This window comes from Capricornis sumatraensis, chromosome 15, assembly GCF_032405125.1.
Source record: "Capricornis sumatraensis isolate serow.1 chromosome 15, serow.2, whole genome shotgun sequence".
NCBI classification, from domain to species: Eukaryota; Metazoa; Chordata; class Mammalia; order Artiodactyla; family Bovidae; genus Capricornis; species Capricornis sumatraensis.
Genome location: NC_091083.1, coordinates 69812146 through 70054534, shown reverse-complemented (window position 1 = coordinate 70054534; position 242389 = coordinate 69812146). Strand labels below are relative to the sequence as shown.

The following is a 242389-nucleotide window of genomic DNA, read 5'->3' as shown; positions in this document are numbered from 1 at the left end:
ACCAACACAACACTGTAAAGCAATTATCCTCCAATTAAAAAGAAATAAATTTTCAGAAAGAATCAGCCACCATTGCCACCTTGTATAGATGGGGAAGCTGAGACCCAGAGAGGGGTGAAGACAAGCCTAAGGCCTCACACGGAGGAAGCGGCAGAGCCAGACCAAGGACTCAGGGCACCAGGCTCCAACCAGGGCCTTTCCTCCCCGTGTTGTGAGGGGAAGAACCTCTGCAACCAGGCAGCTCCTCCAGAGGCGTTCCCCTCTGGGGGTTCCCAAAGAGGGCGCCTCTCTGAGGTCCGGAGAACCTTCCGCTTAGGCCTTGGCCCTCTGATTTGAACCCAAACCTGTAAACTGTGCTCTACCAAGGCCAGTAGAACTCACACTAGATGCGTATCTGTGTTGTCCCAGCAAGGAGCCTGATGATAATCCCCATCAAAGGCAATTAATTGCATCAGAAAGACGGGGTTCCTAGGGCCCTTCACCCTGTGAACCGGGTGCTTATTAAACACGACAGGACAGCAGGGTCTCTGCCAATTTTGAGACTCTGCTTGTGGGAGTGTTTTAAAAATCCTGAAATGACTTCAATGGTGTGGTTAATGCCAGTCTAAATACACCGTGGCTGTGAGTAATTAGCTAGACCAATGCTGTCCAGTAGAAATCAAATACGAGCTGCATATGAAATTCCAATCTGGGGGGACTCCCTTGGTGGTCTCGTGGCTAAGACTCCGCACTTTCAGTGCTGAGAACTCAGGTTCAATCCCTTGTTGGGGAGCTAAGATCCCACAAGCTTCATGGTGTGGCAAAAAAATAAAATAAAAATAGCGGGTAAAGAACCTGTCTGCAAAGCAAGAGACACAGTAGACACAGGTTCGATCCTTGGGTTGGGAAGATCCCCTGGAGAAGGAAATGGCAATCCACTCCAGTATCCTTGCCTGGGAAATCCCATGGACAGAGGAGCCTGGCGGGCTACAGTCCAGTGAGTTGAAAAGAGTGGAACACGACTGAGCACACACATATATACATGCGTGTGTGTGTGCCTGCATGCTCAGTCATGTCTGACTCTTTGCAACCCCATGGACTCTAGCCTGCCAGACTCCTCTGTCCGTGAAATTTTCCCGGCAGGCATAGTAGAACGGGTTGCCATTTCCTACTCCAAGGGATCTTCCCGACCCAGGGATCAAACCTGTGTCTCCTGCCCTGGCAGGCAGATTCTTCACCACTGCATCACCTGGGAAGCCACATACATGACAATAAATAAATAAATAAAAACTTTTAGTAGCCACAATACAGAAAAGTAAAAAGAAACACCGCTCAGCGGTAAGGAATCCACCTGCAGTGCAGGAGACTCGCAAGAAATGTGGGTTCAGTCCCTGGGTGGGGACGATCCCTTGGAGAAGGAAATGGCAACCCACTCTAGTATTCTTGCCTGGGAAAGCCCATGGACAGAGGAGCCTGGTGGCTGCAGTCCATGGTGTTGCAAAGAGTAGGACACGATTGAGCAACTAAACAACAAAAAGAAACAGGTGAAATTAATAAGATATTTCATGTCATACCCAAGTATTATTTCAATGGCAATCAGTATAAAACCTTATTCATGAGCTGCTTTACATTCCCCTGCGCGTAAGCCGTTAGGATCTGGTGCGTCTCTCGCACTGATGGCACGCATCTGTTTGGACTGTTCCCATTTCTAGTTTTCAGCAGCCACTTGTAGTTCTAGACTCCCCTAGCAGACAACAGAGAGCTAGACCCCTCCAAGGGGAGGCCTAGGACTTGCATCTCCACAGATCCCACCCAGGGGAAGGGAGCGGGCCCCTACTGAGCACCCAGGCCCCGGGATCGATGTCACTAACCACCCCCGACATATCTGGAAAGTAGGTGGTGTTCACCCTATCTTACGACTGGGACAACTGAGGCTCAGAGAGGCGAAAGGACTGGGCTGAAGTCACACAGTGGCTGGGACCAAGGTCCACTACCCCAGGCTTCTGCTGAGGCTCAGCGAGGTGGCCTCACACGAGCCCCGAGCCCTCAGGAGTTATCTCCCTCTCGTCTCCCCTCTGGGTCACAGTGTCTTTAAGGTTTCTGGCTGCCGGGCAAAGGGAGCCTGTGGAAGGGGTTTGCCCAGCCTCGTCCTGAGCTCTGGACAGATGCAAGAGCTGGGCCTCCCCTTAGAGTGGTCCAGTTCTCCGTCGTCCTCTAGGGGAGTCTAGAACTGCATGTGGCGAAGGAGATCAGCCCTGGGATTTCTTTGGAAGGAATGATGCTAAAGCTGAAGCTCCAGTACTCTGGCCACCTCATGAGAAGAGTTGACTCATTGGAAAAGACTCTGATGCTGGGAGGGATTGGGGGCAGGGGGAGAAGGGGACGACAGAGGATGAGATGGCTGGATGGCATCATGGACTCGATGGACGTGAGTCCGAGTGAACTCCGGGACATGGTGATGGACAGGGAGGCCTGGCGTGCTGCGATTCATGGGGTCGCAAAGAGTTGGACACGACTGAGCGACTGAACTGAGCTGAACTGCACACCAGAAACAGGGACAGTCCAAATAGACGTGTGCCATCAGCGCCAGAGTGGCAGCAACAGAAGAGCCCTTATCACAATTTTAATTAAGCAGTTAGTTGTGCCATGAGCTGCCTAGGGTCTGTCTCCCCTCCTAGACTGTGTGCTCTTATAAGGCAAAACAATGCCAATCTGATTTTCCACTCTATCCTCAAGACCAAACAGAGCCTGCCCCAGCCAACAGCACCTGTGGGTCTGGGTTCGCTTCTTCTAGAACTTCCTCCATCCCAAGGAGCCTGATAGCTCCAGGGGAGGCCCCTTCCATCTCTGACAGGCGCAATTTGATTGAAAAGGCAGCCCCATTGCCTGGACTCGAGCTCCTACTTGCCCATTTACTTACATGTAGTTTGGAACAAGTCACTTAAGCCTGCTAACTCCCAATTTCCTCAACTCTAAAATGGGAATAAAAGAGCCCATCTCGGGACTTTCCTGATGGCCCAGTGGTTAAGAGTCCTCCTGCCATACAGAAGACACAGGTTCAATCCTTGGTCTGGGAACTAAGGTTTCACATGCTACAGGGCAACTAAGGCCCTGTGCCACAACTACTGAGCCCACGAGCTGCAACTCCTGAAGCCCTCACACCTACAGCCCATGCCCTGCAATGACAGAGGCCACTGCAACTAGAGAGTAGCCCTTGCTTGCCACATTTAGAGAAAGCTGGCACATAGCAAGGAAGCCTCAGCACGGCCAAAAAATAAATAAATAAGTGAACAAATAAAATATTGGGGAAAAAAGAGAGTGGCCCATTAGAAAAAGAAAAAAAAGCCCATCTCCTGGGGTTGTTTTAGGACCAGAGGGAAGGACACCTGGGGAGCCCTTTGTTCTCTGCTGTATCACCGATGACTTTATTGATACCCGCGGGGCTTCAGTGGACCCTCTGGGGCAGAGAAGGGGACTCTGTGCCTCTCGGATATTTGAAGACAGGGACCAGGCCCCCATGTTCTCTTGTTTGTGCCCCCAGGTGTCCCCAGCATCCTCCACCGCCTGAATGCCTTTGTTTGCTTTCTTTCCTTCCAAGTATGTCTGGCGTGCCTGTATTGGAGCGAGTCCCAAGGGGTCCCAAGGCCGGGGCCATGCTGGTGACTCTTCACAGCGCTCATCTCCTCACTCAGGCCGAGACCAGGCTGCTCACTACACCTCACAGGACACATCAAGACCTGGGCTGGTCACACATCACCTCTCTGCCCGTATTCTCCCTGTCATTCCCTTCCCTCCCCGGCTCTAGCCACACTGATCTCTTCGCTGCTCCTCAAACATTCCAGGAACACTCCTGCCTCAGGGTCTTTGCCTTTGATGTTTGTGACCCCCCCCCCCCCAGAACACAGTTATTTCAGACCTTCCAGTCTCTGATAAAATGTCTCCCCAACCATTTAATATAAATGGTTATTTCAGCCCTCACCCCTCTGAAGCCCCTGACTTTCTGTCTTTCTGAATGGTGACCATTATCTGTCACATTACATGTCTATTTCTTGACTCTTTGCTGCCCTCACTACAGTGAAAACCCCGTGAGAACAAGGGCAGTGGATGTCTTGCTCTCCAGCCTGGGTCCTGGTGCAGAGTGGGTGCTTAAGAACAAATTACTGAGTGAACACACAAATGTGCTTTTTGAAACTTGTTCGTGCTGGTTTCCCCCACGGACTGGGATGTTCCTGAGGGAGGGGCCAAGCTGCTTTTGCTCATGACTTTGCTCCTGCAGGGCCAAGCACACAGTGGGCCCTCAGCCGCTACTGGCTGAATGGACATGGACACACCACACCCCGGGAAGGGGTATAACCTCTGTGCTATCGTGACCGGCAGCTGTCGTTTGCCGAGGGTCTAGAAGGTGTCAGTTCATATGTCAAGTGCTTACCTGTCTTTCCATCAAATCCTCCTAATGCTGAAAGATAGATATTTCATACCCATTTTGCAAATGAGGAAACTCAAGGCTTGAGAGGTGCTCTAGGTTTTCTAGCTGACAAGTGTGGATCTGGGATCCCGCTCGGCTCTTCCTGATCTCCAAATAGGAAATAACACTCGCTGCACAGGTCCTGATGGGCATGGACCAGGTCACTCTCTTCCTCGCAGTCACAGAGACCCTGGGAGGTTCTACCACGGACATCTCTGCTTTTATTATTTATTTATTTTTGGTTGTGCTAGGTCTTCGTTGCTGCTCGGGCTTTTCTCTGGTTGCAGCAAGCGGGGTCCACTCTCACGGCGGTCCACGGGCTTCTCATTGCAGTGGCTTCTCTTGTTGCGGAGGACGGGCGCGAGCCAGCTTCAGTAGCTGCAGCACAGCACTTGGGCTCAGTAGTTGCGACACACTGGCTTAGGCGCTCTGCGGCCTGTGCAGTCTTCCTGGACCAAGAATCAAACCTGTGTCCCTTGCACTGGCAGGCGGATTTTTATCCACAGGACCACCAGGAAGTCCTGACATCCCTGCTTAAAGATGAGCAGCCTGAGACTTGGCCATTCCTGCTGATCTTGGGGTTGGGTCCCCTCCATCAGGGGGACCTGGGAGTCGGGCGCACCCAGTCCTAGCCAGGCCCTCTTCCCCTGCATTCTAAGTCACCCCTGGCAGCCATCCTCCTCTCTGCGCCACAGTCCTTCCCATCTTGAGAGCAGGAGGGTATAATTTGATCTTCACTACAGAGCCCTTCCAGATCAACACTCTGGAAGGAAATGAGGACTTGTGACTTGACCAAAGCATACATTTCCAACTTAGATTACTTTAGATACCTGGGCTGTTGTTCTCCACACTGAAGGAAATGTCCTTTAAAGCCAGAACTCTGGTGTTGAACCAAAGGAGTGGCATTCTAATGGTGAAATTTCAGGCAAGGATGGAGGTAGGGACAAGTCTTGGCAAACTTGACCCAGGCTCCTGGGGCTGGAACGGGGCAGAGGGGCTTCCTCAGGGGGCCCTGCCGAAGTGGAAGCCTCACCAGGCATCCCGGGTCTCTCATATCAATGATCTATTGGGAGAACCCGGTGGAGGTGCCAGGTAATTCTATTTAAACGGCTGCAACCGGCTCCAGGGTTTCACGGCACTCGCCAAGGCCTGTAAATCATGCCACAGCAGCTCAGGGAGGGGATAAATTCCCTTCTAATTCAGGAATATCTTTAGCTGTGATCTTGAAGGCAGCGTAGCATCTGGGGGAGGGGGTGCTTTCAGCGCCTGGTAGACAGTGGCTCAGGCTTAGGCAAGGTGGCAGCGAGGCCCGACTTCCCCCGTGGCTGCTCTGGTTTGGTGGACGTTCTCCAGGTGGGCTCAGCTCAGGTGTGGAGAAGCTGAGAGGTGAAGGAAGCTGACGGTCAGGCCTCAAGGCCCTCAGGAGGCTTCCAGCTCCACTGACACCAGAGGTCAGTGAACCAGGCCACGTGGCTGCTGGTAGGGCTGTGAGGAGGGCACAGCCTGGAACGAGGAAGGGGCTGGGCTGCCCTGGTCTGTCCAGCCCTGGTCTTCCCCAGCTCTGCCCTGACTCTTATTCGCCTTTAAAGAGGGACACTAACTCACTGACAGGGAAGAGAGTGTCAAGAGGCAGGCCTGCAGACCACACGCTTCCTTCTGGGTGAGTTCACCAGCCTCTGGGGGACACAAGTCTGGCTCTGTCAGCGCTGACCCAAGCATTTCCCTGCCTACAGCCCATCTCCTCTTGAATGGCTCCCAAGCGCAGCACGTCCCACCTTCACCAGAATTCCTATCTTCCCCTCAAGTCTGGCCCTCCTCTAAACTTCCTGTCTCAGGAGCAGTCCCCAGCCATCCCTCTATCCTGCCTCTGAGATGGGATCGCTCTCCCCCGGGAGATGGGATCCATCCTAGCCCTCCCAGATGGGATCCATCCCCCCAGAGATGGGATCCTTCTCCCCAAGATGGGGAGAATCCTTAGAGGCGGAATCCTTCCCTGAGCCCTGCACCCCGAGTAAACATCTTCTGAACCCCTTCCTCTACTTAAACCTCTAAATCCTTCCCATGCTTAGAATAAAACCCAAACAGCTTTCTTCTGTGACATCACCACCCGTGGGCTCCCCCTCACTCTCCCTCCTAGCCACTTGGCCTGCTGGAGGTTTCTCCCTCCTACCACACTTCCCTCTGCCAGGAACACTTCCACACCTCTCCCAGAGTCTGGCATTAGTGCTACTTCCTGGAGGGGTCCATGGTCCCTCTTGAGGCCTCTCCTTAGCCCCTCACCCCTCTCCTTTGCAGCCCCGCCACCCCAAACTGGGCTTGAGCACCCAAGGGTGTGGTCTGATTCTCCTCACTCATATTCTCTGAGCCTAGCACTTGGTGAATCTCCTTGGCCGAATAAGTTAGGGAGATAACAGATACATAAATGAAGAGCTGACTCTTTAGCTTGGGGAGCCAAAGATGTGGCCAAAGATGAGGCAGGGGGGCCTGATCGCTGTAGGGGAGCCTGGGCCTTGCACTGGCCCCAGCTCACTGTGTCTCTGCGGTATTGGTCTCTCTCTGTGCCTCAGTTTCCCCAGAAGAATGAGGGAGTTGGGTGAGGTGACCTCTAAGGTTCCTCCTCACCCTGAGTTTGCGGAAGGGGTCTGTGTTCTGGAATACAGAAGGAAGTGGACAAGTGACCAAGCCAGGGCCTAGAGGTGGGGCTGGAGGGAGTCAGGTCAGGTCCACTTAAGGACAAATGTTCCCACAGTCAGAGCTGTCCTGCTGCCAGATGGATGGCCTCAGGAAGAAGTGAGCTCACCATTGCTGGAGGTGTGTAAGCATGGGGTGCTATGGGGAAGACCCCCCATACTGCCTGGGCGGCTGGACACATGACCAGGGGCGCAGCCTGGAACTGGGAGAGACGCAGAGTCTAGAGGTCAGTCTCAGCTCCATTCTTATTAGCTGTGTGACCTTGGGCGAGTTGGTTAGGTCTCTGAATCTCCCAGAGCACTTAATCTAGAAATAGATATAGCCTTGACCTTGCACGGTTTTGAGACGCTACATAGAGCCTGGAGCTGTGTAAGTGTTTGGTAAGCATCAGCATCTTCTCCGGCCCAGCCCGCACATTGAGGATTTAACTTCTGGCTGAACACAGGACAAGCTAGCTGTTTCTTCCTGAGTCCAGCAAGGCCTAGATCCCACTTCCAGAGTCTCATGGAGTGTTCACTTGGGCCCTCATGCCGGGGGGCCTTGGCCTTGACCCTGGAGCCTAGGAGAAAGACAGCTTAGACTGGGCCCCTCACCACCCTGGGTGCCCCCTCCAGATTCACTGGCCAGTGGGTTTTTCCCTCTCCCCCCCTCCTCTGTCCCCTCCCTGCAAGAAGCCCCATCCTTTCCACGCCTCCCAATCACGGCAAACTGCCTCATCAATCATGTTCTCTCTAATTAACTTCTAATTTACCTCTTTAGTCAAATCTATTTACAATCAGAGACAAGAAAACACGCAGCAGCTCAAGGTGCGGACATGGGACCAGCTCTGGGGACTATGGAGGATCCATCAGCCCTAGACCAGGATGAAAGCCCAGTGAGGGCTGAGGGCTCTGAGGGGCAGGGGTGGGGGTACCACTCGGGCCAGTGTCCGGCCCGCAACAGTCTGGCATCCAGCCCCTGGCATCACCTTGCATCTCCCAGAGGCCTTTCCTGCTGGGTGCCCCCAGCCGCAAATCACCAGCCGCCCCTGCCCTCCTCACTCTTGCGTGTCCCTCTCTGGTTTCTCTGCCTCACTGGATGGGAGCTCCCCACGGACAGGCATCCGGCCGCTCACTGACTGCGTGGCCTCAGAAAACTCCTGGACAACTCTGAGCTTCTGTCTCCAGGTTTGCACAGTGAGGGGCAAAATCACATTGCCCACCTTGCCGGCGACAGCCCGCCCAGCTGTGCCTGGACCCTGAGCCCATGGTGATGGACCACAGACCTTGTTTGCTTGGTTTTTGTTTCTGTATTTTGGATGTTTTAAATTTTTAAAATTTTGAACAAATCTCCAACTTCCAGAAAGTGAAAGAGTCACTCAGTTGTGTCCAACTCTTTGCAACCCCGTGGATTGTAGCCCACCATGGCTCGTCTGTCCATGGGATTTCCCAGGCAAGAACACTGGAATGAGTTGCTATTTCCTTCTCCAGGGGACCTTCCCCACCCATGGGTCAAACCCCGGTCTCCTTCCTGCACTGGGCAGATTCTTTACCGTCGGAACCACCAGAGAAGCCCGTAGAGAAAAGTTGCGGGCGTGGTTTGTGATATGCCGTTACCTCCAAATTTCAGTGTGTTTTCCAAAGACATATTCTTACATAACCACAGTATAACTGGAGGAATTGAGAGATTGGTATGGAAATATCACTGTTGTCTAAGCTCAGCCAGGGCCTGAATTTTAAGCCCACTGTGTCACTCACTGGCTGTGTGACTCTGGCCAAGTCACAGGGCCCCTCTGAGGCCCCTTTCTGCATCTGTAAGGGGGTGGTCATGGTAACAATCTCATCTCTATCTTGCAGGGCTGCTGCAGGTGTGAACTCAACGAGCCGCTGGGTGATGGGTAGAAAATAGCATGGTAGAGGGGGTGGGGGTACTGCCCCATCTCCATGCTCCAGGCAGAAAGGAAAGCTAAGGGGGACCAGTAACTTGCTGCAGGTCACAAAGCATGAAAACTGAGGTCACAGCCCTGGAAGATCCTGGCCTGGAAGAATCAGAACCCTGGGATGGAGGACCCGAGACTCAGAAAGCCCAGCAACTTAGGCTCTACAATGAGGTGGAAGATGGTGCATTCCCTGATGGTCCAGTGGTTAGGGGGCTTCCCAGGTGGTGATGGTGGTAAAGAATTCCCCTGCCAGTGCAGGAGACGCAGGTTTGATCCCTGGATCGGAAAGATCCCCTGGAGTAGGAAATGGCAACCCACTCCAGTATTCTTGCCTGCAAAATTCCATGGACAGAGGAACCTGGTGGGCTACAGTCCATGGGGTCGCAGAGTCAGACACAAATGAGCAGCTGAGAGCGCCAGTGGTTAGGATTCAGTGCTATCACTGCCTGGGCTTGCATCCAATCTCTGGTTAGGGCACTAAGATGCCGCAAGCTGAGCAGCCTGGCCAAAAATAAATAATCAAAGGTGGAAAGTGGAGAGCGGAGGGGCAGGTGAGGGGTAATGATTATTAATGGTGCACCAATAATACTAACAATAACCGATGAGCAAGTCACCTTGGAGAGGCCTCTCCTGGGGCCTGCGGGAGATGGGGGTGGAGGGAAGCTGCCCCAACACCGGGGGCACCAGGCTGGTTCATGGGACTCTCGGAGGGGCCTGTGAGCCATATTGGGGGGGACACCTACTTGGCCCTGGCTCCCGGCCTGTTTGCTCACAGAAGACCCCCTCCTCCTTATTCACGTGTACATCCACCCACTGGCTCATTCTGTTCACGCTCCATGTTCCCTCTGCCTGGAACATTCTTCCAGCTCCACCCTTGGCTGCCCCTGCCCACCTCTCAGGTCTCGGCTGGAGAATCACCTCCTTGGAGGGGCCCTCCAGAACCATCTTGTTTCCAGTAGAATTCCCTCCCCCCACCAACACACTGTCTAATTTGCTCTCATTCCCCGATGTGGGGAATGCAGAAATGGAATCAGACTGGGGTTCCGCCCTCACCTGCTCATAACATGCCCAATGTGTATTTGGGCAGCAAAGCCCAGCCTCCTGCACCTAACACTACTGATGGGGACAAAATCTCCTGGAATACTCTCCTGGGGGGTTAGTCAAAGGACGAGCAGTGCTCAATCCTATCCAGGACGGAGCTTTGGGGCCAGGCGAGTGTGGGGTCCAGCCCAAGCTCTGCCCCAATGACCCCAACCGGGGACCTGAAATGACACTTTTCCATGGGGCTCTGAAGGAGGCTCAGAGAGGGGGCAATGCTCCAGCCTGGTGTGCACAGGCTCCAGTTTGCCTCTTTGTAGGGGTGGTGGTGTATGAACCCCAGCTGGGGAGCCCCTTCCTTTGGAGCAGGGATCTTATTCAAGGACTGGGAGAGGCCTGGGGTCTGGAGACCTCAGGGGGATGGGGCAACGGGGAGGCGGCCCTGCTGTCTCCCTGCTCTGCTCACATCTCTATTTTCCTGCCCGAGTTCCTCATTTCAGCCTGTGTAATTAGGTGTCCAGGGGTGTCTCCGACTCTGTTTCGATAGAATTTGCCTTGTTTAATCGGTAACAGGATGGCTGCCTCTGACAGCTGTTTTTCCCAGAAAAAAAAAAAAAAAAAAAGGCTATCTGGGAAGAGGTGAGTCAGGAAGCAGCGGAAATCGGGCTTCTTGGCTTAAATTCACCTTCGTCACAGACTTGCGGGCGACCCCAGTGCCTGTCCCTTCTCCTCCCTGGGCCTCAGTTTGCCCGCCTGCAAAACGAGGGGAGTCAGACACTGTGACCCCCCTCAGCTGGGACCCTGAGACATGGGGGCTGGAGGTGGAGCCATAGTGGGGCGGCGGGGGTGGAGGGGCTGCCGAGCTCACATCACTCGCGGGGAAGCCAGAAAAGAGACACTTAAATCCAAGGTGGCGTTTTTATCTCTGTGTTCTTAATTGTAATTGCCATTTAATTAGATTAATGATAATTAATAACACGAATAATGTACTGTCCTTTGTCTGGGACAATGACAATGCCAATCTACCGTCCTGAAGCAGAGCTGGACTGCACTGAGCCCTCCCCTCTCCTCTCCCTGCCGTCTCCCGGACCCCTGCTCCCAACTCTGTCTCCCTTTTCACATGTGCTTGGCACACTGGCTTGTGACCACCTCTGGGCACGTTGTTCTCCTCATTATGACTGTGAAGTGCTCCAGGGGTCTCGGGACTGGTCTAGGCATTCCAAGCCCTCCCTCCACCCTGCAGAACATGGAGGGACCCATCCAGAGAGGGGACTGACACCTGCTGGATGGAAGGAAGGGTAAGTGAGGGGTTGGGTGGATGGATGGGTGGAGATGGATAAATGCATTAATGGATGGCTGTAGCCTCCAGCCAGGGAGGTGATGGAGCTACCCGACCCCCCAGGGGACCCACCTCTGCTCTCAACTCCCCTTCTCTCTGACCAAGCCCAGCCCTCTCTCACTCCATCACACCTTTCAGATTTGTCTCCTCTTCTTCATCCCCAAGGTCACCACCCCTGCCTGAAGCCACCAGCACACTGGCCTAGACAACAGTACCAGCAGGTCCCCTGCCCTTGCAGTCTCCTGACTTAGCCCTTTTCCACCCATTGTGCCCCAAACCAGAAAGTCTTTCGGACTCATGGACGTATATGACCTGCCTGTCTCTGGCTGAGAACCCCTCCACAGCCCCTCTTGGACTTCCAAAACGAGTACAAGTGCTTGGCCTTGGCACTGGAGCATTCCTTTTTTTTTTTTTTTTAAGTATTTATTTATTCATCAGACTGCACTGGGTCTTAGTGGCGGTATGTGGGGTCTTCGATCCTCGTTGCCATGTTGGATCTAGTTCCCTGACCGGTGGGCCAAAGGACAGGAGGGGGCCCTGGGCTGGGCACCGCAGAGCAGAAATGGGTGAAATGCAGCCTCCGCCCTCAAGCAGCTCACAGGGCATGTGGGGAGATGGGCGCTCGAGGGAGGTTCCCTGGGGGAAGGCAGAGAGGGGGTAGAAGGGAACGGGGAGGGGGCCCTCAGGGGTGAGGGCAGAGTGTGTGGTTCTCAGTCCCACTGCTTACCAGGCTCTGGCTGATGGGGGTTGTGTCTGCCTCTGTCTCTCCCATGAGGCCAGGAGCCCCTGAAGGCAAGACTTGTATTCTTGCTTCCAGAGAGGGAGCTAGTCTGGAGGCTCCGCATGGGTTTGGGGACGTGGAAAGCGGGACAGGTCATAGAGAAGGAAGGCCGTGGACAGGGGCTTGGGGTGGGCGAGCATCAGTGCGGGCTGCAGGTAGTGGCTGGCTGCTGTTTGTTCCCCCTTGGTCCCTAGAGGATCTTAGCTGAAGGCTTCCCTGGTGGTCCAGTGTTCAAGAGTCCACCTTGCAATGCAGGGGACACGGGTTTGATCCCTGGCCTGGGAAGATCCCTCATGCCTCGGAGCAGTTAATCCTGTGCACCGCAACTACTCAAGCCTGTGTGCATTAGGGTCCTTGCTCCATGAGAGAAGCCACCACAACGCAAAGCCCCGACTCACCGCAACTAGAGAAAGCCCACATGCACCAACAAACCAGCACAGCCAAAAACAACTAACTAAATAAAATTACTAAAAAAACATAAAGAATCTTGCCTTGGATGTTTGATGCCCTCATGGGTCTGCGCCTTCATTCTGGAAGGTAGAAGTAAAGATGACTCAGCTGCCAGTCCAGTGGGGAAGGTGAGCAAGAATGCCCCATTAGATACAGATACAGGGAAGAATGATACGACCACTGACCAGCGCGTTACAGCTCTTCCTGTGTATCAGTTTGTTGCTGGTCTAGACAGTGAGTTGCATTGTATAGCACGATCATTTTACAAGGGGGGCAACTGAGGCTCTGGCAGGTGAAGTGACCCATCCAGGGTCACAAAGCTGGGGAGAAGCAGGGCTAGATTTGAATTCAGTTAGCCTGTCTCTGCTAAATAGCTAAGCGATACAGTAGGGATTAACCGGGCTTCCCTGGTGGGTCAGTGGTTAAGAATCTGCCTGCCAATGCAAGAGATGCAGGTTCGATCCCTGGGTGGGGAAGATCCCCTGGAGAAGGGAATGGCTACCCACTCCGGTATTCTTGCCTGGATAATCCCATGGACAGAGAAAGCTGGTGGGCTACAGTCCATAGGGTCACAAGAGTCGGACATGACTTAGCAACTGAATAGCAAAAGCCTGTCTCTAGCATCCTTGCCCAGTGTGGGCCCATGGGGCCAGCCTGGTGAAATTAGTTTGTACTTCTTTACATTTACCCCAATTATAGAGAGACTTTTGCTTGCAGCTGCTAAAAACAAGAACCTGTTCTCAGGCCTTGCTCCCAAGGGGGCCAGAGTAAGGTGGGGGTCAGGGGAGAGAAGACAGCCAGCCCAGGTCATGTCCTACCATGGCTACTTAATGAGCTTAATTGATAACCAGGGGCCCAGGCAGGCTGCCAGCTGGGTCTGTGCATTTGGCCAGGCTTCCTGGCCGTACACCCCACTCTAGTATTCTTGCCTGGAAAATCTCATGGACAGAGGAGTCTGGTGGGCTGCAGTCCATGGGGTGGCTGAGAGTTGGGCACGACTGAGCGACTTCACTTTCATTTTTATGCATTGGAGAAGGAAATGGTAACCCACTCCAGTGTTCTTGCCTGGAGAATCCCAGGGATGGGAGAGCCTGGTGGGCTGCCGTCTATGGGGTTGCACAGAGTCGCACACAACTGAAGTGACTTAGCAGCCTGGCCTTACACCCACTGGCAGGGGGCCAAGGGAGGGGGGCTGAGGAGCTCCAGTTGTGTGAGCGCTGGCAGCCAAGGCCAGCATCAGTGACCTTGGGCAAATTCCTTGAGCTCTCTGAACTTCCTTTCCTTATTTGTAAGATGGAGGTGAGCGTGGCCCCTTGGAAGATGCTACAGGGATGCAGCAAGTTGCGGCATCCCAGGTTTACCGCTTTTGAATAAAGCAGAAAAAGCTTGCAATGGAGACTGGAGACCTGGACTCTCCTCTGACTGTCACTAACTGAGGGGGTGAACCAGATCCTAGCTCTCTCTGGCCTCAGCGTTTTCATCTGCAAAATGGTACAATCTATTTCTCATGGATGTGGGGAGGATTCCAGGAGTCAGGCATGTACTCAGTTCCATCATGCTGACACCAGGGTAGTTTTGGAGGGCTGGGCCTGCAGATCCCGTTAGATCCTAGGACATTCACCTACTTTCTGGGGGCCTCTGTTTTCTCATTTGAGAAACATCTGACCCCAAAGTCTGCTCTCCCCCAGCTCCGTTGTTCCAGGAGTTCAGCAGTGGATTTTTTGTTTGTTTAATATTTATTTATTTGACTGTACCAAGTCTTCCTAAGGGGCTCACTGGTAAAGAATTCACCTGCAATGTAGAGGACTCAGGTTGGGAAGATCCCCTGGAGAAGGAAATGGCAACCCACTCCAGTATTCTTGCCTGGAGAATCCCGTGGACAGAGGAGTCTTGCAGGCCATAGTCCATAGGAGTCGCAAAAGAGTCGGACACGACTTAGTGACTAAACAGCAGCAACAACAACAACCAGGTCTTGGTTGCAGGATGTGGGATGTGGTTCCCTGACCAGGGATGGAACCCAGGCCCCCTGCATTGGGAGGGCAGAGTCTTAGCTGCTGGACCACCAGGGAAGACCCAGCAATGTTGGTTACTGCTTCCTCTGAAACCCATCTCGTCTGCATTAAATGTGGATAGCGTAAAATCCTAGTGTCCAGGGGTGAGGGCTTAAAGGTGGTGGGGGGGGGGGCAGGAATTTTGTGCCCATTTCCCAGGTAAGGAGAGTGAGGCCCCTGGATTTTAATGGCAGGTCACATGTCCCTGCCCACTGCTGTCTCGGGCCTGTTCAAGTCATGGGGCTGGGTGGGGAAGCACCAGACTCTCCTGGACCCCAGGAAGGCCTGAGGAGGAGGACCTGGGTCTGGACTCTCCAGGGAGTGGGGCTGTGTCTGCTTGGAATGGAGGCAGGGCCTGGGGGTTGGGGGAGCAGATTTATTGCAGCCATCCCTCTCCCCCTGCAGCGCCTGCTTCTAATGAAATTTTATGGCAGGTGGAAATGATACGACTCCGTCAGCCCTAAAAGCATTTCTATTTATTCATTAAAGATATTTATATACTGAGCAGCTCTCGGCCAGCCCCACCTGACTCCTGCTGGGCCGGTGAACTTGCTCCCAGTCCTCAGTGCTGGGGGAAGGCTCCACCGGGTGGGGCCCCTCCCTGCAGAGTGACCAGCTGGCTCTGCCTCGGCCACACCCTTAGCCCTTGTCTCTAACCTGCTCCCTCCTCTTGGTCCAAGGCACCAGAATCTCCTCTTCTTGGATCTTCTGCCTCCACGCTGGGCTCCACAGTGTGTCCTCCATCAAACCTTCAAAGGGATCTTTTTGAAACCAGATCACGTCGCTTGCAAGCTCAAAACCCCTCCGTGGCCCTCCAAGAGCACCTGCCCCCTCTCTGGCCTTTTCCCCCACCAGCCTCTGCCTTACACACGGTCCACTGCGACTTCTTTTGGTTGTTTTCTGAAGCATGATGGTGTTCTCTCTCTGCCACAGGACCTTTGCACCGACACTTTTGCTTAGACCCTCTTCCCTCAGCTCTTGGACTGCCCCACTCCTTGGCATCATTCAGAGCTCAGCTCAAAGGCACCTCATCAAAGAGAACTTCCCAGGACACCCGTCCTCAGGATTGCCTGTTATCCAGTCTCCATCACTTTGCACCGAGTTTGCCCCTTGATAATGCTCGGTAATCACTCTGTGTCTTTGTTTACTGTTTATTGTCTGTCCCACGAGGATGTGAGCTCCTGATGGGCAGGGACAATGTCTGTTTTGTTTCCAGCTATGGTGATTGTCCAGTAAGTGATGGGGGAGATGGGTGGTGGTAGCTGATGAACACCTGGGTACCGTGAGCTGGTCACAGATGTGGACTTCCCCAGGCTGGCACCTCAGTCCCCAGATGAAGGAGAGCCAAGATCCCGAGAGGGAGAGACGTTCTCAGGTCTCATGGAGGCTATGGTGGGGGGTCCCGGTCCCTGTTCCGTGTCTTCTGGGTGTTTCCTGGATGGGCAGGATTCCTGAGGCCCCTGGAGCTGGCGCCTGGCTGGTCAGAACCTTCCTCAGCTGTGACCAGACCATGGCACTGGCTTCTGTGGACCCAACTCTGGTGGCTTTTCCCCAGCTGCTCCCTAGGGCTTCAAGAGCAAAGCCTCTTCCCAGGGGCTGCGGGCCTCCCACAGCCTTCCCGCTGCCCTAGGGGTGGTGGCCTCTTACCTGGGTCCTGGGTGCTTTCTGGATGACCTTGTGAGGTCAGATCTTGCTTGAGGGGTCAGAATGGAGGCTTCATCCCCACCCAGAGGAATCTGCTTCCCCATCACTCAGGAACTGTGGAGACTTGAACTGGAACAAGCTGTGACTCTGGACAAACGTGACCCCTGATCTCCCAGGAAGTCACCCTGCACACGGTTCTGTCAGGTTCTGCCACAGAGAGGAGCTCATTCACCCCCCCGGGGCAGCCAACGAGGTAACCATGGAACCCCTACGTCCCCAAGGGCCCCACACCATGCAGTTCCCTTGGCTCCGAGTGATGCCCTGCCTCCCAGGCTTTGAGACTCACGGCCCTCCTAGGCTCCCGTGAAAGTCACTCAAGACACAGGACCATTTGTCCTGCCAGGTTTGGGGGCCCACCTCTGCTGAAGCCCATCACTGCTCTCTTGTGACACACTGGCCACCATGGGGTGCTCAAACTGCCTTTCAATCTGGAGTGCATGGTCCCAGAGCCCAGCATGGGGCCTGGCACAGAGCAGGTGCTCAGCAGACATCTCCCAGGAGATGACTGGAAGGAGGCAACGTGGGATGAGGAGTGCGGAGCGGGGAGGTGCTGGGTGAGGGGTGGGAGCTGGTGGGCGGGCAGAGGCGGAGATGGTGGGGAAGGAGGGCTAGGAGCCTCACCCAAGGGTGCCTGAAGGTGGCTCCTCCTCCCTGCTGTGGTGGGAAAGCCTAACCTTCCAGAAGTTTCCCTCTTTCTGGGAAGGGCAGACAGGGAGCCTGGCCCCAGGGGCCCCCAGGCAGGTGAGTGTTGCAGCCATCGCTCAGACGGCATGTGAGAGACACAGGTAGAGAACAGGGGCCCTGCAGGGCTTCTGAGGGCTTCAGTCATGGGGCTGTTTCTCTGGCGTTTCTGCTTCCAGTGGTGCGATAAGGCGGGGCCCCATCTCTGCCATGAACAGTGTGGCTCTGGGGTTGATGAGTGTAGGCTTTGGAACCACTTTGCTTATGTTCCCCTCCCAGCTCTGTCTCTTTGTAAGCCACTGATCCTCTCAATCTGCTTTCCACATCCGTGAAATGGGTTGATGATCAAAAGTACCTACACCGCAGGAATGATGGTTCCACACGCTCATCTGAGCAAAGCACTTAGCTCATACATAGCAAGGGCTCCATGAGCACAGCTCACATGGCACTCAATACATCCATCCTTGTGAAACACTGAATGACTTCACTCATAAGAGAAATGCAAATTAAGACAACAAACTCTGTTCCCTGTTCAGACAGGCAGAGATGAAAACGACGAACAGGGGCACAGAGACGGCGGGGTTGGGGGTTGGGGTGGCCCTCACGTACACCACTGATGGAAGGAGGGCAACGTGACAATCTCTATCACAGTGAAAAACGCACATCCTCTCTGACTTGGCAATTCTGCTTGGGAATTTAAACTCACACATGTGTGAAATGATCTATACAAGGATGTTCACTGCAGCATTGTCATAGCCAAAGACCGAAGACAACCTAAATGTCCATTAACAGGATTAACTAAATTATCGTACAGCTCTGCCATGGAGCTCGGCTATTAAAGGAGTGAGTGGGGGGTGGGTGGGGTACTCTGTGCATCGGGTGAATGTAGAGCGAAAAGCGAGGCGCAGAAGAGAGAACAGGAGATGCCACCCTTTGTGTGAGCTATATTTTAAATCACTTGCAAACACCTAAGACCGCCTCTGAAGGGCTACTCCAGCTCATTAGCGCTGGCTGCTTGTGGGGAGAGGCTGGGGTGGCCCAGAGACGCAGCTGGTAGGGAGATTTATGTTCTGAGTCCCCTTCTGTACCTTCTCAAGTTTATGCCAAGGGCGTGTGTTAGCTAATCAAGGGAAAGGTGACTGGAGGAGAGCTTGCCATTTTCCTGGCACAGATAACGAAGGCCCACCGCTGCGATACCAACCACTTTCCATGTGTACCAGGGAGCAGGACAGATTGAAAAATGTGGCTCCGCTTTTACCTCTACTGTGGAGTAAGAAAATCTAATCAAGAAGTTTTTGCCTTCAGGAAAGCGAGTCTCGTTTCCCTGTTGACACTAAATCGACGCTCTCGGTAATGGCAGGAGATGCCACCTGGGCACTGGTGCTGCTGTGGGGGTGACTGAAGGATGCCTGCCAGCCTCCCTGACAATGCCTTTCCCCCAGATAAAGAAGGAATGCAGACTGCATGCAAATCTCTCTAAATTAGACACAGCCCGCCTTGCCGCCGCTGAATTCAGGCAGACCACCATAAACAGAGCAGCAAGCTGCAAAGGACAAGGAAAATAAAATCTTCATTCCTTTCATGAAGAAATTCTGGCTAACGGTGAATAAAGAAAGTGAAAAAAAAAAGTGTTAGTCACATTGTCGTGTCCAACTCTTTGCGATCCCATGGACTGTAGCCCACCAGGCTCCTCTGTCCGTGGGATTCTCCAAGCAAGAACACTGGAGTGGTTTGCTATTTCCTACTCCAGGGGATCTTCCCCACCCAGGCAAGGATCAAACCCGGGTCTCATGCTTTGTAGGCAGATTCTTTACCATCTGAGTCACTATTTTATTGCCAAGTTTAGATGGGAAAAGGAATACTGCCCACTAGGGTACAATGTCCTGCACGCAGCTATGAACACAAGATGGACATGAAGGGGTTGTTTGAAGGGGGAGCTTGGGAAGCCCAAGACTGGTGGAAACAAGAATCAAGTTCAGAACCACAGGGCAAATGGGGCCTTATTTGAGCCCAAGAAGTCCTCCTGGAGGGGCGAGGCTGCTCAGTGAGGCAGAGTCTCAGCCGTGAGCAGGCTCAAGAGGTAGAACCAGGCCCCAGGAGCCTATGGGTGAATAAAATCAGTAATGAGGGGCTCTCCCTTTCTCCTAAGTCTTAGCCTCGAGTGCCAGGTTGTTAAAAATAGCAGAGTTTAGAGGTTTCTCCTCATCCCGTCTCCTTGTTCCCCCAGCTTCTAGAACTGAACACTCTTCCTGATCTTAAGGGATGATAAACCACATTTCCCCTACCCTCCCCCCACAAAACTGCTGGAGAAGGGGACATCTTCCTCATTTGAAAGTGAAGGTGTGGGTTCAAACTTGATTTTCTTACATGGACTTGTTGGACAAACGAAATCCCAGGAGGCGGTCCAACATAGGAAGCAGGAGGACTGTAGTGGAGGGAATGAGTGCCTGGAGCTCTACCCATCTTCTCTTCTTCTTTTAAAATATTTATTCGGCTGCACTGGGTGGGGCTTGTTTCTGGCATGTGAGATCTTCAATCTTTGTGGTGGCATGCATGATCTTTTAGTTACAGCATGCAGGATCTAGTTGCCTGACCAGGGATCGAACCCGGGCCCCCGGCATTAGCAGCGTGGAGTCTTAGCCACTGGACCACCAGGGAAGTCCCCACCTTCTCTTCTACGTTGGTTTCTGATGCACTTGTAGCAAGCCTGTGGCTCAGGGTAGAAGCCAGCAGAAAGCGGCTAGACAGAACCTCTCTGGAAGGATAATCAGGTGACCCCGGCTGCGTCCAGGGATAGGGAGGATGCCTGCGGCAGGGGGCGGGATGGGACGGGAGACTCCACCGCGAACTCCTTGTTAAAATCTGAACTTCTGGATACGAATTTGCTTGTGCTTGTGCATGCTCAGCTGTCTGACTCTTTGTGACCCCACAGACAGAGGAGCCTGTCTGTGAGCCAAGGGGTTTTTCAAGCAAGAATGCTGGGAGTGGGTTGCCATTTCCTCCTCTAGGGGATCTTCGCAACCCAGGGATCGAACCCGCATCTCCTGTGTCTCCTACATTGCAGGTGTATCCTATGGCAGGTGAGCCATTGGGAAGTGCCTTGTACAAGCATTACCTGGGTAAAAAGAAAATTTAAAAAGAAAAGCCAAAGGACTAATGATATAAACGAAAACCTTTGTTCAAAAAGTTTAAGATTCTGAACTTATTTACGAAACAGAAACAGACTCACAGATATAGAGAACAGACTTGTGATTGCCGAGGGGGAGGCGGGGGAGGGAAGGATAGGTTGGGAGCCGAGAATCAGCAGATGCAAACTATTCCATAAAGGCTGGATAAACAACAAGGTCTGACAGTATAGTACAGGGAACTACGTTCAATATTCTGTAATAGACCATAATGGAGGGACTTCCCCGGGGTCCAGTGGTTAAGACCTCCCCTTCCAATGCAGTGAGTGTGGGTTCAGTTCCTGGTTGGGGAGCTAAGATTCCCCAGGCCTTTCAGCCAAAAAACCAAAACACAGAACAAAAGCAATATTGTTACAAATTCAATAAAGACTTTAAAAACAGTCCAATCAAAAAAGGAGAAAAGAATATGAAAAAGAATACACACACACACACACCACCCCCTGGTGGCTCGGATGGTAAAGAACCTGCCTGCAGTGTAGGAGACCTGGGTTTGATCCTTGGGTTGGGAAGATCCCCTGGAGAAGGGAATGGCAATCCACTCCGGTATTCTTGCCTGGAGAATCCCATGGACGGAGGAGCCTGGCGGGCTACAGTCCACGGGATCACAAAGAGTAAGACACGACTGAGCGTCTAACCCTTTCACTTGTATAACTGAATCACTTTGCTGTACATCAGAAACTAACATAACATTGTAAACTTATTTCAGTAAAAATCAATTGTAAAAAGTGTAATATTCCACAGGTTACATTCTGTGTGAATACATTAAATCCCTTGGACATTAGACCTGATTGAAGGGGACTGCTTCAGTCAGTGACCTGTGACGGTCTCTTGATGGAGGCTTCTGCGGGGAGAGCAGAGCCTGGGCTGCGGAGTTGGACAGACTTCGCTTTGAATGTGGGCTCTGTGTGTACTAGCCCCAGGGCCTCGCACAAGTTATTTACCCTCTGGGACCTCAGTCTCGGCTTCAGTAAACCGGGAATAATGGCTCCGCCAGCAGTGCTGCTGCACAGGTTAGAAAGCATGGATGTAGAGGGCATGTCAGCTCTGGCCAGACGGCAGCGGCCACCAGGAGCCCCGTCCCTGGGGCCTCACTGAGCAGCCAGAGCAGCTCTGGCTGAATGGTGGCCACGGGCACTGCGCGGGGCGGGCGGCGTCCCTTGCAGTCTACCAGCTGACACTGGGCTAACACTTCATTCTAGGTCGGCTGTCCTACTCCTCATAGTGAGGACTCTATGCTCTGGGACAGACTGAGACCATGCTAAAGGGCTGCTGACTCCATAAAGGAGGAGACCAACCTTCTCATAGTCTCTGGGAAAGGGGTGAGACTGCAGTTCTGAAGCCACAGACGTGGGAGGGAAGGACAAAAGAAATCCCCACGTGGGGATTATTATCCCCACTTCGCAGATGAAGGAAGTGAGATTCAAGAGGGTAAAGTTATTTATCCAGACAGTCCCAGCTGGTGAACGATGAAACTGGGCTCTACAGCAGTGGCTCTCGGAACCACCTGGGGGCTTAGAACAGCGCCAGCCCCTGGGCCAAACCAGATTCCGACTTCGTCCTTCTGGGATGGGGCCAACGTGGATACGCACTTCTAGGTCCCCTCTCCAACCAGAGCAACTCTGATGTGTGGCTGAGTTCAGACCAATGCTCTTAGGACAGCACACTTGGTGGCCAGCCTTGCATTGCCAGGAAGCCCTTCCACGTGAGCCATGTGCCCCCTGTTACAGGCTCAGCCCCAGAGAGATCCCCAGACCATGCCTTCACCTTCCCAGCTGCAGACGGGCAGCCTCCCTGCGACCCCCAGGGCAGCAGAGTGGCCACCTCATCACTGATCTGCTCTCAGAGCCTCTGGTTTCTCACTGGAAGGGTGAGGCCCACCACCAAGCTTCCTTGGACGCATCCTGCGAGTGCTGCGGGGAGAGGGGTCGGCTAAAGGTCAGACGGTACAAAGAACACCAGCCCGGGGATACCAAAACTAGCTTTAATTTGTCCAAAAGTCACATCAAACTCCACAAAGAGTTTCCGGGGGAGCCCCAGGGAGGCCCCGCTGCTGAGCCAGCCTAGAAGTTCTCCACCAAGGCCAGGATGCGCTTCTGTTCGCTCTCCCGGAACTCCGGGCTCCGGCCATCCCCGATGTTCTCTGCGTACTCTGGGGAGACAAAAGCAGGGTCACGGGGAGTCTGGGGAGTGGGGGCCATCATGGCTGGGTCACGTCGCACCTCTCTCTGAACCCTGGCGCCTGGGGGTGTGTGCCTCCAGGGGCACCCCCCTCCCCCCACCCCGCCCCGCGGTGGCTGTACCTGCCTCCCCGCCTCAAACTCCTTGGGTCCTGCCCTCGAGGTCCATGGTGGACCAACTCCCCGGCCCCTGCTTGCGTTCTTCTGCTGGCTGAGCCTTCCTCAACTTAACACACACAGTGCCTGCTACTACGGGCAGGCACTGCCCCAGAGCTGGTGGTTCTCAGAGTATGACCCAAACCACCACCAGCAACATCATGTAGGAACTTGTTAGAAATGCAGATATTGAGAGTTCCCCAGTGGTCCAGTGGTGAGGACTCGGCACTTTCACTGCTGAAGCAGGTGTGCAGGGAAGTATCTGGGAGCGAGTGGCAGGGGGCAAGCAGAGCTGGGGCTTGAGCGGGGAGCAGACCTAGTCTCGCTGAGAGGGGAGCAGGAGGGGCAGGCGGGCCCCCGTCAGCACTTCCCCGGAGATGAGAAGTTACGAGAGAGCTGTAAGCAGAGGAATGACACGATCTGTCTGTTCACCGGTGCTCACTCCAGCTGCTGCAAGGAAGATACTGTGAAGGGGCCAAGGGCAGAAAGAAGGAGATGTGATGTGATGGTGGTCTGGCCCAGGGTCATGGTAGAGGAGAGACGTCTTCAGATTTTAGATGTATCCTGATGGTGGCTCCAGCAGGATGGGGTGGGAGAGGAAGAGACGTGGATACTAAAGTCACCAAGAAATACGACAGGAGAGGTGGGGATGGTGGAGAGGGTGACAGTGAGCTCGAACTCCTCCAGGGGATGAGGGGAACAGGTGTCCACACCACAAGGACAGGGGCTGGGGTACAGTCCACTGCCGCTGAGATTCAAACCAATGGGTGTTTTCTGGGAAAAAGGGAGAGGAATGGTCTAGAGGTGCCCAGGAGGAGCGTGGAAGACCCCTTCCCCATCTTCACTGGCAGACGGCCTGTGAGAGAAAGCAGGTACCACTTGAGTGGGCCCATCCCAGGGAGACACAGCTTCAGTCAGAGCAGGAAGATACAGAAGTAACGTCTAGAGAGAATGGGAATGCAGGACACGATGCTGATGACAGGGCATCATCAGGGCTGTAAGGTGGGTAAACGTATCCAGTTTGCCTGTTACCCCAGCACAACACGTAACACTCCACCACTTTATTCTTGAGAGTGTCCTGGCCCCCAAGATATGTGGGCAGCTGGTTTTAGGGGGTGGGAGGGGGTGGGATGTGGCACAGACATGATGTGCAGAGCTCCAGGACGAGAGGGCAGGGCTGGGTGGTGAGTGGTGCCCCGGGCTTCCTGGGGTGACTCCCATGAGCAGGGGCACAGAGCCCGGTGGACGGCGGTCCTGCTCCTCCGAGCGCTGACCGTGCCCTGCCCCTGCCCTCGGGAGATGCTGTGACATCCTGCTTGAATCCTGACCCTGACTCACAGTCCCAGGGGGCCCTGCATGTCTCCCCTCTGAAAATGCATGTAAAGAGCTTAGTGATAACAGATGTTCCAGAAACACCGGCTCCCTCCTCCAGCCTGCTTTGCTTGGGCCAGCAACGTCTTTCACTGCAATCCCACACAAGTCCTCCTCGGGCCTCTGCCTCCGTCGCAGGCCTGACTTCTGGGTGGTCCTCTACTTGTTCCTCTCTCCATCCAGACTGGCAGCTTCATGAAGGCAGCGGCTTTTGCCTCGTTTTCAGCTAAATTACCAGCAGAGCCAGGCTGACAGCCAACTCCTGGCTGTTTTGTGAATAAACTCCCAGAGCAGTGAATCAGGATGAGTACCTGCGTGTCTGCCCCCAGCCCCCTGCCTGGGGTGGCCAGAGATGGAACAATAGGAAACTCTCCCACAAGAGGCATCTGCATAATAAAACATCTGCAGATCCAAATCAGACAAAGACCTGGGGAGAGGAGGAAAGCCTGCAAACCTCCCCCAACGCGCTGGGGCAATCCTCTTGCTCCTGCCACTTCTGCACGTCTCCATCCTCTTTATGACTTTGGACATATGCTGGAAGAGGCGATATGGGATTCAGACATGTGCCAGCTGTGTGTCTCCCCCCAACCCCCGGCAAGAAATCATCCTCTCCTGTGAGGCCCATCCATTACCTCCGACAGCAAATGGCTGTGATCCCTTCCATGAAGGCTCTGTAAAGGGAGGGCTGGGGTGATGGGAGAACAGGAAGTGGGTGGTGGGAGAAGGCTCTGGGCTGGTATGTAAGTGGTATCTTTTTTACTCACATGTGAATGATCTAGTCGCTGCCCCAGGAGAGAGAGAAATGACCATTATAGCATTTAATACCCTCAGAGGCCTGGCCTGAAAGCAAGAATCTTAATGGACTGAACTAACACTTTGTTCTCCTAATGGATTCTCAGACCCAGGAGAGAAGGAAGTGAGACACAGTCTGATCCTTTGGGGCAATGCTTTTCCAAGAAAAGCCAGCTTCCCTGGAGGGACCTTACTGCTTCCCAGGGATGCGCAGAGTAGAGCACCATGTCTGCATCAGTCCCCTTGCTGAATCGCTGCTACCAAGGCCGTTAAAACAATGCCTGCTACCACGGTACACAGAGCACCCAACGGACAAGTCTCCTTGGATGTGCCACATGCGGAGAAGGAGGAAACAGTCAGATTACCTGCTCTCTGGAAACGGGCTGTGAAGGAAGGGAGTAAAATGAGGAAGAGGGGCTGTCCTGCGCAGAGTGGAATGGGACCTCACACATGGGAACACTGTGATATGCCAGGCATTTATATGTGTTGTCTCACTGAATCTTTGCAGCAATCCTACAAGGCAAAGAGCACCTTCTCTGTTTACAGATGGGGAAACTGAGTTTTATTAGAAGATCCCATGGACGGGGGGGGGCCTGGTAGGCTGCAGTCCATGGGGTCGCTGGGAGTCGGGCATGGCTGAGTGACTTCACTTTCACTTTTTACTTTCATGCATTGGAGAAGGAAATGGCAGCCCACTCCAGTGTTCTTGCCTGGAGAATCCCAGGGATGGGGGAGCCTGGTGGGCTGCCATCTATGGGTCCCACAGAGTCGGACATGACTGAAGTGACTTAGCAGCAGCAGCATCAGAGAGCTGAAGCAACCTGCCCAGGTGCAGCACGGCAGAGGGGCTGAGATTCCAACCAAGAACATGTGCGAGAAGTGAAGAGGGCACCTCCAAAGCCACTGGGGGGCGGGGGAGCTGGTCCTGGCATCCTTTTCTCTAGGCAGTACCCTACCCCACCTGTTCCCCATCCTTTGCAGAAAAAGTCTCCAAGGCAGTCCAGCTCTGGCAGGGCATCTGGTGTCAATATCCTCATAACAGGTAAGGCTCTGGAGGGGATGTCCCGGGGTCAAGGGGCCTCAGAAATCAGAACAGACGTGGAGTGCTGGCTGGGGCCACGCTCCCTCGTGCCTGGTCACCAAACGTCAGGGCTGGCGGGGCTCTCAGAAATGTACGGCAACCCGGAGAGACAGGTGAGTGGCCAGGGGCCCACAGCGAGCTGGCCCCAGGAGCAGACCTGACAAGCCCTGGGTGCTCTCCCACTGGCCCTGGCAGCTGGTACCAGCTGTGCACCTCACGTCTCGCCCTCCACCCCTGACCCCAAGTCGATGTTTGTTTCCAGAGTGGAATCCTATTTGGAGCAAACCGTGGTCGTGCCGGCCACCTCCAGTTATTATAGCTGCTGCAGCAGTTTATAAATATTGAACAGATCCCTCCCGGAGGTCTTGGGAAAGAGTTCTCTTTGCTGTGTGTGTGTAAGAAAGGGAGAGAACGGAGGGGAAAAAAGAGATGCTAGATGAACGGAAAACTTCGGGGTGGGGAAAAGGGAGGGGGAGAGAGTGAGTCGGTCTGGAGAGTGAGAAAGATGGGGCAGATACGTCCACTCCCTTCTCTCCTTCCCCAGCATTTTCAAATGCTCTTATAATAAAGGCTTTGATCGAGCTCAGAAACAGGCAGCAGCGTTGAACGCATAAATATTAAAGCAAACTTTAGACAGCAGGTTTACTATTCAGACATGGAATCCGAGCTGTTCTGTTTATGTTAAGAGGGAGAGGGAGGCGCACCCCAACTGGAAGATGGGGAAGAACTGCTGTCCAGGACACAGACTGGGGCCGGCGCTCACAAGCCGGGTGCAGATCCCTGGACCTTTAGCCTTGAATGCTCAGCTCTGAAAAAGTGCAGGAGGAAGGGTGAGTGGGGAGAAGAGGAACGTCAGCATTTTTACACTGAAAATCCTTGAAGACATAGAAATAATAACAAAATAGAAACTAGGAGAGTAAGACCCTTGAGGTCTAACAGAGATTCCTCAGTGAAAAGGATGGATGTGGAAGGACTAACGCGACTTCTCTGGAGGAGAATGTTGTGCTGGGGCTGGAAGTGGGGGTGTAAGTTTCACCAGGGACATCATGACAGTGAAACTCACTTAAGGAGAAACAGAAGGAAGCTTATTCTTTGCTTACGATGCTAACAGGGTCATATCCCCACGGACTGTTCTCCCACAGACATTTCAGCTGTCTGGAAAAGCACCACCACCCCACCCGCCCCACCAGGCCTTGAAGAGTGAGGTCTGGGTTGGGCTTTCCTGACTGCCTCTGAGTCCAGGCTGTTGCCAGCACTGGTGAAAGGATGAGGCCAGGGAAGGGAAGGAAGGAATCTGCATTTACTGAGCAAGTATTCTGTCCCAGGTCCCCAGCTGCATCTCTATCTCAGCCATCCTTGGGGGCAATCTTCACTTTCGGTTTGGTTTTTACAGAGAAGGAAACCCAGGCTCACACATGTTATCTACTAACTTACCGCAAGTTACAGAGAGCCAGAATCCTGCTGGACTGTGCATCTCAGTTCTACCTCTTCCCACGTAAGCTGGGACTCAAGTCACACCGGTAAAGGTAGCTAATGGCATCAGGCACTTATCATGTGCCAACATGGAAGCCCTTTACTGCAGAACCTCATCTAATTCTCACAGCAAACTTTGGAGGCAGGTTATCCATCTCCATCTTATAAATGCAGGAACTGCTTAGGGGCAGGGCACATGGCTGCCCGAGGTTAAAGAGGCCCCTCTTCAGGATCCTTTCCCGCCTCCCTAAATCCTAGAGGCTCCAGCAGCCAAGGCCTGGTGGAAGTCACACACACACGAACATGTCATCAAAGAGAAATCCCAGCAGCTTCTGTAGCTTGCAAATCACAGAGGCCAAGCTCAGGTTACCAAGCACTCCAAATCAATATGGGAACACATGTTTAGGAGCTTCTGAGAGAGGACTTCAAGCCATAAGGAACACAAGCAAATCAAAGGGCCAGGAGCCAATCTCTGCAAGCGTTCTGAAGTCTTTGGCTCAGTCTTTTCGCCACCACTGAGAATTTTTTGAGTCAGTAATCCTCTAAGCTTTCCTCTGCCAAACAGCCTACCACCACATGGTCTTAACTTTCACCAGTCACTGGAGGCTTCCACGGTAAGCCCTGGCACAAGTATTTATACTGAGAAGTATTTCCAGGTCCTACTCCACATCCAACGAGGGGGCCACTCAATGTACCCCTGCGTCTACCTATGGAGGTGTCACGTTTCCAGAAGCCATGTTCTTATTTAGTCATCAGCTTCATGGGGACAGAGCGTGCAAGGGTGGCTGTCAGAGGCTAGGGGAGGGGGGAATGGGGAGTGAAGGGTTTAATGGGTACAGCCTTTCAATTCTGCTGAAATGAAAGTAAGTTCTGTGGACAGGTGATGGTGATGGCTGCGATGCTTAAGATGGTAACCCTTGTGCATGTTTTACCACAATTAAAAAACAAAACCAAGCACTTCTTCTTGCAGCCTCTCCGGGTCTTCAGGCTCTCTCTCCATCTCCAGCAGCATTAACTGTGCTTTCTTGATTCCCACTCCATCTCTTAGCACTGACTTCAGTCTGCTTTGCGTAGCGGTTATTTATTCCTCATGCGATGGGGCTGAATCCCCCTGGGGACAGGGTCTCCTCGGTGTGTCTAGGGAGCCCACTGAGTGCCCTGTGATGCCGCTGGGTGCTCTGAAAAGATTGCCGCCCTGAATTTTCTTTCTTGAAATGCTTGAGGAGTGTATCAGCCAACTGGCCCAGTTAGAGCTTTCCTTTCCGCCAGATGGAAAGACCGACTGAGTCTGGATCCAGTTTTCCTGCATTAAGAGCGACTTGGGTAACGTCGCTTAACCTCCGCAGGTCCTGGCTTCCTTGTGGGCACAATGGAGAGTGTAATCCTGCTTTTAGGGCTCTTGTAAGAACAGGAGAACATACATTAAAAGCCTGGCACAGAGGATGTGCTTGGGAGTGACCACTCTACCTACTGTGACCCTGATTTCAGGAACAACACAAAGAAGCCTGAAGTGCATCCCCAGTAAGCATTAGCCGAGCCCCTTCTTTGTGGCATGCGTGGCCTGGGCACCAGAAGATAAAAGGCAGGACGACTGTCACTGCCCGTGTGGAGCACATGGTCCTTCTCTAGTACGGAGACCACTGCCCCCCAGGTGGGTGCCACAGGCCTCGGGCCAGAGCGGCTACCCGTTCAGGGAAGGCAGGACTTCAGGAGCACTGAGTACGCAGCCTGCAGAACGAGGGACTTTAACGAGCCATCAATTATTTCTAGCTCTCTTGGCACCTCCAGCACAAAAGGAGGGAGGGAAACTGTGAGAAAGGGGACAGAAATAAAATGGGAAGAGTCCCCTGCTGGGCCTGCCTCATCAGCGTTTTCCTGAGACCCCAAGGGATCCATCAGCTGTCATCCTGCCAGCAAAGCTTGGGAAATATGTAGGCCATAAAATCAAAGAAAAAAGCTTGCATCTAATTAGTATGATTAAAAAAAAAAAAAAGGGGGAAGCAACCCAAACTGAAAAACAAAATTAAAATCAAAGAGGACAGACTGATGAGCTGGTTTTCTTTATGAGGCTTTGTTTTTTCGTGCATTTTGATGGAATGAAGGCTGGGGGAAGGAGTGAAGGCTTTTAAGGGGTGGGCCTAAAGCAGAAGCCCAGCCGTCGCCCCCTACCTAGTCCCGTAGTAGGCTTACCCCTTTTCAACCTCAGCACTGTCTGGAGGGTGCTTGTTGGACCGCATTCATGGGCTGAGGAAAGGTGGACCGTGGTACAGCTCTGCCAGCCAACAACGCAGACAGATGGAACCTGGGGCCAGTGTGAGCCCTTTATTGTAACCTTAGCCTTCCATCTGGAGAGAACGCTTTTGTTTGTTTGTTTTTTGTGGTCAGCATCCTGTGAGGGCATCTTTGACCTGGGCAGTGGCATCTGATTCCTTGGCTTTAAATATCACCTCCCTCATAAAGACTTCCAGTTGTCCAAATTAGCACCTCTCCTGCCTGAATGAGACTGTCTGCTCTCCGCTGGCCAACAAAGGGGTGCAGGCACTGCCTGTCCCCCAAAGCTCACTGTGTACCCAACAGAACTCGAGAGTCTTGTCCAGAAGAACTCCCAACCCCACCTGATGCTCCAGCCTCCCGCATCCCTGCGAGGCCTCCCCTGACGGGGGAGACTCCGTATGAAGGCCACTGACATCCTGTTCCGCCTCAGGCCTCTGTTCCCACTGCCTGGGATGTGCTTCCGCCCCGACACCCTTCCCAGCCCTGAGAGCATCCTCTCTCTCTTCCCTGGGATTCCTGGGTGTGGCCTGCGCCTCCATTACTGCCTCCTTATCACTCCTTTAACACTCTGTTCACAACTTCAGTGCAGCACTTATCACATTATAATTAGTTTCGAGTCTCTCTCCCCCTAGACCATGAACCCTTAGGACAGGGATCTTGCTGATTCTTCCCTGTCTCTCTAGTCCTGGATACAGAGCCTGGCACCCAGCAACTCTGGCTGAGTAGATGTTGAAGCATGTATTTTGTTTGGCTCAGTGGTAAAGAATCTGCCTACCAAACAGGAGACGTGGGTTTGATCCCTGGGTTGGGAAGACCCCCTAGAGAAGGCAATGGCAACCCACTCCAGCATTCTTGCCCGGATAATCTCATGGACAGAGGAGCCTGGCGGGCTATGGTTCATGGAGTTGCAGAGAGTCAGACAGGACTTAGCGACTAAACCATGTCTCCTCAAAAGACTAAAAACTCTATGAGAGCAGGAGCTGTGTGACACCTCAGTAGTACAGTATCAGCACTGTGCTGAGCCCTGAGAAGTCTCAGTAAATATCTGCCAATTTAAACTCACACAAGGGTAGGGTTTCATTCAACAACATTTAAAAATATTCCCTGGGTGTCCACTATGTGCCTGGCATTGCTCTGGGTGCTGAGGAGACATGGGGATCAAGCCAACGGCCCTGCATCACGGAGCTTACATTTTAATGCGTGAGACACACAGAAGAAGTAAACAGAGACATAAATAAAAATAATTACAGACTGTGATAAGGGCCAGGACAGAAATAAACAGGGTGCTAGGATGGGAAATAACAGATGGAGAGAAGTGGATTGCTTCAGGATGGAGGCTGGAGGCAGGAATGGCAGATTTACTGAGGGACTGGCTGTGAAGGGGGCTGGAGAGAGAGCTGAAGGGCCGGACCTGGGTCTGGAAGGAGGGACCTGAGAGCCTGGACAGTGAGGGAAGGAAAGAGACTGGGGAGAGGAACAAGAGTTGTGGGAATGAATGCAGCATCTGTGCAGGCTGTTCACCTGCTCACCTGGCCAGACAATCGACAAATGTGTACTCAGCACCCAGTAGGCGCCCAGCACTTTAACAGGCACTCGGGGAATAAATCGGGCTCTGAGGGGCACTGAGGCTGGCTTGCAACAACTGAAAATCCTGAATAATCTCAGGTACACATGTTAGGATGTCAGGAAGAAAAGCATCCCCCTGCTAGGTGTTAAAAACTCTCTTCCTTTCTCAGATCACTGTTTCGATCATGGGGATGGAGGTGCAGGGAGAAGCTTAAATGCAAGACAGCGGAGCTGAGAGTCACAAAAAGTTCTTACTGAATGTGTGGGCATTGAAAATGAAGGTCCTTTAGAGGCTGGGCTTGCACATCGCCACAGCTGCACCTGAGGGAGGAGATGGCGTGACGCCTGAAGCAGTAACTCATGCGCCTGTGACACTGAGGGGGAGATGCCACTACGGGAGATGCTAGGTGAGGCTCATGAACGGTCCCCCCTTTCCTTTTCCTCGGGGGGAAGACAATAAATTCCAGTACCTCATAGGTTCCATCTGCAAAATGGGCACAAGATTTACCATCCCCACTCGCCAGGGAAGGCAGTGATGATCATGTGGCTTCCAGTCCTAGGTTTTCACCCACACAGTTCCTTTGGTTTGGAATGTCTAAGACCCAGCTCAATGTTCCTACTCCCACACAGCTTCCCATGGGATATTAGCCGTGCCTCACTTGTAACACTGCTGACGATAGTTATCATCACATTTCATAATACTCACAATAGCATTTACCAAGCAAATAGCAAGTACTCAGCTAGCATCTACCAAGAACTTATGAACTGGAGATACTTTCCATATATCATCTCATTTAATCCTTTTACCTATTCTAGGAGGTCTCTGAGCAATTGGATATCTTGCCTGAGGCAGCACCGCAAACAGAAGGAACAGGATTCACTTCCAGGAGCCAGATCCCAGAACCCAGGGCTCTTAACGTCTCACTCTATTATATATATCATTTATCTCCACATTTCATCCCCCACCTGAAATGGGAGTTATAAGCCACTTACCCGCACACCCTTCAAGTAAATCTAGCCTAATTCCTCGGCTAAGAAGTGGGCAGAATGAGGGTCAGAGAGGGACACGATGTGCCTGCGGTACCGTCCACCATGACTCTGAACTCTGATGTTATCAGCAAAGTCCAGCGTGGGCTCCTGCTGCCGTGTGTGCTGGTCTGTGCTAAGTGGTCCGAGGGTGGGCACTGCATCACAAAGCTGACCGAGAGCGTGCTCACCGACCGGAGGTCTCCTGGGAGCCGCTCCAGTTGAGTCAAGTCCAGCCGAAAAGGGACCCGCTGGGGAAGGTGAAGGAAATTCACCCGCGCATTTCCTGTGTGCTGGCCACTAGGCTGGATGCTGTCATGTAGCATCCCATGAACTTTTCCAAATTTCTTCTAGATCTTGCTCACACGGCTGGGGGAAGGCAGAGCTAGCACTGGAAAGCAGGCGTGCTTTTTCTCTTATACTATCCTGCCTCAAACTCACTTCATTCTGCCTTAACTCCAGGTAGTTCTGATTAGTTTCTTTGTTTTTTTTTCCCTAAGAAAGCAATTTCCTTTCACTACATGCAGCTTGGACCTGGATTTTTGTGTGTGTGTGTGTGTGTGTGTTTAAATTTCCAATCCCTACTGCTTCTTGTTTGTGTTTTTAAAATTCTGGAAGTGGAGAATCAGAGGCAGAGATTAACTAGGTTAGTCTTTGGTATTCTGACAGGATGATCTGGACACAGACCGAACTGGACAACACACTTAAGCCTGCAGTGCAGAGAATGCTACGCACCAAATTCCAGGCATACAGACAGAGATGGAAAGAAAGCAACATCTAATTAATTCCCTGGAGCCCCAGACACAAGCAACATCCAACTCACCCTTGATGATGTGCCTGACGATTTTGATGGAGCTTCCACGCATATTCAGGATCTGGTGAACCCTCTGGCGAATCTAATAAGGAAAAGAAAGAGTGGACAGAGAAAGAAAGAGCATCATTTGTCCTGGTAGACATCAGAATACATCACACTGGAAGTATTCACTTCACCCCCATCCCTGAGAAAGAGGGCCCACATAGAGCGAAGGAATTCAAGGAGTGTGTGATCCACTTCCTTTGAGAGACTCTCCCCTAAGCCGGTGGCAGGCAAGGAGGCAGGGATGGATGGGCCCACCCAGGGCAGCCCCTCCTACCTGGGGCACGTTGGCATTGCAGATCTCTGCCATGATGTAGCAGATGTGCTGGAGGACAAACAGCCCGGCGTCCAAGCGCCGGAGGTAGAACTCATCCTCGATGTCATTGTCGATGATCTCCCCACGCCGGACCATGTCCTAGAAAGGAATGAACATTGGGGAACAAAAGTCAGACGGTGAGTGGAGGAGGAAAGAATAGGCTTCTAGTCCTCTCACGATTCACAAGAGAATAGTAACGACAACTACAACAACGAAAGAAAACCACTCTGCCTTCATCTGCCTCCTGCTTGACTCATTATTCTAAAGTATCTTATGTTCTCATTGTTACCGGACTAGAGGCTCACAGAGTCAAGACTAAAGTCCATTATTTTCTCTATACAAAGACTCAAGGCCAAAATGATCACATCCACACATTCAACCTGAAAAAATAAGCTGATGGGGACATAAATCTATTTATCTACTTCTACTCATTCTTTACTCTGGTTCCCGCCTCCATCAGTAACCTCTCTACAAGATATACTTAACTCTCTTTTTCTTCCAAATTAAATTAACCTAGGGAGGAGAGGTCCTCTTTCTCTACAATTCTGATTTGGTGCCCTCCTGATGGTGCAGGTACCCATTCTACGTGTCCCTTCTGGCTTATATTTTGTTAGATACAAAACGCCAACCTTTCCGTTTCATTCCACGAGTTCAATACTTCCTCAAGGTCAAAGAGCTAATCTCTTTCCTCTTTAGGGAGTCTCTTTCCTAAAGTTTTGTAACCCCAGACCTATCAGACTTGCTCTCCCCATATATGTTCCTGTATAGCGGATTCTTTAAAAAACAAACCTAGCTTTATCCAGATACAATTGAAGTACCATAGTATTCAACCATTTAAAGTAACAGTTTTGTGTGTAGTCAGAGTTATGCAACCACCATCACAGTCATTGCAGCATATTTTCATTCCACTCCACCCCAAAGCCCCTCATTCAGAGGATTATCACCACCTCTGCCAAGACAGCTCTTCTTCCCATATCAGGGCCTTTACTGCCTTGCTTCCTAAGAGTTCTGGGATATCTCTCATGCCAACACTATAAAGCAACCTCTCCTACAGAGCCTTCCTTGATCATTTAAGGATAACAAAACTCCTTTCCAAAATTCCTGACAGTACCCTTGCAGGCCACTCCACGGCATGCCGTCTTCTGGCCCATCATATGCACATGGATTTCAGTTACTATCAGCTCTCTGTTTCTATAACTCCCTCTATCTCATGAGGGTGGGCTGTGAGCTCTGCGAAAGTGGGGACTGAATTCTGTCTTTACATCCCCGGCTCAGTAAACATCCACGCGGTGAATGAGAGGAAAGAGACATGACTGCTTCAGGCTGTCAGAGTCGGAACTGGGTGAAAGACTCGTTCTGCACGACTAGCAGATTGGTCTGAGAAGACAGGCGCTTGAATACATGCTTCTGATGACAACAACCCATTTCTTAATTCTGTCAGTGGTTTTACGGCCATGGTTCCCTCTGACAATTCAGGCACCTGTCACTGATGGAAGCCCTAGGGACCCTGCTTTCCACGCTCCCAAACTCGAAGGACTTCCCACCGTGGTCATCAATCCCCACCAGCATCCTTCAGAGACTATTTAGACGCAGATAACGCACTTCTTTATTTGCCCACGGGGCCTGCCTGTAGCTCCTTTCCATCTTGTTCCTAAAGGCCTCTGTCTGTGAGGCAAAAGAAGGCTCTACCAGGCCTGGCGCTGCCTGGTAAAGCACCGCCACTAATTCAGAGCTTTGTGTAGTAGCAAATTCCTTGGTAATCTGGTGAGAGTGTTAATGGTCACGAGGTAGTCAACACAGCACCGGACTGATGTCCAAGGAGTTTAAAAATAGAAGGGCCTCTTTAGCTTCTCATTTGTTCATAATCATAACTTCCTGCTTCAGAACTCCTAAGTGTTCAACAGCTGGGGGCACAGGAAGGAAAATTACTCTTTGACTTCTACTCATGCAAAAAGCATTTGCAGCTAATACTTCACATTTCTATAATGTGGTGGAGTTTAAAGTGTTATTATATATATGGCCCTTATTACCAAATTTAAAGTGAGCAGGGAAGGGATATTAATCCCATTGTACAAATTAGAATCCAAGGCACACAGAGGTTAAGTAAGTTGTTCATAATTACATAATTACCAGTTACTCGAATATGGACTCCCCAGGGATAGGAATCCTGTCTGATTCATCTCTGAGGCGGAAATGAATAACGTGAAGCAGAGTGCTCAGATCCGGACCCTGCTTAACTGCCCTGTGGCCAGAACACCGTTCCAAGCACTGAGTTAAGGCAGAAAAGGAGCAAGAATGAAGCTAAGGGGATGTGCTGGTCTTAGTCACCAAGGAGCTGCCGGTCTGACTGGGAAGATCACAGCAACACAGAAAATGATCAAAAAGTAAAGGGATACAGTGTGCCCACAAGTTTAAAGTAATTACAGGTGGTGGGTGCTAATCAGGTTATAAGACACTGGGAAGAAGCGACTTTTGGATAAGGCTTCAAGGCTTCTGATCGGCAGACGCAGTAGGACGAATGACTTAAGGATGAAGGCAGGGACTCCCCTGGTGGTCCAGTGGCTACGACTCTGTGCTCCCAAGACAGGGGGCTCAGATTTGATGCCTTGTCAGGGAACCAGAAGATCCCACACATGGCAACTAAGAATTTGCATGTCGCAACTAAAGATGCCATGTGCTGCAACTAAGATCGAAGATTCTGCGTGCTGCAACTAAGACCCGGTGCAGCCAGAGAAATAAATATTAAACAAAAAATAAACTGAAGGCATTTCTGTGGCCTGAAGCCTTACACAAAATGCATTATGCTCTTCATACCTTCTGCTCGTTGGCCTGCCCCCACCACCCGCAACACACACAGCATAAACAGGCCTGCCCTCCCTTTTCTGGCCCCCTCACGTTTGCTTGTAATGTTGGTACTCTCCCCATACCCCAATCTCTATCATAATATATTTAAAGTCTAAAATGCGATATTCCTTATAAAATTTTTCCTGAGATATTTAAAAATTTGTACCCTACAAAGCACCTTGCATATTACTCTCTGCAAAGCGGACTCCTGAAAAGCATTTGTGAATCTGTCCACCAGAGAAGTGAGACAGGATGAGCTGCAGACTATGCTGTGCAGGAAAGTGAATGAGGATGTGTGAACACCTGTCTGATGGACATGGCAGTTTCAAGTGTTGAGAGGTAGGCAAAGTGTACAGCTCGTAGGTTACACAGTGTCAGCCTATATGAGAAGCAGATCAGATGGAGAAGAGAAGAGGGGTGGAGAGGGGAGAGAAGAGAGACCAATCCCTCAGTGCAAATCTGGGAACCGGGGGAGAAACATATTCATTCATCCACTAGTAAAGAACACTAGCTCAGTGTTCCTGAACACTAACTATGAACCAGCTATTATATGATGTGCTGGGAGCAGCAAAGATAAATAAGACAGTCTACAGAATCAAGGAGATTAAAGTCAATGAGGTTAACAGGTATGAACAAACTTCTTTTTTAAATGTAGTAATGGCCAGTATGAAGGACCTTGCAAATTGTACTGAATGCCAGAAGGAGAGGCTACGTTTGTTCTGTTTGGGTTATCAGGAGAGTTCCAGGAAAATAACATTTGAGCTGGATTCTGAAGAAGCATGACAAGCTGGAAAGCACATTGTAAGCAGAGGGAATAACAACAGCATGGGTCAGCTTGGCGAGGGTGGAGAACAACAGTGGGATACCACTGTCACTAACAGGAAGAAGGGAGTGTTTCTTTGCTTCTTAGATCCTAGCTTCCGGCACATCATAGTTTTTGACTGATTACTAAATACCAGGCATTGCGTGAGGCAGTCTGAATAGTAACCGTTGCCACCACCATCTACTCGCCTTGCGGGAGCAGCTTGTGTTTGCTGAGGGCTTAGCATAGTGTCAAGTGCTTTACCTACACTGACTCCATTACCTCCCACAAATACTGTGAATGAGACGGTTAGATAGCATCACTAACTCAATGGACATGACTCTGAGCAAACTGGGAGACAGAGGAGCCTGGCATGCTGCAGTCCATCAGAACGCAAAGAGTCAAAAACGACTTAGTGGCTGAACAACGACAACACTAGGGATCATCGCCCCCATTTCCAATGAGGAAACTGACTCAGGCTGAACAACCTCCCTAAGGTTAGTGGGAAGCAGGATGGGGGACTCAAATCCAAGTCTGTGCTCTCTCTTCATGCTACCATGTCTGCGGAGGCATGACAGATTTTAGAGCTGTTTGGAGAACAAAGGAAGATACTAAATTAGAGTGGTAGAATGGCTTAAGAACAGAGCTTAGCAAAATTAAGTTTCTCCAATTACGTCAGAAGTGCCCCTGGTAGTTTTTCCTTTTTCACACTCTTCCCCACAATCTGATCCTCTTTTAACCAGACATACTGTACCTTCCAGTTTCTCCAAATGTTGTCATGGGGAAAGGATGGACCCAAGAGAGCACTGCCAAACCCTATTTTTTCCTCCTTCCCCAGAACTTCAAGACTTCGACATTCTACTTTTAGACACGAGGCTGCATGATTTGAAAGTGAAATTTTCGAATGCAGATCTGAGACAGGATTGCAGTTCATCTCCAGGAGAGGCATCACCATAACTGCACTGAACATACACAAAGATGAAACAGAGATTGGCTTCGAAGATGGGAGTTTCTGCCCTGACAGTTTTAGAAGCATCAGAGAAACCAGCACGGAGAGAAGGGGCTGCTGTCAGCACAGCACCTAATCTAGCCCGTTACGACTCTGTGGCTGGCATGGAATATTTACTGCTGAGTGAATTCAGGAAAGGAGAGCACAAGTGTGTACTCCATGTTCAAAGGGAAATTTTAAAAAAGCAAGGTGATTATGTATTATTCTGATGGAAAATAAGGAAGTTTGGGTAACAGTTGTTTAAGGCACATTTTCTTAAGTTCTGGTCTTTTTAAAAAGAAGCAGGATGGTACGTCACCTTTATTATCCATGCCTGTCTTACTATGTGTGAACAGAGCCAACTTTTTATAAATGGATTAATGAATTTCTGGCTCCTTTTCTTGGTTTCTAAGATACTAGATAACAACTTGATCTTGTGATAAGAACCTGATACAGTTCTTTGGATTTCTGAGTGTGAGGAAAAAGAGCTACACATCTGAAAGAACTAAGCAAATGGGATCAGATCTCAACTCAAACTTATTAGGGTCCATAGGCAAGTCATTTAAATATTTTTGGCCGTGGCTTCTTTGCTTGGAAACTAGAAGCCTGAACTGGATCTGGGAAGGGAAATAGGGTTCCTGAGCACTAACTCTAATCCACTAGAATGGCTACAGAGAACCATATTGGCAAAGCATTATGAAGCCAAGTTGCAGCTTAGTTGGGGAAGCACACTGAAACCTATTAGCACTGTAAATACCAGTCTCAGGTTGGGGAGTGTACAGGGCTGACTTTTATCTTCCCTGATTTGATCTTCTTGAAGGTGCCTTTTAGCTTTGATAACCTGTGGCAAATCTAGGACTGAAGCACCTTAACAGCCAGAAGCAGTGGGTTTTTACCCACATATGGGTAAATTGATAGACTGGAGCTGTTGACAGACAGTGCTCCGAGACAGTCAGAAGAGCCACTGGGAGACATGCCTCCAGTAGTCGTCACCTCAACAGCAAGTGGTGAGCACTGACAATTAGCTCATCCTGTCATCAATAAAGTAACTTCCCTGTAAGAAAGAGACAACTCTTGGATTTGCTGGTACATTAGAGGGGCTATTTTAAAACAATATGAATGTGTAAACTGAATGCTCTTAAAATGGGAACATGATTGATAGAGATTAAAGAGAAATTCCCCCAAACCAGTAGCCTCCTTAAATATGGTACAGATATTATACTTTACAAAATTTCCCAGTGAAAATCTATATACACATTGAACTGTATTTGAAATAAGGCATGAGAGTTAAGATTTAAAGGATGTCCCACAAGCTAATGCATTCAACTCTCAAGTTTGAGAAGAGGGGAGGTGACCGTCTTCTCTGTGAAGCAATGACAACTCAACATCCATGTATGGCATTTTTTTACTTTTCAGAGCAGAGGACCTGCATTAACCTCACTTGCTGTATATGCCCGGTGTTGTGTGTGCACAGGAAATACCATTTTCAGATTTCACAGATGGAAAAACTGAGATAGACATCAAATGACTGTCGCTGAGTTTTGCTTAGAGACTTTAGTGGGATATGATTTCCTAGTCTAAGACCTTTTCCTGTTAGTCCTTTCACTCTGACAAAGGATGGGCGAGGGACTCCTCTGGTGGTCCAGTGGTGAAGAATCCATCTTGCAATGCAGGGGACATGAATTCAATCCCCGGTCAGGGAACTAAGATCCCACATGCTACGGAGGAACTAAGCCTGCGTCACAGCTAGAGAGTCTGTACACCACAGCGAAAGATTCTGAATGATGCAACAAAGATCCCACATACTGCAACTAAGACCTGACACAAACAAATAAATAAATAAGGGGGGAGGGAAGGATGGGTGGGAAAAATGGAATGATAACAGCAAAATTTCCTGGGTCCTCACTGTGTATCAGGCACTGTGCTAAGCACATTCATGAATTTCTCACTATTCCTTAAACCCCAAGAGGTAACAAGAATCATAACTAATTCCACTTTCAAATAAACTGAGGTTTAAAGAGAGGAGAATTCTCCAAAGGTCGCAAAGCTCAGAGCTGAGTAAGTGTCGGAGACAGGATAAAAACCCACATGAGTCTGGCTCCAAGCCTGTGATCACTTCCCTAGTTCAAAATGTCTTTGTTTTATAGACCTTTTCCATATTAGCCTATGAGCAAATAGATGGGGTTTTTCTTCATGCTGTATCTGGGAACCACTGTAATTGACCAGCATTAAATGTAAGATCATCTAGCTCCTTTGCCTTTTTCTTATAAATTGAAGAAACTTATATTTAAAAAAAAAATGAAAAAACGAGGAGGGATCTCTAGCTAGACTAGCAAACTCCACGTGTAAATCAGGAGAGTTAAAAAAACAAAAAAAGATAATCTGAAAGGTTTTACTTTGTTCATTTCATAAGAGAGGGCTAGAATAAAAACTTAGATGGTAATTCAGTGAATAGCGCATTAAGTAGAACAGACTGCAATTCAGGGCAGCATAAGCATCTTTGGGGGCTGCTAAAATAAGCAGATTCATCTCCAAAGACACACACAAGGAGGTGGTGCGTGTAGCATCAAGGTGCCGTTGCTGCAGGGCTGTGTGTGCGCTCCCCCTCCCCCAGTCACATCCTCACTTTAAATGTTAATCTGTCTTCAGAGTGCTACCAGATCACTACCTTGCCAGGTGCCTCTATCTCTCTCCGCAGGCAAGTCGCAAGCCTCCAAATGAGCGTGTGGATGCCACTTCTAATCTGCCCCTGACAGGCGGCCAGCTGCCCCTCGCTGATGGAAGGAGACAGTCATAAAAGAAGCTGCTATGAAGCCAATAGGAATCCCTCTTTCCTTAATAAGTGGGGACATGGCTCAGAACCCCAGCGGGGGTCACTGCTGCTGTGTAGTCATGGGCAGGAACTGCCCCACCACTGAGAAAAGGCCAATTTCCCTTTTTCTTCCAGAGTAAAGGGAGAGACAGGCAAGTGGAGAAGGAGGAGACACAAACAGCAGCCAAACAAAATCTTCTTCCAAGAGCTTCTGAAACAGGGTAGACTGTGAGAGAGGAGACGAGGGCCTGCAAGTCATTTTCAGCAGGGGAAACAGGCTGGAGAATTAGTGAAAGGGATCTTTTTCTTTTTTTCTGGGAATTTACAGCTAACTGATAGCAGCTCTGATAAGAACCCAAGGGTATCAGGCCAGAGTTTGCAAAGAGAAGAGAGACTATGCGTTAGGCCAGCCTTAAACACATGAGCACGTGCCACTCTGATAAAGCCACCATGAAAAGTAAAACACACACATATACACACCAGGTAAGGCATTTCCCAAAAGAATGTAATCTGTGTGGGGCAGAGCTGGGATTTAAACCTGGGCTATACGATGCCAGGGTTCATGTTCCTTCTATGGTAGGTAGCATGACGCCTCCATCACAGGTGGCGTCACATCAACCATCTAAATGTACCAAAAACAAGCAAGCAGACTGCTAGACTACTCACTCACTGGATTGTGACAACATATAAGACAGCCTTGTGGCTCCCTGGTAAAAAACCTGCCTGCCAAAGCCGGAGATGAAAGAGGTGCAGGTTTGATTCCTGGGTTGGGAAGATCCCCTGGAATAGGAAGTGGCAACCTGCTGCAGTATTCTTGCCTGGAAAATCCCATGGACAGAGGAGCCTGGTGGGCTACAGTCCATGTGGTTGCAAAGAGCTGGACACAACTGAGCACACACACACTCTCCCAAGCCAGCCTCAAGAAAACCAGGGCTTCTGTGAAGTGCTGTGGGAGAGACTGTGAGCCCACTGAGAGAGGACAGAGAGGATGAGAAAAGCAAAATCGAGTGCTCAGGGCCAGAGACTTTCCTGGCGGTCCTGTGGGTAAGACTTCACTTTCCAATGCAGGGGGTACGGGTTCGATCCCTGGTCAGGGAGCTAGGATCCCACAGGCCTCGTGGCCAAAAAAACCAACACATAAAACAGAAACAGTACTGTAACAAATTCAATAAAGACTTTAAAAATGGTCCACATTAAAAAAAAAAATCTTTCAAAGAATGCTCAAGGCCTTACTGCAAGGGAAGAGGCAGAGGAGTTGGGCCAGGACCCAAGTCCCCCAACTAGAAAGGATGATTGTGATTGGGAAGGGGGCAAGCAGGGAGGGAGGAGAGAGCGGGGAGTGGGCATTTGGCTAAATCTGCCTCTAGGAAAGACAGAAGCAGGAGGGAGGGGAAAGCACTACTCCATCCCTTCCCCCACCAGCTCTGGCTTCTACTGCTGTAAGCTGTGGCCTGCCAAATCCATAGACTGAGAATTTTGGGAACCACTGTTCAAGGAACAGCTGAGAGGAGCTCTCAGCAGGATTCCCTTTTTTTTCTGGCCTGCCCGGAAGCTTCCAGCACAGTTAGCAGAAGACCTGACTGCAGTCTCACTTCCCTGTCTACACGGCTTGGTAGGTGTGCTTTATGATCCTGGACCCCACGCATCTGCTCCTCCGCTTTACCTCCTTGGTACAAATCTATAAATGAGTGTCAAACGCTAAGGAAATCGTCAAAGTCGGTCTTGGCCATCAAGTCCTGTGGATACTGTTTCATTACAAGAAGTCCGTCTTTCTCTTTCCAGGATAAAGCCTGGGATGATTTAACTGTGGCAAAATTAGCATGCAATTTGTAAGTCATTACGGTGCAAAGTATGTGGTGAGAAGGCTTTATTGAATAAACCTGCTGAGAATAATTTCCCCAGGAACTAAAAAAAGGAAAACCTCTCTCCAAGGCTCTTTCCTTCCTCTTTTAAAATCCCTGCCAGTACCTAAATAATTATCTCTTATTTTTGACATGCAGAAGCCTGGCATCCCTATACATTGAACCAGCAGAAGCCAGACGATACCCACAGGAAGTCAGGACATCTGCCTAACAACAGGGACCTTGGTATTTTCTGGGCTTCTTGTTGCTTAGGGAGTCAGGTGAAATCTGCTGAGACAAGCACCCTGGGTATTTACAGACCACAGAGAACTGCTGCTCACTCCAAGAGTCTCAAGAATTACATGCCCTTTAAAAGTCCAGGTCAAATCTTGTTAACCAGGAAGCCCCAGGGTATGTTTAGATACTTTGTGGCCCTGGAGTCTCACGGACACTGAATATAACATGAGAAAGCAGTGGACAACTGCCCAACACGTGGAAGTCTTTGCTAGTTAACAGACTCTTGCAGTAACGCGACTGGAACCGAGTCTGTATACAATACAATTATCAGTCTGTCCTGCAGACGCTTCTAAATAAGAAGTTTTTAATACAGCTACAGATCTGCCACAGAATGTACACAGTTGTAGAAAATATTTTTTTGATGATGGGGCTATTCAGAGAAAATACAAATTAGGGTTAACAATGAGAGTTTAGGTATAATGTAGGAAACTCTGGACTCTCTATCTTTCCTGACACCCACAGACAAATATTAATTTTAACTCGTGAGTAGCTGTCTTTCATTCATTGCATGTTAGTCACTAAGTAGGCCCTGGGAACATGATGAACAAGAGGGATGAGAGTCGCATAGAGAGAGAGTCAACAAATGTATGAAGTCAGCACAGGTCCGGGAGAAGCACTGGCAGTTGGGGGGGCGCTGCTTCACACGTGGCAGGGGGGTCACTCTGAGGGGCTGACATTTAGGCCTGCAGACCATGAGACATGGTCTCATGAAGACATGTCTCGTGACATGAAGACCATGACATGTAGGCCATGAGACCTGAAGGTGGAAGGAGGCACCAGCTCGAGAAGAGGCAGGACAGAGGGAAAAGCAAAGACTAGGAGAGAGGAGGCTAAGGCACAGCAGCAGGAGAGAAAGGAGGAGAAGTGGGGGGTGGGGGGTGGGTCTGAGATCCCACAAAACCACGCAGCACAAGGGAAGGAAGAAAACACGTGTATGCGGAGGGCTGGTGGTAGAAACAGTCCTCACAGAGAAAAAAGGAAAGGTTCTCCCGCAGCTCTCCGTGCCAGGACCCGTGAAAGCAGCTTTCGCCTGTGTGATATCTATGTCACCGAATTCTGAAATGTGTAATTCCTCACACTCCCACAGGTTGAGATGTGCACCTCAAAAAACAGAGCACCAGAAAGGAAGAAAAGAAAGCTGGAGAAATGAGGCTGTGTGTCTGCAGTCGGAGAACCCGAAGCAGCCTGGCTCTAAAGTCCATGCTCCCCCATCTCACCTTCTGTCCCTGGAATGTAACTTAACAGTTGCCCCCAAACTTAACTTGGCCTCCCACGGCTGCTGCTTTGCTCCTGTTCCTGGAAATGCCCTGTACGTCCCCTTTTGAGGTGCAGCTCGGCTTCTGCCTCATCCGCAGAACTGTTTGGGGTGACTCGAGGTGCAGATGGCTGCCCCTGCGCCCTGGATTCGTCTAGCCCTCAGCAGCAGTAGCGGTGCTCCCTGGCCCCTTCTCTCGACACCTGAACCTGTGCTCACCCCAAGCTGGTGTCAAGCTTGGAGCGCCTGCACAGAGCAGGTGCCTGAGAAACACGTGCCACATGATGGGACTCTTTTCTGTGAATCTTGGTCAACTGTAGACCCGTGGACGTCTGCATGGTGCCCATGGCAGTCTGAAGTCTGCAGGGACAGCGGTGGCTCCGAGACACTCATACTGTCAATACCTGATCCCCCTTCTCTTGGTCAATTTATTTAAGGTGTTTTTGTTGCAGGCCTGGCACAATATATGAGATATTTATTTCTTACAGATCTGATAGTCAACATTATCAAGAAAAACAAGGATTCAATTCGGGTCAACAAATATTTGCTGAATTCCCAGTAGGTGTGGAACATTCAAGTTTAAAGGGAGGAGGCTGGAGTGAGGCAACAAACACGAGAAGACTACATGAAGGAGAGACAGGACAGAGGTTGTTCGTTCCAAGTCCCTTTATACCTGGGAGGCAGCTTCATCTGGCAGGGTGCGCTGCTCACAAACGCCCCCCTCACCCCCAGCCTGCCCCGACTCTCTGAGCAACACCAAGGCTGCTGAGCACTGACAGCCTTGGAATGTTTGCCAGGGCCCAGCTGAACGGCCTTGGCATCAAGGAGACAGATGTTTGTCAGGGAATGGCAGGGCCCCACACCTGTGGCACACAGAAGCACTGGGAATGCTGGGGAGAATGGCTGCAGCCATTACTCTCCATCAGTGCTAATCAATTTCATACCCTCTTCAATGCTGATAATAGATAATCTTGTGGGAAGCAGGCCAAGTTTCCTAACAGCTCCATGCAAGCTGCTCCCTGATGCCCAACAGCTTACTCTGGTCTCTCTCAGAAAACAAAACAATACCCCTTCGAAAAAAAGCAAAAACAACAACAAGCAAAAACCAAAGCCTATTCCAGCTGAGCCTCAGACAAAGCACCTGACGGTGCCAATGCTCTGGTCTGCTAGGACAGCTCCTTCTGGGTTATTTGGGAAGGAGGATGCTCTTAGGAACAGGGCGGCCTGGCTTACTTAACACTTACACAGGAATTTCAAAGGAAGCTAGGAAAATCTAGTAACAGCAGCAGGTAAGTACTGAGCAAGGTACTGACATGCTTTATGCTTGGTCTTCACGATAGCACTGAAAGGGAGGTGTTAGGTCCATTTTACAGATGAGAACATCAAAGCTCAGAGCGGGGACTTCCCTATAAGTCCAGTGGTTAAGAAGCTGCCTGGCAACATAGGGGACATGTGTTTGAACCCTGGTTTGGGAAGATCACACATGCCTGGAGCAACTAAGCCTCTTGAGCCCTAGCTCCGCAACAAGAGAAGCCACTGCGATGAGAAGCCCTCGCACTGCAACTGAGAACCCCAGCTCACTACAACTAGCCTGTGTGCAGCCAAAAAAAAGAAAAAAGAAAAGGTTGGAGGAGGTCAACTCATTTGTCCAAGGTCTAGGAAGCAGCAGAGCTCAAGTTCAAATCCAGGCTTATCTGGCTCCCTACGCCTCACGCTTACCTTTCCACTAGACTGCCGCCCTTCTATACAGAAGACAGCAGCTAATCAACCTCTTACTGTGCTTTTCATTTACTCCATTTTCAAAAAATGGCAGAGTTACCGAAGTATGTTCACCTGAACCTGAGGGAAAACACTAAGTGGGAGAGGACTTGAGAGACCCCTTTGCTGAAGAACCCGGGCTACATGAGGCGTGGTGACAAGACGAGGCAAGGGGTGAATTTGAGGTAGATGCCTGCACTCAAATCCTAGTCCTCGGACTCCCAGGTGTCCCTGCTACCAGCCCTGAAAATCTCCTTCAGCAGACAACTTGGGGGACGCCATAAGAGCTGGAGTTCTAGTTGTCCTGGGGCTGTCTCCCTACAAAAGTCTAGGGAAAGTTCAATCTGTTTCTAATTACCGTTCAGTCCAAGAAAAAGAATACATTACCCTGGCATTTTAACAATCACTAAGTATCGACCATGTACATGCTGCTGTAAAGGGAAGAAAAGATGGAAGAGGAAAGTTTAAGCAAAGAATAAAACAGAGAGGCTGATGCGTGTGGAATGAAAGGACTGTGTGTAGAATATGCTGGTATCTGAAGTCCAGCCTCAGAATTTAGAGTCTCTGCCACTTGTCTTGTAGTAGTCTCATCATATAAAAGAAGACAGTTCCAGCCAATCAATCTAACCAATCAACAAACATCTGAGGACTCACCAGGTTTAGAGAGCACAAGGAAACCACAAGAAGGATACACACGGTTACTGTCTCCTGCTATTTATAAATGAAGGTATATTTTGTGAAAGGGAATGGGTAGCTGAGAAGCACACAGACAACAAGGTCACTGTCTTCCCCAAGCTCTAGTCTCTCACCCTGGCCTGAGGCACAGCTTGAGGGAAGATGCTTGCGCAATTCCCAATGCACACAGCTCTGCCTCACGGCTGGCTTGCCCCAGCAACACAGAAGGCGGGGCTGCAGAGGCGCGCGCTCCCACCAGTGAGGCTCCAAAGCCTCAAGTGTGTCTTTAAGGCAAGAAGAGTGAAAAAAGAGAGTGATACAGCAAATCAAGATCACAAAGAAAACGACTCTGAAAAAAGCAAGAAAAGGATCGTTTTGTAACCTGACCGAAAACTGAGGAATGTCTTTAGGGAAGAGAATACAAATCGGACATTAACCCACAGATGTGGAAACCTGTCCTGATTAAAGAGACAGACGAGAAAGCTGCCGAGGCCAGAGGTGGCTGAGGGCAAAACAGAAGGAGGTGAAAACACAGGCGGCAGGGTAACACCCGTGCTAAGTCCGACCCCGCAGGAAAGACAGCTAGCAGGTTTCACCTCTCCCAGCAACCATCGTGTCAGATGGTGCGGCTCAGCCACCGTGACCCGGTGTGCGGGCCAGGCCGCGGAGCTCTGGGCTCCCTTCTCTAGGTCTCCAGGTTCCATCTGCAAATGCAGGAACTGGATTCAGTGACCTCCCAGCTTCCTTCCAGTGCCTCCCTATGGCTACTGAAGCCAGCAAGTGTGTGTGCCAAGACACAATCTGCCAGGGTGGTACCAAGTCGCAGCACTGTGCCTTGGTCAGGTTTTCAAGGAGGTGCTCTTGTCAGGGGTACCTGTGCCACCACCCAGACTCCCAGGTCAGCCCTGGCTCGACCGTACACATCCGCCCTCATTAGGGACTTCAATCCTGTTAGAAGAGCAGTTACAACTGCTGGCAGACCGTCCCCTGCTCAGCATGACATGCTAACTGGCCCATGAGGGCAGATGGCATCTTTGTCCTGGCCTGTCCAGTGGGGAGATACGGGGTGCACAGGGACCCAAATGGAATGCAAGTCAAGAAGAGCTGGCAAGAGACAGGCAGGGATACATACATGCTTTTCCCCTTCAATCTTCTTGTCGGCCACCTGCACTGCATCCAGATACTTAAAATGCAGTTCCATCAGCCTGTCAACCTGAAAGAGAGGTGTTTCACAGGCGTGAGTGAGAAGGGAAGAGAATACCTGGGCAACAGAATAGCGGAGCTCCTATTCATCTCACTGTGGCTCCACACAAAGGGAGAGCCCCTCTACCACTTCTCACTCTGGATCTGAGCTTTGCCTTGGAATGGATCAGGAATGGATCAAACAGCTGGGGCAGAACAAAGCAAACGCTTAGCATGGATACTGAACACAGGTCCATTCCTGAAGCCCTCCTTGGACTCCCCTGAATTCAAGCTGTTAAAAACAAATAAATCAATAAAAATTCAAGTCCCTTCTTGCAAAGAAGAGGAGCTTGAAGTTACATACTTGATATTCACTCAGAACTTTACTGAAACTTCTTTTTTTCAAACTGAAACCTTTCATGTTTGGATTCTGCCCCAGAGCTAATCTTTTTTTAAAAAGGTCTGAGTAAAATCTCTTTAGTTGCTTTTGAGTGAGAACAGAGTGCAAGAAAAACTCCTTCAGCAACTTTAAAAAAGCCCTGACTTTTGCTTAGCAGTAACCTAAAAACCAGTTTCAAACTTCACAAAAGTCGCTTCAAATATGGCCCAAGGAACATTCAGTAGGTTTGAAAAAGTTTCTGGTTTTTTTTTCCCCCTTAGACTTCCAAGAGATTGAAGGAACACTGTGAAGCCAGCCTAGACTTCTGACCTCTTTTTACTGGGTTGACACCACCACGGCTATTGGTAACCCTGGAATTTACCCAGTGTGTGTTGTGTGTGTGTGTATGTGTGTGTATTTATGTGTCCATGTGCATGCGTGAGGACTCCGTCACAGCTGTGTCCAACTCTTTGTGACCCCATAGACTGTAGTCCACCAGGCTCCTCTGTTCATGGGATTCTCCTGGCAAAAATACTGGAGTGGGTTGCCATTTTCTCCTCCAAGGGATCTTCCTGCCCAGGGACTGAAACAGCATCTCTTGTGTCTCCTGTATTGGCAGGTGGATTCTTTTATCACTGAGCCACCTGGGAAGCCTGTTTACCCATGGGCAGGTATTAATAATAGATGCTGCTTCAACATGGCATCAGACAGGAAGACTGTGCCCACACCTTCCTGGTTAACAAGGAAGACCCTGAAATCTTTACAGGTTTCAGTTTACAAAGTATTCTCATATCCACTATTTCCTTAAACATTAGAAAAACCTGATAAGGTAGGCAGGGAAGCTAGAGAGCAATCCTAATTTTAAAGATGAGGAAACTAACACATAGACATTAGATGATGTCACCAGGGTGACATGACTGCTAAGATGTTCTCTGTCCTAACCTGATGGCCTTTTTCTTTTTTTCCAGACAACAGTTGCATTTATTTCTATTACTTACAAGGGAGCAAATGGTTTCACTGCATGTTAAGAATTTTTAAAGCACTGACTTCATCTTTTCCTCCTCGTCTTAATGATCCATAATGGTACATTAGTACATACAGAAATGGTTTCAAAATATTTGGGTTTGGGGAAATTGCATTTGGAAATGAGAGGCAGGACAACCAGAAAACCCTCTGAGACCCAGAGCAATGGGGCCCAGATGCTGGAAAGGACATTTTTGGGCAGGATCACTCTACCCAGCGCTCCTCAGATCGCACTGGGGAGATAGCCCTTTTCTCCCCTTGGGTCCTGGCCCCATCTTACAGTCCACCAAGCGCCTACCTTCTCACTGTCATTTTCAGTGAATTTATTCAGAAGCCGGGTCCGCTGCTGCCCTCTCAGGTTCCGCAGGAGGGAAGCGAGGATCGAACAGACATGCTCTGGGTTGGGAAGGAGAAGAGAGAACATGCTGTGATCAGAGCAGTAATTATTACCTCTCTTCAAGCCTGATCTGGTTCTATTGAAGGAGGAATAAGTAGGCCTTTCCTGACTGCTGCTATTGATTAATAAGACAAGAACCTAAACTGTGTCAATGGAAAACTAAACTGATTTTCACAGACAGCAAAAGAAATATATTCAAAGGGGATTACATCCCCAAGGACAACTTGAGCAACTGAATCAAAACTAAGTTGGAATTTCTGTTCTGCCTGGAATTAATTGAGTTCTATTGTTCACAACAGACCTCAAACTAATCTCCCCATTTACAGAAATAACCCGTGAACAGTGTATGAAACTAACCATGAGGGGAGCACGTGATGAACAAATAATACACGTTCCATCATACTCTCAAATCATCTTAAAACTTTCCCAAGCAAATATCCCAGAATTAAATCAGAAATATGATGGGGTTCCAGAGCTATCACTTACATTCTGGTGCAGCTATAATCCTTACCTGTTTAAAGACAGCTGGATAGTAAGTACTTCAAAACGATAACTGTGTTTTTTTTCAGTTCACATAACCTATGGGCTTCTATTATGAGATACTATTATTCTAGCCAGGGCAGAAGAGGGTAATTGAAGGGTATATTATAGACTTTAGCTGTTAAGAGGTTCTTTTCTTTAAAAAGAATTTTTAAAAATCAAGAATAATGACCTTGAAAAGGAGAGGCAGAAAAATGTTTATTTTGAAATAAAATGCCCACAGTGTGGGCAACAAACATTCTGTTTTGAAAACCGAGTGAAGAACACCTTCATATGCCAAATTTACCGTGGGTTCTCAAAAAGTCATCTGATTATTAAAGTCACAAGGAAGAATTCTTATGGTAGCACAGATACAATTTTGTATTTGTTTTTTTCCTCACTTATATCAGAAGCATTCCTCAATGCTTCCTTTCCCCAATCTCCTAATGCGAGAGTCACTCACCTTCTTCTAGCTGCATTCACCTCCCTGGGGATCTCATCTAGTCCCACAGCTTTAAAGACTAGCTGCATGCGTGTGTGCCCAGTTGTGTCTGACTTTTTGTGACCCCAGGAACTGATCCCAGGCTCCTCTGTCCATGGGATTTTCCTAGGCAATAATACTGGAGTGGGTTGCCACTTCCTACTCCAGGGGATCTTCCTGACTCAGGGATCGAACCCACCTCTCTTGTGTCTCTTGCATTGGCAGGCAGATTCTTTACCACTGGGCCACTTACTGTGCTGACTGCTCCCAAACTCTACAGGTCAGTTCTGTTTTCTGAACACAGGTTTATGCATTCATCCGTCTACCTGCTCTCTCCACATGGTTGTCTAACAGGTCCTTTGAACTGAACACGTCCAAAAACAAGCTCCAGACCCTTCTCCTTAGACCTGTGCCCACAGTCTTATCCACTGAGTTAACGGCAACCATGCTTTCCAGTTTCTTAAGTCAAACACAGCGGCGATACCCTTGATTCTCCCCTTTCTCACACATCCCACAGAAACCTTGTCAGCTGTACCTTCAAATTACATCCAGAATTCCATCCCTTCTTACTGCTGCCCCCCCACGCCCTTCATAACTCTGGCGCACAGTATTGGGAATACTAACAGCCTGCTTGTGGGACTCTGCACCCACCCCTTCGCCATGATCTCCATAGAGCAGTCAGTTAAAGCCTAAGTCACACCCTATCATTGCTCCGTGTAAAACCCTCTACTGAGCCCCAACTCACTCAGACTAAATGCTGCTTTCTACTGCCAGACACGCTCCTGTCCTGGGGCCTCCGTGCTTACTGTTCTCCCTGCCTGAGCTACTCCTCACCAGGATATCTGCGTGGCTCAGTCCTCAGACCCAGTCCTACTCAGCTGTCCTCTTCTCAATGAGGCTTTTCTTTGGCTGCCCTATTTAAAAACGAAAAGCCCCAGTGCTGCCTATTTCCAAGTCTTACCAGCTTTATTCTTCCCTTGAGCATGCATGCTGTGGAACTTACTTATTTGTTTTGTTTACTGCTGCCCTTCAATTAGAAATAAGCCCCTTGAAGGAAGGGATTTTAGTCTGCTTTGTTCACTGATATATTCCTGGCCTCACAACAATGCCTGGCACATAGTAGGTGCTTCAGAAATTCTTGCTGAATGTATGGGAAGAAAGGAGGTTTTCAGTGCAAGTTTTTGGTGGTAGTGGTGGGAGGTGGGGAGAACCAGACAAACAAACCACTCTTGAATTCTTGGTATTTTTCAAATGCCTTTGTATAGCTTTCACCTTTTGTACACAGTGCCTATCCCAAGTTCAGAGTAAGAGCACCCCTGCATTGGTAATACACTCATCAGTTACAAAATGGTTCTTAAAGATATTTTGCATTTGGGAATGAGTGGATGACTTTTTTTCCTAGGGAGGCATGAGTTTGAATAAATGATCTCTAATCAGTAGATTCACTTTTTTAAGGGTAAAGTTTTTCATAAAATACGCTGGAGAGAGAGAGGTATTAAACAGCTTCTCAAGGTGACTCCAGGGTCACCCCAATATCTTTCTGCTAACTTTTGTTGTGAAGCTGGGATTGAGGTGTTTTAATCTCCATCCTGAACACAAAGGAAGAGGAAGGGAACAGGAGTGGGGAGAGATGAGAAAAAACATCCTGAACCTAAGGTAAGGACAGTGAACCAAGACGGCTCAGCTCAGGGCGACAAAGCAGAACAAGAAACGACGTCTTTGGAGGCTCATGGCAGGCAAAAAAAAAAAAAACCACACAAACAACTTCTGTGTATATCAAGGGGAAAAGATTACAGGAAGGAAGACGAGGGGATATAATCAGTTCTGTAACCTTGGGCCAAACAACCGGATGTGGCTCTGATCTCTTCAGCTGGTGAACAGATGTGGGACAGGTCATAATAAAAGCAGTGAATTTTAACAAGCTTAGTTCTGAAACTTTGAAATTACTCAGCATGACAACTGTTAACAACCTCCATGTTTGTGTGTATATATGTGTGTATGACAATCTGACAACCACAGAGGAAGGAAAAAAAAGATCAGCCCGGAGATCTCACAGATTATCTGGGCCAAATCTTTCATTGTACTGATAGAAAAATCGAGGTCCAGAGAGAAGTGACTTGTCCACACAGCTAACTGGTGAAAAGAGGCAGAACTCAAACTTCAGATGACTCACTCAGTTATTCACTGACCACTGATCTCTGTGCTTGACAAGCACTTGGTGATCAGAGCTTCCAAACACAGTATCCCTAACCTTAAGGAGGTGCTCATTTCATGGGGAAAACAACAGAACTGCAGTGCAGTGTGCCAAGTTTCATCGCTGAGGTCGGCAGAGGGATGGGAGGTGCACAGACGAAGCACAGCGGACCTAGAGGGATTCCCACTGGAGGCAAGGAACAACTGAAAATCATAAAAGCAAACCAAACAAACAGGTCACGGCTGACAACTAGGTAGAGGAGAGAGAGCAGTCCAGGAAGAGGGCACCACATATGCAAAGGCCAGTGTGGATGGAGTGTCACATGCACGCGAGGGAGGCGACGCCAGTCAGGTGGGGAAGAGTCTGGAGAGAGAAGTCACAAAAATCCACAAGTGAATTTTAAGCTGGAGACAGACAATACTAGATAAGAATTTAGCCCAATCCTTGGCTGCTAGATTCCTTTCAGAGATCAAGATCAGGAAAATATTTCTCTTTCCTGATCAATTTTTTGTTTACCTGAGTTCCTGCTTTGCTTTGGCTACCAGGAAGCTCAAAGATGAGTCTATTTTCAACCACAGGAATCAATTTTTAAAAACTGCTTTACTATTGATCTCTTCTGTCCTCCACCAATGAATTTTTAAAATCAGTGATGGATGCATCATTAATGGTTATATAGTTATGGTTAAAAACCAAACTATACAAAAAGGTATAAATGTCCTTAACAATTATTCACTGAGCATGTACCAATACATTTCCACACACCCACTCCTCTCACTACCCTGCTCATCTCTTCCAAACGACAAAAAACTACTAAGTATCTTGTGTATATTTACAGGGGAGGGGAAAAAAATGTATCTACACACACACACACACACACACACACACACACACACAGGTTTTCTATATCTTTCCATATCAACACATTTTTTATTTTAAATGATTATGCAGAATTTCGCCTAACTTATTTATCATAATTTAACTAGTATGTCCCCAAAGGTGGTTATTTTACATGGTTTCCAGTTTTGGGTTGTTTTGTTTTTGCTGTTAGAAATAATGCCACAGTGAAAATCCATGAACACACATTGTGGCACTTATACCTTTATTTCTGGCGTGGATACACTTTTGCACGCACCCGTGTCCTTGCCTGGAGAATCCCAGGGACGGGGGAGCCTGGTGGGCTGCCGTCTATGGGGTCACACAGAGTTGGACACGACTGAAGTGACTTAGCAGCAGCAGCAGCGCTGGAAGTGGGTGAGTCAAAAGCTCTTGACATACATAATGTTGAAAAACTAAAAGAAAGCACAGATGGACTGACCTAGGGCCCATGCTATTACAGCAGGAAGAGACATCACTTCTACAGGCACAGGGTTGCGGTGGGGGGGTGTGTGGAGCAAGGGGATACTGAAGACAGAAACACACTGGTCTGTTTTTACTGTATATATTGTTTCCTAGAAGCTGGAGATAACTTGGTCTACAAAATATTTCAAAAAGAAGCCCAAACTATTACCAGGCCAATTCAACTGAGGTATATAGATTTGCCTATGGGAAATAAAGGACAGAGAAACCCAGAAAAAAAATTTTTTTTGGAAAGACACTGACAAATGGTCTTCCAAGAAGGCTGTATCAATTGACTTTCACTCTCAGTGTGTGTACGTATGCATTCTATACATATAAAAAGTTTTGATGATTATCTTTATTGTGTGGGAAGCATGCAACTTAGTAGGAAAAGCTTACATTTTGGAGTCAGACAACATGGTTTAAATCGAAGCTCCCACCACTTGCTCAAGAACGTGACCTTAAGTAAGTTAATTAACCAGTATGTGCATGTAGCTATGTGCTGTGTAACATGAACATACACATATATCACATATACACATTGAGAGTGGAAGCATATTGTAAAAGAGTATCCGTTTTCTCATATCCTCACTCAGGTTGGATATTATCCAACTTAGAAATTATGACAACCTGGTAGGTGAAAAATGGAATCTTCTTTGGATTAGCACGTTTTTGTTTTTGTTATGAATATGGTCGAACTCCTTTGCTGATGTTTACTGACCACTTGTACTGCTCTGTGTGTGAAGTGCTTGGCCTTACATCCTTTGCCAATTTTGATTTCTATGAGCTCTTTATGAATTAAGAATATTACCCTTTTGTCTTTTATACTGCAAATATTTCCCCCAGTTTGACATCTGTCTTGACAAATTCTTACTCGAAGCCAAGATTTAGCATCGCCACAGTGTTTTGCTGTAAATTGCTTCAAAATCCTATCTGAAAGCAAAAGTAAGCAGGGTACAATAATAACTGTCACCAGTTGACTGTGTATCTATAACAGCAGGATTGAGTCTGCATACAATATTTTCAATGAATCTTCACTAGTAAGCTATGAGAAAGGTACTACTCCTTTTTCTGTATTATAATGCAGAATCCAAGTGTCAGTGTGGTTAATCAACTTACTTAAGGTCATGTCCTTCAGAGAGTGGTGGGAGCTGAGATTTGAGCTCATGTTGTCTGACTCCAAAACGTAAACTTTTCCTAACAGGTTACATGCTTCCCACATGTAAAAGGTAATCCAAAGCTTTTAATAAGAGATCAGAAACTAAACTGTGCAAAGCCCAAAAATGTGCTTCATGAGGGGCTCACTGAGTCCAAAAGATAGGCACTGTGCAAATGTGGATGAAGGAAAAACTCAGCAGTTCCAATGAGAGGAAAATGAAGTGAAAGGCCATCTGCAGGTAAGACATGACTAACAACCCCTTTTTTCTCTTTTACTGAATCACTCTTTCCAGAACTAATTTCTAGTAGAGTCCAAATAAAGAATGGAGCAGTTCTACAAAATACTGAACTTCTCAATAATTCCCTTGTTTCACCTTCCTGATTAAGATGGATGAGGAACTGTAAGAAAATGTTCCTCTTTTTGGCTGGGCCTAGCAGCCTGCAGGATCTTCGTTCTCTGACCAGGGATCAAACTCGGGGCCCTGTTAGCGGAATCCTAAGTTCCAAAGAATAGCAAGGAGAGATAAGAAAGCCTTCCTTAGCGATCAATGTAAAGAAATAGAGGAAAACAATAGAATGGGAAAGACTAGAGATCTCTTCAACAAAATTAGAGATACCAAGGGAACATTTCACGCAAAGATGGGCTTGATAAAGGACAGAAATGGTATGGACCTAACAGAAGCAGAAGATATTAAGAAGAGGTGGCAAGAATACACAGAAGACTACAAAAAAAATCTTCACAACCCAGATAATCACAATGGTGTGATCACTCACCTAGAGCCAGAAATCCTGGAATGTGAAGTCAAGTGGGCCTTAGGAAGCATCACTATGAACTAAGCTAGTGGAGGTGATGGAATTCCAGTTGAGCTATTTCAAATCCTAAAAGATGATGCTGTGAAAGTGCTGCACTCAATATGCCAGCAAATTTGGAAAACTCAGCAGTGGCCACAGGACTGGAAAAGGTCAGTTTTCATTCCAATTCCAAAGAAAGGCAATGCCAAAGAATGTTCAAATTACTGCACAACTGCACTCATCTCACACACTAGCAAAATAACGCTCAAAATTTTCCAAGCTAGGCTTCAACAGTACCGTGAACCGTAAACTTCCAAATGTTCAAGCTGCTTTAGAAAAGGCAGAGGAATCAGAGATCAAATTGCCAACATCTGCTGGATCATCAAAAAAGCAAGAGAGTTCCAGAAAAACATCTATTTCTGCTTTATTGACTATGCCAAAGCCTTTGACTCTGTGGATCACAACAAACTGTGGAAAATTCTGAAAGAGATGGGGATACCAGACAACCTGACCTGCCTCTTGAGAAACCTGTATGCAGGTCAGGAAGCAACAGTTAGAACTGGACATGGAACAATAGACTGGTTCCAAATAGGAAAAGGAGTTCGTCAAGGCTGTATATTGTCACCCTATTTATTTGACGTATATGCAGAGTACAACATGAGAAATGCTGGGCTGGAGAAAGCACAAGCTGGAATCAAGATTGCTGGAAGAAATATCAATAACCTCAGATATGCAGATGACACCACCCTTAAGGCAGAAAGTGAAGAGGAACTAAAGAGCCTCTTGATGAAAGTGAAAGAGGAGAGTGAAAAAGTTGGCTTAAAGCTCAACTAACATCATGGCATCCAGTCCCATCACTTCATGGGAAATAGATTGGGGAAACAGTGGAAACAGTGGCAGACTTTATTTTGGGGGGCTCCAAAATCACTGCAGATGGTGACTGCAGCCAGGAAATTAAAAGACTCTTACTCCTTGGAAGGGGAGTTATGACCAACCTAGACAGCACAGTAAAGAGCAGAGACATTACTTTGCCAACAAAGGTCTGTCTAGTCAAGGCTATGGTTTTTCCAGTGGTCATGTTGGATGTGAGAGTTGGACTATAAGGAAAGCTGAGCACCAAAGAATTGATGCTTTTGAACTGTGGTGTTTGAGAAGACTTTTGAGAGTCCCTTGAACTACAAGGAGATCCAACCAGTCCATCCTAAAGGAGATTAGTCCTGAGTGTTCACTGGAAGGACTGATGTTGAAGCTGAAACTCCAATACTTTGGCCACCTGATGTAAAGAACTGACTCACTGGAAAAGACCCTGATGCTGGGAAAGATTGAAGGAGCAAGGAGAAGGGAACAACAGAGGATGAGATGGTTGGATGCCATCACTGACTCAGTGGACGTGAATTTGGGGAGACTCTGGGAGCTGGTGATGGACAGAGAGGCCTGGCATGCTGCAGCCCATGGGGTTGCAAAAAGTCGGACATGACTGAGCGACTGAACTGAACTGAACTGAACTGAACCACCGGATGGTCAAGGAATTCCCAAGAGAATGTTCTTTGTATGTCTCAACAAGATGAGGTATGGAGTGCTGGTGGCACAGAGAAAGTATCAGGAGCTATAATTTTCACAAAAGAAAATGTAATAAACAAGAAGGATCATTTTTCCTGGAACTAGATAATATTAACATGCATTTCCATAACTCATCACAGCCTGGAGCAGGAGATACCTTGACCAATTGCAGTGGTGCTCTAAGAACAAATGATATATACCTGTTTGCCTGGGATTTTTAAGTAAAGGACAGGCTGCCTATTTCAGGAGACCTGAATCTGTCTATGTTCTTTCCGTCTCTCTCTTTCTCTGAGTGTTGTGGCTGGCTGTAGGTCACTGGTGCCTGCCAGATAGGAAAATACTTCATCTACCCCAAGTTTTGTGCCTGTACGTGAGCACAAACACACACACATGGTTTCATTAGCCACTAATAAATGTAGCTTCCCTAGGAACAGATTTCAGCCCAAGGTGGTGTCAATTTTTCATGGACCAAGGAGATGGGGAGAGCTGCTGGCACAGAAAGCAGAGGAGATAACAGGTTTATCTGCTGGCCAACACTGCTCAGCTGCTCTGTCATTTCGACAGGATAAAATGGAGCTGAAGGATGGCTATGGAGCTGTCAACACAGTCAGGGTAGAGGTGGTGGCTCCCACTGCAGAGAACAATCTCTGCGGCAGGGCCCAGGAAGAAAAGAGCATATGCTTTAGAAGGGTGGCTCTGGCCCATTCTTCCCCCAGCTCAACTCTTCAGGGTCTCTCAAGAGTGATTACCAATGAGTTAGATGCCCCCCAGGTATATTAAAAAAAAAAGTCGCTCAGTTGTGTCCGACTGTTTGCGACCCTATGGACTGCCAGGCTCCTCTGTCCATGGAATTCTCCAGGTAAGAATACTGGAGTGGGTTGTCATTCCCTTCTCCAGGGGACCTTCCTGACCCAGGGATTGCACCCAGGTCTCTTGCATAGCAGGCGGATTCTTCAGATGAGTCACCAGGGAAGCTCTGGTGCATATGCAAGGCTAAAAGTTTGATTCTCTAGGGTCAGTAAGGATTCTGTCATTTTCAGAGCTGAAAGGAGAATCAGAAATCTTCAGTTCAACTCCTCTCCTGAGTATAGAAACAATAGACCTGATAAAGGATGTGATTTGCTTCTGGTCAAAAGTCACTTTCCAGGCCAGTGGAATCTACATCTGCAATTTGTGGCACCCCTCCCACCCCCACCACATTTTTTTCTTCTTAAAATCATGATAAACACCTTTGAGAATCTGATGAACCCTGATGTATGCTATTGTCTCTCTCACACACACACGTCAGAGTGTTCTCATCTCTTAGGGATGACTCTTTGGGTTAAGAACCCAGATAAGAAGTCTTTCCAGAATGGTACAACCAGACTGTGGCCATCACTCTAACCAGCCTCTTACATGCAGTGTGTGCCAATTTTGTAGAGAGTAAGATGGAACTGCATTTCCCATCCTTATTCTTAAAGAAGAATGGTCCAGATCCCAATAGGCTAACATCAACTCTGTGAGGAGTTCTCTCAGCCACCCAGGCCTGTAAACAAGTTGGTCTATCTAGCTCCTGCTGAGAAAAATAGGAACTTGAATCACTTGACTTTCTCAGCTGGTAGGGCTATTTTCTACAACTCAAGATTTGTTCTAACCCTAAAATGGAACAAGGCCAACTTCATTCAGACTCTTTAATCCCACAATAAATTAAAATAAAGAGCTTTATGTGTGGTTGCCTTTATAGGAGCCAAATAATACAAGATTCTGGGAGACCTGTGGGCAGCCCTGAGGTGGGCAGTGGCTATTTACCAGTAGGCTGAAGGACACGGCACATCTAAGCAGAGATGGTCCTTTCTTTTAATAAAACTAAACATACTTTGCCATGGTAATCATTTGCCTTTTGATCTTGCTGCAAGAGCTGAAAACACAACACATGATCTGCAGAGGAAATGAAAAAGATGTTCTCCTTTATGAGTTTCATAATCACAGACAACTAATCGCAGGGCACAAAGTAGGACATACACCAGCCATTCCTTTACTCAAACTTCTGAGTGCCCACTATGTGCCCGGCAATGTACTGCAGAGATGGGCCTGCAGAGATGAAGGAGGATGCTCCCCTCTAGAGAAGCTATTCTGCAGCGTCTTATGAGCAAGGCTGGGTGTATTACACGGCAAGGAAACGTCTGTGAGCTCACAGCTCCAAGTGTTTAGTGGTTAAGTTGTAGACCGAAGCTAGGATTTTGGGTTCTAGGAGCACATTTAATTCCTGAAGCACAGATCTGGATCACATTCTCGAATCCTGGGACACATGGACTACTATTTACATTAACGAGTCTCCCAAGGTGAGGACTGGGGTGGGAATGGAAAACAGGGAAGAAGGTGACAAGGTGAAGAGTAACAATCTCCAAAGGTGACTTCCTCCTCTTTCCATGACTCTGGATTTCGCAGGGGTCCCACTTGCATCTCTGTTGGCGTTTTGGTCCCATGAGGCAGGGGGAAGATCATATTCACCAGAAAGGAATAGGATGCACTAACCAGCTGAGCTGGGCCACACGATAGTCTCTGGCATAGGAATGGACACTAATTCATTTATTCGTAAGATAGACTCCTACAACGTACAAGATACAGAGTTTGGGGACCGAGACAAGCAGACAAGAATTCTGCCCTCTAGGTGACTCAGGTATATTATGTCTAAAATTACTTGATAGAAAGTGACAGTGAAGGGGAAAGGGGCAGAAACTACTAGTGAGGCAAATACTCTTCCAGCGAGGATACCTGGGGCAACTGGTAGGCAAGATGGCACTTGGGCTGAGCCTTGAAGAAGAGAAGCAGGCAAGAGAAGAGCAATGGGAACAATGGTATTCCAAGCAGATGGACAAGCATGACGCAAAGGCATGAAGCTGGAGTGCACAGGGTACAGGCCAAGAACTGGGAAGAGATCAGTGTGGTGGGAGGGAAGGGGGATAAAAGGTAATTAATGTGGCAGCCTGGGTGGGAGGGGGGTTGGGGAGAGGATGGATACATGTATACGTTTCGCTGAGTCCCTTTGCTGCTCACCTGAAACTCTCACGACATTGTTAATCGGCTCTACACCAATAAAAAAATTAAAAGTTGAAAAACAGAAAAGAGGTAATTAGGTTGGCAAGGTCAGGGAAGGGTGCAGATCAAGGATAAGCAGACATACTGGACTATGGAAAGTGGCCTCTAACCAATATTCTGATGGCCTGGCATTTAAATGTTGGCCCAGCATGGCTCATGGGGGAATAAATTCAGGGCTGGGCTGCCTACCCAGCTTCAGAGCCTACATCTCCTTCCAGCAGCCCAAATGGTTAAGAATGATATGGGTCAGCCAGAGTTCTATTCTTAGCATGGAAATGGTCCCTGGACTTCAACCATCAGGCCCATGTCAAGGCAAGATTCTGCAGGGCCAGTTTAAAATTCCAGGCCATGCTGCAGAGCTGCCTTTGTTTCCATGGAACATTTGAGGCCATTAGCTCTTTTGTTTTAAGGAAATCACACAGAAGTGGTCTTCCCTCATTTCCAGAATTAAAACCATCTCTCTTTTATTGCTGAACCTTGCTGCCCACCTCCCCTCTGAGCTCCCCCAGATGGAGAGACATCCTGCTTTCTGGTAAGACTCTAGATGCAAACAGGATGTTTAAAATACCCTAATTAGATCGATCTTGATTTCAGTAGGGGTGTGCTGGAATACAGATTAATCTGTTCCATGCCTGGCACTGGCAGCTGAAGTAGCAGGAGACCCTGTCAAATTAAGCCATAACATCACACTCCTCTGTCTCTGTTATTGTTTTTTTCCCTTTTTACGTTTCGTCATAATGGACATCTGCCTAGCAGGGGGTGTGGTAACCCTAGAAGAGTCACGCGTGTGTGCTCAGCCACTCCAGTTGAATATTGATGCAAGTCAAATCGAACACTTTTCTCAAGACAGATGGATCTGTGTTAGCATTTATGTATAGTCCCTTTTAACACATACACAAAATACATACATTCCTATTCTTCACAAACATTTGCTGAATCCTGGCAGGCACTGGGCTAGAGACTGAGGACTTAAACAGGCAACATTTACTGTAAACCTGCTATGTGCCTATGTGTGCTCTGCATGTATTACTTTATTTAATTCTCACAACAATCCTTTTGAAACATGTTTATTATTCTCCCCATTCTACAGATATGAAACTAGAGACTCAGGGAAAAAAAAAAATTGTCTCCTAGAGTTTCTCAGCTATTAATAACTAGGAAGTGACTTCATTAGTTCCACTATAATACAACTTGATTATTTTCCTCGAGTTAAAAAAAAAACCCAGTAAGAATATTAAAAAAGCATTCAGCTTTCTTAGCACTACCAATAAAATCATGAGATAGTTTCATTTGATAAAGTTTTCAAAATAGCTGACGCCTGGAAGGCTGTGGGGAGGGGAGACCCCTGCACTGCTGGTCCATGAATACTGTGGACGCAGTACTGAAACCACTCTTGCTGCGTGCATCTCCCCAACAGATGGTGCGCTCCTCCAGGGCAGGGACCACATCTTATTCACTGCCACACCTGCAGTGTCTAGCCTCGTGCCAGGCATTCAACTAATACTGCATTTGACATCCTAACTAAACAGCACGGTAACAGTTAGCTATCAGAGATATATCTGTTTAAAAAAGAAATAATAATTGACTCCCTGACAGGGTCTGGATGAGTCAAGCTTTGAAGGATGAGAAGGAATTTATCAGAGAGACAAAGGCGGGAATGGCATTCCAGACAAGAGATTTAAAGGCATGGAGATAGAAATGAACATGACACAGGATAGGCTGCAGGGGGTGGGCAAGGAAATGGCAGGTGAGCGAAGAGAGGTGAGCAAGACCCTCGCAGACTCAACTAGAGGCTGGACTTTATCCTGCAGGACCTACAGAACTGACAGAAAACAGGCAGCATGACCAGATTTCTGTCCCAGAAAGATCATCCTGGAAGATGTGTAGGAATGTACACTGGAGGAGAAGCAGGATCAGATCCAGATTATCACAGAAACATATGTAATAAACACAACAAATTGCATTTGGGTATATCTAACAGGTAATTCTCCCTAAGCAAAACCTGAAATAGCTAATGATCTTTCAGAAAGAAGCCCAATTTCCCTGCCCCCTTTCTGGGGTAAGAAAGGAGGTACAACATAAAGAGCACCAGAGTAAAGAGATATAGGTTTCCAGTCCATACTCAGAGGAAAACCTGTGTGCCTCTAACGAGGCCTCTTCTCCACCTATTCTCTGGGCCTCAATCTCCGTGACTGTAAAACGGAAGAAGTAGCTCGGAAGACATACAAGACATTCTCCCTCAACTCAATGACAAGATTCCAGTTATCAATAAACCCATGAACAATTACCAAATGAGCCAGCAATTCCACTCCTCAGTATCTACTCAAGAGAATGAAAACATACGACTAGAAAAAGACTCGCACAAGAATGTCCATAGCAGCTCTACTCATAATCGCCTCAGTCTTGAAAGTTTGCCAACAGGAAGAATGGAAAAAGACATCCACACGAGGGACTACTACAACAGGGGCAGCTCTCAAACAGTGTGCTGAGGGAAAGCTTTGCCCTGAAGAGAACACATTGCCTGAGGCCATGGATACGAGGTTCCAGATGAGCTTACTTGCTGGTGAAAAGCTCAGAACAAGATACCTTCATGAAGCAGGGAAGGGATCTGACTGGAAAAGGGCATGAGGGAACTTTCTGGTGTGGTGGTAAAGTCCTGTACCTTGACAAGAGTATAAGGAAGGAAGGAAGAGTCAGTCGCTCAGTGGTGTCCGACCCTTTGCGACTCCATGCACTATAGGCCGCCAGGCTCCTCTGTCTGTGGGATTTCCCAGGCAAGAATACTGGAGTGGGTTGCTATTTCCTTCTCGAGGGGAACTTCCCGACCCAGGGATTGAACCTGGGTCTCCCGCATCACAGGCAGGTCAGCAGGGAAGCCCTGACAGAGTATGCATTTGCTCAAATCCATCAAACGCTGCATTCAAGATTGAGGCGTTTCACTCTGTGCAATTTTATTAAAAAGCAAAATGCCTGAACTCTAGGTTACTGATACTCATACTGAAGAGCTAAGCATGAACTGTACTGATGTCTGCAATTTACTTCATGCATCAAAAAGTCAAATGGATGGATGAGAGAGAGAGATGGACAGACACACGACAAAGTGAATACAATGGAATGTAAACTGCAATCTAGGCGGTGGGGACATGAGCATTTGCTGTACAGTTCTTTCAACTTTTCTGTATACTTGAAAATTTTCTTTAGGAAATGTTGGGAAAAAGGAGGCAAGAAAAAAAAAGAGAGATGTGAACTTGGAATATATTATAAATGATGAGATCCCTAAAGGCCATTTTTCCAAAAAGTGGCCTTTTAATATGTCTGTTGTTTGCGATTTTGAACGCATTTTCCATTGACACAGGCCCACTGAAACCCATTTAACCTGAAATATGGCCAAAATTAATTCAGTATTCTCATTTTCCAGTTGCAGTGAGAATCTACAAAGTGTCTAAGCATCTACTGAGTGCAAAGCAATATGATAGGTGTTGCTTTTTAAAAATTTACTTCCACTTTCCCATGGGATTTCTTTCCTGTCTTTCAGGGTTCCAGTAGCACTATAAATTTAAGACAGTGTTTAGGTGCTAGCTTAACTAATTTACAGACTTGCATCTGTGGGAAAATGGGCCTTACAGCAAGAGTGGGATATATGTATGCCCAAGAAATGCTTCTTTCTACTATACATTCTCACTACATATTCTCCAAGGACTCAGAGTGGGGGGAAAAAAAACCCTCAAGGATGTGGCATCTAATACTCCCACTCAGGGCTTAAGCTGAAAGCATGAAGCTCCCAAAGTCTGAGGTTCATCTATCAGGGAAGGTCCATATCTCAGATGAGCTGAAGGCGAGGGCCATGAAGCTCCAAGTGCCTGCCACGTGTAAGCCACTGTCTCCTGTGGAAATGACTAGGTCTGTCGTTTTCTATGGCTCCTATGGGTGCTCTGTCAGTGACCACCCCATCACCCCAGCAGCGGCAGTGTGGCCTGAGGAAGGCAGCTGGTTCTGGGGAGCACCATGAAGGATGAACTGGGCACCGGTGGCCTCAGACCTTTGAGGCGGCCTGGACAAGCTCTGCCCAAGACAGATGCTCTGTGTACCAAGCGGCAGCATCCTGACTGGTTGAGATTGCCAGTTGCCTACCTGATTTCTCCTCTTATTTCGTACTGATAGAACCTGTAGTTATTTGGTAATATGCCCAGCTTAAAGAAACAAACCACCTCTTCCCTTATAGCTAGGTAAGACTGTGTGACTAACATTGGGTTAAGACTTAAGGTGAACTAGTACTTGGGACTTCCAGGAGGGGGCATGTCCCCTTCTGCCTGTTCCCTCCTCTTTTTGCTCTCCTGCGGTTTGGAATACATAGTAACCAGAACTCTAGGAACCATCTGAGACCAGGAGGCAATCTTGGAAACAGAAGCCAGGCATTTTATAAAAAAAGGAGTTTGGGGCGACATGAACAAGCAAACAAGCCTGGCCCTGTGCTAAGGGAATAGAAAGACAGAAGGCAGCTGGGCTCCGGACAGCACTGTGAGGGTCCAGCCCAGTACTGCTGACCTCTGGGCTGACTTTATGTGAGAGAAATAAAGCCCCGCGTGTTCTGCAACTGCAGTTCCTAACTGATATACCAGCTCTTTCCCAGGAAGCCCAGAGAGAGACTGCATTCTGGATTCACCCCGAGAAAGCTGAGTGGACAGTCTCACTCATTTTTGGAACCAGCCATACAAGCCAGTGGGGAAAGTCCTAGAACAAGGAGTAACTGCTGGTAAAAAGGTACATTTCCTTCTTTTCACTTCACTGTCTTGAAGAACCTCCTTAAGACACTTTCCGATTACGTTCTGAAGAACCTGGCTGGCAGGACTGATACAACTTACAGAATTTTTTTTTTAATATATTAAAAAAATTAACCCTCATCCATATAATGGCAGAAATAAATGCCTGGAGTTTCAGCACCTCTGTTTTCTCTGCATTCCCCGCAATGCTCACAGAAGCAGCACTCACACCTGGCGGTGTTCTGAAGAACTGGAATGAGATGGCTCAGATGCGTGGTTTCTGACTCACAAACCTGAGTCCTTTGCTGATCCCGCTTGATGAAGCCATCTGAACCTCAGGGGTGGCTGGTTAGTTTCCTTTCCTTTAGCACATCACTTAGAAGTATTTCGTCTAAATTAAACAGACTCTCTGGCCAAGAAGCTCTTCCAGGGCTAAAAGGGTAAATTATAGAGTTTACCACTTCTCTTCCCACCTACGCCCTACCAAAAAAAAAACCTTTAGATTCAAAAATGAGACAATCTCTGTGATTATTTGTGCTGTGACTTTTTTAAGAGTCCTTTTCAATGCTCAGCATACTGTATTCTCAGATAAGCCTAGAAGGTCAGGCGAGCCCAGCAGAACCCTGTCACAGCATGGACACAAGAGGGTGAGCACAAGTGCCAGAATTCTCCCCCACTCTCCCCTTCCTTCATCAGTGGTTTCTTCCCTATCCCAGTCCCCCGCTTTCCAAGTATCAACCTGCCCTGGCGCAAGAGAGCTGATCATCACAGCCCCAAAGCATGGGAGGTGTTTTCACACTCCTCTCAGAACCATCCCTGGATGCCTGCTTTAGATCAGAAATTCAGTTTAGAAGAAAAAAAAAAGAAAAGACCTGTTTTCAGGGCCTTCAGGGAATGATCTAAACCTACGTCTGTACCACTTTCATCTTATTCACTAGTCCTGCCTTTGCACTCTTCAAACAGCCACCGGCTCCTCCTCCCATTCTTTCCACATTTTAGCAGCAGAGTCCTCCTTTAAGCTGCTGCAGCCTCACCAACTGTTGGGCTCCACACACTCTACCTTCAGACTCCAGGGCTTCAGCAGATTGCCACAGAAACCAGAAAAAACCTGCTCACAGACCCAAGGTGGCCTTATGTTCATTTTCTTGAAGTCTGACTTCTTAACCCTTCTTCCATCAGCCAGTAATACAGCAGTGCAAGTACAGAAGGAATTTCAGAGCTGCACTCACACAGCTCTTACATTTCCAGTGTGAGACTAACGAACTGAACCATCCTGCAATCTTGCACAGACCAAAAACCACTGGGAAAACACGCAGTCATCTCTGCGAAAATGCTTCAGAACCATATTCTAACAGGTACTGGACTCAAAATCGGGAGGTGATAAAGGAACCTGACTAATCCTAAAAAACAGTGCCATTTGTGAAGACTGATTCCATGTTGTTTTACTAATAAGATATAATCAACAATTGGCAGATATATGCAGTACTTTGCCATCATCGTTTTCTCAAAAGTTAATTTTTCCAGATAGTCAGTGCAACCATTTTGGTGGTGGTGGATTAGTTGCTAAGTGGTGTCCGACTCATGAGACCCCATGGACTGTAGCCCGCCAGGCTTCTCTGTCCATGGGATTCTTCAGGCAAGAATACTGGAATGGCTTGCCATTGTTGGACAAGTAAAGAACTAAGGGCCTGAAAGAGTCACGTCCCAAAGAACGAAGGGCCTGAGAGATTTACGTCCCTTTCCTAATGGATCATTTTTATTCTGGCCATGCGGTTTGTAGGTTCTCAGGTCCCCAGCCAGGAACTGAGCCTGGGCCACCGCTGTGAAAGCCTGGAGCCCTAGCCACTACGGCACCAGGGAACTCCCCAGTGGGTCTTTCTTACAAGGAAAAAACACATTTATTAGCGTCACATGCCCCATTGCCGCACTAGGTGCTTTGCATACTCTTTCTCACTTCATGTTCATAACCACACTTGGAATGAATTTTACATTCTCATTTTACAGATTAGAAAAAAAAAAAAAAAAAGGCCCAGAGAGGTTATATGTCCTATTCAAGTTCTTAGAGACAGTAAGAGCCAGAGGCTGATCAGACCAGTTTTTTTCCCACTACTCCTAATCTGCCTTTTTAGTGGTGAACTGAATTTCTTAGCACCCAAATTTCTGAGGTACTTCTTAGCAAACTGAGTTGTGAGAAATAAGCAGGGAGCCCATTTTGAACAAAGCTACTAACTGAATGCCAGTGTCCCTTTGCTTTATACAAAGCAGAAGGCTTCTGGGGAAAAAAACCAAACTGATTTCAAAGTAATTTCTGTGAAGCAAATCCTACTTGTTTACCATTACAGAACCCAAGATGCATTCCTGAGGAAAGAATCCCCTGGGCTGCTTCGTCATAAATATTTGGTAAAGGGGAACGATGGGCGCCTTGGCAGATGCTGGGCACGGCTGCAGATTAGCAGCGGCGTGTCCTTGCCAGATCTCCTGGCAGCCCGGCTCTGCGCCCCTCCTGCTCAGTGAGAGGCCCCCACCAGGACCACAGGGAGTCTTCCTGAGCTTGGGGAGCCTCTGACCTCACTCTGGTGGCTTCTAGAAACTGTGTGTAAGAGAGTAGGACACACGCTGGCGTGGGGATTGGAAAACAGCTTTTCTTCTCCAGCTTGGCATGAAGAAGCACTGTAATACTCAGAAAGGCATGCTTCCTTTCTGGGACTCAGTTTCCCAACTGCCCACTGAATAGTCCTCTGAGCTCTCGACATCTCTAAAATGCTTCCCTCTTTGTCGGTGGTTCTCCACAGAGGGGTGGAGTGGGAGGAAGAGACTATTGTCCGAGGTATTTTGCAGGTTTTCTGTGGGTGTTCCCCCTGAAAGTAGAAATGGCAACCCATTTCAGTATTCTTGCCCGGAAAATCCCAAGGACAGAGGAGCCTGCTGGGCTATAGTTCATGGGGTCGCAATGAGTCGGAAAAAACTGAGAGACTAAATAACAACGAAAACTGGGGCGGAGGGAAGGTCCTACTGGCATCTAATGGGAAGAAGCCAAGGATGCTGCTGAACAACGTACAGTGCCAGAAGGACACCTCCCCTCCACCCCTGGGCAAGAGTTCTCTGGTCCAAAGTGGTTAAGAGTGCCAAGGTTGAAAAACCTTGATATTAGCTACTTCTGCCTTCTAATGGTTATGAGGCTGAACTACCAACAAACATATATATATTCTAGCTTGAAAAATGCCTAAATCCAAGGCTCTCATTCATATAAATTATCAATTGTGTAAAATAAAAATTCCATATCTCAGGTAAAATTACATGATATCTAGGGTTGCCTTAAAATATTTCAGGGAAAAAAAAAAAGGGACCTGCTCCCTCCCCCACACCTGCCAACACACACACAAAGCATAAAACATGGTCCTTGACCTGGCAGAGCTCACAGCTGAGTGGAAACCAGCCAGCCAACAACCTCCACACACAAGGGATGCTATTTGGGAGCGTAAGAAAGAAGTGAAAAGTGAAGCGAAAGTGAAAGTCGCTCAGTCGTGTCCGACTCTTTATGGCCCCTTGGACTATACAGTCCATGGAATTCTCCAGCCCAGAATACTGGAGTGGGTAGCCGTTCCCTTCTCCAGAGGATCTTCCCAATCCAGGGATCAAACCAAGGTCTCCAGCACTGCAGGCAGATTCTTTACTGTCTGAGCCACCAGAGAAGCCTGAAGAAGCATGAGAAAGGGACCACTCTAAAAACAGAAGTGGAAAAGCCAGGAAGGGATTCAAGAAGGAATCAAGATGGGCGGAAAGTCCAGAGAAAAACTAGTCAGTCTCACAGAGACGGGAGTAAAGAAGTGTCTCAGTCAAGGAAAGCAAGAGGTGTCAATACACATGCATGCCAAGTTGCTTCAGTCGTGTCCAACTCTCTATAGACTGCAGCCTGCCAGCCTCCTCTGTCCATGGGATTCTCCGGGCAAGAATACTGGAGTGGGTTGCCATACCCTCCTCTAGGGGATCTTCCTGATCCAGGGTTCAAACCCATGTCTCCTATGTCTCCTGCGCTGGCAGGCAGGTTCTTTACCACTAGTGCCACCTGGGACACAGAGGCAGGTAATTTCAAGAGGGGGACAGCAAGAGAAGGCCAAACGGCCAGGTCTTCCATATCATACTAAGGAGTCTAGATGCCTCCCTTGACCTGTATTAAGAAGCTCTTAAAAGACTTAGCAGCAGTACATGATCATATTTTAAAGGAACTTGAGGCAGTTTATCTGTGTGTTTCAAGACTCAGGAAGAAAAGGGACTGGAGAGAGGCGAGAATTCCAGTAGTGAGTCAGGGAAGAAAAATGGGGCAACCATCTGAGAAAGGAACTAAAAGGAATGAGGGTTAGTAGGGATGATAGGAATGACAAAAAGATTAAATTCAACAGATAATTTATCATTATAACTGATGTCATCGAAAGAACTCCAAAGTAGAGATCAGAGAAGTTTGCCTATGAAGACCAAAATTGGGATTATCAGAGAAGAATGTACAAAAGGACTTAAAAAAAAAAATCAAATGAATTTAGCAGATTTACAGATGATGGCCAAGGAAGAGGCTGAAGCTTCTTCCATTCTCAGATTTTGAAGATTTTAGGCATGTACAGTAGATACGATACTGTAGCTGGGAGTGTCTGCTGGGCTGGTGTAGGAGAAGGCCGCCCTGGTCCAGCTGTCTAGGTCACCCCTACTGGTCGTGACAAATACAGTCAGCAGTCTGGCTCAGTAAGCTTAGTCTCTAATCACACTATAATTCCTGCCTTTTCCAGAGTTCCATCAAACTCTTGGTTGCCATTCTATATGCCGTTCTCTCTGGCTAAGAGTTCTTTTGTTCATTTTGGACATTCCTACTCACTTCAATCTTTCTAGTCCCCACAAGGAAGATTTCCAAGTGGACTGGAAGTCTGTCTCTTCCTTCAATGCCTCCATCTGCAACCTGTACCCACCTCCTTTATAACCTTCACAGTATTATACTGTAATCATTATATGCACGTTGCCTGGAAGGTGAGCTGCCACCAGGGCACATGTGTTCCCAGGGTCTAACATCCTGTCTGGTACTATCAGGTATTCAACAAATAATGGCTACAGAAATGTAGAGCGAATGAACTCATGGAAGGGGTCAGTGGAGGATTCCTTTGGGCCACCTTACAAAGGTTTTCATAGAATTCCTAAGTGACTCCTAGCTCTGGGCAAACACCTCAAGATGACCTCCTAAGTCACCAAGCTATATTCATATGTGATTAAGCTCATTTTAAAGCTTAATCCTGAGCTTATTACTTGTGACATGTCTTCTGTAGCCTGGAACTTTTGACAGAGATAAGACAGGCTGGGAATACATGTTTCCAGAAGTACATCTTAAACAAAGGCCACGTTGGAAGGAAAAGGCAAGAGGGCTAACATTTGTTAAGCACCTACTATAAGCCACTGTGAGTCCAAGAGGCAGATAACTTAGAGACCTCCCTGGGCAGGACGTCTTTCTCATGTCGCCATTGCTCTAGTGTTTTGGAGTGTGTCTCGTGTTTCTGCTGTGTGGTTTTGTTGTGAAGCAAGCCTGCTTGATTTTGTGGTTAAGCAAACCTGCTTTCTTGAGTGATCATTACAGGGGTCTTCCATACTTCCTTCTCTACTTACAATCCCCTAGTGTGATTAACTAATCAATCACCTACTATGTCCCTTTACTCTGTCCCTATCGTTGTTACAGGGCTTCCCTGTGACTCAGATGGTAAAGAATCCTCCTGCAATGTTGGAGACCTGTGTTTGATCCCTGGGTTGGGAAAATCCCCTGGAGAAGGGAAAGGCTACCCACTCCAGTATTCTGGCCTGGAGAATTAAATGGACTGTATAGTCAATGGGGTTGCAAAGAGTCGGACACGACTGAGTGACTTTCACTTTCACTTTTGGAACTGTGAGAGAATACATTTCTGATATTAGGGTTTCCCTGGTGGCTCAGATGGTAGAGTCTGCCTGCAATGTGGGAGACACAGGGTTGATCCCTGGAGAAGGAAGACCCCCTGGAGAAGGAAATGGCAACCCACTCTAGTGGTCTTGCCTGGAAAATCCCTTTGGAGGAGCCTGGCAGGCTACAGTCCAAGGGTCACAAAGAGTCTGACATGACTGAGTGACATCACTTTTCACTTTCATCAGTGTTATAGACCCCTGCTCCTCAAAGTGGGGTCAGAGGACCACCAGCAGCAGCACCACCACCTGGGAGCTGGTTATAAATACCCAATGTCAGGCCTCACCCACACCTACTGAAGCAGACTGTGTTTTTAAAAGATCCCCAGGTAATCTGTCTGCAATATAAACACTGAGAAGCACTGTTGTAGATGCAGTATATCTGGGATCAGTGAAGTTAATTAATGTGCCTAAGGTTACTGTGATATTGTGATTTATAATAAGAATTATTATATTTGGTCTTTGTCCCAGTTTCTGGCAAAGAACTCCTAAAACCCTTGGAATTTCCTAAGTGATGAAAGTCATAATGGTGTCTCTTTTTATGTTAATGTTATGTTGCTAAGAGAACCAACCAAGATATTAGAGCGATTAGAGGGTTTCAACTTTCAGTCCCAACACCAGACCTGGGAGGGGAGAGGGGCTATAGATTTAGTCAATCACAAACAACCAATGATTTAATCAAGCACACTTTGGTAATAATGGCTCCATAAAACCCCAAAGGACGGGTTTTGGAAAGCTTTCCAAGTGCCGAGAGAGTGGCGTGCCTGGGGAGGGCATGGAAGCTATGTGCCCTTTCCCCACATTTTTCCTTTACATCTTGTGTTTGGCTGTTCCTGAGTTACATCTTTCTGTAATATACCAATGTGCGTGTGTGCTAAGTCACCTCAGTCATGTCTGACGCTGTGGACCCTATGGACTGTAGCCTGCCAGGCCCCTCTGTCCATGGGATTCTCCTAAGAAAACTGGAGTGGGTTGCCATGCCCTCCTCTAGGGGATCTTCCTGACCTAGGGATCAGACCTGCATGGCAGACAGGTTCTTTACCACTAGTACCACCTAGGAAGCCCAATATACAGGTAAGTAAAATGTTTCACTGAGTTCTGTGAGCTGCTCTAGCAAATTACTTGAACCCAAGGAATAGGTCTTGGAAACTTCTGATTTATAACCAAGTGGTCAGAAGTACAGGTAACAACCTGGAGTGAATTCTAAGACAGGCTTCTGGTGTTCCAGAACTCCTTGTTGGTATGAGGACACCACTCCCACCTCTGCCCTGGAAACTGAGCCTCAAAGCACCTAGTTTAGTCACACAACTGGTATAAGCTGAGATTTGAACACATGCCCGCATGTTCTATAAACTTTCCCCCATACACTGCTATTAAGATCTATGCCAAGCTTACGACTTAGAAAAACACGTCTAACTTACTAGAAATATACATAGAAAAAACCTTAGTATAACAAGATTCATCGTTTCAAAAATTTAGGTTGACATTATAAAAAATTTTCACATCCCACATTACAGAAATGCTCCCCCTCCTGCCACTCACCTCCTACTTAATACAAAAAAACTTAGTAATAGAGCTTTTCTGCCTTGCCCTGACATGCCAATATTATAAATTTTCCTATTTATTTCTAGAAATAACTAAAGGTTGCTTTGATGATTAAAAGTTATTTAACTCTGGCTTTCAGATGTCTCCTTGAGAGACTTAAAGCACAGGATCACAAACATGGGCTTTGGGTTCTAGCAGCTGCTGCTGCTGCTAAGTCACTTCAGTCATGTCCAACTCTGCGCGACCCCATAGACAGCAGCCCACCAGGCTCCCCCGTCCCTGGGATTCTCCAGGCAAGAACACTGGCGTGGGGTGCCATTTCCTTGTCCAGTGCATGAAAGTGAAAAGTGAAAAGTGAAAGTGAAGTCGCTCAGTCGTGTCCGACTCCTAGCGACCCCATGGACCGCAGCCTACCAGGCTCCTCCGTCCATGGGATTTTCCAGGCAAGAGTACTGCAGTGGGTTGCCGTTGCCTTCTCCGCAGACATTCGTTTAAACTGCATGATTTGAGAAAGTACTTTACTTCTTGGGGGCTGTTTCCTCAGCAGTAAACCAGGCTAATGATACGCCACACGGAGCTGATGGCAGGGATAATGACATCATGGATAAACTGGAACACAGCAAACACTTAATAAATGTAAGGCACCATGGCAGCCATCATTGTCCATGGTAACCTCAGACTGGCTGGTACATCATCAGGAGAATCAGCCTGCTAACGAGGCAAGCAAACATTGTTATTCCACAAGTTTGCCAGCCAGCAGGCATGCTTAACAGAGACATGATTTATTAGCAATCAATACATTTAAGAAAGTTGTAGGCATATTTTTAGTGATTATCAAAATGATACGCTTAATTTATTTTATGGTAACCCTGCAGCAAATATGGAATAAATTAACCATCATTTTCTTTCTACTTTGGAGCCAGAGACAAGGGAGAAAAATGTTACAAGGGGGAAAAAAATGTAAGGGATGTAGAAGAGACAAGGGAGAAACACTGACTGTAATATAGACCACTACCAAGACCATACTGTACCGGGGCAAAACCTTACAGTATACAAAGCACTTCCCCACGCCTTATCTTATCCAGTTCTCACACACTGTGAAATAGTATAATCTCCCTCTTTAAAGGTGGGGACACTGAGGTTCAGAGAGCAAATGACTTGCCAAAGTCACAGAACTGTGGTACAAACACAAATCCAGACTTTGTGAACCCAGCCCAGGGCTCCTTTGTAATAGGCTACGCAAACAGAGGTGCTTAGCCTCAGAAAATTACCCCATGACGGTTCACTGCAAGGTTGTCCAACCCCAACCCCAGGCTGACCTCCCCAGCTCAACACAGAGATCCTTTAATAAACCCGCATCTTAAAGAGAAAAGATCTGCTTCTCTTTAACCTGATACCTGAGAATAATTTGTGTTTGGAGATCCTTTGTTTGGCTACCAGAAAAGAATATTCAACATCTTTTCAACCTCCTTCTTATGCTAATTACAGTTCATCAGCATCTGGACACCCACAAGCAAAAGCAATCTGACTATAAAAGCAAGCCAAAGACATTTTCTTACCATAAAGAAAACAAACAAGTAAGGCTGCAACATGATTAAATACACAGAGCCATTTCCCCAGCAACCTGCAAGCTGCTGTGTATAAAAATCACATCCAATATCACAAGAACCCAGGAAGGTGGACACGAGCAAGCATTTCACACGTGTATTCTTTATGAGCAGTGAAATGTATACGGGTCTATTTTCAGTTTATCTCCTTCTACACTATATCCGCTGTTAGATGCCAACATGTATAACACCTTAAAATACTCACACATTTAAAAAAACATTTGAAAGGCATCTTCACTTCTCTTAGAACCAAGTGAACGGAGATGCATTAGCCTTCAGTCTGCACCTCCTTTCCTTGCTGTACTGAAGTCCCAGCACATTCACCACCTGGAAGAGACAGCCTCGCCATCCAAGCCCAGCTTACTCTTTCCAAAATGTGATCACCTCTACAGCCTAATCATTTCACCTGAAATCCATCCTGCCTTCTAAACATATACAGTCCAGTTTCCTAACTGTATTAAAGACTCACCCCTGTCAAGTATGCCCAAGACACACTGAGTAAAAACAGGTTACAAAATAGCATATATAGCATGCCTCCAATTATACAAAATTATATTCACATATATTTGAGCCCCATCCCTAAAGCAGATGTTTGAATGGAGAGTGTCCATGATATGTCTAGTGATTAACTCTGGGTGGTGAGATTGGGAGTAGATTTTTACTTTCCCTCCTTTCTTTTCCACAATGCTTGACTTTTCTACACTAGGTTAATTATTCATACTTAGAAAAAGTAATAAAGATATATCTAACAAGCCTTCCCCTAAGATCCACCATGTCAAGAATCTTCTCTTGGCCCAGAGAAGAAAGTCAAAGGTCTGCTCACCAAGGCTTATGCTCTGAGCATTTTAGCCAGTGAGTCTCAGCACTAACTGAACAACAGGCTCTGGAGCTTCTAAAAATTACAGAGGTTTGGAGTTTTGATCCTTAGAATTCCTGGGGGTGGGGCCCAGGCATGTGTATTCTGTTAAAGCTCTTCAAGCCTTACTCACCATCGGTGAGGGGTGAAAACTACAGATTCACGTCTCTTTCTCCAGGGAGGCAACAGAGGGAGAGAACAAGCCAGAGTGCTGAGTGAAGGGTTCAAGGGCAGACAACGGCAAACGAAGCAGACTGCAATGTGTAGGAACAGAAACTGAAGGCTGAAGCAGTGCTGAGCTTCAGGCCTGAGAGGCCCGAAGAGAAGAGACTATCAGGGGACAGATGCCCCCGAAAACTGGAAGCCGAGCAGACGTGAACAAAGTGTGACAGGGTGAAATGTCTGGAATTGAGAGAGTTTATGCGGGACTACTGATGACTGAAAAGAAATCAAACAGGCAAAGATACCACACAGCAGTTTAAATCAGGCCCACTAAATACTGGGCAAGTTCTGATTTATGATTAAAAGAAGAATTAGAAGAGCACTGCATAGGATTCAATTTTCAGAAACCATGGGAAAAGCTTAGCTTAAAATCCTAGTAAGGCCATGTACTAGCTATGTCTTTGGAAAATGACAACTTATTTATGCCTCAGTGTTCTCACTTGTAAAATATAGGTAGTAATATATGGCTCACAGGGCTCTTGTGAGGATTAGGTGAAATGATATAATGAATTGTTTTTACCCGATAGGCTTCTGCCTATCAGAGTACTCAACAAAAAAAGCCCCCAAATAGTAACATTAAGAAGCATATCATGGTAAAGATGCGAAGAGCCGACTCACTGGAAGAGATCCTGACACTGGGAAAGACTGAAGGCAAAAGAAGAGGGCAGCAGAGGATGAGATGGTTAGATAGCTTCACCGTTCAATGGACATGTTGTTGTTCAGTCACTCAGTCGTGTCTGATGTTTTGTGATCCCATGGACTGCAGCACTCCAGGCTTCCTTGTCCTTCACTACGTCCCGGAGTTTGCCCAAACTCATGTTCATGGAGTCAGTGATGCCACCCAGCCATCTCATCCTCTGTTGCCCGCTTCTCCTCCTACCCTCAATCTTTCTCAGCATCAGGGTCTTTCCCAGTGAGTCAGCTCTTTGCATTAGGTGGCCAAAGTATTGGAACTTTAACTTCAGCATCAGTCCTTCCACTGAATATTCAGGGTTGATTTCCTTTAGGATTGACTGATTTGATCTCCTTGCTGTCCAAGGGACTCTCAAGAGTCTTCTCCAGCACCACAGCTCGAAAGCATCAATTCTTTGTTGCTCAGCCTTCTTTATGGTCCAAATCTCAAATCTGTACATGACTGCTGGAAAAATTATAGCTATGACTATATAGACCTTTGGTGGCAAAGTGATGTCTCTGCTTTTTAATACGCTATCTAGGTTTGTCATATCTTTTCTTCCAATGGATATGAATTTGAGCAATCTCCGGGAGAAAGTGGAGGACAGAGCAGACTGGTGTGCCACAGTCCATGGGGTTGCAGACAGTCATACACGACTTAGCAACTGAACAACAACACAGAAAAGATTAAGTGTTGAATTTTAATAAACCAGGTTATTATAAGCCAGGTTTAACAAACCACTTAATTACTGTCTAGCTCCTAAGATATTCCTCATTTTGGCACCACCCAACACTAAAGAAATAACCTATAAAGGTTTGGCTATTTCTTGACTGCTGTTTCCACAGTCCTGGTATTGGTTTTACTTCTATAAAGGAGATATGCTGCATACTAAACTATTTCTATAAAATTTAAACAAGATAATAAATGAAAACTAACAGAGTCATATTGACAAAATAATAAATGTGCCAGTGGAAAATTCTATATCCAAAATAAGAATTCAGCTAATGCTGCCACTGAAGAACTAAGTTTCTCCCTGGCAAAATGAAAACGCAGAAGAAAAACAGTGATAAATGTTTCTCCTTCATTCTTTCCACCCAGGCCCTCAATATCAAAATTGAGTTTATGCTAAATTAGCTGAAATAGTCAAAATAATTAAAATTAGTACTATACCTATGACATATAAAAATTTGGAGGAGGCTTTTTTTTAATCATAATATAAGAACAGCAATAACTATCAACATTAATGAATGCTTACCATGTGCCAAGTACTATCTTAAGCACTGCACATGTATTAACTCAGTCAGTCCTCACAACAGCTCTGCAGAGTCCTCCAAGGTCTGGCTTCTGCTTAACTAGTCTAATCTTCTGCTCCATGCTCTTCTTACCAAGGGCTGGTGCCAGACTGGTCTCAGAGGGTACTCGTGGCAAGCTTAACAAAGTACAGATCCACCAATATAATGCAGACTGGTAGAATCAGAAACTCTGAAACATGTCCCAGATGGTTACATTTTAAACAAGTTTCCATATGATTCTGAGAGGCAGTGAGGTTAAAGGCTCACTATAGCCTGTACCTCCCATCTTTTATTTTATACATGGTGCTTTTTTTTTTTTTTCATTTAACATTCCTTCACCTGGCTAATGGACTTCCCTGGTGGCTCAGATGGTAAAGTGCCTGTCCACAATGAGGGAGACCCGGGTTCGATCCCTGGGTCAGGAAGATCCCCTGGAGAAGGAAATGGCAATCCACTCCAGTACTATTGCCTGGAAAATCCCATGGACAGAGGAGCCTGGTAGGCTACAGTCCATGGGGTCACAAAGAGTCGGAAACGACTGAGCGACTTCACTTCACCTGGCTAACTCAGATCTAAGGTTTGGCTCAAGAGCCACACTGCTAAGGTGGAGCTGTTTCTAACCTCCATCTGTTCTTCCACCACCTAGGAGCCCCTGATCTGTGCTCTCTTCTATCATTTTCCCTTGTACTATAAACACAGGTTTCCATGTCTCCCTAACTGGACTGTGAGCTTATTCACCGTCCATCTACAGCACCAAGCCTGGCACAAAGAAGAGCTAGTGGTTTGTTTGATAAAAGAATGAATGAAGCCTCACTCATCTACCGTTAGGGCTCTTATCCACAGAGCATCAGATGGAAATAGAAAGGTCTGGTACTTCATTCAAGATGTGATGAATTTTGACAGGACCAGCACACCCAGGATTATACCTAAGGGTCCTGACTGGCAGGCCATCACGATAAACTGGCTGTCTCATCTCTTGGTAGCTCTTGTTATAACCCAGCCTCCCCACATATGGAGTCCTGGTCCACAACTGGGCTTCAAGCCCACAAAAGTCAAGGAGACTTCACGCGACATGTAAATGTAAATGTGAAATCAGAGAGGTAAGGATGACTATTTTTGAAAGGAAGTGGAGACACAGTAACTATTTGAACGTTTGGCAAATGTCTACTTGCTAGAGACTATATAGGATGCTCATGATCATTATTCTTCCCACAACAGTTTGAGGGAGGTTTTTATCTGGCTTGTTGACTGAAGAGGAATGGAAGGTCTAGAAAGAATAACTTCCCTAAAGCTACCAGCTAGCTTGGGGGCAGAGCTGGGACTTGAAGCCAGGTTGTCTCACAAAGACAATCCTCCTTTTCCCTACGCTCTGTTGCCTCTGGGTACCAACCAGAAGACCACTGGAGCCATTGGTGTTAGAAGAAGCTTTAGAAGCGGACTAGGCTAAAATTCTGCTTTGCCACTCGCTTGTTGAAAGGTAATTGGTAATTAACAAACTCTCTGAGACTCATCTATAAAAAGATGATAGAAATGCCTAATTCATAAAGTATATACACCTATAACACCCTTGGTATATCAGTACAGGGGCTTCCTAGCTGGCTCAGAGGTAAAGAATCCACCCGCCAATGCAGGAGACCTGGGTTCAATCCCTGGGTCGGGAAGATCAGATGGCCAATAAAATGAGAGCTGGCCATGACCTTCTTCCCACAAAAGGGAAGGAGCAGTTTCCAGGATGCTAAATATATACTGCTTTACTGTCTTCCTCAGTGGCAAGCTACTGCGCTGTGCTCTACTTGAGAAAGGCCGGTGGGTTGTTAGTCCTTCATATGACTGGAACCAGTTAGCAAACCAGCTGTGCAACACTCAGAATCATTCCCTGAAGCCTGATGAGGAAGCCTTAAGAGGAAACCCTTAAGTCCAAACACATTGCTTATTTCAGCATCCTTATGTTTTGTCATCTGAGGTCAGCAATGAGACAAGTAGCTGGAGGGAGAGAAAAGAAATGGATCCAGGAACTATTCAGTTAGAAGGTTTTCGGATGGCAACAAAAAGCAGCAGCCAGACATTTCCATCCTTGTTTAACATAAAAGTGCCTGTTAGTAGATGGCTTACTGGTACTCTTAAAATTAAATACCATTTACTCTTCACTTGCTCATTGTTCTGATCACTATAATCAACTCTGGGATTTTCAAGCTTGAGGAACACAGAAAAAAGTATGTGTGGGGGGATCTTTGAATTCTCTGTTTACATGATATGAAGCAGTGGGGGTTTGGGGCTCCCCAGTCATACCCTCTGTGGGGGAGGTCTTGTCTCATCAAGACTGGGATGTTTCCATCTACTCCTTAAATGGCAGACTCAGGGGGGAAAGGATTTCATCTGGAGGGTACTTTTAATTAAAACTACCAAGAGAGGGAGTTCTCTGTTGGTCCAGTGGCTAAGACTCCAAGCTCCCAATGCAGAAGGCCTGGGTTTGATCCCTGGTCAGGGAACTAGATCTCACATGCCGCAACTAAAGATGTCGTGTGCCGCAATTAAGACCTGGCGGAGTCAAAATAAACAAAGCAAAAAAAAAAAAAAAAAACTACCAACAGTGTAGAAAGAAGAGGAACACAAATAGGAATCCTACCCGCATCCCAGCCACTAGTACTAGTGAAGCAGGCACAGTATTAAGCTGTTGATCAGTATTATTTCATTTAATCCTCGCATAGCAACCTTATAAAAAGATAGATTTCAGTATTATCCCAACTTTACAGTTGAGGAAATATAGGCTCAGGGAGGTCAAGGAACATTCCCAAAGTCATAAAGCTAGTAAAATGACAGGACCAAGACACCAATCCAAGTCTTGTTGTGTACATGTGGGGAATATTAAGAATTAAGCATGGTGTGTGGATTTCTGCCTTGGGTGTGGAGTAGGTTGCCATGGGTAGAAGTGGTGCCATTTACCAGTATAGGAAGAGCAGAAGAGACTTGGAAGGAATGAGAAGGGTTTTGAATGAGCTGACTTTGAGTACCTGGGGCAGCTGTCTTCTGGTTAACTAGCTGTGTTGATTACAGCCTGGGAAAGAGACAAGGCTGAAGACTTGGAAATCAGTGGCAAACAGAGATTAAAGCTGCAGGTAGTAGATGAGATCAAGGAGAGTGTGAGGAACTAAAAAAAAAAGAAAAAGAATTGGACAACACTGCCAATCCATGTGAAAATGAATGCTTGAGGGACAGGCTGAAGCAAAGGATCTGGAGATGGAACCCTGGGAAACCCTATTATCTGGTCACATAATAGGGCTGTTAAATTTTGGACATAGTATGAGGCCCTATAAAATTAAAAGTCGGCCCTAAACAATGCCATGTCATTACCACAGCCCACCATGGACACGATACAATTTTTTTTTGCCTGTGTTGGCTAAACTCCCTTCTTCTCTGACTGCAGGAAAGCTTTTGCTATTTCCCTCTTCTAACCCTGGTAGGTGGTGGGAGCTCTGGTCTGCAGGTCCTCACTGTCAGGAGCCTGTAAGTACCAGGCAACTGCATACCTCCTATCACTTACAATTCTCTGCAGATGACAGAAAAGTATTCTTTAAAGCAGTGACCTGTTCTCAACTGCTGTCATTGTGGATGAGCTAAAATGTGCACATATGCCTACCATGCACACTGCACACCTACACACTGCTTGGTAGCTCACCCGCTTAAAGCCTCTAATAGCCTCCAGGGGAACCATGTTAAAACAGCGCAATTAACTAGAACTGCTATAAACTCAATAACTCACCTACCTAATGAAGCAATACATGGAAAATTGGACCTATTTTAATAAGAATTTTTAAAAGAGACAAGAAGTAAAGGTCAAATGCCATTTCTGGATCCCAGCTCTGTTCTTCTTCTCTCCTATTCTGAAGCAGTTAATTCCAAGGAGACAATACATACTGTGCTATTCTCTATAAAACCAAGGCGGCAGCCAATCATGCGATTGTACCCAAGGGCAAATTTTTTCTTCCCAACCCATCCCCCAAGCTAAGTGCCTCCCCTGATCTATTTCAGAAGGTTTTATTATGTGAACCTGAATGTATTTCAATTACAATAATTCTTTTCCCTCTTCATCCCAACTCACAAAAGAAGAACTACATTCCCAGCAATTCTAGGTTATACAGGTGGTGTCTGCTTCTTCCCTTCTCTCTCTAGAGTCAGCTTAATCTAGAGACTGTCCTCTCTCAAGCCCTTCTGTTGGCTTGGGGAACATAAAACATGGTTGTTTTTATGCCAGTCCTCTATTTAGCATATCAGGACTCCTGACAGTCCCATCAAGAATGAGTCTGCCTATTCTCCAGAAGCTATCACATGGCAATTAGACTGCAGGCCAATAAAACCCACACTCTCCCAACCTGGGGTGTGGGCAAGTCTCTGCCTGGCTTCCCAGTGACCTCCTAGAAGAATGAGTACGTGTGACTAAGGCCTGGTTGGGCAGAACTGGAGACAGATTTAGTGGAGATCTTATACTTCCTGAAGTGCCTACCGTATTCTAGAGTCTACGCTAAGCTTGTATTTGTTACTTCACCTGACCCTCACAACCACCCTCGGTGGTAGACCTAGCATTTTACATAAGGGGCAAGAATTCACTGGAAAAGACCCTGATGCTGGGAAAGACTGAAGGCAAAAGGAGAAGAGGGCAGCAGAGGATGAGATGATTAGATAGCATCACTGACTCAGTGGACTTGAATTTGAGCAAACTCAGGGAAGTAGTGAAGGACAGGGAAACCTGGAGTGCTGCAGTCCATAGGGCTGCAAAGAGTCAAACATGACTTAACAACAAGGCTCAGAGAGTTTAAAAATTAACCCCGTGGATAAACAGTGGATCCTTCTGTACCACACCAGGCTATATTGCTATCATATGAGTTTGGGAAAGTTTCGAGAAGTGACAGGAGCTGAGACTGGACCAGGATGAACTTAATCTTGAATTTGACAAGAAAGGGAAGCTTACAGGGCAGCCATTCAGAGGTTCTGGACAGGCAAGCTAACTCCCAGCCCACAGTGCTTTATTAGGAGTTGCTAGATTTCCAAAAGGAGTTTGTCATAGGGTGGCCTCGCCTCTAAGGAAGTTCTATCCATGACAGGGCTCTGAAAGGCACAGCTCTAAAGGAGAGGAGAGCAGTTCTGCCATAATTTCTAAGCACATACTGCTGCTCCTGCTGCTAAGCTGCTTCAGTCGTGTACGACTCTCTGCGACCCCATAGACGGCAGCCCACCAGGCTCCTCTGTCCCTGGGATTCTCCAGGCAAGAATACTGGAGTGGGCTGCCATTTCCTTCTCCAATGCATGAAGGTGAAAAGTGAAAGTGAAGTCACTCAGTCGTGTCTGACTCTTTGCGACCCCATGGACTGTAGCCCATCAGGCTCCTCCATCCGTGGGATTTTCCAGGCAAGAGTACTGGAGTGGGTTGCCATTTCCTTCTCCATCTAAGCACATGAGACAAAGAAAAACTTAAGGCTAGGAGCCCTCTTGGTTTTGCTTCCAAACAAGCTGGAAGAAAAACCACTCGCCCCAGGGGCATGATCAACAACCATCAACTGTACTGACTCAACCTTGCAAGGTTCTGGAGAGCCCTAAATCCCTGTTTGTCTTTAATGAGCAGTCTTTTAGGGACGCAATTATCCACTCACGCAGTCCAGGAACATACACTGTGCATCTACCACATGTCAAGCACAGGGCTAGGCCCTGGGATCCAGAGTTGACAACGTTATTAGTTCCACAGTCTTCAGGGCTATGAAGTCAAAGTCCAGGGTCCAAGAGTTCACTTCAGAAGAGGTTCTATTCTAGCCCTGGGGCTCATGTTATGTTTCCCTGAGCAAGTGACATTAAAACTGAGGACTTGAAGGATGATAGAAAGGCAGTCAGGTGCACAGGTCAGAGAAAATTGTTAAGATGGAGGTAAGAGCATGGTTGAAACCTGGGGCTGGATATGTTCGCAAACACTCCTGATGCTGGAGGCTGCTGTGCTCCAGCTTACCACACACACCTGGTCCACTTGCTTCAGAAGACTGAGCATGTGCAGAGTGACCCAGAAGACAGGACAAAGAAATCTTGCACAAGGCGCCCGTGCTTCGCCCTGCCTGCATTCGCACCCTACTGCTCACAGCCAGGAGCAGAGGCAGCTAGGCGGGGTGGGAGAAGGGCCGGGGCTGTATTTCCTCCTCGGGGTTCACTGATCTTTGGGTGCCGGTGTATTCAGGATGCAGAGCTCATCCTCCCCAGCCCATTATAGTCCAAACATGCCTTCCAGGAGCTGTCTTCCCAAGCCATTGCCCTCACTAATACAATGTTATCAAATTCCTAATACGGGTACTCTAAAGCAAATGTACTGTTACCAGCACGCCACCGGGCACATTTTTCAGAAGGAAAACAGCTGCTTACTGAATCTGTCACTTGTCTTCTCAGAGACCTTACGGTACCGATATCAGAGCTTTTATTCACTACTCTAGTTTCCGCATCTAACAGAGCAGGAAGGAAAATGCAGTCCAGAGAAGTTAAGTAGTGTCTAAAGTCACACAGCTACTTAGCTGTAGAACCACAGCTTGGTTTCTTCCTCAGTTGATCTCCTCATCTAAAGAACAAGGATAGTACCATCTATTTCATGGGTTGTGAGGTCCAAATGGGGCTTTCCAGGTGCAACTAGTGGTGAAGAACCCACCTGCCAATGCAGGAGATGTAACAGACATGGGTTTGATCACTGGGTCGGGAAGATTCCCTGGAGGAGGGGATGACAACTCACTCCAGCATTTCTTGCCTGGAGAATCCCATGGACAGAGAAGCCTGCTAGGCTATAGTCCGTAGGGTCACAAAGAGCCAGACACTAATGAGGTGACTGAGCACACACTCGTAAGGCCCAAATAAGGTAGCACATAATGCAGCTGTGCTAGGAATGTGGCAGGATTTCAATGAATGGCGACAGTCTCCTAAATTTTATCTCCAAGATCTTCAAGACCATTCATTCTCTCTCCCATGCATAAATTTCCATTGAGGAAAGAAAAAAGACCAGCAATGGGGTTAACATGTTCACAGCTGGGGTTTCAACAGCTGGGGTTTCAGTCAGTACCTGGTTTGAGGTGACCTGAACTTTCTATGTGTTATTAGACCTCCAGTCCAGAGTTCTTCCCTGCCAGACTTTTTGCTATGTCTGGAGAGGGGATTCCATCAGAGAAGGTATCCCTGGTGGTAACCACTGAAGACATGCCACACCACCTTCCTTTTAGCCATTTCAAGTTGGTAGAGACTAAGTCAAGTCAAGATGAAAAAAGACTTTTATCTAGGAGGATAAGGAATAAAAAAGATTCTGCAGATATCTATCCTGTTCTACTAATCACTGATAAAAAAAAAAAATCAAATCATGGGACAGATGTTAACTTCTGATAAGACGACCAAATCAGCCAGTCAGCCAGCCCAGGTCCTCCTCTTTTACACACACCACCACCTCAGCCCCCCTGTAGCCCTTTCTCCATACTTTAAAATAACCACCCAACCATGTAAATTCCCTCTGCAAGTGTTTGTTAGCCTCCAGCAGAACCGTCAATGCTCATAAATCCGGGGCCTTCCAGATTGCACTGCCGTCATTTACTGGGAGGGGGAAGCAGCAGGCCACTAGACTAGAGCAGGGCGGGACTGGTCTAGCAGCAACCACTCAGCTTACAGCACCGCGATTCATGGCATTTTGCTGGGAGTGCGCACCACCAGGGAGCAGAAACATAAAAAGGGGCACCCGGGCTGTAAATAGTTTATTTCGGCAATTCCTGATGTTGGCTGAATCATACTTTAATACAGAAGTACACGAAAGTGCTACTCCGGAGGTGACATGTGCTGCTACCCCATTACTCTTTTCAAAAGGGTCCTCCATCAGAGAGACACCTCGCTACAAATTACCGTGAAGAAAACAAAACCTTCACACACAGGCTTATTAACAGGCCAGCAGGGAATGGAACCACCAGAAGCAGTGTGGCAAAGGCCATCCGTGACCAGGGGTCACCGGGTTGCTTTTCCATGCACAGAAAATAAGCAGATAAAAAAGAAAAAGGTAGCACACTTCCACCTAAGAGTCGACTCCTCAGCTGCACAGCACTTTGCAAAGCAGCTCTCATCTCCCTCATTTCTCCTAACACCTTTCAATGAGGCTGACTTCTCCAGCGAACCCTACCTTCATGCTCCTTCTCAGTGGTTCCCACTTTCTTGATCTTCCTAGGAGACTTCATAAAAAGGGGAAAGATGGTCCGTAAGCCGAGAATGTCAACAAACTTGTGGCAGTTGTCTGTGCCCTCGGGTCCAATCATGGCATGGTCCAGCACTTTCAGGGCACTGCTCCTGGAGATCTTCTTTTCTCTGGGAACAAAAGAGGTTTTACATAAGGCATTTCATGAGCATGGTCTGGTCTTAAAAAAAAAAAAAAAAGTATATTTACTGCAAAATTCATTACAATGGAAAAAAGAAAAATAAAAGCAAAAATAATTTAAAGGTCCACCAGTCAAAACATTATTACATTATAGTATATCTACATGGAATATTACATACTTATTAACAATCAGGAGAGTAGGTGTTAGAATGAACAAGTTCTTATGATCATAATGGTAAGCATGAAAAATAATATTCAAAATTCCATATGAAGCATTACCTCATGTAAAAATATGTAAAAAATATGCATTAGAAGACACTGGAAAGAAACAGATCAAAATACTAACAGGTTATTTCAAGGTGTGGATTATGGATCAGCTATTCTTCCTTTTTCTTTCTCTTTAACAGCTTTATCAAGATATAGTTGACACACCATACAATTCACCCATTTAAAATGTATAATTCAATGGATCCTAGAATATTCAGAAATATGCCACCATCACCTTAGGCAATTATAGAACAGTGTCATCATTGCCAAATTCAACGTCATGAAGATTTAAACCTATGTTTTCTTCTAAGAGTGTACTACTTTTAGTTCTTACATTTAGATCTTTATTTTTGAATTAATCTGTGTATGTGGTATTAGTTAAGGATCCAACTGCATCGATTTGCATGTGGGTTTCCAACTGTGACATCTGAACTGAGTCTGAAGTATGATCATCTGCCAGGCAGAGAAGAGAAAGCCATGATATTGGCGGCGGTAAGCAGGATACGCAAAGGTACAGAAGGTCTGTAAGAGCGTGTCACTTGGAGGGACTGGAAGTAGCTCTGAATGATGGGGGGGTGCGGGGGCAGGGGTGGGTGGGTGAGACGATTGAGGCGAAGTGGGCAGGAGCAGGTCACGACAGGCCCTGGCTGTGCTGCCCAAGGAACCTGGGCTCCATGCCACTGACGCTGAGGAAGTCACGAAATGTTTAAGAAAAGGAGGGCACTACATAAATAGATTTTTGAAAGCTTAATCTGGCAGTAGTGTGATGAAGGGCCTGGAGGGACAGAGCTTGCGGGTCAGGAGGCACCTTTAAGAGAATATGACAAGAGAGCAAGTGAAAACAACAGAGCTCTGATTATGGCAGGGTAGCAAAAAGGCATATTTGTGAGACATGAAATCTTAAATATCAGGAGGAGGGTAAATACATTTCTAAACTCAGCAGGGAGGGGTTTTTCTGCATCAAAATGAAATTCTGAAAGGAAACTAGACAAATAATATATTTGTTTTCACTACAGCTGGACTTCAGCATCCCACTCTACAAACTTAAATTTACAAAGGTTATGACTAGGGCATGTAACCACGTGAGGAGAAATTAGGAAACTGAAATACAATATCTTTACTGTTTAGCCACTCAGAAAAAGTCCTCTTGAAATGAATGACCATCATGTAACAGGACACCTTCCAGTTACCATTTCGCATACATTCAGGCCATTTCACATTTAACAGAAACGCTAAAGGTAAAGGATGCTGGTTTAGCCAAGTCTCTCTCTCTTTTTTCCCTGCCTAAGCAAATTCAACAAACAAAAGATTTTAAAAGTAAAACCCCTTTCCAGGTAGGCAGTGTAAGACGCCTTTAAAGGGGGCAGTAATTGCATATTGATCACCATTTAGGCAAGCTGCATGGAGGTGAACTTTGGAATATTCATTGGGCTCAAGTTCAGGCTTTTAGCAATCAATAGCTGTTTGGCCTGACTTTCTTGGGTTGGCTTTATTTGAAATATTTATTCTACTTGAGGACAAGCAGTTTATCTTAGTCTTGGCTGGGTTCATCAGGTTGTCCATCATGCCAGGACCAATGTGGATGCTGGCCGCTATAAAATGGGTGCTGGTGGGAAAGGACTGAGTCCTCTACTCTTCTACCAAGGTGAACCTTCTGAGGAGGCAGAAAGGGGAGGAGAGGGAAGCTTCCACTGTTGCTTTAATCTACTTCGCTTCATTAGACAGAAACACTTTCGTAATAAACATGCATTCTGAGCATGTTCGTTCTTTCATCAAATACTTATGAAGCACCTAACAAGTGCCAGATATTAAGCTGAGATGTGAAGACAGGCACAGCTCATGCTTCTGAGGAGCGTGGTTCACAGGGGGAGACAGATGTGCAGACCATGGTATACTGAGAAGAAGAGCCATGTACTACAGTGGAGGTGTATACAGGGGAGAATATGAATGCAGGGAGGAGGGCTGACTATGAGTCAGGGAGGCCTCACAAAGGGGATGATGCCTGAACCAAGGTGCACTGGATGACTTTCTCAGATCGGCAAAAAAGATAAGGGTATTTCAAGCAGAAGGAAACAACAGCATATGACAAGGCATGAGTAAGCGTGTTACATTCAGGGAAGTGGTGCATGGTCCTGTGAGAACATTAAGAGCCAGAGGGGCAGCAGGAAAAAAATGAAGCCAGTTGATTCTGTGTATTAGAAAGATCATACTTGCTACAGTGGGTTGGACTGTATCAAGGGAGGGGAAGAGGAAGAAGTAGAAGAGAGAGCGGAAATACATGGAAGGCAGAGACACTGGTAAAAAACGCGAAGTAACAAGAGACTATGGGTGAAAAGAGGTGAGTTCAGATTGATCCTGGGTGCTGGTGAGACACCAGCTTAGACTTACTGGTCTGCAGTCCAGGAATGAGATTAAAAATAGAAGGAAACGGACTTCCCTTGGTGGTACAGTGGATGACAGACCGCCTGCCAATGCACGGGACACGGGTTCGATCCCTGGTCTGGGAGGATTCCACACGCTGCAGAGCAACTGGGCCCATGCGCCACAACCACTGAGCCCTGCAAGCTGCAACTGCTGAAGCCAGAGCCCCTAGAGCCTGTGCTTCACAAGAGAAGCCACCACAGTGAAAAGCCTGTGCACCACAACCAGAGAGCAGTCCTGGCTCTCGGCAACTAGAGAAAGCCCATGTGCAGCAATGAAGACCAAGTGCAACCAAACACAAATTAATAAATAAATAAAATTATTTTTTTTTAATGGAGGGAAACGTCTGTGCTCAGTCACTTCCAACTTTTTGTGATCCCATGTGTAAGAATGATTAAACCTATGGCTAGTAATTGAATCAATGATGTGAAGATTACCCTAAAAGGGTGAACAAAATATGCAGAAAAGAGGGATTAAACCCTGGAGGAAACTTATTCAAAAGACAAGTAAAAGAATTAAAGTCCACTCCCTTCTCAACCAGAAGACTGTGAGGAATCAAGAAAAAGAGTGATAGGCAGTGACAGTCTTCTTTAAAAGACACTGTGAAGCATAAACTTATTTCTGCAAAAAAACTTGGATAATGCCATATGAGATCATTTTTGTTTGCTTTAAAATGTACATGATTAAGTTCATTTCCCTTTAGCACCCCAAATATATCACTTTCCAGGATCCAAGATTCCTATGAATTAGATATAAGATCAACATGACTTAAGTTCATAGGTGCTCTCAAAGTTCAGTGCCAAAGAACACAAGTGCTATGGCAGATGCTAAGAGATATTCCACCTCTAAAATAGAATAGTGGCAGTCTTCTATATTGCTAGATTCATTTTTTTTTCCATTTCTATTCCCATTCATTTTTTATAAAATACTAGTACCAACCATTTCTTGACGGCCTGTGCCAGAAAATGAAACAAATATGTAGAAAACAAAGGTAAGATTTTTGTTTCTAGCACTATAGTAGACATAAAAAACATAGTAAAAATCAAAAACAGAAAGAAAGACATGTGGGAGACTTCTCTGGCAGTCCAGAGATTAAGACTCCACGGTTCCCCTGCACAGCAATGAAGACCCAGCACAGCCCAAAATAAACAAATAAAATCACACACACACACACACACACACACACACACATAAAGATTCTACCCTTCCAACACAAGGGATGAGGGTTTGATCCTTGCTCAGGGAACTAAGATCCACCCCCATGCTAAGAGGTATGGCCAAAAGAAAAAAAAAAGGAAGGAAATTCCCAAATATTTTAAAACTAAATAATACACTTCTAAATATATCATGGGTCAAAGATGAAATCAAAAGAGAATTTAGAAGGTGTTTTGAACTGAAAATACAACATATTAAAATGTGTGTAACATGGTTTAAAGCAGCAATTAGAGGGAAATTTATACCATTAAATATATATTAGAAAATTCAAGAAAGATGTCAGGTCAGCGATCTCAAATTCCCTTCTTGAGGAATCAGAAAAATAGCATATTAAACCCCAAGCAATCAGAAGAAAAGCAATAATGAAGATCAGAGTAGAAATCACTGAAACAGAAAACAAACAAAAAACCAGTAGAAATCAATGAAAACAAAAACTGATTCTTTGAAAAGATGACACAAATGACTAACATTAGAAATAGCAGAAGGCATATATCCCTGCAGATTATATAGGAGTTAAAAGGATAATAAGGGGATATTCAAGAACAACTTTATGCAAAAAAATTCTACCACTTGGATAAAATGAATTCCCGAAAAGACACAAACTACCCAAGTTTACTCAAAGAGAAAAAAGGAAAAAGAAAAAAGATCACTGGAACAAGTGAAAAAATTTTATTTATCAAAATTTAAAACTTCTCTGGGAATTCCCTGGCAGTCCAGTGGTTAGGACTTGGGGATTTCACTGTGGTGGCCTGGATTCAATTCCTGGTTGGGGAACTAAAATCCTGTAAGATGCGTGGTGCAGCGACTGCCACCCCCTTAATCCCCAATAAAAACTTTTCAAAAGACTATGTTATGAAAATGAAAAGGTAAGCTATGGACTGGAAGAAAATATCTGTAAAACATATATCTGACAAGAGTGTATCTATGACACAGAAAGAAATGTTAATAATGAGACAACCACTCTTACCCCTGCTCAAAATGGGCAAAAGATCTGACCATACACTACCAAAGAAGGTATGTAGATGGCAAATAAGCACATGAAAAGACACTCAATATCATTAGCCATGAGGGAAATTCAAATTAAAACCACAAGACACCTATATACACCCACTAGAATGACTAAAATACAAAACACTATGCATACCTATCATATGATCCAGATGTGATAGGATCAACTATCATACTGATCCTAGATAGGATTCAACTCATAGATATCTATCCAAAAGAGATGAAAAATATTGTTCACCCAAAGATTTCATACATGAATATTAACAGTAGCTTTGTTCTTAAAAGCAAAAAACTGAAAATCTAAATGTCCATCAACAAATGAATAAACAAACTGATGTATTCTTAAATGGAATACTATCCAGCAAAGAAAAAGGGACAAACAATTGTTACACGTGGCAGAATCTCAAAATAATTACAGTGAGTAAAACTGAAAGAAAAAAAAGAAACTCAAGAGTAAAAAAAAAACTGATGGTTCCTAAAACGGACGTATGAAGGAATATACCCTTCTCTTTCCTTTTTTTTCCTTTTGGCCTATACAGTTAATAATCAGCATGGGTTCACTGTATTTCTGCTATACAACCCCAAGCTGCAATTGTACACATCCCTTGGGATCACGGTGGTCTCAACTGGAACAGGGTTTTACAACAGAAGTAATAAGCTTCATGTCAACGTTTTCAAGGAAACTGTCAATGTAATTCTTCTGTCTCCCACTGGCTTTGTTTTTTCTCAGAGAACACTGAACCATCTGATAAAAGGACATACTGTTAAAAGTGCTCTGTGGAGGCAAGAAGCAAATGCTTCGGAGCACAGTCTGTAATTAAACCCGGTACATTGAAATCTTAAATCTGCAAAAACATCTTACCAAAGATAGACTTCTGTAACCAAGCACAAAGAAATGGCAAACCAGTCTCTATCCAGGGGCAATGAGGCCGTCTTTACGGCTCCACCCTCATTTTCTGCTAAATTCTAAGATGGCCATGGCCCCATAGGTATAATTTAGTCTTATTTCTGTGAATTGGGCCCTATAAATCTCATCACTTTGTAAAACTGCAAGATAAACTGTAATTCTCCCAAATTTTATTTTTCTCTCAACTATTCCTGACTACCAAAATGCCACTTGGTTCATGTTCATATCTTAACTCTCTGGCTGCCAGCCAAGGATCATCCAAATATCCTCTTTGTACCCTAATTCTTCCCAGGTGGCTCAGATATAAAGAATCTGCCTGCCAATGCAGGAGATGAGAGTTTGATCCCAGGCTCAGGAAGCTCCCCTGGAAAAGGGAAATGGCAACCCACTCTAGTATTCTTCCCTGGAAAATCTCATGGTCAGAAGAGCCTGGTGGGGTACAGTCCAGGGCGTCACAGAAGAGTCAGAAACGACTTAGTGACTAGACAACAACAACAACCCTAACTCTTGACTACCAAGCCAAAATAATGAGGGCAAGATACCTGAAATGCAGGGCCTCTGGTTTTCTCTTCCTTTCAGGAGAAGAGTTCTCCACCGCCCAAGAGGCTCTGTGGGTCCCACCCATACCTCATATTTTCTCTTTCCTTATCAAAAAACAACGACCAAAAATGAGAAATCCCTTTTTTTTTTTTTTTTGAGTTCTTATACTCTAGGATGGCTACCTGCTGTTTCTTTCACAGCATGAGTTCCATTTTAAAATATCACCTCAGCAATCTTTTTTCTCCCTTTTCAAAATGTCTTCATCTATTCTTTGGCAGAGAGAGAAAAAAAAAAAACAAAAAAAATAGCCTTTTTTCCCTTATTGATTCTGTCAAGCACTGTGAAATCCAGACACTCTTAACACAGGAATGAAAAAAAGTCACCTGACAACTAAACTAACACTGGGAGGGAAGGGGAAAGAAGAGGCGAAAGGCCTGTGAGGTAAGGGCTGAGAGGTCCCAGACCTCCAAACGGTGCTCAGGAGCAAAAGCTGAAACTCAGCTACAAATCAACATGAAGGGCTTCTGTGAACCTTGAGTAGAAAGGTTATAAGAAATAAATACCTAAACCCTAACCCTAAAATATCTAGGAGGAGGATGGAAGAAGAGAGTTGAGAGGGTCAAGTGTTTCAAGGGGGGATCAACTCAAGTGTAGACACTTGCATTGGCTTTGCTCTGAAGCCCAGCATGGGCACAAGCCAAACAGGGCAGTGAGCCCAGGACTACAGCTGATGCCTGGCTTTCCTGGAGTCTTGAAGATCAGGTTCACCACCACCCTATTTTATATTCCTCGCACACTAAAAAATTTCACATGGGCAAACAGGACTAAATATCTCTTGACGGGAGGTTACATTCTCAGCTACATGGCTTTTAATAAATCATTCCTCATTCTTCGGGCCTATCTGCAGGATCTGCCAGCAATTCTATGACCCAATGATTCTAAAAAGTAAAAATATTTCTCAAGACTTTCCTTATTCATTTAGAAAATATTTACTGAGTGCCTAATATGTATTATTGCTAGATTCTGGGGATACAGAGAGGAAAACCTGGTTCCTGCTCTCAAGAGTCTTATAGTACAGCCAGGGACAAAGAGATGCTTGCCACACAGGATGGTAAGTGTTCCCACAGGGGTAAGCAAGGGGTGCCTGAACCTAATCTCTAAAATCAACAGGGGGTGTGTGGGTGTAAGGACAGGGCAAGGGGAAGTGATATAGGGATGGAGGCTTCTTAAAAGAACTTTAGCCTAAGTATCAAGGGTGAGGAACCCAGAGAAAATAAAGAAATGTGTTAAGGAATCTAAAATAGTTTGGTTTAGAAAACAGAAAGGACATGTGTGGGAAAAGGAGAATGAGCGGAGATGGCCACAGGAGAATTAGGCAGAGGACAGATCCTGAAGGGACTTGGTACCACTTCAAATGTTCATAAACAAACAAATCAAGATTCATTTTTCAAAAAGTAAATTACATTAACAGAAAAGAAATGGAATAAATTGCTTAACTTCCACTGAAGGAAAATGAAAGAACTAAAAGGCAAAACAAAATAAAATCTTCAAGAAAACCATCAGAACAAAATAAAGAGAAGCAAAGGGCCAAACACAACAGTCATTGTAATAGAAACAAGCACATTAAATTCATCTGCTTAAAAACAAACTCTCACATCGGACTAAAAATTAAAAAAAAAAGCATGCTCTTAATAGGAGTCACATATAATATAAAATGACATAAAAAGTTAAAATAAAACCATAGGAAGGGATACGATAGATAAATACAAAATAATAAAAGAATTCAAAACCAATTCATTACATGCAATAAAAAGGACTATTTAACACTAACAAAGATATACAATTCAAAATTAAAATGAAAGAATTAGCATTTACTTGCTGAATAAACAAGGTAGAATATAACGAGCAAAAGAGTCAAGAATAAAAGAAAAAAAAAGCCAGTTTTATTAAGATACCAATATTACTCTCAAAGTTTGACAGATTAGTTTTTTAAAAAATGGATATGGAAGAGTTAAAATATATTTCAAATATTGATTTAGGAGTTATGTACAGGACATACTCTAGGAACACAAACTCTAAGTGTCCATGGAATACACACAAAAACTAGCCATCTACAGGCCACAAATAAAGTCTCAAATTAGAAAAGCAGATACTATTCAGCCTATATTTTCTATTAAGGTAATAAGAAAATAAGACTTAACCACTTGAAACTGTGTGATGAAGCTAAGCCATTTTAAGAGGAAAATTTTAACCTTAAAGTTTGTTTGTTGGTTGTTGTTGTTTTCCCCTTTGTCTGTGCCACAAGGCTTGTGGGATCTTAATTCCCTGATCAGGGACTGAACCCATGCCCTTGGCAGTGAGAACACAGAGTCCTAACCACTGGACTGCCAGGGAATCCTGAATGTTTTTATTTTCAAATAAGAGGATTATTTTTAAAAGCATTAACCATTCAACTCAGGTATTTAGAAAAGGGCAACACAATAAATGGAAAGAAAGAAGAAAAAAGGAATTAAAGACATAAACAAATTTGTGAGAAGGCAAAAAGTATACAAATAAACAAAATGCCAAACCAAAAGCAAAGACAATCTCAATCACTTTTAACACAGTTGACTGAGTAAGAAAGCAGGGAAATGTAAGTAGATAACATTAAGCGTTATAAAGAAGACATAATGAGCAGAAAGTGAAAAAGATGAAATGGAAGATACAGAACAGAATTACACAAATACGCGGACAACTTATATCAATAAACTTGGAAGTCTATGAAATTGAAAATTTCTAGGAAAATACAAAATATCAAGTTGTCTTTAAAAATCAGAACACTGATGAAGGAATCAAAGACCTAAATAAATGGAGAAATACACCATGTTCATGGATTGGGAGTCTCGCTGTTGCAAAGATGTGCATCCTCCCCAAAAGGATCTACAGAATCATCAGAATGCCAGTCAGAACCCCAGCAGTTTTTCTAGAAATTTATATACAAAGAAACTATAGAACTAGAATAGTTAAAAGTCTTTAAAAAGACACTAAGTAAGACAATTACATCACATAATTTCAAGACTCAACGGTACAGTCAGAACAGGGTTGTGTTGCCAAAAAGACAGACACATAGATCAATGAAGAAGAACAGAAAGCACAAAAAATAGACCCACACATGTGAGATAATTAATTTCTGACAAAAGTGTAAAGGCAATTAACTGGAAAGTGCACAATGTTTGCAATAAATGGTGCCAGAATTGGATATATGGGTTCGGGTGGACTCCGGGAGTTGGTGATGGACAGGGAGGCCTGGCGTGCTGCGGTTCATGGGGTTGCAAAGAGTCCAACACAACTGAGCGACTGAACTGAAGTGATGCAAAAATAATAAATAAAACCAAGAACCTCAATTCATACCTAACACCAATATGAAAATTAATTTAAAATCGATCACAGATCTATAAATGTAAACCATAAAACTGAAAATTCTAAAAAAAAGATGAAAGAAACACTTTGAGACCCTGGTTAGGGAAACATAGTTTATATGACATACCAAAAGTACAATTAAAATATATATATATATTTTTTTTAAATTAGACTTTATCAGTAAAACTTTTGCTCTTTAAAAGACACTGCTAAAAAATGAAAAGGCAAGCCACAGACTAGGAAAAAAATATTTCCAAAACATGGCTCTGACAAAAACTTCTTTCCAGAATAATGAACACTTAAAACTCAGTAACACAACCCAAATAAAATTTAGACAGTAAGTCTGAACAAAGGGTTGACTAAACAAAAGATGTGAGAACCATCAACCTGAAAAGATGTTTAACGACCTTGTGCGTGCCTATGGGCTAAATTGCTGCAGTTGTGTCCGACTCTTTGCGACCCCATGGACTGTAGCTCACCAGGCTCCTCTGTCCATGGGATTCTCCAGGCAAGAATACTGGAGTGGGTTGCCATTTCCTCCATCAGGGAATCTCCCCAATCCATGTTCCAACCCAAGGGTCCAGGGACTGAACCCATGTCTCTTGGGTCTTCTGCGTTGGAAGGTGGATTCTTTACCACTAGCACCACCTGGGAAGCCCTTAACAACCTTAGTCATCAGTTATATGCAAATTAAAGCCACTATACACACTCATTCAAATGGTTAAAACTAAAATCTGACTACACTAAGAATTAGGGAAGATAGAAAACTGGAATTCTCATGCCTTGCTGGTAAGAATATAAAATGATACGATCATTTTGGAAACAGCTTGGTAGTTTCTAATAGTAAATTTCATTTACTATATGACTTAGTCATTGGTGGCTCAGAGAGTAAAGAAACTGTGCAATGCAGGAGACCTGGGTTTGATTCTTGGGTTGGGAAGATCCCCTGGAGTAGGAAATGGCAACCTATTCCAGTATTCTTGACTGGAGAATTCCATGGACAGAGAAGCCTGGCAGGCTACAGTCCGTGGGATCACAAAGAGTCAGACACAACTGAGCGACTAACACTTTCACTTTCATATGACATAGTCACTCATTTCCCAGGTATTTTACCCAAGAGAAATGAAAATATATATTTATCTTAAGACTTTTAAGCAGCTTTATACAGGATAGCAAAACAACAGAAAAAAACAAATGTCTATGAACAAATGAATAAATAAACATATGCTACATCAAGTGGGCCTTAGGAAGCATCACTAAGAAAAAAGCTAGTGGAGGTGATGGAATTCCAGTGGAGCTGTTTCAAATCCTGGAAGATGATGCCGTGAAAGTGCTGCATTCAATATGCCAGTAAATTTGGAAAACTCAGTAGTGGCTACAGGACTGGAAAAGGTCAGTTTTCATTCCAACCCCAAAGAAAGGCAATGCCAAAGAATGCTCAAACTACCGCACAATTGCACTCATCTCACATGCTAGTAAGGCAATGCTCAAAATTCTCCAAGTCAGGCTTCAGCAATACGTGAATCATGAACTTCCAGATGTTCAAACTGGGTTTAGAAAAGGCAGAGGAACCAGAGATCAAATTGCCAACATCCGCTGGATCACTGAATAAGGAAGAGAGTTCCAGAAAAATATCTACTTCTCCTTTATTGACTATGCCAAAGCCTTTGACTGTGTGGATCACAACAAACTGGAAAATTCTGAAAGAGATGGGAATACCAGACCACCTGACCTGCCTCTTCAGAAACTTATATGCAGGTCAGGAGGCAACAGTTAGAACTGGACATGGAACAACAGACTGGTTCCAAACAGGAAAAGGAATACATCAAGGTTGTATATTATCACCCTGCTTATTTAACTTATATGCAGAGTACATCATGAGAAATGCTGGGCTGGAGGAAGCACAAGCTGGAATCAAGATTGCTGGGAGAAATATCAATAACCTCAGATATGCAGATGACACCACCCTTATGGCAGAAAGTGAAGAGGAAAAAGCCTCTTGATGAAAGTGAAAGAGGAGAGTGAAAAAGTTGGCTTAGAGCTCAACATTCAGAAAACTAAGATCATGGCATCCAGTCCCATCACTTCATGGCAAATAGATGGGGAAACAGTGGAAACAGTGAGAGACTTTATTTTTCTGGGCTCCAAAATTACTGCAGATGGTGACTACAGCCATGAAATTAAAAGACACTTACTCCCGGGAAGGAAAATTATGACCAACCTAGACAGCATATTAAAAAGCAGAGACATTACTTTGTCAACAAAGGTCTGTCTAGTCAAGGCTATGGTTTTTCCTGTGGTCATGTATGGATGTGAGAGTTGGACTATAAAGAAAACTGAGGGCTGAAGAATTGATGCTTTTGAACTATGGTGTTGGAGAAGACTCTTGAGAGTCCCTTGGACTGCAAAGAGATCCAACCAGTCCATCCGAAAGGAGATCAGTCCTGGGTATTCATTGGTAGGACTGATTTTGACACTGAAACTCCAATAGTTTGACCAGCTAATGTGAAGAGCAGACTCATCTGAAAAGACATTGATGCTGGGAAAGACTGAGGGCAGGAGAAGGAGAAAGGGACGACAGAAAATGAGATGGTTGGATGGCATCACTGACTCAATGGACATGGGTTTGGATGGACTCCGGAAGTTGGTGATGGACAGGGCTGGCGTGCTGCGGTTCATGGGGTTGCAAAGAGTCAGACATAACTGAGCGACTGAACTGAACTGAACTAAGCATAAAAAAGAAACACACTACTGATACATGCAAAGTAAATGAACCTCAAAAACAACCTATTGAGTTAAATAAGCCAAACAAAACACACACTGTATGATTCTATTTATATGAAATTCTAGAAAGACAATCGTTGACTGGGGCCAAAGCTGGATTGATGGGAATTGACTGTAAAAGGGATCAAGTAAATTTCAGAGGGTGATAAAAATGATCTATACATGCAGTATCTAATATGGTAGCCACTAGCCACATACAGCCATGGAGTATTTGAAATGCAGCTAAATTTCAGATTTAAGTAGAGGAAACTTAAAATTTAAGTTTAAAAATTGATACTTGATTCAGTTATTGGGAAATATTTAAGTATGTTTGGAATAAGTGTATTTAAATTTGGGAATCTACTTTTTCAACTGTAAATTGTATGAAATCTAAATAAAAACCAAGTACTTTAATGAAAACCTAGCATTGAATTCAGATGTAAATGTAAAATGCACACTGGATTTTAAAGAGTTACTACAAAAAATGAATGTAAAATAGATTCATAATTTTTTTATTGATAAATAATATTGGTTACTTTTCCCCTTTGGTAACCATATGCTCATTTTCTATGTCTGTGAGTCTATTTCTATGTTGTAAATAAGTTCATTTGTATCATTTTTTTAAGATTCTACACATAAGTGACTTAATGTATTTGTCTTTCTTTGACTGACTTCACTTAGAATGGTAATCTCTAGGTTCAGCCATGTTGCTGAAGATGACAATATTTTATTCTCTTTTATGAGAGAGAATATGGCTTTCAATATTTTTATGGCTGAGTAATACTCCATTGTATGTATATATAACCACATCTTCTTTACCCATTCATCTGTTGATGGACACAAGTGGCTTCCATGTCTTGGTTTAAGTAATGTGGCTCAGAAACACTGTGCTGCGTGTATCTTTTCAGATTACAGTTTTCGTCTTTTCCAGATATATGCCCAAAAGTGGGATTGCTGGATCGTATGGTAACTCTATGTTTAGTTTTTTAAGCAACCTCTCTCTTGTTGGGCCTGCGCCAATTTATATTCCCACTAGCTTCCCACTGTGCTTCCCAGGGGGCATTAGTGATAAAGAACCTGACTGCCAGTGCAGGAGACATAAGAGATGCGGTTTTGATCCCTGTGTCAGGAAGATCCCCTGGAGGAGGAAATGGCAACCCACTGCAGTACTCTTACCTGAAGAGTCCCACGGACAGAGGAGGCTGGCAGGCTGTGGCTCACAGGGTCACAGAGAGCTGGACACGACGGAAGCGACTGAGCACACACATACTAGCACGGTAGGAGGGTTCCCTTTCTCCACACTTCTCAGCATTTATTACTTGTAGACTCTTGGACAATGGCCATTCTGACTGGTGTGAGGTGATACCTCACTTCAGTTTTGACTTTCATTTCTACAATGATTAGTAATGTTGCAGATTTTTTCATGCACCTGTTGACTATCTTGGTTATCTGTACCATATGTCTTCTTTGGAAAAGTGCCTATATAGGTCTTCTGCCCAGTTTCTGACTGGGTTGTTTTTGTTTTTTTTTAACATTGAGCAGTAAGAGCTGTATATTTTGGAAGTTAAGCCCTTGTCTGCCGCATCATTTGCAAATACTTTCTCCCATTCTGGAGGCTGTCCCTTCGTTTTATTTCCTTTGCTGTGCAAAAGCTCCTTTGGTTGATTAGGTCCCATTTGTTTATTTCTGCTTTTGTTTCTTTTGCACTGGGAGACTGACCTAAGCAAACACTGCTATGATTTATGTCACAATGCTTTGCCTGTATTCTCTCCTAGGAGTTTCATGGTGTCATGTCTTTATCAAAGTCTTTAAGCCATGCTGAGTTTATTTTTGTGTATGGTGTGAGGACAGGAGAAGATTTTCTGAGCCTAATTTCTTGCATCCCCTCCTATCTAGGAAAGCAATAAAATCATTAATGGAGACAGCTGCTCCTCGTGATTAGCAGCAACACTCTGCCAAAATGGTACACGTATCTCCCTTCACCAAAATTACATATAAACTGACTTCCCCACTTCCTCTTCAGAGCAGTTCTCAGAGCTATCTGAGAGGCTATCTCCCAGGCTACAGTCCTCATTTTGCCCCAAATAAAACTTAACTCACAGCTCTCATGTTGTGCGTGTTCTTCCATCGACAGTATCTTATATCTTCCTTGTGGTGAAAATAAAGGTATACACATTTGTCAAAATCAAAACTATATACTTAAAATGAGTGTCTGATTATATATTATTTATGCCTTGATAAAGGTGATAAAAGTATTAAAACTGAATCATATATATGTATGTGTGATAATGTGTATACATAAATGTATAAATGACTATCTTGTTGGTGATTGTTCCTTATCAATAATCAGAAACATAAAAAAACTCATAGGCTGTGGACATGCAAAATTCACTGTTACTCTTAACAGTCAATACATTAAATTATATTAGAGTTATTTAATGTCGGCCTCCATCACGACCTATTGAGTATCTTGAAGGCAAGAATCCTGTCTTGTTCATGTCTGTGATAAGCCTAGCACTGAACACACTAAGTGAACATAGCACTTTATCAATGTTTTAATAACTGCAGAGCTGTTCCAGACAACTTATAGAGTCTAATTCCCACAAAATCCCTGGAAATTTGGAAATGGAAATCCCTCCCATTTTTCAGATGAAAAAAGGGAGAATCAGAGGGTAGAAAGGTTGGAATAACTCACCAAACATCCAGAACTAGTCACTGAAAGAGCTGTGTTCCAAATCCACATCTCCCTTAACTCTAAACCCCATTCTTTAACACTGCACCATATTGCTACCTCTCCAGGTGGGCATTTCATTAACTGTTTGATGAATGCTTGAATTCAAATAAAAATCAGTATTTAGGGGCAATGGAACCAGAGGAATTTTCCTGAACGTCTAGTGTTATAGCTGCATAGTTTTTAAATGGGTTCCCTTGAGACAGAGAGCAACTTGGCAGCTCTTGCTAGAAGATCAGGAAGGATGGATCTACTAGGGAGAAACAACTCCCTCCCAATTAAACTTCTCATTTGGGAGTCTGAAGGAAAAAAATCACACAGAACAAAGAGCATGGGAAAGAAAAAAAAAGAAACGCTGAATCTGCTGATATAGCTAATTAATGTAAAAGAATTAATATAATAATAACTTCAGCATTCAAAAATGAAAAGTTAGGAGATCCTAGAAAGGTGCTATTTCTACATCTTTTAGAGTTCCTTTTTAAATTAGGCTCCTAGAACCTCAGCATTTCTGCTTGAATAATCCATACTTCTGGTTATTTATTCAGCTCCCCACTGCTGCACATTTCCAAGCCATATGCTACAGGAATACATCACCTCATATTTGCACTCAAACATCCAAAGACATTGGTGGTTCAGACCTTTAAGAAGCTTAGAAGAAAGTCCCTATAGAATATAGTTTTAAGGTTAAAAGGCCCAGGAAGCCAAATGCATCTTCTTTATATGTTATGTGCTTGAGAGAAGGTGGGTCATTTCAACAAAAGGACAGGCAATTAGAAGGGTAAAGGAGATAAACAAACAGAAGACTCAAGAGAGTAAAGCCAGCAAAAATCAGTTGAACACTAAAGGCCTCTGAATAACTACAATGCCCTTCTCTGTACTTTAAAATAAATTTTTAAAAATAATTCCACCAAGGAAGATTTTTCAATCAATCCAAGGCCTGGTACACACTGGACAAACCAAGAGGTCTACTGTGCCCCTGGGCCTACACAAGCCTTTAAAAAGAAGATGTTTTTGAAACACATACCCTGATGATCTTAAGTACAAAAATAGCTTTAAGCACAAAAATTTGTAGAATCTGTCACTGGAGAATTTTTTATAACAACAAAACATTGGAAATGACTACAATATCCATATCAAAGAAGGACCAAGTAAGTTATATTCCCTTAGAGTCACCATTATTCAATTATTGAAAACTGTCATGAAGATTATGTCACAACATGGGAAACAGCATGTTAAGTTAAAAAAATAAAACAGTACAGAAAATTACAAGTGTGGTAGGCCTAAAAAGCTGTTAAAAATGTACAATTTCTGTACAAGCCAAGCACTTCACACATTACCTTATCAGTGCTTTAACAGTTTTGTATGTCTATATTCTAAGTTATATTTTATAGATATGTATCAAATTTATTAAAAATTTTTTTCACTGAAATTTTCAATCTATCCAGATATGTTTCAAAACAGCAGACTTGGACTCAGTTTCATAAAGAATCCCAAAATGCTCAGTCCTCCAACCAATCAAACATGCTCTTATATCTCTCAGTTTAAAAAACTGACCATTGTCAACTAAACACCCCACTCTGGTTACCCCTTCACCCTATATCTCTAATCCACTTCCAAGCCAGATTTCTCAAGAGTTATTAGTTACAAGCTATCTCCCATTTACTTCCAGATTATGTGAATTACACTAATATGAAACCTACTTTAAGTATTTTAAGAAGTGAATGCACAAATAAGATATGACAGTGAAGTGAAAGTGACAGTCACTCAGTCATGTCCGACTCTTTGCAACCCCATGGACTGGAGCCTGCTAGGCTCCTCTTCCATGGAATTCTCCAGGCAAGAATATTGGAGTGGGTTGCCATTCCCTTCTCCAGGGGATCTTACTGACCCAGGGATCAAACCAAGGTCTCTCGCACTGCAGGCATATTGTTTACTGTTTGAGCTTTAAATTAGACCTAGATATACAAGGAAGGAATTATGAAGAAAAGTTCTAGAATAGTCTTGCACATTTTCGTATCTCCTATGCTAGCCACATGGCAAGGTACAACTCATTACTGAAAATAATATATAATGAAAAGTATGTATAAATGAAAAATAGAATTACATTCTGCTGTCAATAGTAAAGTATGTTAGTCACTCAGTCATGTCTGACTCTGCTATCCCATGGACTGTAGCCTGCCAGGCTCCTTTGTCCATGAAATTCCCCAGGCAAGAATACTGGAGTGGGTTGTCATCTCCTTCTCCAGGGGATCTTCCTGACCCAGGGATCGAACCTGGTCCTCCTGCATTGTGGGCAGATTCTTTACCATCTGAGCCACCAGATTTTTGTCAATAGTAAAAATATGGACAAACATATGGCACAGATAGGTCTACATAAGATAAAAAGAAAGTTGGGCTAAGTTTAGAAATTAACATAGGACATGTTTAGAAATTAATGACTAGATTTTCCCAAACCAACACACTCTGAGAAGGAATGACAACAACAAAATTTCCCTTCAATGGAGTGTTCCTATTACCAAATGACATAATAGGGTACAAATAGACCAAAATATACTCCGTATTCATCCAAACTAACTTCAGAAAAGACCATACACTCACCTGAAGACTACTGTTTTATATATCTAGGAAACTCAATGGAATAAAAGACCACAGCTAGCTACATGTTCTTGAATCCAGGCTAGCAGTGAGGAGTTGGACAAAAAGAGATGGACAGCTAGGACATGACTGGAGATGAGAAGCATACCTTAGCATGAGATTCATCAGCTGAAGACCCTCGCCTTTCAGGAAGCGCTCACGATTAGAACTCAGCATCAGGCAGGAACAGAGGGAATCAAACAGATTTTCCATCATCTCCTGCTCCTCAGCCGTGCTAGGATTGTGTCTTTTAAACACCTGTCAAGCAAAAATATCAGAAGGCACAGAATCATAAGAGAAGGTCTTTTCATCAACCAGCATGCAACAATTTCCGAAGCCTGTCTACTCCAATAACCCTACAACGGAAGAAGCAGAGCCCTATCAAACAAAATTCTCATCTGTTTCCATTGGAGAGAAACTGGGCTTTCTGATTCACAGGTATTAAATAAATGGCTATCATGCAAAAACAAAAAACAAACCAAAAAACCCCACAACAACAGTAACAACAGAAAACCACTCAACTGACCATTAGGTTCAGGAGTGATTCATAGTTCCAAGGAGGCAGATTTAACAAAAGCCAACAAAACCTTTTTATTATGAAACATATTCACTGACAGAAAACTCTATAAAGGACATATACAGCTAAATGAGTAAGGTGAACACCCCTGAAACCATCACCCAGATCGAGAAACAACTTTACCAGGTACCCCCGCCCCAAAGCTCTCCACTTGGCCCACCCGACCACAACACGTTTCTTCCCCTTCTAAAACAAACCACAGTTCTGAAGGGCAAATCCTGGCCCAAAATAAGGAACAGTTTCCTAACCACCAGGGCTAATGAACTGCCTTATAGACCATTTGTGGCTCATAAGTCGTGGGAATGGCTTCAAGCAGTTTTTATCTTTGCCAGAAATACATGGCATGTTAAGAGGAAAAGCTCTTAACAGTGTATGCATACCCATACAGTCTACTACAAAATGATCAATCTTATAGGAACAGGACTAAGCACTTTCCCAGAACTGGGAAGAGATTCACATTTCAAAGCTCTATTTTTTGGGGTGAAGGCCAATCCACTCAGGCTGCTGGCACCAGGATGGAAGCTGTATGCAAACTGACATCTCAGACACTCCCAACACTCTACAGATTTTATCCAAATGATCTATTTTCAGTCTTGGTTTTGGAATAGCACAGATGAGACTGGTTAGGAAAAAAAAATCTTAACAGTATTTTCAGAATGCCAGCAGAACATTTCGACGGGATTTACATTTCTTACGCTGAGCAAATGGCAATTTCTAATTTCTTTTTCCAGCCTCCAGTGCCACATCCTCCCCCTATCCTCCTCTCTGACCTCTATCCTGTTGCACTGGAACTTGTACACGTGAAGCTTAGCTGGATCCTAAACGAACAGACTCTTAATTTAGTGGTAAACTGACAGCAAAGAAAGTGAATAATCTTGAGAGTGGGTCAACTGAAAATAATGTGGCATTCTTGGCTCAAAAATATATACTTAAGGGGAGCACACGTCTTTGGGACTGACAAACGTCAGAAGACTGAGGAAGTCCATACCAGATACATGGTGCTATCTGGTCATAAAGAGCAAATGAACTAAGAAAGGAGGCAAACCATGTGCCTCCAGTGTGACCTGAAGCCTGCCAGCACACCCCATATGGCTTGCATCACATGGCTGATTCCTTCCCAGTCTCCAGCTCCACCTCCCATTTAAAGATACAAGCCATGTATCTTCATGGCAGACAGGAAGCGTAAGAATTACTCACGGATAACTGCTGAAGAAGCACATCGATTCCATCCAGCTCCCCAAGCAATTCCCTGTTTTCTAAAAGGGGGAAAAAATAGAAGAAGAAAAAAAAAAATGAAGCTAACTGTCAGATTTTACAGCCGTCTAACACTGATACATCAGCAAACAAAATCAATACAGCTTGACAGAGTACAAAAGCTGCACAGAGAGCGAGAGGGAGAGCAAGGGGATGCCAAAGGCAAGAGAGCTTGCTGTCATGATCTGAAACAAGCCTGGCTCCTATCCTAACAGAATGTCAATACCGAGAGGGAGCCTCACCATCGTTGTCCTGGAGCAATATGGCCAGCACTTCACTACAATACAGTTTGTTGGCATCGAAAGGCATCTTTGCCTGTGGGAAAACAGGAGAAAGGAGAAATATGTTAAGGGCCCTTGTTTCTTTCCCCAACAATTTTTTCCACAAGTATTAGGATCTGAGTTGGAGAGATGGAGAAGTGAGAACAGGAAAAGGTAGGTTATGGGTAAAAAAAGTCTGTCTCTGCTCTCAAAAGACCAGACTCAAGTACAACGGAGTAAAACCATAAACAGCATTATGTACACAGCGGTCCTCACACTTCTAACGCCCAGATACAAATGTTACCTCCTCTGTGAAGCTGTTCCAGATTTCCCATTGTGAGTCTAGGGACTATGGTCGAGCACATAATATGTACTCAAATGCAAAGTAGATGAATGAAAGTTTTTAAGACTAAAATCTATCATGAAGCTTCAGTCATGAGTGACGGTCATAAAATTAGGCTGTAAATTAGCCTATGGACAGATGATCAGAGAAGCTGAAAAGAAAGCCAGTTCTTATTTAGATTAGCTGAATGTCTTTGTAACAAAGTAGTTCCTTTTTGGATTTTTAATTTTTTTTAATGCTTAAAATTTAATTTGAAATCATAAACCTATCTGCTTGTGGGCCATAATCTGCCTACTATTTAAAAAGGAAACCACATTAAATATGCAGAAATGTGTGAATATTTTAACACCCAAATTCCTACCCACAATTCTTTCCCTGCTGCATGCTCTGCTACTTGGAGTCACAGAGGGGACACACGCACTGCAGAGCCCATCTTTCACGGTCACCCACATCGTCGCTCCTGCAGCGAGCCTCGAGCGCCTCACCATTAACGACACCCCGTGGATAAAGGGACACAGAGAGGAGCGTGAGCCTCATCGATGTGTTTTTATTTACTGGACCCTCGATCCTCAAAATGCAGGCACAATAACAGCTGTTAATCAGCAGCAACCCTGCTACCTATCCAGGTTTTTGAACTGAGAAATAATTACTGTACCTGAAAAGGACAGGGGAGGTGTTTATCTTAAAGCTAATACCGCCATCCCCTTAGCACCATTCACAGTTCTGTTTGGACATTGATTTTGGACTTAAGAAGGAAGACTGGCCCCTAATGAAGCAATACCCAGCATCTTTTCAGTTCTCTCTGCACGTCTTCCTCATCAAGCCTAAGTGCACCCTACAGGGCTTCAGGAGGCTGACTAGGTATGACCCATCTCAGGTTAAAAGATCTGTAAATACAAGGTCTTACGTGTGCTGACTGCAAGGTATGCTCCCTGGGCAAGCTTAAGGTCTTGTTTCAGGAAATTCAGTACAACAGCCAGTGTTTAAATGCAAACTGTAGTATTTTCCACTTTAAGAAAACAGTTTTATACAAATCAAAACACAAAAGTGAAAAGCTAAGCGGTATCTCTATCAGAATGAAGAATCTGCTAATAAAATCACTCAAATTATTTAAGTTATGAATACTGCTAGTTTGCAGACAAAAGTCTGTCGAGTCAAAGCTATGGTTTTTCCAGCAGTCACGTATGGATGTGAGAGATGGACAATAAAGAAAGCTGAGCACGGAAGAATTGATGCTTTTGAACTGTGGTGGTGGAGAAGACTCTTGAGAGTCCCTTGGACTGCAAGGAGATCCAACCAGTCAATCCTCAAGGAAATCAGTCCTGAATATTCAGTGAAATGACTGAGGCTGAAGCTGAAGTTCCAGTACTCTGGCCACCTGATGCAAAGAACTGACTCATTGGAAAAGACCCTGATGCTGGGAAAGATTGAAGGCAGAAGGAAAAGGGGATGACAGAGGATGAGATGGTTGGATGGCATCACTGACTCAACGGACACGAGTTTGAGCAAGCTCTGGGAGTTCACGGTGGACAGGGAAGCCTGGTGCACTGAAGTCCATGGGTTTACAATGAATCAGACATGACTGAGCAATGGATTTATATATTTACTGCTAGTTGAAATGATTTAAGCCATACCAACTTATATGCAGCTTTTAAAGGGTCAAGGTTCTTGGTTCAAACAGGATACACTCAACTGAAAGAAGCCAAAAGATATCAGGCCCCTGGAGCAATAGCCTTTCTGTGGTTCCAATGACTCTTGACTTTTACTTGATTGTATAAAATTCTGTCTCCAAGGTTGGGGGGAAGGTTTCCCTCTTTTCCCAACAAGTTATTTATTAGACACTTGCTAAATGTAAGACAAAAAATTAAACATGACAGCAAACAGGTGAATTTGCATGAACCTGATCCAATACATCATTTAAAAGATTACACTGAATTAAAATTAATTTTATCAAGTAATACATGTATATTAAAAAAAAAAAGGACATAAATCTAGGATCAGACACACCTAGATTTCACTCATAAGCATGCACTATGTATGTAACCCAAAGTCTGCAGTTCCCAAACCATGCATCATGGGACACCATATTGAATCCACAGGGGATTCCAAGGATTCACAGTATTTCCACGAAAAGCACAGTGACATCTGACATCTGTGGAATAGTGAATGCATTAACCATTAGCTCCAGGTACTGTTTTCTTTTGATGACATCCTTTCTTTCACAGGCTGGCTTTGGGTGGTTACTATGATAAAAGAGCTGTGTGAAAATCAACGTTGAGAAGAAACAAAGATGGTGGTGTTCGATCTGATTCCAAGGTTTTAGAAGTCATGCAGTACTCAAAATGAACACACATCTATCGGTAAGTAGCTGTGGTATTTAAGAATGAAATAAAAAATATATTTTAATCCAAGCATCTAATCTACCTACCTTAAATGGGACTATTAGGTCCTTTTTGGTATAGGACCTTATAAAAAAATTACTGAGATATTGATGGCACCATAAATTAAGAATGGTCATCTATGACTGAAGTAATATTCCTGGTCTCAAGTTTCTTTATCTGTAAAATGGAGATAATAAAATAACATCTTCTCTGGAGGGTTACTATTAGAATTAAATAATATGGAAGTTGCTGTTGTTTAGTCACTAAGTTGTGTCTGACTCTTTTGCAGCCCCATCGATTATAGCCTGCCAGGCTCCTCTGTCCATGGGATTTCCCAGGCAAGAATACTAGAGTGGGTTGCCATTTCCTAATCCAGGGAGTCTTCCCAACCCAGGGATTGAATGCAGGTCTCCTGCATTGGCAGGCAGATTCTTTATCACTGAGCCAACAGGGAAGCCCAATATGGAAGTACCTAACACAATATGGAGGTATTAATAACCTCAGATATGCAGATGACACCACCGTTATGGCAAGAAGTCAAGCACTAAGGAGCCTCTTGATGAAATTGAAAGAGGAAAGTGAAAAGTTAGCTTAAAACTCAACATTCAGAAAACTAAGATCATAGCATCTGGTCCCATCACTTCATGGCAAATAGATGGGGAAACAGTGGAAACTGTGAGAGACTTTATTTTTCTGGGCTCCAAAATCACTGCAGATGGTGACTGCAGCCAGGAAATTAAAAGACACTTACTCCTGGGAAGGAAAGTTATGACCAACCTAGACAGCATATTAAAAAGCAGAGACACTACTTTGTCAACAAAGGTCTGTCTAGTCAAGGCTATGGTTTTTCCAGTAGTCATGTATGGATATGAAAGTTGGACTATAAAGAAAGCTGAGCACCAAAGAATTGATGCTTTTGAACTGTCGTGTTGGAGAAGACTCTTCATCGGAAGGACTGATGCTGAAGCTGAAACTCCAATACTTTGGCCACCTGATGCAAAGAACTGACTTATTGGAAAAGACCTTGATGCTGGGAAAGACTGAACGTGGGAGGAGAAGGGGACGACAGAGGATGAGATGGTTGGATGGCATCACCGAATCAATGGACATGAGTCGGAGTAAACTCCAGGAGTTGGTCATGGACAGGAAGGCCTGGTGTGCTGCAGTCCATGGGGTTCCAAAGAGTTGGACATGACTGAGAGACTGAACTGAACTGAACACATAGTAGGTGCTACACATTTTTCAGATGACCGGGATCAGAAATATCCAGGTTAGAATCTAAGTTCTACACATTAGTTCCTAGCCATGTGATCTTGGCAAAATTACTCTGCCTCTCTAACCTGCCTGATATCTCCTACGCTGAGTGAAACCGTGGGCTTTATGGGAAAAAAGGAGACTAATCTTTCATGTTTAGCCAAAGACAAAAGTCAACAAGGAAGTTTTATTTCTGTTTAAATCTCACTCAGCGATGACAGTCTCCAAGCCTGCAAAATACCAAACTGCCAAATTACAAGGACATTTAGTCAAAATCTGGAGGAGGGAGAATTCATTTACCAGGTATCTTCTCTTGGATTTTGCAAAGTTACCCAATGGGAGCTGGAGCTTCTGGGGCTCTCCTCCATCCAGGAGCCTGGTGATTCTAAATCTTTCAGCTGTCAGAGTAATTACAGAGTCGAGCATAGGTTTGTACTCGGCACACGCCAGCCCTGAATAAAATTAAACTTCACCTTTTGGGGAGCTGCTGCTTTTTTGGAAAGTACAAGACAATTATGCTACCACCTGCAGCCAAAAGCTGCAAATTATTTCTGCAGCTCACCTCTGGTACCTGGGGCAGGTTCAGACATGGCTCCAGCCCTGTACAATCATCAAAGCAATCTGTGACCTACAAAAATCCCAACTCCTGGTCATAAGAGGCCAAGGACTTAGCATCAACCAGTTGTACATATAGTATACTGCAGCCAATTCTCAACTCATGAGCTCAATGCTGAATATTGCAACTGTTTTTGAAGCAATGATTTCATTGGGAAACAAAAAGGAACCTTAATTTTGTTTCTTTAAAAAAGAAAAAAGTGGTATTATTTGGTATTATTTTCCATAGTACACAATATCCTACTAAGTTTGTATTCCCCATTAAAAACTGAACTAGGGTGCAGGTCTCTCACACTACAGTTATCTGCTTACTTGTTAAACCTTTTAATGCAATCCTATGAAATGGGTTTTATCCTCATTAGCAGCACAAATTAGTAAGGTTCCATTTAGCCAACGAAAAAAATCCATACTCTTGCCTGGAAAATCCCATGGATGGAGGAGTCTGGTAGGCTGCAGTCCGTGGGGTCGCCAAGAGTCAGACACGACTGAGTGACTTCACGTTCACTTTTCACTTTCATGCACTGGATAAGGAAATGGCAACCCACTTCGGTGTTCTTGCCTGGAGAATCCCAGGGACAGGGGAGCCTGGTGGGCTGCTGTCTATGGGGTCACACAGAGTCGGACACAACTGAAGTGACTTAGCAGCAACAGCAGCAGCATCTCTATACACTGCTGGCTAGGCTACTAGTACCAAAAGGAGTCTCACTAATGTGCCATTCACTTAGGGGTTGCTCAAGGACTACTGAATAAACAATGGGATGATCAGTTAGGTAGCAAGGTTTCATAAAGCAATGTAAACTAAAAGGGGTTCTCAGACTTCAGCACGCATCAGAGTCTCCTGGAGGGCTTGTTAAAACACAGATTGCTGGCTCCACTCCAAGCTGGGCAGATTTAGTGAGTCTGGGGTGGGTTCAAGAATGTACACTTCCAACAAGCAGCCAAGTGATTTTGACGCTCCTCATTGGGAATCACACCCAGAGAACAACGGGGAAGAGATGCACATATGATGGAGTCCTACTCCTTGCTGTTAAGGAGTTTAAGGGTATTTGGAGAAAAACCAGGAGCACACATAATAATATGAAAGTCTCCCAGGTGATGAAGTAAAGATACTCCATGAGGGTATGTTTCATACAGCTATAGGTGTATGTTAGAACCCAGATCTGCTAACTCCCAGAAGAGAACCAACAAGAAAAAAAAAAAAAAGGATTGATACTCAGAAAAGAAAGAGGGCAGTATGGGCAAAGTAGTGCTATGCAAAGAGTACATGAAGAAAGTCTGGAAGCTTAGGTTTTAATTCTAGTTCTATCTCTAACTAGCTACATGAATTTGGGCAATCTTAATTGCCTTAATCTCTATAGGTTTTGATTTTTAATTTTTTATAGAACTTACAAGATTCCTTCCAGTTCAAAAAATGGTGGTGGCAATATGGAAGAGTAGGGGTTTACGTTGGTTTAAGAAGGTTATGTACAATTTAGAAATACATAAGGCAGTAGTCATTCCTGGTGGAGGGAGGAACGGGAACAAAGACACAGAGGTCAACAATGTTGACCTTTGCAAAGGAGGCAGGTAAAGAGAGGCATGTCTGAAAACTAAAAGGCCAATGTTTCAAAACAGAGAAATGGAAGGGTCAGATCGGGCCAGGTTAAGGGGCCTTAAAAAGTAGGCAGAGATGGTGGGATCTGATGCAGAGGGCATTAGTATCACTGTAGGAAGGTTCTAGAACAGGGAACGGTATAATGAAAATGAAGTTTTAAATTGGTCTTGGAGTATACTGAACAAAAACAGGTAACAAAAATGCTCACATTTCTAGAGACCAGTGGATCTTATAATTCACTGTACATTTATAACCACACGTGGAACGTGTCTAAAATACACTGAAGACACAGAGACTAAGAAATACACAGAGACTAACAAAGTACGTCTGGGAATTTGTATTTTTTAAAGTTCTTCTTGTGAAAGTAAGGATCTGGGTCCATCATTCAATCTGATTCACCAAGATGATTATGATGATGAAGACTACAGTAAGCACTTGTCCAGATTATGAGAAGTAAGAGCAAGGCATTGCTTTTAAAGACATGCCTTCTTGCTGGGCTCACCCTGAAACAGAACTTTCATTAATGTTCTGGTCAGCACAGAATTTTCTAAGAATTTTCGCTTACTAGTAAAATAACCAAATAGCATTTTAATGGTTAGATACCCCCAAATTTTGAAAAACTGTTTTAGAGATAACAACATAGCTATTTGTGCCCCGAGGATCGTATAAACACTACGCCTGAAAGGCAAGAGTCAAAAGCTTGCAAGACGGCCAAATGGGCCTCTTTATTACTCTTGTAAGAGTAATGGAATCCAACCAAACACCCAAAGGTCTCAATTTCCCCTCCTGTTACCAACTCATAAAAAGACTGTCAAGTTTCAACAACTTTCAAAAGGCAGAAGAGGCCGGATATTCTAATTTAACAAAGATCCCTGATTCAGTACCAAGCCTCAAGCAACTGGGAAAAATTGGTCCTGACCTCACAAAGACAAAAATTATTGGATTATTTTGTATAAAGTTGCGGCCCCAACCTGTGGCCATCCCATTAAGACTCAGGTCCCTGCCATCTAGCCCATCACCTTAACTCTATGTTTTACTTTCCTCTCCCCTACTTCTCACCCCCAAAATGTCTCACGGCTTGGGAGAATAAAGTTTTGTTGAATATCGAGGAACGAAGAAACTGAGGGGGATGCAAGTGTAATTACATGGGGAAACCAAAGGACATAGATTCATGAGAGGAGGTCAAAAGGAAGCTGCAAACATGACAATGAGTGAATTAACCAGACTTGACTCCTTCCTGAAAGGAAAGGTGAGGGTGTGTGTGTGTGGGTACACAGGTGCAGCCTACTGAACTACGTACTAAGCTTATACTTATACCAGCAAGCGTGCCCCTACCCACTGATGAGAACATACAGGCTAGCTGAATGTCCTCAAGTCATGTTATGTAAGTCTATGTTACAGATTTAATGGCAACAAAGGGTTAAATAAGAAGGATTTGGGAAGACCTAAATTGTCAGAAAGAGAGGGAACCATGTGGACATATGATATCTTAAGCAGAATCTTCCTCCTCACCCCTGCCAAGACAGTGGTGGTGGTGGTTGGGGGGTGTGGAGAAATTGGACCTGATGCACCTCAGACTTTCTGCATCTCTATGACCTTCTGGAGCTCAGCAAGGCCAGGACTACCTAAAGAATCATTCCAGCCACAAACAAGTACCTCTTTCTCACTGAAAAGCTGGGAATCCTTGCTTGCCCAGAATATTTCAGTACTACAGTATTACGTAGTTCCAAACCTCCTTCCATCACGTCTTTGGTTAACACTATCCTGAGGGAAGCCCTTACCCCTCCCTTTCCTCATTCACTCTATGGTACAGCCACTAAATGGTCAAAAGATGGTCAAAGGACCATGCTAACAAGGAAAGCGAATGAAAGGTCCAACAGATGAACAGATCAATGAATGAGCCAACAGAAATATGAACAAAGGACATCAATAGGAAGCTAAAAGAGATGAATACAACTGGCTAATAAACAGGTGAAAGCCAATACTTGTCCTTGATTTGAAAATTCCAAATTAAAATAAAATGCCAGGTTTCACTTATCAAATTAACAAAATTTTAAGTTTGACAATGCCCAATATTGCTAGGGGAAATAGACATCTCAACTCAGTGGAGCAACTGATAGAGGACAATTCTGCAAAATTTACCAAAAATGTTAATGTGCATACCTTTTAATGTGACAATTCTATTTCTAGAAATTTATCCTACAGATAAACAGACACAAGTGTGCAAAAAAAAAAAAAGTGTGTGTACATGGGGATACTCACTATTATGCTGTTTTAACAGCAAAAAAAACTGTTATGAACAGGGGATGGTTACATTAATTTGGCACAACCATAAAATGGAATACTAGGCAGCCACTAGTTCAGTGAAAAAAATCAACTTGCAAAAGAAAATAATGTATAATTCTATTTGTGAAACACATAAACACACACATACACTCCTATTTACACAGACAATTTCTGGAAGGATAGATAAAATATTGTTAACAGTGGCTGTCTCTGAGAAGTGGAACTAGAAGGAATCAGCAGAGGGGAACTTCTATTTGCAGTATAAACCTTCTGTACTATGTGAATTTGTGTTGACAATATGTTTGTATTATTTTGGGGGCTATTAAAGGCTATCTTTAAAACAAATGGAAGAAGAGAAGCAAAGAAAGAGGCAACACCTGCCAAAAGATTCCCAAACGAGATCACACAGCACAGGAATAACAACCTGTGCCAATGACCCAGCATGAGCCACGAACACAGCAAAGATTTACCTTCAGCCTCTTCAACAGCCACTGCAGAAGACCCTGCTGGGCGGCCTCTGTGCACATCTCCGGCCGGAACTCGGCCATGTTTTCCACAATAGCTGCAAAGAGACAGACACCAATCATTTGGGAGGGCAACTTTGTTTCCATCTGCAGCCTGCTCCCCACGCTTAACGTTATATTCCTCTCCCCGCTTGCCTATATTCCTCCCAGCCAGATGCTGTGTTGTCATTCTTAGATTAACTAGGGACATGCTATGTTTTTTTTTCCCCCTTCAAGTTATATTACAAGTAAAAATCATAACTGAACCTGTCAGAATTCACTAAAGGAATAGTGAAAGGTTTTCTGCTGTGTAGAACACTACAGCAGAATCCACAAAGTGTGAGTACCTGCCTCAGAAGGCCCTCTTGCTGTCACAGTACTACAGTCCCCGAGACCTGTGACGGAAGAGACAGGGGGCTAGGCAGAAGCCTTATAGGGAAAAATCAGTGGATGAATTCAGAGCCTCTTCCTCTCCTGATTCACCCACTTTCAGATCTCTTTCTTCAGATACTACAAGGGAAGCAAGCATGATCTTCTTAGTTGAACAAAACAAGGTGCTAGACAGGAAAGGCCATGCTGGCAGAGGTAACTGTCAGGTACTCAGCAGCAAATATAATCGGTCCTGCTACCTCCTACAACAAGCACATTGCTGTTTAATAGAAAAATTTAAAATAAGGAGGCCAAAAAAAAAAAGTGTATGATTATGAGACTAAAAAAAAGGCCGTTAAAAAAAAACAAAAAAATTACAGACTTCCCTGGTGGTCCAGTGGTTAGGAGTTGACCTTCTAATGCAGGGGATGCAGGTTCAATCCTTGGCTGGGGAACTAAGACCTCCACACACCACAGGACAACTAAGCCTGCTTGCTGCAACTAGAGAGCCCATGCACTGTAACTAGAGTCTATGCTGCAGCTAGGGAAGCACCTCTGCACTGTCAAGAAGAGCCCACATGCCACTGCAAGACCTAGCACAGCCAAAAACAAATGCAAACTATACAAACCAAACCCTCATTCTAATACATTCAGTGCTTTCCTTTCCTTCAGGCCCCTGCTGGTCCCCATGCCAGGATATGTTACTACCAGAGAGCAGATGGAGCTCTGAGCTCTCTAAGCACAATGCCCAGAGTCTTTAGGAGAAAGAGCTGAAGGAAGCAGTACACCTCTTTCCTCCTCACTCTTCAGCCCATGTCGGCCTCGCCAATGGCTACTTAAAGGATGTCCAGGCAGCCCCCCGGGGAGTAGACACGAAGCTGGGAGAGCAGAGTAGCAACGAGACTGCTGGGAGATGGAGGTCATTTGAATACCTTAGACTCCTTTCGACGTTTTCTAAGAAATTCGCTCACTCTTTTTAATCTCCAATGCCTTTATCTTATTCTGCTTATGCTTTAGGTGGCTTTCTATTGAACACTAGAATAAAATCCAAACATCTTGCCAAGGTTTAGAAGGTCTCTCATAGTCTGGACGAGCCTACTCCTCTGGTCCCATCTCCTACCATCTTTACCTCTCGCTGCCACAGCACATCTCTAGTCTTTCCCCAAAGGCCTTACCCATTCCTGACTTGACAAAGGATACTGCCCTGCTTGAGGGTCTGGCTCACATTTCTCCATCAAAATGCACCTCTCTTCATATTCAGCCTCAATCGGCTACCTGCTCCTACCCAGCCATTTGGAGACCCTTCCTCTTGCCTGGAAAATCCCATGGACGGAGGAGCCTGGTAGGCTGCAGTCCATGGGGTCGCTAAGAGTCGGACACGACTGAGCGACTTCACTTTCACTTTTCACTTTCATGCACTGGAGAAGGCAGTGGCAACCCACTCCAGTGTTCTTGCCTGGAGAATCCCAGGGATGGCGGAGCCTGGTGGGCTGCCATCTATGGGGTCGCACAGAGTCGGACACGACTGAAGCAACTTAGCAGCAGCAGCAGCAGCCTCTTCTCTTCTGTAGGGCTCCCCACTGACTCCTATTATACTCCTATTACAATACCCTGTATTACCTCTCCTTTCTGTTCAAGATTTTTTTCCCATCAGCCTGATTCTTAAGAGGAACTGTGCCCAATTCATCTTTAATGTGCCCAGTGGCCTAGAACAGTGCCTGACGAACATCAGATGCTTAGTAGGGAAGAGAGGGATGAATCTCCTGAGCTGCTGGTAAGGGACCAAGTTGAAACTATACAGGTCTTCACAGATTGACAGGCTGGTGCTTTTCCCATTACATCAGGCTCTTTTTATAAACAGTCCATTAAGACTTCTGATAAGCCTTCTATTCAGCGAAATTCAGCATCAGGCTAACAGATGGCAATGCCAAATTCTGGCTCTAGACTACAACCAACCCCCAGATCACAGACTGTTGTGTTCTCTCTTCTCTGACTCCCTAGGTGCTATATCTTCCTCCCTCTTTATGATAATTTCCCAGTAGAGAGTATAAAACTACAACAGAAATATGTGGTAGACACAAAGGAGCTGGGAGAAAATCTAACCTCATCAAAATTTCTACTTCTGCTGGGCCTTGTTCATTTCTTAAGCTCTGCTTACAGATATGTCACCTTTGGTTTTATAAGACAGCAAATGGTGATAAACAGCACTACCCCAGACTATAATTTTAAACAGACTATTGGTTAATCAACTTTGCAGAGGAAAAGACTGGGGAGACTTGAAGAGGGGGAGGGGAAATATTGCAGAAGAATCTACTTATATGAACATATGATAAAGGGACAGCCAAGTTAACAGCAATATTGCAACTCACAGTTTACACGGCAAAGTACACATAAGAAGGGAAGGAAATATTAACTCTTTTTCAAATAAAATGTCCTATAAAGGCACAGGTGTACCTTGGAGATATTGTGGGTTTGGTTCCAGATCATTGCAATAAAGTGAATATCACAATAAAGTGAGAATCACATGAATTTTTTGGTTTCCAAGTACATATTAAAGTTATACTTACACTATACTGTAATCTACTAAGTGTACAATAGCATTATGTCTAAAAAACAATGTGCATACCTTAATTTTAAAAATATCGTATTAGTAAATAATGCTATCTATCATCTGACAGTGCAGGGTTGCCACAAATTTTCAATTTGTAAAAATGTAACATCTGCAAAATACAATAAAGCACACACACACAAAATGAGGTACGCCCACTATACACAGTGGTTCAAAAGTTTATAGTTCCACTGAAGAGAAATGGGAAGAAAAACCAATAGAAGGGGATTAAAAAATCCTAAAATATATACTTTCCAAAGGGAAAAAAAAAGAATCCATCCTGCATAGACTTCATCCTGATTTTAGAGGCAGAGGCAAAGGCCTATTCACAGAAGCCAGCGGTTTTTGTCCAGGAAGGTCACCTACTTAGTGGATTTCTGCTTTTATTACCTGCAAGCCAACCAAAGCAGCAGTTATGTGAAATTTACACAAGGGTCTTCATTTCTGAACAGGCAGTTTGGGAGCAGAAAAAAGGAAAATCCTCTGGCTGTTAACTCTATTACAATGGAAGAAGGAAATGAGTGCCAACCTCCAAAACAAACAAAAACTCAGGAAGTGCTGGGCACTCTCCCCCTTACCCAGAGTGTTGTGGACGCCGTCCGCCTCTTCCTTCACAGACTCGTCCAGACGCTCCAGATTCTGCACGAGCAATGCAACCACCTGCCCGTCCACCTGTGCATCAGGGAAGCAAGAGAAAGGGGTACATGTCACAGGATGGTCCCCAAAACGTTCCCACTCCTGTACCCCCTTCTCTACGGAACAAGCAGAGTAAACAGCCTCCACTTGTGGTCTGCAGGGTGCTTTCCCATCCAAGATCTCTTTGACCTGGAGGCAAAGAAACAGCAGGCCTCATTATCCCTAACTTTAGATTGAAGCTTAAGGGGCAAGCTAAAATCCAAGGTAACAGTGAGTGAGTTACATGCTAGCACTTGAACCTAGGCCTTCTGAAATCAAGTCGTGTGCTCCTTCTACTTCTAGAGAGTATTGAAACACCTTAAGAAAACGCCTTCTCAAGTCACAAGTTCGTTCAAGTGAGAAGCACATTTCTCGACTACAGCACCAAGAGATATTCAGTTGGGAAGTTTACTTGCCGTATTTGACACTGATCTCAAAACTTCAGGTTAAACTCAAACCATTTCTAAGCTTCCATAATCAGGCTTTTATGAAACTATTACCTTTGATGAACTTCTGACCCCTTCTCAAAAAGAATCTTAATATAATAAAATGCCTTATGTTTTATTATGTATAATGCCTAAAAAGCAATTTTATTTCTCTCATTTGATTCATATAGCCACATACCACTTACAAGAAATTTTCAGTAGCCATGTCATACAGATGATATTCAAGGGATTAGTGACCTGGCCAAGACCACATGTTTACTAAGCAGTGGCAGCAGAAGCAAAAACCAAGCTTCCTTCTTAGATGAAACAATGTTTACACCACTTCATGCTACCTTCTGACACAATGTGTGCCCTTACACAGAGACTGCCACTGAGGAACCCAGGAGCACCCCGAGGAAGATAAGCAAGGAAACAGAAACACCTAATAATCAAGAAGTGATTATCTACTGGTAATAAATTTCCAAGTCACAGCCAATAAGTAAACCTATACCGGTCGACAAGATCTGCTTCATACCCATGGTGCCTCCTTTCTCTCACTGCCCCAGCTTCTGCACTTAGGAAATGGGAATGAGTTGTAAAGATTAAATGAAACTATACGGCATGCCTTACCCCGGGTCTGGTTCAAAAATTAAGCAGATAGCCCTTTCCTTCTTCTGATACCTGGTTATCACTGTTCCATCTCTTGCACGGGCTAAGAAAAACTCAAATTTTGTGAAGGTAGACACTGCACCCTCATTTATCTTGGTACACTCCTCAAAGTCAAGAGCAACACTACACATACCAGACATTCAGTAATTTTGCTAAATTTAAATAAGCTGACAAAACATTTACTTTGTGTACTGTAATCGTATTTCTACATATATTGCTTCATTTACTCTCAAGTATCCCTCACAGCTTCTACATGTGAGAATACAAAGGTCCAGAAGGGTTAATTAGCCTGGTCAAAGCCACAGAGCGTGTGGCAGAAGTGGCCAACTCCAAGACTATTTTTTCCCATCACATCCTGTCACTTTGAGTGAGGGGAAAAGGAGAGGAGAGAAAGGACGGGGAAGAAATGATCTCATCAACTGATGCTTCCTGAATACTTCTGCACAAGGCACTCTACAGACAATTCAAACTGAGCCTGAGGATGGAACAATGGCAAGAGAGACACATCTTGAAATAAGGCCTCTTTACTCTTTCTGGGTGAGACTTGAGGGATGCATCCAGATGGGGGAGAAGTTGAAACTGTTGGCTACCTGCATCACCAAGGAAGCAGATTTGCTAGGCTCTCCTTTCTGCCCCGCTGTGAGGACCCTAGCTGCAGACTGGAGGAGATACTGATGCCAGAATTGAGAGCTCCTATAAATAGGAGAAAGAGCTGTTTCCCCCTCTTATATATCAAGGAGATATACAATCTTGCTCTCAAATCTCACAGCCAGCAAAAGCTTCAAAGAAATCCACTGCAGTGTTTCCTTAATTAATTGGACAATTTGGGTGTGAGAGAAAACAGAAAAACATCTGGGGGAAAACATGAACCATGTCACTGTTTGTTTTCCCCTAAATCACCCTGATTGACTTGTAATCTCCCTGAATCCTACAGCAGCAGACACTGCAACTCCGCCGGGTATCACACTGTTTGTCAGTTCTGTGAACTGCCTCGCCACTCTCAATTGCTTACCGCTGCCGTGTCTGCATTATTTTCCCTCCCTTTCCTTGATTCTTCGTTCTGTTACCAGAGTCAGCTGTCTGGAAGGTGGTGGGGACAATGCATGCATGCTCAGTCGTATCTGACTCTTTGCAACACCATGGACTGTAGCCCGCCAGGCTCTTCTGTCTGTGGGAGTTTTCAGGCAAGAATACTGGAGTGGGTTGCCATTTCCTCCTCTGGGGCATCTTCCCGACCCAGGGGTCCAACCTGTGTCTCCTGCGTTTCCTGCCTTGGCAGGTGGATTCTTTACCACTGAGCCAGGCAGTAAGCAACACAAATCCCAGAACTAGATGGTTATTGGTAACGGGTCTGGCTGGAGAAAATCTTTTTTCCTTGCTACAAAAATCTAACTTCTAACAAACAGCCTTATTAACCTTGCAAAGTGTGAAACTTCATGTTTAGCTGGGTTAAATGCAATTTTATCTGACTGCAGGAGGGTCAAAGCAGTCAAAATACATTTAGCTGAGAAAACCCTCAGAAAAATATTTGTATTATGCATAGCTCCGGATATCATCTAGTAAGAAGCACAAATTAGCATTCTGTCCCTCTACACTCTTGGGTCTACCGCCTTCATGACTATTTTTTTGGACCTGTGACTAACTCTGAAACTAAAAACAAATTCTTCTTAGGGATGAAAGCATCAGCTACAGCAACACTAGCCTTGGAAATCGTGACTGTCTTAAGTCTGATGTTTTCTGATAAGTCATTGGGTATTTCCGCTTGTTAGCGTATCTGCCAAACAATATTCCACCAGATTCTACCGAGACAAAGTTCAGGGGCAAAATCAGTCGTATTTTTCCGCTTGTGCAGAGATGGTAGATACAAGAGAAAAGGAGGGAATAAGAAAAGGACAGATGAGCGGAGATGAGAGGGTTTGAAGGATTCTTTCTCTATCTTCCACAATCTGCCAACAAGGTTTCTTGAGTCTGACTGGGGTTTTTCTACCTACTATGAGTTCTGGAAATTTCATTTTTAAAAAACAATAATAAACCCTCTCCCCGACCCCTACATACACACCCACTGAATCTTGACCAAGCAATAAGTTTTGAAAATGCACATGGTAATATGGTTATAATGCAAAACTTAGGCCTGCTGCAACCTATTTCATATATAGACCTACTACTGTTATTCCCACTTTACAGAAGAAGGAGCTGAGTACAGAGAGGTTACGTAACTTTTCCAAGGTTACACAGCTGGTAAGTGACAAAGCACCACTCTGGCCCCTCCCCTGCTGGGAAGCACATCTCAGGAAAGACAAGCTTATAACAAGATGTCTATAAGCCAATGTGATGAGTGCTGGGATATACCAAGTAGTAGAGGAACACAAATTCTGCTGAGGTGATGAGTCTGAAATAAGACTCAGGAGAGATGAGGTTTAAGTGAGGCTTTAAAGGATGAATAGGAGTATTCCAAATAGCCCAGGGGAAGACAGGCTTGCCAAGCTGAAGGCAGATGTGAGCAAAGACATGGGATTGCCAAGTGCATGGGAAATTTTGGGGACTAGTAAGTGGGGAAATGACTATAATTTAATCACGACTCTCAAGGAGTCTTCTTTAGAGAGGCATGCCAGAAGAACTGCCATCAAAGCAAACAGTCTTGTGTTTCCACTCTTCAGAAAAGAATCTGTTTTCCAGGCTACCAAGTCAACTTGTTACAAAGCACAAATATTCGCCTCTGTGTAAGTAATAGCAGTGGATGTAAACCAAATTTTAAACCCTGAAGATCCCTGAGAATGCCAGGACCGCACTCTCTCCCTACAAATGTGCTATTCTATTGCCTAGGACCTCCAATTGGGAAAAAGACCAAGGCAATAACTGCAAACTGCACATCACAATAAATCCTGCTATATGCCCTCTAGCCTCCGCTCGTGCAATTCCAGGCCTCCGATATTGGCCCCAAATTAAAACTACGAGGACAACTCAACCCTTATAATATGAGAATATTTATCAAACTTCTTCCTGAATGCAGCACAAAGGTAGGAAAACACAGATGAAGACCACCTACCAGTTCTGCTGTCTGACATTTACTGATGGCTCCTGACTGGCTGCAGATCAGCAAATAATATATGGGAGTCTAGAAATGTTCACTTGTTTGTGATTCATGCCACTCCCACCAGTATAAAGCTGTAAGAGTCAAAACTTTAAAATAATATAATAAAACAGAAACTAAACAAAACAAACAGAAAACCCCGTACAGCAGCTACTTAATGGTTCCCCAGACTGAGGATGAACTGTTTCTTCCGAAACAAACAATAAAATCTGCAAGATCCAGCTTTTGTTGGTGGGCCTGGCAACACAGAAGACACAAAGGGGGCTTTTGTGTGAACTGCTGTTTCTAGGTCCGTTTTACAGGCAGCAGACCAGCTAGCTGATCCTCTTTCGTCTCCTCTATTCACACAGGCAAAGGATGATAATTAAAATCTGTCCAGGGACCAGGCAGGAAGGCTCATTCAGGGCCACTGCAATTAACCTCTGGAAGGCAAGACTACACAAATGACACTGTGGGGACATGGAAAAGGAGCAAGTGCCACAGCCTTCCTTCAGATGCTCCTCCAAACAAAAGACACCCTGATGCCGTCCTTTTCTTTCTGCACGGTGGTTCAAAGGAAAAATAAAGGTCCTGGATTCGACAAAAGTGGCAGTTCGCTCCAGGAAGGAGCTTGAAAGAAAAATGGCCATAGAAATTTTCATCATACTCAGTCACAAATGGCCCTGCTGGACTCCAGCCTCTCTCTCTGTAAGAGACAGTCCTCCATATCCAGTGGGTTCACAACCCCTTCATTCACACCAAATGCCAGCTGCGAGCATGGCACATGGGAAATTTCTCGTGTCAAGAAGCTTGAAAAAGAAGGGTGAGGAGGGGCTGGGCAGTGTAGCAATGGGGGTCTCAGAATCATTTGGGGTCCCAGCCCCAGCCATTCTAATTCAGCAGGTCTTGGATGGGGCCAGAAAGTAGCCTAACCAAGCACCCCAGGTGCTTCTAATCCGAGGAGCTATACCGATCTTTGATGAACTCTGCACACTGCAACAAAACCAGTGCTTAGGGCTTCCCTGGTGGCTCAGTGGTAAAGAATACCCCTGCCAATGCAGGAGACGTGGGTTTTGATCCCTAATCTGAGAGGATCCCACGTGACACAGAGCAACTAAGTCTGTGTGCCAGAACTGCTGAGCCTGAGCTCTAGAGCCCAGGAACTGCAACTGCTGACCCCATGGGCTAGGGAACCCAAAACAAGAAAAGTCACTGCAATGAGAAGCCTGAGCACCGCAACTAGAGCGTAGCCCCCACTCTCCACAACCAGAGAAAAGCTTGCGCAGCAATGGAGAACCCAGCACAGTAAAAAATAAGTAGATAAATAAACTTATTATTAAAAAAACACCCCCAAAACAAAACCAAAAACCCTGTACTTACTAACATTCTTAACCAGAGAGAAAAGATCAGACAGTAGAAGAGAAGAGAAATGACGGAAACCTGAGGCGAGAGATGGCTTGATGGGTTAGATAAGAGGTCCATAGGTGGTATCAGGCTAAGAGGCTGGATTGGCCCTGCCACTGGCCCTCTGGTCAGCGAGGGAAGCTGGTGCCATGGGCCAGGATGGCAGAGGGGACCGCAACATGCGGGAGCTCATCTCTGCTATTATAGGGGCTAGCTGAGTGACGCGGGGGAAGGCTTCACTTCTGCAGCTGGGTTTCCTCATGGGTAGAGTGGGCTGATGAGACTACATCGATTCACCTCACATATAAACTCTTGCAAGTGGCTGCTGCCTGGAGTAACAGCTGAGGAAGGCTCTGAAGCCTTGCCTAGGTTCAAAAAAACGGGACACAGAAATCAGCTGACCCTGACTTCTGTAGTCAAGGGCTGCTACTTGGGCCGGGGTAAGCTAGAAAGTTTGTTCTTGCTTTTAACATTCTCTAATCCCCTATCTGCAAAACAAGTAATAATGATACCTGTGCTCACCAGCACTTGGGAGCACAAAGCCTAGAGCCAAGAGCAGAAAAGAAACTCTTTTCCTCAAAAACTCCTTGTAAAAGAGGTCAGAAGCAGCACGGTGAGGGTGTGCGAGCCAGAATTGGAGTCAAAGAGAACAGAGGTTCAAATCCCAGCCGTGTGACCACAGGCAGGTTTTGTCTCTCAAAGCCTCAGCTCCATGGCTGTAAGTGGGAAAAGTAGCAGTAACACCCTTCTGAGGGGACACGGTGAAGACCAAATAAAGTGTAAAGGCCTGCCTACAGCAGATAGTCAATAAATGCCAGGATTCTATACCCCCTGCCCTAATACAGTTCCAAAGAATAAGATACCCCAAGGTTGCATTCTCCTTTCATATTCTTATTCAGTCCAGCCTTGCCACAGAGCTCTCTGTCTCCCTGACACCACACACAGAGACAATGGTGGGGATGGTGTGGACACCATTCACCCACCTGCAAAACCCCAGAGGGCCACGCAACTTACCAGAGCATCAGTGAGCACTTCCGCTCCTTCTTCACTCTCGTGGAGGGTGTCTATGTCTGTTAATTCCTGAAGCAAATCAACCACCGCTATGGACACATGTGAAGAACGTTAAGGGTAACACGCACATATGAAAACCCTGCTGCTGCTGCTAAGTCGCTTCAGTCATGTCCGACTCTGTGCGACCCCATAGACGGGGGCCCACTGTCTCTGGGATTCTCCAGGCAAGAACACTGGAGTGGGTTGCCATTTCCTTCTTCAGTGCATGAAAGTGAAAAGCAAAAGTGAAGTCGCTCAGTCGTGCCCGACTCTTAGTGACCCCGTGGACTGCAGCCTACCAGGCTCCTCCGTCCATGGGATTTTCCAGGCAAGAGTAGTACCGGATTTGGGGTGCCATTGCCTTCTCCAATGAAAACCCTAGTGACATTCTATTAAAATATTTGGCTCCCAGCCAATTCCTGGTCAATTGCTTCACCACCGTTTACCTTTAATACACTCTAGTTTTATAAACATCTCTTCAACAAGGTTCTAATCACAGTGGCTGTTCAATAAATGTTGGTAACTGCTTCACTCAGGCTCTTTCCTTTATGCTGCCTTCCTGGCAACTTATTCCATAGGTTCACTACATCTTCATAAATTTCACAGCTTCAAGCAGATCACTTGGGTGGTCGCTTTTCCAGTGAGAAATAGGCCAACACCCTTAACCTTACCTCATAATTTAAATTCTTGGAACTGAGTAAGTAAAATCTTAACTACCTTGTACACTTTACCTTCAAAGACAGTAATGATTTTTTCTGAGATTAGATGGCTGGTGTTCACCAAGGAGTCTTCAGAAATCAGGGCATGACAAACAGATTTAGATTGTAGAGGGAAGGATTTATGTTGGACTGTGCTAGACTCCACCAACCTCCCTTACCCTTAAATACACTTCTGCTTTGAACACAAAAGGAAAGTAAACAACGATGATTACGGACTAGGCAAAAAGAGAAAGAGGGGGACACGTAAGAGAAAGGACACACAAAGAAGAGAATACAGGAGCTATGTGTGGTAACTGGTAAACTGGTAGCCTGACCTAAGGGCTTCCCTAGTAGCTCAGTGGTAAAGAATCCACCTGAAAAGAGACACGAGTTTCATCCCGAGGTCAGAAGATCCCCTGGAGGAGGAAATGGCAACACATTCCAATATTCTTGCCTGGGAAATCCCATGGACAGAGGATCCTGGCAGCTACAGTTCATGGGGTCTCAAAGAGTTGGAAATGACTTAGTGACTAAACAACAACAAGAAGCCCAAACTAAACTAAGTTTCCCATACATACAGACATACACATACATACACATATACACATACACACACACACACACACACACACACACACCACTTGCTGTCAGTCAGCATCTCCTGAATGCTTAAGCATGTGATAGAGACAAAGGCAAATCCATTCACTCTGGGCCTCAGTTTCCTCCTCAATAAAATGAGGAAGTTAAGGTTATTAAAGACATTTAAACAATTATACAGGCTTCTCTAGTGGCTGAGATGGTAAAGAATCTGCCTGCAATGTGGGAGCCCTGGATTCAATCCCTGGGCTGGGAAGATCCCCTGGAGAAAGGAATAGCTACCCACTCCAGTATCCTTGCCTGGAGAATTTCATGGACAGAGGAGCCTGGCAAGCTACAGTCCATAGGATCACAAAGAGTCGGGCACAACTGAGTGACTAACACTTTCACTTTCAAACCATTATATACCATAGGCGATTATCAATGTGTAACAAATGAGGAATACAGACAACCTGAACTGCAGACATCCTAAAAATATGGAGCAATCAAATTGAACTGGGACAGATTTGCTAGAAGAAGACTGGTCAGAAAAGAGGCAACTAAAAAGATGAGGGCAGGTAAACTGGAAAGCAAAACATCAGGAATACAGGCAGAGAGATTAGAATGTAAGAGGGTATATGAAGGAGAGAAGAAAGAGGATTAGGAAAGCAAGGAGGGGAGAAAATTATAACTAGAATCATATGAAGAAAATAATGTCTTAGAAGAGTAACCTAGTAGCTATGTGCAGGAAGCACTAAATAGCACTGTGAGGGTTGGGAGTGGGCAGACGTGGGGTGCGGGGCAAAGTCAAGCCTGAAGGAGCAAAACCTGTTCTGAAGCTACCACACACACAAGAGTCCAGAAGACGATGAAGGTCTTATCAGGGCAGGGCAGTTTCAATACAAACTGGAAAAGAAAAAGATAATAAGAAAGATATAGGACCTATTAACAAGAATGACAGGACTTGCTCACTGCCAACTGATGCTACAGATATTTTATGACACCTTTTGCTAAAAGAAAAATTATTCAAAGCTTTGTTTTTATCTATAACTGACAAATTGGCCATCATGAATAAGCTTTCTGTGTTTTATTCTCTTGCACATTAAAGTAATATTTGTGCAAAACATGGGTGTGCTATGAAACTCAATGTATATGAAAAGAGAAAAGGTCTCTGGACAAAATTCCTTCATGCTTATACAGTATTTACTAACAAAGTAACTAGAAAGCTTTTGACTTAAAAGACCAGGTATCATAACTGACATATAGTAAACCAAAATACATAAACTGAATTAATTTTTTTTTAAATGGCCTAATCAAACTAACCTCTAGAAATGCTGAGCGTTAGGAATTAATAGTTCTCCCTTTCTAAACACTGCAGTAGACACCATCATAATCACTAGCATTTTAAAAAAGTCATCATTATGCCAAATAAGCACTGTGCTGCTCAGTTCTCACAATGGCATGATCCCTATTTTACAGACAGGAAAGTGAAAGCTCAGAGTGGTTAAGTAACGTACCTAAAGGTCACTGCAACAGTAAGGGAGAATGCTAGGTTCACATGATTCCAAAAACAGTATCGCTGCCACTACTCTTCATATTAATGCAGAGGGGAATATACACCAGCTTTAACTACAACTAAATTCTAGCTAATGACCCTACTAAATAACAGAGAAAAGGACTGTCATTTATTTCCATCATAAATTATTAAAGTTCCAGGAAAAAGGACAAAATGCTGACAACACCCCCGTCATTCTCCTCATCTAAAAAGCTCCCATACTGATTCTCTTGAACAGTTTTTACACATGAGATGTAAAAATATTATTTATCCATCTGTATATTTAATAAGCATGACGACATTTCATCCATCCGTCCATCCACCCACGGTGGAGTCAAATGTCTATAGGACAAGGATGGGAACCAGGCATGCAACAGCTACTATCTTTACATTCCCAACGTCATGCCTCACTAAGTACTTACTAACCTGATATGTGACGATTATTAATTAAACATTAACCTCAAGAAACATGTGGGATATATGTGAAAAAACAGACAAAGAGTCACAGCAAACTCAAGGATGGGGCCATATCATATTTATCTTTGCTTCCTATTTTTAGTGAACCAAATTATCACCAAATTATTAATACTATGGAATCTTGCTCAAGCTTCTTTATTTCCGTATAGCTTATTTGCCTCATCTGAATAAGGTGATAATGATCTCTGCCCAGCCTATCTCACCCAGTAACTATACGGAATAAATGACATCATGAAGGTCAAAGGGCAATTAAATCAAAGTACTGAGAAAACAAGAAAGCACTATAGTAAACGTTGTTAGTCAATTCTTCCCACAGAAGGGTCACACCTTCACTATTGCCTTCATTTTCTCTAAAACTTCTAAAATCTAAAATTTAAGCTAACAACAACACGATCCTCCCTTTCGGGGTTACATTGGGTTGAAAATCTAATTTTATATTTCAGCTATGCCACAGAAACTCAGATTGCTCAAGTCCTTTTTTGGCCTCTAAAGTTTTATGGGACAGGCAGGTATCATATTTTTCTTTGATTATTCTTATACCATGCTCACAAATGGGTCACAGTAAACCTGGAGAAAAAAGGAAAAGAAAATTTGATAATGGTGGTGGTTTTATATAGGAACAGAATAAATATCTAACTCTTATCAAGAGCAGCTATTTCTTATAATGGTCCAGTGGATATCTCCTTGCCTACATTCCTGCCTCAGCTGAGAAATCAAACAAGAAACAAGTTACCAGCTACCAGGTCTGGCAAACAACTCAGCAATTCTAGCACTAACTGATTTTATGTAAATTCTCAACTTTCACCAAATAGCATTTCAGCAAGGCAGTAAATGAGTCCATAATTGTAAATCAACTCCTGAGTAATATAATATGACCCATAGATGGAGGTCATTTGAGGACCAGAAAGAAGAATAAGAAGCAAAACTAAAGACAGACAGATGAACTCTCAATCTTGATGAGAAAATTCAGCATGGTCTGCCACCCAGCCAGCATTTTTTCACAAGCTGACTCTGGGCATGGGTGATAGGTTTTTCCACTGTAGTTACAATTTCATTTCACAAGGTAAAAGGCTCTCCCATCAGTGTAATAGGAAAACAGAGAGCCTATCTCTCTGTGAATTACTAAAACACAGTTTGTGACAGCCTATTCTGCCAAGTCAGGTAGAAAGGCCACCCCATTCACTCCCTTAGCACCTGCCCACTAGGGGGGCAATAAACCAGTATAATAAGAAGTGAAGTAGAAAAGACCAGCTGGGCACAAAATGGTCCACAACCCAATGACTTTTTACAAAAAGAGGGGTGTTGGTTTTTAGTTTTGGGTTCTAGATACTTGTTTTTGGCCTGATCTCATGGAGAGTCTTAGGGCAGAAACAGAGCATTAATTTCATTAATCTCCAATGAAATATGGCCATAGGAACAAAATTATTAAAAAAAAAAAAAGATAAAGACGAATAAAATATATTAAGCAGATGCCTGAAAAAAGTCATTTCAAAAACGTGTCTTAAGAAAAATGACCAGTCTAGAGTCACAGTAAATAACTGATTTAATGGAACAAATCTGGGTGGGTTGTGTTTTTTTTAAGTCTTTTTAAAATTTTATTCCTAGGACAATGCTTAGATATAGCTCAACTAATGCAGATGAATTTCTAAACAGACAAAATGGTCTTTTCCTCCTTTTCTAGCAGTTGAAAGAGAACTACCTAGACTGAATCTAGACCCTTAATTTTATCCCAATCCTTAATCAAAATAACATGAGTGGGGGAAATGCTCATTCTGCATTTACTAGGTACCCAATAAATGTTAGTGGGCACTACCACAGCACAGGGGAAATGTCCCAAGCAGGCCACAACCACCCTAACCCTCCAAAGACATGGAATTCACCTAAAACTCATAAGAAGATCAAAAGTTACATTAAGAGATGCTTTTCCTAGACCGCCATTTTGGTACTTTTTATCTAATCTGATTTATTTCAGAGTGTATTGAAACAGCTCCAAAAAATGAGTGTTCGGTTTATCAGTACAGATTATCAGGGAAGTTGGACTATCAATGAGAAAAAGAAGTAAATTCTTTTCCATGTAATTTTGATTCTAGAAATATCAAGATGAGAATAGCTCCCAGCAAAACAACAGCTTGAGACACAGAAGTCTTGTTAGACACTGCTTGCAGGATAGTACTGGAGCAACAACCAACTCCCTTCCAGTCCAACTAGAAGAAAGTCCTGAGGAGGTGCAAACCCTTCCCAGCCCTATTCCTGCTCATCAGCATGGGGGCTCAAACACGAGGCACTCCTTGTACACACCCTCTGGGATAATACGGTATGTCACAATCACAGACTCAGACTGCTAAAGTTCAACAATCCCTGCTGGTCTTTATATTAAAAAAAACAAAAACAAAAACCCACCTGCTCTTTATTTTCCAGTTCCCACAGCAATTTTTCACAAAATCCAACAGGACAACTTCACTCAAGTTTCCTGGCTTACTAGGGTCTGAGAAAACTAAGCAGTAATTTGGAAAAAAATAGTGCTAACAACCACTCCCTATTTCAGACAAAGTAGCACTGCCCCATCAGCACCAATAATCCACTCTGCAACTAACAAAACGAAACCCCCCTTCCTGCGCAGGAGCACACAACCCACTGTACTGATGCCCTGAGTCAACAGTACAATGTGTGCTGAGTGCTACGTGGCTGCAGTCATGTCCGACTCTTTGCGACCTCGTGGGCCGTAGCCCGCCAGGCTCCTCTGTCGGTGATGTTCTCCAGGCAAGAATATTGGAGTGGGTTGCCATGCCCTCCTCCAGGGGATCTTCCTGATTCAAGGATGGAACCCACATCTCTATGTCTTCTCCATTGGCAAGTGGGTTCTTAACCACTAGCACCACCTGAGAAGTTCACTCAGAAGTACAATGAGACCTCATTTTTCTGAATCACAAATGGGTAAAGAGAAAGCAGATTTGAAAAAAAAATTTTTTTTGGTTTAGATTACTCAACAGTTTTTAAATTAAAGAAGAGTGTATTTAGATGGGGGCAGTTGTCATGACTCTAAAAATAAATAAAGCCATGGACCTGATATCCATGTAAGTCTGAGGTGACTACACGGGCACATCAGCTCCCAGCACGTGAGGAATGGCAATCTCCATTGCCAAGGTAGACACTGTAAAAATACACTTGAAACGCATCCTAATCCCTAATCTATCAAAAGCTTATGCATCTCCAACGCCAAGTTCTCTAATCACTGCCAAGCCAGAGACGATGTGTGTTTTTTCAGAACTCCAGTGGTATTTTCTGTGCAAAACACTCCAAGGGTACTTACCACACAGCAAGGGAAGTGTTTTTGCTATCAACTGGAGTTATTATTTCTTGTCACCCTAATAGCACCCAACAGGGCTTATCATACAAAGGAGGAACCCAGTAAATGGCATGATCTGCCATAGGACTTTAGAAAGGATTCCACTGACTCGTCCCTCAAGTTGAGAACACAGCAGATGACATGCAAAAGTCAGATATTTATGGATTTTGTGCCTAGATATTTTTTTTTCTTTTGGTGATAGCAGCAGAGGTAGCCATCATCTGGGGTTCTATCTTCCTCTTGTTTCAGTCCTTCTCGTTCCTTTAGGTGAATTGAGTAAACCTGGGCCACAGAACTGATTGTTTAGCACTACATTAAAAAATATTGATATCTTTAAATGTACCTTTGATTTCATTTTTCTGTAGAAACACTCCAAAAGGTTCACCAAAAAGGGCTCTAAACATGTTTAAATGATTTACTTTAAAGGAAAATTTGTTTTTAAAAGCCCGATTTCTGAAAGGCAACAGCTGTTGGATCCCACCTCGTGTTTCCTCCTAATGCATCCAGAGTGATTCTTCAATACTGCGTGAGGGGTGTGCCCTTCCTTTCCCCCACACCCCCAGAGGTGCTCTTCACAGAATTCCTCTCCGCAGCCAACTGACGGCTGAGCTCCAGCCTCTCAAGGCGGGGAGATGAGGCCCAGAAGCGCTGACAAGCCCTCCCCAGCAGCAGTGATGCAGAGCGCCAGAATAAACTCTGAAGCGGCTTCTCACGGTTGAAAGGACGAGGCACAAGCTGTTTTCTCACATCCTCTGCCTCTTAAGGTTACAACAGACCAGCCTCTGATCCAATTAAAATCCCTATAGTTTATGTTTTCGCAGAAAAGGACAAAGCAAAAATGACCTGTGCTTGCTGGGAACATAACCAGCCATGTATGGCTGTGGTTGAAAAATGAAGAGTTAAAAAAGATTAAAAATTTAAGTCATGACTGCCACGAAATTGTTTATTCATGGTAAGGTGTTTTGGGCAGTTACAGCTGTACAACAGTAAGTTGTTAACAACCGTTTCCTAAAGGAAAATTTCCATGATAGATCACAGATAAGACAAGAAACAGAGTGCAAAGCCACTGGGAGATCAACGCTCCAACAGACTGAGAATGTGTTAGATGCAAGTCAAGAGGGCTGACCCTTCCCTGAAACCACACTCAAGAAAAATGGTACTAGGAGGAGGATGACATTTACCCTAGTCGCTGCATCTGATTAAAACTAGGTAATTTTAAAAATTTCAAGTGCACTTTAAATTTGATGTAGGGTGTAATTAAAAAATCAGATTTTAAAAAATATCATTAGGGCAGCAGGGTGAAGGTTAGCAGCAAGAGGGGAAAAAACAGTTTAGCTTTGAGAAAACAGGAGGGAAATGGCAGTCTGTCAAAGTTATTACAGGGGAACTTGGTTTTGTTTTTTTTTTTCTTTTTAAAGACCAGAACTTAACAACTTGGAACATCTGTGCCCTTGCCTTTCCCAAGTATGCCATGTCGAGCACACTTCTTGTGTCAGTCTTCTCTCCCCAGCAGGAACCAGGCTGGTGAATCAGCAAAATGTCAGTATTTTCAGAAAGCTGCCACTATTATTTTGAGTTGGCAGGAATAGAAAAAAGAAATCAGAGTTGTGTTTCCAGAAACAAAACAGGTGACGGCTGTATCAATACACAAGGTAATGGGTGACACTGCAACTCTGTCAGGGATGTAGTGAATTGTACAGGGAAAGACTCAGGGTGCAGAAGAAGAGGACCCTGGCCTGGAAACCAGGGGCTTGGAGTGCCAGCCTCTACCGCAACAGCCAGTGGTTCAACATCTGGACCTCAGGCATATTACTAACTAAACAAATAAGGCTCTGGACGAAGTCATCTCTAAAGTCCATTTGGATTCTGAAATCTACCCTTCTGTAGTTAAGCTGAAATGTGAAGTAACAATTAGAACTCTTGGTTTCTAATTCTGGGAGGGCCAGTTACCTTAAATAGGTATCCTGAAGTCCAGTATCCTAAACAGGACTTACGCTAGATATCCACTATGTTTATTGACGGATGCTGCTTGAGCATCACTGCAGCCTGCGGTTCCAGGGGGTTGAGCACAGTGCCTGATAAGCACTCAGAGCCATGCTTCTCAAATGAATTCACGAGACCCATACCAAGCTAACTGACTGGGGTTCTCGTACCACCCAGAACCGCCCAGTGAAACCTGGGGAATAATCGCATCAATCCGGATACTGACAGAGAGATTCTCCAGACTGTCTAACATTGCATGAAGTATCAGAAACGGCTTAAGATCACCCTTCAAGAAGCCTGAGTTAAAATTATTCACTGATTTATTTCTATGAGAATTATCAGGCAGGAAAGAACCTAGTCAGACATGCTCTCAGGAGAGAGATTACCAGAAAGATGAAAATAACATGAAGCAGCAGCAGATCTCCCATGAATATCACTCAAGCAGGCTAACTACATTTGTCTCTTACCTTCGGAAATCTGGATTCAAACAGAACAACTACTGGAAGAGAATTTGTTTTAATGACCATGACCACGACCACAGGCACATCAAAAACCTTTTCCACTAAAGCGGTTTTGAATCTGATGACAAAGACAAAGTATAGAAAGGTTTTGGAAGTCATGATTCAGCTTCAGTTAAAAGCAACATTTACTAAATACCTACTAAGTATCAGAAATTGCTTAGCACTCATATGAACTCCTTTAATCCTCTCAACAACACTGAAAGGCAAATGTTTACACACACACACACACACACACACACACAGGATAGGACATGAGTTTGAGCAAACTCAGAGAAACAATGAAGGATAGGGAAGCCTGGAGCATGTCAGTTCATGGGGTCTCAAAGAGTCAGACAGACTGAGCAACTGAACAACACAGAGGAGCCTGGTGGGCTACAGCCCAGAGGGTCACAAAGATTCAGACACGACAGTGAGCGCACACACACACACACACACATATATATATTTTTAAATGCCATCCATGAATATACACAGTATCATACCCACAGAACAGTCTATAGCATTTAAGTCTTGAAAACAAACTGAGAAACTAAATTCACAATGTTTAGATCCTTCAATGATTTAATAATGTTCTATGCCCTTAAGACTGTTAGACCTTAAGGCACCCAAATCTGGTTATGTCCCAGTGACATAACTCATCTACTTTTGCAGACGAGAATACTAAGGGCTGGGGGTGGGCGGGAGGGCACCAAATTTCATACTAGAAATAAAGCTGGGAGTCAAACCTAGATTGCCTATTTATGTCTAATGCTCAGTTAACAAACATTAACTGTCATGTGCACTCAGTCCTTTTTAGAGGAACTGGGAATATAGCAGTAGACAAAGTAGATAAAAATCCCTGTCTTCCTGGACAATAAATGTGAAACTAAAGGAAGGTTCATGGTCTCCTCTAGGCTCGGCTCCACTGGACCATCTGTTAACAAAATGATGTCTAGATCAACAGATGCAAATCCTGTCTGGTCTTGCCTATATAATGGGCTCCCAAATCAAGATCCTGAAAAATTAATGCTGTTAATATAAGAACAGATACATCACGATGAATTCTAATACTAATAACAGCAAATAGGACAATTAAGGGTTGCCCAAGATTTATTAGTAGATTAAAAACCAGACTTCCAAATGAGTAAAAAGCAGCGTGTGTTTCAAGAAGGGAGATAATTAGAATGGAAATAGACCACCAGACGTGACAGCAGACATCAGCAGAGACAAACAGGAGAGGAGAGCAAACAGCGCTCCCCCACCACATCCGTCCGCCTTCCTACTGAGAACAGATCTGAAAGGATATCTGTATTATCATGTCCAAGCAGCCCGAGAAGAGACTGAACAGCATTCAGCTCTACCAGAAGGTGGTATAGGTCTGGCATGGTGGCCACCACGTGCATCTCCTGAATGATGTCATTGAGGTCCAGCTCGGATTCCATAAACCTAGGAAGGGAAAACAAGACAGTGTCATTGCAGGGGGAGGGGTACAATCAGCAGTGAGGAACAGATAGCAACATAATCCAGACAGAGAGACAATCTGTCAAAGCATCTTCAACAGACCAACCAAGAAGAATGCTCATCCAAACATCATAGTGTCACACAATTTCCTTGGGAAATCGATTTCCTCGTTACAAAAATCAATTTTGGATTCAGATCTTGTTACAGGGTTCCCCTTACCCTTGCAGTCACACCCCTTTCAGAGGCTCTGAAAGCATTCTGCTGCATTCAGTGATCTATCTGCCCACCAGTTCTGTGGATTAGTTACCATTACTCCTTGGAATGGCAATTCACTTTGTTGCCCTGAAGGTAGTCATCTTGGTAATCCAGAAAGGACTTCTCTTTCCTGTCACTTCAGATCAAGGGCCAATTATCCCCCTTATCCAAAGGAAAATACAGATTCTGCTACCATCCAGAAATACCTTCCCCTCCCCAGCCCCTTTCCAATGAGCTGAGGAAGAACATCCCAAAGTAAAGCAGGTAAAGTCTGGCATTCCGTAACCCCATACCTTAAGTAGCATAATACTTCACTCACATTTCCACACCTATACCTTTCAGCCAACCAACCCCACGGCACTAAGACAGAACTGCTTTGCATTCAGCCCTGCATGCCCTTCCCAAGTGTCTGACACTGAAGAAATGCCCACTAAGCCTTTGATGAGCAGGACAGGAAAGTTTGTTCTGAGAAGACAATGAGGAATCCATGTAGAGCAACTGAACAATACCTGACTGAGAGGAATCAGTGGTTAAACAGACTCTGGAGCCAGACAGCCTGGCTCTGAACCTCACTAACCCACTTACTTAGCCTCTCTATGCCTCAGTTTCTTTATCTGTATAATAAATGGAATAATAAAGTTACCTATCTCACAGGCTACTGTACAAAGTTAATGAACAAACACACATAAAGCACTTAAAAATGTTTGCTGTGCAAAGAGCACAATATGTTTGCTCTCATTTCCATTACTACAATTATTATTTATAATATGTCTACCTTCCCTTCTAGGATGTAAGCTGCTTAAAAACAGGAATTATAAGAATGGATACATGTATATGCATGGCTGAGTCCCTTTGTTGTTCACCTGAAACCATCACAACATTGTTAATCAGCTATCCTCCAATACAAAATAAAGAGTTTAATAAAAAATAAATACAACACACCAAATAAACCAGAAATTAGATCTTTTGTCTCTACATATCCATAGATGCCTGCTAAAGAAAAGGAACACAAGCAGGGATTCTTGAAGTCATTTGACTCATCAACTAACAGATACCAAGGAGCTGGGCAAACACCCTCTCTGCAGAACTCGGGAGATTGTGCAAGAACAAAATCTAGAGACTATCATTTTTAAAAACATGTCCATATTTTATACAATATCTTACCACTGATTCTCTCCATTACTATTTTTAACCATAACATTTATATATATATTTTTTTTTCTGATGATAAAACATTACTTTTCATAAAAAACTGGGGAAAGATAAGCACTCAAAAAGTAAACAGAGATCTTAAAAACGGCCAAAATAAAGAAAAGTAAACAGAAATCATCTATAACCTTATTAACCAGAAATAACCACTGATAATACTCTGGTAAGTTTAAGTCATTGTTCTCAACTCTTGGCCTTCCCCCTACCCAAAAGTAGCCTACATAGTATACAGTTCTAAGTACGATTTTTGCTTATTGTTGTCAGCAGAGGCTGAACAATTCCTCTTATGGTTAAATATTCCACAACAGGAAAAGTCAGTGTCCAGCACACCTCCCAGGTCCTTCTTCTCCCAGGGCAAAATCCCACACTGAGCACAGCATCGCCTCTACTGAGCCCAGACAAGACTTCAGAATCCTTCTCAACACAGAGTTTCAATGATACCAAATGATACTAAGATACATGTGTTCATAGTTTTGTGTTAAGATAACTCCCAGGAAGGAAAAGTACCAAGCCAAAGAGTATGTATAACTTAACAGGTTTTGATATATCCTGCCAGAAAGGTACCAACAGTGTATAAGTTTGTTTCCCCTCATCCTCTTCAAAAAAAGTATCATCTATTTAAAATCTCCAATTTGAGATGGGAAATGCAGCTTTTTAAAATTTTGCATTTCTGATACCACAATGGTTAAAATTCAATTCCTGTTTACTAGCTACTGTATTTCTTCTTTGCCCATTTTTCTATCAGGGTGTTCATCTTATTTATTGATTTATAAGTACTCTATATATTAAAGAAATTAATCTCTGTCATACATTGCAAAAAAAAAAAAGAGAAAAATATTTGCCCTTTAATTTGTATATTGTGCTTTTTGACATAAAGGTTTTTAATTAGGGAAATTTTTGCCTCATGAATTCTATTTTACATGTATTCTGAGCAAGGTTTTCTCTATGCTAAGATCAGATATATTTAATGGTGTACTTTTATGTTTATACATTTTTAAATGTTTAAGAGTAATAAAACTAAGATTTATTTCAGAGTATAATATAGGGCAAAGATCTAACTTTATTTCTGCAAATGTCTGGCCCATTGCCCCAGTACCATAATCTATCTTTTTACCCACAGATTTGAAGAAATGCCACCTCTATCATACACTAAATTTTAATGCATACTCTAATCTGTTTATGGGCTTTTCACTCCATTTCATTGATTTGTCTGCAAATTTCTGAGCCAGGACCACACTTCCATAGTGTTACAGTATATTTTATGTCTGTTACTGCAAAACACTCCCATACTAGCCTTCTTTTTAAATGCTCCCTGTCTGTCCTCAACTGTTTATTATTCCAAGTAAATTTTAAAATTATTTTTGTCAAGGCCCCCCGATACCACTTTTTCTAAAAAAGTCTCCTTCCACAGTGCTTACAAACAGATTACCTTTTAAATCACTAGCTCCCCATCACTTCAAGTGTGGAAGCGAAGAGCTGGTGCAGAATTCAAATATTCTATAGGGCAGTAGATCTATATAATCTTTGAATCTAATGGGCTCAGCAAACCTCTAAGGCTTCTTTGCCTTACGTGGGTAATTTTAAAAAAAAATCCGATTTCTTGAGAGTAACTTGACAAAAGATTTTTACAGCTCACCAGGAAGGATTAGCAAGGGAGACTGGGCAGCAACTAGTAATAAACAAATCATACTGAATACAAGGAAGCGATCGGGGACTTGAGTGATAATCAATGATTGAATGTCAGCCTGGAGAGAGGCTCCTGGTGGTACCCTTCAGGGCTCCATCCTTAAGTCTGTTTAAGTATTTTACTGTTATTTTTTGACCCACGACTCAGGTGAAGATACATAAAAGGCAAACTTAACAAATGTCATATAACACAAAGCTTACAGTGAACACAGCAGCTGACAAAATCAATTCAGAAAGTTCCTGACAGGCAATGATGACAGGCCAAATCTCACAGGAGGAAAATTACCTAGGATCCACATGGAGAATGCACTGAACCAAAAGGCAAGAATACATGGACCAGGAAAGACAGTATAATAAGTGGAAAAAAGTGAAAGTCACTCAGTCGTGTCCGACTCTGCAATCCCATGGATTGTAGTCCACCAGGCTCCTCTGTCGATAGTAAGTAGACATGTGTGGAAAGGACTTGATGATTTTAGGTCAACAGTAATCACAATACAAATCAGACCACGAGACAGCTCTGCCAGGACACAGACTACTTCTTAGTCCTCTCTGCACACCTAGCACTGGACACACTCCCTGTCCACTGCAGAAACTCCAAAGGTACCTGTCAAAGGGAGAAGTGGAAAACTGCTGCCTCAAATGCTCCCGTGGTTTTAGGCTGCTTAAAAGAAGACAACAAGATAGAGTTATGCTGACTAGATGGCCTAAAAGTTTGTGACATCTGTTATGGGAATCTACTTTGTGAGGGATGAAAGTGAAAGTGAAAGTCGCTCAGTCACGTCCAACTCTTTGCGACCCCATGGACTACACAGTCCATGGAATTCTCCAGGCCAGAATACTGAAGTGGAGTTATGGAAACTAAATAACTTGGGGGAGCAACTGAAATCATAAGGAGTGGGATCTGTTGAAACTCTTTTTCATTCTGAGTTGAAATCTTAAGAGTCAGAGCTGCCAAATGATGAAATAGGTTTCTTTGGAAAGTTATACCTTTGTCACTGGGGGTAATTAATAAAGGGTGATATTTTAAAAAATCAATAATTAGAAGGGAGAAATAGACTTGTACTTTCCGGTCCCTTCCAACTTTGAAATTCCGCTTTCAAATATGCAATCCTAACCAAGTATCTTTAAGTTTAGAAACAGAAAATTATCAAAACAAAATAAAACCAGCAGAAAGTCAACTGTGAACAGGGATATAGCATAAAAATACCACTGGGGTCCTGTGTTACAAGAGTAGCGTGATACGGTGAGAAATGCCTGGACTTGGGAATGAGATTGACCTGGGTCACATCCAGCCTGTGTAACCATTAGCAGTTTGTTACTTCTTTAGAAGGAATGATGCTAAAGCTGAAACTCCAGTACTTTGGCCACCTCATGCGAAGAGTTGATTCATTGGAAAAGACTTTGATGCTGGGAGGGATTGGGGGCAGGAGGAGAAGGGGACGACCGAGGATGAGATGGCTGGATGGCATCACTGACTCAATGGACGTGAATTTGAGTGAACTCCGGGAGTTGGTGATGGACAGGGAGGCCTGGCGTGCTGCGATTCATGCGGTCGCAAAGAGTTGAACACGACTGAGCGACTAAACTGACTGACTGACTAAGTATTTATGGGCACATACTAGGTGTCCATATAACAGATAATAATCCCAGTTGCTGTCCTCACTGAACTCCTACCCTAGCACAAATATAAATAATCTACTGCATCCAGTTAGTAGCAAAAATACCCAGCACTGCCCAAGAAAACTGCCCCTGGGATGCAGAGCATCAGACTCCAACCTTGTCAGGGGAGACAGAATATTAACTGCTGCTGCTGCTACTGCTAAGTCGCTTTAGTCGTGTCCGACTCTGTGCGACCCCATAGACGCAGCCCACCAGGCTCCCCAATCCCTGGGATTCTCCAGGCAAGAACACTGGAGTGGGTTGCCGTTTCCTTCTCCAATGTATGAAAGTGAGAAGTGACAGTGAAGTTGCTCGGTTGTGTCCGACTCTTAGCAACTAACCTACTTCTAAAACTCAACTTCCTTCATCTTTCTCTCTGAGTTAAAGTGAGGATTAAAAGAGATTTTAAAAAGTTCCTAACAATTGTCGATAGATAGTAGGCAATCAAAGAATCTAGATTCCATCAAGTTTGCTATGCTATAACAAAGAAAATTCTCTTTTTGCTGACAGAAGTACAAGCTGACTCATTTTTAAGCACACGCTACAGTATTTGCAGACGGCTGTCTATGGATTAGGCATACCTTCAGCAACAGATGACTCACAGCTGGGGGAGAGGATCAAGTTAGAGGTCAATGGGAAAGCAATAGAGCAACATATTAAAACAGTACCCCAGGCTGAGATGGGGTCACTGATTCCATCTGGTATGATGGAGCATATTCCGCTAGCCTGCTCATGTACATTTGCTTCATATCAGCAGGATGTCCTCCTTCAACCACAAAAGTGAATTTTAGCAAGTGACCAGCAGTGTTCAAAAACACTATAAAGGCACCAGAAACCAGTGCATGCTCCTGCAATCACAAAACCAACTATAAGTGCACAGAGAACACGGTACTTTCTTCACTTGGTTAAAAGCATGGTCCTGGGACTGCAGGGTCAGTGTAGGTGGTGGCTGGGGATCTTTTCAGGGGTCAATAACATCAAACCTATTTTTAGAATAACTCCAAAACATTATTTGCTTCTTTTACTCTCTTTCTCTCGGGAGTGTACAGTGGAGTTTTTCAGAGGACTATACAACATGTGATGCTACCACTGCTCTAATGGCTAAGGATATGTGTGCTTAAATATTCTAGAATCTTCTAAGATAAGCACTTTGGGGTACTCAACAATTTATGCGTACAAAAGATGCCTGAGACTAAAAAATTTGAGGGCCACTAAACTAAATAATTCTGCCCCTGCGAAAATGAAGAGAAAAACTACTAAAGGACTTACTGGGGAAATAGCACACTCCACTCTATGTGATGTTTGGGAGAAAGATCACACAGAGCAGAGCAGAGCACAGGCTGCATAAGGAGAATTGTCAATTGAATCTGAAACGCAGCCAAATGAAGAGAGGCATTTTTTGGTATGCAATCAAAATGACAATTGCATATATGGGAAAATAAATTTGAATGTTTCTGATCTCAACCGGAAAGTTTCATTCAAATATGCTCTAGCAATTTTCATCTTAATTGCACCTCGCTGGTCTAGAGAATTATAAAAGACACTGCACCAGTAAGAATTCAAGAACTCAAGGTTAAAACACAATGTAGTTTCCTGACTGCTTTTGGACATTAAAAAAAAAAATGTTCTTTATGCATGATTTCAATTTGCAAATGTTCAGATTTAAAAACTAAAATAGTATATATATTGTCTGAATGACAAACACTGTTGATATTTTTAAATAAAATAACATTTCCTTAAAACCAGTTCATGAATTGTAACAATGAATTCATGCAGTACCTAAGATGTAGATGGTGAACAAAAGCTGCAGAAACCCACTGATTTAAAGTATACCCACCAAATGGGCAAAGGCAATACTGGCATTTCAAGAAGTAAACTGAGTTTCTTAAATTTCCAGTGTCATCCATCTATGGCATAGGTGCCTAATAATGTAGCCTTAAGTTCCAAGAAATGGGGATATAGTAAACATGACATCAGCTACGTTAAGACCTCTCACGTTTACTGAGTACCTACAGTATGGTAGGCACTATGCTAGGTACTACAGAGACAAGCAATACACAGGCCACCTAAAAGGAGCACAAAGTTGAATGCAGAAAGACCACTGAGTAAAGAAATAACAATAAAACAAACGGCAAAGATGTGAAGGCAGATCAAATTCATCATGGGCAAGAGTGCAGGGAAGGAGAGCTGCTGATGGAAGAACTAAAGGAGACACTGGAGAATTCGGCAGTAGCTCTCACCCAGGTGGCTCAGTGGGAACGAATCTGCCTGCAGTGCTGGAAACGCAGGAGATGCGGGTTTGACCGCCGGCTTGGGAAGAACCCCTGGAGGAGGAACTGCCTTCTGTCTTCTTGCCTGGAGAATCCCATGGATAGAGCCTGGCGGGCTAGAGCCCATGACGTCACAAAGAGTTAGACACGACTGAACACACACGCACACACACATCAAAGTTTAAAATGCTCATGCCTTCAATCTGGGAATTCAATATTTAGATATGTATCCTAGAAAAACACACGGATACCAAGACAAATGTACACAGAGGTTCGCTACGGTACTACTCATAAAAGTCAGTGCTAGAAATAACACTGTAAATCAACTACGCTTCAATAAAAAAGGGAGACTAAAAATAAATAAATTAAATAACCAAATGTCCATCTATAAAAACATAACAAATAAATCATGGGTATCTCCAGACTACAAAATACTATGCAAACAGCCACAAAACATAAGGGAAATATGCATATAGTAACATTGAAAGATATTCCGTTTCATGACCAAAAAGTAAAGGTGCAAGATAAGTATAGTATGACTTAGGTGGGAAAAAATTTTTTGCATACATATATATATATATGTAAATCAGTGTATAGAAAATAATGAAAAAGGATACTCACAGACGTGTTCACAGGTGCTCTCTCTAAGTAGGGGAATGGAAACGGGGTCAGTGCAGGGAAAGAAAGCTTTCATTTTTCACATTTTTCATTCTACTTATGCACTGTTGGTATTTTTTATGATGACAGCCTATTTGTATATTACTTATATAATCAAACACACACACATGGCGCTATGACAAGTATAACTCCTGCTGTATGGTAGTGCTGGTGGTGGTGCTTAGTTGCTCAGTCGTATCCAACTCTTTGCAACTTTAGGGACTGTAGCCTGTTGTCCATGGATTTTTCCAGGCAAGAATACTGGAGTGGGTTGCCATTTCCTCCTCCAGGGGATCTTCCCAACCCAGGGATCGAACCTGCACCTCTTGCATCTTCTGCATTGGCAGGTGGATGCTTTACCACGGAGCCATCAGGGAAGCCCATATTGTATGGCGGCGGTCAGCGCAAAGCCTGACGGGACTCTGGCGCTGGGAAAGCTGAGCTCTCATCTAACCACTCCCACCACCATCAAAGGGGGCTGTGGCCTGAGGTCCAGTACCCAGGTTCTCCTCTCTCCACCTCCTCATCTATCGTACAGAGAGAATGCAGCGGACACCAGCCTTTCCAGGTTGACGTGAGGATAGAAGGCCCTCTGATACCCCTGTGCCTCTGTTCCTGCTGGTCACACTGCCTGGCAGGCCTTTCCCTGTTGTTTTTGGCCTAACTAAAATCAAAATCAGCTCAAATACCACTTCTGTGAAGCTCTCAATAAGCCCCAACTATTTACTGTGTGGATCACAATAAACTGTGGAAAATCCTGAAAGAGATGGGAATACCAGACCACCTGACCTGCCTCTTCAGAAACCTATATGCAGGTCAGGAAGCAACAGTTAGCACTGGACATGGAACAACAGACTGGTTCCAAATAGGAAAAGGAGTACATCAAGGCTGTATATTGTCACGCTGCTTATTTAACTTATATGCAGAGTACATCATGAGAAACGCTGGGCTGGAAGAAGCACAAGCTGGAATCAAGATCGCTGGGAGAAATATCAATAACCTCAGATATGCAGATAACACCACCCTTATGGCAGAAAGTGACGAAGAACTAAAGACCTTTTTGATGAAAGTGAAACAGGTGAGTGAAAAAGTTGGCTTAAAGGTCAACATTCAGGAAACGAAGATCACGGCATCTGGTCCCATCACTTCATGGGAAATAGATGGGGAAACAGTGGAAACAGTGTCAGACTTTGTTTTTTGGGCTCCAAAATCACTGCAGATGGTGATTGCAGCCATGAAATTAAAAAATGCTTACTCTTTGGAAGAAAAGTTATCACCAACCTAGATAGCATATTGAAAAGCAGAGATATTACTTTGCCAACAAAGGTCCATCTAGTCAAGGCTATGGTTTTTCATGTATGGATGTGAGAGTTGGACTGTGAAGAAAGCTGAGCACTGAAGAACTGATGCTTTTGAACTGTGGTGTTGGAGAAGACTCTTAAGAGTCCCTTGGACTGCAAGGAGATCCAACCAGTCCATCCTAAAGGAGACCAGTCCTGGGTGTTCATTGGAAGGACTGATGCTGAGGCTGAAACTCTTAATACTTTGGCCACCACCTCATGTGAAGAGTTGACTTATTGGAAAAGACCCTGACGCTGGGAGGGATTGGGGGCAGGAGGAGAAGGGGATGACAGAGGATGAGATGGCTGGATGGCATCACTGACTTGATGGACATGAGTTTGGGTGAACTCCGGGAGTTGGTGATGGACAGGGAGGGCTGGTGTACTGCAATTCATGGGGTCACAAACAGCTGGACACGACTGAGCGACTGAACTGAACTGAACTGATAGCCAATTAACAATGTGACAGATTCAAGGGGCAGCAAAGGGACTCAGCCATACATATACATGTATCCATTCTCCCCAATCTTTCCTCCCATTCAGGCTGCCACATAACATTGAGCAGAGTTCTTTGTCCCCTAGTAACCTTTAAACTTGAGTGCAAAGACTATACTATTCAATTCCTCATTGCTACTATTGCTACTGCTAAGTCGCTCCAGTTGTGTCTGACTCTGTGCGACCCCATAGATGGCAGCCCACCAGGCTCCCCCATCCCTGGGATTCTCCAGGCAAGAACAGGCCATCTCCTTCTCTAATGCAGGAAAGTAAAAAGTGAAAGTGAAGTCGCTCAGTCGTGTCTGACTCTTAGCGACCCCATGGAATGCAGCCTGGCAGGCTTCTCCGTCCATGGGATTTTCCAGGCAAGAGTACTGGAGTGGGTTGCCACTGCCTTCTCCCAACTCCTCATTGCCTAGGGACAATATTAAGATTCATTAAAAGTATATGTCCTGGAAGGGAGGAAGAGAGAGAAAGAGAGATTTAGGATATTAAAATCTGTATAAATATGAAAATCTATTTACTTAGGATTCAAAATGGATTGAAAGTTATCAGAGTCTTCAGAACAACACTTCATAGTGCACTGAGGAGCAATCAGATAACTATCATTTCATGAGCACTTACTATGCGCCGGATACTGAGCTAAACCCTTGTCATTATTCTCATTTATTTCTCACAACAACTCTGTGAAGGAGGTACTATTTCTTTATACGGATGAGACACCTGCAGCTAAGAAAGAAGACTTGACTTACTGGAGGTCATGTGGGAGTCACACCCATATCTGTCTAACCCCAAAGCCTTTGACACTTTCTCAGTAGTAAAGCCATCGCTACTGGCAGCCATGGTCAGTTTTCTAGAGGCCTTGAAGAGAAATGCGAAAAAGAGTAAACAGGTCCTAGGCTCCATCTGGGAACCTGGCTTTTGAAACAGTTCCTAAGTGATAAGGTTGCTTTGCTCATGTGGGGCACTGAACATCTGCTTTCCGTCTGTGAATCTGCAATTTTAGTAGTTGTTGCTGGCAGAGAATGCCATGGTCTGCCTTCAATAAATATCCTGGTCTCAGTCCCAGATGGGCTTCCCTAACAGAAACAGGGCACACGCGATGATGTATTGCATTTCTGAAAGAAGGAGCCTGTCTGCTGACCCCTCCCACGGGGCAGGAGAAAACACAGGAAGCCTGTATATGAATGTCTCCAAACTGCCTGATGTGTCTTTTCCCCTTGCTGATCCTACTGTGTACCCGAGAGCACCACTGATTCTGAGTCCCGATAGAACTTCTAGTGATTTCCCAAACATGAGAGTCATCCTGGGACTCCCGACCCAAAGCACAGAAACCAAAGCAGACAAAACACACAAAGAGCAAAACAAAAAATAGCAAACAGAACATCTCAGAGGAGAAGAGGCAAAAAACAGCAAATCGGAGCCTTACTTCTCTGGATTGTCTGGAAACTTGATCCGCAACTCTTGGTTTTTGTATGATCTTTTCTCAAATGTCAGGATCATTTTCTTCACTGAGCTTTCATCCAATGGTTCTTCCTGGTGTAAAGAGACAACAATTTCAGTCCAAAGGGATTGTTTCTTATTCACTAATCACTACTTCCTTCCCGTGGCTTTTACTATGCCACCTGCCACTCACCTTTCTGGATTAAGTGTACAATACACACATACTCCCCTCGACCCCCCATTAGAATGAGGGTTAAGGGTCTACATCATGTGCTACTTAGTATCATTACTCTATGTGTCTCACATTTAGCCCAGGAAGTTCAGCTTAAGGTGTTAAAGATTCACTCATTCAACAAATACTTCTCGAGCATACCGTATGGCCTTGAGTAAGCAACAATAGTAAATGAATATTATCTAATATTTATCTCATCGTTCTCTTCTTTCATACAAGTAAGATAACCTTCAGAGGTTTAAAAGAACTTGTTCAAGGTCAAACCCTGAGTCAGTGACAGTGACCCTCAATCTTTTCCCCACACCAGGTGTCAGCAAACTATGGTCCACATGTCAAATTCAACTTAGAGCCTGTTTTTGTATACCCGCCTGCAATGTGGGAGACCTGGGTTCAATCCCTGGGCTGGGAAGATCCCCTGGAGGAGGAAATGGCAACCCCCTCCAGTATTCTTGCCTGGAGAATCCCTATGGAGAGAGGAGCCTGGTGGGCTACCGTCCATGGTGTCACAAAGAGTCGGTCATGACTGAGTGACTAAGCACACACACACACACAATATAAGAATGGTTGTTAAGCAGCAACAGTCACTGCTTTGTGTTTCTTATACATTATATTACATTTCTTATACATTACTGTGTCTAGCCCATCCTAGCTGCTGAGAAGGGAATCAAACAGGGACCTGGAATCCTGATACAGCAACAATAATTTAGTAACCTCGCTCAGAGTAAGCATAAAAGAACCCCAGCAGGCCACATAGTTTTCTCACTTCTCATATACTGGAATAATACCTACAAAGGCAAATAAAATGAGTTTTTGAAAACAGAATCATTTCCTCCAAAAAAAAAAAAAACTACACTAAAATTTCGGAAATGCTTTTTCTTCAGTTTATTTCCCAGTTTAACGTGCTGCAGTTCACTCTGCCTCTCTAACACTCTCCCAACCCCTAGCTTCACAGCTATGTAGTCACTGACCATAACTCACACCGAAAAAAACTGCCATTAAGAGAACCAGAAATAGATCCTTTTGGAAAGCACTGAATCATCTCCTAATTCTTTTAAGTTCTCAAAAATGTTAGCTATTATTTTATTAAATTTAGATTCTAACATATTGACTTTTAAATGGGAGATCCCTGTAACATTCATTTGGGCATGACACATTTCTTAGGTTTTTAATCAATGACTCCTGGACCCTGAGGTGCTCTGTTGGAACCTGCTCCCCAGTGTCTATGGCTTTAAAGAGAAGCTCCCTGACTTGGTAAAAACTGAAGTCAGTGCTCTGGCCCAGTCAGGACTCAGAGCTGTAGCTTCACTACTTACTACCCACGTAGCAATGGTACTTTGCTGAATTTATTATCTTCAAACCCTCACCAAGTCTCATTGATTCTACCTCATATGTGAGTTCATCCACTTGCATTTCGAATAAAATTCCAAATTGTTCACATGACCTATATAAGGATGGTCTGGCAGGATTCAGCCCAGTCAGCTCACCAACCCTAATCCCTGTTGGTGGCCTGTGTCTGCTTGTTCACTGTTGACTTTCCAGTGCCCAGGACAGGGCCTGGTATATAGGAGGCATCCAGTGAGGATCTGTTGAAGGAAGGAAGGAAGGCAAGCAGAGAGGGGAAAACTATTACCTGTATCTTTCAAGGTCACAGAGATGACCTAAAGACATGAAGCACATAATTCTGTTTTATAAACTACATGACACTATACTAATGTAAGCTATTACTGCAGCTCGTTGTAGCTTGGTTAGTCGCTAAGTCATTTCTGACTCTTTAGTGACCCCATGGACTGTAGCCCGCCAGGTTCCTCTATCCCTGGGATTTCCCAGGCAAGAGTACTGGAGTGGGTTGCCATTTCCTTCTCCAGGAGATCTTCCTGACCCAGGGATCAAACCTGTGTCACCTGCTTTGCAGGTGAATTCTTTATCATTGAACGACCTGGGAGGCCCTTACTGTACCTCTTAGCATAACTGTTAATGTATCCAACTTATCACTGTGATTTAACTAAAAAATAATTTAAATTTCTAGGAAAGGGTTAAATCACTTTTAAGCAACTTCAATACCCATGGCTCTTCTTTCCCTTAGCTAACATCCTGCCCACCCTGTAGAAGAAAACTTTATTAGTGTTAATAACACAGCTCTCATAGGATTCCCAAAGTCTTAGCCTCTCCAGGGTTGGCCTTCCCTCCTTTAATCTGTCTCCAACACTGGGGGAAAACTGAATTATCAGTCTTAGTCATCGGCCACAGCAGTATCTCCAATAGCTCAACGTCAGAAACCAGAGGGAGATTTCAGAAAGATGAATGCTGGTGGTGTAGCACAAAAAGGACAATCATATTTTACAAGTTCACGTGACTTTACAGGGGCAAACATCACTTGTTTTTCATCAAATGGGACTTCGGTGGCAGAGAGAAAATAACTCTTGGGCTTGTAGCCTTCCATGTGTCATTTTTACAAAGCGATCTCTCTTTCCCTGTCCCTTCACGGAAGGGCTGGTCCCACACTGCATTTCTGTCTCCCAGGCTAGAAACCATTTACCCATGACAGCTACTAGCCTAATCCCCCAGTACCAGCAGTGCCCAACATGGGAATTATACCTGCCAATTAACTGCTGCTGCAGGGCTAACAGACTGAGCAGAAGCTAGTGAGGAGGGAGGGCGAGAGGGAAGATGTGCTACACACACTGTTTGTCTAAGGCTGGCAGGGCTGCTGTCCTCAGAGAGGAAATTCAGGACTGTCTCCCACCACAGATTTCCAAAGTGTCACCACCTTTTAGGGGCAGACCCCCTAATTAGCACTGGTACAAATCCTAATGGGGAGAGGGCTACTGTCATAACAGTAAAGACCTTTTTCAGAATACGAATCAATTCTTTTTTCTTCTCAGAGTCACACTCCAGCTTCATTTTTTTAAATCCAAACTTAGCATCATGTCTTTGAGGGAACCAAAAAACAGCTGGCTCTTAAGAATCTATTTCCATAATTCATATTGAACAAAATGCCAGGGTGAAATAATATACAAGTTAACACTTCAGGATTTCAAAAGACACAAAGGCAAGGTCATTTGATTTTTAATCACTGATATTTTACCTCTATTCTTTTCAGCTTCATTCATTTATTCATTCAATAAATATTAGTTAAGGGCTTACACCAAGAGCTAGGCATTGCTTGGAATGCTAGAGATACAGCTGTGAACAAAACCCCGCCAGTCCCCATTTTCAGAGGAGGTTGGGGAGAGGACAACAAATGAGTAAAAGAACAAATAGGAATTTCAGATCATGGCAAGAGCTGTGAAGACAGTATGCAGAATTAAGTGGTGCAAGAGTAAAAGAATGATTACTCTCAAGAGGGCACAGAAAGGAAAAGGTTCAGAGGCAGCAGCAAGTGCAAAGGCCCTGAGGCCACCTGAGGAACAGCAAATAGAAAGGCTTGGCCAGCTCTTTCCCTAAACAGCATTTTTTCAGTCACATATAAACACCCAATCCCTTACCTCCCCCTGTAATTTCTTCTATTTTGTTGCTTTGTTAAGGCCGTTTTAACTGCCTGAAAGGCCCTTCTTCCACTTGTTTGATAAAATTCTATTCCTCTTTCAAAGACTATTGACTGTGCTTAAAAATGAATGCCTTCTATGTGCCCTCAGTATGGGCTAGGAAACCACTGTGATCCTCCTCAGTCCATACCAATAGCCCCACAGTTCAGTGTTTGGGCCTCTGTTATAATATATAATCCAAAATAATTTTAAAGCTCTATCTGTAATGTTCTTCACACTTTGCAAAATGCCTTCCAAACTCCACTTAACCTTCATACCAACACTGTGAAATGAATATTCTTAACCCCATTTTACAGATTAAGCTGGGAAGCTCAGAGAAACTAAGCATTTAATCCCAAATTACGCTCTACAGATACTGCATCAAGGCTGAGAATCTCAACCCCCAGCCCATCTCTGCCACCTTACCTCTTCCTCTTCCTCCTCACCCTCTCTGTCGATAATTTGCAGCAGCCGTTTTTTGTCATCATCTGCTTCTTCCACCACAGTCATCTCCTCCTCCCGATAGCGGCCACGCTCTCGAGTACCAGCTTGTCTCCGGCGCATCTTCAGCTCTTCCTCTTCGTCATCCCGGGGACGTTTTGTGCCCCTGTTGGGCTAAGAAAGACAAAAAAGAAACACAGGATTTCAGAGCTGGAAAATACATAGAAGGGAGTACACACCAAATATTCCAAAAGCATGCAAGAATTCCCCAACCGAAAAGCACCATAGCGCATAATTTCTACCACAAAAGGAAGTAAAGCTCTCACTCATTATTTTTCAGGCCCTTAAAGATTCTATACATACAGGGTTACAGTCACCTACAAGATGCTGCTGCTGCTAAGTCGCTTCAGTCATGTCCGACTCTGCGTGACCTCACAGACGGCAGCCCACCAGGCTTCCCCATCCCTGGGATTCTCCAGGCGAGAACAGTGGAGTGGGTTGCCATTTCCTTCTCCGATGCATGAAAGTGAAAAGTGAAAGTGACATCGCCCAGTCATGTCCGACTCTTAGCGACCCCATTGACTGCAGCCCACCAGGCTCCTCCATCCATGGGATTTCTAGGCAAGAGTACTAGAGTGGGGTGCCATTGCCTTCTCTGACCTACAAGATAGTTGGCTTTTATTTGTTACAGAATTTTTTCAAGACACAAAGGTTAGCCCTTCACAAAAGTTCTCGTTTATACAGAAACCACAGGGAACAAAGTCACTTTGAGCTAATTAAGCTCAATTTAATAGTTAGGAGATTGGTCCTGGGTGTTCTTTGGAAGGAATGATGCTAAAGCTGAAACTCCAGTACTTTGGCCACCTCATGCGAAGAGTTGACTCATTGGAAAAGACTCTGATGCTGGGAGGGGTTGGGGGCAGGAGGAGAAGGGGACGACAGAGGACGAGATGGCTAGATGGCATCACCGACTCGATGGATGTGAGTTTGAGTGAACTCCGGGAGTTGGTGATGGACAGGGAGGCCTGGCATGCTGCAATTCATGGGGTCGCAAAGAGCTGGACATGACTGAGCGGCTCAACTGAACTAAACCGAATAGTTAGGATTCAGTCTCCAACACCAATCCCTTAGCACATGGTTTTAATTCAGGTCTGAGACAGATTATAGTCACTCATAAGCAGCTCAAACAAAGAATACTACATATACAACTTCCAGGGGTCTACAACACTTTACATTCCTACTTTACAGGTGAGTACAGTAAGGCCAAAGGTCAATGGTTACCCACGGTCACAAAAGAGCAGTTTTTACAACTGCTTGCCATTCAATTGGACTAAACCGGAGCACTTCTGAACTCAGTGGCTTCAGCACTGAGGAGGAAGAGCACTGCAGTAGACACCCAACAGCCCGATGCCTCCATTCAGCTCCGAGTGCTACTGCGCAGCTTCGGGCACCTCGTTTAATGTCTCTAACCTTTAGTTTTCACATCTGAAAACGGAGATTACAACCCTTTTCTCCCTGTGTAGTTAAAAAAAAAAATGTTTCTTTGTGTATCTGTATTTCAGCTTTATTGAGATATAACTGACATTATGTCAGTTAATATTATCTGACATTAAAAACTTAATCACTGTGCAAGTTTAAAGTGTACACATGACAACATGATGTGATTCACACACATATTGTGAATAATAGCACAATAAGGTGAGTTAACAACTCCATCACCTCACATAATTACATTTACCCCCGACCCCCGATGGCAAGGACATTTAAGATCTTAGTAACTTTCAAGTATATAATACAGTATTCTTAACTATAGTCCCTCTGTTATACATTAGATTCCCAGAACTTATTTATCTCATAACTGGAAGTTGGTACCAAATGGCTGCAAACAGTGAAAGAACTCGAAATTATTCATATAACAGTACTAGACAAATTAAAATTATTTTTGTTGTTTAGTTTCTAAGTCATGTAAGACTCTTTTGAGACACCATGGACTGTAGCCTGCCAGGCTCCTCTGTCCATGGGACTTCCCAGGCAAGAATACTGGACAGGGTTGCTGTTTCCTTCTCCAGGAGATCTTCCCAACCCAGGGATCGAACCCACGTCTCCTGCTTGGCAGGTCGATTCTTTACCACTGAGCCACCTGGGAAGCATATATAAAATTATTTCTGTGAGTTCATTCATCAAATGATTGCGTCTTCCCCAACACAAAACACTTGTGTTAGACTCTTCAATGAGCTTTTCTTTATCTGTTATACTAACTGCACACACCGACGGTGTGCTAGGTGCAATGTGGTATGCTATCAGCAAAGTGAAGAAAATGCTGCATTCACTGCCATCCTGCTAAGCTGTTTGGTGATAACAGACAAATTTCTCTTCTACATGTTACACATCTCATCTTGTGACTTATAAGCCACACTGTTACTGAACTCCGCCACCCCAGTGGTGCAAAGTCATTCCCCTCTATATTCAAGTACCCTGCTGGGTCCACATACCAGGTGCTTCAGTAAGTCTCAGCAAACGACACCGCTTAGAAAACTCACATTAGACAATTTGGTTTGTGGGGTGCCACCTGCTATTTTTCGCTCTGCTCCTGACTCTCCCTGGGATAGATTATAATTTCATATGATCACACTCTATTTCCATAAATATAAAAATTACCAAAACTGCTGCCATTATTACCCATCGACATTTTAAAAAGGAGGAGAAGAGAAAGGAAATCAACATGGCAGTAACCACAGAGCACAAGGAAAAGGAGGTGGTGGTTTTCATGTGAGAAGGAGAAGGAGGTAGTTAGTTCTGAAAGGAGGGCAGGCTCTAAACTGGAAATCTGTAGCTCCCCAGCAGGTAAGGAACTTCAGCCCTCCCGGGAGAACTAATTCTTTCGGGCTCATAAAATAAGCCCTGCTGTGGTTCTGATTAGCGTGAGCCTATTGCAGCAGCCAAGTCAAAGCATGAACTCCACAGTTCTCCACGGAGAGGAGATTTCTGGATTGTTTATCTCAGAGCAGAGGGAAAAGGCAGTGGACCACAGTTAAAGGGGAAAGCTAAATTCAGCCACAGTTAAAAAATGCAAAAAAGAATACTGGCAATGGCTCTTTTGAACACATCTTCTAATCCACTTCTGTAAAACAAACGTTTCAGAGGTCAGGGAAGAGTTTAATTTTTACCACTGATAATAATAATTTCCAATGAAATAGCACTTTCCTTCTGCAGAACTTAAAGCGCTCCTTTTCATCTTCACCCCATCTCTGGGGATGAGAAGTAATTAACAGTTCTATTTTATAAGCAGGGAGACAGGATGCCTGAGATCCTTTAATAAACTCTTGTAAAGACAACCCGGTGCCTTTTAAAAGTTGAAACCAATCTCTGGCAAGTTTGCCAATTTCCATGATTCCAGAACCCTAACTGAGACAGATCTGAGGGACTTTCAGGCTAAAACAAATACCCATGAACCTAAGTCATACAAGACCTCGGCCAAGTTAAAGTAGCATTTGCTAGGCCATTCATTCAACAAATAGCTTATTAAAGAACTCCAAAGCTTGAAGGATCCTCGAGTCATCAGCCTGGCCTAGTACCAGTCCCAGGCTTCCATTAGGGTAATGTAATAGGATAGACCGCGAGAATGGATTCTGGAGACAAGAATAGCTTTGCTAATCTTCATGAAGAGTTTTAAGCACATTCGTAAGAGGGCAACCTTTAGGTTTACCCACTGCATCTCCAATTTCCTTCCTCTTCACACAGGGTATTCAGCTTTACCTTCTCTCATGGAGGACAACTCTATGACCGAAACAAACACTGGGAAACCCACTGGGATAGTTCAACAAGGCTCCTTCGCCAACATACCAGCTTCCCATCCCACCCTCCAACAGATGCATAAGTTGTTCAAAGGCCTGGATATGTTTTATTTTAGCATTTTTCTCTCCCAAGGCAAAATTTTAAGAATTTCTGTCCTTCACTTCTCTTCTCAACTCTCAGTTCTTTCAGATATTAATAACCCTCCAAATAGAGAAATTTCTATTCATTTCTGAAATCTGACCACTCTAAGTAATAAAGGTTAAAAATTCATTTCTTTAACAAAGATATAGTAAACGCCAACTCCATGTAAGGCACTGTGCTGGGGACTAGGGTCACATGTGAAAATAAGACAAACACTGCTTTGCTCTCAAGGGGCTTACACTGTAAGCCAAAGATGTAATTTAAGATTTTTTTAGCTGCCGAACTTTAAAAAGTAAAAAGAAATACGCAAAATTAATTTTATCTAATCCAATATATCTAAAATATTATCATTTTAACATGCAATGAATATAAAAAATTACTCATGATGTATTTCACTTTTTTTTTTTTAAATATTAAATCTTTGGAATTTGGTGGATGTATTTTACCCTCGTGATGCATCTCAACACAGGCCTATTCAGTGCCCCATTTCAGTGCCCAACGGACATATGCAGCTAGTGGCTACCTTACTGACATCCCAGGTCTAAGGAATTTTCATCTGAGGGGTTCCTGTTCCCTGATAATGTCAAAATAAAATTGGGTTTCTGGCAACACTGAATGAAATAGGCACTCATACAAAGCTGAAGTCCTATTTATGAAAGATCACCCATTAAAACCTATGAAGCTAACAACATCCTGACCCAGAAACAAACTTCTAGATTATATTTACCCATATTCACCACTGAGGGAGTGCTCAGTTGCATAAAACAAAGCAAGAATATGCAGGCAGGGAAGAACCGAGGAGCTGTCAAACTGATCTCACTATGGAGGAGCCAAAGGGCTCTGGATCCAGAAAGGTGAAACAGAACACTCACAACCTGTCAGAGAGAGGTCAGCAGCTCAAGCCTGAGGTCTCCTTGTGTCTCACACAACCAATCCCAAGAGGATTAAGCCATTCTTACCAGTCACCTTTGGAGATTAATTTGTTTGGGTATCTGAAAGGTGTTTGGAATCCCTCAAGATGAAGGAATGACAAAAGAAACTGTTCTTAATAAAGTCATTTCTCGGCTGCTGCTGCCCACAGCAAAAAAAATGACTTAACTTCTAACTTCTGATGTACTAGAACATCAGCCTTTAAGGATTTTTACAGTCTTCTACAATTCCCTGCCTTACTCCCAATAGGTGGTGAGTGGAATAAATGCTCACTAAGCGTTTGCCACCAGCCAACTACAGGATACAGCTGGTATCCTTTCCAGGCTACACAAAGGGTTCCTACATGCTCAAAGCCAATAGGAAGCTCCAAGAATACATATTACATATATATTATATGTGTGTATATACATATATATATATATGCATATATAAATATATATTTTTAACTTTCCAAAAATCTTGAAGCCTTGTGTGTCTGTGTATGATGGATGAGATATATATATACCCATCTGACTAGAAATAAAAATCAAGACATCTCCATGAAAGCTTTGAAAGCATTAAAAAATTAAATAAACAATCTGCCTAGAATCCTCCCTGCATACCCAGACAATATCCAACCTAAAGCTTTAGGTTTCATTTTTCTCCCTCTCTCTCTTTCTCTGTCTCTCTCTCTCTTTTTAATTAAAAAGCAATGAGAAGCTGTAGCTATAATGAGGGGCTGTGGGAAAATGCAGTTATATTGGGCTCAAAGTAATGTACCATAGGAAGAGGCTACCTCACCAGAATGAATCCTAAATTAAAACTCCACTATGAAACCAACTCCATTTCCTCTGAGCATGCAATCTATATTATCGCATTTATGGTCTGTCTCGACCTCAATTAGACTTGGGGATGGGGGGGAAGAAAGGGGACTTCTATAATAAGCAATAATGGTATCATTATGATAAATTATGAAAACACACAGCGCAATTATTAACGTGAAGAGCACATTTGTACTAGGATATAATGTAGATGTGCATTTGTGGGGGGAACATCTAAAAGTAGCCCAATATTCCGAGTCACCTGGCTAAGAAATGGAATAATTTTCACAAAATGTACTTTGATGTTAATGGCAGAAAAAATATGTTCAATTTTATTACGGAAATGGAAGAACTCAAAGGAAATCTGTTAACTTTATAATAAACCAGGAATTCTTCACCTAGCACCAAGCAGGTCACATATCTTCAGAATATGGGCCTTCCAAGTGGGGGCACAAAGGGCCGTTTCCTAAATATCAAACAATAGGAAAGACTCGGAAATCTGAGCTAAAAGAGATAATCTAGTTTGTCCCTCTTTTTATAGAAATAGGGAAATTTGAGCTCAGTGTGTTTAAGCACCTTGTCTGTGGTAGGTAATAACATAAGGCTTCTAATTCCCAATACAGTTCGTTTCCTCCTTTGCCATACTAATCAGTCATTTCTAACCTGTGTGCAGTGGTGATATTCTGTTTGGAGAAGGAATTTTGGAGTCAGATTTTCCTAAATTCAGATCCTGGTCCCTTAACTTCGCAGCCCTGGAAAGTAACTTACTCATTCCAGGTTTGAGTTTTTTCAATCTACAGACTAGGAACAACAACCACTTTCACACAGAGATTTGTGTATATATGTATGTATACACATAAAGGCCAGTCTTTCTAAAGTGCTGATCACAGTTTAGCCCATAGAAGACAATACATGTATCTCTCTTGGACACACCTGACTCAAAATCAAAGAAATTCAAGGTTGGAAAGGGTATTGCCCATTATCAGTTTTTAAAATAAGGATCCCATTTTTAATGTCAACATATCTGACAGACCCCATACCCAGCTGCATTTTTTAGTATCCAATGAGTAAGAAAATGCACAATGACAACAAGTAGTTTCTATGTATTTGGTAATACTTTTCCATTGAATTTGTGTTTTTAACTCCCACATTTCTGAGAGAGAGAAGAGCAGAGCTGACAGAAATAGAGAAGAGATTGATCAATTTTCAGAGAGATTTTGAGAGACTGAGATTCCTTCTACAGAAAATGCTTGTGTACATCTGGATTCGAAACCTTATGCAATAATTCTGAGGTGCTAGAGACAATCCAGACTTCAGGAACCCTTCATCTAACCGGATTATCTTTCTGAGGTGTGAAGACCCTTTAAAACACTGTGGTATAGGTTGGGGCTTTCCCAACACTTTTGGTGGCCAGAAACTTCACCTTCTCCCTAAACTGCACCCTCTCCATCTCCGGATCACTCAGAGAGTTCATTCAATTAAGGAGAAACCTTTCAACTTATAATTTTCTTCCCCAGTCCATAATCTTTCTCCTTAAAGCGATATAAAATTGGTTTAGTCTCATTCTCGCATTAAAAAAAAAAACTTCAGATTTTAAGACAGTAATCCTATTTCATTCTGCCGCTCCCATTGCCTTTTCTTTTCAAAATAAACACTTTCAATACGAGAGGGGAAGAGTACATGCAACACAGTTAAGGGACGTATGTACATAATTCACTTCCTTCCTACCTTTATTTTGCGATTTCATGATTTTAAAGCTTTCCGATACCTCTTCAGATGATTAGACACATGGGATGCCACAAACCCAAGATTGTGGACTGATTGCTCTAACCAATTCGAAGTGCTCAGAAATCACCTGCTGTTAACCTCGCCTGATTACACTTTGTCAGAATAAAAAGGGGTTTTCAAACATTCATTTTGACCAGATGGTAGTGAGTGGCCTGACCCAGAAGTTACAGATGAGCTGCAGTAATGAGTTTTCCCCTGCCTTTGCTGGCTGCACATTCACTGGTGACATTTTACAACTAGGGCTTCTGGCTCAATCAATATTTGCAGGCATGAAACATGCCAAAGTTAACATCAGGGCTCCCTTGCAAATTTGCCTGAGGCACCAGAACTGGGAAAGCTCACAGTCTCTAATGCTGCAAGTATCATCAGCCAGAGTTCATAATTAGGGATCAAAGTCATCAGAGACAGAAAATTCTACCCACTCAAAGGGTTGTTGTGATGATTAAAACATCTTACAAAGGGGCTTTGTGTAAACTATAAAGCACTATTATCAACATAAGGGATTATCGTAATCACATTTTCAAGAAATATCTCAGTGGCAATTCCAGATATTCACCTATAATTATATATTATGCCTTTGGAAGAATAATGGCAATATGCCACCTTTTCTTCTGAAGAAAAACCAGGTACCAAAAACTCAAAATCTCAAAGCAAAGTCAATGCAAATATTAAACAGAACCCTCATTTATTTAACTCCCAATTTAAAAGATTACAGATACTAAGAGCATAGTAATTGCTCGAGAATGTGGGTTTTAACAATGTCCACAAGGGGTGGGGGTGGGGGGAAATCAAGGCATCAGAAAGAAACATCACCAAAGATCTCATGTATGATTTGGAATCTGATTGGCTGACAAGCAACATGGATGTGATTTATGATTTAAATCACCAGTCATGAAGACCCTACTTAACAATTTTTCCTACCAAAAGAATTTTTACTCCTTGTTAAAGCCTGAATATATGTTCATTTCGCTTCCAAAGAATGTGCATAATTTCTTTTTTGGAAGTACAAACTATTCTTTAGCGTTTGTGATTTACTTTGACATCTTCTCTGATTAATTCTGCAGTTGCATCAGAAAGCCGAATGTTGATTTGGTTTCTTTATTTATCAAGCCTAACAGAGGCAGATACTTGTAAAATCATTGTAAGGTAAACCGCCTCCATTTTAACAGACAATATGAATGTTTTGTTAGCTACACCAGAAGCATGATCATTCATTCATTCACTCAGGAAGTATTTACTGAGCTAATAGAACCTGAATATCACTCTATTAGGTACTGGAGGGAATATCAGATATCAAACCAAGAACCACCACCACAAGAGAACTGCATTGACCTGAAAGAAGCAACAGAGCACAGTGCAGAGAGAGGAGACCAATAATCCGAGAAATCTGAGCGCTAGTGAGCCACTTAAAAGTCACGTGACTTTAGGCCAGTCATTGAACCTACTAGCCCTGCATTTATAAAAATGCTCTGCCCTTGCTCTGTTACCTCACAGGATTGTCTTTAATCAGGCAAGGGAGAGTAAGAGCAAGTAAAATAAAGATACAGCACTTTGAAAAGAAAACAGAGCCTGGGATTCAATTTCTTTTCATGACAGCTCACCGCAAAGTCCTAGGTATACAACAGACTTTTACAATTACTTCTGACGCAGAATATAATCACAATTATATTTCTCTGTCTGCCCACTTGAGTGACTTTGTGAAAGGTTTTGTTGAGATAAAAGATACTCTGTAGGTATTGTAAACCCTTAGCCTTAGTCAGGAGTAGCAATATCAAGGGACTACAACCAGTTGGGCATCACTTGTTCTGCATGATTCCCTACTAGCTTCTCCTTCTCCCCTCCCTGTTGTACCATTTTGCCAAATTTATTTCATATCTTTTTTTCTAGCATAAAATATTATACAGCTGAAGTGTCCTATGTGCCCTTCTCTAATCCCATGTCACTGTGTACCCCTCCTTAATCCAGTTTCTTTATCACCCTTCTTAGAAGTGATCACTATCCTAAACGGGGTGAATGGTAGTACAGACAGGTAGAATCCTAACTGGTTGAACCGAAAGAGTATGAGCAGGGTCAAGTCCTCTGTTTAAATTCAAAATAGTAATACATAAAGTCCCTGCGAGGGGAGATATGACTTCAGAGCTGACAGTTTTAGCAAACGTTTTTTTCAACAGGATGGCCAACTTAAATTTTTTAAAAACTGAATGCACATTAAGGGTGCACTATTAGAAGCAAAATATCCAATTTGGCTACAGGCCCATGGAACAGAGTTAGCCACCACATTTTAAAAGAGGCACTGTAATCTCAATATTGCATGAGCAGGGTAACACAGGGTCTGAACCCTTGCTACAGAAAAACAACCAATAAGGGAATGAGAGAAGAATCTGGAAGGGACCCAGGAGTCACCTTCAGTTATTCAAATGATGCCTTGGAATGGAGTGAATACATAGTGCTACCATGAAGAACAGATCACCCTCCTTTCTCCTTTTATTCCAGCTAGAGAAATCCTACTCAGCCTTAAACTCCAACTCAAAGGTCACCCTCTCTAAGAGTCATCCAAATGCTGCCCAGGAAGACCTCTGAGCTTCCTCAGCACTGTATCATATCATACCTCTATCAGTACACAACATGTGCATTAATAAATCTCCATCTCCACCACTAAATCATAGGCTAGGTCCTCTAGGGTAGGTGTCCTGACATCTAACCTTGCTGCTAACACACTCAGCATCCAACAGCGTCCAGCTCATAGCAGGTACTTAACCCATGATGCTAAATCAATGAGAGATGACAAGGGAAGAGGAGGCCTAAACCAATGTCCTACTCAAAATCATAATTCACTACTAGCAATCCTAAAGGAAATCAATCCTGAATATTCATGAGAAGGACTGATGCTGAAATTGAAGCTCTAATATCTTGGCCACCTGATGCAAAGAGCTGACTCATTAGAAAACAGCCTGATGCTGGGAAAGATTGAAGGCAGACGGGGATGACAGAGGATGAGACGGTTGGATGGCATCACTGACTCGATGCACGTTGAGTTTGAGCAAGCTCCGGGAGGAGGACACGGAAGAGCCTGGGGTGCTGCATGCAGTCCATGAGGTCACAAAGAGTCAGACAGGACTGAGCAACTGAACAACAATAATTAGCAAACGTATACAGTGTATGCATAGTCTCAGAATTACCTGGATCTTTAGATGACAGCAACCAGGCAGAATTCATCTATTCTGTATTTACATCTTTAATCATTTTATGCCCCTCTGGGCCACAGCTTAGCAAATTTTCTCCTGGTAGCACCAAGTGGTATTCAGAGGGTAAGAATAGTAAAGTGTCTGTGTAACCTCATAATTTACAGATGAATAAACTATGACTCAAGGAAGTGACAAGACTTGAGCCTGAAGCCATAGAGCTGGGTCTGGACTCTAACTCCCACTTTGACAGCAGCAGTATACACAACCCCCCAATCCACTTTCCTTGGTCACAACTTCAGAAACTATTACCTCAAAGGTAGTAATTTGCATCATCTTTCCCTGCTGCCATCATCATTCAACTAACACTAAGATCTCTTCTGTCCCTTTTCTGCCCATGCCGCTAGCCAGGAAAGCTCTTTTCTATAGTTGCTCCTTGCCTGTTTGAAAGCTCACTGACCAGAAGAGCTTACTGTCATCTGTCTACACGGAGATTTCTGTAAAAACTCTTTCCTCTAGATCATCTGGGCAGCCCACACTGAGCCCAGTGGGTACCTACCACGAACACCAGTCCACTCTTAATCTTTAAACATTAAATAACAAATTAATATAGCAATGTTCAAATTATTCATAGTTTTAGACCCAAGGCTCAGATATAAGACTCAAAACTGCATTCCTCTTTCAAACAGAAAGAGTGGTTGCGATGTGGGGGGAGAGGATATACTAGCAGAAAGACAGATAGGAATGAAAAAGTGAAGATATTTTTAGAAAATGGGGAGGGGGAAATATGCAGAGTATACTGAATGGACTGAGACTGACTGAGTGAGAACCAGATCATAAGTGAGAAATGCCATGTTATTCATTCACAAAGCCTAGCTCTTTCACAACTGCTTATTATTTCCTTAAGGGTTTTGACACGATTTTGATCTCTGGAGTCCAGGACATCAGATATTACCATTATTTCTTTTAAAGCTTAAAACTTATCCACACAAATCTGTTACACAATGGCTGCCACAATTATTTGAAGGAAGACAGAACTCACGTGAAACTTTACCCTGAACATCTTGTGAAAGACACCGGCTTAAAACTCAACATTCAAAATAAGATCATGGCATCTGGTCCCCTCACTTCATGGCAAATAGATGGGGAAACAATGGAAACAGTGACAGATTTTTCTTGGGCTCCATAATCACTGCAGATGGTGACTGCAGCCATGAAATTAAAAGACACTTGCTCCTTAGAAGAAAAGCTAAGAGCTAGACAGCATACTAAAAAGCAGAGACATTACTTTGCCAACAAAAGTCCATCTAGACAGCATACTAGACAGCATACTAAACCTAGACAGCATACCTAGACAGCATACTAAAAAGCAGAGACATTACTTTGCCAACAAAAGTCCATCTAGTAAAAGCTATGGTTTTTCCAGTGGTCATGTATGGATGTGAGAGTTGGAGTATGAAGAAAGCTGAGCGCAGAAGAATTGATGCTTTTGAACTGTGGTGCTGGGGAAGACTCTTCAGAGTCCCTTGGACTGCAAGGAGATTAAACCAGTCAATCCTCAAGGAAATCAGTACTGAATATTCATTGGAAGGACTGATGCTGAAGCTGAAGCTCCAATACTTTGGCCACCTGATGAGAAGAACTAACTCATTGCAAAAGATTCTGATGCTGGGAAAGACTGAGGGCAGGAGGAGAAGGGGACGACAGACGATGAGATGGTTGGATAGCACGACCAACTCAATGGACATGAGTTTGAGCAAGCTCTGGGAGTTGGTGATGGAGAGGGAGGCCTGGCATGCTGCAGTCCACGGGGTCACAAAGAGTTGGTCACGACTGAGCGACTGAACTATCTTGTCAAAGAGTATTTTTCAACATTACAAATAACATTTCAAAATCTGCAAATGTAGCACGATTTTACAATGTACTTTCCAGCACTGGAGTGCCGATTTACCTTTCACTCTCGGCTTGAATAAAGTATCTGGTGTTATGGCCTCAACACTTGCCTGTTGATGAGTCCATCAAAAACAACGAAAAGAGATGGCTTCGTGTCTGCTTTTGTCTAGGATACACTTTATTTTCCTCAACTCAAAGGTTTTACTATTTTTAGAAGCTTTACAAACCACTAAAGTTAGCAAAATACCTCCATTCCCAATAAAGACAAGGTTGGTAAGTAAGTTCAAGTCAGAAACATTTCTTCTACCCAGAAAACAGAGGGAACCAATGACCATGTGGAAAATGACCAAAAGGAATTCTTTGGTAGCCTGGGTGAATGCCTCCTGGGAACCTACAAATTCCCCCTACAAGCTGTATCCCCACCAGCACAATGCTCTCAGGAAGAATATAAAAGTGGCTTCAAGGTGATTTTAAACTAGTAACTGCTCACCTCAAAAACATTTTAGGATACTCAAGTTTCCTAGCAGTACTGTCTAGTAAACTAGATAAGGCAAAATGCATACCTTATTGGGCAGGAAGAAACTCCACCAAGGATCAAGATAATTAAATAATGTTTTATACAGAAAAAAAATTAAATACATGGTAGAATAAAATAACTGTTTTGAACCATCTCTCTCCTTTTTAAAGTTTTCTTGGAAGCTTGGTAGGCTTTTAGCATTAAAAAAAAAAAAAAACACTTAATTGATCTCCTTTAAAAAAAGTGAAAGTCCCTCAGTCGTATCCAACTCTTTGCAACCCCACGGACTATTTATTCAATCCATGGAATTCTCTAGGCCAGAATACTGGAGTGGGTAGCCTTTCCCTTCTCCAGGAAATCTTCCCAACCGAGGGATCAAACCCAGGTCTCCAGCATTACAGGAGGATTCTTTACCAGCTAAGGCACAGGGGAAGCCCAAGAATACTGGAGTGGGTAGCCTATCCCTTCTCCAGCGGATCTTCCCGACCCAGGAATCAAACCGGGGTCTCCAGCATGCAGGCAGATTCTTTACCAACTGAGCTATCAGGGAAGTCTTAAAAAAAAGCTTTACCTTAAAACAGTGCAAAGACACTGTTTTTGTTTGTGTGTGTGTGTTTATTTTTTGTATCATGCAAAGACATCATTACAAGTTATAATAGCTTTATTTTTTTATAAATGAAAGTAAAGTGAATTTTCATAAGAAGGTTTCCTCTGTGGGTGAATCTCTAGCTGGTTACAACCAACTCAGAGAGAGCTATCAAGGCAAACTACCCATTAGCTGTCAATTTAGAGTGACTCCAGGAAGCTAGCCCCGGAGCTCCACTGATATCCTTTCAACAACCTCTTAATCTTGTTTATAACACCTGTGTTAAAGCAGCCTGACATCAATCCTACTCTCTTGTCTCAGACTGAAATTACTTAGAAACTTGAGAATTCCAGTAAACATATCCAAAAACACAAAGAGACACTGGCTGAGAAACCCTATACACAAGGGAATTTGGCCACCTCTTTTAAACAAAGCTGCCTAAGTAAGCCAGGACAGGCCTCAATAGGCCAAGTTGGATATAAACCTTACCAAGAGCTTCTTAGGAGCCACTAAGGTCAGAGAATCATGGGGTTTAAAGAAATCATAAAGAATTCCTCCTCCAGACTCCTCACCAAGTGATTATCCAAGCTACAGAACAGTGACCATTAACTGTGTGCTTATTATATACCCAGAACTTGACATTTCATTATTTTTTCAATCCTCACACAACCCTGCCAGGTAGGTTAAGACCATTCCCCATTTCTTCAAGTGAGGAAACCAAAGCTCGGGGGATGGCTTGCTTAACAAGCTGCCCAAGGTCAAGGAGCTGGAAAATAGTGGACACAGGATTCAAGCAGTCAATCTAAGCCCCAAGCTCTCACTCTTGCCAGGACACCACACTCCTACCATGTGATGGGGAAATTATCCCACCTTAACTGACTTCTGCGCTTGCTACAGATCTGTGTCCCAAGGCTACTTAACCTTAAGTGAACTTTTAGCAGCTCTATCACCTCCTGTTTCAGAAACCCATGTGTGTCTTCGGCCTGTATAAAATATATAGTACATTCGAAATGATGCTGCTGCTGCTAAGTCACTTTAGTCGTGTCCGACTCTGTGCAACCCCATAGACGGCAGCCCACCAGGCTGCCCCGTCCCTGGGATTCTCCAGGCAAGAACACTGGAGTGGGTTGCCATTTCCTTCTCCAATGCATAAAAGTGAAAAATGAAAGTGAAGTCGCTCAGTCGTGTCCTACTCCTAGCGACCCCATGGACTGCAGCCTACCAGGTTCCTCCATCCATGGGATTTGCCAAAGTAGTCCAATTTATAGAGGGAGAATAGTGCAGACAGAAGAGAATGGATTCTAGCGGTCAGACACCTAACTTTGTTGTTACTAGTGTGTGACCCTGCTTGGGCAAATCACTACATCTCATCCTTGGAAAAAGCTCCCACAGCAAAGAAGTGCCTAATCCAGGAAAATAATAAATGTTTAAGGAAAAAAAATCAAATGGAAATGGATGTGCCAGATATAACCAACATGAAATAAAAATTAACCTTGCTGTATTGTTTCTTATCTTTTGCCTATAAGGCTGGGTAAAGAGAAAACAGCAATTACAACCCAAAGTAGCATTGGTATAAATATTTTGATGGAAAAGGTCAGTTTTCATTCCAATCCCAAAGAAAGGCAATGCCAAAAAATGCTCTAACTATCGCACAATTGCTCTTATCTCACACGCTAGTAAAGTAACGCTCAAAATTCTCCAAGGCAGGCTTCAGCAATACGTGAACCATGAACTTCCAGATGTTCAAGCTGGGTTTAGAAAAGGCAGAGGAACCAGAGATCAAATTACCAACATCCACTGGATCACTGAAAAAGGAAGAGAGTTCCAAAAAAACATCTATTTCTGCTTTACTGACTATGCCAAAGCCTTTGACTGTGGATCACAATAAACTGCGGAAAATTCTGAAAGAGATGGGAATACCAGACCGCCTGACCTGCCTCTTCAGAAACCTGTATGCAGGTCAGGAAGCAACAGTTAGAACTGGACATGGAACAACAGACTGGTTCCAAACAGGAAAAGGAGTACGTCAAGGCTGTATTTGTCACCCTGCTTATTTAACTTATATGCAGAGTACATCATGAGAAACACTGGGCTGGAAGAAACACAAGCTGGAATCAAGATTGCAGGGAGAAATATCAATAACCTCAGATATGCAGATGATACCACCCTTATGGCAGAAAGTGAAGAGGAGCTAAAAAGCCTCTTGATGAAAGTGAAAGAGGAGAGCGAAAAAGTTGGCTTAAAGCTCAACATTCAGAAAACTAAGATCATGGCAGCTGGTCCCATCACTTCATGGGAAATAGATGGGGAACCAGTGGAAACAGTGGCTGACTTTATTTTGGGGGGCTCCAAAGTTACTGCAGATGGTGACTGCAGCCATGAAATTAAAAGACACTTACTTACTCCTTGGAAGGAAAGTTATGACCAACCTAGATAACATATTGAAAAGCAGAGACATTCCTTTGCCAACAAAGGTCCGTCTAGTCAAGGCTATGGTTTTTCCAGTGGTCATGTATGGATGTGAGAGTTGGACTATAAAGAAAGCTGAGCACGAAAGAATTGATGATTTTGAACTGTGGTGTTGGAGAAGACTCCTGAGAGTCCCTTGGACTGCAAGGAGATCCAACCTGTCCATCCTAAAGGAGATCAGTCCTGGGTGTTCATTGGAAGGACTGATGTTGAAGCTGAAACTCCAGTACTTTGGCAACCTGATGTGAAAAGCTGACTCATTTGAAAAGACCCTGATGCTGGGAAAGATTGAGGAGGAGAAGGGGACGACAGAGGATGAGATGGTTGGATGGCATCACTGACTCAATGGACTCCAGGAGTTGGTGATGGACAGGGAGGCCTGGGGTGCTGCGGTTCATGGGGTCGCAAAGAGTCGGACATGACTGAGAAACTGAACTGAAACAAATGATTAGTTAATCTCGTTTTGGAGTCAGAGACAGTGCTGAAACTGAAAAAAAAAAAATTCCAGCCAACTCTCAGGTTATTACAGTATTGAAATCAGACTTTTATCAAGATCATCAACTGTTAAATTTCACCCAACCCAGTGAGTCCTATGACCAGGGCCACTAACAATCACAAACTCAGCTTAATCTTCTCTCCATCAAGAAATGAGAGACAAGAAAGAGAAGGCAACTGAGAGGGTGCCAAGTCTTCACATAAAAAGGTATCTGGAAGAAAACCAAATTCAGCCACCTCATCACTGATTCACTGCTTCATTCATTCACCTTCATTCTTTTTTTTCTTCAGTCAAGACACATTCACTGAGTATTTATTATACAGTAGGTACAGTATAGTCACTGCCCTAGAGGAAATCAAAGTCCAGTGGGAAGAAAGAGAGGTAATCAAGTAATTTCAATAAAGAATTGTTGGGAAAGGCAGCTTCATGCATGCAGTATTTCAAATCCCACTCAGTCACATAAAAATGGGCCTTGGGCCTGGAATACTTCTTTACAAGAGATAAGGAACCCATATGACCTATACCTGGTTTATCACTTTGTACAGGAATATCTTTCCCTGTCTGAGGCTCAGCAAGTGTTCCTTTGTTCTGCTTAAGTATGTCTGTCAACAGCCCTGAGTCATACCACAACTTTCAGGTCTGGGTCCTTCCGCTGCTATAAGAAAGAGGGGTGCACACAGGCCAGCCGTCCATCACTGGAGTGGGGAGGGCCCTGCTAGCCACCAGGGACTGGCACACACTACTGGAGCTGATCCTTCTCTGTCTCTTCTCTTTGTGAGCAAAGCATTGTTCCATCCAGTGCTTGCCTATGTTGTGCTTTCCTTGGCAGCTCCAATACCAAGACGCCAGGGCAGCATTTGAAGTCTTCCCCGGGGACTGGTAACTGATGCACAGTGTTCGGGTGCCCTGGATTTGATAACCAGTGCATGGCGCTCTACTGGACAAGAATGATACACGTGGCAGAGCACAGGTGAATACAAGGCAGGGTGATGGCAGCATTCTGCTGCATTCTCCTCTTTAGGGTGTTTCTTTTTTTAAGCTACCTTCATCCAGCTTCCCTGGGGGCTCAGAGGTTAAAGCGTCTGCCTCCAATGAGGGAGACCTGGGTTCGATCCCTGGGTCGGGAAGATCCCCTGGAGAAGGAAATGGCAACCCACTCCAATATTCTTGTCTGGAGAATCCCATGGACGGAGGAGCCTGGTGGGCTACAGTCCATGGGGTCGCAAAGAGTTGGACACGACTGAGCGACTTCACCTGCACCTTCATCCACGGAAGCCCTCAATTAGGAAAAAGATTCTACCACCTACTTCTTGGGTATCTTTGAGCAAGTTACTAAACCTGTGTGAACTTTCTTTCCTCACCTATGTAACAGAAATAAGAATACTGTCTTCCTGGACTTGCCTTTAGGATGTGACAGAATGACAAGTCAACCAGCTCAATGCCTGGCTCTTCAGTACCTTGTGCTTCCCAACCTTCTATTTTGTTCTTTTGCCCTGGTGACACAGGAAGGAGAAAACACATATTCTTTTATTTCATTGGAAGTATGACAATTTCTACAAGCTCCTCTATGAGCTGTTTTTCATTTGCTTCAAATCAGGAACATACTAACCCTTTAGGTGACCCCCTTCTCCGACAAACACAAAGATACTCTGTCAACTGAAGGCAAATCTACCTCTAACGTAGAGGCAATACTTCCAGACCAGCTACACATCTACCTCCTGATATCATCCCGTTAGATTTGGTGTCAAGCTCCTAAAAAAAAAGGTATAGTCCCCATACTCAGTAATCAAAGTGCCTCCACCTCACAGAAAATGAGCCACAGCTAAAAACTGCTTTTTTTTTTTCAATTAAAATAAGAATTCATCAACATCTTGCCAACAGCACAACTAGAATATGGAGCCCAATATCAGACTGTTAACCAGTCTCCATCTTGCTCTAATGGTGGTTTTAAGCACACAGAAGAGGTAGGGGGGGAAATTACTCATTTAAACAAAATGTTTAAACCTCTAATTATGGGGCAGGCACCAAGAAGATGGAAATCTTCATTATGGAATCTGACCACTCGTACAAGTCACATCAGCCAGAAGGCAGACACCATCTCTTTTCCCCCCACTGAGCCTTCTGTGTCCTTTTAAGTTCTGTGGGGATGGAAGAATAAATCTTTGGAAAAAGAAAAAAATGAGGGACAAGAATCAGAATTTCTGTCTCCTTAAGTTCATTATGCTGAATGAGGTATAAGGATCCCCAGGGAGAAGCCAGAAAGATAATATTCAAGGACTACATTGGCAGGCTAAGCAGCCTGAGGGCCTTTGAAACTCTCAAGTCTTGTAAAAACTGCCCAGCTCGGGTGGTGCTTAAGCAATTCTTTTTATTTGCAGAAAAGTGCTGTCATCAGTGGTAAGAGATGCACAGAAAATTAGATGGTGCCCACCAACAGCACCTCTGGTCAGAAGGAAATCTGTTCCTCTGCAGATAGGCCTGTACCATTGCTAATTTGTGTTATCTCTGCCCGTTCAGATCTCTACGTGCTAACTCAGGAAAAAAAGTCCCTGCCAACTAACTGTGACAAGTCTGATGGCAGAACTCCCACTGGAAGAATCAGCAGAGATGGCAAAGGCAGGCAATTATTCCCTCTCGTTAGAGAGAGTTCTTTTCAAGTTGTTGTGTTTTCAGTTTTGTTTTTTGGGTTGTTTTTTTTTTTTTTATTTTGAAAACAAAGAGTAGCCATTCACAATCACAACGACTGTTCACAGCAGTCACTCATAAAACTGGCAGAAACTGAAATTCCCCTCAAGCCAACTGAAAAAGATGTCCTGGAAGTAACCAGAAAGGCGGTGCCCCTTTAATTACTCACTGTAATGTAAAACCAGACATGGAGAGGATGGCCACAGCAGAGCAGATCTGGGCAAAACAGTGGCGATATTTAATCATCAGTCCAGACCATCTGCAACTGTTTTGCAGAGGCACATAAAGCTTATGGATTCCAAAGCTTCCTACAAGTTACCAGGTGCTGAGGGTCACTTGCATTGTCCTCAGGTCCACCAGAGGCTGCTTTCTTCATTCTCTCCAGGCCAGGGTGCTCAACACAAGGCACCATGCCCACATTTTCCCTGCCAAGCCTGGCACTAGGATAAGTGCTGCTTCTTGATTAAGCCAGAACACAGATTAAATGTTTAGAATTGGGAGATTCTGAAAACAACCTAGGCGGGAAAGCAATTATTCTAGGGAGAGCACAGCTTCAGCTGCGGCCCTCTGCAGCACAAAGGTGAATTCCACCCCCTTTGAACAATGAAGCCAGCCAGATTGCTCCCCAACAATCCAGCCTCCATTCCACAGATGTAGTGGTCTTTTAAAACATAATCATATTGTGTCACTCCACAGCTTCAATCCCTCAATCGCTTCCCGATGTACTGACAATAACATCTGAACATTTTAGGGTTTCCCATCCTCCCCAGGAGAACTGCTTTTGAACTGTGGTGTTGGAGAAGCCTCTTGGACTGCAAGGAGATCAAACCAGTCAAACCTGAAGGAAATTAGTCCTGAATATTCATTGGAAGGACTGACGCTGAAGCTGAAACTCCAATATTTTGGCCACCTGATGTGAAGAGCTGACTCATTGGAAAAGACCCTGATGCTGGGAAAGATTGAGGGCAGGAGGAGAAAGGGATGACAGAGGACGAGATGGTTGGATGGTGTCACCGACTCGATGGATGTGAGTTTGAGCAAGCTCCGGGAGTTGGTGATGGACAGGAAGGCCTGGTGTGCTGCAGTCCATGGAGTCACAAAAAGTCTGACAGGACTGAGCAAACGAACTGAACTGATCCTCCCCAGAGCAGACCGCTCCGTCCTTACCCTCCTCACTCACCACGCTCTACCTATACTGCCTCGAACATGACAAGCTTGTTCCCACCTTAGGGCTTTTGCAGTGGTTTTTCCCTTGGCTTACGTTGCTGTTCCCACAGCTCTTCATGTGGTTGGATCCTGCTTGTTATTCATTATGAGTCTCAACGTTATCTCCTGAGAGAGCCCTTCTGGAACTTATGATAGTACCCCATCACTCCATTACATCAGCCCTTTTCCCTCTTCCTATCCCTATTTAAAGTTATCTCGTTTTTATTTCTCTAGCATTATTTGTTTGCATGTTTAGGTGCTCTTATTTATATTTGTTTTTCTTTATTTTCTGTCTTGGTTCCCTGGGTATAAGTTCTCTAATGACTAGGGACTGCAACTGTCTCGTGTATCACTCTATTCCTGATGTCTACAAAAACACCCTGCGTTTAGTAGGCATTTCATAACTGTGTTGAATAATTCAAAGATGAAAGGCTCAATACGGATTACCAATTCGAACAAAATTTAGGTATTAAATCACTTCAGTCGTGTCCGACTCTTTGTGACCCTATGGACTATAGCCTGCCAGGCTCCTCTGTTCATGGGATTCTCTAGGCAAGAATACTGGAGTAGGTTGCCATTTCCTCCTCCAGGGGATCTTCCTGACCCAGGGATCAAACCTGAGTCTCTTGCATCTCTTATGTTGGCAGGCAAGTTCTTTACCACTAGCGCCATCTGGGAAGCCCCAATGAAATGTAACAGCCTTCAAAAATCTGGATTGGCTCACAGCCTGACTGTGAACATGTGTCATGATACCCTAAAAACATACGATACACCGGCAGAGGGCTGATGGACTGTTAATGGTTAAGTCTATTGAAGATTCCCAAAGTGATTCTAAACTTAGTTGCTCTTAACTGGAGCAGGGGTGTCAAATAAAAATGTAATCAATCCTCAATATTATGTACTAACAGAATGAGTCCATGAATTATGCCAAAGTGTTCAATAATTGATCACACCTGTCTTTGGAATACAGTCAGACACGGTCAGAGAGAAGCATCATAAAGAGTGCTCTATTTCAAATCCTTCTCAGTTCAGTCCCTGACTCTGGACACTGATGGGTGCTTGAAGGAAAGTCTGAGGAGCCAAAGCAGACAGTCTGCTTACAAGCAACTGACCATGTAAAATGAGTTAAGAGATGAAACTGCGCTGCAGCAGTCTTACTAGACCTTTCACTGAACTCACAAGGAAGGTAATCCAGTTTCTATTTACCAACCCACACTGGAGCTGGGATTCCAAAGTTTAGGCCAACAGGCTCCGGGAACTCTGTGGAAAAGAAAATGTTCTTTAACTATTCAGCTGAAATACTAGAATCAAATGGCTGGTCTTAGAGAAGGTTAAGAGAATTCCTGCTGTATCTCCTCCTGATTCCATTTTCCCTACAGCTGTACAAGACTCAGACCAAAACCAATTACTTCCTTCAGGAATATTAAGGGGAAAAAAGAAAAAGAAAGGAATAATTTGTAAATGAGATTCCTGGCACTAGAAAAGAGGAAAGCTGAGATATCTTAGTAATATTAGAGAGACATGGGGAAAAGAATTACTGTGTAGATGATATAATTCTTGATATCAGTGGCGGCTAACTGTGGTAGAATAGGGTTATACTTTAATCTATTGAGAACAGTTCTACATGTTGGCATGTGTGGGTGATAAACTGTTCTCATTTCCTTTTATAGCATTCTAAACCTTAATCTCCAAGGGACTGGTGACCTTGGGAATTCTAAGGCAGCTTTGCAGAATTCGAGAAAAACATTTTTGCCTTCTGCTATGCCATCGGTGTTGTTTATAATTATATCAATAATAAAATTAACAGCTAGCATGTACTGGACACTTACCATATGTCAGGCACTATACCACTTAGCACTTCCCACACTGTCTCATTTGATCCTGTATCTTCAAAAAAGACGGGAAAGTGGAGCTTTTTTAAAAGATGGTGGGGCAGAGACAGACTCTATTATACAATCTGTATTTTAAAGATGAAGACCTGAGGCTTAACGAGATTAATTAAAGTCAGGTAGCAGAGGTGGAATTCAAACACAGGCAGTCTGTCTAACCCAGAGTGAAGGTTCACCCACTACACTTAACATTAAAAGATGTCTAAAATGAGCACATTCAGAAGGGCATGTGTTTGAACTATTTTCTCCAACAGAGCTATTTTGAACCATCCACATTCTCCAAAGCAGTCATTTTCACGTGTGACAACTTTTCTATTGGGGTCTTATAAATGCAATCCCCCAATTTAAACAGTGACATCTAGTGAAAGACTGCAGAAAGCTGTGGCTTCCTTAAGTTCACCTCCAAAATTAGGCATCTCAATAAGACCTATCTCCAAGGAAGCGGAAATAGGTAGGGATGGTGGCTACAATCAGGGTGGGCTCATGGAGGAAATAAACCAATATTTATCATGCCAGTATAAGATCTACTAGAAAACTACTTATTTGACAAAGTCCCAAGAGTGTAAACTAAGATGGTGGTGACTGAAATAGAAAGGATAAACAGAAGGCTCCTAAAGAAGCCACAACTCCCTTGCAAAGCCTTCCCAACTTCCCAAGGGCAGGACTGCTCCTGCCTCTTTGCCCGACTTCCTGATCACTCAGTGGCACTGTGTACTGTTTGCTATTGTTCAGGTACTCAGTCATGTCCAATTCCCTGTGACCCCACAGACTGCAGCCCACCAGACACCTCTGTTATCAGTTCTCAAATCTGTGAGGCACTTCCCTTTCGACAGTAAGCTCCATGACAGCCAGAACGGGGGCTTAAGCATTTTTAGATCCTAGCACTCTCCTGACTCCTGAGAGAGAAGCTAGCCCTCCACTTGAAACTTCATATTTTCCATACAGAAAAGAACCTTGTCTTTCATCTTTGAGAAATAGGTCCAGGGTTTTTCTCAAGTCAGCCGGAGGCAGCTATACCCTTGACTGAAATGCAGAACCGGGGGTAGGTGATAAGTGGGCTGGTGGAGAGACGCAGGGGATTATGCGATACCAGAGCATCTGGTTAGAAGGTTCAGTAGACACTTGAAAGCTAAATCAGGGCTAGTGCGCCAAGAGTTTATATAAAGCTGCTGAAGGACAAAAGGATGGATGAGTTCCTCTAAGCTGAGGAACCGGGTTACAGAATCAAATTCTAGTGAAGAGTCAAGAATAATGAGGCTCTAGAAATTATCACACTAAGTGAAGTAAGTCAGAAGGGGAAAGATAAATACCACATGACATCACTTATATGTGGAATCTCAAATATGATACAAATGGACTATTTACAAAACAGACTCACAGACAGAGAAAACAAATTTAAGGGTTACCAAAGGGGAAAGGGGGTGGGAAGGGATAAATTAGAAGTTTGGGATTAGCAGATACAAACTATTATACATAAAATAGATAAACAAGAAGGTTCTACTATAGCACAGGGAACTATATTCAGGGTCCTATAATAAACCATGATGGAAAATATATACATGTACATATACACATGTTTTAACTGAATCACTTTGCTGTAAACCAGAAACTAAAACAATATTGTAAATCCACAATACTTCAATAAAAAGTTAATTAAAAAAGAAAGCATTTACAATATATGTTAGAAAACAAAACAAACAAAACTGGTGACATTTAAGACTATAAGTTTGTTATCAGTATATCAATGTTAATTTCCTGATTTTGACCACTGTACTCTGGTTATATAACTTTAAGGGAAGCTATTTGAGGAGCATACGGGAACTCTCCATACTATTTTTGCAAAACTTCTGTAAGTTTAAAGTTAGATCAAAATTAAAAGGTTTTTTTTTTTTAAGGAATGTAGGTTTTGTAGCAAGAGGAGCAAGACATGATAAGGAAGCAGAGGACAATTTAGTAACTGAAGTAATGGATTTGAAACAAACTTTCTTGAAGTCTAACATGAAAGCAGAGATACAAGCCAGCAAGCAGACAAGATATTAGAACAAAAGCTTTCCAAAAGGCATATGTAAAGCCACGTACTAGTTCATTCACTCAATCATTAGACAATCATTTATTAGGTGTCAGTTATGAGTGAGACACTCCGGTGCTGGTCCCTGCCTCTCAGTTCACTGCCCAGTGCAAGGAGGCATATAAAAACAATGTATTTTACGAGTATAAAAGGAACTCACCAGGGGAAAGAGAGAAGGTAAGATCACAAAGGGAGGGAGGGAACATTAACAAAAAAGTGACCCAGAAGATGAAACAGAAAACACCCTGAAATGGGAACATCAATACGAATAGTAATTTGTTATTTATAGTCCCACTAACAATGAGTAACTTTGAAAAGCACTAGTCTAAACTGTCATGCAAAAGGAGCCTATTTCATGATGCTGTAAGAGACATCACGATTAGGATAATATTCTCAGAGTTCTTGGGTAAAATGCGGCTACCAAAGAAAAGATATATTTGAGCACAGTGTCCAGTCTTCCGAAAATTTTTCATCAACAAAAAACACAACAGAAAAGCACAGTTATAAACTACAACTCTAGGAAAAAGAAGCAGATAAGAAGTACAAATGATAAACAAAGGGAAAAATGCTTATTAAAGCAAATGAACTAACACTTTATATACTTACTAGATTAATGAGAAAAAAAATAAATTATGACAACTGGTGGGCTGCCGTCTATGGGGTCGCACAGAGTCGGACACGACTGAAGTGACTTAGCAGCGGCAGCAGCAGCAGTAGTATCATCAGGATTGCAGGAAAACTGGAACACACACCACTGTTAGCCCTGTCAGCTGATAAGGGATTAATCCCACGTGAGCACTGTGCACTGCTCGACACCTGCAGCTGAGACAAACCCGTCATTTCCCGCCATTCCCCTTCACTCGCTCAATGCTCTGTGCATTTCACTCAGGGCTTCTGTACTCCCTAATCGTAGTCAAGAATGACTCCTTAGCCCCCTTCATTACCCACAGAACTTCTATTCATTCATCAGGGCTGAGATTCCAATATCTTCTCCTTTTCCTCAACAACCAAACCAAATCCATTTCCAGCATCCCCTCTCCAGGCATATCCACATCATTTGATAATTACTACAGCAGATGTGAGGGGGAAATGCTACCTGAATAAAGAAGTTCACAGCAATATTATCTCCAAGAACAAAACCTGGAAACTACCTAAGTACTCGATTATAGAAGAACAATTTAGGAGAAAATGGTTGGCCTATGACTTGAGCGGAAAAAAAAAAAAAAAAAGGTTTGCAGACATTAAAAATAACATGCAGAAACACAAAATATTTCTGGCAATGTTAAAACATAGAACACAAAACAGTATATATACAATGGCTATAGTCATGAAAAACACAAAAGTCCTCTGGGAATATGAAAATATTTATAGGATTAGGGGTAATAGTTTCCTTTTTCTTGTACACTTTCTTTTAATACTACTCCTGTCAAATTACTGTCATTAAAATTTTTCATTTCAAAAGAAAGAAATAAGAAGGGTAAAGGAGAAAGACTCTAGATTCTAACAAGCCATTGCAATCTCAGGAACTCTTCTATTACTGACTGATAGGTAACAAGAGGAGTGGGTGTCTGCAATATTGCCCAAACCAGGGGTCCTCGACCCCAATCTGCCTCAAAGAGAATACTCTCATGTCACAAAGCGAGTCATTCCCACTGAGCCAAACTGCACTAAATGAGAATTCTTTATTGGAAAACTTCAGAGGTAAGAACTTTTTCCAGACATCTGTGGAATTAGTATTAATGAGAATGCCCTGGAGTTCATACACACGTCTATGCAGCAGAAACTTCTCAGCCAAGGAACTGCTGGGCACACTTCTTGATGAGATGTCTAAGCCTGAAGGCATCAAAAAAGTACATTTCCATATTGGGAACATAACTAGTTTCCTCTTTAAGACTTTTTCCACCACCTCCTGTCCACATTGTAATTCTCCTGTCTTCTCAAATGAATAGTTAACATATGTCAAGGATATAAGGCATATACTGAGGCGCTTGCTGCCTAACTCTATTATTAGAAGAACCAATCTCAGTAGAAAATTGCAATCTTCCCACCAAGCTGCCCCAAAAGTGAGACTTTGTAAGCACTCAAAAAACGTCAAATACTTTTAATAAACATCTTGACATTACAGATTTTCTTTATCTACCTTAGTCTTTGAATTTTAGGAAAGGAAAGAACAAGAAGTCATAGAGCTCAATCTCACTGTATATTAATTGTGATTTTTTTTAAAAAATGATGTACAGAGAAGGGAAGGGACTTATCCTGAGTCATCCAGATAAATGATGATAAAGGTAGGATTAAAACTCAAGTCTCCCAGATTTTCAGCCCCAATTCATCCTTCTACATCAAGCTTTTTTTTAATCCCTTGAAATCTCTGGAGCTCTTGGCCTAAATAATTAGTTATCACAGAATTTTAAAGCTAGAAGGGAGCTCAGAGGAACTTACTTAATCTTCCCTCATTAGTCATATGAGGAAACTGAGGCCCAGAAAGATTAACTGATTTGTTCTCACTATCTTAGATGGCAGGGGGAAAAGTATAGCTTGCTTACACTCAAAATACTGCAAACTAATGGCCATGAAAAGGGAGGTGAAATGTCTCAGTTGGAGAAAATTTTAAGAGGAATGTAGATCATTCTGAGCCAGGGGGTCTCAAAGTGGGGTCCCTGGACCCGCAGCTTAAGCATCACCTGGCATCTTGTTAGAAATGCAAATTCTAAGGTCTCATGGGAGACTTACTGAATCAAACTCTGGGGGTGGGGATGTTCAAATCAGAGCGCTTTGTCCCTGAGAAATGAATGCTAGTGGCCAAGCTCAGTCTACTTTGTAAATGACAACTAACATCAAAAGCACTTAAGATTCGTGCATTCATCTATACATGTACCATAGTTCAATTTTTAAAGTTTTTTAAAATTGCAAAACTAGATTTGGGTATTCAATTGGTTCCAGTTCTAGCTCTGCTCCTTACTGACTGTTTCATCGTGGGCAGGTAACTGACCCCTCCAGCTTGAGTTTCCTTTTCTATAAAACAGGCATGCCATCTACCTCAAAGAGCGTGTTGAGAATTAATGTAAGGACGTTATCTAAAAGCACGTTAGTTCAACCCAGCACAGTGGGTAGGAGCTCCAGCTCTGGGGCAGGCACTTTTTTGTACCTCAGTTCTCTCATTTGTATAGCAGAGATTTAAAACAGTCCTCCACATAGGGTTGTTATATTTAGAGATAGGGTGCAAGCATGCGATCCATCTTTCATGGCTATAAAAACTTCCTGTTTCCAAAGAGCTTTTGCAGCCATTAACTTGGGTGATCCTCATGACTTTCCCCAAGAGGATGGGTGCGTCTGATTTATCATGGACTGGCTTCTAGACTGTACCATGTTTTAGGAACAGGAGGAGTGGACACTAATCTTACAGAAAGAAAACTGCATGAACAGTGCCATGTAGAGAATGAACAGAGCTGGAAATAAGATCAGGATTCTTGTTTTGACTCTTGCTACTACCTTGGCCCACAACCTTTGGGAAGCCCCTTTACCAAAATAGGGTTCACTTTTCCTTTGTAAACATGGGGGCTGAATGAGGGGGTCTGTAACATTTCTCAGAATGGAATTCAAACTCCTTATTATGGCCCACAGCAAGGCCTCCACAGCTGGTCATCTGCCTACATCTCCAAATTCATCGCTTTTCAATCCCCTGCTCATTTACCAAGTTCCAGCTACATCAGTCCTCTTCCTGATCCTCGAACAGGCTGCGCCACCTTCTACTTCAGAGTCTATGTACTTGCTATTCCCTCTGTTTTGATTATTCTGTGCTTTTCACATGACTGGATCCTTCTCAACCATCTTATCACGTCCACTCTTCAAAGTCTTTCCCAGACCATATTATCTAAAAATAATAGGTCCTGTCTCCCACTTCCATGGGTTATTTTCTTTAATGGTGCTGTCCGGGGCTTCCCTGGTGGTCCAGTGGTTAGGACTCTGCACTTCCACTGCAGAGGGTGCCGGTTCAATCTCTGGTCGGGCATCTCTAAGATTCCACATGCTGTGCAGTGCAGCCCAACAATTAAAAAAAAAAAAAAAGAGAGACAAAAAAACCAGCGCTGCCCAACAAAAATATATTGAAAGCCACAAGATGTATATATAACTTTATGCATATATAACTTTAAATTTTCTAGTAGCCACATTTTAAATGTAAACACATTTTAAATGTCTTTAAGACAATAATACTAGTTTTAATAATTTTCTTTAAGTCAATATACCCTAAGCATCATTTCAGCATGGAATCAACATAAAAATTAATATACTTTGGTCACCTTTTCATCACTTCCTTCACACTAACTCTTGAAAATCCACTGTATACTTTACATGGGTAGCAGACCTCAACTCAAACTAGCCACACTTCAAGAGTTCACTATAACATGTGACCAGTGGCTACATCAGACAGCCCAGTTCCATAGTACATCCTGTGTATCCTTCAAAGCACTTATCATGACCTGAATTTCTCATTCATTTACTCTTATCTTGCTACTTCCCCACCAGATTATAATTCCACAAAGCAAGAACCTTGTCTGTTTTGTTCAATGCTGTATATCAGTGGATACAGTGCCTTGCAAGTACATACTCAATAAATATTTGTTGAGCAAATAAATGAACCTTTTCAAGCTTTAATGTTCTATGAGTGCTCTGCCGCCTTAGTTGTGTCCAACTCTTTGGAACCCATGGACTGCAGCCCACCAGGCTCCTCTGTCCATGGGATTATCCCAGCAAGAATACTGGAGTGAGTTGTCATTTCCTCTTCCAGGGGATCTTCCAGACCCAGGGATTGAACCTGAGTCTCCTGTGTCTTCTGCATTGGCAGGCACATTCTTTACCACCTGAGCCATTTGGGAAGCCCATTTTATGAAGAGTGTGCTCATGTGTAGGCCAAACAGGCATCAAAGTGAAAGTGTTAGTCGCTCAGTCATGTCCAACTCTTTGGGACTCAATGGACTGCCTTAGTTGTGTCCAACTCTTTGGAACCCATGGACTGCAGCCCACCAGGCTTCTCTGCCCATGGGATTCTCCAGGCAAGAATACTGGAATGAGTTGCCATTCCTTTCTCTAGAGGATCTTCCTGACCCAGGGATTGAACCCAGTTCTCTGGCATTGCAGGCAGATTCTTTACCGTCTGAGCCACCAGAGATATAACCACTCATTCAACCCACCTATCTCCGTTCTTCTTTCACATCCAATAACTGTCTTAAAAAGGAAATCACTTGGCTACATACTTCCCATTGCTTACAAGTTCTTTCCCATGATGTCCAGAGTCTCCAAGGTCAATTCTATGTACAATATATTGGCTGAGGGAATTGCATGAATATAATTGCTAACATTCTTAACGTTTATTCTTTGACAAGCGTTGCTCCAAACACTTCACATTTCACAACAGCTTCACAACAGACTTATATGATAGGTACTTTCATTGCCCTCACTTACAAGATAAGGAAACCAAGGCAGAGAGAAGTTAAATATTTTGTTCCAGGTCACAGCAGTCAGGGAGCAGCAAAACAAGAGAGGCCAAGCAACAGAGCTCCAGACACATGGCTCTTAGTCCCCTATTCTCTACTGCAGAGCTGTCCAAGGAAAATGAGAAGCCAGCTATATATGTAATTTTAGTAGCCACACTAAAAGGCCAGTAGCAACATTTTAAAGTCAACAGAAATGGGTAAAATTTATTTTGAATATATTTTATTTTGCCCATTACCCATATATGATTATTTAATCAGTATGATCAATAATCAAAGTAATTGATATGATCATGTAATCAATATTAAAATTTTACTTTTTTATACTGATTATTCTAAGCGTCAGTTCAGTTCAGTTCAGTCACTCAGTCATGTCCGACTCTTTGCGACCCCATGAATTGCTGCATGCCAGGCCTCCCTGTCCATCACCAACTCCCGGAGTTTACCCAAACTCATGTCCATCGAATTGGTGATGCCATCCAACCATCTCATCCTCTGTCATCCCCTTCTCCTCCTGCCTTCAATCTTTCCCAGCATCAGGGTCTTTTCAAATGAGTCAACTTTTCACATCAGGTGGCCAAACTATTGGAGTTTCAGCTTCAACATCAGTCCTTCTGATGAACAACCAGGACTGATCTCCTTTAGAATGGACTGGTTGGATCTCCTTGCAGTCCAAGGGACTCTCAAGAGACTTCTCCAACACCACAGTTCAAAAGCATCAATTTTTCAGCGCTCAGCTTTCTTCACAGTCCAACTCTCACATCCATACATGACCACTGGAAAAACCACAGCCTTGACTAGACAGATCTTTGTTGGCAAAGTAATGTCTCTGCTTTTTAATATGCTATCTATGTTAGTCATAACTTTCCTTCCAAGGAATAAGCGTCTTTTAATTTCATGGCTGCAGTCACCATCTGCAGTGATTTTGGAGCCCCCGAAAAAATAAAGTCTGACACTGTTTCCCCATCTATTTGCCATGAAGTGATGGGACCGGATGCCATGATCTTAGTTTTCTGAATGTTGAGCTTTAAGCCAACTTTTCCACTCTCCTCTTTCACTTTCATCGAGAGGCTTTTTAGTTCCTCTTCACTTTCTGCCATAAGGGTGGTTATCATCTGCATGTCTGAGGTTATTGATATTTCTCCCAGCACAATAAACTGTGGAAAATTCTGAAAGAGATGGGAATACCAGACCACCTGACCTGTCTCTTGAGAAACCTATATGCAGGTCAGGAAGCAAAAGTTAGAACTGGACATGGAACAACAGACTGGTTCCAAATAGGAAAAGGAGTACGTCAAGGCTGCATATTGTCACCCTGCTTATTTAACTTATATGCAGAGTACATCGTGAGAAATGCTGGGCTGGAAGAAGCACAAGCTAGAATCAAGATTGCCGGGAGAAATATCAATAACCTCAGATATGCAGATGACACCACCCTTATGGCAGAAAGCGTAATTTAACACAATTCAGACTAGTCTCATTTCAAGTGTTCAACAGCTGTATGTGGCTAGTGGCTACCACACTGGACATTTAAGAAGGCCAAAGAAAGGTAAAATGGTTGAGCTGGGAGCCAAAAGACCTCATCTCTAATCAAAGCTCTTACTGAGTGACTTTGGAAAAGTCTTTTTTACCCTCTGGGTCAGTTTCCCCACATGTATTCTGAGCAAATGGGACAAGGAGAGTCCTAGGGATCCATCACATGTGAGAAAGTCAAACATCTGCCAACAACTGCAATTAACATGTGACCAACTTTCTGCACTTTAAAATTAGCTTTCACATTCATTGATTAACACAGTCCTCAAACTACCCTAATAGGTAGCTATTACTGTCTCTGTTTTATACATACAGAAGTTGAGGCTCCAAGAAGACAACAGAACTTGTCCCAAAGCCACAGAGCCGATCAGTAGAGAAGCTGATACTCAAATGCAAGAAAGTGCTCTCCCACCACGATCATCAACTCAGTGACTTGAAGAAGAGAATTAAAGGGGAATGGCTGTGAAGATAGTCTGGGGCCTTCAGAAAAGTGAAAGGGAGTCAAGTCTCAGGGTTGGGTGAGAAGAGGCCCAGACTGAAGTTAAAAAGAGGTCCGGGCCTTGAGGATCGTAATGAATTGAAAGAACCCAGGAGAAATTCGAGGAAGGGACCTGGTTGACAAGAGAAGTGAGAGGACCCAGGCCCAGGGAAGAGATGGGAGAGAGTGATATGAAGAAACTCTGGTCCTGCGATTCCTGCCTGGGTGAGAGGACGGTCCCCCCAGCCCTCCTCGACCCTCATACCTGGTAGCTCAGAAGTTCCCCAACGTCCATGGTTGCAGTCTCAGTCAACACTGGCTACTCGGATTCCCTCCACTCACGACCAAACCGCGGCCCCCAGAGCGGCAGCTCCAGCCACACTGCCGTAAAGCGCCTGGAGCAGGGGCCGCAGAGCCAATGAAGCAAAAGTGCGCGCGACACGCAAGCCGGCCACACTGCAGTAAAATGCAGCGATACTGCAAAGCGCCCTGCTTTTAACAGCACTACTTCCGCCCGGAACCTGAAGGGGGCGGGGAAAGGGGCGGAGACTTGAAGGGGGCGGTGCTTTAGAAGAAAAGAGTAAAGGAACCAAGATTTATTGCGCGCCCCCTACGTGCTGGGCGGAGTGCAGGGCAGGACGCACGGTGTTTCCCTTGTCCTCTCTTAATCCATTCAGTGACCTAGGCAGTTTTATTCCTCGTCTTATTCTCAGTTCCAATAGAAAACTGAGGCATTGAACTGCGCTGTCCAGTACTATACCTACTAACCACCTGTGTTTACTGAGGGCTTGAACTATGGCTAGTCTGAATTAAAATATGCTTTAAGTGTAAAGAAAATACACATCTGATTTCTAAGACTTGTGTTGATTACATGTTGAAGTTATACTTAGGGTCAAATAAAATATAAAATTTAATTTCATTTTGCTGTTTACTTCACCATTTCTATTTACTTTTTAAAATGTGATTAGTAGAAAATGTAAAGTACTCGTGTGGCTCTCTTTGTAGCTTCCATTCCATTTGTGTTGGACAGCACTGGCTCAGAAAGTGTAGTGTCCAAGACAATTGTTAGTGCCTGAGAAACAGTTGGTGATGACATTTCCTTCTCTGGGCTTCTGTTTATTCATCTATGCAAAGGCCAGTGGAAACTGGATAATCCTGTTCCTACTCAAGTCGAGTAAATAGGTTTTCTGTAGGTGAAAGTTGCCCATCATTGGAAAAGAACTATTCAAAGAGTGCATCTGAGCTCCTGGGATTTAAATGTTTCTGTCTTCAAAGAGAGCTAAGCCTCTCTACTAGTTCCCTTGGCGATTAGTCTGGTGCTTTTCATGTTCATGCTGTCTGTTTTAGTCCTTTCAAGCTGCTATGAAAAAAAAAAAGTACACTGGCTGGCTTATAAACAACAGAAATTTATTTCCCACAACTCTGGGGGCTGAGAAGTCCTAGATCAAGGCACTAGCAGTTTCCTCGTCTGGTGAGGGCCTGCTTTATGATTCACGGAAGTCCCTTCTTACTGTATCTTCACATGGCAGAGGCAGGTGAGGGGTTTTTCTCCCACCTCTTTTACAAAACTAATCAGGAGGGCTCCACTCTTTTGATCTAATCAGTTCGTCAAAGCCTTACTTCCTAATACCATCATCTTGGGAGTTAAAATGTCAAATTATGGGTTTCGGGGAGATACAAACATTCTGACCATCACAATATTGATAACCATCCTCCTCATCTTACCTCCACTGTCTCCAGTTGTACAGAAATTATTTCCTCAAACTACCAAATCCTCTCTTCTTCTGCCTAGCCACTAGCCCCACACCTCAACCAATTGTTTCTCATCTTTCAGACCTCCAATGTCTCTATCTTAGCATAATCTTCCACTACTCACCTTGGGTCCAAATAAGCAAACTCTCCTCACGATTCTCTTTCCTAGCACCTTCTCTACTTCACAGTGTATCTCAGTCTGTCCTTAATGGCTGATTACTTGTTTATTGACAGCCTCATTTACTGGACACAGGCTGCATGGGAACAGGAATTGTGGATGTCATGTTAACCACTATATCCTATGACAAAAACTCTGATACAGTGTTCGGTACAGGAGGAGGAGTTTCCACAAACGGGCTTTGTGGGGTCATGATAAGGAGATTGGATTTTCTGCTAAGAGCATTAGGAAGATATTGAAAAGATTTTAAGCTGTGGGGTTGGGGAGGGGGGAGTGTTGTGATTGGGTTTATGATTTTTAAGAATCACCTGTGCAATCTGCTTTGAACTGAGTTATTTGAGTGTCTTTTCCTCTCCTACTTAGCTGTGAGTGTAGACTGTGCCTCATTCAGGGATGTAGGATAAAGTAATGGTGGGAGTCTGCACTTTGGAATTGTGTGCTCTTTAGAACTATGTCCCAGTTCTTGGTATCTGGAACCAGCTTATATAGACAGGCTTGCAAGACCCTGGGGTTAAACTTTCAGGAAATTTACAAGCCTGTTGACATCAGGTTGGTTCCTTCAAATCCGCTTCAGTGGGTGTATTTACAACATGGAAATCAACATATGCTACAAGTCATGACTCTTGGTTTTTCAGTGAGCTGGCTGTTAAACCTTTACCAACACATCACTAATTTTGGTTCTAGCCAAAGTTCCACCACAATCACCTCTGCGCTCTTAGACAAGTTACTTTCTCTCTCTCAAAGTTGCAGTCTCCTCATATGTAAGATGACTCATTGATTTATTCAGGAATTCGCTGAGTACCTAGTCAATGCCAGACACAATTTTAGGCTCTGAGGATATCGAAGTTTGTAAGGAGAAAAGTTCCTGCCCTTTTGAGACCTACATCCTAGTTGGGGAGAAAACCTAACAAGGAAGATGAGAATGTAAAATCATCCTCATTTTACAGGTGTGGAGACAGAGGCAAGTGGCTATGTACCTGATTGCTTTCTCCGAAAAGTAGAGATCCAGCTGAATTTACATCATAAAATTATGGGGAATTTACAAGAGATGCTGCATGCAAAGCACTTAGCTTGGTGCCTGGCACAGAAAAGTTCTCAATCAATATTTGATCTTAATATAAGAGTTGAGTGGGAATTGGGGGAGAGGGAGTAGGGTGGGGAAAATGAGCTCATTTCTTATATCCTTTCCTTTGAAGGTATTCAGTCAAGTCTGTGTGTTTTTAGAAACCAGGCCTTAAAATATAGAATCATAAGGCAAAATCATATGAGAACCATGAAATTAGGATAATGTACCTTCCAGGGAAGTTTTCCCAGAGGAGGTGCCATTTGGACTAGGGTTTAAAGGATGAGAAGAGTTTGCCAAGAGGACATGGGGAAAGATGGGTGATCTGGACAGAAGAAACAGCATGGACATAGACGAGGAACTGGACAGGGAATATTGTGTGTGGAAGGGATGGGAAGAAGTAAGAGGGGAGAGGGCAGCTGAGCTGAGGAAGAGCACAGAGAGAATTAAGAGATTTAGCACATAAAAACATGACACCCAATCATGTCTGAATTTCAGTTAAATGATAAAAAAAAAAGTTTTAGTATAAATATGTTCCGGAAACTTCCCTGGTGGTCCAGTGGTTAAGACTCTGCATTCCCAATGCAGGGGGCCTGGGTTAGATGCTTGGTCAGGGAACTAGATCCCACACGTCGCAATTAAGAGTTTGCATACTACAACTAAAGATCCTGCATGCCACAACTAAGCCCAAGTACAGACAAATAAGTAAATGTTTTAATAAATAACTAAATAAATATATAAATATGTTCCATGGAACATGTAGTAACATACTGAAAGCTTTCTGTTGCTTATCTGAAATCCAAGTTTGGCTGGGCATCCTGTATTTTATCTAGCAATCCTCATCATGGAGGATCTTGAATATCGCATTGAGATATTTCAATTTTATCTTGATGGGACAGTCCATTAATAATTCCTTAGGAACCTCCCCAAGGATAAAGGTTGGGGCCCCCATTCTTCAGGTCTCAGCTTAATGTCACCACATCACAGGCATCTTCCTTGACTATGAGATCTATAATAGTCCCTCCCTCCCCTCAGGATTCTCCACAGGAACTTCTCTGGTGGTCCTGTGGTCAAGAATTTGCCTTGCAATGCAGGGGACACAAGTTTGATCCCTGATCAGGAAGCTAAGATCCCATATGCTGTGGAGTAACCAGGTCCTGTGCACTGCAACTACTGAGACTGCACGTCACGACTAGAGAGTCTGCGTGTCCCAACCAAAGGCCCTGCTTGATAAATCAGCAGCCAGATAAAGACATAAGTAAATTTTTAAAACAAGATTCTCCATCAGCATTCCTGACCATTATCTTCAGAACACTTGTGATTTGTGTTTCTATATTTATCTTCTTTTCACTCACTGGGGGGTCTGTTTTCTCTTTCGTACGCTGTGCTCCACAAGGCCAGGGACTGCTGCATTGCTCACGGAAGCAACCTCAGCACGTAATACAACAGCTAGCACTCAACTGGCACTCCCTAAAGTTGTTGATTTACTAGATGGACCAATCAATCTACTGAAAAATGGATACAATCCTATAATACTATCAAATACTTTCAAATCCCTACCCCAAAGCCTAACAAAATGATATTCCAATGTTAAAGATGAGGAAAGTTCAGAAAAGCTGTGTCTATGCTAAGTGAGCTAAGTCCAACAGAAAAAGCTTAATCCCATATGATTTCACTTAGATGTGAAATCTAAAACTAAAGAAAAAAATGGGGTCGTGAATAGAGGGAACAGATTGATGATTGCCTATTGTGGAGGGGGGGAGTGGGCAAAATGGGTAAAGGGGGTCAGAAGGTACAAATTTCCAGTTTTAAAATGAATTACTCATGGGGTTGTAATATATAACTTGGTGGGTATAATTAATAATACTGTATGCATATTTGAAAGTAGCTAGACGAATGGATCCTGAATGTTCTCATTACTAGAATGGTTTTTATAATGATGCAGGATGGACTTCCCAAGTGGTTCAGTGGTAAAGAATAAGTCTGCCAATGCAGTAGACATGGCTTTGATCCCTGGGTTGGAAAGATTCCCTGGAGAAGGAAATGGCAACCCACTCCAGTATTCTTGCCTGGGAAATCTCATGGACAGAGGAGCCTGGTGGGCTACAATCCACAGGGTCACCAAACTGTCAGACGGGCTTAGTGACTAAACAACAACAAAGATGTTACCTGGACTTATGTGGGGATTATTTTGCAATATATACAGATGTAGAACAGTACATGGTACACTAATACAATTAATGTAAAGTATACATAGAAAATTGGAGAAGGAAATGGCAACCCAACTAACAAAGGGAAAAAAAAAAAGAAGAGCTATGGGTTATGCACTAAACAGTCCAAAAACATGTGATAATGATGATGATTTGAGTGTGGCTTCCACAAAAGAGATGGGAGAAGGGCACCACCCTAGAGACCAGCTGCTGGGCTGTAACCTTTTTAAAAATCTAACGTAGAAGAATGATTCCTTCCAGAAAATTTCAAGTAGCTGTGGGCCTCCTAGTTTTCCTTAAACTTCAAGCTTAAGGTGCTCCAAGATGTAATCAGAGTCTCCTCCTCCATCTTTTATTGCCACAATAAATTATTTGTTGGAACAGTCTTTAAGAAAATATCCTCCAAAAAACACTCATAAAGTGTATTTATCACCAATATTGAGCTCCTACCCTGCCATTATGGACTGATTGGAAACATATGACAGTGCCGAAGTAATCCAGACACCTCCATTCAGACACTGAATGAGCGGGGGAGAGTCGCAGGGTAGGCAGTGGAAAGGGGATATATATTTCCTGGGGAGCAGAATGCAGTTTCTGGGGTGCAAGAGAATTCTTTGTTCCCTCTGCCTCTCACTCCCCAAGTCCAGGTTCTCAGATCCTCTCTACTCTAGTATTTTAATTTTTTATTTTGGATTTTCTGTTTGCTATCTTTTTTAAAAGATTGGTTTGTTTACTTATTTATTTACTTTGGTCTGTACTGGGTCTTCGTTGCCGAGCTCAGGCTACTCTCTAATTGGGATGCATGGGGTTCTCACTGCAGTGGTTTCTCCTGTTGCAGAGCACGGGCTCAGGCACAAGGGCTTCAGGAGTTGTGGTGCAGGGGCTTAGTTGCCCAACGGCATGTGGAATCTTCCCGGCCCAGGGATCAAACTCGTGTCCCCTGCATTGGCAGGCAGATTGTTAGCCACTGGACCACGAGGGAAATCCTACTCTAATATTTTTAAATAGTGAAAGCTGAAATGTAGAAGGTTTAGTCACTTGCCCACAGTCATAGTATTAGTCATTGGCAGTACTCCAATCCAAGCCTGCCTGACTACGCACTGCACAGTAGGGATTTGAGCTCAGTGAACCTCCCAAACAGTGCTGACACTTATGATCCAAGCACAGATGATTACTGAATGCTGAAGAGTAATTATCTCTCCCAGTAGGCACAGGTCTCAATTAGACACAAGGAGAGTTTGCTTTCTTAGATACACTGGGAGCCAAGAAAGACCTCTAACAGTCAGGGAGGTGCAATGCAAAGGAATTATTTGGGGGCTTTATTATTGTTGAAGTATGATAATAGAATTGAATTACACTGTCAGAATCTTTGAGAGATACATACTGAAATCTCTGTATGAAATAATGTGATGACAGGAATTTGCTTCAAAATAATCCAAGGTGAGGGGTAGGTGTGGGGGTAAGTGTGGGGGATGGATGCAGGTGTGGGTGGAAGCCTGGATGAGAAATTTATTGGTGAGCTGTTAATTGCTGAAGCTGGGTGACGGATGCATGGGAGCTCATTTTCTTACTCTCCTGGCAACCGAATGACAGCGGCAGTTCCAGCTACAATAACATCAAAAAGAATAAAAAGGATCATCTTTTCTTGAGGCTTTCTCTTAGTGAGGAGGGAGAAGGAAGAAAGGACATGGGTAGGGACCAACTCGGAGAAGGCAATGGCACCCCACTCCAGTACTCTTGCCTGGAAAATCCCATGGACGGAGGAGCCTGGAAGGCTGCAGTCCACGGGGTCGCTGAGAGTCAGACTCAACTGAGCGACTTTCACTTTTCACTTTCATGCATTGGAGAAGGAAATGGCAACCCACTCCAGTGTTCTTGCCTGGAGAATCCCAGGGATGGGGGAGCCTGGTGGGCTGCCATCTATGGGGTCGCACAGAGTCGGACACAACAGTAGCAGGGACCAACTTTGACTATTGCACAAGAAAGGATTCCCTGGTCAAGTATGTAGGGCTGGGAAAGCCATGAATGCCAGGACACACAACAGCTCCTAACAGTGTAACAAGTCTCATAAGCCCCTAATTCTGAGGGGTTCCCCATCAAGGCCTCATACCAATGGTCCCAATGAGTCAGACTGTGCTGAGAGGCTCTCATAAAAAGAAATGGAGGGACCTCCCTGGTGGTCCAATGGATAAGACTCCATGCTACCGATGCAGGAGGCCCAGGTTCAATCTCTGTTTAGGGAACTAAAGATCTCTCATGCCGCAATCAAAGACCTGATTCAGCCAAATAAATAAATAAACATTTTTTTAAAAATCAACTTTATTTTTTAAAAAAGAAGGAATAAAGAGGATTCTTAATGCAATCACTATTTGGGGTCAGTGAAAGGACCACTTCTAACTTAGGAAGTAAGCAAATTTCTTAGCCAGTGAGCTGAAGCAGCTGTTTATTACCTACCTTAGCACTAAGGGGGCTTCCCGGGTGGCACTAGTGGTAAAGAACATACCTGCCAATGCAGGAGATGTAAGAGTCACGGGTTCAATCCCTGGGTCAGGAAGAACCCCTGGAGGAACACATGGCAATCCATTCCAGCATTCTCCCCTGGAGAATCCCATGGACAGAGCAGCCTGGTGGGCCATGGTCCATAGCGCTGCACAGAGTCAGACACAACTGAATCGACTTAGCATGCATGCATAGCACTAAGGAGATGGAGTAGCCATCTACTGTTGTGTAACAAGTTACCTAAAAGCATAGTGGCTTAAAACAACAATGAACCTTTATTATCTCACACAGTTTCTGTGGATCAGGAATTTGGAAGCAGTTTTAGCAGGATCAAGGTCTTTCTTGAGATTAAAGTCAAGATGTCAGTCATTTCCAGGATGGGTCAGTCACACGCCCAGCAGGTTGATGGTGCCTGATGGCCAGAGGCCTCCATTCCTTACCACATGGATCCATCTGACCACCCATGTGTTCTCATAACACAACAGCTGGCATCCCCCAGAGCAAGTGATCCAAGAGAGATCAAGGTGGAAGCTACAACGTTTTTTGTGACTTCGTCCTAGAAGTTATAGTCCCTCATTTCTGCAACATTCTATGGGCTGCACAGGTCAGACCTGTTCTTTGTGGGAGAGGATTACACAGAGTATGAATGTCAGGAAGCGAGAGTCATTGGGTTCATCTTGGAAGTGGAGCCTCCAATGCAGTCAAGCTTTCAGGTGGGGCAACCCTAGCTGACACCTTCACTGCAACCTCTTGAGACATGGGGCACCAGAATCATCCATCTATGCCAGTCCTGACTTCCTCATCCACAGAAACACCAAGATAATAAATGCTTTGGTATTTTAACCTCCTGAGTTTTTCAGTAATTTGCTATGCACCAATGGATATAAAAAATCGAAGCAGCAGGTGAGGTGCCAAAGAGTGACATTCCCATCATTGGCCGCCGCTGTGACCTATTGATAAACTGAGATCTGATTAATACCCCTTTAGACTCCCTGAACCATTCCTGGTAGACATCAGTGAGGACAGAGAATGGACCTGCGCACCAGGTCGACGTGGAGGGGCAGCTGCTAAGTGTACAACTTCTCTTAGAGGATCATGATGCATGTCAGTATATTAAAAAGCTCCAAGCAGTCTTGTAGGGGAAAACCTGTTTAACTGCTTTACTCAATGCTTTCCAGTCTATTTGACCACAGAATCCATTTTTCATGCAACATCTGTGGAAGCAGTATTCCGAGAAACACACCTTAAGAAAACCTGCTCTACGTCAACCTCTGCAGAAGTTTCAGCAAATCCTCTACTCAGAGTGAGATCTCAAATTTTTGCTTAGAAAAAAAAAATCTATGCATATCCATGTATACATTTAAAAGACCTAAATTTTTCCAAGCCTGACCTCCTGAGCACACACCCAGCCTAAGTCTCATAAACAACTGAGTTTTTTCTGAGCGTGCACATACCCATGTATACCCCTGGTTGATCCTCCCAAAGGACTGACTTCTTAGACTTCTTTGGTCCAGGGTTAAGAATCTGCCCGCCAGTGCAGGAGACACAGGTTCCAACCCTGCTCCAGGAAGATCCCACACGCTGCAGGGCAACAGAGCCTGTGGGCCACAGCTGAGTCCTCGCTCCAGTGCTCACACGCCGCAACTACTGAAGCCCACGAACCCTACAGCCCGTGCTCTGCAACAAGAGAAGCCATGAAATGAGAAGCCTGCGCGCCGCAACTAGAGAAAGTCCGCATGTAGCAACGAAGACCCAGAGCAGTCATAGGTAAATAGATGAAATAAAAACGAAAGAAAGGACTGACTTCCTCATTAGCAGCTGCTGCCCCCACGTAGGAGTTGGACACGACTGAGGGACTTCACTTTCACTTTTCACTTCCATGCACTGGAGAAGGAAATGGCAACCCACTCCAGTGTTCTTGCCTGGAGAATCCCAGGGACGGAGGAGCCTGGTGGGCTGCCATCTATGGGGTCGCACAGAGTCAGACACGACTGAAGTGACTTAGCAGTAGCAGCAGCCCCCACGTAACTTGAAGGGAAGCCTCACCCTCGCCATTGGTACGCTTCTCAGGGTGTTGCTCCCTGGCGCTCCAGAAACTGCAGGACCTGGAGGTGTCACGGGCTCCTGGTTGGGTCCTCAAAGCAGCAGAGCTGGAGTGTGCCCTGCAGAGGCGCAGGGAATGGGCATCTCTCCTCAGTCTAGGCGGCACTTGCCCTTTGGACGCCAAAGCAGTTCTGGTACCTCGAATCTCACTTCCTCTGTCCATAGCATCTCTCTATAAGAGGGTCAGGCTCCATTCCTGAGTCAGACCAAGTGGTAGACAATACCCTGTTCTCCCAACTCCCCATCTACCCTCAGATGCCCACAAAACCTCAAAAGATTCTTTTCTTTCCCACTGCTCCCTTCCCTACCTCTCTTCCTCCTCTTCTTCTCTTCTTGTTCCTCTTCTTCATCACCCTCATCACCTGGTTGGGGGCATTAATTAGCCCATCAGATCCTATTAGAACCTAAAGTCCTATTAGATCAGCTGGGACCCCCTTGTCTGAATCTTACGTGCACGCGTGCATGTGTGCTAAGTCGCTTCAGTTGTGTCCGATATTCTGTGCGACCCTGTGGACTGCAGCCCACCAGGATCTTCTGTCCATGGCATTCTCCAGGCAAGAATACTGGCATGGGTTGCCATCCTCCCCTCCAGGCGATCTTTCCAACCCAGAGATCAAACCCACGTCTCTTACATCTCCTTCACTGGCAAGGGGGTTCTTTATCACTAGCGCCACCTGGGAAGCCTGGATCTTACATGAAGAAGATGCAAAGGCTATGTGATGTCAGTGGTGATGCTCTCTGAGGAGTGGGCTATGAGTGGCTTTAATTTTCTTCTTTTTGTTGTTGTTGTTTATTTGCATTTTCTCCATTTCTATCCTTAACAAGAATTATAGAAGTAAGTAATAAATAGATAAAATATATAAGTATCTACAAAGGCAATAAAATAAAACCATTTTTATGTCCATGCTATGTGTTAGTTATTTGTAATGCTACACCTTAAGCTTTGTAAAATGACATAGTTTCTATTCTCTTTGGATACACATGCTCGCCTCCCTCCAACGCACCTCTAATCATCCTATTTCCCTCCATGATAAATTACCACTGTTGGTATTTTTGGAATAGGTTTTTATGGAGCTTATTACATTTTCTATTTCTGTGTTTTTGCTTATACCATCACCTTATTCCTGGTGATTTAGGAAGAAAGGATTTAAAGTGACTTAAGAAGATACATAGCTTCCCTGGTAGCTCAGCTGGTAAAGAATCCGCCTGCAATGCAGGAGACCTGGGTTTGATCCCTCGGTTGGGAAGATTCCCTGGAGAAGGGCATGGCAACCCACTCCAGTATTCTTGCCTGGAGAATCCCCATGGACAGAGGAGCCTGGAGGGCTACAGTCCATGCGGTCGCAAAGAGTCGGACATGACTGAGCAACTAAGCACAAGAAGATACATAAAACACAACAAGGTAGCCTAAGTTAAAAGATATAAGAAAAAGGAAAAAACACAGAGACGAGCATACGAAAGAGATAAAAAATGAAGCTAATACAAAAACACACAGAGTCCTATTGGCTTGCTCCAGGGAGGCCACTAGTTGGTTTTAAGTAACTAGCAAATACAGGAAAAACAACTTGCCCATTAATTGGTCTCTCCTACTCCAGCCGGCTCATCTCGTGGTTTTCAAATTATGGTGCTATGGAACCCTTTCAGGAACTGCTCCCAGCTGTTCCCAAATCCAGTTGTGGAGAACAGACTGTTGTAGGGCGACTCATGGAGGGAAGGGCTAATAGGTAGAATTACCTTCATTGGTCATTTTCCCTCAGTGCATGTCCCCCAACTTTAGCACCTGCTTTCACTTTTTATGGCAGAGCCCTATACAAGATAGTATTTGATTTTAGCATAAAATTATATATTTACTCATTTAAAAAATTAATTTGTCACCATTTCACACTATTTTGCAAGAAGGACAATGATTTCAAGATGTTTCTCTACCAACTAAAAAACCTGGGGAAAGCCCAGTTAGGGGAAGGTGCTATCTATGAGGGCTTCCCAGGTGGCTCAGTGGCAAAGAATCCACCTGCCAATGCAGGAGACGCAGAAGACAGGGGTTCTATCCCTGGGTTAGGAAGCTCCCCTGGAGGAGGAAATGGCAACCCATTCCCGTATTCTTGCCTGGAGAATCCCATGCACAGGGGAGCTGAGCAGGCTACATACAGTCCATGGGGTTGAAGGAGCTGGACACGGCTGAATGACTGAGCACACAGGCACATTATCTACAAGAATTCAGTTGAGCAGCCTTGCTCTGGCCACTGGAACATGCTTTGCCTGACTGTGGAGCAGGTCAGAGGTGTCAGAGAATTAACAGTGCAGCCCACCCTCCCACTCCAGAGCAGCTCTCTGCCTGATAGAACTTAGTACATAAATGCCCAGCTCCTTCACTCCTCAGGTGGGGTAACTCTGAGCTATGGTGTTGTTCACTGGCCCCCAGAGGTCTGGCCAGTGTTTCCTGGGGTCACATTCCAAATAAACTCTGTATATCTGAATTCCTATCTCAGGCTTTGGGGAGATCCCAAATAAGATAGTCTATCATGAGGACAACAGGTTTGAGTATTGCAGGGGAGGATGGGTAGACCAGTTGTCCAGGCAGGAGGTGCTTGGGGCTTGAACTGGGTGTGTTGGGCATGGGCAAAAGCTGGAGAAAACTCAGCAGAGCTGAGATACACACTGGATATGCTGGAAAAGGAAGAAGGCGATGTGAAGGCTCCCTCCTGGGCTTTGTCCTCCCTGGAAGGGAGGGCAAGGGGAAAGTTCAAGAATACATATGTTAATAATTTTGTGCGTGTCACAGAACACCTTGTAATCACCAGATTTTCTGGAACTCTCTGTTGTTTTCTCGCCCTGCCCCGACTCATCAGACTCTAGAACAACCTAGCTGCCATTGTCAGGGGAAGTCTGCATTTTCTCCTGCAGGGCAGGATCCAATAACAGTGTTCTCATCCAATAAAGGTGGCTGGTGCACAGGGACAAAATATTGAATTAAAAACAATAGCAGTGCCGCTGAGCTCGCGCCACCCCTGAACTGCCTGTGCATGCCTTTGCTCTGCAAATTGGTAATGGGAGCCCCAGGGAAATACTGTCCAGGAGAGCGAGGAGGAGGGAAGGTGGGGGAGGCAGGGAAGCAAAGTCAACTCAGCCTCAGTTGGCAGAGCCAGCACTCAGGAGCAAGGAGTCAGCTGCTCGAAACCCAGCCCTGAGCTGGTGCCCTGGCCTTGGGCCTGTCTCCGTAAAGCCACCTTCAGTGAGAAACTTGGATCCTCTGGAATCGGGTATTCTTGGCTTTGCAGCCTGCCTCCACCTTATTGCATCTCCACTAACTCTGGTGATTCAGACAGTAAAGAATCTGCCTGCAATGCAGGAGACCCGGGTTCAATCCCTGGATCGAGAAGATTCCCTAGAGGAGGAACTGGCAGCCCACTCCAGTATTGTCTGGAGAATTTCGAGAACAGAGGAGTCTGGTGGTCTACAGTCCATGGGGTTGCAGTGTCTTAGACATGACTGAGGGACTAACACTTTCACTTTCTTTCCACCCTATTGCTTGACTCTGTGACCTTGGGTTAAATCCTTAGACAACTCTGAACTTCAGTTATCTGGTGGCATTATTTCAAGGCCCAGCACATGCCAGCACTGTGCTTAACATTTATTTAATTCTAACAAGGACTCTATTTCCATTTTACAGTTAATGGAACCTAAGCTCAGAGGAGTCAGGTAACTTACCCAGGGTCACACAGCCAAGTATAGCCAGATTTCAAATAAAGTGATGTGAACACTGCATGGGCCCTGTTAACCATTACAGACTACTCCTCTTCAGATAGGAAATCTCCTATGTTCAAGGTGTTGGGGGCATCCCCATGCCTTTAGAGGGAGGGGCTCTCTCTGTCTTTAATATAGAATCTAGTCTCATACCTTGCTGTGTTCTCTTTCCCCCTGCCCTTCTCCCTACTCCCAACTTTTCTTTTTATTTTTTTCCTCCAACTTTTTCCTAGCCCAGATTACAAATTCCTCCCCTTGGTTCTTGGCCAGCAGTTTCCCACAACCATATCATCACCTTTTAGCCACCTCACTTGGCATCTTAGCACCTGCTCACATCCATACCCAAATGGGCCTCACCTATCTTCAAGGAAGCTTATCAAATTATTCCCCCAACCCAAACAGTTGCTTTCAGGAAGAATCCTGATGCCCACTGTTACAGTGATCAATATGTCTCCACCATGCTTCAAAGCCTGAAGCTCAGATGGGGTCCTAGGGGTCCTAGGTCTGTCCTCAGAACAGACCTAGGGGTTTGGATATAGTACTTACACTGGGGTTGTCAAGGCTGAGCTGTGGAAGTGAACAGGGCTGCCCAGGGAGAGTGAGTGGAATAAGAAGGGCAAACTCGTCCCTTTCCTTCTCCTCCTCCAGATTCAGGAATGCAATTCCAAGACCTTGAAATCTACATAACCATCCGCGTTATGGGAACTGGATTTGGTAATCAGAGATCAGATGAGTCTAGTCGTAGGGTAAGTTTGGGGCGAGTGTAGAGGCTTCCACAGAGGCAAAAAAAAAAAAAAATTCAGTGATGACCATAGAAACAACCAGAACTGGTATGAAATAGTGAGTACTTATTATACACCCTGCACAGTCCAAAGCAGCCCTTTCAGTGTATTACTTTATTTTTTTGTCAAAGTCCTATGGTATGAGTTTTCTCCTCTCCAGGAACTGAATCTCACAGGTATTAACTGAGACATTAACATTACAACTTGTCCAAGGTCGCAGAGTTAGGAAGCAGTTAGCTGCAAAGCCTGCACCTTAAGCCCTCCCAGGCCTGAGCAGTGAAGACCACCACTTGGCTTGGCATCCTTTTATCCCCTTGTATCAGTCAGAATGCTTTGGACTGCAAAAATGGAACCAACTTAGTTGATTAACAATGAGAAAAATGTATCAACTCAAAGATTAAGTTTCAAGGTTTAATGGCTGCAGGAGGCATTAATTCAGCAGCTCAATGAAGTCCCTTCCAATTTCCCATGATGTTTTCATTAATGTGTTTATTCACCTTCCTGGTCACAAAATAGCTGCTACATCTCCAGATTTCATGTATAAAACACGACCACATCCTGCAAAAGAAGAGGGAATTTTTTTTTTTTTTTTTTTTTGAGCACGAAAACCTTTCCCAGAAGTACTTGAGAAAATATTCCTTTTACAAAAGGCCGGAATTGTTCCCATTCCTGTTTCCAAACCAATTAGCCACAGGGCAAATGGAAAGTTCCTGAATGGCTGAATTTTTGTTCATGTTCATTTGTAGGAGGATGGATTATCCCCAAATTGAGTTTCTATTAGAAAGGAGAAAGAGGGCAATGACAGCTTTTGAGTAAACAAACAAAAATGTACACTAGCCTTCTCTTTTCTCTTCCCAACCCACAATATCCTCTTTCTCTATCAGTTAACATTTTATTCACCCTTCAAGAATCAACTCAAATGTTTCTGCTGGGCAGTCTTCCCTGATTTTTTCCCATCAGATCAATTACTCTCTTTACTGTGGTTCCAAGGAGCTTGGCACATGCTGCTTACGTGGTCTTCACTACATCCTTATGGAGAGAGCTCAGGCTTTGGAGTAACTCGACTTGAGTTTGAATCTCAGGTCTGCCACTTCCTTCACAGAGGACTTTAGGTATACCACTTTCTTCCTTTAAGCCTCAGCTTCCTCATCTGTATAGTCTGCATTCCTTTTTAGGCAGCTTTGAGGACTAAAGCAGGTAATATGTCTGGGATTATTCCATCATCTCCTTGGAACAAAGAAAGGGAGGAAGGAAAGCCACTATATCAGGCTGAACTAAGCAAAACAGAACTTTTAGCAAGAAAAGCAAAAGTCGTTCCAAGGTGCCGACCACACGGCCCCCTTCCCCTGAAGTTCCCCTCCCCCTGGTTCTCCCAAGAAAGTCATTTTTCATCCCCAAAGCCATTTGGTTTAGAGAGAAGGGGGAGATGCAGTGGCAGGGTCTGTATTGTGCTTGCCCTGGCACCATCCATCACCCAGCCGACAGGAACTCACCTCCCACAAATAAAGTTATGACAAGCGTCCCCAACCCATTCTTTCAGCCGTTGCCTCCCTGTTTCCATCATCTCTGACATTATAAGCCATCAGCCAAGCTGTTTGTCACGCCTCTGACAGGGCCTTGGCATCACGGGCAGGAGAGGCTGTGCTAAGGTACAGCTGGATTCAAGGGTGGGTGTTCCACCCCCATCCCCACCTGCCATTGGTGATCTTGAGTTATTCCACACGTGCTCTCAGAAAGCATTTCTCCCCCAAGGGGCAGGGGTCCAGAAGCGGAGCAGAACTGGAGAGGATTATGCATCCATTTATCCGCCTGGCAAACAGGAGTGAATACGCCTACTGTCCTGACCCTGTAGGCACAGCTGCAGCCACAGAGAGAAATTTAAACACATGCCTTGCCCTCGAGGCATGCCCCGTATAGTGGAAGAGTAGAAAACAAGTCATTTCAACAGACAGTGCCAGCACAACTGTGGCAGAGTCAGTCTAAGGGTTATGGGAGCACAGAGAAGGGTAGGAACATAGGGAAGGCTTCCTGGAGGAGGTGACATTTGAGCTGAGATTTGCAGGAGAAAGGAAAAAAAAAGACACGTGATGAGCTGAGATTTGCAGGAGAAAGGAAAAAAAAAGACACGTGATGGGGCAGACTGAGTGATTCTTTGAAAGGTTCCCTTTCTTCTCTGCAGATTTATCTACTTATAAGCCCTAAAGGGCAGGGTGGAGCAGAGATATGGGAGAGAGAATCATATTGCATGGAGGCTGATGACATCAGCAAGGTCCCTTCCCTTTCACTTCCAGTAGGGTTTGGCCAATGGGAAGCAAGAGCAAGCAATCAGAAGGAGGAAGTAGAGAAAGGTAGATTGTTTCTCTTTCTCTGGTCCCTCTCTGTAAGCTCCCTCCACCAAAGGCCCCAGTTCCTGCCAGGCAGAACCCTCTTGGAGCCACAGCTACTCTCCCTGGATTCCAGTAACCATATCTGGCTCTTGCCCTTCAGACTAGGGGTGCCAAAGGCTCCCCATTGTCTAGCCCAGAGGAGCTGCACCATCCTTTGTTGGATTCCCGAGGCCATCGTAATTCCCTAAACACAATAGCTCCTTTATTATAGTCTCCTGAAATTACATCTCCAGTGCCTCTGTCTCCTTCAAGGACTCTGCCTGGTACACCCTCGCAGCTCAAGGCTCTGCTTGACCCTCTTCTAGTGGTAACTAAGTTCCATGTGGTGGCCCTCAGGGATCCACATCTGCCATTATTTATGCCCTTGTGCATCCCCTCCTACGGCAAACACTGGACTTGGCCGTGTGACTGGCTTTCAGCAATGGAATGTTAGCATAGATGAGGCAAGAAGAGGCTTCAGAAGCACGTGAGCATTTGTGCTTGACATTTTGGAATGCTTCCTCTTGGAACCCCGCTGCCATACTGAAATGTAGAGCGGAAACCTCATGGAAAGATCCAGGAAGATGACCTGCCATATGAGAAAAAAGGCGACACAGGGCAGAACTGAGGTTCCCCAACTGATAGTCATCACAGAGTTTCCAGACCCTAAGCGAGAGACTTTGTCGAAGGGGGGATGGCAGTCTGCCCTAGAAGTGTAGGTGTTTAACTCAAACATTGTTTAGAAATGTCAGCATTGGGTGGTAAAAAGCAGACTGACTTTTAACCAATGTTGACTATCATTTTGGGACTTCCCAGGTAGTTGAGAGGTAAAGGACCTGCCTGCCAATGCAGGAGACTTGAATTCAATCCCTCGTCTAGAATGATCCCACTAGAGAAGGGAACGGCAATCCACTCCAGTATTCTTGCCTGGAAAACTCCATAGCCAGAGGAGCCTGGTGGGCTACTGTCCATGGGGTCTCAAAAGACTCAGATACAACTTAGAGACTAAAATAGCAACAACAACGATTATTGTTAAACTTTTTGCAAAAAACGCTTTTCCTTATTGTCAGCACCTAGCGTGGACCACCTCCCACCCTCAACCCATCTCCCCACTCCAACTCTATTGGTCCTGGGCCTTTCTAGTCCAGTCACAACTGAATGCAGCCACATGAGCGACCCCAGCAAATATCATGTGCAGCAGAAGCACCACTGTTACCCTACAGAATCTTGGGGAATAATAAATCATTGTTGCTTCACTCCCAAGTTTTGGGGTGGTTTGTTACACACCAATGAATAACTGAAACATACCAGCAGCACCAGTTCTGTTGCAAGTTCAAGGGCAACAAGAACTTTTCTGGCAGCTCCCCTAAGAGTCAGAATCCTGGAATCACTTTGATTGGTTTCCCCTGGGTCATATGCCAGCTATGAACTAATGGCCTGGCCTGCTGCTGCTGCTAAGTCGCTTCAGTCATGTGTCTGACTCTGAGTGATCCCATAGACAGCAGCCCACCAGGCTCCCCCAACCCTGGGATTCTCCAGGCAAGAACACTGGAGTGGGTTGCCATTTCCTTCTCCAATGCATGAAAGTGAAAAGTGAAAGTGAAGTCACTAAGTCGTGTCCGATTCTTATAGACCCCACAGACTGCAGCCCACTAGGCTCCTCCGTCCATGGGATTTTCCAGGCAAGAGTGCTGGAGTGGGTTGCCATTGCCTTCTCCAATGGCCTGGCCAGGGGAACATAATACACTGATTGGCTCAGTCTGGCTCACCTGCTTTATTCTGGTGCAGGAGGTGGAGCCTTACTTGGACCTCTGGACTGACAGTGGGGAGGGAATTCCTAAAGGAAGATGGGGGGAAAGAAGGCTGGCTGCTAAGGACACCTGATGGATGTAAAATTCGGGGAAGATTATCCTTGGTGTTCCCCATCCAGTTACTGTTTGTGCCTATAAGAAATGGATAGGGAAATTCCCTGGTGGTCCAGTGGTTAACACTCTGCGCTATTTCTGCTGTGGGTCCAGGTTTCATCCCTGGTTGGGAAACTGAGGTCACACAAGCTGCACTGCATGGCAAAAAAAAAAAAAAAAAGTGTATATGTATGGCTGAGTCCCTTCACTATTCACCTGAAACTATCACACCATTGTTAGTCACTATACCCCAATACAAAATGAAAAGTTTAAAGTTAAAAAAAGAAAAGGGTAAAAATAGATCCCCAATATAAAAATGTAAAAGATCCCTATGATGTGATAAGCAAAAGTGTTAGTCACTCAGTCATGTCAGACTCTTTGCTATCCCACAGACTATAGTCCACCAATCTCCACTGTGCATGGAATTATCCACGCAAGAATACTGGAGTGGGTTGCCACACCCTTCTCCAGGGGATCTTCCCAACCCAGGGATCAAACCCAGGTCTCCTGCATTACAGGTAGATTCTTTACCATCTGAGCCACCAGGGAAGCCCATGCGACCCCACCAGGCTCCTTCATCCGTGGGATTTTCCAGGCAAGAGTATTGGAGTGGAGTCCCATTGCCTTCTCTGATGATGTGATAAGGAGACCATAAACTTTGCCCTTGGACAGACATGGCTTCTAACTCTCTTTCTTTTTGGATGTTGCTTTGGGCAAGCTGCTCAACCTCTATGAACTCATCTATAAAATAAGCTAGTTAATTCCTGCACTAGCATAGAGCAGGGGGCGGGGGTGGGGGAGGTTTCAATTAGATTATGACAGTGAAGTGAAAGTCACTCAGTTGTGTCTCGTTGCGACCCTGTGGACTATACAGTCCATGGAATTCTCCAGGCCAGCATACTGGAGTAGACAGCCTTTTCCTTCTCCAGGGACCTTCCCAACCCAGAAATCGAAACCATGTCTCCTGCATTGCAGGCAGGTTCTTTACCAGCTGAACCACCAGGGAAGCCCAAGAATACTGGAGTGGGTAGCCTATCCCTTCTCCAGGGTATATTCCCAACCCAGGAATTGAACCAGAGTCTCCTGCATTGCAAGCGGATTCTTTACCAACTGAGCTATCAGGGAAGCCCTATTATGGCAGTGGTGGTGGACAAAGAGAGAGGCTGCCCAGATATCCCCTTTAAGAAAGGGCTTGCTGCCCAGTGTGGGGAGTATGGCAGCAAACAGCTGTCAGCCCTTCCAGGTCTGCCTCAGCCGCAGCAAGCCACCTGGCCTGAGGTCACACCCTTCCCGGGACAGCCTGCATCTGGTCACTGGGTGAGCCAGGGTTTTAAGGCCTGACGCAGAGCCACGTTGCCAGGTAATGCTCATTCCAGAGCTCCCTGCTGGGCTGCCTGAGGCTTTGTAGAACCTGCATCAGTTGACTTCTCCCCCCCATCCAACCCTGCTGTCTCCTCTTCCCTTCACAGGTGTTAATCCCTAATAAATACATCGCATCCGAACTCTGCTTCTGGAAATCCCAATCTGTGAAGCAACGCTCAGCACTTAGTATCTTCTTTTTTTTAATTGGTGAATGTATTTTTAAATTATTTATTTATTTGGTTGTGCCCAGTCTTAGTTGCAGCACATGGGATCTAGTTCCCTGACCAGGGATCAGAGAAGCATCCCCTGCATTGGGAGCCTGGAGTCTTAGCCTCTGGACTGCCACACAAGTCCCAGGAGCCTGTTGATAAAGGATTGTCGAGTGAAAACTGGCTCCTTGCTTAGGAGAATGAGAAATGGGAAACAGTTGGTGCAGGCGACAGAGGCTGGCACAGGGACGGCCAGGCATTAAATAGCTGTTGTGGAGGAAGGGGCTGGGGGGCTGGCAGAGGCACCTGCTTCCTCAGAGGGGAGAGGAGGGTCTCTGCAGGGCGCCCCCTCCCCGCTCCACCCCTACACATCTGCAGCCCCCTGCTCACCAAGCAGGGGGTTATCAGGATCAATACGAATGAGACTGCACACGTGCTGGTAGACCTGAAGACAAGGCAAGTCAGGACTCTCCTCCAGGCTGGGCCTGGCCTCAAGTGGTCTGTCTGGGGTCCTGCGGCCTGGGGGCCCTTGGCAAGGTAGCAGAGGCTGCTCAAGTCCTAAAGCAAAAGCTTCCTCCTCGTTTTGCGGAGTCTTAAGTGTTCCAGAATCTTAGAAGGGGAGATTCAATATTCCAGGACCATCATCATCATCCAGCCGGAAACGGCTCTAGACGGTCTTGGGACAAGGGACTGTCCCAAGGGACAGTCTTGGGACACTCACTCTTTGTGACTCCATGGACTATAGCTCTCCAAGGTCCTCTGTCCATTGGATTCTCCAGGCAAGAATATTGGAGTGGGTAGCCATTCTCTTCTCCAAGGGATCTTCCTGACCCAGGGATCTAACCCAGGTCTCCTGCATTGCAGGTAGATTCTTTACCATCTGAGCCACCAGGGAAGTCCCTGGAACAAAAGAGTCCCTGGTTTAAAGGATCCTGGTATTTGCAGGCTAGAAGGGGCCAGGCAGCCTCTTCATTTGAGCATTTCTCTCTCTTTGAGCATTTCTCTGAGTGCAGACCTTAATCTCATGGTGTGGTCTGGAAGGACTTACCACATTCCTCTAAGTGCACAGGAGGGGGTGGTGGTCCAGTGGTTGACTCCACACTTCCACAGCAAGGGATGCAAGTTTGATCCCTAGTTGGGGAATTAAGATCCCCCATGCTGCTTGGCATGGCCAAAATATTAAAAAATAATAATAGTAAAATGCATTTAAGTGCACAGAAGAAACAGACCCTACAGGAGCAGGGTGGGGATGGGAACTGAGACCAGAAGGAGGGTGTCATAGATGGAAAAAAAAACCAATGTGTAAGGATGGGATGAGGAACAGCAGTTGTGTGGGAGGGACTGTCTTTATGAAAGTGAGGGCTTCAGATGAAACAACACATGCAAAGCATCTAAACGGCACATAATAAATGTTACCTCACTTGCCTTTTTCTTCTGCTCACAATTCTCTGTTCCCTGTAGTTCTGAATTATCCACATTCACAATGAGGAGTTTGGGGGAAATGCAAGGTTATCTGAAAGGAAGACTGAACTGACTGCCCCCACCCAGAAAGAATCATCCATCACAATGTATGGGGACATGTGCTCAGTACAGGCCAGGACTTGCTGCAATGGGAACAGGAGGATGGATGACAGGTCAGACAGAGCAAGTCAGGAAGGGGATATTTGAACAGGGTTTTGAGAGTAAAAGAGGAATTTACTGTGCAGAGAGGATGGTGGGGGGTGTGGATTCCATATACTTTCTGTGCTTTTAAAATGAATTGCTAAGGCCTCCCCCTTTCTAATCCACACCTTAGGTACAAATTCAAGCAGCTACCCACTTTGACTTTACAGATGGAAAAACTGCTGAATATGGACAGATCAAAGCAATCCTCACCTTTCTTTCCTGTTTCTAAAATCCCTGAGGCAGAAATACAAAGGAAATAACAGTGTGTCCTAAAACCCAAGTTAGACCTTGAGATGGAGAGATGTTTTCAAGAGTAAGGACCAAAATGAGGGCATTTTTGATACAACTAAGTTTATTTCACATAAAGGTCAGTCTTTATCCCAAGATCATGGCCTTCCTACTTTAAGGGTGTTTAAAATGTCTTTATATTTATGAAATTAGGGTGATAGTAAATGATCTTTGTAAGTCAGATTTTGTGTGTGTTTTTACTTGGCAAAATAAGAAGTTAATAACCCTACATTGGTTCTCACAACAAAAAAATTTTATATCATGCCACTTTCTGAAACCTCAGAGTTTCAGAACCGCAGAGTCAGAAGCCATTGGTGGTAGGAGGTCCCATCCTAGTTTGGGCTCTGCTTTGTATCACCGCCCCAGAGGGACCCTTCCTGGCAATCCTGCCTGAAGTGGCTTCTCTCCCCGTCCCCAGGTTTTCTCTCTGCTCCATCTCCTTGATTCTTCCTTTCAGAACACTTCCTCTCTGACAGCATCCTCTGTTCATTTGCACATACACTTATTTATAGCATTTTCTCTATTTGAATACACAGAGAGGCTCCCGTCAGGTCAGGAGCCACGTCCATCTTTTTCACCCACTCTTCTCAGCACCTAGCACTGCTTTCAGTGTATGAAAACTGGGGGAGTGTTTGTGGAACGAATGAGGGGAAAAAGAAAGGGAGAAAGAGAGGATGAAAGGAAGAAAAGGCCATGGAGCTTGGGCACTCAGGCTGGAGAACATCAGGGGCAGTAGAGGGCGGCAGATGCTGTGGGTATCCCATGTCAGAGCCCCTCACCCCACCTCTCAGCCGCAGCCCTGGTGAGCAGCACCCATGCACACTGGCAGTATCCTCCCACAAGTACCCACCCAGTCTCTTAATTTTTCCACCCAAGGCTTTCTTGGGAGCCCTGAGCCCTTGCTCAACCCACCCATAGGCACAGTCCAGAGGTACAAGGGGGTTCACGCCCCCTGCAGAGATGCTTAACTCCTGAGGGAATGTAAGTTGGTGGATAAGAGCCCCTGCCTCCCATCCTTGGGGTGAATGATTATGCCTGGTACTCAGAGGGTCCTCCGGGGTCTGAGTCCCAGGTATCCACAGCAGCAACCAACTCCTTCCCCGTCTCCCCACTCTCTCACCCCTGCTTGCTATGCTCACCTCTCAAGGAAATTACATGCCCTAAGTTCTTGTCTCAGGCTCTGCTTTGGGAGAGAATCTAGTCTTAAGACAGGCTGGGTCACTCCCCTGCACCTCAAAAATTCCTTTTTTCCTCTCTGAACCCCAAGTTCCACCTGCCCCGCTGGTCCCAGGTGACTCCTAGAGAGCTACCCGCCTCCCCTGCCAGGCAGGTCAGCTGCCAGGTCTTGACCATCTTCCAACCCGGTCTCTGTTCTGAGAAATTTCAGTGAAGGGACCTGGCACAGTACATGGGGGTCCAGGTGCTTTGGAGACCGGCAGGGAGGAAAAGGCCTCTCTAAATGAGCCTGTGATGATTAAATCATCGGCTGTTCCTGTGCTCCGCCCCACCTCTTGTGCTTTGGTTGAGATGTTATCTTTAATCCTTTATCTTTCCTTTCTTCTCTCAGCCTCCCCAGTCTGCAGCCACGACCGCGGGAAGGCTGAGCAGCTCTGAAACAGGACAGCCAGATCAGGCGGCAGGAACTTTATAGTTTACAAAGAACTTTACAGGCTTAGAGCTATTTATAAAGCCTTTTCTATTCACAAGACAATTCATTAGTATTATTGAGATTGTCCCCCCCCCCATAAAGAGAAGCCTTTGCCTTTTTTAAATTTTATTTTTAATTGCTTTACATGTTATGTTAGTTTCTGCTGTACAACATGAATCAGCTATAAGAATACATATATCCCCACCCTCTTGAGCCTCCCTCCCGCTCCCCGCCACCCCCCCCCCCCACATCCCACCCGGCTAGGTCATCACAGAGCACCAAGTCGAGCTCCCCGTGTTATACAGCAGCTCCCCACTAGCTGTCTGTTTTACACATGAACAAAATGAAAGCGTTAGGGGCTCAGCTGTGTCTGACTCTTTCTGACCCCAGGAACTGTAGCCCATCAGCCTCCTCTGTCCATGGAATTCTTCAGGCAAAAATACTGGAGTGGATTGCCATTTCCTTCCCCAGGGGATCTTCCTGACCCAGGGATCAAACCCAGGTTCCCCTACATTGCAGGCAGATTCTTTACCTTCTGAGCCGCCAGGGAAGCATTTATGTCAATGCTACTCTATCAACATGTCCCACCTTCTTTCCCCACTGTGACCACAAGTCCATTCTCCACACCTCTATCTCTATTCTTGCCCTGCAAAGAGGTTCATTCACTCATTCCTTTTCCTTTTGGTTGCTTCTCTGTGTCCAGGCCCTGGGGATACAAGATTGTGCCCTTCCCACCAGGAGCTTGCAGCCCTGGTAGGGGAGTATTTGAGTCTGCATCTAAACGGGTAACACTTGAATATTAGCAAAATAGGAACTCTAATCCAGGAAATGGAAGGTGATGGAAGAGCTGAGACGCCAACTGGACACAGTGAAGGAGCCCAAAGAGGAGTAACAGCCAGTGGCTGCCACCACCCACAGACCTGAGGGACAGAAGGCAGATGAGGTGCCAAAAAATATTTGTAGAGCATTTCCTCTGTGCTGGCCATTCTAGATGCTGAGTATAAAGGATGACCAGGACAGCCATGGGACTAGCCGCCATGGAGCTGACAGTCTACTAGGAGAAACAGACCCTAAAAAACTTACTAGAAACGATTGTGTGAACACCTATAGTGGGGCTAGGTGCTATGACCAAGCCCATCCTGGTTGCAAAAGGATAACCTAACAGTCTGGTGGGGGTAGGAGGGAGTCAAGGAAGGCTTCCTGGAGGAGGTGACAGTTAAGCTGAGAGTGAATGATGAACAGGCATTATTTAGATGCCATGTCACAAACTTTCACTTCTACAGGGGACTGTGATCAAGTGCTTGACCATGCTGCATGTCCAGCTTGGGCCAAACCCCCAGTATCACCCAGAGGCCCCACTTCTGGCCAGATACGCTTGGACAGCCTCTTGGCTGAGATGGTAGCCTAGCCCACTACTGGGCCTGGCACTACCTCCTAGACCACCGTTGATGAGAGATTCCTGCCAGGGCTAGAGCACCTGGAATGCATTCAAGCTCAGCACAAGCCAGTGCCTTCAGGAAGAGCCTGATCAGCACTGAGGCTTGTCCTCCAGGCCCTGCCGGCTGCCTGGAGCCTTGGCAGACAGTCAGGAGGAGGTGGCTGGGAGGGAAAGACAAAGAGAATTTGATTTCCATTTTGCTCCTGGTTCCCTGTTTTCAGTCCAGATGCCTCCAGATCTAATTCCAAATAAATAATTGTACTGAGTTACCCGGGTCCCTTGGTGATTAAGTAAACACGCCGAGGCGGTGGAAATTGAATTAGTGCGGTGTGCTCAGCCATTATTACCCGCCCCTTCTCATGAATATTAATGAATGGTTATTAAGAAATGTAAATGCTGCCTCAGGGGGTGGGAAGATGGTGGGGGAGGTCAGGGCGAGAGGACAGACCGTTCAGAAGGCAGCGTGATTGAAGGCGTTTAAAAAATTATGTCGGATCTTTCTCTTCCGCACCGTAGCAATGTTTCCGGACCCTTCATTTTTATTAAAACAAGGATAAAGGAACAAATTTTAATTTGAGGATAAAATTAGCATTTTCCAAGCAGTGTTGGCGGCAGCAAGAACATATTTTGCCAGAAAATGGACATTCAGGGCGGGAGGTGGGGGTTTGGGGGAGCAGTGGCTGATGGACGATTACTTCTCTCAGTTCATCTCCAGGCAAGGGAGTAAACAAATTAATCTCTGAACGAGGAGCAGCCTGGCAAATGATGGAAGCCTGGAGGATCCAGCAGTGTCTTTGCTGGGAAGCCAGAAAGTGTCAAGGCCTCGGATCTTCGCTACTGCTGGTTCAGAGAGGTTAGGCACTTGTGTGAGGTCACACAGCGAGGGACGAGGGACGGTGCTCTGGCTGGGTTCTACGGGCAAGTTGGGAATGAACTGCCTCTGAGGGCAGCCCCTCCTCCCACCCTTATCCCTTGATCTCCAGGACCCTCTCTGGTTGTCCCAGCTCTGTGGCTCCAGCTTCTACCCTCACATTCCTTCCCAATCTGTACTGTCAGATTCATGTCCCCACTTTCACTATATTGTTTCTGCTCTACAACCTTCCATAGCTTACTATGGCCCTTCGGCTGAAGATTACATTCCTTCCTTTCACAGTTAAGTCCCTCCAGGATCTGACCACAAATCCACTTTTCCAATTTAAGTATCCACTGCCCCTCACAGCTGCAATCAGATGCATCTAGGAAGGAGATAAAGTGAAAAGAAAGGAGAAGAAAGGAAGGTGGGAAGACAGAAAAGAAGGGAGAAAGGGAGTGAGGGAAAGAGGAAGGAAGAAGAAACTAGTATCAAGTTTCAAAATATTCCAGGTTTGCAGGACTTCCCTGGTGGTCCAGTGACAGACTCTACGTTCCCAATGCAAGGGGCCTGGGTTCCATTCCCAGTCAGGGAACTAGATCCCACATGCCACAGTGAATATGGAAGATCCCGAAGGCCACAACTAACACCCACTGCAGCCAAATATATTAAAAAGAAAAATAGTTTAAAAAATATTCTAGCTTTGCTAAATATTTTACATAAGAATAATGGTGATGGTGAGGATAACTGTAGTAACTGCTGTCATCTGTTGGGTTCTCCCTCTAAGCCAGCCCCCAGTTTAACACCACTTAACCCTCCCATTGTCACTGTGAGGTGGATATTGTTATCTCCATTCTACAGAGGAGTCAACAGACATCACACACTTTGTAAATGACAGAAACAGCCTGTTGGACACAAAATCTGAATTCTCGACTATTGCACCTCCCACCTCACATGGCAGACATTATCAGCCCCATTTTACAGATGGAGACAGGAGGCTCAGTGAAGTTAAGTGATTGGTCCTACAAATACCTGAAAGAAACAAGCAGAAATGAGAGGATTCAAAAGTCTCTGAGCCAGCCTTGCTCCATCATCATGAGCACAGTTCCTGGAGAATCTAGGTAAAATGCACTGAACAGCCTGGCCCCCGCTTCCCACAGTCAATGGCACCAGGCACTCTGGAGGAAACTCAAAAGCTTGCAAAGACCTAGTTGAGCTGTGCCCCCAACTTTGTCCACCAGGAGAGGCCTGCAAGCTGGGTCTGCTGGTTCCCAGAGGTGTCCTCACCCATGTCCGTGAACCCCAGGCCAGTGGAACGAAGCCCAGAGGCTGGTTCAAGCATTCAGTCCCCTGTGCTCTGCTCTGCACAGGAAAGAGTGAATATGATCAAACTCATGCATTTTAACAACTTCTTCAGCCTGCTTCACTCCATGCGCTCACAGGAATAAAGGCTGACAGGTGCAGCTGAGTTAATCAGAGTGGATAATAGAGGAAAAGACAGGAATCACTGGCCAAATTGCAGTGAGAAAAATGGGGTGAAATCATAAGACACAAGTCAAAGGTATCCAACTAAAGCATGATGACGTTTAAAGGGCAAGAACCCCATTCTCAGTCCCTTGGAAGTTCTTACCATGAAGATGCGTGGAACAGTGGCACATGAGATAATTTCTGGAGGTACACAGATGAACAACTTTGTAATTTGAATAATTTCTGGCAGTACACAGATGAACAATTTTGTAATTTGAATAGGGATGTTTGATGTGTGTTAGAAAAAATATAACTAGCACATAAAACTCATAACTAGCATATCAAATTTGATGTCTAGAATGAATCTAAACCTCACCCAAAGAAGTCATTTAATTGCTAGCCAATTAAAAGAAAAAATATTTTTTAAAATAGTATAGATGGAAGAAGAATATAACAAAAAATATGAAGTTGGCACTTCTGTGACCGAAGTTTGGGAAGTAATGTAATAGTTCTTTACCACTCAAAGTGGAGTCCATGGATCAGTAGCAGCACGATCAAGTTTGTGAGGAATGTAGAATCTCAAGAACCTCCCTAGACCAATGGAAGCAGCCCCTGCATTTTAATGAGATTCCCTGATGATTTATATACCTGTTCATGTATACTTTGTTTAAAAAGGGCTGATCTATCTTATTTATCACTGGGGACAATGAAGACCTTTTCAGATTTGGTCCTAGGGAAAGAGCACTGGACTGGGATTCCGTTCCAGCCATGACACTCTTTGACTCTGAGAGTGTAAAATTTTGTAATTATAGAAGAGGAGACTGAGATCTAGAAAAGGCGTGTTGAAGACTGCAGTGTGTGATTTTTGTCAATTTCGGAGCCAGTCCAGGTCTCCAAACATCTTGTCTTGTGCAGGAGGAAATGGGTGACAACAGACTTGCTGTCAACAATGTGATGTGACTTTTTAAAAATTGATTGTTAAAGACATCTGCTGCTGCTGCTAAGTTGCTTCAGTTGTGTCTGACTCTGTGCGGCTCCATAGACGGCAGCCCACCTGGCTCCCCCATCCCTGGGATTCTCCAGGCAAGAACACTGGAGTGGGTTGCCATTTCCTTCTCCAATGCATGAAAGTGAAAAGTGAAAGTGAAGTTGCTCAGTCATGTCTGACTCTTAGCGACCCCATGGACTGTAGCCCACCAGGCTCCTCTGTCCATGGGATTTTCCAGGCAAGAGTACTGGAGTGGGTTACCATTGCCTTCTCCAGTTAAAGACATCACAAGAAAAGAAAACTATAGAAAATGTATGAATGAATACTGATGTAAAAATCTCAATAAAATACTAGCAAAGCAAATATAGCAACATATAAAAAAGATTATATGATATAACCAAGTGGAATTTATCCCAGGAGTACAAGGTTGGGTTAACATGAAAATCAATTAATATAATACACCATGGCAATAGAATAAAGGACAAAAACCACATGATCATCTCACTATATGCAAGAAAAGCATTCAACAAAATCCAACACCCTTGCATTATAAAGAACACTCAACAAAATAGGAAAAAAAGAGAACTTCCTCAATCCAGTAAAAGCCATCTAAAAAAAAAAAAAAAAAAAACACCTAATATATTCAATGTGGCCAAACCCATTTTCTTCCTAAGATCAGTAACAAGCAAAGATACTTGCTCTCACCCAGTCTATTCAAAATTATACTGGAGGTTCTAGCCATGGCACTTAGGCAAGAAAAAGAAACAAAACCTTCCAGACTGGAAAGGAAAAGTGAAACTGTTTCTAATTGTAGATGACATGATCTTATATAGAGAAAATCCTAGGAAATCCCTATTAAGAAAAAAAACTATTAGAACTAATAAATGAATTCAGCAAGGTCATGGGATAAAACATTTTCAAAAGTTAATTGTGTTTGTACACACTGGCAATGAACAATCCAAAAATGAAATTAATAAAACAATTCCACTTACAATAGCAGCAAAAAGAATAAAATTCTTAGGAATAACTTTAACAAAAGAAGTGTAAAGCTTGTACTCTGAAAACTACAAAATATTGTTGAAGTATATTAAAGAAGATTTAAATAAATGGAAAGACATCACATGCTCATGGATCAGAAGATTTAATATTGTTAAGATGGCAGTACCGCCTAAACTGAAATACAGACTCAATGCAACTTCTACCAGAATTACAGCTGGATTTATTTACTAATTTTTTTTTTTTTTTGCACAAAATGGAAAGGTGATTCTAAAAATCATATGGGACTACAGCGAGCTTCAAATAGCCAAAACAACTTTGAAAGTGGAGTCGCTCAGTCGTGTCCGACTCTTTGCGACCCCGTGGACTGTAGCCCACCAGGCTCCTCCATCCATGGGATTCTCCAGGCAAGAATACTGGAGTGGGTTGCCAAAAAGAGTAAAATGAGAGGAGTCACACTTTCTGATTTCAAAACTTCTGATAAAGCTGCAGTAATCAAGACAGCATGACAGTGGAAAGACATATAGATCAATGGAACAAAACTGAGAGTCCAGAAAGAAACCCTTACATTTATAGTAAACTGACGTTCCACAAAGTGCCAATAGGAAGGAGTAGTCTTTCTAACAAATGGTGCTGTAACAACTGGACAACCACACCCTAGCTCACACCATATGCAAAAACTAACTGACGCTGGATTATAGCGCTAAGTATATGAGCTAAAACTATAAAACTTTTAGAATAGGTGAACAATAGGAGCAAATTTTCATCACTTTGAGTTGGTCTCTAAGAGCACCAAAAGCACAAGTGACTAAGGAAAAACCAGTTAAATTTCTTCAAAACCGAAAACATTTGTGCTGCACATGATGCCATCAAGAAAGTAAAAAGACTGTGTCTGATAAGGGACTTGGAACCAGACTATATCAAGAATTCTTCTAACTCAATAATAAAATGATAACTCAAGTGTTCTACATGGACAAAAAATCTGAATAGGCATGTTACTAAAGATATATAAGTGGCTCAGAGCACATAAAAAGATGCCCAACATCATTAACCACTATGAAAACACAAATGAAAACCAGGAGATAACCACTTTATACCTACTAGATAGTTACTGGAATTAAAAAAAAAGACAGAAAACAACAAGTGTTGGTGAGGATGTGGAGAAACTGGAAGCCTCATTCACCACTAGTGGGAATGTAAGATGGTACAGCTGCTTTGGAAAACAGTCTGGTGATTCCTCAAACCTTAAGTACGAAGTTGTCGTACGATGCATTAATTCCAACTCTATGTATATAACTAAGAGAAATATAAGCATGTTTGCACAAAAATGTGTTCACAAATGTTTATCAGTTCAGTTCAGTTCAGTTGCTCAGTCGTGTCCAACTCTCAGCATTATTTATAGTAGTCAAAAAAGTGGAAGCAACCCATACGTCCATTACATAATGGAATGATGAATGGATAAACAAAATGTGATATAATGCCTGCAATGGAATATCATTTGACAGTAAAAAGGAGTAAAATACTGATGCATATACAATACTATGCTAAGTGAAAGAAGCCAGTCTCAAAGTGCTGCATATTATTGGATTCCATTTATATGAAATGTTCAGAATCGGCAAATCTGTCATGGCAGAAAATAGACTAATGGTTGCCTGGGGCTGGAGAAGGGGAGGATCTGTGTGGAACTAGGAGGAAATGGGGTGACTGTTAACAGGTTTAGTTTGTCTTTTGGGGGTCAAGAAAAATGTTCGAAAATTGAAGTGGTGATGGTTTCCAGTTACTCTGTGAATATACTAAAAAACCATTGAGTTGTATACTTTAAATGGTGAATTGTATGGTACGGGACCCCTAAAAGATGTCTATACCCTAGTCCCTGGAACCTCCGAATATGGTAGGTTACGTGGCAAACAAGAATTAAGAATGCAGGTGGGGGAATTCCTTGGCCATCCAGTGGTTGGGACTTTGCCTTCCAACTCAGGGGGTGTAGGTTCCATCCCTGGTCAGGAAGCTAAGGTCCCACATGCCTCACAGCCAAGGGACCAAAGCATAAAACAGAAGCACTATCGTAACAAATCCAATAAAGGATTTTAAAATGGCCCACATTAAAAAAAGAAGAAGAAGAATGTGAGTGGGATTAAAGTTGTTGATCACCTGACTTTAGAATAGAATAAAATAAAAATAAACCTGGGAGATTATCCTAGATTATCCAGGGGGCCCCATGTAACCTCAAGGAACTTTAAACAATGGAAGAGGGACTCTGAGAAGAGAACCAGAGAGATGGCATTGTGAGAAGGAATCATCCCAACATTGCTGGCTCTGAAGATGGAAGAAGGGAACTACAATCCAAGGAACGCAGGCAAGCTCCAGAAGGTAGAAAAGGTAAGAAAACGGATTCTCCCCTAGAGAGCTTAGGAAACGCAGCCCTGCTGATACCTTAATCCTAGCCCAGTGAGATCTACATCAGGTTTCTGATCTACAGACCTATCAGATAATGCATTTTTGTTATTTAAATTTGTGACAATGTGTTGCAGCAGCAGTACAAAACGAGTACATATGGTATATCAGTTACATCTCAATAAAACTGTTTTTAGAATGATTACTGTCTTAGACTACGTAAATAGAAGCATGGTGTCTAGAGGGAGGAAGATGATGGTCTGCTTGCAATCTAAGTGAGACCGACTGGAGCTCAGCATCAATGTCACAGTGGAAGAGGAATGTGGGAAAAGCAGGGTGGGTCCAGAGAAAAGTCACTGTGTTGGTGAAAAGACTCAAGATGATGTTGGATGAGGAATTCACTAAGGTGGGATGAGGTTAGTGGGGATGAGAAGACAGATCTGGGAGCAATGGGGTATGTGACCTACAGGCAGGGTTCAGCTTGAGAAGAAGATGAGTTTTCTTCTTTGCTTTTATCCCCTGTTTGTCTTTTTGTTTGTTTGTTCTTTTGGCTACACCATGCGGCATGCAGGACCTTATTTCCCTGACCAGGGATGGAACCTGCACCCCTGGCATTAGAAGCATGGAGTCTTAACCACTGGACCACCAGGGAAGTCCCTTCTTCTTTGTTTTAAAAAAATATTTTATTTAACCCCAATACATGTTTGGACTTCCGTGGTGGCTCAGGCCATAAAGAATCTGCCTGCAACCCAGGAGACCTGGGTTCGATCCCTGAATTGGAAAGATCCCCTGGAGAAGGAAATGGCTACCCACTCCAGTATTCTTGCCTGGAGAATTCCATGGACAGAGGAGCCTGGCAGGCTATAATTCATGGGGTCAAAAAGAGACAAGACTGGGCAACTAACACTTTCAGTACATGTTTTACTCAGAAAAATTAGAAAATACAGTTAAGCAAGAAGGAAAAATGAATAACCAAATAGTCACATGCCACTTTGTTGCAAGTTACTAATGCTTCCAGCTGACCTGCACAGGGAAGGTAAAACCAAGTCTTTTATTGTTATGTTCCCAGAGTCTGGCTCAAGGTTGGTGATCATAGAACGCTTATTGAATGAATACATAATGCACACACACATTTTTAAAAATAAGATTATTTTTAAAATTATTTAAAAATTATCTTACAAAAATAAGACCCTACTGTATATATTGCTTTATAACCTTCTTTTCCTCCATTACCGATATATTATGGGCTTCTTTCCAGTTCAATAAATATACATTTACATTAGGGATGTAATAGATACTGCCAGACTGCAAATAGAATTCAGGGGGTCTGTGAATTTGAATGGGGAAAAAATTATGTCCTTATTTTCACTAACCTCTAACTGAAATTTCTCATTTCCTTCAACTTGAACGTAGGCAACAAGCCAGAGTAGTATTAGCAGTATTCTTGCCATCAGAAGTGATCATAGACGTTTTCATAGTAAATTACCATTGTTGCTTGAAATATTGTTTATACTCATCATTCTTTCGAAACGCCAATGGTTATTATCCTGGCTGCTAGCACTTGTTAATGAATATAATAAAGAAGCATGGGTTGTACTATATCAGAAATTTTAAAATATTTAAATAACTGTATTTTAATATAATTAGCCTTCTTGGAAAGCTTCAACATCTTATTTTACATGTTTAAAGTCATTGTTCTTGCAAAAGTGGCCATGGGCCTCACCTTAAAGGTCTATGACACAGCAAAGGTTAAGAAGGAACGCTGATCTACATTCACCTTTTTTCTTAATTTTTATTCTGGAATAATTTTAAATTTACAAAAACATTGCAAAAATAGTACACACACTCCTCACCCAGCTTTCCCTAATGCCAACACATTAGAGACTTCCCCGTTGCTCCAGTGGTTAAGACTTCACCTTCCAATGTAGGGGGTGTGGGTTCGACTTCTGGTCAGGGAGCTAAGATGCCACATGCCTTGCAGCCAAAAAACCAAAACAGAAACAATATGGTAACAAATTCAATAAAGACTCTAAGAATTGCCCACATTTTTAAAAAATCTTAAAAGAAACAAGTTACATAATCATAAAATAATTGTTGAAAGCAGGAAATTAACATTGATAACACTATTATAAAGTAATCTTCAAACTGAATTTGAATTTTGCCTGTATTTCCACTAATGTCTTTTTTCTGTTCCAAGATCTTCCATTGTATATAGTTGTCAGGCCTCCTTGGTCTCCTCCAATCCATTGTAATTTCTCAGTCTTTCCTTGTCTTTCACGATCTTAACACTTTCTAAAAACCGTTGGTCAGTTAATTTGCAGACTGTCCATCAGTTTGGATTTGTCTGATAGCTTCTCACGATTAGATGGAGAGCATGTATTTTTTGTAAGAATTGCACAGGAGTGATGCTGTGACCTCTGCCAGCATCACATCAGAGGAGCATGATGTAGACATGTGTTATTTCTGTACATAGTGGCTGCAGCATATTCATTATATATTCAATTGTATATAACATGCAATTTACTTAATTGGTCCCCTTCCAATGGACTTTTAGCATATTTTCAATTTAGGGCAGCTACAAATAGCACCATGATGAAAAAAGAAGTACAGGGCAGGGCAGCCTGAAGGAGCAAACAGTAGCCAGGAGTGGAGATGAGTATCCTGTCCCTGGAGGCATGCAACAGCAGAGTGGCACCAAACACCATTTCCATTTCCCCAGAAAGAGCACCTGGTGGCCCAGAAGACTAGCAAAATGCACAGGGCAATAAGAAAGGATGCCCCCCTCCCCTGGGTCTCCATTCATTAGCAAGGTGAGGCCTCAGCCCAGGTGGAGGGTAAGAAATGCTCCCCACAATAGACGACGACTAGTTAGTATTCTGAGCTCCCTGCTCCACTGACGGCTAATTGCCCCTAAGAGCTGAGATCACTGGAGGGGAAAATGCAAGGCCGCCTAACCTTTGCTGGGCTCAGAGAGCCAGCCAGCCTCACAGCAGAAAGGTCTGCACTGACACTCAGCTCAGTAGCTGCTTTCTCTGCCCTGATTGCTAATGGCGGAGGGTGGCTGCCACAGGGTAGCTCTGGGGCCCAGCCCCCAGCAGAGGAGTAGCTTTGTGACTTAACCAATCTCAGGAGGTTTGGAGGCGGCAGGGGAGAGAGTGCTGAAACTTCCAGCTGCTGGGTTCCTAAAATGTATGAGTTACAACTGTTTTGGAACAGTGTTTGTCGGTATCTGGGAAAGCTAACTGCATACGTAGTCTGCTCCTAGGTATGTGCTGTGCTAAGTCGCTTTAGTCATGTCCCACTCTTTGTGACCCTATGGACTGCAGCCTGCCAGGTTCCTCTGTCCGTGGGGATTCTCCAAGCAAGAATACTAGAGTGGGTTGCTTTGTCCTCCTCTAGGGGATCTTCCTGACACAGGGATCGAACCTTTGTCTCTTATGTCTCCTGCATTGGCAGATAGGTTCTTTACCACTAGGGCCACCTGGGACGCTCCTAGGTATATACCCAACAAAATAAATGCTTACATCTACCAAAGAATGTTCATATAAGCTTTATGCACAATCACCAAAACCTGGAAACAACTCAAATGCCTATCAGCAGTTCAGTTCAGTTCAGTCACGCAGTCATGTCCGACTCTTCGTGGCCTCGTGGACTGCAGCATGCCAGGTTTCCCTGTCCATCACCAACTCCTGGAGCTTGCTCAAACTCTTGCCCATCGAGTCGGTGACGCCATCCAACCATCTCATCCTCTGTTGTCCCCTTGTCCTCCCACCTTCAATCTTTCCCAGCAGAAGAGATAAACACATCATGATCCAGTCATATAATGGAGTCATACACAGCAATAAAGTAAAAAAACAAGCTACTGCTAAATGCACTAGCATGGATGAATTGCCAGATATTGTGTTGAGTGAGACAAATGAGGTCATAGTGTATGAGTCCTTTACAGGAAGCTCAAAAACGTGCAAACTATGGCGATAGAATTGAGACTAATGGTTCCCCTTGGAAGGGGAGTGGTGTTGACTAGGAAGGGGTCCACTGCGAGGGGGCTTCTAGAATGCTGTTCTACAACTCAGTAGAGGTGGGGGTTTTGTAAGTGTGAAAGAAACTGAAAGTGAAGTCCCTCAGTCGTGTCTGATTCTTTGTGACCTCATGTACAATATAGCCTAGTAGGCTCCTCCATCCATGGGATTTTCCAGGCGAGAATACTGGAGTGGGTTGCCATTTCCTTCTCCAGGGGATCTTCCCAACCCAGGGATCACACCCGGGTCTCCCACACTGCAGGCAGATGGTTTACTGTCAAGCCACGAGGAAAGCCCTCTGTGAGTGTATACCTAAGTAAGAATTCCTCGAGTACACTTACATTTTTATGGCATGTAAATTACGCTTTAAATTAACAACAACATCAACAAAGAAATGGGTGCAGGCCAGGGCAGGCTCTGCTGGCCCAGAGAGGTGGGAAAGGGGGCAAAGAAGAGGCGACAGAGTCCAGCCCTCTTAGAACTTGCTTCGTTACCTGGGCCACCAGATTAAGTGCTTCAGGCTCTTCTGCTGGGGAGATGCTAATACTGCCTGCTGCCCTTGCCATGTTATTGGGAAGATAATCTGGGAAGGTGTATCAGAAACCAGCTTCTAAATCAAAAATTGATGCACAAGGACTTCCCTGGTGGTCCAGGGGCTACAGTTCCATGCTCCCAATGTAGAGGGCCCAGTTTCAATCCCTGTTCAGGGAAGTAGATCCTATGTGCCACAACTGAAGATTCTGAATGCCACAATTAAGACCTATTGGAAGGACTGATGTTGAAACTGAAATTCCAACACTTTGGCTACCTGATGCGAAGAGCTGACTCATTTGAAAAGACCCTAATGCTGGGAAAGATTGAGGGCAGGAGGAGAAGGGGACAACAGAGGATGAGATGGTTGGATGGCATCACTGACTCAATGGACATGAGTTTGGGCAGGCTCCAGGAGCTGGTGATGGACAGGGAGGCCTGGCATGCTGCGGTTCATGGGATTGCAAAGAGTCGGACATGGCTGAGCGACTGAACTAAACTGAACTGAACAGCCAAATAAAAACATAAATATGTGTGTTTTAAAGTGATGCTTGTATTGACTCCACCAATATGTATTGAGCACCTCGGTCGTGCAGGCAGATTAGACTCAGTCCCAGCCCTGGCAAGAAGTCTCAGACTTAGCAGGGATAAAGACCACCAACCCCTAAACAAACAATTATAAGAGAGTTACAGGAAGGCCAGTGAGTACGGAGATGGTAAATAACTGAGCAGTGGGATAAGGAATTCATTAGCGTGGGGAGATGGGGATGACCTCTCAGAAGAGACGACTCAGAAGCAGAGACTTAAAGGACAGGAAAGAGCCAGGCCTGCAGAAGGACATTTCAGGCAGAGGAATCTGAGAGGACAGAGATCTCACAGCCAGAAAGTGTCACGTGTGGCTGGAGAGGGTGAGCCAGAGACGAGGGGGCAGACCATGCACAGCCTGGTGGGCAGGGTAAGGGTTTGAAGTTTTTATCGGAAGCTTATTAGAAAGGGGTCAGGGGTCTTTTAATCAAGAAATGACGTGATCTGATTTGTGACTTTAAAAGATGACTTCAATAACTAATGATTCTTTGTGACCCCACGGACTGTAGTTCACCAGACTCTGTTCGTGGAATTCTCCAGGCAAGAACACTAGAGTGGGTAGCCATTCCCTTCACCGGGGGACCTTCCTGACCCAGGGAGCAAACCTGAGTCTCCTGCAATGCAGGCAGATTCTTTACCATCTGAGCCACCAGGGAAGACCAATCAGCGAGGAGCCAAGCACAAAAGATAATATACTTGATAATTCTATTTATGTGAAATTCAGAGATCTCCCCAAACTAACCAGTAATGATGGAAATCAAAATAGTGGTCAGCCTTGAGAACTGTGGTGTTGGAGCTGAAGGGTTGGAAATGTCCCATATCCTGATGTATCAATAGATGGGAGGTACAAAAATGTAAAAAGTTGTCACAATATATACATAAGATTGGTACACTTCGTGGAGTAACTAGACTATTTGTACACCACACACCTCAAGGAAAAAGCAAAATAAAATTGAAAATCACTAACATTTTTATTGGTTAACATTATTTTTTAAAGAGAGGATTATCAAGATATAATCTTCATGCAGTCACACCTCCCCTTTAAAGTACGTAGTTGGATGAGCTTTGACAGATGCATATGCCAGCTTAATTGCCACAAGCAAGATATAGGACATTTCCAGCCCCCTCCTGAAGGTGCTTTGTGCCCCTCTGCAATTGATTCCCACCTGTCCTCCCTGTCCCTGAGCTCTAGCTCCTGGCAACCACTAGTTTCATTTCCGTGCTTAGAGTCTGGCCTTTTCCAAACTGTCATTAAATGGAATCATTTAGCATTTAACCTTTTGAGTCATCAACTTCTTTCACGAAGCAGAATACTTTTCAGATTTAACATGTGTTGGGGACAAGTTATTTCTTTACTATTATTTCTTTATTTTTGGCTGTACTGGGTCTTTGTTGCTGCACACGGGCTTTCTCTGGTTGGCAAGCAGGGGCTACTCTCTAATTGTAGTGCACAGGCTTCTCATCGCAGTGACTTTTCTTGTTGGAGAGCATGGGCTCCAGGGGCGTGGACTTCAGTAGTTGCGACATGTGGGCTGTAGAGCTCGGGCTCAGTAGTAGCGGCGCATGGGCCTAGTTGCCCCACAGCATGTGAAATCTTCCCAGACCAGGGATTGCACCCGTGTTCTGTGTATTGGCAGGTGGATTCTCAACCACTGGGCCATCAGGGAAGTCTAATAGTTTGCTTCTTTTTACGGCCTAGGCATTTGCCTAGTATGGATGTACTGCGATTCATTTACCCATTTGCCAACTGATGAACCTTTGGGTTGCTTCCAGTTTGGGACAGTTTCCCAGTTTGGACAAACACTTGCAGATGGGTCTTTGGTATACCAGGGTTTTCATTTCTCTTGAAGAAATACATTAGTATTGGGATGATCAAGATATATGATAAGCACACTTTGATGTTGTAAGACACTGCCACAGTGGTTTTCAAAGTCGTTTCCAGGTACTAAATACATTATCTCATTTTCTTCTCAGAATAGGTGAGGAAAGTGAGGGTCAGAGAGGCTGAGCCATTTGCCCAGGGCTTCCCTGGTGACTCAGATGCTAAGGAATCTGCCTGCAGTGCAGACCAGGGTTTGATCCCTGGGTCGAGAAGATCCCAGGGAGAACAGAATGGCAACCCACTCCCATATTCTTGCCTGGAGAATTCCATGGAAAAAGGAGCCTGACATGCTACAGTCCAGACTGAGAGACTAATATTTCCTTTTTCATTTCCCAGGTAGTGCTAATGGTAAAGAACCCAGTGCAGGAGACTAAGAGAGACAGGGTTTGATCCCTGGGTAGGGAAGATCTCCTGGAGGAGGAAATGGCAACCCACTCCAGTATTCTTGCCTGGAGAATCCCAGGGACAGAGGAGCCTGGCGGGCTACAGTCCAAAAAGTCGGACACGACTGAAGTGACTCAGCACACATGCATGCAAGCTATCTGCCCAAGGCCCCACAGTAAGGAGGTGACAGTGCTGGACCCCCAGGTCCCTGCAGGGAAACCCTGCCCTCAAGCTCCTCCGAAGGGGCCACTCTCACGAGCAGGGCTGATTTGCCCAGAGCCAAACTCAGACAAGGTCCAGACTAAAACTTAGAAGCGTGACAGAGGAGACGGCAGCAGACCGTGTAACCCCTCCAAGTAAGAAAATAATGAAAGAAGGAGAAAGAAGGGCCAGGCGACATGAAAGCGGAGAAAATTGTCAGCTACAAGCCAAGCATTAATTCATTTGAAGTCAGCCGTTTGCCTCTGCTCCCAATCCCTGGGTCCTCTGGCAAGTTTTCAAATTAAAGCACCGAAGATTCCCTCCCTCCCCGACCCCCCAGATGATGAGGGCTGGCAGGGCAGGGGGTTGGGGCCAGAATATTGTCTGGAACTAGCAAACCAGAACCCCCACCCTACCCCCAACCTCAGATAGAACCTGCACCCCCACTGGCTGGGAGGTGGCCTCCCCCAGCCTGAGACAGCTCTGACCCCCACAGGGCCACAGGGGGAATGGAGGTTAATGAGATTTTGATGAACCTGCAGTTTCCATTTTTCGAGGGAAAAGGCTCAGACCCTCGCTAATTAAAGGGAACTGACCTGTAAAATGAGTCTGGGGATGAATGACAGGGCAGGAGGGCCAGCTGAGGGAGGAAGGGAGGAGAAGCAAGACCCCAACAGCCTTGTCAACACAATCCAGTCTGATGGGGGGAGCAGGCCCAGAGACTGGAAGGGATTTGCCCAAAGACACACAGCAAATCAGACTAGACTTGGATCCTGAAACAGGTAAGGAGGATGGAGGGGGGAAAACTAAAAACATGGAGATAGACAAAGAAACAGACTGAAAGAGACAAAAAGAGAATTACACCAACTGCATCTTCAATGATAATATCTAACCTTCCCTGCAGCCCGTCATCTCATTTAATCCTTACAACTCCAGGTTGTGCTCAGTTGCTCAACTGTGTCCAACTCTGCAACCCCAAGGACTGTAGCCTGCCAGGCTCCTCTGTCCACGGGATTCTCCAGGCAAGCATGCTGGAGTGGGTTGCCATTTCCTTCTCCAGGGGATCTTCCTGACCCAGGGATCAAACAAACTCATGTCTCATGTCTCCTGAATTGGTAGGTGGGTTCTTTACTACTAGTGCCACCTGGAACTCCAGGAGATAGATATTATGATGCCCATATGTGGAAACTGAGGTTCAGAGAAGTGAAGTAACTTACTCAAGAGCACGCAGCCAGCCAAATCTACCCAACTCCATACCCTTAGTCACATCCCCTATGCTTGGGGTGGCCCTGGGTCCCAGTTTACACATGCTATTCCAGTTTTAGTATTAAAACACCCCTTTCACTGTCCAAAGTGACTCAGTTTGAGCCAAATATTATATAACCTCTCTACCTAGGCTACATCTTATAAGCTGCTTCCTATGTGACATGCAGGATGCAACACACAAATAGTCAAACCTAGACACAGAGTCTATTCTGTCATGTCTCAGCAATGAGGCAGAGAGCACAGTGGTAAGAAACCTTAGCTCTGGAGCTAGCCAAACCGAGGCTCAAACCCAGCAGTATGACTTTGGATTAGTCACTTGACCTCTCTGGGCCTCAGTTTCTTCTTCTGGAAAGTGGGGATAACCATGGTTACTCCCCCAAGTTATGGAGATGATATGAAGAGAGAGGCTTGCTATAATTTCATGGTACATCTACAATTTTAGCCTACCCCCTTTCTGCTGCATTTCCACAGCGTGTAGTTGGTTTGTGTTTGGTGAGCTTGTTTATAGACCTTTCTCTCATGATTCACCTGTCAGTTCCCTGCCCCAGGACCTTTGCACATACTGGGGCTTTTCATTTGCCTGTTTAACTTAAAATCATGGGCTGGCCATCATGCTAAGCATATTGCATATGTTAACTTACTTCATCCTCACAATAATCCTGTGTTTATAAATGAGGAATCTGAGGTATGGAGGGGTCAGTCACCTTGTCCACAGTCACACAGCTGGTTAGCGGCAGAACTGGGATTCAAACCCAATCAGCCTGACTTAAGTATCAACCCTATATAGTACCTCCCTCTGTCCAGAAGGTGCTCCCCTACTCCTACCACTGACCCCTCCACTGCCTGTGCCTGAATAGCTCCTACCCACCCTGCCTTTGCTGGAATATCACTTCCTCCAGGAGACACACTGATTGCTCAGCCTAAATCACATTTGCCACCCCTGCCCGTGGAATAGTCACTCATCCCACTCTTTCCCTTCTTTCAGAGCTGAATTCAGTTTGTTATTCTCTATTTATGTGCTCATTTGTCTTCCTCACTAGACAGTTGCATTCCAGGAGGGCAAAGACCATTTTTGTGCCCCAAGCATCGAGCAACAGACATATGGTAGGTCTTCAATAAATATCTGTTGAAGGGAGGAATAAAGGAAAGGAAGAAGGAAGGAGGAATTAGAAACTCCCTATGGACAAGAGCTGTTCCTGACAGTGTTTTATTGTCCCAGGAGCCCGGCCCAGGGTCTCCAAGCACACAGGAGGGCTCTCAGTGGTTGCTGACCCCAACTATATCGGCCACCGTGGCCGACCTCCCCTCCTTGGGCCCTGGGGCTGTGGGCGGCCAGATGGAGCAGGGCTGGCACCCAGCCCTCTTCAGCCACCAGCGTTTCCCCTCCGACTATACCCGCCTCCCCCTACACCCAACCCCTCCCTTCTCCCTTCTCCCTTCTTCTTCGCCTTTCTGAGATGAAGCGGTGAAATGATTTTTCTACTTGAGCAGTTTTCAATTTAGATTAAGAAAAATGTGGTCTGCAGTCACTCGGCAAAAGGCCGTGGCAGCCCTGTCCCTTCTGGGACTAGGGGTTTCTCAGCCGTTGACAGCAGAGCTGGTTCTGAGGAGGGGGGAAGGTGGAGGGGACTTCCCAGCTCCTCTGTGCCCCTTCAACACTCATCCTCATCACTTGGCCTCCTCCTGCCTTCTTGGGTAAGAGACCTCCTACCTTCTTGGGTAAGGGTCTGGAATCAAACAGAACTAGGTGGGTTCAGGCTCTAACCCATGCATACTGTGTGACCTTAGGCAGGTTCTGTGCCTCTCTGAGTCTTCTTGTTTCATCGGTAAAGTGGGTCGACGGTAAACCCTCTAATTTGGTCCCTGCCTATTAGATCAAAAGGCTCCCTCTTAGCTTTCCAGACTGTGGAAGAATAAATAGTAAGAACAACAAGAGGATGTTTAGCTGGGCTATGCCAAGGTGGACAGAGCCTCAGAAACCCCAGGGCCAGAGCACATGACAGGAGAAACATACTGATGGCAAGGGAGGCTTGAGCAGCACAAGAATAGATGGAAGTTTCCAAAGAGGCCCCAAGGAGCCAGAGGTAAACGAGGGCCCAAGACAAGGGTGGGTCAGCCGGCAGAGGAGGAAGGAGGCAGAACTCTGGGACCACTTAACTCCTTCCTAGTTCTGAAATCTTTATGCCTGGGATAAATTTTGTGCTGCTTGTTAATGTCGCCTTTTGAAATGGAAATGCTTTTGTTCATCTGGGTAAATAAAGGGCATATATTAACCCTAGTTAATGGCACCAGTTCTGGAGTCAAGAATACCTGGGTCTCATTTCCCGCCCCTCCCTTCAGTAGCTGTGTGATCTTAGGCAAGTTACTGAACTTCTCTGAACCTCTCCAAAATACGTAATTTTCACAGTGCTCTTGGTAAATCGACTTTACAAAAATGGCGTAACTTACAAATGATAAAATGTACGCATTTCAAGTGTACATTTCCATGAGTTTTGACAAATGAATATCGATGTATTACACCAAGAAACTGAACATCTTGATTATACTAAAAAGTTCTCTTGTGCCTTCTGAGTCCTGTTGTCTTTAATGTAAAGATAATAGGTTCTGCAGGCCCCATGATAACACATCTTGGCATCAAAATAAACATCCTAGAACGTCCCTGGTGGTCCAGTGGTAAAGAATCTGCTTGCCAACGCAGGGGACGCAGGTTCCATCCCTGGCCCAGGAAGATCCCACATGCCACGGGGCAACTAAAGCCTGTGCATCACAACTGCTGAAGCCTGAACGCCGAGCGCTTGGGCTCTGCAACAAGAGAAGCCATTGCAATGAGAAGCCCGGGCACCGCAACTAGAGAGTAGCCCCCGCTCCACAAAACCAGAGAAAGCTCACGCGCTGCCATGAGCACATAAATACATTTTAAAGAAAATAAACATCCCAGGAAGGTGTGTGGTGTTTACACTGTGATTCTGCCTCTCTGCTCCCCACCCCCGCCTTCACACACACTGTCGGGGAGACCCAGAGGCACTCGATTCAAGCCCAGCCATCAAAGGATTCAAGGTGGACTCCCCCGGGCCAACTGCCAGTGGTGAGCCTCTAGACAGCCTAGCCCTCCCTCCACAGACAGCCAACTGACAACTGGCCTCCCCGGGGCTACTCGCCACGTGTCTTTGTATCTGACACCCCCAGGAGCTGGGAGCTGCTCCAGGGAGGGCACCTGGCTGTCGCCTGTCATCAACCACTGTGTATTCAGTGCCCCAGAGGGGCCTGGTGCACAGTAGGTACTCCATAACTAGGAGTAGAATGAATGAATGAAGACAGGGACGGCCAGCCTGAGGACCCCTGACCAGCAGTGAGGATCTTCGTACACCTACCCGAGCGTTGCCCAAACATCTGCCCTTCAAGTCTGACTTTCACAAGAACCAGGCACTATTATTTAATATTCTTTAAATTGGCTCAATTAGTTTTTACTCTCTCTGTGTTTGCTTTGCCTTAAGCAACCATGAAATTGTGGTTTGATTTGATTTGTATATAGAACTTTCCATTTTAATATAATTTTTTTTTTGACTGTGCCTTGGGACTTGTGGGATCTTAGTTACCTGACCAAGGATGGAACCCCGGGCCTTCAGCCGTGAAAGCACAGTCTTAACCACTGGACTGCCACGGCATTCCCCAATATGATTCTAAACTTTTCAGAAAAGTTGCAAAGAACGTCCATACAGATGCTTTTTCACCAAGATTCAGCAGTAATACACACTTTCCCCCATTTGATTCACCTTTATCTCTCTCTAACTTACGTCTGCATCACGTGTGCTAGTTACTCAGTCGTGTCCAGCTCTTTGCGACCCCTTGGACTGTAGCCCACCAGGCTCTTCTGTCCATAGAGTTCTCCAGGCAAGAATACTGGAGTGGGTTGCCATTTCCTCCTCCAGGGGATCAAACCCGGGTCTCCTGCATTGCACACAGATTCTTTACCGCCTGAGCCACCAGGAAAGCTCTACATCGGGATAGCTCTATTTCTTTCTAGTACACCTTAACATAAACACTATGCAACATTCAGTTCCGTTGAGTTCAGTCGCTCAGTCGTGTCTGACTCTTTGCGACCCCATGAATCGCAGCACGCCAGGCCTCCCTGTCCATCACCATCTCCCGGAGTTCACTTAGACTCACGTCCATCGAGTCCGTGATGCCATCCAGCCATCTCATCCTCGGTTGTCCCCCTCTCCTTCTGCCCCCCAATCCCTCCCAGCATCAGAGTCTTTTCCAATGAGTCAACTCTTCGCATGAGGTGGCCAAAGTACTGGAGTTTCAGCTTTAGCATCCTTCCTTCCTAAGAAATCCCAGGGTTGATCTCCTTCAGAATGGACTGGTTGGATCTCCTTGCAGTCCAAGGGACTCTCAAGAGTCTTCTCCAACACCACAGTTCAAAAGCATCAATTCTTCGACGCTCAGCATTCTTCACAGTCCAACTCTTACCTCCATACATGACCACGGGAAAAACAATAGCCTTGACTAGACGGACCTTAGTCGGCAAAGTAATGTCTCAGCTTTTGAATATGCTATCTAGGTTGGTCATAACTTTTCTTCCAAGGAGTAAGCGTCTTTTAATTTCATGGCTGCAGTCACCATCTGCAGTGATTTTGGAACCCAAAACAATAAAGTCTGACACTGTTTCTACTGTTTCCCCATCTATTTTCCATGAAGTGATGGGACCAGATGCCATGATCTTCGTTTTCTGAATGTTGAGCTTTAAGCCAACTTTTTCGGTCTCCTCTTTCACTTTCATCAAGAGGCTTTTTAGCTCCTCTTCACTTTCTGCCATAAGGGTGGTGTCACTATTAAAAAAATAAAAAATAAAACTTATGGGACTTCCCTGCTGGTCCAGTGGTTCAGAATTCTCCTTGCGATGCATGACACGTGGGTTTGATCCCTGGTCAGGGAACTAAGATGCCACATGCTGTGGGGCAACTAAGCCTGTGAGCCACAACTAGCGAAGCCTCCATGCCAAACAAAGACCCAGTGCAGCCAAAAAATAAACAAAATAAAATTTTAAGAAAACAATAAAATTTTTAAAAGAACAATAGTTGTTGCCCTCCTTATCAGGTCCCTCCCTGCAAAGGACTGTACCTCCTACCTCACGGCCACCAGGTTTGGCCATGTGGCCTGCTTTGCCTCCTGAATTGTAAGCAGAACTGTGTGCCTCACCTCTGCGTGGAAGCTCTCACGCCAACACGTGCTTCTGCCATTGCTCCTCTCTTGCCAGGACACCAGCTGCGTTGTGGGCAGGGGCTGCTCCTTTAGCTTCATCCTCAGAACGAAGTTACGGAGTAGAATCAGAGCAGACCCGCGGCTGACATGCAGTGTGAACAAAAAATAAAACCCTATTGTTGAAAGCTATTGAGATTTGGGGGAGGGTCATTTGTCACCACCATATAACGTTATTTAAGCTGACTGATATAAATGCATCACTATTAAAGTGAAAAATGTTTCTACACCACCTGCAAATACACGGCAAATTTGAAAAATGTGCAGTTGGCCACAGTGGCCCCAAAAGGTATGGCTTAATAACCACGTAATGAAGAAGGAAACTGAGGCTCACAGTGACTACGTTGTTTGCCCAAAGCCTCTCAGTCAGGGAAGACGGCAGAGACGATTCTGGCCTCGGTTGAAGGACAGGCAATGGAATTGTCCTTTGGCAAAGCAGTTCTATCAGGGATCTTTCTCCTGCACAATCATCTCTCCTTTCAGAGCCCCTTTCTTCTGCCCATGGTTCCCCAAGACCAGCAGGAAGCATTCCTGACCCCATCTTCTTGAAGCCAAATGCCAGGTGATCCCCTTGAAGGAGTTAGCTGCTAACTAAAGGTGTTAACTGCTAATGAAAGTGCCAGCGCTAACTAAGGTATTAGCTAATAAGCATTAACACCTCTCAAGGTGTTGGCATATTAATAAGGAACTTCAGGAGAATCCAAACAATTTCAAGAATCAGAGGAACAGAGCTCAAAAGGTGGCAGAATAATTCAGTCCCACAATTCTTCTTGCTCCTATTACAAGCTGGGCCCTGAGCTAAGACCTGCGTCTAATACAGTGCATACATATAAAGCTTCGCAGTATGCATGATGTTCAACAGTCTGCAAAGCACTTCAGTTTACAAGCCACTTTCTTATTCATCATCTCCCTTGCTCTTCCCATCAGACCAGTGAGGGAAGTTTTGCTATCTCCAATCTACCAATGAGGGAGCTGAGGTTCAGAGAGCGGGAGTGACTTATTCAAGGTTACAGGCTAGTGAGTAAGGGACTGGGGTCGTCTCCTGCACTGTCAGACTCTCAGCCTGGTGCTCCTCCCATGGACCCCAAACCCCTAACACAAGTGAAGGAGTAACAAACAGGGACCAGAGCATTTCAGTTCACATCTGCCTTCCTCCTGGGCCTAAAGTAGACTGTGGCCGCCCCCCCCAAGGAGTCAGAGCCAAGGCAGGCTAGTTCTTGGGAGACTCATGCCTGTAGAGCCCCTCTTTTCTGCTAACTCTTGTTCATCTTTCCAAGCTCAACTCCTTTCTCAGGCATCACCTCCTCCTGGACACCTTCCCAGATGGTCATGGGCCTTCTCTCTTTGAGCTCCCAACATATAGGGCATATCTTGGTCCTACAGATTACATTGGAATGGTGCCTTTACATGTTGGAGAAATCGATGTCCCTGTGCCAGGCGTGCAGCACAGAACGGAGGAAGCAGCTATAAATGCTTGTTGAGTGAATAAATGACCAACGCCCATGGTTGGTACAGAGAACTTATGAAAGTGAACCACATTGCCAGCCCTCCCAGGAACAGATTTGAACAAACTGTAGTCATTTAAAAGTAAGAGATGAGCTATTTCAATTTCTTAGAGCCTAATTAATATATTCCTATCCAGCAGTAGTAGTTATTTGTATCTTTGTTTATCTCTCTCTCCCTGTATGAGCATGTATACAGGCCATAGGGTGAAAAGGGGGGGAAGTTTCAAGACCAAATAAGTTTGGAAAGCTCTGAGTTTAAGAGGGGTCTACTGAAGGACTTTCCAGAGCCTTGAAGTGTAACATTTACGGAGCGTTTACTATATGCCAGGCACTATGCTAAGTGCTCTACATTTATTGCCTTATTCCTTTATAGTTCAATCAACCAATTAACTTATATTCTACTAGATTGTAAGTTCCTTGAGGACAGAAGCTTATTAGTTAATTAGTATGCCCAATTGATAGATGAAGGAAGTGACTATAACCTTGCTGCTAGTTTTCAATATAGTAACTAGTGAGCCTGGCAGGTCTGCAGGGCAGAGTGCTTCCACTTAGCATTTCTAGTCTTTATTTGGCTCTGAGCATCTTTTTCAAGAAGGATCTGGAAGGACAGTACCTTGAGGAACATACTCTATGAAATGATACTCTAGGCTCTGCAGGCTTTAAGGGCAGACCCTGTCTTCTTTTATTTGTCTCCTCAGACCATAGCACATGAAGACTGGAGGGTAGGAAGGAAGAAGTCAGGGTATTCTTTCTGTTCTTTGTACTTCTTTCAGGAAGTAAGGGGAGAGATGGGGGTGAGGAAGAAAAAAAGAGAAAGGAATGAGGAAGGAAGGGAAATAAAAGAGAGAAAGAAGGAAAGGGGGAAGGAAAGAAAGAAGATAAACGGAAGAGGAGGAGCAGGGATAGGCATATGGGTGAATGGATGGATAGATGGATGAAGAATGGGTGGATGAGAAGACGAATGGATGGATGGATGGATGCGTGGGAGGATGGATAGTAAACAAATAAGGGGCTGGATGAATGGATGTGTAGATAGGTAGAGTACATAGGGACAATGAGACATCGATGCCCAACTATTTCTATGTGGGTGCAATCAACCGGTTGGAAGGGGGGCTTGACATTATATTTGCAGAACATGTTACAGAAGATTCAGAAACTATCAGTTGTCCATGCAAAAGAAACAAGGAAGAGGTGGCAGAAATTATAGAGTGAAAATTAAGTAAAGCCCCCCTAAGCCACCTCATGCGAAGAGTTGACTCATTGGAAAAGACTCTGATGCTGGGAGGGATTGGGGGCAGGAGGAAAAGGGGACGACAGAGGATGAGATGGCTGGATGGCATCACCGACTCAATGGACGTGAGTTTGAGTGAACTCCGGGAGATGGTGATGGACAGGGAGGCCTGGCGTGCTGTGATTCATGGGGTCGCAAAGAGTCGGACACGACTGAGCGACTGAACGGAACTGAAGCCACCCCTTCGTACTCCCTCTGCAGGTGTGACTTTAATAGTCTATAATAGTGAGCTGAAAATCCATATCCCTTAGAAGATTCAAAGGTTTCGAGGTTCTATGCCCCTAAGACCGAAAATGTAAGACTCTGTGTCCTTAAGGGCTCTTTATCTCTGCTCACATAGTGAGAGAAGTACTCTGTGCCGGGGAATGTTCTAAGTACTCTACAAAGAGTAGCTCCTTTCATCTGCCACCCATGCAGTAGACATTACTATTGTCCTCAAAATGAGACACAGCGATATGAAGTAATTTGCCTTCGATCACACAGCTGGTAAGCATCAGGACTGGAACTGGAACCCAAGAAGGCTAGGCAGCATTCACAATCCATGCTTTCAACCACCACGTGGTCTTGCCTCAAGGAACTGAGGATTCTGTGTGCATCTAATTTTCTTTTTTTTTTTTTTTTTTTTTTTAATTTTTTTTTTTTATTAAATTTTAAAATCTTTAATTCTTACATGTGTTCCCAAACATGAAACCCCCCCCCACCTCCCTCCCCATAACATCTCTGTGGGTGATCCCCATGCACCAGCCCCAAGCATGCTGTATCCTGCGTCAGACATAGACTGGTGATTCAATTCTTACATGATAGTATACATGATAGAATGCCATTCTCCCAAATCATCCCGCCCTCTCCCTCTCTCTCTGAGTCCAAAAGTCCGTTATACACAGCTGTGTCTTTTTTCCTGTCTTGCATACAGGGTCATCATTGCCATCTTTCTAAATTCCATATATATGTGTTAGTATACTGTATTGGTGTTTTTCTTTCTGGCTTACTTCACTCTGTATAATCGGCTCCAGTTTCATCCATCTCATCAGAACTGATTCAAATGAATTCTTTTTAACGGCTGAGTAATACTCCATTGTGTACATGTACCAAAGCTTTCTTATCCATTCATCTGCTGATGGACATCTAGGTTGTTTCCATGTCCTGGCTATTATAAACAGTGTTGCGATGAACATTGGGGTACATGTGTCTCTTTCAATTCTGGTTTCCTCGGTGTGTATACCCAGCAGTGGGATTGCTGGGTCATAAGGTAGTTCTATTTGCAATTTTTTAAGGAATCTCCACACTGTTCTCCATAGTGGCTGTACTAGTTTGCATTCCCACCAACAGTGTAGGAGGGTTCCCTTTTCTCCACACCCTCTCCAGCATTTATTGCTTGCAGATTTTTGGATCGCAGCCATTCTGACTGGTGTGAAGTGGTACCTCATTGTGGTTTTGATTTGCATTTCTCTGATAATGAGTGATGTTGAGCATCTTTTCATGTGTTTGTTAGCCATCCGTATGTCTTCTTTGGAGAAATGTCTATTTAGTTCTTTGGCCCATTTTTTGATTGGGTCGTTTATTTTTCTGGAATTGAGCTGCATAAGTTGCTTGTATATTTTTGAGATTAGTTGTTTGTCAGTTGCTTCATTTGCTATTATTTTCTCCCATTCAGAAGGCTGTCTTTTCACCTTGCGTATATTTTCCTTTGTTGTGCAGAAGCTTTTAATTTTAATTAGATCCCATTTGTTTATTTTTGCTTTTATTTCCAGAATTCTGGGAGGTGGATCATAGAGGATCCTGCTGTGATTTATGTCTGAGAGTGTTTTGCCTATATTCTCCTCTAGGAGTTTTATAGTTTCTGGTCTTACATTTAGATCTTTAATCCATTTTGAGTTTATTTTTGTGTGCGGTGTTAGAAAGTGATCTAGTTTCATTCTTTTACAAGTGGTTGACCAGTTTTCCCAGCACCACTTGTTAAAGAGATTGTCTTTACTCCATTGTATATTCTTGCCTCCTTTGTCAAAGATAAGGTGTCCATATGTGTGTGGATTTATCTCTGGGCTTTCTATTTTGTTCCATTGATCTATATGTCTGTCTTTGTGCCAGTACCGTGTGCATCTAATTTTCAAAGATTCGGTGCTCGAAGCTTGAGGAGTCTGCAATTCTAGGACTCTGAGTGTCCCCATGCTTAGGCAAGAAGGAGACTTCAAAGGCGGAGGGAAAAAGGAGGCAGGGGCGGGGACGGGTGCCTGGCTGGCTCCGGTAAGCACCAGCCCCACTGATGTCAGGCACCTGGCTGTCACTCTTCCTGTTAACCTTGGGGGAGAAACACATTTGTGGCAGATAACAGGCACAAGGGTGTGTCGGCCCTCCGCCCGCTCCTGGGCCTGATGGATGGGATACATGGGGCCCCCCTGACCTGTGTGTGTACCGTTATCTGCTCGGCCAAGGGAAGCTGTTCATCATGCCGACAGCTTGGCAAGGCACACCTGCTGAGCCTGCGTCAGCTAGAGCTGCCAGCATCCCAGGAGGAGAGAGGAGAGATAATGGGAGGGGTGGGGCAGGAGAGACACAGAGAGGAGAACCAAGGACCCCATGACGGCAGCATCCCTAGGCCGACGATTGGCCCAGAGGGTGACACTGACTGCCGGCTGTGATGCTGTTTCTGGTGGTACTGTGGATATTCTGTGTGACTGTGGACTAGTCACTTAACCTCTCTGGGCTGTAAGATAAGATTAAGATTTGCCAGAGGAGGGGAGAAAGGAAAGGGTGGAATGTATGGAGAGAGTAACAAGGAAACATAGATTACCATATGTAAAACAGATAGCCAGTGGGAATTTGCTGTGTAGGACCCAGGGAACTCAAACCAGGGCTCCGTAATGACCTAGAGGAGTGGGATGGGGAGGGAGGTGGGAAGAAGGTTCAAGAGGGAGGGGACATGGGTACACCTACAGCTGATTCATATTGATATTTGCAAAAACCAACACAATACAGTTAAGCAATTATCCTTCAATTAAAAATAAATAAATTTTAAAAAATAGATAACAAAGAAAGAAATGGCAGTACTTAATAAATTATTTTAAAAGTAAAAAACAAAAAGATTTGCCAGATACCAGAAGGCCCTCTTTTCTTCTCCTTCTCTTCATGTCCCACATCCAGTCACTAGGTCTTGTTGGTTTTACCTCTGAGTCTGTCACAATCCTGTCCATTTTTCATCATCATCTCCACTGGGACCACCTTGGTCCAGGCCACCTCCACCACCTCTTGCCTGAGCTCCCTGCTTTCCCTTCCTGCCCCTGCACTCCATTGTACACCCAGCAGCAGGAGAATCTTTATTATAGAATCAGGTCATATCACTCCCCTGTTTCAGACCCACCAATGATGCCCTGCACAGTGAGAAATAAACCCAAACTCCAGGGCTCTGCAAAAGCTGGCCTTCTCTCCCTGCCCGTCATCACCTTGTATCTTCTTGCCCATTTGCTTACCATGTTCCAACTACACTGCCAAGTCCTTTGCCGTCTCCTGGTCTTTGCATATGCTGTTCCTTCTGATGCAAAAGCTCTCTTCTCAGTTCCTCGCACGACCAGCCAACTCTTTCTCAACCACAGATCTCAGCTAAATGGTCACTTCCTCAAAGAGGTCTTCCCAGCCTGAAATAATACCCCACGCTCCCTCTAAGCTCACTTTATCAAAGCACCAATGTATGCCCTTCCCAGCCCTTATTACAACCACAAATTAGGCTGTTTATTTATTTGTGCATTTATTTATTGTCTGTCTTCTCCACTAGAAAGTGAGCTCTAAAAAGTCATGGGTGTGGAGGCCATCCCTGGTCATCCAGTCATTGAGACTCTGAGCTCCCAGTGCAGGGGCACAGATTTGACCCCTGGTCAGGGAGCTAAGATCCTGCATGCCACGTGGTGTGGCCAAAATAAACAAACAAATAATCAAAAACAATAACCAAAAAGGTCCTAGGTTTTTGTCTTATTCACCACAGTGTCCCTGAATGTGTCCCCAGTGCCAGGCTAGATGGTCCTCCCCACCCCAGGGTCTTTGCACCAAGCATCCCTCTGCTTAGAACCCTCTTCCCTCTCTTCTTCCCCTATTTGATGCCTACTCATCTTTCAGATTTATGGAGGCTTGCATTTTCCAAGGATGGTCGCATCCTTCGTGTTGTTCATTAGATATAACCTTGACATCCTCCCGCTCCACTTGGGGGTAGGCTCACAACTTGGCTTTAACCGATAGGATGCAACAGAAGCGACAATGGAACACTTCTGCGCTGGGGTCGAAGACACTGACTCTGGAGCCCTGAGCTACCAATTAAGCAGCATGACTGTCTGGAGGGCACCATGCTATGAGAAAACCCAAGCTAACCACGCAGAGAAACCCTGAGAGCACAGGCAGAGAAAGAAAGAGACACTCGGAAGCCCCCAGCTGCACAAACCCCAGCCACCACCTGACTGAAACTTCTTAAAAAAATTTTTTTTTTTACTTCTTTGTTTGGCTGTACCAAGTCTTAGTCTTGGCATGTGGAATTCTTAGTGGTGGCATGCGAGATCTTTAGTTGTGGTATGAGAACTCTTAGTTGCAGTATATGGGATCTAGTTTCCTGAGCAGGGATCGAACCTGGGCCCCTTGCATTTGGAGTGCAGAGGCTTAGCCATTGGACCATGAGGGAAGTCGTGTATAAGCTATTCTCATTACTGGCTTTCACGAGAGAAAACAGGGTCAGAGAGGTAAGAGGACTTCCCAAGGTCAGCAAGCTTGCAAGAGGCAGGGTCAAGATTTGAATCCAGATCCATCCATACCAGAACTCCTTCCAGGATGGCCTCCTGCCTCGATAAGAGCTAAGGGAAATTTGAGGTCCCATTAAAAAGGGAAATCAAGGCAGGCTGCATGGAGGAGGAAGCACCAAAGTTGGGCCTTGAAGGAAGCTGCAGAATTTCTAAAGACTGAGCTGGGGACAGCATTCCAGGTGGAGAAGGAGAACACGAGAAAGGCTGGAGGTGGGAGAGGTAGGCCCGTGTGCTGGCTAAGGTTGGAGGGGTGGGCTGTGCCGGGCCTTGGCAGCCACAGCTAGGACAGGATCCTGCTGTTCCTGCCCCTCACCGCCTCTGCCACCCCCGGTCACCTTCCCCGACACCCACCCTCCAGCCCTCCACCTCAGGCAGAGAGAAGGCTGGAAAATAAATGAGTCTGTTTATGAAGCCCATAATGTTGCCAGCAAAACAAGGCACTCAGCAGAGCAGCTCGGGGCCTCTAATGGGATATTATTTATGTCATTTTCCTCCTGGCGCTGGAGCCATTATCGCCCAGGATGGTGCTCCGTCACCCTCCACTCCCCCAGCTATGTTCCAATGTCACACTGAAGGATGTGAGCTGCAATCAGCTCGGCTGGACCTGGGGGAGGGGGACGCTGAGGGCAATAGGGCAGCCCCCCTCTCCCCACCAAGGGGCTCGAGCTTGTCCTGAGCCGCTCTCGGTGCCGGCCAGTCGGCCAGGCGTTAAAGATGCTCCCATGCCTCCCCACTGCCCTGCAGATCAAGTCCCATTTCTCCCCTCAAGCACTAAGCTTTCTGGGCTTTGGCTGCTACCCAGTTCCGCAGCCTCAGCTCCAACCACTTGTGCATCAGTTCCAGAATCAGGCAGACCTGGTAGCCCACACCCAGTTTATGCATCTTCTCTGATTGACCCGGTCCCACCTGGTCCCCTCTTGCTCTGCGGTGAGCCTGGCCTCTGCCTTTCCTTTATCGTCCAACCCAGCTGCCTCAGTCTCCTCTGGGTGAGGACCAGCCTGCAGCATCGCCTCCATCAAGTTCTCCAGGGTCCAACCCTTGGGTTCAACCCAGTCTGAGGGAGACTCTGGCTCTTTCATGCTCAGATAAAACATCATGTGTAAGGCATGGGGTCTGGTTCCCCCAGTGGCTTCCCAGAGATGCCAAGTAACAGCGCCCTGTGGAGTGAATGGACTAATGACCAGCAGAGGGGACGAAGCCACAGACAGTGAACTATTTCAAAGAATGGAGGCTCACGTGGCTTATGGATGCACTGCCCCACGTGACCTAGCCCCCTGCTGCATTGGCTCCAAGCTGGCGCCAGCTCGGAAAGATACCATCACGTATTTCCCTCCCTCTCTATCTCACTTCCCCTCCCCCTTCAGTCTTACTGCCCCAGAATCACATCCCCATAAAGGATGTAAGCTTTGCCTTAGCCTTCAAGTTGAACCCCAACATCATCACTTTCTGCTGAAGAATCTAGGAGATGTTAAGGAACTTCTCTGAGACTTAATCCCCTCAACTACAAATGGAGATAGTAATAGTCTCTCCCTCCTGGGTTGTTGTAAGTACTCACTGAATGTCAGGGATGCTTGTTTTTCCTTCTGGGGCATAACTTGTCTTGCGTCAACATGGGTACATGCTATTTTCATAGCCAGGAACACTCTTATGGACAACCCCATTTATCCACCTTAGATATCAGCTCCTGGGAGAATACTTCCTGCTCCCTCTGGATGTCCCCAGTCCCCCTGTGCTTCCTTCCTGATTTCACTGGACATCATACTGCTTTCACCTTTTCCACTAGACTGAAGACTCCCCGAGGGCAGGGCTGTGTGTTTTGCTTCCCTTTGTCCCCCAGGTACTGAGCACAGTGCCTGCAACATAGGATGTGCCTGTGCCACTCATTTCTCTTGAGTGAATGAATGAATGACCTTATTTCAGTCTTGCCACAGCTCTACTTTGTAAAGGTTATCATCTCCGTCTCATTTTCTGATTCATCCACTTCTTCTTCGATCTTTTAAAATTCTTTCCATTAAAATTTTTTTTTATTTATTTTTGGCTATGCTGGGTCTTTGTTGCTGGGTGTAGGCTTTCTCTAGTTGCAGTGACAGGGGCTGGCTACTCTCTAGTTGCAGTGAACAGGCTTCTCATTGCAGTGGCTTCTCCCATTGAAGAGCACGGGCTTTAGGCACATGGGCTTCCGTAGTTGTGGCACACAGGTTTAGTTGCCTCAAGACATGTGGAATCCTCCAGGACCAGGGATCAAACCTGTGTCCCCTGCATTGGCAGGCAGATTCTTAGCCACTGGACCATCAGGGAAGTCCCCTTCTTTCTATTTCCTCTGGACTTATTTTGTTGTATTTCTACTATCTTCAGCGTAAGAAAATTAAAGTTTTCAATCTTGCTTTCTAATAAATGCATTACCTGCTAAAAATCTCCCTCTGAATATTTTCCTGTCTTCATGCCACAAGTGGGGATATGATACACTCTCATTGCCCTTCAGTTCTGAATGGCTTGCATTTTATTTCCATTTTAAATAAGGAAACTGAAAGTCAAAGGGATGAAGAGGCCACAAAATGAGAAAGGGCCAGAGTTGGGATTCGAACCCAGGACACTCTAGACCCCGTCCTCTGCCTCTGTATATGTAGGTGGTTTTTGTGCGTCTGTCTCTGTCCCTCTATTATCAAGTAACCCTTTATTTTGAGATAATTGTACGTTCAAAGGCAGTTGGAAGACACAGTCCATTGAGATAACATGCACCCTTTACAAGTTTTCCCCAGTGATGACATCTTGCAAAACTATTGTACAATATCCCAACCAGGACATGGACATACAATCTACTAATCTTATTCAGATTTCTCCAGTTTCACTTGTATTCACATGTGTATGTGTTTCTGTACAATTCGATTACCAATGCTCTTTGCATTTTAACAGCAATGTATTAATACCAATGGTCTTGGCATTGTAAGATGGTACCTCCTAGTACATCAGGTTTCTGAGCATCTTTCTGCCAAGCTAGGGCTTTCACACTCTGTTCCAGGAACAAGTCACACTCTATTAACTGTGTCCTTTCCTTTTCCCCTGGGTCTGAACCTGAGCTGAGCTTCCCTTCAGGGGCCCCAGCCCTCTACACTCAACTGTACTTGGAGCCCTACCCTGTACTCGGGGAGCTGGCAGCGGACAGTCAGTATCTCTAAAGTCTCCTCGCTCACCTGCCCACCTCTCATCATCCCCTCCTGTAGACCATCACTAGGCCAACCCCTCCCTTTGCAGGTCACTGGTTCATGGAGGGATGAAGCTGGGAACCTGCCTGGGGTGGTTTGGGAAGATCTAAACAGCCCCTCCCACATCAACAGCTGTCATGGGAGCTGAGGGTCAGACCTGACCTTCTAGTGAGAGATCTTCTGGTGCTGTCTTCTTGTTTTACAAGGGGAGAGACAGTAGCTGAAGTTACTTTCTAGTTAAGTCGCTCAGTCGTGTCCGACTCTTTGCGATCCCAGACTATAGCTCACCAGACTCCTCTGTCCTTGGAATTCTCTAGGCAAGAATACTGGGGTGAGTTGCCATTTCCTTCTCCAGGGGATCTTCCTGACCCAGGAATTGAATCCTGGTCTCCTGCACTGCAGGCAGATTCTTTACCATCTGAGCCACCAGGGAAGCCCAGTTATTTTGCTGTGCACCTATTATGTACCTAGCACTTTCAAACTCTGTGCCATTTATTCTCATTGTTTTGCAGTGATGCATAATTTATGGGTGAGGAACTAAGGTTCAGAGAGGGAGACTGACTTGCCGTGGACCATAAAACTAATATATTGTGAAGCTGAGATGAAAACATAAAGTTGGTGCAACTCCACAGGCCATGAGGTTTCTGCTACCCTTCATTTTAAGACAGGAGTCAAGAGCATCTCAGACCCTGGAACGAGACTGCCTGGTTCCATCACTTCAATTCTCTTCTCTGAGCCTCAGTGTCCCAGTCTGTAAAATAAGAATAAGATGCCGTCAGCAAGGATTAGCCCCATATAAAGCTTCATGTGAAATTCCTATAACTACCCAGGGGAAGAGGCATTTCCTCTGTGAGTGGCGGACCTGATATACAATAGAGTAGGGACGTGTGGTCTATTCCCTTCTCAGCCTTCCCCCATGGTCCAGGTAAAGGGGCAGACCCAGAGGGTGAAGTGATTTGGCCAAGGTCATGCCACTACCACTAGGCAGGCAGCGGAGCTGGGATTTCCCCCACAGAGCTGATGGATGATTGAGGTCTCCGAAAGTAGGAGGGGACTAGGGACATATACCCCAGGTTCTTCTCCTCTTTCCTTCCCTGGAACCCTCCTGGGGATCAGGAGTGGGTGTCAGGGTGGGCATCCCAGGTGGCCTATGCCCAACAGCAGGGCACCTGGGTCTGGGTACCACTGCTAGCCCCTGCTAGGCTCAGAGGTACAGGAAATTCTCCCGAGGTCACATACCAAGTAAGGTCAAGCAGTCTGACTCCAGAGTCAGTAATCACAGCTCCTTTGTTATGCCACTTTGCTGAGTTCCCCCACCTGAAGGGCAGAGATGGGGGCTGGGTGGTTCATTTAGATGCCACTAGTGCCTCACCCCCGGAGAAGGTGATGGCACCCCACTCCAGTACTCTTGCCTGGAAAATCCCATGGATGGAGGAGTCTGGTGGACTGCAGTCCATGGGGTCGAGAAGAGTCGGACACGATGGAGCAACTTCACTTTCGCTTTTCACTTTCATGCATTGGAGAAGGAAATGGCAACCCACTCCAGTGTTCTTGCCTGGAGAATCCCAGGGACAGGGGAGCCTGGTGGGCTGCTGTCTATGGGATTGCACAGAGTCGGACACGACTGAAGCGACTTAGCAGCAGCAGCAGCAGCAGCAGCAGCGCTTCACCCCTGTGCCTGGACCGGATGTGTTCACTTATTACTGTCAATATGCTTTGAATGAAGTATGAGACAGCCAAGAGTAGCAGAGTGCATACATATATTCTGTGCTTTACTGAGCACCTACTAAGCGCTGGGTGCTGTTCTAGGTGCTAGGAATAGGGCAGTAAGCAAAACACAAAACCTCTGCCCTCAGGGAGCCTGGTGAGAGGAGACCATGTGCTGGGGAGAAGCAGGCAACAAGGAAAAAATCAAGTAAATAAAGGACCAGGATGTCAGGTGGTGAAACGGACTGCAAGGGTCCCTCTTCTGAGGTTCAGGGAGAAGCTGATCCGAGAGGAGACAGGTCTCCACTGGGGGGCGAAGGGCAGCCTGGCGGGGCAGGGCGGGAGAGCAGCACTGCGTGGGGAGGGGAGGGGGAACGGGGGTGGGGGTGCGGGGGCAGGGAGCAGGGGTGGAGGGTGGCGAGTAGAGAGGGACGCCTCCCACCCCCCCACCCCCCCCACGCCCCCGCCCCGAGCCCATGTGCGCTGCCCTCACTCCCCTCACCTCCCTGCCTGCCATCTAACAGGCTCAGAAAGAAACGGCCCATGGGAGGAGCCATCCAACGGCCCTGTACAGCCTCGGCTGTGACAGCGGAGGCACTAAAAGTTGCAGCGTGACGGGGAACGGCCGTCGAATGACTGCCTTCTCGTTGGCCTTATTTATGGCCCGCGCTGTCTTCGCTCCTGCCTGCTGGTGTGGACGGTGGAGGGTGTTGGAGGGAGGGGGGATTTGGAGGACAGGAGAGGGGGTTGGAGTGGGGAGGGCACCGCCTGGCGCCAGATGACCTTGGGAACAGTGTCCTCCCGGGTCCCCAGGGGAGGGTGGGTTCCGGAACCTGGGTCACTGCCTTTCCTGTGGCAGCCCCCATACGAAGGT

The 242389-nt window shown here is 44.8% G+C and overlaps 1 protein-coding gene across 1 annotated transcript; it reads right to left on the bottom strand.

Moving 5' to 3' along the window:
- Positions 1 to 22285: 22285 nt before the first annotated feature.
- On the bottom strand, positions 22286 to 183366 carry CTNNBL1 (catenin beta like 1). The gene is made up of 16 exons (XM_068987209.1): positions 183261 to 183366; positions 151036 to 151224; positions 146840 to 146946; positions 135685 to 135824; positions 125208 to 125305; positions 118529 to 118622; positions 114941 to 115032; positions 105980 to 106052; positions 105681 to 105739; positions 104016 to 104164; positions 85830 to 86011; positions 49525 to 49622; positions 47775 to 47855; positions 33332 to 33469; positions 33022 to 33094; positions 22286 to 22431 (listed from the first exon to the last, which is right to left on the bottom strand). Exons 1-16 carry the CDS (start codon positions 183288 to 183290, stop codon positions 22343 to 22345), a joined length of 1692 nt encoding a protein of 563 aa, XP_068843310.1. The 5' UTR covers positions 183291 to 183366; the 3' UTR covers positions 22286 to 22342.
- Positions 183367 to 242389: the final 59023 nt, after the last annotated feature.

Coding starts and splice junctions, on each gene's coding strand:
- CTNNBL1 (XM_068987209.1), bottom strand. CDS start 183,290: ATGGACGTTGGGGAACTTCTGAGCTACCAG. Junction 115,033..118,528: donor CGGCGTCCACAACACTCTGG/GTAAGGGGGAGA, acceptor GTCTCTTTGCAG/CTATTGTGGAAAACATGGCC. Junction 33,095..33,331: donor GCAATGCCAACGTGCCCCAG/GTAGGAGGGGCT, acceptor TTTCCTTATTAG/ATTCGCCAGAGGGTTCACCA.